At 42.1% G+C, this 288,358-nt stretch overlaps 1 protein-coding gene and 1 non-coding gene across 9 annotated transcripts; both read left to right on the top strand.

Annotated features, from left to right (window-relative positions):
- The first annotated feature begins 152,380 nt into the window (after positions 1-152,380).
- SHISAL1 (shisa like 1) lies at positions 152,381-277,374 on the top strand. Of its 8 annotated transcripts, none has more exons than XM_061582378.1 (6): positions 152,381-152,840; positions 173,472-173,785; positions 209,347-209,446; positions 223,922-224,135; positions 234,940-235,245; positions 272,627-277,374. In XM_061582378.1, coding segments are annotated over exons 3-6 (588 nt in total). In that variant the 5' UTR covers positions 152,381-152,840; positions 173,472-173,785; positions 209,347-209,379; the 3' UTR covers positions 272,628-277,374. The 8 variants fall into 8 exon arrangements, with proteins under 8 accessions (XP_061438362.1, XP_061438360.1, XP_061438363.1 ...); XM_061582379.1 differs by lacking the exon at positions 152,381-152,840 and adding an exon at positions 153,503-154,056; XM_061582382.1 differs by lacking the exon at positions 152,381-152,840 and adding an exon at positions 154,194-154,213.
- LOC133363527 (U4 spliceosomal RNA) lies at positions 235,646-235,749 on the top strand. The gene has a single exon (XR_009757695.1). It is a non-coding gene; the product is annotated as a U4 spliceosomal RNA (small nuclear RNA).
- Positions 277,375-288,358: the final 10,984 nt, after the last annotated feature.

Genomic DNA, 288,358 nt, shown 5'->3' with positions numbered 1-288,358 from the left:
CACCAGGTCCCGGTCCCCACTGAGGATTAAGTCCAGGGTTGCCATCCCTCTGGTCGGTTCCATGACCAACTGGTCTAGGGAATAGTCATTTAGAATATCTAGAAACTTTGCTTCTTTGTCATGACTGGAACACATATGCGGCCAATCTATGTCCTGGTAGTTGAAGTCACCCATTACTACCACATTTCCTAGTTTGGATGCTTCCTCAATTTCATATCTCACCTCAAGGTCTCCCTGAGCACTTCTTCAGGCTCCAGCCTGGATGCACCTCCAAGAAGCCCATTGGTCTCTTTAACCTGTCCTTGCAATAAGTGCTTCAGGATCAGGTATGGGCAGCAGCCCAGTTTTAGGTCTGTCTGACTCACTAATTGCTTTTGTTTATGTGCCCACCCTTCCAGCATCCTGGGCTTTGGACTGACACTTTTGCCTAAATAGCAAATGACTTTTCTCCATACCTTCTTTATTTTCCCCTTCATACTACTTTATTCCTATAGCCTTCCCCCCTCCCCAGCTCCTTACAATGTGGCAAGCATATATCTCCTGGCTATTAAACCATCCTTTACATGTACACGCACATAGTGAGAGAGAGCTTTGTAATGGTTCAGCAGCAGCTGGTTTGCATCTTTCCATCTGTTTCCAGTTCAGTCTGAGTGAGCCTGTGTGATTTTTATAGAGATTATTTCTCTTGCTGGCACTCTGAAGGTGGTAATGTAATCAGATAATCAAAATGCATTTGATTGCATAGCGAATGCACAAATCATTGTGTTGAAGAAAGAGTTTTGCATTAATTCAGTTGCCTATCAGTAGTTTTTCATGGTGACATATATTCCAGCCAAGTTGGAGCAATAGCTTATAAAATCGTTGACTTTCGTTTTCATTTTCCACCGCTCGTTGTTGATTGGCATCAGCAGAGCAGTGCACAGATATATTGAGTCAGACCATTGCTCTGTCTAGTCCAGTACTGTCTACTCTGTCTAGTAGAGGACCTTCCTATCCTTGCCACCTGAGATGACTCTAGGGACCAAAGAACCTGAAGTCTTCTGCATTCCCTCTCACCAGCACAACATGCTGCTCGTTTGCTAGATTCATCTATTGGCCACCGAAAATGGGAATATTGGTGCTGAGCAATGCGGCTGAACCTATCCTGAAAACAAAACAGGGATTATGCTTAAACAGAAAAGAGAAGTGATTCCTCATAAATTGAGACCAGTGGAATTAGGAGTGCAAAACTAGATTCTCCTCCTCCTAGCTACCTGCTCCCTTAATTCCTAGTCATAACGAGTAGGCAGTCATAGAAGGAAGGTCTATCACATGAGCCACTATGATGTCCAGGTAGGCTTGAGCCCTGGAACCTCAGTTAAGCATTCCCTGGGAGAAAGGGAGGGAGGGAAAACCAGAACAAAATAGCAAGAAGATTGTCTTGAATTGGTGCATTCCACTCCCCATCCTTCCCTCCTTCCAGCTAGTTCCTAAATTTTGCAACCCCAATTGGAGTATATAGTAGTCAAATGTCTCCTCATCTCTTCAGCTTTTGGTGAAATAAAGAAAACCTGGATTTTGCCCTCATTGTGATAAAATGACTTGAAAACAGCAATCCTTTACAATGGCAATATATGCCACTAGGCTGCTGATATATTTGTTTCACTCCAAACAGCCTATTGAAAAGGATGGAGATCAAAGATCAGCTTTATTACATTTCTCATTGCAAACTTGTGAGAAAAAGCAACATGCCAATATAGCCCAACTATACACTGGATTTCATTTAGATATCAGAAGCTTTGTCTTGCTTTTCAACGTTAAAAAAAGTGTGGGAGAAAAGCTCACTTTACTTTCAGCTGTTTTATAAAGCTGAACAGCTGGAAATGTTTCCTCAGGTTTATATAATGCAACATACTTAGGCCTAGATGTACTCTGTACTACTAGTGCTACTAATAATATTCAAAAGTTTAATTTTGTTATCTCTGATCTGTTTAAATCATGCGGATTTGCATGCATTTGCTTACTGTGCATCATTTAATGTCTTCTAGAAATACTTATTTTGAATTAGGCTAAATACCTTGTAAATTTTCAGCCTTTGTTACAGAGAATCCTGCAACCCCTCAGAAGTTTATCCTCAATAAGAGGTTTAATAATGAGTGTCAAATTTCCCTGAACAGCAGCTTGCCCATCATTACTGATATTCCCCTACAATGTTCAGCCAGGAGGGAGAATTGGAAGATGTACTCACAATAAGGCTTGAAAGGTCTGACTGGCACCTTGCAGGAACTGACTATAACTCTATTTGAACATTCTTTTCAGTGACAAGCCAGAGGGGGAAGTACACCACTACTTTCACCTACAGTGACAAGTCAGAGGGGGAAGTACACCACCACTTTCACCTACATGACTGCCATCATGTGAGGGAAAAGAATGCTCAACTAAGGCTTGTGTTTTCCAAAAATTCTCAGAAATATGCAGGGCTTTCATGGCAGATATACAGAGATTCCATGGTAGGCAGACTATTATGCAAGGGCTCCCTAAAGCTAGAAAGTTTGAAAGGTTTGGCTTACAGAATTGATTAATACTCCTTTTACCATCTCATATAGCAGCACCAAGTCAATGGTAGGGGAAACTGTGGGTGATATGCAACGTTAGTTATACTCAGAAATCAGTGAAATCAATGGACCTAAGTCTATCAATTGACTTAACCCTGAGTTTAACTTAGTTGGATATCACCCAGTGTTGCTTTTTTCAGTTACTATACCTAAACATCTGAAGCGTATCCTAAAATGCAGACAGGGTATTCCACATGCACCAAGACTTTTATAGCTCACTTATACATGTATGGTTTGCAACCATAGTTAGAAGAGAGTTTGCAAGCTGTGATTTGTGCTAGCCATGGTTAGTGAAAAATTCTGGCATCATTTATTTAATGGATTTATATGCTGCGCTTCCAAGTAAATATTCTTTGGAGTGCTGAATAATAAAAATACATGCAACACCAATAAAACAGTATGACATTAAAACAATGGATAAAACTACTAGTAATAAAATGTGAAAAGTTAAACACGAGTGAAAACAAAATTTAAAAAGGTGTAAGATGTGACAGTGCATCTTATTCTGAAAATGAGGGGGTTGAGAGAACTTGGGTGAGCAGAGGAGAAGGGTGGAAATGGGGAGGAGCATGTAAGCTTGCATGGGATGTCTTTCCGCATAAGCATGGTGAGGAATCTGGGCAGAGTTACACCTGTACCACGACCAGGCCAGAATTATTTTTTCTTCATTTACAAGATATTGACACTTACATGAAGAAAAATAAGAATGGTTTGATATATAGTTGGCATAATTTTAGTTTACTTCACAACTTTAATTTCCAGCTGCCACTTTTTTGCAAACCGTCAGGTTTATTCACCAGTGTGTTTAATAGAATAAATCCGATTGAATGATGTGTTTTATCTTCTTTATTAAGCTTTGATGCTTCTGAGGAACCATAAATTCAGCTTCTCCAGCTAGTTAAGACAGATTTACAGCTGTAATTCAACCGCCATTGGAATAGCAAAGCAACCAAGATATACTGTCCTGCAGCATTAAGATTGTATACATGGTGCAATCAATCTGCAGGGCAATTCACAGAGAAACAAATCAAAAAGATTGTCCCTGCCATGAGGAGCTTATAGTTTAAAATTTGGCCCCAGAAGAAAAAAGATGCAGGCAAGGGGCAACAAGGGGAATAATATGTGTCCAGCCCAGCCTCATGGGCTTAATTTCAGTAAGAGATGAGTAAAGGTTAATAAAAAAAGGCCTCATGGAAAAGGTGTATTTTGAGGAGAGACTTGAAGAGGAAGAGAGAGAGATGCTATATATCTAGTGTAGCTTTCATAATGTTCAATAAAAAGAAAGGTTCAACGAGAAATTCTGAGTCTCTGACAAGACATGTACAGACTATAAAACATTCAGTTAATAAATGAATGAAGTCATCAATGTTGTTATGAGATTCTGGGACCAGACTACATACTGTCCCTGCTAATATTCAACAGTTTAGGGAATGCAACAGAACTCACATTGAATGATATTGCTTGAAGTTATACCGTTAAAGAATACAATTTCTTTCTTTTTTGCATTTAAACTGAATTTCTGTCAAGCTAGAAACTGAGAGAATGAGACAGGCGAGGCTTTCTCAATCAAAAATATCTCAAGCCTGATGTCAAGAGGGTTTATGGTTGCCAAAGTTAATATGGCTGATTCTTCCTTCTCAGAAGAATTCAGAGAGAAAGAAATCACTGTGTTATACAGATCTAAAATCCTTGGGCTAGAACAGCCTTTCCCAACTAGTGGGCCACCAGATGTTATTGGACCACAATTCCCATCTTTCCTGATCATTGGCAATGCTGGCTGAGGCTGATGGGAGTTGTGGTCCAACAACATCTGGTGGCCCACTAGTTGGGAAAGGCTGGGCTGGAACTAAACATTGATAAAGAAGTTCAGATTATCCCTCTCATGAAGGAGTCATGTGGGCTAGCCCAGTTCTCACTGCACATGCAAGCCATCTGTTCAACAACTGAGAAGGAGCCCTACATGCATGGCAATGCACACCTAAGTTTCTCCATGCAGGGAAGAATCTTGATTGGCTCAGGATTCACCCTTGTGCATGGAGGAGTTCTATGCATATACATCAGCATACACACAGACCCCCTCTCATGATTGTGGCTGGTACAGGCACATTGATGACTAGGGATGGAGTTAGGCTGCATGGCTAGCTTCTGACTAAAGATCCATCTTTGCTAGCAGGGACACTATGACGGAGTACAGAGAAAGGTTGGGAGGACAAGAATACTCAAGGGGGTCTAAACCCCCACTGCTATCCTCTTTTTGTCAGCAAAGTACAAGAATCATATTGAGGAGGGGTACGATGGGGTAGCAGGTGGAGGGTCCTTGACTTCTCCTGCTCATCCTGGAGCAGAAGATACCTCTGAGAGCTGAGTAGCAGAAGCCAAGGTGTGCTGCTCTGGTGTGGGTGGGGGGACAGGAATGGTAGCAGCCAGGGCTGCTCATCTTTCCTACTGTTCAGCCAAACAGCAGAAGACAGGATAAGCTGTTCAGCACTGTCCTTTTTCTGCCAGCACAAGCTGTTTTCATGCTGGCTGCAGAGGAGGAGGTGTGCTGCATTTCCATCAGCATCCTCTATTCCAGCAGGCCAGCCAAGAGGACACTTCCTGTCCTCATTGGCCAGCATGAACTTAGCATACTGGCACAGAAGAAATGATGCTAGCACAGTCCTTTGATCTGTCAGCATGTTCTGTGCTTATGCTGACCAGCAGTGAGGAGGGAAAGTGCCCCCCTGCTGATCCACCAAGAGCACCAGGAATATGTGTGAGCAGAATCAGGGCAGTCCCCACATGGTGGGTTCTCCTGCCCTCCCCAATTCTGCTCACAGAAATCAAGTAGGGCTCTTTGTTTTTACAAACAGCCCTATCTGATTTCTCACAACCTCCCTAATTCTTATCAGACTAATAGCAAGGCTAACATGTTTTTGGTGATGGTGGTAGGCAGTTGAAGGTCTTTCCTGAATGTTATGTTCATGCTGCTAGGATAATTAATACATCTCCTGGAACAGTTTTACTTGTTTTACTTATTGATGTGAGCTTTATTAGGATGTTCAGTTCCCCCACACAATTAGGATTATGTGAGGAAAAGCAGAGGTGTGTTTGCTGGCTCCATCCCCTCCATCACAACCTATCACTAAACCCATCCCCAATACCCTCTATGTTTTGAAGACCTAACATCTGCAGAAGGGCCCTGGCCTTGCAATCAGGGAGCCCCCATGAGTACAGAATGCTTCCCACTTCAGAGTGTTTCCCTCCCAGAGCTTGGAAAAGTTACTTTTTGAACTACAACTCCCATCAGCCCAATCCAGTGGCCATGCTGGCTGGGGCTGATGGGAGTTGTAGTTCAAAAAAGTAACTTTTCCAGGCTCTGTTCCCTCCAACACAGGAGGGGCATATGGAGACATAGCAGAGGGGGCAGAGCAAACTTGTGTGTCCACTCTTTTCCTTATCTGCTATGGTTTTATGGCAATTTCTTTGTTGTTTATGTAACTTATAGCCACCTTGACAGCTAGTTTGGTGCTAAGAGGGGAGGAGAGGTGGTTTCAAAACTAATAAAACTCATAAAGTTTAATAACTGTTGGAAAGCTTTTACTTTCCCTATCATGAAATGGCATAAGCCAGTCACAGGGAGAAGGTGGAATGAATGACTGAGTCTGGAAATGAAGCCCTATTTACACAAGATAAAGGGGGGAATATATGCTGCCCTTGCTTTGGATCTCTGCACAGTCAACTGACAGTCTACACTGCAGGAATCCTACAGATTGTGTACATATCATCATCACTGTTTATTTGTATGCCACCTTCCAAACAGAAGCCCCTAAACAAAACCCACAGTCAAGGTGGGTCTCTGGCATCTTCAGGTAGTGATACCTTTTGTAGCTGCAGTCAGTCAAGGCCACACCCTGCCAGGCCAGGTGGAAAGAGGCCAGCAAGCAGGGAGAGGGTCTTACAGCCAGGATGGTCTCTATGTAGTTTCCGTACACACTTTTAGTGGAATGCAGGGAGTGTGGGAATAGGGACCCCTTATGCAATCTGCTCCCCCCACCTTCCCCAAAGTTGTTATAGCTTCTGAGTAGGACTACAGTGTCTGTCTTATAAAGCGGTACTGTTCTGTAATAGATGGTAGCTTATTCTAATAAAATGCTGAATGGAGAGGTCCCACAAAAGACCTCTTTATTATGAGAAATTAGAGGACGGAAATTACCAGAAGTTCCAACAGATTTGTACAAAATGCTACGGGTCCTTGAAGATGGCTTATGGATTTCAGGATAAGCCTTGTCACTGAATGACATTAAACGTCATCTCTATGTGACCCTGTTTTACTGGCACGAACAACAAAATATTCATAGGGGCTGCACACATACCATATATTTACAGTACATTTAAAGCACATGACTTCCCCAAAGAATCATGGGAATTGTAGTTTCTTAGGGATCCTTGGAACTGTAGCTCTGTGAGGGGTAAACTACAGTTCCCAGGATTCTTTGGGGAAAGCCATGTGCTTTAAATGTGTACAGCACTCTGCATTCTTTGATTGTGAGTGGAACAATGGAGCAGGGGCAGTTCTGAGACTTTTTTCACAGCAGGAGCAGTGACATTATCTGTCAAGTACATAGGGATGGGCAAGAATTCCACTGAATTCAGATTTAGCACCAGATTTCTCAATGGTCCCCATATTCTCCATCTTTGCAGAGTTACCCTGTTTGCTCCAAGCTTCAGCAGCTTTTTCTCAACACTAGATTTCCCGCCTTCAGATATAGTTATTTTATTGATTTTATGCACAACACAGCAGTACAAGTCTCTCTCTCACTGCCATCTCCCCCTTGAATAATCCAAGCTCTAAGTGGAAGGAAGCAAGACAAGTTTTGCTCATGAAGGACTCAGGGCTTGCCAAGGTGGAGGTGGGGTGGGAAGGGCATTGCAATTGCTGCGGTTAAAGAGAAGTCCTTTATTTTACCTTTTAAAAAGAAAATATTTCCACACTGATTTCTTGAGAAGACTTCACTTGAACAAACAACAACAAAAACAGCTCTCAGGAGCACAAAAGACTCCATGGCTTTCTGCATCTACAGGAAAGCCCAAGTGTCCAGGGATTTTGCAGGAAGCATGTGCACCTAGGAAGACTACAGTGGCAGACTGTTGGAGAAATGACATGCAGAATGCATGAAGGAACGCTCACAACCCCCCTTGGCCTTCTCAAAAGTAACGCAAATGTAACAAATACTGCACACCCCACACATAAGAATTGCACTGAAATGTTTTCTGCCCTTTGATCATTTTGGAATGCAAATTCTTTTCTCATTAGATTAACTGGTGGAAAATAGTAAAATAAAATGCAGAATAATTTTTTTTGGCAGAGCACCACCCTATTCTATGGCTGGCAGCAGATGCTCCTAATAAATTGGGCACAATACACTTGGGGAAGGATATATTATTTTTTATGTAGACATATAGAATGCGTTGACACAGCTGCCTGCATTTTTGGATTCTTCTCAGGGGCGTGCCTGTCAGGACTATTATGTTGAGCAATTGATCTTCAAAATTTATCACTACACCACAGCTGATTGTAAACTCTCAAACAGAGAAATCTGCCAGCGCTACCTCTATTCATTTCAGTATTTCTTGTGTTGGTGGAATTTGGGGGCGGGGAGAGGGATTGACTGGAAAATTACAGCTTAACAACCAGGTTTTGAACTGCTCTTGAGTGGTTCTGCTGTGTGGTAGAAAGATCCTAGAAGGTGATATAGGTATAGAAATCAATTATATTTAAATATAGTACAGTTAATAATTGTAGCCAACAATTGCTTTAATCAATTCAGTTCTACCACCTCCTGTTCTAAAAAGAACACAAATCTCTATTTAATTTTGTTATTATAGAAGTTTGTTTAAAAGAGTATTTTATTTAATTGTGAACAAAGTTTGCCCTTTAGACACAAGGAACTGTTTACATTTGCCAAGGTGCTTCAGATATCAGGGTTCAGAATTAGTGGCCTAGAAAACCAAAACACATTCTTCACTGTGCACAGTTTCAAGGACATAATGAGATGGAGAAAAATTACAATGCTCTCTTTTATGTTCTAGAAACTGTAATGGCTTTTTCCACTTGATAAAACTGATATGTAAAAGTCTATAATAACTGAGAAAAGGAATAAAAAAAGAGAAAAGATGCTTCATCTTCATAAAGCCATTGTCTAAACCTAGCTGGCATAAACAAAGCCAATACAAATAACCAGTTACCTTCAAAGTTTAAACATAAAAGTGCATGTACAGATTTTTGTCTATAAATTAATCTGTTCACTTGCAGCAAGAACTAAAGCAATGTATTCCTCTCAGTCACCTCAAACAACAATGTGTGAAGCGTCTTGAACCAGGAACTCTAGCCATAGTGGGATCCAGGCACTTTATGTCCTGTACCATCATCATAGCTTAGTAGAGAAGGGAGTCACTTCCGGCCTGCTCTTTACTGAACTTGTGCCATCACTGCAGATGGAAAACAGGCGGTATTGTAGCTACCTGGTCAAAAGGGTTGAGCTGGTATAGGTCCAATTGGTTCTATAAAACTGCTGTTTCTAGTTTGGTTCTTCTGTCATAGATTTAGCTGCTCTGGACCACTCATTCCTGACACAAGGAAATGTTGAGGGTTAATACTTGTGGCTATTTCTCCTTTTCTTTCCGATAGTTTTCCTTAATACTTTAATTCCAGTTTCTTACTATATAGACCCCACAGCTAATCAGTTCAGAAAGTGTGGTGTAAAAAACAACATTGCTGGTGGCAGTGGCGGCTGTCCAGTCATAGTGAACCATTCTTCTCTCTGCTCAGGTACTCTCACTTTCTTCAGGTTAACTGCCAGCTGTCGGAACTCTGGTTTCAGCTCTCCCAAAGGACTGCTGTTGGAGTCTCCTTTTGCAAACCTTCTTAGCTTCTGCCTTCTGTGATTTCTGCTTCAAAGCATTGGCTCCTTAGTTCTCATCAGCCACCTACAAGGATCGCTCAGCAATCAACTCCATTCTGAATCTTCGCTGCTTTTCCTGGCAACTGTTGCTCTCCACTCCAGACTTTCTCCAGGCTTGCTTCTTGCCTCTGCAGAGTATCTTCTTAAGCCCTCAGTAAAACTCTTCAAAGTCCCCTGAAGACTTGTTGCCTGACCTCTAAACAGTGCTGAACCTGGCTCTTTATTCTTTCCAGTCAGAATTCTCTGGCTAGTCACCAGGTTCTCAATGGAATCTCAAAATCTCAAAAAGATGGCAGAGGTGGTACCTGGCCTCCCAGCAGGTGAGCTGCTGATGCCTACTGAGAGGAATGGAGGCGAGGTCAGTGCACATTTCTTGGTCAGTATACATGATCTCCTACAGGCGGTGGGGAATATGCATGTATCAATTGAATTTTGAACATTCTGTGGTTAATATGCATAATCTCCAACAGACTTTGTGGAATGTGCACAATTCCCTCTTCCTGGACAGATTATGCACGCATTCTCCATGAAACCTTGGTTGTTATACACATTAACCACTGAACTTACATTGTCACATATATATAAAAATCTTGTGGCACCTAATTGTTGACATATGTTTCTTGTTGACATAAGCTTCTGTGAACTAAAGGCCATGTCTCATGCACCAAATGTTCTTCATAATTAGCAGGAACCGCTATAGAGATAGATGACATATACACAAAACTATGTATGCGTAGAGAGAGAAAAATTTGATGTGAGGCCAAAAGGCCATAAAATCACAGCAGTAAAGTCTGACATTTCTGTTAAGCGCAGGTATACAACAGTAACTGGCAATCTTCCCAGCTTTGCTATCAAAATTAACGCCTGTAAAAGAACACCCTGGTTTCAAAAAACATGAAAACAAATTTAATCAAACTTGCTGAAAAATTCTGGGTTAGGAATTTCATACTGGACTTCTCCCCTCCCCCCCCCCTTTTTTTTTAGAATGGAAACTTTCATGTTAGCACAAGAATATCCTGGAAAATCAATTTTTTTTCCCACTGGTTTCTGATTGTTGCCATTTTTAATGTCAGGCTTGTGTTCATTTCTTCTTTGATGTAGAGAATGGCCTGTTTGTTCTATGTAGATAGTAGAACATTGTTAGTAGGTGATGGCACATATCATGTGGGAGGATGAGCATGTGAATAAGCCCATAATATTATTGGATGTTGCTATTATGTTCCATAATACCTTTGCTTGAGTGGATACAAGGACACCGTTTGAATCTGGGTTTGTTGAAGAACCTCATCACTAGCTTTATGTCTATATTATTGCTGCTGAATATAGCCGTTTTAGATTAAGCAAGGCCTACAGTCTAACACTTGTGTGAGAGAAGTATGATTTTCCGGGTTGGAATATGATTGAAGAGATCCATTCCTGATATTTCCTTCTCACAGATCTTGACTGAAACTGCCATGTAATCTAAAATGGCTACGAAAGAGTAATGACAGGCAGCAGAAGCCAGTCCTCTAGGGTAAATAGGGCACTGCACCACCAACCTCAGTCTGCCCCCACCCAGCCCAACACCTGCCTGCCCTCTTACTTATAAGTAGTCAGGAGGTGGCTCTACCTGTCATTGGGTCTGGTGCCATTTACTCCTGGTCTCCCTGCCTTCTGCCCACCAGTTCCATTGGTCACTCACCAGCCACCACTGATAACAGGGCACTTCTTTAAGCTTACACTTACATTCCCATATGTTTTCAGGCATCATCACATTTTTTTAAAAAATCCCAGTTGAGCAATATTTGAAGCTTCTGCTACAACTCTAGCACAGCTAGTTGAGGTCTGAGCTGATAGTGCTCTTGCCCCTCCCAGTTTGTAGGTATGGTTTGCAACCCTGCCTCAGTTTCTGTTTCTTCCCTGCCTTCCATCACTATCTGTACTACTACAGGACTGCCCCCTCTGTCATTACTTGCTAGTTCTATTCTTTATATCCTAGTTAACTATTTTAATCCATTCTTTTGTGTGCTCATGTGAATGCATCTCCTGCTGTCTACAAAACAAATAGGAATTGCCTCTGTGGTGGCCACTTTTGCATCACAAAAACCAGGACAAAAGAGGCAGAGATTTGCATACATTTGCAGATGCTAATTTATATGTATAGATGCAAACGTAGAAATAATTACTGTAATTTAAATAGAAATGCATATTTCACCATAGTCGGGCAGATAGACCAGATGATTTGGTGTCCATGTGCTAATTGTTGATGGGCAATTTCAGTGTCCTCCCTTCCCTCATTAAGGTTCTTTCTCTTTAAACCAGGCTTGGACCAGATAGCCATTCAAGTAGAGGACTCCTTCAAATAGAGAATTCTCCGCTGCAAAGCAGGACATGTGGCCGTAATCATTGCCCTCTCACCATGTGCATTTTTCTTGTACCAAGATTTCTCCCCCCCCCTTGTCATACATGGAAACAGGATACCATGGTAGTGCTACCTCTGTGCTACAGTGAGATTTGCTTTGTTTCCCCCTGTCCTGTCTAAAAGCAGCTCAGGTCTTCTACTGACTCTGACTCTAGGAAATTTTGGGAAAGGATCCATTTGTCATCTTGGGCAAGCCTAAGTCTTGTCTACTGGGTGGAATCTACCTATTTGATTTAAATAAGCTCTTTTCTCACATTGTAAATGGCTATTTCACAAGATTTAAACAGGGAAATGCAATGAACATAAAGGAATGCTACCATTATAATGAGGTGCAGATGGTGTTTGCTTGTCAAAGCTAAATATGTCTTGCAAACGGGGGATAGCGTGTTTAGAATTGTTGGCCTGATAAAACTGAAGCTGAAATGAGCCCATATATTTTCCGTTTGGCACAAGTAACTTTGGCTAATGTTAAGGGGAGATCCTGACACAGATCTGGGCATAATGTTTTAAGTGTTTCTGCAGTGTTCCAAAAATGCTAACTTCTATATTTATTCCATACAGAGAAATTCTGCACACGGGCATCTAGCGCTGTCATCCCATAAACATTAAATCATTTTTATAGAGGGGGGAAAGTAAGAGACTTTGAGTCTGCTACAATTCAGGCCTTGGATGAATTTAGAACCAGCTGTCACCAAGCCAAGAGAAGCCAAGAGCTTCACCGCACAACTAGCGTCTTACTGAATTCACTATGTAGAAAGATTGTGTGTGGATGTCTTATGAACTGCTCATATCACAAAGACAGAAGAAACTTAAATTGGAGTCTGATCACTGTTGGACATCATAGAAGTGGTGTTCTAAGGTGGCACAGGGTGAGGATTTTTCACATGTCAAAAGTGTGGTATAAGTGGTAAATGTAAAAGGGAAGGAATTGGAGATAGTGGAGGTGCCGGAGTGCACGCATACACTAAGGCCTCAAGCCACAGACTGCAGGTTGCTTACCTCTGGTTTAGGTTATTAGTCAAGTGAAAAGAGGCATTTTAAAAATATAATAGATTCTCTGCATTATTGCAGACTGAAATATTGTAATAAAAGTAGCTGTCCACCTTCAGGACACAAGTTTACACAAGCTGAATCGCAGCTTGTTCCTTGCTCCTTTTGAAGGGGGCCCCGACTTGCAAACAGATTGCAATAAAATGTCTATAGCAAAGCCCCTCAAACATTATATGCTTTACAAGCGTTTAGCAAGGCTAACCTACCTTGCACAATTGTTATGAGGCTACACTACTGATCCAAGCTCTCCAAGGAAAGATGGAACACAAATGCAGCTAATATTCTGAATAGTCTCTTTGGTAAAATAACTACAGTTCATCAGATTATAGGACTGATCAGCAGAAGGATCCTTAATGGTTTTTCCAATGGCCTTTTGCTGAAACCAGACTTTTCTCTCTTAATTGGAAGGCCCACGCAAGTTGTGGGAGAAAGAAATACCAGAATTAATATTCTCCAGCAGCGCACTAATGAAGCCTCTGACATGCCTGATTTAAAACTAATCTGCTTTTGGTTTATGCATTTGTTAACTCAGGTCAAAATGAAAGTACTTCTTTAAAAGAAGATTTCTGTATTCAAACCATGATACTGCTGTTGTGTTGTGATAAACTGATATTAGTTCTGCTTTTGACTTTGCCTCTAGCTCTCAGTAGCATCAGTGGCTGAATTGTAAAGTGTCTCATACTTAAAGACTTTCCCGATTCATGTCCACATGGATGTTCCAGTTCTGCTCAGTGCATCTGGATGGCAACTCCTAAGGCCAGCTATTTAATTTTGCAGGGCAAAACCCAACTCCCGGTGCAGTTTTCATTGTGCAATTTACACATAAGTAGACCTACAGGATAGGCTTTCTAGAAAATTGTCACCCATACACCATCCCCAAATTTCAGCCAGTTATCATTTATTGTTTTCCTTCTGGAAACCACCTGGGGCATAAAATGTCCCAGAAATACATTGGGGATATATTTACTACCTCAGCCAATGTTACCAGACTGGGGTTGTAAAAACACCCCATTGTTTTTTCATAGAACAAAGAACACTGGGGTCAAATGCACAGAAACATTCTACCTCCTCTGAATAAGTGTTTTCTGGCTCTGGATATCTGAGCATTGTCAAGCACACTTCTTCTGATACCACAGACACAAGTTATATCTGGGGTCAAAATATCAGCCCACCATACATTGGAAGTCTCACTGAGATAGAAAATACATTCCAAAAACAATTAGTGTTTTTCCCCCTTGACATTGGATGAAGGTTTAAATGGGAAGCCCCTGCTTCCCCAAGTGGCAGAAAGTTCTAGGGCAGCCTTTACCTAGTCAGTTTCCCTGTGAGGAGAAAGAATTAAATACCTGTGGGGGTTCTGTAATATATATTTACAAATCTACAAGTTGAGCAGAGAAGGAGCAAGCTAATCAGGCACACGCATGAGCATGGACACAACATCAGTCCCACAAAAGCAGTATACCACTGCAGTTGCTCACGTCATTGCTACTTCCTACAAAGCTCAGGCTTCTTCTTTTTTCTGGACAGATGAAAAATGTCCAATTATTTTTTTCAGTTCTCCCTGAAAATTTCTTCCTGGGATTTCACAATTCTGGTGGCTGGCTCTATTGGAGACAATTAAACAAGCATCTTCAGCCAGCAAGTTATACAAATGTTCACTGTGAACAACAAAATAGTATGCCCAACACCATTGTTAATGCTACTGAAGTAAGTATGTTCTGAATAGGGCCATTTTTTGTCAATTAAATCTCTAACTCCCTCTCCCTCTCTCTTTCTTTACTAAACAGCAAGCTCAAAAAACACAGAACTCAAACAATTTATGAGATGGCGTTGGTGTTAGTTGCTTTCCAAGTCTGCAAATCTGTCTGAAAGACCCCTGCAGTTAATGGTGACTTGTTTTTTCTCAGAACTCTTCCCCATTAAAGTGCTTTGTTTTCTTTTAGCAGAGAAACTTAATGGCATTTATGAGCATCTCCATTTGCAGCCTTTGTAATTGGTTTGTTTATCCATATTGGCAACCTAATATTTTTATGTAGTTGGCAGTTTAATTCTGTTCAGATGTGGTTCTTGAGATTATGGGACTTTTATCTAACAGAGGTTTTATGTGCTGCTTCTCTAATTGAGCTATGTACCTTCCTGCCACTACTTTCCATCTGCCATTACTTTTCCATTTATGGTTCTTCAGATGTCTCCTGACCTTACATCTTTTTATTTAGTTGTGGATTGTCCTATTTTGCCCTATTTTTCTTAGTCTGTAAAATCTTTAAAGCTAGCAGCGGGGGAGAAATTGCAAACAAGATGTGAAGTGAAACACTACTATCCTTTGAAATTTGCACTTCTCTGGATTTTGCAATGCAATTCGCCAACCAAAAACTTTATACAAAAATGCATATTTCACAGGCACTGATCCCAACTTGGTCTGCTTCTAGTAATTGTATGGTATATTTAAATTTTCTAACAGTGACATCACTAGCGGGAGTGCGAGGGGTGCGGACCTCCGGCGCGCGCCCTCCCAGGGGCATGGACGGGGAGGCTGGTCTCGTGCATGCGCACACACTTACCACATGCTCCAGGCTGACGGTGGAAGGCCTGTCCAGGCTTCACTGCCAGCAAGCGGGCGCCTGCTTTTGGCGAGCACCGGACCGGGTGCCGGGGTCCCTTGGCAAGCCCCCAAATCTTGTGCTAAGCATGCGCGTGAGGCCAGCCACCCCCATCCATGCCCCTGGGATGGCACGTGCCGGAGGGGCACCCAGCCAGAGAAGCAGGCCTGGGAACGCCAGCATGCCTCCCTTGCCCCACCAATGCTGCTTCCGGTCTCGCCTGCCCGCCTGCGTGCCTCCAAGGAGGAGTTGGCTGCTCCGACCGACCTGGAGCGCTTCTCGGCTCCTTTGCCGGGCAACGGCACGGGGTGGGGTGGCTCTGGGTGTCACCCCCCTCATGGTGTCACCTGGGTGCGATCCGCATCCCCCGCACCCCGGTAGTGACGCCCCTGTTTTCTAATGATATCCAAGTACAGCAGATCTATTTTACTGGCCCATTTCAATGTTTTACCTTCAAAGATTTTAGCTGGTAGATTTGCAAGAAGTTGCTTTAAAGCAAAACCATGTCCATGTAACTACTCCGGATGTAATTAATTTGGTTGAATGTGTATGGAGTCTGTATGAATGATTGAGTGACTGGTATATGTGATTTTCATTTGGAAGTTTTATACTTATTTTAATTATTGATTGGTTGTATTGTGTGAATTTTTATTGTATATTTGACTGAAGTAGTGTGTGTATGTGTGTGTGTGTGAATTTTTGTGTATATTAGTGTTAATGTGTATTGTCTGGTGTGAATGTAATCCGGTGTGTGTATATATGTGAGTTTTTAGTTATTTAATATGTGCCTGGGAGAGAGCATTATACATCGACCGGGGAGACTTTTGGGGGCCCCAATTAGCGTAGTGACGGGTAATGGGAGGTATGGTGTTGTGAGGAGAACGTGCCAGGTAAGGGGAACTCGTCCCAGACAAATAGTGGCTGTGACTTGTTCCGGTTCTCCTCACATCCCCAGGACTGCTGGTTGTTTTGTCAGTCAGCCTTCGGATCTCCATATGCTGTTATTAAACGCCAGGTCGGTACATCATAAGATCTCCCTTGTTCATGATTTAATTGTGGAGGAGGCTGCCGACCTGGCGTGTATAACCGAGACCTGGGTGGGTGATCAGGGAGGAGTTGCTCTTTCCCAGCTCTGCCCACCTGGGTATACGGTTCAGCATCATGGTAGAACCGAAGGACGGGGAGGTGGGGTTGCTGTGGTCTATAGGAGTTCTTGCTCACTCACCAAGCACCCTGTCCAAGTGACGACTGGCTTGGAATGTCTCCACCTTGTGTTGGGCCAGAGAGACAGACTGGGAATTTTGTTGGTGTACCACCCGCACTGCTGCTCAACAAATTCCCTAACTGAGCTGACAGAGGTAGTCTCGGAGGTATTGTTGCGGTCCCCTAGACTATTGGTACTGGGGGACTTCAACGTCCATGCTGAGACTGCTTTATCTGGGGCGGCTCAGGACTTCATGGTTTCCATGACAACCATGGGGCTGTCTCAATTTGTTACTGGCCCAACGGATGTGTCGGGACACACCCTTGATTTGATCTTCGTCACTGGACATCGAGATGGTGATCTGGAGGTTGGAGATTTTTCATCTACACCCTTGTCATGGACAGATCACAGTTTGCTGAGGTTTAGGCTCACAGCAACCCTTTCCCTCTGCAAGGGCGGGGGACCTATTAAATGGGTCCGCCCCCGGAGACTAATGGATTCTGAAGGTTTCCAAAGGGGTCTGGGGGTTTTTCCGACTGAGAAGACTGGCGCTCCTGTCGAAGCCCTGGTTGAATTGTGGAATATGGAGATGACCCGGGCGGTTGACACGATCGCTCCCATGCGCCCCCTCCTATGTAGAGCTCATACAGCTCCATGGTATACCTTGGAGCTGAGAGCGATGAAGCAAGAGAGGAGGAGGCTTGAGTGCAGATGGAGGAGAACTCCCGATGAATGCAATTATGCCTTGGTGAGTGCCTGTTCTAAGCAGTATATAGTGGCGGTGAGGGCAGCAAAAAAGAGATATTTTGCTGATATTATTAAGTCATCACTCTCCCGCCCAGCGGAGCTCTTTAAAATTGTACGAGGGCTTTTACATTCTGGCCCTTGGGATAGTATAGATTCATCTGTAGCCCGCTGTGATGAGTTTGCTGGGCACTTCCAAGATAAGATCGCATGCATTCGCCGGGACTTAGACTCCAATATTATAGCAGTTGGACCTAATGAAGCATCCAGATCACGGTCTTGTCCTTACTTATTGGATGAGTTTCAGTTTCTGCAGCTCGAGGATGTTGACAAGATCCTTGGACTGGTGCAGGCGACCACGTCTGTACTGGATCCTTGCCCCTCATGGCTGGTGAAAGCTAGCAGGATCGGAACCGCCGTCTGGGCCAAGGAGGTGATAAATGCCTCTCTAAGAGAGGGAGTGGTTCCTGACTGCCTAAAAGAGGCGGTGGTGAGACCACTCCTGAAGAAACCCTCCTTGGACCCAGATAATTTGAACAACTATAGACCTGTGGCGAATGTTCCGTTCCTGGGCAAGGTCCTGGAACGGGTGGTTGCTGGCCAGCTCCAGGGGGTTCTTGGATGACACTGATTATCTTGATCCATTTCAATCCGGTTTTAGACCCGGTTTTGGCACTGAAACAGCCTTGGTCGCCCTGTATGATGACCTTTGTCGGGAGAGGAACAGGGGGAGTGTGACTCTGTTGATTCTCCTTGATCTCTCAGCGGCTTTTGATACCATCAACCATGGAATCCTTCTGGGAAGACTCACGGAGTTGGGAGTTGGGGGTACTGCTTGGCAGTGGCTCCGCTCCTACTTGGTGGGTCGTCGCCAGAAGGTAGTGCTTGGGGAACATTGCTTGACACCCTGGACTCTCCATTGTGGAGTCCCGCAGGGATCGGTACTGTCCCCCATGCTTTTTAACATCTACATGAAGCCGCTGGGTGCGGTCATCAGGAGTTTTGGGGTGCGTTGTCATCAGTACGCTGATGACACGCAACTCTACTTCTCCTTTTCATCCTCTTCAGGTGAGGCTGTTAACGTGCTAAACCGTTGCCTGGCCGCGATAATGGACTGGATGGGCGCTAACAGACTGAAGCTCAATCCAGACAAGACCGAGACGCTGTTGGTGAGTGCCTTCACTGCCCAGATGGTGGATGTTCATCCTGTTCTTGATGGGGTTACACTCCCCTTGAAGGAACAGGTTCGTAGCTTGGGAGTTCTTTTCGATCCTTCCTTGTCTCTCGAGGCCAAGGTGGCCTCGGTGGCACGGAATGCTTTTTTCCATCTTCGATTGGTAGCCCAGCTACGTCCCTATCTGGACAGTGATGACCTCACCTCAGTTGTTCACGCTCTGGTAACTTCTAGATTGGACTACTGCAATGCGCTCTGCGTTGGGCTGTCCTTGAAGACAGTTCGGAAACTACAGTTAGTCCAGAATGCAGCGGCCAGATTATTGACGCGGACCAAAAGGTCCGCCCATATAACACCTGTTCTGGCCCATCTGCACTGGCTTCCTATTTGTTTCCGGGCTAAATTCAAAGTGCTGGTTTTGACCTATAAAGCCCTACATGGCATGGGACCGCAATATCTGGTGGAACGCCTCTCCCAATACGAACCTACCCGTACACTGCGCTCAACATCTAAGGCCCTCCTCCGAGTACCATCCCATCGAGAAGCTCGGAGGGTAATGACTAGAACTAGGGCCTTTTCAGTGGTGGCCCCCGAACTGTGGAATAGTCTCCCTGATGAGGTGTGCCTGGCGCCGACGCTGCTATCTTTTCGGCACCAGGTGAAAACTTTTTTATACTCCCAGGCATTTTAAACTGTATCTTATGTGTCTTTGATAGTGTATTTTAACAGTATTGCATTATTGTTGTATTTTGGTGTAGTTTGGTTCCTTGCTTGTTTGTTTGTTTGTTTTTGATTCTGTTATATCTATTGTATTTATATATTGTGCTTGTTTTATTTCTGATGTACACCGCCCAGAAAGCCTTTTTGGCTTAGGGCGATATATAAATAAAATAAATAAATAAATAAATAAAACAGTCTCTCGTGTCACAGGGTTCAAGATTTATTTATTTATCTAAAAGTATTCATAGACCACTTCGTATTTTTAAAAAAATCTAAGCTGTGTGCAAATAAACATAAAAATACTAAAATAATATAATTTAAAAAGATAAAAACAGAAATCGAATGGTACAGGATCCAGTCCCAGAAACCCGACACAAAAAAATGCCTCTTTACAAGATGTCTGAAGCAAGTAATTGATGACACTCCATATATGGCAGAGGGAAGGGCATTCCAAAGTGGGGGACAACAGCAAAATATGTCAATTTCCAAGTTGCTGCCCTGTGATGTTCTGTAGGGTGTGGTGCCATGAGTAAAATTTCCTCAGATGATCTAAGTGATTTTACAGGTCTATACAGGGGCAAGTAGTACTTCAGGTACCTAGTCCCAAATTGTTTAGGGTTTATATATTAATAACAAGCTATTGAACTTAGCTAGTTGGCAGCCAGTGAAGTTTGATGCCAGTCTCAAGGGAATCCCCAGATGGAACACATAACAGTAGTCCAACCATGCATGAGTCACAGTGGCCAAGCTATTCCTGTTCAGGTAAGGTGTCATGTGCCCTTAGCAGAGCTGTTCCAAAGATGGGAAGTATGAAATTCCTGAGGAGGGGACAAGTGGTTTGAGCAGGGAGGCCAAAGAAGTTGAGGAACTCAGTGATTTGCCAGCTGATAGTCCCTCCCTCAAGGTGCTGACAGCCACCAATGAGGCCAAATCAGCAATGGTCCATCCCTTGACACCATCTGTGGAGGATCCTTGGCCTCCTGATCCCGCCCCTGCTCCACCTCCTCTGGCTGACGTGGCTGGAGGATCAGTTGGAGATGGAGCTTGGGAGTGAACTGGCCAAGGCATCTCCATCTCTGTCACCAAGAATGCACTGCTACTTGCACAGGCACAAACAGACCAAGCCTGCTCACCAGCCTACCCATAGGAGTGCCTGCTTGGTTGCCCAGTCCTGGTCCAAAAGACAATTCCTGTGCAAGTAGTATCCCAGCCCCGATTCTTCATAAGGGGTCCTTGGGGGCATGTCCAGTGTTGCGACAATGTCTTCACTTGAGTAGCCATGCCTAGTAGTGCCTTGTAGAGAGCTGGAGACCTGTGAAACCTGTAGTCTGATCTATGTACCAGTCATGTGCCAAATTCTGGATTAAAGCCTTTGTCAATGAACAAGCTGGTGGTCCAGAATCTGATTCCGTGAAGGGTAGCCAGGACAAAGGGGGATAGTGACTGGACCAACTGAAGCTGATAATAAGCATTCCTCACCATGGATATTACCTGGGCCTCCAATGACAGAGATGGATCAAGGAGCACCCCTAAGTGATGTACTTATTCCTTTAGAGTGAGTGTAAACCTGACCAGAACTGGACCGGAGAAATGCTCACCATCAAAGACTCCACCTTACCAGAATTCAGTCTCAGCTTGCTGGCCGTCATCCAGTCCTCATCTAGGCATCAGTTCAGAGAAAAAGAGCTGGCTGTCATCAGCACATTGCCCCCCAAATGCTCGCAGCAGCTTCATATAGTTATTAAAAGCATTATGGAAAAAATAGTGTTTTGTGGCACCCCACAGCACAACTACACGGGGACTGACACATAATACCTCACAAGGACATAAGTGCATAAGAACCCTGCTGGATCAGGCCAGTGGCCCATCTAGTCCAGCTTCCTGTTCTCACAGTGGCCAGCCAGATACCCATGGGAAGCACACAGGCAGGACAAGAGCATTGTCCCCTCCTGTGGCTTACAGCAATTGGTATTGGAAGCATACTGCCTCCGACGATGGAGGCAAAACATAGCCATCATGATTTTGTCTAATTGTCTATTAAAGCCATCTGAGTTGGTGACTGTCATTGCCTCTTGTGAGAGTGAATTCCATAGTTAAACTATGCAGTGTGTGAAAAAGTACTTTCTTTTGTCTGTCCTGAATCTTCCAACATTCATCTTCGCTGGATGTCCACATGTTCTAGTGTTATGAAAGAGGGAGAAAAACTCTCTATCCACACTCTCCATGCCATTCATAATTTTATACACTTCTATCATGTCATCTACTTGCTTTTCTCTAAACTAAAAAGCCCTAAATGCTGCAACCTTTCCTCTTAGGGGAGTCGCTCCATCCCAGTGATCATTTTGGTTGCCCTTTTCTGAATCTTTTCCAACCTTATACAAATCTATAATGCACCCGCATTTGGAATATTGTGTACAGTTCTGGTTGCCTCCTCTCAAAAAAGATATTGTAGAGGTGGAAGAGGTTCAGAAAAGGGCAACCAGAATGGTCACTGGGATAGAGCAACTTCCCTATGAAGAAAGGTTGCAGCATGGGGGGGGGTTAGTTTAGAGAAAAGGTGAGTGAGAGGTGACATGATAGAAACTATGCATGGTAGTGCTGAGAAAATGGATAAAGTTTTTCTCCCTCTCTCATCGCACACTAGAACTCGTGGACATCCAATGAAATGGAATGTTAGAAGATTCAGGGTAGACAAAAGTATGTACTTCTTCACATAGCACTAGGGATGGAGATTCCCTTGTCAAGTCTATTTTACAAGAACAGAGCTACACATATTGGGCATCACAGGGATGCATCCCTACCTAGGTCTCCTGAGTCATCCCTTATAATGTTTAGGCATAATGCTTATCTGTCGTCATGGCCCCTTCAGAGGACTCCTCAGAGGAGGAAGAAGAGGCAGTGGCGCCGGACCCAAAAGGAACAAGCGGAATCCCTGAGGACACAACTCCAACTCTTCCCCAGCTGGAGAATGTCCAGGTCCCGGCTGAAGCCTTTCAAGTAGATTCAGGGGATGAACAAGAGGCTCCCCTCCCCCCTGCAGAGCGAAGATGCCAGCGAGTATCTCAGCAACGGAGGAGGAGGAGGTTGGGCCGTGTAAGAACAAGCGACTCTGAGAAGTTGGGAGACTAATCACCTGCACCTGCCTAGGAAGTGGGTTTTTAAAGGCAGTTTGTGACTGCAGCAGACTGCTGACTACAACGTCGGGGGTGACCTCCACGTGAAACGTAGTTTGCAGACTCCAGACCTTTCAGACTGAACCCCTGGCTTTCTGAACCCAGCTTCCCCACCATGACGAAGCTTTCGGACATTGCTACTGGTACGGTTGTTAGAAGCCTTCCTTTCCCCAGCCGGCTGCTGTTACCTGCTGGCCTTGGCAGATTTACGGCCCAGCTAACTGCCAGCTGATTAGTTACTGTCCAGCTCCCAGCCCCGAAGCTGACATCTGTGGTGTAAAGTTATCAAACAGCTGCAGGAGGAGATATTCCTTCAGACAGCCTAGCCCCAGTCCATTTTTTAATTTTATTATTTATTTATTTATTTATTTATTTATTTATTTATTAAATTGATATCCCGCCCTTCCTCCTAGAAGGAGCCCAGGGTGGCACATTTAGGGCTGTTAGACTACTTTGAATTGCACTCCAAAAGCAGCAAGGCAGTGTAGGTCTTTCAAAACTGGTGTTATATGCAACAGGAACCTTGCAGCTGCGCTTCGTGCAAATACCAATTTTCAAACAGTTTTTAAAGGTAACGCTACGTAAGTGCATCACAGTAGTCAAGACTGAGGTTTTGATGTCATATATCATGGTAGCCCGAACGTTATTCTCCAGAAAAAGGTTACAGCTGGTTTATCATGATTCCCTGGAAAAATATACCCTTAGCCACAGGCATCACAGAAGAGCATCAAACCACAATGCACAGGAACACCCCCAAACTGTGAATTTGTGGCTTTGGAGGGAGAGTGAAAACAGGGTGAAAACATTATACTGGATCACCATTGCTGCCTGTCATTAGCATCTCTATCTTACTTGTGTTAAGCATCAGTCCATTCTCACCTCAGGGATCATACTGCCTCATTAGAGTCAGAGGAAACGAAAACATGTAACTGATGACACCTCTATCCAAAATCTCTCATCATCTCTCCCTGTAACTTCATGTAGATGTTAAAGAGCATTGGGAGATAAGATTAATCCTTGAGGTACCCAGCAGAAAAACTACCCAAGGGAAGAGTAGGTTATTTTCTAGCACCACCAACCTCCATGCCAGGTAGTATCAAAACCATTGCAAAGCAGCAGCAACCCCACCCCCACTGCATGTAGCACAAGGATTGTAGTACTGATATTGGTCATTACAAGCACTAACTGGGTCATAGTCCCCTCCTCCAGTGAAGGCCATCAACTAGCAAGACCAAGGGATTTTCTCCCCCATAGTTGGGCCTGATGCTGGATTGATGAGGGTCCAAATGTGCCCAGAACTGAACAGTCGCAATGTGCAGATTCTGTTGTGACAAAGTAAGAGTGCTTTGCTACCATCACCACGGAAAAGGCTTTAAAATGGGCTCAGTCATGTGTTCTGTCAGATTGGTCAGAAGTTTTTCTCCAATTGCCGCCTAGCTGTCATCCCTACTGCTTCATTGTCCACAGTTTCCATTTATACCATGGATCAATTTGGACTCTATGCAGCAGGTAAGGTTATCTGGGAGGAACAATATTCCATGGGAGACCAGGATGGCTGACAGAACTAACTGTCCACTGGATCCATCAACCACTGGTGGCAGGAGCTGCTAGGGGCAATTCATGTGAACTGTTGGCAATATGATCGTCTTGTTCCACATATCTCACTAGGGAATGATCTGTTCATAACAAGAGCAGTCCCAATCTTGTTCAGCCTCAAACCACTCCCAAACCAACCTGAACAAAACACCAAACTGAGGGTACAACTTGCCTCATGCAGCATGCTTGAGCTGAAGCAAACAGTCCTATAAACAACCAAACCCATTGTGGTCATGGTAGCCATGAAACTAGAGGGGCTCACCCTGCCCCCATGCAAGGTCTAAAATGACATCCCTGTTTTATCAGACTATGTATAAGTGCTTGACATTTCTGAAATCACTCCACTCCATATGAGATGACAAATGCTAGAGTCAAAACAGATAAATGCCTCTAACTGGTCCAACCTTCAGTCTGCACGCTCATTCTTAGCACATCTGCAGTGCATTATATATAAAACCCAAAGCAAATTGTTTCTAAAATATTACAAGGCAACAACACATAATAAAGTAGCAGTTCTTAAGCACAAGGGAAACATCTGGTTTTAATGTTTTTATGTACTGCCGGTTATGACTATTTACTTGACCTTTTACAGTCTGGTTCACTATGTATTATTAAGAGTTCTTAACTTGATGTCTATAATACTTTACTCCTACCAACCCTTCAAGTTATAAATAACATCCTCAGTAGTAATAGCCGCAGCACACTCTCTTGTGCCACTGTACATTCCTTAGTGATTGGTTAAAATGATTATACCATTTTATAAAACTATTTTGCTAAAATTCAAGGTACATTTCCATTTCTTACAAAAGTTACAGCTAAATAACTGCTCTGGAATTACTCATAGCTGTAAAAGCAGCGGTAGTTTTCAAATGGAATGGTTGCCTGTTGCCTACTAAAGGCCAATGGTATGAAAAATCTGGGAGGTATTTGCAATGAGAAAGTAACAAATCAAATTCAAGTAGCCCATGATATGGAAAGTCCTGTCAATTTATATTTGTTTTTACTTTTTGCAATATGGTCTCGGTTTATAAAATGTGTAGGTACTTTTGACAATTATTCCAGACTTTATAAATAATAGTTATCATTATCATTCATTTAATATGCCATGAACATAATATGAGATTTATGATTTTTATTCGATTTTTTTGTATCTGCTTTTTTATTTCTACTTTTGTTTGAAATGGCTTAATGCAGCTTAGAAATAACTTTTGTAACTTATTTTATATTTCATGTAACAGTGCAATCCTGTGTATCTCTACGCAATCCCTATTAAATTCAATGGGACTTCCTTTCAGGTAGGTGTGTACAGGGCTACAGCCTTATAGAGGAATCCAACTCTTGAGAAGCCAGCGGAAGGGATGCTGGCAGAGGAGGAGCCAGCAGAAAGGTCTGCAGCATCCAATTGCTGTTCAGGAGTCTCTGGGTCGGCTGAACGTGGGCTCAGCCAGGAGCTGTGCAGGGGGACCAGAAAGTAAAAGCCGGCTCTCACAAATACCCCTGGAGTAAGTACTCGTCATAGACTTCCATTGTAATGTTTTTCTTAGGCTGATCTTTTTCTCAGTGTAAATTTGGCCTGGATTGGGACCTGCAGTAGCACTGTGAATGGGAGTTGGATGTTGCATAAGTTGCCCCCTCATCCCCTCTTCCAACATGCCCCCAGAATGCCCCTTTTTCAGGTCTTCTGCCAGCTTTCACCAGTACCCCTTCTGCCGGGCTGAGCTTCCCTGGTGAACCCTCGGCTGAGCCAGCAGGGTCTGGGCTCTGCCACAGCTGAGCCAGCAGGGTCTGGGCTCTGCCACAGCTGAGCCAGGGCGAGGGGCTTTTGCTGCCAGAGCCAGGATCCTGCCATATGCAGCTCCCCTCAGCCCAATGTAAATATGAGTTGGATTGTGCCCCTAATTATTTAAGTTGGTAGTGGGATATGGGGGTTTTCTTTCCTTTTTTTTTCTTTGATATTTTTGTGTGTCCTATGTTAATTAATATTTTATCTAACCTTAACTACAGTTTCGTGGCATGTATTGCCATCTTCTATTTTTGTCTGTAATAAAAATAATAAAAGAGAAACACACAAGATGCTATTAATGATATATTGCTATTTATATATCTAGCAAATACATATATCTGACCGTTTTTATATAGAATACTGTAACTAACCTTTGGTGTGTAGTTATAATTTGTGTGTGTGTTATAGGTTTTTAATATATATATTTGATAGTGTTTGGATAAATGTTAAACTAAAGAGATTTTCAAAACAAAAAAAAAAGAGTGAGCAAACATTTCATACACAGATATACATACACTCAAGAACAACAGTCGAGCACAATAGTAGCCAGACAGCTAATTGCCTCTGGGAAGGCTTTACAGTAGGTCCACTGTGTTGAAATTAGTGAAATCTAATACTACAAATCATATGAATATGGAAGCAAGCTTTTGCATGCTTGTCTCCAGCCAGATGTATAATCAGGTCTAACCAAATCTAGTAGCTAACAGTGCTGATCAGCTATTGGAGAGATGGAAGATGGACCAGTATTTAATCCCCCCTGGGTCTCCCTCTCCACCACATGCCTGATTGACAGGAGTGATTGTCTAACAGGGCTCTGCATGCATTACAGTTTGATGAGACCTCAGACCCACATGCACGTAGACTCTTTGCACCCTAATACTAACTAAATTTGAAAGTAAGACATTGATTTCAATGGAACGAGGCGCCTTTCAAACCCCAACATTTTGGAATTTATGTTCTGATACAACACTAGAGATAGGGTATCCCATCCTCACATAATGAAGCTTTGCAACAGGAAAGATAGCCCTGCTTTGATCAGTAGCCCTACTTTTGTTAGCTACATTAAAAAAAAATCAGGTCAATATACACAGCATACTGGAGAAGTTTGCATAACTCACAAAGAACTAATTTGAAAAACATGTAGTGAGGGAGTGGTGAGGTACTTAAGCCAGAGGACGGAGTGGCCTTACTGATGGCCCTTTCCCCAAAGGACAGCATTAGTGGTTACTAGGGATGTAAAAAGGCATGATTTTCCATTCTGCCCTGCATTCATTGCATGCAGCGCTGTTTTCATTCTGCTGCAGTTCATCTTCCTCCAAAAACTATATTATTCATCTCGCTGTCCGCTGTGTAAAGTTATATAACATACATAAATTACATTATCATTACATTATTCCACCCCATTCATTTCAATGCAAAAGAAGTGGAATTGCAAATGGGGAGAAAAGTTAATTAGTTACATATTGTTTGGAGACTGAAAGCAACAACAGCAACAAACACCACTTATTTTCACTGGGTTGATTTCTGTTCCAGACATGGGACAAATTAGCAAGCATCAGCTATTGCTGCTCCCATTTTTGTTTTTATCGGAATTCTCTGACATCCCTAGTAGTTACATGCTTGAATGGTACAGTAATTATGGAGTGGTCATGCTCTAAAGAACTAAAATATTAACAAGTAGTAAAATAAAAAAGTTTTCAAACTGTCACAAGAGGAGTGTTGTCACTTGACACTACTGATTTTGCAAGGATTATCCAATAGGTGTCTGTGATGCATATATACCATGCCATAAACTGAGGGTTCGTTCAGCTATGGGTCAGCTCTGAACAATCATCCCAAGAGCATATGGACTTGCCAGACTCACATTAACTGGCATGTTTGTGTGGGTAGTATAGATACAACCACAATTTACTCCCACATTGGTAATTGCACATATTTGACCCACTGTCATCTCAGGAACCGGAGCAGCTACATATATATGTTACCCATGTTGAAGTCTCCGTTCACACAAACTGTGTCTCATATAAGACCAGCCAGGCCATACGACCAGCAACAGATTCACTGAATGATTAGTTGAGGGCCTGCTGGATTAGGCAAGTTACCCATTTAGTCCACCATGCTATTTCCACAGTGGCCAATCAGATGCCTATAGCAAGCATGCAAGCAGCCCCTGAGGGCAACAGCACTTTCTCCTGTGGTTTCTAGTAACTGGTATTTGGAAGCATGCTGCCTCCTATTGAAACAGAACATAGCCATCATGGCTAGTAGCATTATCTCCCATTAATTTGTCTAATCTTTTAAAGCCACTCACATTGCTAGCCATCGCTGCCTCTTGTGGGAGCAAATTTCATGGTTTGTGCTGTGTAGCACTGAATTTTCCTATAGTTTGCATGTTCACTATCTTTGTGGAGCAATTTAGTTTGCTTCGAACTTCAGCAGCTTTTCCCAACACCAGATTTAAAAAAAAAAAACACCTGCTAAAAACATTTTTGTTCAGGCAAGCCTACCCAGGCATGTAGAAGTTATTGTGGGTTTTTTTTATCTGTTTTTAACTCATTGTTGGTTTTATTATTTTGAATGTTTTTACATACCCGTCTTTAATTGTTTTTGCCAATAATTTTATTGTTTTAATTCCTTCTGTAAACCACTTTGAGATTTTTTACAATCAAGCAGTATATAAATGTTATCAATAAAATACATAAATAAATTTTAGAGTCACTGTGGCCCTTGGGTTTCTTTCTATTTTTAGGAACAGAGGAATCTGCCTTATACCAACTCAGGCCATTTGACACCATCTAGGTGAGTACTGATGACATGGACTAGCATTGGCTCTCCAGGATTCCAGGCAACAGTCTTTTTCAGAAATTGAATTTGGGACCTTTGCATGCAAAGCATATGCCCTACCACTGATCCACAACCCTTCCCATTTTTAAAAAAGTTCTTTTATTTTCAGTTCACTAATGAATGCACATGGTACCTAGGATAGATCCACACTATTCATTTTAAGCACATTCAACACACATTTGAAGCATATGAATCACACCACAGAATCCTGGGAACTGTTATTTGTTAAGAGGGGGGACACTACACTTCCCAGGACTGTTTAGGGAAGTCATGTGCTTTAAATGTGAGTTGAATGTGCTTTAAACGTATTGTGTTGATTTACTTAATAAACTTTGTCTGCATGTAAACTGTTTTAATTAATTTTTTAAAATAAAAATGAGCTATAAAGTTTACTGGGTGACCATGGGCTACTCACCATCTGTCAGCCTAATCTGCCCCTCAGGATGAAAACAACAGAGGGAAACCATGACCACCCCAAGGAAGAAGGGTACACTTAAAATGTAGAGGAAATAATGATGTACAACCAAAGTGTGAAATCAGATACTTATCCAGACATAGTATGAGGAAATGTTTATATAAGCATGACTGTAAAAGATGTTTATTATTTACACAACTTGTAAAGATATTTATAGTGCAATCCTATGCATGTTTACTCAGAAGCAAGTCCCAATGTATTCAATGGGGCTTACTCAAACAGGGAAGTATGCACAGGACTGCAACCTTAAGTGATAAGGAAGTTCCCTCATCCAACCCAAAGTTCAGAATCATGCCACTTTAAGTGGTTTTGCAACTGTTTATACTTGTTTTTGTGGTTATTGGATTTTAAAGGGATTTATTTCTTATTGTGAGCTGCCTTGGTTTCCAGTCAGCAACCCTACCTCACAGGATTGTTGGGAAGACTCCATATACACACACACTGAAGATGTAAAATACATACACCCCATATAGTAGTTTGTTGTTAAAACCAGTTAGTCATTGCAGATCATTTTTACAATAAAAATCAGTATTTGTTTCATACCAAATAAAAGCAGTGACACTTAAGTAAGCCCTGCCTGATTGCTTAAAAAATAGGATTGGAGCAGGAGACAAAGATTTACCACACAATCTTTTGCTATGTTCCTATTGATTTACAACACAATCCTAACCATGTCTACTCAAAAGTAAGTCCTATTGAATTCAATGGGGTTTACTCCCAGGTATGTGGGATTAGCATTGAACCTTTACTCCTAGAAAAATGAGTATAGGATTAAAGCTTCATATTGGGAAGGGTTTAAGAAAAGGCTATGAATTACACAAATAAACTGCCCTCTTCAACAGCCCAGGAAAATTTAAAAACTTGTTTGACTGCTTAGAATTAGAAAAGTATATTTATTTATTTATTTATTTGATTTATATTCCGCCCTTCCTCCCAGCAGGAGCCCAGGGTGGCAAACAAAAGCACTAAGAACATAAGAAGAGCCTGCTGGATCAGGCCAGTGGCCCATCTAGTCCAGCATCCTGTTCTCACAGTGGCCAACCAGGTGCCTGGGGGAAGCCCGCAAGCAGGACCTGAGTGCAAGAACACACTTTAAAACATCATAAAAACAGACTTTAAAATACATTAAAACAAAACATCTTTAAACAAATTTTAAAGCTTTCAAAATATCTTTAAAAAAAGATTAAAAACATAGTTTTTTTAAAGAAAAGTTTTAAAACATATTAAAAAGCAATTCCAACACAGAGGCATATTACATTGTAATGACACCATAAGATTCATGTACACTTTAAAAAAAAAATCTGTTGAGAAATTATTTAAAAGATAAAATGTACAATATGCTATTTTTGCAATTAATTAAAAAAACCCACATGTACACTTTTATTATAATCATAACGGAAATTGTTTACTGTGCATGCCTGCCAAGATCCTGCTGTGATCTTGTTCTGGATCTCCTGCTTGATTATTGGTCAGTATGCACACAGAGAAAAAGGTACTCTTGCTGCTGCTGCAAGCTATAAACTTATTCAACTCATGATGTGCAGATAAGCAGGAAAAGGAACCTATTTTCAGGACTTGCAATGGGTTCTAGCTATTGCCCGGAGGTCAACAAATTCCTCATCAATCACAACCCTGATTTCATTTATTGGCTAAAAATCTAAAAAGGCAGGGATTCGAGCAGTCAGCTATTAGCTCATTTAACAGAAGACTTGGGGTAGGGTGGTAGTGGCTTACATTTTGGTGTATATATCTTGAACCAGACCACCCAGGAACTTATTTTAAAAGAAAAAAAGAAAGCTAAATATCCAGAGTTTGGGGTGACCCACCTGGAGACCCACCTGGAGAGTATCCCCCAAAACTGGAATCTTCAACCTTAATGCTGAGCACTGCATGGACTTCTGAACACCGGCTGAGGCCAACATCACAGAGGAAAGTCTCTTCATGCCAGCTGATCAGAGAATAAGGGTGTGAGTGGTCTTTCACCTCATTTTCTTGTCTTGCACAAGACAGGTAATAGAAAACCAGACCTGCTATAGCTACTCTCCCTGCCTTATTTTATGATGTTCATGATTTCCATACAGCCCTGGGGCCCTGCTGGGGTAAATGGATCCAGAGCAGGGTTGCCAAATTTCTAATTTTTGCCCAGAAACTCCGGATTTTTGGGGTCCTGCCTGGATCTCTGGGTGAGTCAGCTTAATCTCTGGACTCTCAGCTTACATTTTAAAAAATAAGTTTCTAGGTGGTCTGGTTCAAGAGATATACACCAAAATGTCAGCCAGCCACCCCACCCCCCAGCACTTCTGTTAAATGAGCTCGTTGCTGGCTGTTCTAACCCCACCTTTTCAGGTTTGTAGCCAATAAGTGAAGTCAGGGTTGTGATTGATAAGGCAGTAGCTAGACCCCATTGCAAGGCCAGAAAACTGTTGTTTTTTCCTGCTTATCTGAAAATCTCATAAATTGAGTAAGTATATAGCTTTCAGTCTTTTTCTCTCTTGTGTGCAGGAGTCAAACAAGTTTAAAATTTCCTGGAATGTTGAAGAGGGCAATATTTTGAAAACCTTCCCAATATAAAGCTTGATCCTGCACTTGCTTTTCTGGGAGTAAAGCTGCAATGCTAATTCCACATACCCAGAGTAAACCTCATTGAATTCAATAGGATTTACTTTTGAGTAGACATGGTTAGGATTGTGCTGTAAATTAATGGGACCTTTGAGTGAGCACAGCAAAGAATTGTGTTTGTGTTGTAAATCTATTTTTGTGGGACGTGGGTTGAGGAATGCTGAGTTTTCTGCCTTACTCATAGGAATCTTGTTATGGTTGGTATGGTATTGCATTTATGAAATCATCACTGTCTTTTTTTTCCTTTTCCTTTTTGCATTTCATTTACCTCTTACATCCCTTACATCCATAGAAGCAACAACAGTGGTTCCATGCACTTAGCTCAGCTCCTTTAAACCCACTGATGATGATGCGCCTTGCTGGTTGCATGACAGTTTGTTTCTTGCCCAATAGTTGTAAAAGAGAGTTCACATACTGCTGCAATTGCTGTTGTTCCCAAGCTATTGCCTGTTAAGGTAGACGCAACCATGTATATTTTCTCTCTGTCAATTATTACTCACTGGAATTGGGCTGTCTGTCAAAAGTGAGTTTATAGCAGCCCACAGGGTAGGCAGAAAAGAGTGGATAATCTTCTTACTCATTTCTCAAACCTCTCTCTGCAGTGAAGGGTCAAGTCTGTAAAGAGGTTTGGAGCAGCCATGTTAAAAGGCAGGCAGGACATTCCAGGCAGGGGGTTGCCAACCCTGCTTTGATATGGATATTTTTGTAGAGGATCCATAGTCAAGCTTTACTAACAGAACAATCCTAATCATATCTACTCAGAAGTAAGTCCTATTGAGTTCTATGGGGCTTAGTCCCTTAGTAAATGTGTTTAAAATTGGGCCTTCAGGGGCATCCGAGTTCTCCCATCTAACATCTCCACAACACTAGGCTCCCTACTTCCTACAATGGCTTTCTGGTGACTGGCCTGGCCTGAAAGCTTAAACCCTTCTTGCCTGAAGCAAGTAGGGTAGATTAAATGTTCCCTATCGAAGCTAGTGAGAAGGAATGATCCCATCACTTCAGCTGGGCCTGGGAACTGCCTCTTTTAACTAAGATCTCTATCTTAATTTCCAATCAGATATTGCTGTTGTTGTTTGAACGGCATGCTCCAAGCAACTGTGGTTGATGCTTAATGTATCATGCTTAATGACATCACTAGGGCCCACCCCTGAAATCTCAGGGTTTGGGGTACTTCTGACCTGGCAACCCTATTCAGTGTGAGTTCACAGTTCTTGTCATTATAAGATGTATTCTGCACAAAGGATAGTGATCAAAACACTTTATTTAGAACAAACTCAAACACACATAAAGCATGATAAAAGCCCACCAGAAATCTACATTCTCAGAATCTTCAGGGCCCTGGTTTCCAGAAGTCTTGAGCTTTGTGTTAAACCTGGACTGGAATAAATCCAGACCCTGTTGAACTGGAATACACATAAAACATGGACTTGTTTTCCTAACATTACAGTTGCTTGATTCATCTTCATCTTGTGCTGGCTCATACATGCATGTTCATGGTTTGCTGATGGCAGCAGAACGAGTACTAGTTATGGCACCAATAGCTCAATACCACTATTAGCTGAGCCCATTAAAAGCTGGGTAGTATTTTGTACTTTGTTCAGGGACAATAACTCTGGATATACCATTCAGAACTTATTGTGGGACGTTGTGCTCTCATTTGGTGCATCATTATGACAGGTGTGTCAAAGTTAGCCTACGGAGGGTGGAGAAGATGGAGATCAGGCTTGCTGGGCTGAAAATGTTCCCCAAACCTGGTGTAGACAATGCTTAGCAAGATAGACCAGTGGTCTGACTTGGTATAAAGCAGTTTTCTATGTTCCTTTCTACAGCTAAGTTCATACCTTCTTTAAGCAGGAATTTGTTGCCCTGAAGGCAGCTAAGGGACAGACTGTTTTAGCATCATAAAGCAACACTAGGCATAGCAAAACTAAGCATATACAGTAGATACAATATATTGGTGGTATCACAGGAGGTTATAATAACAGGTTTCTTAAATAATGTAAAGCAGAACAATGAGTCTTAAAATATATGATTACCAAGACAAGAAAAAGAGTATAATTGCAGAGAGCATGTTTGAAAAGAAAAATGAATTCTAAAGAAGATTATAGCAAAAGTAAATATAATTTACATTATAATTTCACCACATTTCTTTATAATTTAAGATACAACCAGCATGAAGTTACTGTATGGTAAAAGTGTAAGCATGTTATTACTTTCTGCTGTTTGAGAATGAATTTATCAACTTTTTAAAAAGCATTGAAAGCTTAACAGGTGTGCTTTTTTACTTTAGCAGAAAAACATATTGTATTTTGATATGTAGGATATCATATATAGGTATATTATATAGCATGTTTACACTAATAGTTGTTTCTTTTTAAAGATTTATAAACCACTCACATTATAAAATGCCACCAGCCTCATACCCAGCATCACTCAAGAAATCTAAGAAACCAAAACAATCAGTGCAGTTTTAAAATCAGTGGTTAAAATCAGTGCAGTTTTGAAAGATTCAGTTTGCCATCTTGATTCAAAATTGTGCCCAATGGTATCCAAACATAGACAAAAACCTGACCCTTGGTCTCAGAAACCATAATGTAAAATTTGGTTACAATATCTTAAGAGGTGTCCAAATGTGTAGCAAACAACCAACTTCCCAAAATATATAGTAGATGAGAGTAGTATATAGAAAACCAAAAGTAAGAAAATCAAATATAATGCAGTTAAAATAACAGTGCAACACAGACAATGGTTTATTGGCAGTAATTAAAGATTTCATTTAGAAAAGACAAGCAGGAGGCCAGGTTGGGCACTGGCCAGAGGTCTCTGCTGCTGGGGCTGGCTGGGTGTAGTTCCTGCTCTGCAATCTGTGCTACCATCAGGTCACAGAGCATGTGCCCCACAACCCGATGCTTATGCGGATGATGGAGCAGCAGCCACCCTTCAAGACCCCCCTGCCGTAAGCACAGGATTGCTCTGCAACTTGCTGCAGTGGTGGTCTACCAAATCATGTCCTGCATGCAAATGCTTGCCATCAACCAAGTTGGTGGCAGGGACGTCAACACACCACCCACCATTTTGGGTGATGGTAGGTGTGCATGCACAGCACACTATTCTGTGACGTAGCTGGGCCTATGTAAGCCAGTGGCAGTGGTGCTGGTAGTGCTGCCACCACCCTGGGCTCCTGCAGTCTGGTGCGCAAGGGTCCACTGCAGGCTGGTATCAGCCCTGTGACAGCCTCAAGAGCAGTCCCACATAGTGTGCACTGGAATAATCAAGTCTTGAGGTTACTGATGCATAGACCACTATGGTCAGATTATCTCTGTCCAGGAACAAACGTAACTGGTACTGTATACCAGCCAAAGATGGCAGAAGGCACTACAGGCCACTAAAGCCACTTGACCCTCTAGGACAAAGCTGAATCATTGAGTATCCCCAGACTACGAACCTACTCCTCATATGGAATGTGACCCCATCCAGACTTCCGGGAAGGGTGACTTCGCTTGTGCCTGCTTTTGGGACGGGCTCCCGCCTCAAAAGAAGCTTATTCAGATATAAATCAGTCAGAACATTTTTTTTTTTGACTGATGAAATTTCTCCCGGGCAGGGAGAAACGTAGAGATCAACCTCAAAGCCTGTTTTTGTTGGGAGGACTGGATTTCATTAATTTATGAGATAAGGTCCAGCCAACAATGCCGGACGGACTTTCTAACAAGCTCTATCTGCTTAAGCGATACGTTTATCTTTTCTTCAAAGAGAGAACGGACTAACAGGCAAGCACCCTTCTTTCTATTATTTTTTTTACTTGGTTTAAATTGTTGCAGCAAAAGGAGATTTGTCAGATTGATCGGCTTTGGACAACTTCTGGGTGAGATATAGCTCTTCTCTGTTATTCACGAAATTAACAGCTTATCTCTGTTTCTGTCGCAAAAAGCTGTCCTGGAAGTGCATTCTAAAGATAATAAACAGAAGAGGGATTTCTATTCCTGATTTCTATTCCGAGGAATATTATATTGTCTGGGACTATTCTTTTTTTGGTCTATTTTATTTTGACGAATCTGCTTCTTCACGACGCCACTAACTGTTTTGATGCTGGGAACTAAATTTGTTTTGCATTCTTGCACAAGAGAGATAAGGCAGATTGCTCTGTTTATACTGTGATGTCATCAAGCCTGGAATATTAACCCAATTGTTGCTGAAATAAGAAGTGGTTCTTCTTTATTTTTGTTTTGCTTTGTTTTCGTGGTTTTAAAAATGGCAATCAAGAAAGTGGCTGAGAATCTGGAAGTAATTATGTTTCAGAAAATAATGGATGAGATTGAGATAACGAAACAAACCCTGCGACAGGGTAGTAAGGAGCTGAAAATTGAACTGAGCAAAATGACGCAGGAGCTTAAAGAAATAGGGGACCCTGTGAGAGAGGAGAATGAGATCAGAGATGAGAAAAGAAAAAATAAAGGGAAGATACAAGCCCTGGAGATTGGAACAAATGTGGAATTGGAAAAAGATCTGGAGTTTATGGATTTTAGAAATAAAATCTACTGTTTGGAATTTAACGTTATCTCTGAAGAAATTAATGAAGATATTAGAGATAAAGTTATCAATGGCTTGGATAATCTTCTGGACTGGAATGATGTGATGGAGCTTGATATAGAGAAAATCTATGGAATTAACTGCAGCCATGTGACAATGGAAAAACTCTTAAGAGATGAGCCAGTGCATTTTGTAAAAAAGAAGAACACAGATATGACTTTACAACAGTATTTCAGCAACTTATTCAGAATGGATGGCAAGAAAATATTTGGGATAGAGGAAATTCCCATCAGACTCTTATTATATGACTATGGCTACAACAGCGAGATTATTATGGAATACTGATAATGGAAGATTGGACACTGAAATTACTGGACTTAACAGGACTATTGAAGATGGAAGATGGAACTAATAGGGATAATGGAATAATGGCTATTGAAATTATTGGACCTAACAGATTCTGATGAGATGGATTAATCGAAATGTTTATTTGGACTATGGTTATGACAATAAGATTATTATAATTATTAACGAGATGGATTAATTGACATGTTTATTTGGAGAAAAATTGATAGATATATTTCTTAAAGAATTGAAACCTCTCTTTGACTTTTTGTGGAAAGAATAAAGTAATGTTTATGAGATTTGATGATTAATTAAGATAACTACTGGAGGAAAGTGATTTTATAATATGATTTAAGAGACAGGATTGTTATATATTGTAGACCTATAACTGATTTGATATGTGACAAATGGGAAGTCAACATTTTATTTTATTTTATTTTATTGTTTAATCATTTTTGTTTTGTTTTGTTTTTTGTCTTTGAATGTTTTACGATTTTGTTTTCTATGTTTTATGAAAATTTGAATAAAAATTATTGTAAAAAAAAAAAAAAAGGAATGTGACCCCATCCAGAACCGGCAAATGGCCAATTTCCTAAAACCTGAAACCATCCACCCATAGGACCTCTGTCTTTCCAAGCTTCAGTCTCATCCAGCCCACCACTAACTAGACAGTGACTCAGGACTTGCAACACACACTCCTGATTCAGATATTACAGAGAAATAGAGCTGAGTGTCATCAGTATACTGAAGACATTGATGCCTCCAAAGTGTGATACACTGTCCTACGAATTTTTACCATTATACAGGTCCTTGTTTTCATTTAGATACTTTAGGAAATTATTAGACATGAAGGACAATCTCCATGTACCACCGTTATTGGGATGGCCACGCACTCATATGCGATTAAGATTTGGAAAATAACAAAAACACAGTTTCTATGAGGCCTGGTGGTTCTTCATTCTGAACACATTGGGTCAGAAACTACATGCAGCCTGACCAGTCCTAGCCCAGTGTGTTGATGAATGATGTGCATGTAGGGTTCATTTGTTTCTCCAGTTTAAAATTCATTTTTAGCCAGTTCTCCCTTCTGCTTAATCTGAAAGTCCAAGGGGACATGCCATGGCATAAAGTGGGGAAAAGAATTCTCATTTGTTACTGCCATGATACATCATGTTTGGCATGAATTTTGCAGAGGGTTCTGTAACCCTTGCAGCAGGGCCGGTTCCAAAAGCGGCCAGGTTGGGCACTGGCCCGAGGGCCCCACAGCTACAGGAACCCCTGAGGGCCCCTCCGTGATCCATGGCACGAGCCGCGCCGTGGATAGCAAGACAAGAGCTTCTGAGCCACCCGCCACCATCCCCCCCGCTTCACCTACCTTTCTCTGCTGTTCTTTGTGGCTGCACGCACTGCACACGCAGGGTTGCCATCAATCAAGATGGCGGCCGAGGTTTCCGTAAGGGACTGAAGCCTCTGCCGCCATCTTGGTTGATGGCAACCCTGTGCGCGCAGTGTGCGCAGCTGCAAAGAACAGCAGAGAAAGGTAGGTGAAGCAGGGGGATGGTGGCGGGGGATGGTGGCGGGCGACGGCGGGCGGCTCGGAAGCTCTTGTCTTGCGATCCGCGGCGCAGCTCGTGCCACGGATTGTGGAAGGGGAGCAGAGGGGCCCGGGGCAGGCTGATGCCCAAGGTCCCCGGCATTCCTGGAGCCAGCCCTGCCTGTCAGAACACTGTGTTGCTGCTTAGTGAGGAGTGCTAATTTCTCATTTTAACCACTCAAATTCACAAGTAGCTATTTTTAGGGGCAAACCAGATTTTATTTAGTTTTTAATTTAGTTTAATTTATATAATTATAAATAATTTATAATTTATATAATTGTTGTTGTTGTTGTTGTTGTTGTTGTTGTTGTTGTTGATGATGATGATGATGATGATAATAATAATGATGCGCGCCTCCCCAAATCTCCAAGCGATGAGATTTCGGAGGTCCCTGCGCTCCTCCAGGTTTTGGTTTCCTTTGGGAAGAAGGTCAGTGGAGACTGCGGTGTCTTTATGAAATATGGTTTGTTTATTTACACACATTTCAACCTGAGCTCACGGATGGAGGGGTTCAATGCATTGGCAGTCCAATATCCAGCTTTTCCATCTGGGTTGCAGGAGGCACCCCAAAGGCCATGGTGCAGAGAGCCAGTCTCTCTGCCTGCCTCCCAGTTCCCAGCAAAAGTCTCTAGACACAACTCAAACTACCAGCCTCTGCTGGGATCCAGGAGGGGGGGATCCTCTCCTGAAGAGTTTCAATGACAAAAGGGTCTCCCTGGCCCATTCACCGTTGCTAGGCAACTGATCAGCCCATTATCTTAACCTGGCCAATCTATTTGGTTAACAAAGGAGATTCATCTGGCTAGCAGAGCCAGCCCCCAGGGCATAGGATTCCAAATCAGAGGCTAGAAAAGTGACCCACAGGAACCATTCATCCCAACCCCCATGCTCATAATAATAATAATAATAATAATAATAATAATTTATATCCTGCCCTTCCTCCCAGCAGGAGGCAAGGCTGGCAAACAAAAGCACTAAAAACATTTAAACATCACAAAAACAAACTTTAAAACACATTAAACCAAAACATCTTCAAAAACATTATTTTTAAAAAAATACTTTAGCTACTTATCTATTTTTTAAGTACAGTGGGGGGAGGGTTACACAATTTCCAGTGAAACAAACACAAATTCCTAATGCAAATTAAAGGCATGGGCTCCCAATGTGGATTGGGACCATAGTAAGAAGTAAAGGCGTAAAGCCTCCCCCCCCACACACACACACACTAAGGTATCAATCCAGATTAGAACAACCCCGCCCTTCAGGGCACACATTCATAGCTAAAATAACGTCCAGTGTGTTCTTCAGGATGCTGCCTTTCCAGAATCAAATAAGGGAGAGGGGAAAGCAAATAGATTAGGAAAGCAACTGTGTGTGGCTGCCATATGAGCCATTGACATAATGCTGCTAAATATTTTAAGGGCCAATTTACATAATTGCTGGATCACAATTCCTAAACCCTTGTTTGCAATGTGTGGGATTGCAGCAGTCCTTTTTGGAATTGTCCCAGTCCCAGCAGCCATATGTCCATCAGTCACACACAGCGTGACTTCAGAGAATTCTATGTGATCCCAGCCAGGCCATGAAACCGCTGGTGGAGCCCAATGAGAACTAAGTAGGGCTGCCAAGGCTCCTGGGGCTCCAACCCAGAAATGTGAGGGGCAGAGCCTGGGATTTACAGAGTGATAATTGGCAGTTCTGAGGGTGGAGCTCGGTAAAGTAAGGACAAGCCTAACAGTGCCTGGTTTCGGCAGAAAAACCATGGAAGGGCCAGCTGTCTGATGCCTAAGGGTGAAGCCTGAGAAACAGGAGAGAAAGCAAACCTAATAGCAAAAAATCTTAAAAGTGAAGCAATAATTGTCTGCTCCCTTAGCTCTCTCCCTCCACTCCCTGACTCAGCACCTTCATTTGAAGACCCAAGAGCTTTGAGTCCAATGGTATGTATACAGCCTGTTCAGCAACAAGTTTTATGGAGTGACACTTTTGGGAATGAATGGATGTTGGAGGATCTGACTGCAGACCCAAGAAAATGGTCAGCACCATATTCTGTTGCCATAGCCACCGCTTCCTCCATACACCCATCTTCCTCTTTATTTGGCAATTGAAAAGCCAGCTCATCCTCCACAGGAGGGCAGATTTGGCCCCAGAGTCTCCATTTGCTGATCTCTTCTCTATGGCAAGTGGTATTCAGAAAACTCCACATGGCTGCTGTCATGTTTAAATCAGCTCTTTGACTGCCATATGCGGGGGGGGGAGCCAAGTGGATGCTGAGAACTGGGGTTTGTAAAACTGATTCAGGTAACAAAATTCTGCTATATTGATTAGCCTAATCATGATATAAATCTTAATCAATACAGCCATTTGGTCATTCTCTCACTGTAACAATTCTCTTCCAAGATTAGTACACAAAGAGATATAGCAATCTTTAGGCCTAGGTTCATATTTGTTAGTGCAAGTTGAACTAAAGTTGTCTTATTTGTTGTATATTTGTTAATTAAATTTACATGCTTTCCATCCAAGGGCCTTCAGGGTAGTTCACGTAAAAAAGAAAACAATAAAAATCTTCCAAAATGATAAAAGCCATAACAAAACAACTAGGGGAACAGCAGCGATAAAAACTATTACGTATGTGCCTCAAAGATCTCACAGAACGAAACAGTTTTGTCCAGGCTTTAAAAAGTTAAGAGGGGGTTGGCCTATATGGTTGTCCGTTTTTGACATTACAAAAAGTAATAATTCCAGTACCAGGGTGATCTCTGAACTGGGGGGGGGTGGAGCTCAGAGTGGGTGCTTCTTAAAAGTGGTATATATCTTATTTTAAAAAATAGCATTTCTCCCAGTTTCAGGAAAATGGCCTCAGAGCAAAACAGCTCCATGTATATTTTTTTGTCTTGGTTGACAACCCTACTGACCTGTCAGGCCTCCATAGACAAGACGTTTATGAGGAGGGCTTCACTACAAAAAAGGCTCTGTTGCTTGCAACTATCAGTCTAATCTAAGAAGTGACAGGTACTCGGAACACAGGGGGCGTTAGGGTTCTCATTCATAACAGTGATCGCAAAGCCACATGTTTCTCAGGACCAAGCCAATAGAGTAAAATCATTGCTTGAGTAACAAGCACTACATCAACAGCAGTCTAACAAAGTGTTGAAATAAAACACATTTTAAAGATTACAGATACACAGCTGTCTATGAGGTCTGCCTGGGAGCCAGATGCCACAGTTGCAAGATCATTTCCCACTGCCACAGGCTCCAGGATGCCAGATTATTACTCATGAGAGTAATGTACTATGATGGAAAGGAAAATCTACTGAATGCAGATCCTTAATTATTTTTATTTTATTTATTTATTTTATTTAATTTATATACCGCCCTAAGCCCGAAGGCTCTCTGGGCGGTGTACATAAAAATAAAAACAATTAAACAGTACAACAAGTTAAGCTCCGTTTAGGGAACCTGCCACATATCAACTAAAATGTAAAACAATTAATTATCAGCAGCCAACCTAAGCTACACTTTTATTCATGGTGCTGCTACATAAATAGCCAAGGTTCCTCTTGCAGATCCACTGCATTTGTTTAAATCTAATAATTGGTCACGCCATCTCATATGGCAGGGAAATTAAACCACTGTTCAAATTTGGTTGCTCAAGAATGGTTGAAAAATCTCTGGCTGCTGAGGACCAGATTCATGTTGTCCCTATTTAGTACTCTCATAGCATATATATATTGGTCGAGAAGTGCTGATGTTCCCATTTTGATTACTGCAATGTGTTATACATGGGGCTGCCCATAAAGATGACTAAGAAGCTTTAAATGGTGCAGAACACAAAAGCAGTATTTTCACTGGTATGACCAGCTTTATGAATATTACACCAATTTTAAAACAACTGGAATTGCTGCAGGTTTCTTCCGGGCCCAAATTATAGTTCTGGAATTTACCTTGCAAGTCCTAAATGGCTTGGGTCCTGAATACCTGAAGAAGCAGCTCTTCTCATATCAATTTGCCTGTGCTATAAGATCTTCTTGTGAGGCCTTTCTCTAGGTGCCTGTGGAGATCCCATCTCCACTACTTATTTATGTTTCCGCACATTCATTTTTGTTTCTTTAATTAAACTTTAACTTTGTATTTATCTTTAACTCTTTTACTGTGGCTGTCACCATGCAACAAACACACACCATATAACCAGGTCAATTTAAGTTTACCCACTAGTATGGATGGGGGAGAATTTTGCTAAAGTCTGTCTGGCATTTTGTTGTTGTTATGTGCCTCCAAGTCAATTACAACTTATGGCGACCCTATGAATGAGCAACCTCCAGTAGTATCAGTCATGAACCACCCTGTTCAGATCTTGTAAGTTCAGGTCTGTGGCTTCCTTTATGGAATCAATCCATCTCTTGTTTGGTCTTCCTCTTTTTCTACTCCCTTCTGTTTTTCCTAGCATTATTGTCTTTTCTCAGTGGCGTCACTAGGGGGGTGCATTGGGTGCGGACCTCACCAGGTGACACCATCAGAGGGGGGTGATTCTCAGCTTTAATTTAAAAAAAACATTACGTTTCTAGGTGATTCGGTTCTCGAGATATACATAAAAACGTCAGCCCACCCGTTAAATCTATTTTTAAACTACTGTATAGCACTTCATAGCTTTAACCCCACCCATTCAGGATTGCAGCCAATCAGTCAAGTGTTTGTTTGACCTGTGGCAGTGTCTAGTAAACATCATTGCAAGGCCAGAAAATGGTGGTTTCCCCCCCCCATTTATCTGAAAATCTCATAAATTGGGTAAGTATATACATTTCAGTTTTTCCCCCTCTTGTGTGTAGGAGTCAGATCCTGGGCATTGTTTTGAAAACCTTCCCAATACTTGCTTTTGTGGGGGTAAAAGCATTGCTAATCCCATATCTCCAGAGTAAATCCCATTGAATTCAATAGGATTTACTTTTGAGTAGGCATGGTTATGAATGTGCTGAAAATCAATGGGACTTGGGAGTGAATGTAAAAAAATGTGTTTGTGTTCTCTTTCTGTTCCTCCCCCCTCTCCAGACCTATTTTAAAGCAAGTAGGCAAGGCTTACTTAGGTATTACAGTTTTTATTCTGTAGGAAACGAATACTGGTTTTTTAAAAACTAATACTGATTTTTCTCCAATGACCAACTGGTTTGACAATAAACTATTATATGGGCTGTATGTATTTATACATCTGCAGTGTGTGTGTGTAATCTTTCCAACAAGCCTGTGAGGTAGGGTTGGAAGCCAAGGCGGCTCACAACAAGAAATAAAGCCATTTAAAATCCAATCACCACAAAGCAAGAATAAACAGTTGGAAAACAGCCTAAAGAGGCATGATTCTGAATTTTGGGTTGGGTGAATGAAGTTTATTTATTTACTATTTGATTTATATCCCGCCCTTCCTCCCAGTAGGAACCCAGGGCGGCAAACAAAAGCACTAAAAGCACTTTAAAACATCATAAAAACAGACTTTAAAATATATTAAAACATCTTTGAAAATATTTTTAAAAGATTTAAAAAAAATTTTTTTTAAAAAGAAAAGGCTTAAAAACATATTAAAAAGCAATTCCAACACAGACTCAGACTGGGATAAGGTCTCAACTTAAAAGAACAAGTTGAAAGAACAAGTTCCTTATCACCTGAGGCTGTAGTTCTCTGCACACTTCCCAGTTTGAGTAAGCCCCACTGAATACATTGGGACTTGCTTCTGAGTAAACAAACATCGGATTGCACTATAAATATATTTACAGATTGTGTAATTCATAAACATATTTGAGAGTCATGTTTATATAAATATTTCTTCATACTGTGTCCCAATAAGTATTTGATTTCTTTTCACACTATGGTAGTAGATGATTTTTTCCTCTACATTTTAAGTGTGCCCTTCTTCCTGGGGGTGGTCATGGTTCTCCATTGTTTTCATCCTGAGGGGAGGATAGGCTGAGAGATGGTGAGTAGCACATTTAAGGTCTCTTCACCTCCCCCCCCCTTTTTATTTGTATTTATTTTATATTTCTCCAATATCTTCCCCTGGCTGTTTTTATGTATTTTAAATATTTTTAGATTAAATAAATAGGAAATCATAATTGCAATTTACCTATCCTTATGTTTTGGCAAAGTGATGGTGTGAAGGCATACTGGTAGAACAAGAGACCATGTTTGAGGCATGTTATAAGATGTGTGAGGACTTTGTCACACATTACTTTTTGAGGCCTGTAGATTCATGTTGGAAAGAACACGTGCACGTATTGAATGGTGGCTTGGGTGCTGTTTTTTCAGTCTGCGCTGCATGCGTAGGGAAGGTGATGCATCATCTGGCGGCTAGCTTCATAACGTGAGAATGAAAAACATTCGGATCACCATTCACTTGTTTACTTTTCTCGCTATTGAGACCACTTCATATATTACTTTTTCATACACAGAAATTTAATCTTTGTATAGGAAAAAGTATTTTGTAAAATATGAAGGACAGTGGCTGCCCAGTCAGTATAACCACTGTACAAGATCTACTCAGCCACTGTAATTACCTTTTTGTTTTGAGTGCCCTTTTGTCTGGGTCTTGGTTCAGGTGTGTATCCAACTTTGATGTGCTTATGGAAGGGGTGTGCAAGTAGTGCTCTCCCAAGTGTGGAGGCTTGGACAAACATTGTGTTATGGAAAATCACAGTCTGTGTGAAAGTACATATTTGGGAATGCTATCAGTGTAATCCTAAACACACTTAATAAATAATATCGAACTTGCACGTCACAAAATATATTACGGTCATGTCCATAAGCACCAGGAGGGTAGTCACCCAGGGGATCTTAGTCCCTCTGCTTTTTTGGGAGCAGGGTCCCTATGTCTCCAAGCATCCTACAGTCAGCATGAAAAGGGAGTGTGTTAGTCACTAAGAAGAGTCTTCTAATAGGCTTCCTTGCCTTTCCCGCTGATTGGAGTCAATCAGAGTGAAAGGAGGTGAGTCAGCCACTGAGAAGACTCTTCTCAGTTGCTAACACTCTCCACTTACATGCTGATGGCTCCTAGAGATGTTTGTTGTTGTGAGAGAATGCATTAACAAAGATCTCATTCTTAATCCAGGAGCAAAACAGGGTGTATGTGGCTGTAACTATCATGAAGGGACCCTGCAGCTCTGAATTTTCTACTAAACAACTGATAAATACCTATGTAACTTTGTGTCTGGAGACTTATTATTAAGAATCACTTTCCATAATTGTAAGGAGGTATGTCCACACGCATGCATCCCAGGCACCTAAATGAGGGGAGAGAGCAGCATAGGGACATAAGCAGGTGTCTTATTCCAGGGGTTCCCAAACTTTTCTTCTACATAGACCACTTGAAAACTGCTGAGGGTCTGAAAGTATCTGAAAATTTACTATGGGCATATGCAAGATAATTAACTCCCATTAGTGATAAGAGCAAGAATTTGGGCTGTGCGTATGATATTGTAATTTAAAGGTGTAATTTTAATTTTGCTAGTTGTTTATGTCACTACTATTGCCATTACATTCAGTGATATATGGGAATTACGATTTACGAGTAACATTAGTACAAAAAACATTACTAAGGATTCTGTATGGTCTGGTATGGGAGGAGGTCCATGGGGGTGACACCATGAGTTACCGCACTGGGTGACACCAACCCTAGTGATGCCACTGTCTTTTCTAGTGAATCACACCTTCTCATTATGTGTCCAAAATATGATAACCTCAGTTTCATCATTTTAGCTTCTAGTGATAGTTCCGGTTTAATTTGTTCTGACACCCAATTATTTGTCTTTTTCGTAGTCCATGGTATCCGCAAAGCTCTCCTCCAACACCACATTTCAAATGAGTAGATTTTTCTCTTATCCACTTTTTTCACTGTCCAACTTTCACATCCATACATAGAGATCAGGAATACCATGGTCTGAATTATCCTGACTTTAGTGTTCAGTGATACATCTTTGCATTTTCTAGTTCTCTCATAGCCTATTGTTCTCACAGTCACTACCCTTGTGAACTGATTTGGTTTGCTACAAGCTTCTGCCGTTTTTTTCTATAATGGGTTTTAAAAAAACAGCATTTAATTTAATGACATTGTTATCAATGACATCTTCAATCTAAACTGCTGAAATGTGTGTTCCCTTTAATTTCTGTGTCAATGGGGTGATTATGGTAGACATTAACATTCATTGTTTTATTCTTAACCTGTCTCCCCCTTGTATCTTCTTTTTAACTCACAGGTACAGCACAGCAGTCATTTATACAATCACTGTCTGTTAGATATGCCTGCTGAAAAGATGCGTCAAGTATTAGCAAAAACTCTATTGTCTCTGTCTCTTTAAGTAATTCACTAATAGGCAAAAAACCTTGCGGTTTAAGAACGTACCTATAGCCAACAGATATTTCTATCAAATAGATGTATTGGAAGAATTTGGTAGCAAGTGCCTCTGAGCATATGGTGAGTGGTGGCAACACCTGCCATCTCCAAAGATGGAGAATTACATTTTTGTATGTTTGTTGTTCTTCTCACTTGGCTTCTTTCCTGTGTTACTACTGTTTCTACAGAGAATCTAACCTAGAAAATTATATTTCTCTCATTATTCATCCTAGAAATCTGTGTCAAATTTATTTTTATTACTTTCAAAGCCTTTGTATTGGTCAGTGTCATATGATGGTGAAGACACCCTTTTGTGTTTCAAACTGGAGGTTATGCTCTATTTCTATTTTGGGCACATTAACAGTTGAATCTGAAATTGCAGTTTGATATAAAATCAGACTGATTACAATATGCTACTACTTAAGCAATGGCTCTAGCTGTTGGAAAAAACAAACTTGGCCTGCCCAAGATGCAGGTTTTCAGCCTGCTGTGCTTAAACTACTCCACTTAAGGAAAGGTGAGCAAGGTCATTTAAAAACATAAAGCACACCTAGAATTTTGCTACCAAGCCACACAGGAAGTGGATTGGACTGCGAAAGACCAACCCAAATTGTGTTTGCATTTTTACAAATTTGTAGGGCAGTACAATATCTCAGAGAGGAGGTCAGGTCTCCTGCTCCCCTGGTGCATTCACTATAGCTGCCCAATTTCCCTGCTTTTTAAAGTTTGATAGAAATATCTGTGGGCTATAGGCACGTTCTTAAACTGCAAGGCTTTTGCCTATTAGTGAATTTCTCTGCTTTTTAATTTGGGAGGTAAGAAATGGGATCCTGTGCAGAATTGCTGAGAATGATCATTTGAATGGTTATTGAGTTCAGTGGGATCTACTCCCTGCTATCATGCTTAGGATAGGTGAAACTGACCACAGGGGAGGGGAAGGGGAGGAGGGGGAGGGGAGCAGGCAGGAGAGGGGAGGGCGGGTTTGATCATTTGCATGTTTATTGAGTTCAGTGAGATTTACTCCCCTGCAATCATGCTTAGGATAGGTAAAACTGACCATAGGGGAGGAGGAGGGGGGAGAGGGAAGGGGAGGATTAGAAAGGGAGGGGGAAGGAGGCATTGGAAGGGGAGGGGGAAGGGTAAAGGAAAGGGGAGGGGAGGGGCAAAAGGGAGGTGATGGGAGGGAGGAGTGGTGGGCAGGTTTGATCATTTGCATGCTTATTGAGTTCAATGGGATTTACTCCCATGCAATCATGCTTGAAAATGAAACGGACTGCCTTCAAGTCAATTCCAACTTATGGCAACCCTATGAATAGGGTTTTCAGAGGTGGTTTACCGTTGTCTTCCTCTGAGGTTGGGAGGCAGTGACTGGCCCAAGGTCACCCAGTGAGCTTCATGGCTGGGTGGGGATTTGAACCCTGGTCTCCCAGGGCATAGTCTTAGGATAGGTAAAACTGACCATGGGGGGGAGGGGAGGGGAGGGGAGGGAAAGAAGGGGGGAAGGAGGGGATTGGAAAAGGATGGAGGAGGGGGAGGGAAGGGGGGTGAAGGGAAGGGAAGGGACAAGAGGGAAGGAATAGGAGGGAGGAGGAGGAGGGGAGGGCAGGTTTGATCATTTCCATGCTTTTTGAGTTCAGTGGGATTTACACATGTGAAATCTTGCTTAGGATAGGTGAAACTGACCGGGGGGGCAGGGAGGGGAGGAGGAGGGCAGGAAGGAGAGTGTGAGGGAGGAAGGGGGAGGGGAGGAGATTGGGTGGGTGGGCACTGGGCAGAGGGGAAGCCCCTTTCCTTTCCAAAGGAAAATACTGTGAACAGTATCACTCTTTTTCAGTGTTTGCCCCACTTTTTTATTCTACAGCAGGCACATGTAGTCTCCCACCCAAATTTAAAGCAAAGCTGTCCCTGGCCACATCCACACCAGACCTTTATTTCACTTTAGACAGTCATGGCTTCTCCCAAAGCATCCTGGGAAGTGTAGTTAGTGAAGGGTGCTGAGAGGAGACTCCTATTCCTCTGACATGTGCCTCTGAGCATATTGTGAGTGGTGACAACACCTGCAATCAGCACTGCATCTCCCAAGATGGAGAATTACAGTTTTTCTATTTTGTTGGTGTTCTTCTTGCTTTGCTTCTTTCCTATGTTTCTACTGTTTCTACAGAGAATCTAACCTATAAAATTATATTTCACTCATTATTCATCCTAGAAGTCTGTGTCAATTTTTTTTATTAATTTCAACGCCTTTTTAATATGTAATATGATGGTGAAGACAGCCTTTTATGTTTCAAACTGCAAAAAAGACAAATAATTGGGTGTTAGAACAAATTAAATCAGAACTGTCACTAGAAGCTAAAATGATGAAACTGAGGTTATCATACTTTGGACACATCATGAGAAGACATGACTCACTAGAAAAGACAATAATGCTGGGAAAAACAGAAGGGAGTAGAAAAAGAGGAAGGCCAAACAAGAGATGGATTGATTCCATCAAGGAAGCCACAGACCTGAACTTATAAGATCTGAACAGGGTGGTTCATGACAGATGCTCTTGGAGGTCACTAATTCATAGGGTCGCCATAAGTCGTAATCAACTTGAAGGCACATAACAACATGGGGCTGTACATGAGATTCAGCCAAATACAGAACCAAATTGGTCCAATTTTGGCTGATTTGTATCTTGTCGAGATTGAGTTGAAGCAGCTACAAATCTCTACAGAACAGATCGGCCAGTCCTAAATTGATTTGTCGAGATTGTACAGATCTGTAGCTCAAAACAGTCTAATGAAACTAGACAGAGTATCTCTGGAATGTAGCAATTACAACACTATATTTTATTTATTTATTTAAAATATATCTATCCCACCCTTCTATCCTACACTAGGGGACTCAGGGCAACTCACAATAAAATCATGCACAATAAAATCATACACAGTAAATATTAAAATAGATAAAAATACATAAAATACAGTTAAGCAATATAGGGGAGTAATATTAAAAGGGACTAAAGCAGTAAAACTAAAGGGGAGGAATAAAATCAGTTTCAGGCTCTGCCTTCAGTCCCTCCCAAAGGCTCTCTGGAACAATATGCTTTTCAGAAGTCTCCATAAAACCATCTGGAAGGGAGCAGAGCAGGCTTCTTGGGGTAGGGTATTCCGAACCTTGGGGCCAGGACTGAAAAGGCTCTCTCCCACGTGCCTACAAGTCTGGCATCTTTCATTCCAGGCACATTCAGGAGACCAGAGGCAGCTGATCTTAAATCATAAGCAGGTACATATAGGCGCAAGCAGTCCCTCGGGTACATTGGCCAAGGCCTTTTAGGGCTCTAAAGATCGGAACCAGCACTTTGAATTGGGCCAGAAACAAATTGGGAGCCAGTGGAGTTGATAAAGCATAGGGGTAATATGATCTCTCCCTGGTGATCCAGCTAACATTCTGGCTGCCACATTTTGAACCAACTGCAATTTCCGAACTGTTTTCCAAGGTAGCCCCATGTAGAGTGTGTTACAATCATCGAGAGTCAATGTCGCCAATGCATGCATCACTGTGGCCAAGTCAATTGCTTCCAGGAATGTGTGCGGCTGGTAGACCAGTTTGAGTTGGCTAAAAGTACTCCTGGCTACCACAGTCACCTGATGTTCAAGCAGCAGGGCAGGATCCAGGAGTACTCCCAAACTGCAAACCTGCTCCTTCAAGGGGAGTGTGACCCTGTCCAGAACAGGTTGCAACTCTATCCCTGGTGCAGTTTTCCCCTTGACCAGCAACACTTCTGTCTTGCCTCTCTTACATTTCCGTTTATTAGCCCACATCCAGCCTTTCACACCCTCCAGGCTTAGGGTTTAGGGTAAGCACTCCCTCTCTGCAATCAGGTGATAGGAAGAGAGAGAGTTGTGTGTCATCAGCATATTGATGACACTGTACTTCAAATCTCTGGATGACCTCTCCCAGTAGTTTCATATAGGAGACAGCATGGAACATTGTGGGACCCACAGGCCAGCAGCCAGGGGGTTGAGCGGTAGTCTCCCAGCACCACTTTCCGGGGCCTGTCTGCCAGGCAGGACCAGAGCCACCATAAAATGATGCCTCCCAATCCGTTTCCCAGCTAAATGCCCCAGAAGAGTACCATGGTCAGTGGTATCGAAAGCCAGCAAGAGGTCCAGCAGCACCAAAAGGGATGCACTCCCCGTCAGATGCCTGGTATAGGTCATCAAGCAGGGCAACCAAAGCAGTCTCTGTCCCATGACCATGCCTGAAGCCTGATTGGAAAGGGTCTAGATAATCCAGTCCATGCAGGAAAACTTGCCGCCCTGGGCTCCTAGTGGGAGGAAGAGTGGGATATAAATCTAATAAACAAACAAACAACAAAGAAACAAACTTGGAGCTGAGCAACTGCTACCTTCTCAATCACCTTACTGAAAAGGGGAGATTAGAGACTGGACGGAAGTTGTTAAGATCTGCTTAGAACCTTGGCATAGAACCTTCCTTTAGGAAAGTATTAATTAAATATGCCAACCAGCCAGCCCCTCTCACTCTGGCAGATTTGATTAACCAGGATTGGCAAGAGAGCAAGTAGTTGCCCTCATTTCTCCCAGAGTCCTGTCCGCATCCTCAGGCTTTACAAGCTGAAAAGTATTCATAGAAAAATTAAAAGAGGATGCCTTAGGGACATCTGGCACAACTCATGTGGAGCCCAAGTCAGTCCAAATGAGGGTGGTTTTATCTCCAAAGTCCCTTACAAACATGTCACAGCTGGTGACTGAGGACTCAGGGTCTAATATAGGGACAGAGCCCTATATTAGACCCCAGTGCACCCAGAAAAGCATTGGCAGATGACATTGAGAGGGCACAATGGTGGCAGAGAAGTGAGCTTTCTTCACTTCCATCACTGCCGCATGATAGGCTCTAGCCTGTGTTCATTTGGAAGCAGATTAAGTTTTTATCCATCATTGCTCTAGCAGTCATCCCTGCCATTTCATCAGGCCCATGGTTTCAGTAAACCAAGATGTGTTACGAGCCCTCTGAAGTGGGAGAGGGAACTTCAGAGCAATAGTGTTCACCGGCTGGGTAACCTCCATATTCCAGAGATTAACAAGGGCTTTGGCAGTATCACCAGCCATGCTGGAAACATCACCCAGAGCATTCAGGAAACCATCCAGATCCATAAGTCTCCAAGGGCAGACCATCTTAATCGGCCCTCCATCCCAGCAAAGGTTACAGGGGGCACAAAGCCTAAACCTTGTCAGGTGGTGATCTGTCCATGATACCGGAGTCACTAAGAACCTGTCCACCCTCAGATCACCCTCTTCCACATCACCGTATATCTTGCCACATGCATTGGTCCAGATGATATTAGAGACTTCCATGGTTGTCATGGCAACCATGAAGTCCTGAGCCAGACCTGTGAGTCCAGCATCGGTGTGTATGTTCAAGTCACCCAGGACAACCAGCTTGGAGAACTCCAACACCGAGGCCAGCTCTACCAGCTCTGGGAGAGAGATAGCTGGGTGGCAGGGTAGACAGTACACCAACAGAATCCCCACTCTGTCTCTCTTAACTAACACCAGGCACACACACCATATTAGGAGAATGCCAGGGCTGAAAGAGGGTGAGGAAGGCTAGAATGCTATCAGCCCACCCAGCACTCTCAAATCACAGTGCTTGGAGGAGGAGAAGTTTTAAAACGCAGAAATCTTCTATACATTCTTTCTCATAAATTTTTGGGGGGAGGTGGCATTTGCTCAGCTTGTTTATGTTTTCTGTTCTTTTCCAATAAATCCCAGTTCTATCTATATATACATTTTTTTAAAAATGTTTATCTGTGTTATTTTTATTTTATTCTATTTTATCCTATTCTCATTGCTAAGAATTATTATTAAACCTTGTGGGTGTATTTAGCCACAGCTTTGTGAATTCATCATCATCATCCAGTTGCTAACCACAAACAATAAAAAGTAGCCAGGTTGTTTGTGTTGTTACACAAATTTGTTTTTATGATAAGCCAGACAGCCACTATGATGATGATTATACCACAGTGAATATTATTATTATTAAATATTATTATGAATATTATTAACATTAAACAATATTTTAATCTTCCCCTCACTCATTACTGCTACAGTAGGGCAGGTTACATTCCGGATCCCCGCTGGAAAGCAAAAACCGCTGGAAAGTGGAACCCATTGAATAGAATGGTGCACGATGCCCGAAAACCGCCGTAAAAGCGGAACAAGCGCCGTATGAGTGGGGCTTTAGTCAATTGTCTCTAATTGAGACCGCTGTATTAGTGAAGCACCGTAAAGCGAAGCGCTGTAAAGCGGGGCCCTACTGTATTGGCAATCTCCCCACTATGTCAAAAAATAAGACAGTTATGTCTGTTTTAATTTTAAAACATTAACACATTTTATATTTTAAAGGTGGCTAGTTCTGGGCGCCTCATTTTAAGAAAGATATAGACAAGTTAGAGCGGGTTCAGAAGAGGGCAACAAGGATGATAGCCGGTATGGAGAACAAGTCTTATGAGGAAAGGTTGAAGGAACTTGGCATGTTCAGTCTGGTGAAGAGAAGGCTGAGGGGTGACATGATTACACTCTTTAAGTACCTGAAGGGCTGTTACATAGAGGAGGGTACAGATTTGTTCACTGCTGCCCCAGAGGGTAGGACTAGGTCTAATGGTTTTAAGTTGCAGGAGCGTAGATTCAGATTGAACATTAGAAGGAACTTCTTGACAGTAAGGGCAGTTCGGTAATGGAACCGACTGCCTAGGGAGGTGGTGGGATCCCCTTCGCTGGATGTCTTGAAGCAGAGGCTGGACAGCTATCTGCGGGAGATGCTCTAGCCGTGGATTTCCTGGTGTGAGCAGGGGGTTGGACTCGATGGCCTACAAGGCCCCTTCCAACTCTATGATTCTATGATTCTATGAAACCCCTGGAGGTCCCACCTGACATTTGGCAGGACCAATCCCCTCTATATGGTCTATTGTGTCCCAAACTTTCACATCCTTATGTCAAAAAACAAGTTATGGCCCTTTTGGTTTTGCAATGCAAGTGAGTGGGATTTCTGGAGATTTGCAATATTCGGATCATGATTTGGATTCAAATCTGGATTGGGTTGAAAGGATTCTAATCTGCTGGGACTAGATCGGACCCAATCCAGATTTACAAATCAGAGCTACAAATCAGACTGAGGGGTCCATGCACAGCCTTAGTTTCCAGTCCGAATTCAGGGTATTATCAATGACTTATAAGCCCTAAACGATTTATGATCTCTGGCACCTCTCCCGCTATAGGGCTACCCAGATGTTAAGATCTGCTGGGGAAGTCCTGGTTAGCATCCCACCATCAGGTTTTATATGCTATGCAGTGATGTAAAAGAGAGGGCCTTTTCAATGGTGATGCCTCAGCTATGGAACTCCCTCCATCTGAAATGCAGCTAGTGTTGATTTAAAACATGGTTATTTACTCAACCTTTGATAATTTTGATTATTTGAATGCAATTGTTGGCTGATCTGCATAGTCTAATGGCTTCTGTTAATTTTGTTCATTGTAAATAAACTCTGTTTTGATCCTTTTTTATTTTTCCCTGTTGAGAGATACCACAATGCAGTTCAGGATATAAATATTTTAAATAAATAGATAATGAATTGTATTATGTAGGTCTGTGCACTGGATTTAGCCCATACTGAATTGGGCCAATTTGGGGGGATCTGGGCATCACTTGAGTTGGGTTGAGACAGTCCCAGGTTGCCACAGGTTAGGTCGAGTGGCCCAAAGTGATCTGAGGCTGTCAGAGGTCAGGGTGTCAGGCAGGAAGGAGAGGCAAACATTGGGCAGGAAGAATGAGAAACCATGAAGAAGGCCTAGGGGGAGCTCCCTGACCATCTCCATCTTCCTGGGAGAAGGTGGAGGTGGATACTTTTGGATGCAGGGTGCAGATTTTCTCACCTGACCTCTTCTTCCTGCCAGGCCTTTTCCTCCTTCTGCTGCACTCTCTGTCCCCTGAAATAAAGGACTCACCAGAACCCCTTAGTGAACCTTAAATAACCTAAAATATCTTAAGAGAAAAGTGAAAGTGGGAAGAATCTCACAATAGGCTGCATGGGTGTATGCCATGAATTCAAAGCCTCACCTCCCCATTCTACCTGTATGGGGAGATTCCAGAAGCAAGAAAACACTCCTATTTGGAACTAGCAGCTAAGGATGGGGGAGAAATTTGATTCAGTTCACATTTCAAGCTGAATCTATCAAATTTGTGCATTCTGAAACAATATGAGACCCAAAACACAGCCATCCTTTGAAATTCACAGTTGTTTGAATTTTGTGATGCAGTTCATCAACTAAACAATGTTTACAAAAATGCATATTTTAATTTTATAAGTGATCAAATTCCGTGTTAATTTTATTTAAGTATTTAGATTTCTCATATCATATCTATTGTAAATAGCTCTAAGTTTTAATTCTTTTAATACTTCTATTTGTATCTGCAGTGGCCTTTGGCCCAAGCGATAATAATAAACTGAACTGAACATATGTTAGGGGAAAGTGTGCATAAAAATAAATTTATTAGTGAAAGTAGCATACACAAATGCATGATATCACAACAAATTGCTTGAAAAAATGTGTACTTAGCAAAAGCTTCCTACAAAAAACAGTTTTTTAGAAGAAATTTGCACTAAAATGATGGAGAATGAGGTTTCATCACTGCCCATCACTGAGATTCATGAGGTGGTGTTGTTTTGTAAAAAAGCAAATTGCTGCAAAAATGTGGCAAACTGAAATTAAGACTGGAAAAATGCAAAGCTGAGAGAACCAAACTTAACAGATCTTTCCATCCCTACTAGCAGCCAACCATGAACTTAAGCCCCTTGGCATTTTATAAACAGTAACAGAAAATTTCAGGGAGATGATAAAGAGAAATGTAACACTGAGCCAAATTTCCCTCCCCGTTTCTTTTCACCCTTTCTCTGAATTGGCAAAAAAGCTGGGCTGAAAATACCCCTCCTGTGAACCCAGTCAGAGCTAGAAGGGTCCTGTTCCTTCAGCTCTGAACAAAAACACTCCTTTTAGGGGCTGGGAATATAAGAACATAAGAAGAGCCTGCCGGATCAGGCCAGTAGCCCATCTGGTCCAACATCCTGTTATCACAGTGGCCAATCCGATGCCCATGGGAAGCCCACAAGCAGGACCTGAACACAAGAGCACTCCCCACACCATAGTTTCCAGCAGCTGGTATTCAGAAGCATACTGCATCCAACTGTGGGGGCAGAGCATAGGCATCATGGCTAGTAGCCTTTGATACCATTATCCCCCATGACACTGCAACATTTTGTCTCTTCACATTACAAATGGTCTTATGCTGATTGAGTTTGGCAGTGAAATAGATCACCCAAAAAAAATTTTTTTAACAAAAGAAATGCAGTAAGGTCCTGTGCTCAGTGACTTCCAGGCACCATGGAACATTAAGGATGTCAGCTCTGAGAGAGAGGAAAAGAGAAAATAGACTATTTGAGCCATAACAGCTTATAGGATTCTGGATGGGGATTAGAACTGGGTGGATGGACATCATGGAATTAAAAAACTCCCCCATGACATAAAGGAAGGTTTCAAGAAGGAAGAAAGGAAAAAGCATGCCATTTACCTTTTCCCACTGTCCACAACCTTCTCCATTACCACCACCATATAGCGATAAAGCACCTAGGTTTGAGGCTGGGCTCCGTAGCAGTTTATAGCACCACAGTGGTAGATTTCAAGAGATCGGGGAAATGTTTTTGTCTGACTCTGGAATACCCTGATAAAGGTATAACGTGTCTGCTGCGTTAGGAGCAGTCACTTAATTTTTTTGTCCTCGTTGCCCACAACTGGTGGCCACATTTGCCAGCTTCTTTAAATCACTTTCTCAGAGATTCTGCAAACTGCTGAATGAAGATGGGAACATTTATTCAGCCATGTCTGTCATATAGCTATTTAATAATCTACTGTCTTTATACGAAAGTGAGAGCGGTTCTGTTCTCCCTTCCAATATGAACAAGTATATGTACTCTTTTTTACATGCTGTGCCATACAGATCCTTGATAATATGTGGTTCAATAACTAGTCATAATGTTTTCTCATTATAGTTCAATGAACGAGTGTGTCTTGTTACTAGGGGATGCTTCTAGGCAGCCCATAAGGAAGTTCATTCAATTCAGTAATGGATTGCTTGGTAGAAATCAGCAAATAACACCCCCACACATATTATAATGGAATTTTACCTTCGTCTGTTTATAAATTATTGCAGCAAAATCTCAGATGATTCATAATTCATCCAGCCCAAACATGCCTGATCTCAACACCAATTGGTATAATATATATTTATGTGAATGTGTGTAGTTTTATTATTTATGTTTGAAAATTACCAAACAAAATCCAGATAGATCACTGCTACATTGTCTTCTCCTATGTGTGATATTAGTCACTAACTTTTAAATATGGGAAGATGCAAATAGCCAGCATGGTGGTCTGATCCAGACTGAGACCCCAGTATGGAGCATAATGGAGCTTTAACCCTTTGCCCCCCCCACACACACACACTGCAGGCCCAATTCTGATGCCTCTCATGCTTGTAATTTGCATTGCCAAAAAACGTCCTGTTGATTTTTACTGTCTGTTGCTTTTTTTAGTTTATTGTGATGGTTTGCGTGCTTAATTTTATTACTGTTGTTATTTCAATTGTACTTTTATTGGCTAACATCCAGTGTTAGTGATACTCAGAGCAGACCCTTTGAAATCAATGGATTTCAATGGGTTTACTCTGTGTATGACTTAGTTGGCCATCACCCGTTGTTTCCTACTACTTCGTTAGCCATTCTGGAAACATAAATTTATGTTGAACCTGCAGGATATAAATTAAGTAAATAAATAAATAAATTATATAAGCATATATAAATTACAAGTATGTATTGAATCCAGATGAATCCAAAGCCAACACAGAGTATCTTGGAGGGATTTCAGTCCTGTCAAAGGCAAGGTAGCCTGAGTTGACACTGCAACCCCTGAAGCGCTATGTGGCACCCTGGCAATCTAGGCATTTTAAACAGTGCAGTAGACAAGCATCTGCTAAAAGTGAAGTAATGTATCCAATGTGAATGTTTCATCAGTGAAAGGACTTGCCTGCACAATGGAACATTCTCCCCCTCTCCTTCCCCCACACCCCCCCATCTATTCTAGGTGTTTCCCCACCCGCAGGAGGAGACTTGGTGAGGGCACAGGATGCATGCATGTTGAGGAGACGGGGAAAAGTTCCATTGGACAAGCAGAAATTCTTATGCTGACAGGATGTGTTAGTTGTCTACCACCCAATAATGCCAAGTGAAGTAAAGGGGGGATGGAGAGCAAGAGCCAGGGTGTGGAGACAGTAGAAGGAAAGTTCTGTTGTCACTGACAGATCAAGCTTGTAATCAAATGGAATTATTTTACCTGGAAAGCAAATCACTTTTAGTTCTCCCCCCACAAAGGACAAACTTTAAAGGTGCAGAGCAAAAAAACCCTTTCCTATTTTTCTGTAATTTGGCAGGTTTCTTAACCAGGAACACCTCTCTCATGCCTGCAATGTCAGGCCAACTGCCCAAAAAACTCTAGGGAACATTAAGTAGTTCCTTTTTTACCATCCAAAACTGTAATGGCTACCCTTTTAGGAAAACCATTGCAGCTATCATCCTGAAATCTGGCAGGTTTCATGCTCTCAGGAGTAGCAACCATGCCTGCAATTTTAATCTAATTCTGCCCCCAGTTAAAAAAAAAAGTGAAAGACATTTCCTTTTAAGAAAAATAAATATTAAAGCTGCCCAGCATAAAAGCTCCTGGACCTATTTGCCTGTAATTTGGCAAGATTTATCTACTCTTTTTACATTTATTGTATTATTGTACTATTGTATGTTGTACACCGCCCGCGGTTTATAAATGAAACTAAATAAATAAATAAATATAAATAAAATAAATAATACTCTGGAAGGGCTACTCTGCCTAAAACTTCATCCGCTTCTATCAAAAGAGAAAAAAAGTTGTAGTCATTTTTTATCATTATTTCCCGATACTGAATGAAGCAAAAACCAAACAGAGTTGGACAGACCCCAAGCTGAACTGGGGAGCCTATGGAGCACCTGAAATAAACGAAGGCTGTTTTCTGAAGTGTCCAACTGTGATCTGAATTGAATCTTGTGGTCAGTTCATGCCCCTGACATAAATATATGCACACAGAAACATATGGGATGTCACAAAGACAGTAGTTTGGAAGGAGAAAAGCATATTTTGCATTGTATCAAATGTTAGTCATACTCAAAGTAGACCCATTCAGATTAATGGTCATGATTAACTTAGGTACATTCACTTCAATGGGTCTACACTGAGTAGAACTTAGTGGGGTGCAACCTTTTTTTAAACATTTACAAGCCATAATTCTTCTTAAAAACTGCTTAGGGGTTTTCTTACAATCAAGCGGTATATAAGTTTTGTTACATAATGTTTGTTTGTTTATATATATATAACCCTGGTCTTGCAGGTCCTAGTCCAACACTCTAACCACTACACCACCTTGGTGTGTGTGTGTGTGTGTGTACACACACCCACACTCCTTATTCTATACACCTTATTCTGTACACACATATTATTCTATAGGCAGGTAGTTCCAGGGGCAGCAGTCACCTATATATTGCCATTTCTAATTCCAGCCTCAATATGAAACCGTACAAATAGCCTCAGAATTATGACAAAATAGAAGTTCCAGGAAATAACCAATTACTAGTGAAACATGCTCAAGCATCCTAGATAATGTTAAATGACATGCTCTCTCTTATGCTGGTAGTTGGTTTTGTTACACCATTACCTCAATGGAGGCTGATCGCTCCAATCTCAGTGGGGCAGTGAATCGACTCCGGGTTTCAATCTGGGCTTTGAAGGAGCTGAGCTCCTTAGACAGCTCCTTGAACGTTCAGAGGAAAACCTACTGGGGATTCACTGTCCCACTGACGTCAGAGCCACCAGCCTCCATTGCGTTTACTCATTAAGAGTTAATTGGGATGGATCATCTAACAGAGACGGTTTGCCTAGACATTAGGCAACATCTTTCCTAGCTTCCTTTTCAGTACACTTTCAGCTCACATAATTTAAGGAGCAAACATGCTTACCAGTTGAGATTCATGTGGTAATAAATTTCCCGCACATTCCTTTTGATTTACACCCAGGCAGCCAGGAAATTATGAAAGTTAAATGAGGGGGAAAGAGAGAGTTATAATTTTTGGGAAAATGTTAAGTGGATTTCATTGAACAGTACTGGAAATTCATTTCTGTTCTCATAAGGCAACAGTAAAAATAGCAGCAGCAGCAGTAAATGAGCCATGCATGTGATGAGACATTGTCTCCTGCGGGAATCATACCAAAGGCTCTCTGAGTTCTCTAGCCCCGTATATTCAAGATAGCCTTTGAAAACCAGCATGGTCCAGTGCATGGAATATTAACCAATCTTTGTCCTAGGCAATCTAGGCCTTAGTCCCAAACTTCCTTTGTTTTTTCTGAGTGGTCCTGAAAAAGGGCACTGCTTCTTAGCCTCCGTTTCCCACCTACGAAATGGGAACAATGAACTAACTCATAAAGGACACAGACAGAATGATCCAATTTAGACTGATTTGTACATTTAAAATGTATGATAAAGTCCTAGTGAGGTCATTACAAGAGTCACGATCTTCTGTTGCTCTGTGACTTTCCCAGTTGTCCTCCTTTTAATATCTAGTGTAATACAAGATGGGACATAATATCATTGTGCTGTGTGGTACCCTCTCCCACTGCCACAGCGGATGTTATGATATTAGGCTGCCACATCACCACCCTGCAACACTCCGCCTTTAGCAGAGGGAGACATGGTTTCCCTTTTCTTCCACCACCCTTTATGACAAAGCTGCTATTAGGGAATCTGCTTATTCTCCCTAGCCTTTGTTACAAACATCCAGGTTTCCAGTCAACCCCCATGTATCTTTATGACTCTCAAGGATAACAGCCCTGGGTTGGTCCTCTGTAAACTGCTATAGTTATTTGTACTTTCTCGGGATGCTGTTTCCCCCTTTTTGTTTTTGCTTTGCAACCCTTGTATTATTCTAATAGCTGGCCAAGAACCAGGTGTGTTTAAAAAGAACAAATAAGTTTACTTGTTTAACAGATGTTTTTTAAACAAGATTGTTTACGTTTCAAGTTCTGAAGCATGTGGTTTCTAAATATGTTCTTTACTTATACAGTTCCAACAGTTTTTACTGTATTGTCAATTAATATTAACCTGCCTATATAACCCTCTACAACCCCTCATACCCACACACACCCTCCAGCCCTCTCCCTCCAAAAGTCAAACCCTATCCCTCACCAACTTCAATCCCTATCCCACTGTCAACTGTCAAACCTTTCAAATTATTCACTAATAGGCAAAAAACCTTATGGTTTAAGAACGTAGCCAATAGATATTTCTATCAAACTTTAAAAAGCAGGGAAATTGGGCAGCTATAGTGAATGCACCAGGGGAGCAGGAGCCCTGACCTCCTCTCTGAGATATTGGACTGCCCTACAAATCGGTCAAAATGCAAACACCAGTTGGGTTGGTCTTTCACAGTCCAATCCACTTGCTGTGTAGCTTGGAAGAATTTGGTAACATGTGCCTCTGAGCCAGAGCTTGGAAAAGTTACTTTTTTGAACTACAACTCCCATCAGCCCAATCCAGTGGCCATGCTGGCTGGGGCTGATGGGAATTGTAGTTCAAAAAAGTAACTTTTCCAAGCTCTGCTCTGAGCATATGGTGAGTGGTGGCAACACCTGCCATCTCCAAAGATAATTATATTTTTGTATGTTTGTTGGTGTTCTTCTTACTTTGCTTCTTTCCTGTGTTACTAAGGTTTCTACAGAGAATCTAAGCAAGAAATTTTATTTCCCTCTTATTCATCCTAGAAATCTGTGTCAAATTTATTTTAATTAACTTCAAAGCCTTTTTATTGGTCAATGTCATATGATGGTGAAGACAGCCTTTTGTGTTTCAGATTGGAGGTTATGTTCCATTTCTGTTTTGGCTGCATTAACAGTTGAATCTGAAACTGCAGTATGATGTAAAATCAGACTGATTACAATATGTTGCTACTTCAGCAATGACTCTTATCTGTTGGAAAAAAGAGGATGCATGGTCAATTAAAAACATAGAGCACACCTAGAATTTTGCTAGAATATATTTCACCTCCCACTGTTTTATCTTGTGCAAATTGAGACACTCCTGAGGTCCACTGGAGACTATTCTGTAGAAGTCAGTGCCATTATTCCACAATTATGTTTGGAGTTTTTTTAGTGGTGGTATAAAAATGTATTCAATAAAATAGAACACATCAAGCAACAATATTGAAACCGTAAAATGAATAATCAATTAGAGGACATAGGAAGCACCAGAAGCATGATGCTTCCATCTAGGCAAGTAGCTCACCCAACTCATCCCCTCAATATTTTCTCTCTTTCCTTCAGAAATCTAACATATAAGACAAAGTTTGCCCTTCTCCTCAAATATGCACTTTGCACATACTACCCTGCACACTTCCCTACCCCCTGCAGTCTTTTTTAATGATGCCACCCACCACTGCCTGAAAACAGGATTAAATGACTCATTCTCAGCTGTTCCTCTTACCTGCTTCTGACTGAAGAACCAAACCACAGCTGATCTGGTCACAGATACTGTAACCCTGAAAAATTGCTCAACAGCAATATCATAAAAGGAAACAAACAAGGTTTAACACATTTGAAAAAAAACGGATGCAACAAAATCTAGCAATAGCAGCCACAGCAGCAAGAAAAACAAATCATATGCTAAAATTCAGCTGTACCCGCAAAGTGCCTGTGGCAAGCCTGGAAGAAACTATATCCCTGTGTCATCTTGGCGTTCCTTATCACAAAAACAGGGGCGTGCAGAGGCACACAAATTTGGAACTGAATAACTCAAGGAAAACAGATTTGCCAAACGTTTTCCAATAATGACTTTTGTTAATCTTTCAAGTGGGTGGTTTTCACTACATTTTGCTGGTTTTATCCATAGCTCAGTGGCAGAATCATGCATGAAGTCTCAAGTGCAACCTTGCTCTCTCCTCTGTCTGAGAGCTGAACTACATGTTACATCAGGGATATCCAGAATGGTGTCCCCCAGATGTTATTGGACTATAGCTCCCATCAGCCCCAACTAGCATGGCTACTGGTCAGGGATGGTGTGAACGGCCGTACAAGAACATTTGAACATTCCTGGCTTACTCACTAGCATATTCTGTCTAGCAAACTTAACACTGGACACATTCCTTCTTGACAAAAAGCAGCCTAATCTGGTTGAGGACCATGGCATGTGTGGAGGGGGGTTAACTGCAATTTTACTGCAGATAGTACTTTAAGGCAAATAGAAGCTTCAAGGGGCAATTTTCAGAGAGCAAACAGTGTGGGAAGGAGATAATTTCTCCTCCCAGGTGCCATGAGCCTGATCCTCGTACCCCAAACCATGCCCAGTGCTCAATATGCTGGGATATGCTAACTGCCAACTTAAGATGTAGTTTGGCCCTTTAGAGCAGTGATGGCAAAGCTTGGAAAAGTTACTCTTTTGAACTACAACTCCCAGCATGGCCACCGGACTGGGCTGATGGGAGTTGTAGTTCAAAAAAGTAACTTTTCCAAGCTCTCGGTGATGGGTAGGGATGGTGGAGAAATTTGATTCAGTTTGCATCTAAAGGTGAATCTACATAATTCACACTTCCTGAAACAATACATAAAATCATAGAATAGTAGATTTGGAAGGGGCCTTTAAAGCCATCAGTTCCAGCCCCCTGCTCAATACAAGAATCCAACTTAAAGTAAACTCAACAGGAGGCTGTCCAGCTGCTTGTTAAATGTCTCCAGTGTTGCAGAGCCCACCACCATGCTAAGTAATTGGTTCTGAACATGGACTGCAATACAGCCGTACTTGCACACCTTAACTTGGTGAGGAGGTTTGAGAGTGTCAAAGAAGCTGAGAGCAATGCCGTCAGGAGTCTAGACCAAGAGGCTAGACTCCTAGCAGGGGCACCCAAGGCGCAGAGCTTGGAAAAGTTACTTTTTTGAACTACAACTCCCATCAGCCCAATGCAGTGGCTATGCTGACTGGAACTGATAGGAGTTGTAGTTCAAAAAAGTAACTTTTCCAAGCTCTGCCAAGGCTTGAGACACCAGACTAAGATGCATTCAGACTCAAAGGAAGGCAATGGTAAACCACCTCTGAATACCTCTTACTACGAAAACCCTATGAACAGAGTATCCAAAATGCAACACATGAAAGTACTGGAAGATGAGAACCCCAGGTCAGAGGGCATTCACTGAGCTACTGGAGAAAAACAAAGGATAAGTACGAGTAGCGCTGTGACTAATGACGCAGCTGGGTCAAAGCCGAAAGGAAGCCCAGAGGCTGATGCGCACAGATGCGAAAGGAGAGTTCGGAGTTATATGATGCACACAATAGGAACATGGAATGTGAGAAGCATGAACCAGGGAAAGTTAGAAATTGTCATATTGTATATTTGTTTTTGATGCTTTTAGTTGCTGTAAACCGCACAGAGAGCTTCGGATATGGGGCAGTATACAAATACAATAAATAAATAAAATAAATAAATAAGAAAGAAATAGAACATATCAACATTACAATACTTGGCATGAGTGAATTAAAATGGATGGGAATGGGACAAATTCAATCTGGCAACTACAAAATAATTTATGCAGGAAATGAAAAATTAAGAAGAAATGGGGTTGCTTTAATAGTGAAAAGTTATGTAGCAAAAGCAATTAGGAGCTATAACGCAAGGTGTGAGTGAGTTATATCAATGAGATTCAATGGGAAACCTATTAACATAACCATCATCCAAATCTACGCTCCAACGGCAAATACAGAAGAAGAGGAATTGGAGAGATTTTATGCAGAAGTACAGGAAAAAATTGATCACATACGAAAACAAGATGTTCTGATAACCATGGGGGACTGGAATGCAAAAGTAGGGAACAGAGAAGAACTAGGAATTGTGGGGAAACGGGGCTTAGGAGATAGAAATGAAGCAGGAGAAAGACTTATTGAATTCTGTGGAGCCAATAATTTGTTTCTTGCAAATACATATTTTGAGCAACCGAAAAGACTGTACATGTGGATATCACCAAATGGTCAATATAGGAATCAAATTGATTATATAATTAGAAGATGGAGAAGTTCCATACTTTCTGAGAAAACAAGACCAGGAGCAGACTGTGGTACAGATCATGAACTGGTAATATCGAAAATCAGAGTAAAGCTAAAGCTAAAGCAATCATAATGCCTAAATACAATGTAAATATCATCCCAGAAGAATATAAAGATCAAATAAGGAACAGATTTGAGGCTTTAAACTTAGTTGACAGAGAACCAGAAGAACTATGGACTGAAGTCAGAGACATTATCAGGGAAGAATGCAAAAAGACATTACCTCTAGTTAAAAAGAGAAAGAACTCAATGGATGACTGAAGAAACTCTTAAAATGGTTAAAGAGAGAAGTAAAGCAAAAGCAAAAGGAGAAACGGTTAGAATGCTAAATGCAACAATACAGTGACTAGTATGTAGGGACAAAGAGAATTATTACAATAGTTATGGTATAGAAATAGGACAACAAAAAGGGTAGAACAAGAGCCCTATTCCAAGAGAGTAGAGAAATTAAAGGAAAATTTAAAGCAAGAGTAGAGATGTTGAATAATCAATAGGGGAACACACTGACTGACCGAGATGAAATAAAAGGAAGATGGAAGCAATACAATGAAGAACTCTATAAAAGAGATGCAAGGATGACAGATTCATTCGTGGAAGAACCGTATGATGAAGAACCAGAAATTTTAGAATGTGAGGTGCAGGGCCGGCTCAAGGCATGCTGAGGCCCTTGAGCTCCAGCCTGCCCCAGCCCCTGGCACACGCTGCTGTGGAACGCACTGCCCGCCTGTTCCCTTGCTCCACCTATCTTTCTATCCTGCGTTTTGCGGCTGCGCATGCAGCGCTGCCCTTAACCAAGATGGCGGTCAAGGTTTCCCTAAGGGGCTGAAGCCTCCACCACCATTTTGGTTGATGGCACACATGCGTGCTGCGCACACGCAGGACTGCTATCAGCCAAGACGGCGACAGATGCTTCAGCCGCCATCTTGGTTAAGGGCAGCGCTGCGCGTGCAGCTACAAATCCCAAGAAAGGTAAGCGGAGCGAAGGAACAGGCTGGCGGTGTGATCCACAGCAGCAATTCTGCCGCAGATCATGGAAGGGGAAAGCTACTCCCCCACCCTAAAGAGGGGCCCTTCAGGGGCCTCTCTGGGCCACGGGGCCTTCAGCCAGGGCCCAACCTTGCTGCCCTTTAGAGCCGGCTCTGGTGAGGTGCTTCAGGGCTCCTTATCTGTTGGTTTCATTATCAGGGCCTCCGTCTTGAGAAAAAAAGTTTATTTTAGCCTGAGCAGTTGCTTGTGTTTTCACAGAATCTTGGAGGCATTTAGGAGAAAGCCCCAACTTCTTATAATTTCTCCTTGTATACACCATTTTTTCTTTCTAATGTCTTTCTTTTTGCTAAATCAGCATCGAGCTTTTCCGAGGTGCCTGAGCAACTGAGAGCTGTGCCAGAAGTCCTGCTTCTTCACATTCATTAACAGATTTCAGGTGGAACTGGAAAAGGTACTTTTCTCCTTGGATCCTTAAAGGAATCAGACGCTAGGATCAAATAAAAATAATAATAATAATAAAGTGATGACGCCTCCAATAAAAAGGAATAAAATTAAGTTTTCTATTTCCTGACTCCTAACTGAGCAGAGCAGAGGGAGCTATCTCAGCTGGTCCACAGGAGAGGAGATACAAGCAAGCCAGCTTTCAGAGAGCGAGCGAACAGGGCGAGCAAACAGGGACAGCAAACAGGAGTTTGACAAAGGAGTTCGACAGGGGAGGTCAAGGGGGAGGTCCCTAAAAAAAAAATTACTAATTCTTCTTGTACAGCGCCCCGCATACCAGTGGGACTCTCAAGTTTACCCTGAAGTAAGACAGGACAAAGTACAGGCCACTCCAAAACAAGTAGTTAGAAAGAAGCAAAAGGTAGAAGAGAGTATGAACGGGAAGCATGCTCCAGTAGTTGTGACCTGCAAGGTGTGTGCCATGTTTGTTTTCTTGCCTGAGAACAACATGGTGTACACGTGCAACAAGTGCAAGCTCATGGCACTGTTCGAGGAAAAAGTGAGAGGCCTGGAACGGTGGGTGGCCACACTGAGGACTATAAGAGAAGATGAGGAGTTCATAGACAGAACGCTGGAACAACAGCAGCAAAGAAAAGTGGAGGTGGAAGAACAACAGCATGTGGTAGCAGAAGAGGAGACTGCTTTGGAGAGGAACAGCGAAATGGAGGAAACTCCGTGGGAAAGGGTGACAGGAGCAGAAGAGCTAGAAGACACCCTTCACCAGTGGAACTATGGAACCACTTTCAACCACTCGAAGATGAGACTGGAGGACAGCCTGTGGTGGAAGAATTACAGGAGACCCCGTGCGACAATGACCAAGAGGCTGAAGCTCAATCAAGCAAGGTCAAGCAAGGCCCCCACCCTGTGGAACTCTCTCCCAAATGATCTCCGCCATGCCCCTTCTATGATGAGCTTCCACCGGGCCTTGAAGACCTGGCTCTTCAGGCAGGCTTTTGGGGTGGGTTAGGTTTTTACTGTTATGGTTTTAAATTTTAACATTTTAATGTATTTTTTTTTATCTTGTATGTCGCCCAGAGTGGCTGGACAACCAGCCAGATGGGAGACTAATAAATTTAATAAATAAAAATAAAATGAATCCACACCCCACAACAAGATGAGAAGAGTACTAGTAGTGGGAGACTCCCAACTGCGTGGGATCGAAACCCAAGTATGCCGAGAAGATCCATGGACTCACCAGGTATGCTGTCTACCAGGAGGATGGATTAGAGATGTGATGGAAGGGTTGCCATCACTCATCAAGCCCACTGACAGGTATCCCTTTCTCCTCATCCATGTGGGAACAAATGATACTGCCAAATGGAGCTATGAAGAAATCACATCAGACTTTGAAGCTCTGGGAAGGAAACTTTGGGGCCCAGATAGTTTTTTCATCCATCCTTCCAGTACTCTGAAGAGGAGTAGAAAGGGAAAGAAAAATACTCCATGTGAATGAATGGCTATGAAGGTGGTGCCGAAGTGAGAGATTTGTATTCTAGGACCATGGGCTATGCTTCCTGGAAGATGGACATCTGGCAAGTGATAGGTTGCATCTCACAAGGACTGGGAAGAATGTGTTTGGCCACAGCATGGAGAAGTTCATCAGGAGGGCTTTAAACTGAATCCTAAGGGGGGGGAGAGATGTAAACTTGGTGGTAACGACTGATGAAGGCTTGTGCACAGTAATGGGACCAGAGAGATCGGCTCTAATAGGGCCCAGTAACAGACCTCAGAAAAATATAGTTAGGAAGCCAAGCCATAATCACATGGTCTTCAATGTCTGTATACTAATGCGCAGAGCATGGGAAACAAGCAGGACAAACTTGAACTCTTAATACAGGAGGGTAATTACGACTTTATAGATATAACTGAAACTTGGTGGGATGACTCCCATGACTGGAATACAGCAACTGAAGGATATAACTTGTTCAAAAAGAACAGAAGGAATAAAAAGGGTGGTGGAGTTGCATTATATGTTAAAAATATATATCCCTGCACAGAAATACAGGAAGGTGAGCTTGGTAGCTCCACCGAGAGTATCTGGATTAAAATTAATGGGGCAAGGAATAAAAGGAATGTGGTGCTTGGAGTCTACTGCTGACCACCCAATCAAGGAGAAGACGAGAATGTAATTTTTGAAAAGCAAACTGCCAATGTTTTGAGGAGTCATGATGTAGTAGTAATGGGGGACTTAAATTATCCCGATATCTGTTGGGAGACAAATTCTGCCAAACAAGAAATTTCTGACTTGTGTTGCAGATAACTTCCTCCTCCAGAAAGTGGAGGAAGCAACCAGAGGATCAGCTATCCTGGACTTGATTCTAACCAACAGAGATGATTTGGTGGATGAAGTTGCAGTTACAGGAACTCTGGGGGAAAGTGACCACACCATACTTGAATTCTTGATTTTAACAGAAGTGAAAGCTGAGAGTAGCCATACGCGCACCCTGGACTTCAGGAAAGATGATTTTAATAAACTCAGAACAATTACAAGTACGGTTCCATGGCAAGCCACCCTAATGAGAAAAGAAGTCCAAGATGGGTGGGAGTTTCTAAAAAAGGAAATTCTAAAAGCGCAATGGCAAGCAATTCCAACAAGGAAAAAAGGGGGGAAACAGCAGAAGAAGCCAATGTGCCTTCACACAAAGCTTAGAGATGACCTGAAAACAAAAAAGGGCACATACAGGAAGTGTAAAGAAGGCCACGCCACAAAGGAAGAGTACAGGCTGGTATCACGGAATTGCCGGGATGGTGTCAGGAAGGCTACAGCTGAGAATGAGCCGAGGCTAGCGAGGGATGCTAAAAGCAACAAAAAAGCCCATAGTAAAAGACAGAGAAAAGAAATGGTGGCACAGCTACTCAATGAGGATGGCAAAATGATAACAGATGACAAAGAAAAGGCAGAAGTGCTCAATTCGCGCTTTGGCTCAGTTTTCTCTCATAAAAGGGTCTATGACCCTCCCAGAAAACATGAAGTAGAAGGGACAGGATTGGAGCTTGAGACTGACAGACAAACGGTCAAGGAATACCTAATCACTCTGAATGAGTTCAAATCAGCAGGGCCCAATAAACTGCATCCTAGAGTATTGAAGGAACTGGCTGAAGAACTCTCAGAACCGCTCTCTATTATCTTTGCAATATCGTGGAGGACTGGTGAAGTGCCGGATGACTGGAGGAGAGCTAATGTTGCCCCTATCTTCAAAAAGGGCAAAAAGGAGGAACCGGGGAACTACAGACCAGTCAGCCTAACATCAATCCCTGGAAAAACTCCGGAGCAGATTATAAAGCAATCAGTAAGCACCTTGAAAACAATGCCATGATTACTAGGAGCCAACATGGATTTATGAAGAACAAATCCTGCCAAACTAATCTTATCTCGTTTTTTGATCAGGTAACCTCCCTTGCAGACTGTGAGAATGCTGTGGACATAATATATCTCGACTTCAGCAAAGCTTTTGACAAAGTGCCCCATGGTATTCTGATTAGCAAGCTAGCTAAATGTAGGCTCGATGGAACAACTATCAGGTGGATCCACAACTGGCTCCAGAATCATACTCAAAGAGTGTTTATCAATGGTTCCTTCTCAAACTGGGCAGATGTAACTAGTGAGGTACCACAGGACTCAGTCATGGGCCAAGTGCTCTTCAACATTTTTATTAACAACTTGGATGAGGAGGTACAGAGCATGCTTATCAAATTTGCAGATGATACAAAATTGGGGGGCACAGCTAATACCATGGAAGACAGAAACAAAATTCAAAGGGACCTGGATAAGCTGGAGCATTGGGCTGATAACAACAGAATGAAATTCAACAGGGATAAATGCAAAGTTCTACACTTAGGAAAAAGAAACCAAATGCACAACTATAAGATGGGGGATACTTGGCTCAGCCATATGACATGTGAGAAAGATCTTGGAATTGTTGTTGATCACAAGCTGAATATGAGCCAACAGTGCAATGAGGCTGCGAAAAAGGCAAATGCTATATTAGGCTGCATTAACAGAAGTATAGTTTCCAAATCGTGTGAAGTATTAGTTCCCCTCTATTCAGCACTGGTTAGGCCTCATCTTGAGTACTGCGTCCAGTTCTGGTCTCTGCACTTCAAGAAGGATGCAGACAAACTGGAACAGGTTCAGAGGAGGGCAACAAGGATGATCAGGGGACTGGAAACAAAGCCCTATGAGGAGAGACTGAAAGAACTGGGCATATTTAGCCTGGAGAAGTGAAGTCTGAGGGGAGATACGATAGCACTCTTCAAGTACATGGAAGGTTGTCACACAGAGGAGGGCCGGGATCTCTTCTCGGTTGTCCCAGAGTGCAGGATACAGAATAATGGGTTCAAGTTGCAGGAAGCCAGATTTCTAATGAACATCAGGAAAACTTCCTAACTGTTAGAGCCATACGACAATGGAACCAATTACCTAGAGAGGTAGTGGGCTCTCCGACACTGGAGGCATTCAAGAGGCAGCTGGACAGCCATCTGTCGAGAATGCTTTGATCTGGATTCCTGCATTGAGCAGGGGGTTGGACTTGATGGCCTTATAGGCCCATTCCAACTCTACTATTCTATGATTCTAAGTAAGAGCGTAACAATATTTGAATCAGCAGGAAAGTGGCAAGGAATTAAAAGGAGAAAAGCTAAGAAGAAAAAGAATAAATAACAATTTAAAACAATTAAAATCTGTTTAAAAAAACACCTTCAAAACAATTTAATGACTATCAAACAAAACAAATATTAAAAATAGATCTGTGGTTCTTACAGTAAATAAACAGACCAAAAAGTATCACTCACTAAATTTGGAACTTCGCAGAGCGCACATACACACACCCAAGATAAAATGTTGGTGGTTCTTCTTTCGTTAAAAGAAACTAATTAAACCCGTCTCAGTATGGACTTATAACAAAAAAAATGCCAGAAGCATCTTTTCTGACAGTAACGATAAGATCTGTAGTCTTCAAACTATTTCTCAGTTCCATAAAATGGACCTCATCTTCATTCTCGGCATTCTAAGAAACTTGCTGTCGCGGGCAAGTTCTTTATAATCACGTTCCTAAATGGGAAGTTAACTGGGTTTTGCTGGGGTTTTGCCATGTGTTAAGCCACACATTTTCCCACTTGATTAGCAAAGTCAGCAGTTTTCAACAGAAACAATCTAGGAGGTAAAGAGTCAAATTAAGTCTTACAAAAGTAAGAGAGGAAATTTTATTTGAAATTTAGTGCTGTTGTCCCTTTACTGTATGCTGTTGCTGAGAATGTGAGGTGAAATTTGCTCTTAAAATACTTGGAAGAAACAAATCACCAGGAACAGATGGCATACCAATAGAGTTGCTACAAGCTACTGAGACTGAAACTGTCCAAATTTTGACAAAAATTTGTTAACAAATATGGAAAACTAAACAATGGCGCAGAGACTGGAATCTTTCAATATACATCCCAATTCCAAAGAAAGAGGATCCCAGGGAATGCAGTAATTATAAAACTATTGCCTTAATATCCCATGCAAGTAAAGTAATGCTCAGGATTCTACAGCAAAAACCTCTTACCATATATGGAGCAAGAAATGTCAGACGTCCAAGCTGGATTTAGAAAGGGAAGAGGCACCAGAGATCATATCGCAAACATACATTGGATGATGGAATGGACCAATTTCAGAAGGAAATAATCCTGTGCTTTATAGATTACAGCAAAGCCTTTGATTGTGTAGATCATGAAAAACTATGGAATGCTTTAAAATAAATGGGGGTGCCACAGCGTCTGATTGTCCTGATGCACAACCTATACTCCGCACAAGAGGCTACTGTAAGGACAGAATATGGAGAAACCAATTGGTTCCCCATCAGAAAGGGTGTGAGACAGGGGTGTATTTTATCACCCTATTTGTTTAATATATATGCAGAACATATCCTACGGAAAGCAGGATTGGACCAAGATGAAGGAGGTGTGAAAACTGGAGGGAGATATATCAATAATTTAAGATATGCAGACGATACCATACTACTAGCAGAGACCAGTAATGATTTGAAATGAATGCTGAGAAAAGTTAGACGAAGCACAAAAGGACTACAGCCGAATGTCAAGAAGATTAAAGTAATGACAACAGAAGATTTATGCTACTTTAAAGTTGACAAGAAGGACATTGAACTTGTCAAGGATTATCAATATCTTGGCACAGTCATTGACCAAAATGGAGACAATAGTCAAGAAATCAGAAGAAGGCTAGGACTGGGGAGGGCAGCTATGAGAGAACTAGAAAAGGTCCTCAAATGCAAAGATGTATCACTGAACACTAAAGTCAGGATCATTCAGATCATGGTATTTCCGATCTCTATGTATGGATGTGAAAGTTGGACAGTGAAAAAGGCGGATAAGAGAAAAATCAACTCATTTGAAATGTGGTGTTGGAGGAGAGCTTTGAGCATACCATGGACTGCGAAAAAGACAAATAATTGGGTGTTAGAACAAATTAAACCAGAACTATCACTAGAAGCTAAAATGATGAAACTGTGGTTATCATACTTTGGACACATAATGAGAAGATATGATTCACTAGAAAAGACAATAATGCTGGAAAAACAGAAGGGAATAGAAAAAGAGGAAAGCCAAACAAGAGTTGAGTTGATTCCACAAAGGAAACCACAGACCTGAACTTACAAGATCTGAACAGGGTGGTTTATAACAAATGCTACTGGAGGTCACCAATTCATAGGGTTGCCATAAGTCGTAATTGACTTGAAGGCACATAACAACAACAACAACAACAAAGTTATCCAAGTTAGTAATGCATATACTAGGGTAAGGTATGCATAACAATGTATATATGTGAAAATAACATACAAATCTGAATTATATTTAGGAAAACTGCTTTGCAAAAATTGCCAAAAGTCCATACAAAAATGTGTATATTAGCCCAAACTGCTAATACACACATTATTAGGAGAAACTAGCACTAAAATGCTGATAAATTTTCATGAGGACTTTTTAAAAGGTTCCCCCCACACACAAACTAATGTGAAAATGTGGACGACTGACTTTCAGACTTGAAAACTGAGAAACTGAGAGAAGCCAAAATGGACATATTCACCTATCCCTAGTGGGAAACCTAAGTCTGCCCTTTTGGCCTCCAAGGCCATTTTCAGCTGACCATGCCCACCAGTCATCCATTACCATCATAAGACATCTGTTGTCTTTCCACATGTTTTCTATGCAGCGATAGCTTCTGCAATCCTTCCCTGCTGCCAGCCTTTACACCAGGGATTGTTGTAGCCATCCAGGCGTTGCTGGACTGCCACTTCTGTCATCCCTGACAGTTAGCTGCACTGGCTGGGGCAATGGGAGTTAAAATCCAACATTTTGAGGGCCATGGGTCCCTTGTCCCTGCTGTCCGCATTAATCCATGGATTGAATATACATTGCACACAGCATTGTTGTACTTTCAAATTTCAACTGAATGCATGGATGATAAGAAACACTGGATTAGTATAAGGCAGTACCCTATGTTCATATTTAATTGGCAACAGTAACATGGTGTGTATTTGTATAAGTATGAGCTTTAAAAAGAGGGCAGAAGCACCGCAGAGAATACACAAACCAGGCAGGTATTCTTAATGGTATTTCTAGGGCGAGGATGCGAGAAATCTAGTAAATTTAGTATCACGTTGTGGTTTCATAACATTTAAACAACATGCCCAAATGGATGATTTGATAGGAATAGCCCTCAGCCTTCCTTCAACCCCCATCTCTGTTTTTAACTTTTTTATTCTATCTACTAAATTTTAATCCATTGTTGTTTTAGTTTTATCGGTGTGTCATTAATGTACATGGCATTTTGCAGCGTAACATAAGCAAAAAGAGACCTCCCTGCCTCTAGAATCTTACTTTTAAATCCACGGACTTTTTAAATTACTCCTCCCACAGCTCTTTGTTCTTCTGATATCAATCTCTTAGTTAGACCAAAGGTTACATCAGTTGCCTCACATCGCCATCCATTTTCTTTGGCAGCACCTTATCTTTGGAACTCATTGCCTCCAGCTATTTGTATGATTCAGTCTCTCCCACTCTTTAAGAAATGCCTGTAATGATATCTGTTTTCTCAGGCCTTCTCTAAATTGCTAAGATTTTAACCCGTTGTTGATCTTCTCCCATCGTTTGGTGTTTCCATTTGGTCCTGAGTTGCTGATGGCACCAGTGATGTAGCATGAGTCAGTTTCCTGTTTCATGTCTGAAATATCCCTACTGGGAAGAGGGGTGGGATGTAAATCTAATAAACAAACAAATAATAAATAAAATAAATACTTTGAAATATGCCTTGTCGGAATCCCGACTTGCCTGGGGCCCAGCTGCAGAAAGTTTCACTCCTGGGGCAACAGTATCATCATTCCTGTAGGGTTGCTGTGACTGGCTGCTCTGAGACATGAGATGGCTTCTGGGAGAGGAGAGGCAAGTGCTTCTCCTCAGGCAAATTGATACCATTGTTATAGCAAAATGATATCAAAAGTAGGAAAATCCCCCCCTTTAAAAACAGATTCCTAGCATATACCTCTATGGGTTTGGTAAAGGACAAGAGACAGTGAGTCACCAGACGTCTGGTGGGATCGCAGTCCAAAATTGTGCAAAAAATTAAATAGTTTGTCAGGGATTTGAAAGACATCCTGGATCAACTGCAACTCTGATACTTTGTTGTAATTTCTTCTCTCTCCCCCCCCCTCCACTTTTTAAAAAATCTGTTAAAGCTGTATCAGGCAAGATAATGGTTACCGGCTTGCTGCAGGCTTATATTCTTATAAGCAATGCCAGCTGAGCATTTCTTGAGATCCAAGCCTTTGCTTAATGCTTCTTAACATGTTTGCATAAGTTTTTACAGAGTAGCTGCAGAGATGTGATGTTCCATGTTTACATATCTAGTGAACAAATTCTAAGCCTCAGAAAGATTTATACAGTTCTTGTTTCACATCGAGAGGCATATGCCCCCCCCCCGCTTCCTGCTGATCGAATAGGAAATTAAACATTATTATTCCAAACACTGATGACTTGACAATCGGTAGCAAATGAAACCAGTTTTGCTAGCATGTAATAATGACGTGAATTGTCTGAGAGTGGAATGTAGAAGTTTCTGTAACTGCCAATTGTTAAAACTGTTCCTCCTTCTGTGCCTATAGCAGCAATCAAGCATGCAAAAATTTAACAGGTGAAGGATTTTCTGTCACAGTGATAAAGTGATGGAGAAAATTTCACGAGATGTACAGTATATGCCTGGCTGTTGTACATGGGATAGGAGCAAAAAAGAAGTTGGCTGCTGTAGAATCATCATTCCACTTTTTTCTCAAATGGCTGCATCTACCCAGTATGCTGATTTGTGTTGATACAATGATACGCACACAACCACAGGTTGTTGTCTGATTGGGCATGGTTTTACAAGCAGAGTGATGAACTTTTAATTTTAAAAAATACTGTTCCCTTTGGTGGAGCCAGAGGAAGACAGATTGGGTGAAACCAAGTCTTGTCAGGATCCAAGACTGGAAGAATCTGGTGAATCATGGGCAGAGACTGGTATATGTTCTCCAAGTCTCTTGAGACTCAGACATGAGATGTAGCAAAAAAAAATAATAATCATGGGAGATACCAGATGGAGTTTGGCGGATTAGGAAGCAGGGTCTGTTTGAGGGCCAGAAATAATGGCAAGACCTCTCAAGTGAGGCAAATCTGGCCTCTTCCCTTTGCAGGAAGCTAAAACCCTGAATTCTTTCCTATCGAACCATGAAGATTTAGCAATTCTAATCTAGTTAGTGAGGCACAGCAGAAGCTTGGATGGACTTAGTGTAGAATCTGGCAGGTAATGGGTAGAGTCTGTCAGAAATAGGGATGGGAAAGACTTCTGGGAAGGGTGACATCGCTTGTGCCTGCTTTTGAGACGGGCTCCCGCCTCAGAAGAAGCTTTTTCAGATATAAATCAGTCAGAATTTTTTTTTTTTGACTGATGAAATTTCTCCCGGGCAGGGAGAAATGTAGAGATTAACCTCAAAAGCCTGTTTTTGTTGGGAGGACTGGATTTCATTAATTTATGAGAAAAGGTCCAGCCAGCAATGCCGGACGGACTTCCGAACAAGCTCTATCTGATTAATGCGACACGTTTATCTTTTCTTCAAAGAGAAAACGGACTAACAGGCAAGCACCCTTCTTTCTATCTTTTTTTTTTACTTGGTTTAAATTGTTGCAGCAAAAAGAGATTTGTCAAATGAATCAGCTTTAAAGAACTTCTGGGTGAGCTATAACTCTTCTCTGTTATTCACGAAATTAACAGCTTATCTCTGCTTCTATTGCAAAAAGCTGTCCTGGAAGTGCATTCTAAAGATATAAACAGAAGAGGGATTTCTATTCCGAAGAGAAAAAAATAAAAAATATGAACTTTGGAACATTATATTGTCTGGGACTATTCTCTTTTTGGTCTATTTTATTTTGACGAATCTGCTTCTTCACGACGCCACTAACTGTTTTGATGCTGGGAACTAAATTTGTTTTGTATTCTTGAACATAGAGAGATAAGGCAGGCTGCTCTGTTTATACTGTGATGTCATCAAGCCTGGAATATTAACCCAATTGTTGCTGAAATAAGAAGTGGTTCTTCTTTATTTTTGTTTTGTTTTGTTTTTGTGGTTTTAAAAATGGCAATCAAGAAAGTGGCGGAGAATCTGGAAGTAATTATGTTTCAGAAAATAATGGATGAGATTGAGATAACGAAACAAACCCTGCGACAGGGCAGTAAGGAGCTGAAAATTGAACTGAGCAAAATGACGCAGGAGCTTAGGGGATCCTGTGAGAGAGGAGAATGAGATCAGAGATGAGAAAAGAAAAAATAAAGGGAAGATACAAGCCCTGGAGATTGGAACAAATGTGGAATTGGAAAAAGATCTGGAGTTTATGGATATTAGAAATAAAATCTACTGTTTGGAATTTAACGTTATCTCTGAAGAAATTAATGAAGATATTAGAGATAAAGTTATCAATGGCTTGGATAATTTTCTGGACTGGAATGACGTGATGGAGCTTGATATAGAGAAAATCTATGGAATTAACTGCAGCCATGTGACAATGGAAAAACTCTCAAGAGATGAGCCAGTGCATTTTGTAAAAAAGAACAGAGATATGACTTTACAACAATATTTCAGCAACTTATTCAGAATCGATGGCAAGAAAATATTTGGGATAGAGGAAATTCCCATCAGACTCTTATTATATGACTATGGCTATGACAGCAAGATTATTATGGAATACTGATAATGGAAGATTGGACACTGAAATTACTGGACTTAACAGGACTATTGAAGATGGAAGATGGAATTAATATGGATAATGGAATAATGGCTATTGAAATTATTGGACCTAACAGATTTTGATGTGATGGATTAATCGATATGTTTATTTGGACTATGGTTATGACAATAAGATTATTATTATTATTAACGAGATGGATTAATCAACATGTTTATTTGGAGAAAAATTGATAGATATATTTCTTAAAGAATTGAAACCTCTCTTTGACTTTTTGTGGAAAGAATAAAGTAATGTTTATGAGATTTGATGATTAATTAAGATAACTACTGGAGGAAAGTGATTTTATAATATAATTTAAGAGACAGGATTGTTATATATTGTAGACCTATAACTGATCTGCGACAAATGGGAAGTCAACATTTTATTTTTTTGTTTAATCATTTTTGTTTTGTTTTGTTTTTTGTCTTTGAATGTTTTATGATTTTGTTTTGTTTGTTTTATGAAAATTTGAATAAAAATTACTGTAAAAAAAAAGAAAGAAATAGGGATGGGAAAAAACTTGATTTTGCTTGCATTTTCTTGAGAAACTACCTAATTTGCAGTTCCCGAAACAATACACAACCGAAAGTACTCTGACTTTTGTGGCACAGTTCCCTGACAAAGTATACAAAAAATGCATTTAATAGGGGGAAATTTGCATAAAAATGAATACATTTGTGAAAGTAGCATGCAGACATTCATTATATTAGAGGAAATTGCTTGCAAAAATGTGTATATATGTTAAAACAGCATACAAAAATGTATATTAAGAAAAATTCATGCTAAAATGCTGATGAATTTTCATGAGGACTTTTTAAAAAATGCTATAGCTGCAAAAATGCAGAGAACTGAATTTAACATTGGAAAAAATTAGAAACCAAAATCAACAGATTAGTCAGAATGTAGAGTTTACTGAAATCTTGATCTTCAACACCTGCTACCTAACAGGTTTTAGCGATCAGATCTGTCAAAAATGGGTAGCTGGCCTGGCAACCTCTTTATCATCTGTTTGCTCTACTTTCATGAGCCATGCAAAATGGTCTGTGCTCTTTCTGATCAGCAAAGCACGGCTGTTTAACAGTAACCGGAATGTTTCCACGAGTGCCTGCAATCCTTAGCAAGCTTTTTATAGTTGATACCCAATACTGCTTTGCTGTGACAACCTGTATTCGTTTCAGGGGAACAGGCCAGTTCAATAGTAGGTGACAGATGAAGCAGAAATTGTTACACAATTATGTAAAATTAAAAAAGAGTGAAATTCAGCAGGAATACCTGTGATATTTTAGTAATGGACAAAGCAATTGCATACTAATGATTTTATATTCCCAACACAACCAGAACACCAGCTGCTTAAAGGTCAGACTTTTTATCCACTAAATGTTTTCTTATGGATTTACTCAGTCAATGAAACAAACAAGCAAACAATCCTTGATTAATGAACTGCGGGGGGGGGGAGTAAAGGGCTCCTGGACCCCTATTCCTATAGATCTAAAGCAGAAGGAAGTTTTAGAGGCAGTCTTTTACAAGTTCAGTTTGCTCCTCTGTTAAAGAGACCATATTATAGAATATAGATCGATGGTGTTGCCCTAATATATACATTTCTGCAAGCAGTTTTCCCTAATATAATGAATTTTTGTACATTATTTTCATTAATATACAAATGTTTATATCTACTTTCCTCTAGCTTTAGGACCTAAAGTATTATTAAAGCTAGATTAACTAAGCACATAGAAGAACAAGCCTTGCTGAAGCAGAGCCAGCATGGCTTCTGCAAGGGAAAGTCTTGTCTCAGTAACCTATTAGAATTCTTTGAGAGTGTCAACAAGCATATAGATAGAGGTGATCCAGTGGACATAGTGTACTTAGACTTTGAAAAAGCGTTTGACAAGGTACCTCACCAAAGGCTTCTGAGGAAGCTTAGCAGTCATGGAATAAGAGGAGAGGTCCTCTTGTGGATAAGGAATTGGCTAAGAAGCAGAAAGCAGAGAGTAGGAATAAACGGACAGTTCTCCCAATGGAGGGCTGTAGAAAGTGGAGTCCCTCAAGGATCGGTATTGGGACCTGTACTTTTCAACTTGTTCATTAATGACCTAGAATTAGGAGTGAGCAGTGAAGTGGCCAACTTTGCTGACGACACTAAATTGTTCAGGGTTGTTAAAACAAAAAGGGATTGCGAAGAGCTCCAAAAAGACCTCTCCAAACTGAGTGAATGGGCGGAAAAATGGCAAATGCAATTCAATATAAACAAGTGTAAAATTATGCATATTGGAGCAAAAAATCTGAATTTCACATATACGCTCATGGGGTCTGAACTGGCGGTGACCGACCAGGAGAGAGACCTCGGGGTTGTAGTGGACAGCACGATGAAAATGTCGACCCAGTGTGCGGCAGCTGTGAAAAAGGCAAATTCCATGCTAGCAATAATTAGGAAAGGTATTGAAAATAAAACAGCCGATATCATAATGCCGTTGTATAAATCTATGGTGCGGCCGCATTTGGAATACTGTGTAAAAGGTTCAGAAGAGGGCAACCAGAATGATCAAGGGGATGGAGCGACTCCCTTATGAGGAAAGGTTGCAGCATTTGGGGCTTTTTAGTTTAGAGAAAAGGCGGGTCAGAGGAGACATGATAGAAGTGTATAAAATTATGCATGGCATTGAGAAAGTGGATAGAGAAAAGTTCTTCTCCCTCTCATAATACTAGAACTCGTGGACATTCAAAGAAGCTGAATGTTGGAAGATTCAGGACAGACAAAAGGAAGTACTTCTTTACTCAGCGCATAGTTAAACTATGGAATTTGCTCCCACAAGATGCAGTAATGGCCACCAGCTTGGATGGCTTTAAAAGAAGATTAGACAAATTCATGGAGGACAGGGCTATCAATGGCTACTAGCCAAGATGGCTGTGCTGTGCCACCCTAGTCAGAGGCAGCATGCTTCTGAAAACCAGTTGCTGGAAGCCTCAGGAGGGGAGAGTGTTCTTGCACTTAGGTCCTGCTTGCGGGCTTCCCCCAGGCACCTGGTTGGCCACTGTGAGAACAGGATGCTGGACTAGATGGGCCACTGGCCTGATCCAGCAGGCTCTTCTTATGTTCTTATGTTAATGTGCTTTTCTGTAAGCATTTTCTGTCTGCTCCCCACTGCCACTGCAGATAACACCTCTTCCTTGCTCCAAGCGAGAGGGGAGCACTTTGCTGAAGCACCAGAGTGTCTTTCAGGCACACCAAGGGCAGGCATCTGCCTAAACCACACATGGCAGATGCCGAAGGAGGCTGAGGAAGGTGCTACCAGGAAGAAGAGGGGATCACTATCCTAACTCCTGTCTCCTCACACTGCTGCTGCTGCTGCTACCACCCTTACTCAGAATGAGAGGAGAAAGGGTTTTTGTGAAGCAAAAAGAAGCAAGGCTGCAAGGAAAGGCTGCTTTTCCTCTTCCTTCCTGACAGCCAGCCTGCCTGTCTTTCTTGACTCCTGCTTCGCTGCCACCTCCTTTTAAAAATTATTCTTATTTGTGAGGCAAAACCAAGGAGCAGTGAGGAAGCTCAGGACTTGCTCTCTCCCCCCCATCTCTGAGGCTGTGTGTGTGCCAGTGTCCCCGCTTTCTTCCACCTACATTCTGCCTCCCCAATCTCTCTCTCCAAGATGCTGCAGCAGTTGAGGGTTCCCCCCTCCCACGTGCCCAAATGCATGCATGCCTGCAGATGCTTGCAGGGGGGCAGGCGTGTTTGTGTGTGTGCATGCGCTGATATGTCTTCTGCTCCACTCTCATTCCCCAAGTGCATGCTAACCAAGTCTTCAGTTCTGATGACCATCCCAAAGCCTGGAAACATTAACCCCCCTCCTCAGCCTATCCACCCTTTTGTCTTCACAATCTAGCATCCCCAGCACTATCATATTGCTGCCTCTTGATGATGATGATGATTTTTTAAAAGCTCAGCAGGTTGGCTGAGGCTGGGGTCCACATACTGCAGCTGAAATGTATTTATTTAATTAATTTTTATTGCATTTATATCCCACCTTTCCTCCAAGTTGCTCAAGGTGGTGCACATAATTCCCCCTTTTCCATTTTATCCTTACACCAATCCTGTGAGATAGGTCAGGCTAAGAGACTGTGTCTGGTCCAAGGTCACCCAGCGGACTTCATGGCTGGGTAGGGATTTGAACCTGGTTCTTAGTCTGTAGCCCACTGGTGCTGGGAGACAGGACTGTACATCTTCAGACTGTGGGGGGGGCAGAGGGATACCAATTTGATTGGACCTTTGCTTTAAGAAAAGAAAGCAACACCTCCCTGTCTGCAGGGAGCTTTTTATGGAAAGGGATATTTGGAGATGTGATTTTGCCATGCACCATTTTTTTCAATTAACAGAGACTAAAATTATAATTGGGAGGGTCATGAAATTTTTTGAGCTTACAAAGGGGGGCCCATACTCATAAAGGGTGAGAACCACTGCTCGAGGAGGTTAATGTGGGGGAGTAGGGGAGGTGGCAAGTGGAATGAGCTGAGGTCCAGCCCCTAATGTGTGTGTGTGTGTGTGTGTTAGGTAGGCCCCCACCCCTCACAGAAAAGCAAACAATGTAGTACTCTTGTACTAATGGCACATTTGCACATGACACTTATCACCTTGATATTGTAGCAATCAAGAGATGAATATGCATCAGACATACAAAGCTTCTTTATAATGAAGCAAGCCATTGGTCCATGTAGCTTAGTGTTGTCCTACCCTGACTGGTAGTAGTTCTTCTCCCACAGAGATTTTTCTGCTGAGTTCCTTTTTGTAAAAAAACTTGTCATGCTTGGGATTGAGTCTGGGACCTTATACTTGAAAAGTATGTGCTTTACCACTGAGCTATGGTCCTTCCTCTGTAAACAAGTTCTAAAAATCTCAAACATCTCTTTCTCTTCTGTTTGAGACCCAGAGAATGTGGAATAGGCAGGTTCCAGTTTTTGCCCAGAGACTCCAGTTTTGGGGGGTCCTCTCTAGGTGAGTCACCTTAATCTCTGGACTCTTAGCTTTCATTTTATAAAAAAAATTAAGTTTCTAGGTGGTCTGGTTCAAAAGATATAAACCAAAATGTCAGCCCCCCTCCACAACTTCTGTTAGTGCCAGCTGCTCTAATCCCTGCCCTTTCACGTTTTCAGCCAATAAATCAAGTCAGGATTGTGATTGACAAGATTTATTGACCCCTAAACCTTATTTCAGGTTCTGAGAACAGTTTCCTTTTCCTGCTTGTCTCGCATCAGGAATTTAGTATATATATAGCTTTCAGCAGCATAAACTTTCTCTGAACAGGATTGGTACTTGCTTCTGCGTAAACATGCATAGGATTGTACTATGATTGTAGATGATCACAGCAGGATCTTGGCAGATATACACAGTAAACAATTTTAGTTATAATTATAATAAAAGTGTGCAAGCAGTTTTTTTAAGTTACTTGCAAAAATGGCATATTATATATTTTATCTTTCAAATAATTTTTGAACAGAAGTTTTAAAAAGTGTACATGCTTTAGTGTTATACTTTTCTAATTAAAAAGTCAAACAAGTTTAAGTTTTACTGCACTGTTGAAGAGGGCAGCTTATTTGTCTTATTCATAACCTGTTTTGAAAACCATCCCAATATGAAGCTTTTCTGGGAGTAAAGCTGCAATGCTAATTCCACATACCTGGGAGTTAACCCCATTGAATTCAATAGGGCTTACTTTTGAGTAGACATGATTAAGGTTGTGCTGAAAATCAATGGGACTTTTGAGTGAACATAGAAAAGCATTGTGTTGTAAATCTTTCTCTCCCCCTCCAATCTTTTTTTTAAGCAGTTAGGCAGGGCTTACTTAGATGTCACTGCTTTTATTTGGCAGGAAACCAATACTTAAAAAAAAGTTCTGCAATTGCCAACTGGTTTTGACAATAAACTAGATGTATGTATTTTACATCTCCAGTGTGTATGTATATGGAACATTTCCAACAACCCTGTGAGGTAGAGATGGAAACCAAGGCAGCTCACAATAAGTAATAAAGCCATTTAAAATCCAATCACTATAAAACAAGTATAAAATAGTTGCAAACAGCTTAAAGTGGCATGATTCTGAAGTTTGGATTGGGTGAGTGAAGTTCCTTATCACTGAATTGCAGTCCTATGCATCCTTCCTTGCTGAGTAAGCCCCATTGAATAAATTGGGACTTGCTTCTAAATAAACATGCATAGGATTGTACTATAAATATCTTTACAGGTTGTATAAATAATAAACATCTTTGACATTCATTCCTATATAAATATTTATTCGTACTATGTCTTGATATGTATCTGATTTTACACTATGGTTGTAAATTATTATTTCCTCTATAGTTTAAGTGTGCCCTTCTTCCTTGGGATGGTCATGGTCCCCCTCTGTTGTTTTCACCCTGGGGGGGCAGATTAGGCTGAGAGGTGGTGCTTAACCCATGGTCATCCAATAAACTTTGTAGCTTACTTCCATTTTAAAATGTAATTAAAATGATTTATATGCAGGCAAAGTTTATGAAGTAATGGAGATCCACATAATACATTTAAAGCACATCCAACTTGTATTTAAAGTGCATAACTTCCCCCAAAGAATCCTGGGAAGTGTAGTTTCCCCCTCACAGTTAAAATTCCCACCATCCTTAACAAACTACAGTTCCCATGATTCTGTGATAGGATTCATGTGCTTCAAATGTATGTTGAATGTGCTTTAATTGCTTGATGTAGATCTGCCCTAGTAAGCTGTGCGTTTATTAGTGAACTGAAAAGAACAATGTTAAAAGATACTTTTTTAACAGGGAAAGGGCTATAGCTCAGTGGTGGGGCACATGCTTTGCATGCAAATGTCCAAAATTCAATCTCTGGAAGAGACTATTGCCTGGAATCCTGGAGAGCCAATGATTGTCTATGCCATCAGTACTGAGCTAGATGGTATCAAATGGCCTCAGTCGGTATAAGGTAGATTCCTTTGTGCCTAAAAGAGGAAAGAGACCCAAGGGCCACAGTGACTCTGAATTTATTTATGTATTTTATTTACAACATTTATATACCACTTTATTGTAAAAAAAACCTCAATGCAGTTCATAGAAAGAATTAAAACAATAAAATTATTGGCAAAAACAGTTAAAGACAAGTATTTAAAAACATTCAAAAAATAAAACCAACAATGAGTTGAAAACAGATAAAAAGCATAATAGCTTCTACATGCCTCGGTAGGCTTGCCTAAACAAAAATGTTTTTAGCAGGTGCTGAAAAGAGTACAATGAAGGTGTCTGCCTAATGTCAATAGGCAGGGAGTTCCAAATCATAGGTACTCCACACTAAAGGACTGATTTCTTACAAGAGCAGAACAAGTACTATGTGGCATCCATAACATGGAAAGCACACCTTGACCTTGGACTGGTAGCAAATCAGCAGCCAGTGCAGATTTCAGAGCAGAGGTATTATGTGCTGATAGGGTCTCACTCATGTCAGCAATCATGCCACAGCATTCTGCACTAACTGCAGCCCTCTAGTCAGGTTGTGCTGCTTGAGGATTTCTGTGACCTTGGCTGACTGGCTGCCAGTAATTGTTTAGTTTTGGTTAGGAACCCTTAGTAGTTGTGGGATGCTGAGTTTTCTGTCTTACTCATAGCAATCTTGTAGTTGGTATGATATTGCATTTAGGAAATCATCACTGTCTTTTTCTTTTTCTATTTGCATTTCATTTACCTCTGACCTTACTCCCCTACATCCATACAAGCAACAATAGTGGTTCCATGTGGTCAGCTCAACCCCTTAAACCCACTGATGAAGCACCTTGTTATCTGCATGATGGTTTGTTTCTTGCCCAATAGTGGTAAAAGAGAATTCACATACTGGAAAGTGTGGCTGCATTTGATGATGTTCCCAATCTACTTCCTATGAAGGTAGACCAAACCATGTGTGTTTTCTCTGTCAATTATTACTCACTGGATTTGGGTTGGCTGTCAAAGTGAGTTTATAGCAGGCCACAGAGTAGGCAGGAAAGAGTAGAAAATCTTCTTAACTCTTACTCATTTCTCAAACCTCTCTCTGCAGTGAAGAGTCAAGTTTGTAAAAAAAGTTTGGAGCAGCCATGTTAAAAGGCAGGCAGGGCATTCCAGGCAGGGGGTTGCCAACCCTGCTTTGATAACATCTCCACAACATTAGGCTTTCTTCCTAGAATGGAATGGCCTTCTGGTGATTGGCCTAGCCTTTGGGCACTTAAACCCTTCTTGCCAGAAGCAAGTAGACTAGATTAAATGTTCCTTACCCAAGCTCTCTAAGTAGGTGAGAAGGAATGATCCCATCACTTCAGCTGGACCTGGAAACACCCTCATTTAGCTAAGATTTCTATCTTAATTTCCAATCAGAGAATTGTTTTTGTTTGCGTGATATGCTCCAAGCAACTTTGGTTGATGCTTAATGTATCATTCTTAATGAAATCACTAGGACACGGCCCACGACATCACTAGGACACGGCCCATGACAGTTTGTTTCCGGTCACAATTCAAAGTGCTGGTTTTGACCTTTAAAGCCCTATACGGCCCAGGTCCAGGCTATTTGTCAGACTGTATCTCCCTATACGAGCCTGCCCGGGCCCTGAGATCTTCAGGAGAGGCCCTTCTCTCAGTCCCAACACCCTCGCAAGTGCGATTGTTGGGGATGCGAGATAGGGCCTTCTCAGTGGCTGCTTCTAGGTTCTGGAACTCCCTTCCTAGGGAGGCACGAATGGCCCCCTTCTTGCCATCCTTCCGTCGGCAAGTAAAGACTTTTTTATTCCGACAGGCTTTTGGGATAGAAGCTGTTTAGGATTGGGCTTTACAAAGCTTGTTTTATTGTTTTATATTATTATTTGTATTATTTTAAATTGTTTTTAGATTTTTAAGTGCCTTTTAAGGTTTTAAGGTTGTGCATAGTTTAATTGTATTTTAATTGTATGTTTTTCTATGTTTTTAACTACATGTAGTTTTATTTGTAAGCCGCCCTGAGTTCCAGTTTGGAAAAAGGGCGGGGTAAAAATAAATTTTCAATCAATCAATCAATCATGACATCACTAGGGCCCGCCCCTGAAATCTCAGGATTTGGGATGCTTCTGACCTGGTAACCCTATAACATGGAAAGGTATGGATGGAGCCATGAAAAGGGCAATTACACATCCAAACAGGTTTATTCCCATCTTTATAGAACAAAAGTGCATTCTAGCTGCCAGGCTAAGTGTAATCAGGAGCTAGTTCTCACTGATACTATAGACTTGTGTCTGGGCTATACCACATAAGACAATGGTTATAACTGAATGGTTGTCCTCTTTGTTAAAAAAATCCTAGATGACAGGGAGAAAGCTAGGCTAGATGCTTCTTCCTGCCATTCATGTTTTTCTATGTAGTTTTTTGTGTTATGGATTTTTTTTTTATTTGCTATAGAGGCACATTTGGTCATGTGTGCCCCCATCCGTAGTTGAAGTGGCACAGCCCAGACACAGGTTTAGTACCTCAGGAAAAATGAGGTCAAGGATGCCCAGATTAACAAGGAGAAAGAGTGTGAAGTCTGACTCACAGTGCAATTCCATGAGGCATTCTGAAACAGTTGGCAGCTTCATACTGGCATTGCGGCAATGAATTTTCATGGCATTGTTGTTAGTACCATCATGAAGAGAAAGAGGCAGGAAAGAAAATGAGAAAGAAATGTCCCTTGGAGAAAAAGCCAGTAATGAGATATAAATTCTCACATTTCACATCCCACATTTGAGGGGAAACGAGTCTATATCCAGGATGCAAAACGAGATGAAATAAACTCCTATGCATTACAGAAGAGATCAATTATTGATCTTCCAAGGCATCTGCTAGCAAAACACACTGGATAATGTCATGTCTTTATCAATAACAAGGCTTACAAGAGATAAGAAAGGGATTATATTACATTCTTATTTTACCATTTGATTATGATTTTTTTTTACACCAGGAAAGAGTTTGTGAGATACTAACAACCAAGCCCAAAGCAGAACACCATGAATGTTAATTGGGGTTACTGTGTACATTAGAAGTAGTGAATTTCACACACACAATACAAAGGCTTCCATGAGTTATGAGGCCTTATGAATTATTTTGAATTATTTGGCGCCTGTACATAGAATACTGCACTAAGAATATAAATACATTCTGGAGACTAAGGGCCAGACTAGATGGAACAAGAGAAACACAGGACGGATCTTCTAATATGTTTGTTTTGTTTAACACTGATGCAGATTCTGAGAGCTTTGAATTTGATTGGATACATGGCAGGAAGGAAGAGTGCTTAGCCCCTGCCCGAAAGGCCTATGTCCCATAAAAATTACTCTCCCTGATCTGCTTTTCTTCTGGTACAGTATCTCATCTTTCCATGATAGTGGAAACACAGCATGGCAATGTGTGGTTTGGAAAGACTGCCCATAGGGAAAGGGTTAAGAACCCATTCTCCCCACCCCAGCCACAAAAAGACACCTCCCTCTGCTGCTCCAATCAAATTCAGAATGGCCTATGCCTGCATCACTTCACAGGTCTCACATCTAGTTCAGAGATTGTAGTGTTAACTACAATCCTATGCACACCAACTTGGAAGTAAGCCCAATTCAACTCAGCAGAACTTATTTCAAAGCCAATATACAGACTATATATATTGTAACAGAGCAGGTATAGGAGACCTTTGGCCTCCCAGATGTTGCTGAACTACAACTCACATAGGAACATAGGAAGCTGACTTATACTGAGTCAGCCCATTGGTCCATCTAGCTAATTATTGTCTACACTGACTGGCAGCAGCTCTCCAGGATTTCAGACAGGATTCTGTCCTAGCCCTACTTGGAGATGCCAGGGATTGAACATGGGACCTTCTGCATGCAAAGCAGAAGATCTCGCACTGACCTACAGTCTTTCCATGATTCCCATCATCCCTGGCCATTGGTCATGCTTGCTCTGGCTGACGGGAGTTATAGTTCAGCAACATCTGGGAAGCCAAAGGTTCCCCACACCTGTAGCAGAGGATCAGACTGCACGACTGCAGTCCTAGGCATGTTTACTCAGCCGTATGCACCCCTGATTCCAATGGGACTTCTAAGTAAACATGTGTAGGCCAGACTAGTGGGGACTGCTTTTGCATTAAATGGAACAGTATGGTTATTCCTACACTTAGTAACATCTATAACTTCCAGCCAAGTAGTTAAAGCAGATGTCATAGATGGATACCATGCTAGTGACCATATGGATGGTGGAAGGTGTAGCTATTGCTACTCTCCCAACACTAGCATCTCTGCTGCTTACATGGATTTGGTGGGGCAGGTTGGCAGTCGGCATGTGGCTGTGCAGGTGCATCGGGGAAACCCCTGCCCTTGCGCCCACACGGCCCAGGCTTTGAAGCCACCCCTACTCCGCCCCATCCCCATCCTTGTAAGCTGCAGTGATGCCAGTGTCAGGAGGGCAACTCCACCCCACTATGTGGGCTCCTACTGGCTATTGCCAAGAGCAGCATGGGAACCATCACAAGATGGCTCAGTCCACATGACTCAAAGCAACATATGAAGTGTGTATTTTATTTTCCAGTTTTGTGAGGAAAGAGTTTGGATTGCTGAGCCTCACTCCAAACTGAGTCAAGGGGAGTTTTTGGTGAAGTGATGGAAATGGCAGCGCTTAGCAGACGCTTAGTTATGCTCCATAGTTAAAGTGCCCCTAAATGACATGAACCTTAAATACACCGAAGAATGTGAAAAGGGAACTATACTGGTCATGGACTGGAAGTTTTGATTTGTTTTTTTCTGAAAGATAGGAATGCTACGGCACTAAGCAGTCTCCCCATACTCCTTTGGGATAAGAATGTTGCAGATCAGGGATTTCAGTTCAGAAGACACTTGCGAATCTTTTGCGTTGAAAAGTTCCAAAATGGGTGGAAGGGCATTATTAATAATGCAAGACTTAATTTTTATATTCCTGATTTGTTATGAAATTTTGCTTTTAAATATTTAATTGCAAGACACCAACTTCTGTGCAGAAGGAGATTCATGATAGTTTGCCGCCCTTTAAAAACAAACGAAAGGTGCAATTTGTTTATTCATTTACTACATTTATATCCCACCTTTCCTCAGGGTGATGTATGTGGTTCTCCCCCTCCCCATTTTATCCTCACAACAGCCGTGTGGGGTAGGTTAGGCTGAGAGACAGTGACTGGCTCAAGGGATGAGTGGGGATTTGAACCTATTGAAGGAACCTTTCCAGCAGGTTTCCATCAGCAGTCCCACATAAACTGCATTGCAGGTACGAGATGAAATGAGAGTTTCATCTGAATAATCTCTTAAGGACCCCAAAGCTGTGACTCATGCAGTTCCCTTTGGTCAAGAGGATTGGCACTGATGGGCCTCAATGGCTGGCCTTTCCATAACTAAAGAAATGGCCAGAGATTCTGTCTGTGAGGGGACAAGACTTGCTTCCACCAGCTTCCAGCTTTTGTGGGGCATGATGTCATTCAGCTGTTTGTGAAGAAACAGAAGGCTTTTTTAGGCTGAGTTCAGTCTGGGACTGGAAGAGCCACACAGAAAAGAGAGTTGCTCATGGCAAGAATCCTATGGTTCTGATACCTCCCCCACCCCCGGGTGCCCCATCCTAAAAATCTGATGGGGAGCAGTGAATTTAGGATATCTGTTGGAATTAAATTGATCTCCACTTATGCTCAACCCAGTGTATGAAAATGGAAATGGACTGCCTTCAAGTCAATTCTGACTTATGGCAACTCTATGAATAGGGTTTTCATGGTAAGCAGTATTCAGAGGGAGTTTACCATTGCCTTCCTCTGAGGCTGAGAGGCAGTGACTGGCCTATGGTCACCCAGGGAGCTTCATGGCTGTGTGGGGATTTGAACCCTGGTCTCCCAGGTCATAGTCCAACACCTTATCCACTACACCACACTGGCTCTCCCAACCCAGTGCATATGTGTAAATAAAACTGTTAAATAAGAAGCTTCCGGTGACCTCATTCCAAGGAAACAGACCCTGAATACATGCTGCAACCCTGGAATTCTAACTACTCATTTGGGATGTGTGCAACTAGGGATGGAGAAAACTATATGTGTGTGTTGCAGACAGTGCTCCTTCAACCCTTGCCACTCTGACAGTGTTACATCTCTCTTCATCAGCAGCCATTTCCTTTCCTCAGTCTCACCATCGTACAGATGCTCCTCACTTCTTAATTCTCATCCACAGCAGGCTCAGGACACATGACTGCCCTGCAATTTTTGTCAGCAAGCCACTTGAGGGGAGAAAGGATGAAGGAACTGGAGGGAAGTTCTGGAGGCTAAACATTCATCAACAGGTATTTCTATGCAAAGACAGCCTGTTAGTTGCTGAGAGGAGTCAGTAGGGTGAGAAGTGTTAACAGGAAGTTCTAACAACTGCGATTCCCCATGGTTCAAGTATTTTAATTGGACAGGTTTGGATTTAATTTTCACTCGGTGTGATCTGGCTGTTATCACTGAACCTGCATCTTGTCCCTCCCAGTGCACTGAAAGCATAAACAAACCTGCCTACCTCTCAGAAGACTCTTAGGAGTGATGGCAAAGTTAGCTTTTAGGCACCTAGAATGGTGGGGAATATTTAATCACACACACAGCCTAGTCTGATTATCAGGGGCGAACAGAGCTCCTGTTGAGAAAAATGGATTAAATTACAGGGGATTATAAACCACTGGGGAATAGGGAAATATAAATCAGGCATGGGCAGAATGGCTGCGTCTCTCTCTGAACATAATTTAACAAACCCACAAATTCGTTTTCCTATTTTGCCCTCCAAATTTGCCTTGATTTTTATGTTAGATTATGTTCTGTACTTACTGGAGATGTGCAAAATCTCTCTGTGGAATTTTTTACTGAATTTGATGGAATCTTTTGTACAAGTATTCAGCTTCATGAGAGACAACATAATCAAAGAGGTTCAGTTATGTCATTCTCACCTTGATGGATCTATAGATCTTACTTGTCACAGGCTCTGTCCACGGGTGAAGAGCAGAGGACAAGAACCTTTTGGCTTGTACCTTAAGCTCATGCCTTAAGCAAGGCACTGAGCTTTTATACCTGAGAGAGACAAGACATACAAAACCTTCAGGAACACAACCTTCAGATAAATCTACTCAGCTGTCCCTTGTTTAGCTCCACCCCAGAATCTCATTTTAGCTTCCCTGAACATCTCTGTGGTGGCTATGCCCAAGTAGACTCTCAAACTTTGCCTAACATTTCACTTGATGTGGAATTAGACAGCAACTCTAGTCTGGGAGCTTCCCTAAGTGAGAAAAAGTGAGGCCCCTTTCTGACATTATTTGCACAAGGTGCAGCCCAGCAAGTGAGCCATAAGCAGTGCAAGAGGGGTCTGGAGAAGTTCCCCATGTCTGTTTCATGTAACAACACAGAAAAGCTGGTGCCCTTTAGATGTTACAGGAGCACAGCAGTGGCTTGGAAGCTGCTTCCCCATAGATACATCCAATGACATTGCTGTTAAGGTGTTACACTCAACACCACTTGGAAGGGCCTTACCACACAATTGTGTGTGTCAGGATTAGAGCCACATCTGGATAGCAAAGACTGATGCGATCAGCTTCACACATGGTGATGAGCCAAACATTACAGCAACTCCATAGGATGAACCCATGGAAAAACTACTTCCATGCTCCTGCTGCTGTAATGTCTACAGCACAATCCCAACTAAAGCAAAGTGAAATCTGACTCCTTTCCCAAAAACAACTACTTCGAAACTTCTGTGCCAAAAGCACATTTACAGAATGGCCCAGGATTCACTATGTTTGTGAACATGAACTAAAACAGATGCATGCATTGTCATGAGATGTGATGATTGATGAGCTGTTCCACAAAAGGAAATTCGTAATATTTGAAGTAGGAACCTGGTGTAGTATAATGGCTAGCACATTGAGCTATGAATTAGCACGCTCCCTGTGTGAATGATGACCTTACCATAACATAAGGGGATAATAAACCTCATCTGCCTTAAAAGACTGCTGTAAGGATTACAGCATTCAAAAATACAGGCATTCAAAAGTGCTATTATAAATGCTACATATTAAGCAGTCCTAATTCTTCCAAATGAAACACAGAGTATTCTGTCTGAACCAGTTATGTGACATGAAGCTACAACTTACCAAAAATGCATCAAAACACACATAACAGTCTAGATGAAGGAAAATGTTCTACAAAATAAACCCGGAAAGATTTATCAAACAGTTCTAAAAAGATAAATATTGTTTGGAAACAGAACCCCCTTCATTAGAAAGTAGAAATATATATATATTCTACGTACATAATATAGAAGGCAATGCTGCCGGAGAGATTTCCACATTGTCCACCCACTCGTTTTCTCACCAAGGGGCAATGAAAGATAGAAATAACACTCGCTCCCACATACAGAACCTGCATGCTCCTGACCAATTTATTTGGATTAATAATAATAATTTTTTTAAAAAACTTGGAGAAAATGGCACAAAGAAGCCCAATCCACACCCCAGATCATTTGAAGCACATGTGGTTTATGAACGTAGAATTCTACTGAGGGCTAGTGAGAGCAAATAAGCATAAATTCAAAAATGCTTCTGCTTTACAAATGCTTTCACTTAATGGAGCTATGATGTGCTATGAAACACAGAGTTGTGTTTATGGAGAAAATACAAGAGAGGAATCTTAAGACTACATCTGTGCTAGAAATACTAGAAATATCTTCTGCGCCCATGCGATCCAAGTTCTGTCCCAAGAAAAGAATTTTACCTGCATAAATTGGGAAAATCTGAGCAAATTTGCATATTTTTTCCTGAAATTTCTGTTCTCTTGCATAGTTTATTATGCTATTGCTGCTCATGGGAGAAAAATCAAGGAAACCATGGCTTTGCTTTTAATCAATGAGAATCTTATGTGGCCACCTATTTGGCTTCAGCAAGCATTGCCCCAGACACCGCATCAGCACTCATTTGGTGGGTTACAAATGGCAGGGCTTAAAATGCTTGCAAGTTTTTGTAGCCTGACACTGTAAAAAGAAGTACTGGGCCAGGCAGCTGTAGCTGTCACAGTTTTCATTATCCAATAACTCTGAGCCCTGCCCCAACTCACTTTATTGTGGATAATGAAGGTGGTGGCAGCCGCCTCTCTTGGCACTTCTCTGTATAGCACTGAACTGAGGAAATGCCAGATAATTGGAGCTGTACTGATTTCAACATTGCTAGCCTTTGCTTGTGTTGCGTGTTGCTGATGCCCATCACTCTGCCGTCTGGTAAGCTGGGGAAGATAGGCATTGGGGGACCCACTGGAGGACTCTTGCCCAGGCCCACTCAAATCTATTATTGGTAGGGTGGCTACTTTCACATCACCAAAAAAAAAGAAAATGCATCACCAAAAAGCAGACAAGACAGAGATTTGCATAAAATTTGCATATTCTAGTCTACATCTATAGAGATGCAAATTTAGAAATAATTACAATAATTTAAACAGAAATACAATAAATGAATGTTGGAAGATTCAGGACAGACAAAAAGAAGTACTTCTTTACTCAGCGCATAGTTAAACAATGGAATTTGCTCCCAGAAGACGCAGTAATGGCCACCAGCTTGGATGGCTTTAAAAGAAGATTAGACAAATTCATGGAGGACAGGGCTATCAATGGCTACTAGCCATGATGGCTGTGCTGTGCCACCCTAGTCAGAGGCAGCATGCTTCTGAAAACCAGTTGCCGGAAGCCTCAGGAGGGGAGAGCGTTCTTGCACTCAGGTCCTGCTTGTGGGCTTCCCCCAGGCACCTGGTTGTCCACTGTGAGAACAGGATGCTGGACTCGATGGGCCACTGGCCTTCTTATGTTCTTATGTTCTCACTGTAGTGCAGAAGACTGTGGACCAGGTGATCTGTGTGCCTCCTTCACCTGCTGTCCAGGTGGTAAGCACTGATGGGCAACTTCAGGGTTTCATCTGCTCTCCCTTCTTTTTAAACCAGATTTGAATTGGGCAGCCCATCAAATAGAGGACTCCTTCAAAAAGAGGGCTGTCCTCAGTAGAACACATGGCCTCCCTAATTTCTAGCCCTGCATTGCCCACATACTTTCAAGAATATTGTAACACAGCTACAAGGACTTGAAATGTTGCAAACGTGAAAATAGATATTTTCGGGGTGCTGAATGCTGCAGTGAGGATAACATTCTATACCTTTTCTATGTTCACGTGGAATTGTGTCTTGTTTAAAGAATCACCTTTGTATCTTCAATGAACCTGCTCCAGGCTGTTACCATTGTCTGACTTATACTATAAGCACAACACACAGATAATCTCATCTTATGAATGTATTATTTCTGAAAAAAAGAAATAGAAAATAGGGACATAGTAAATGCTGGAATTGCCGTAATCACTGGAAAGCATTTTAAAAGAGTAAGGCATGTAATTACTCACCAAACTACTCCTTGAGATCAATTCCAATGACTTATCTCATTTAGTCATTACATCTCAAGGGCCAAGTATGATTTGTAAACTGAGGGGAGAAAGTATTAAATAAGAGATAAGAAATGGAAGAATCACACATTTAGAACTTATACTAGACACCAGAACTGTCTTGCTGTCTTGGTGACCATTTGTTGCAGAATTGTAGCAAAAATATTACATTCTGGAAAAGTCTGTGTTGTTACAGGGAAAAAAAATCAAATAATGTGGTTGTATTTGCCTAAAATTCTCCTGGAGGGGATTTTGCATCTGGCTTTGTCAGTGGAAGCCCACGTAGCCTCAGTCACTAGATATGCCTTTTACCAGCTGCAGCTCGTACAACAGCCAAAGCTGTTCCTGGATTGGGAGAACTTGACCACAGTATTTCAGGCATTGAAAGATTAGATTATTGCAATGTATTATATGTGGAGCTTCCATTGTGCTTGATCCGGAAACTTCAGTAGCACACTTGCTGATAGGAGTGAGACCCTGTCAGCATATAACACCTCTGGAGCCGGTTTGTTACTGGGCCAAGTTCAAGGTGTTACCATTAGAATATATAGCCCTTAACAGCTTGGGACCAGTTTACTTGCTGGATCACTTTACCCCATATGTCCCCATTTGACTGTTTTGATCTGTGGAACTGGCACTGCTACAGGTGCCACATCATATCCATTCTGCACTTGTAAGAAATCCATCGTTTAGTGTGGCATCCCCAACACTTTGGAACTTCCTGCCCATTGACATTAGCCTTTGCTGTACTCTTTTCAACGACTACTAAAAACAATTTTGTTTAGGCAAGATTATCCAGACATGTAGACGCTGATGTGCATTTTAGTCTGTTTTTAGCTTTAATGTTAATGTTAATTATATTTTGATATATATATTTTTTAAAAAGTTTTTAACTTTGACTTTTATTGAAAATTTTAACGATTGTTTTGTTTTTTGTAAACTGCTTAGAGGTTCTATTTACAGTTAAGCAGTATATAAATTTTGTTAAATAGAAATAAATAAATAAAATTGGTTGTATTTCCATAGATAATAGCCAAATCAGATGCTGCTTCATATTAAAGTTATAACTAATGCATTACACATTAATGTAATGTAATTTTTCATAGTTCAAGGTTCTAGTTTTGGTGTACAAAGCCCTATACAGCTCGGGACCAGGATACCTGAAATACCGTCTCACCCCTTATATACTCAGCCGATCACTGAGCTCTGCAGGTGAGGGCCTCCTGCAGATACCATCTTATCAGGAGGTCCATTCTGCACAATATAGGAAACGGACCTTTAGTATGGCGGCACCTACCCTGTGGAATTCCCTCCCCTTGAATATTAGGCAGGCACCATGTCTGCTATCTTTTCGGCACCTTTTGAAGACTTTCCTCTTTCAACAAGCGGTTTAAGTTGAGACCTATCCCAGTCTGTGTCTGTGTTAGAATTGCTTGTTAATAGGTTTTTTAATAATGTTTTTAACCCTTTTTTAAAGATGATTTTAAAGCTTTTTTTAAAAAAATGATTTTAACATTGTTTTAATGTATTTTAAGGTCTGTTTTTATGATGTTTTAAAGTGTTTTCAGCGCTTCTGTTTGCTGCCCTGGGCTCCTGCTGGGAGGAAGGGCGGGATATAAATCAAATAATAAATAAATAAATAAATAGTGAGTATATCCACACCTGTCTTTTGTACATTTTCCCAGGAGTGCCTTTCATGCAAACATAGAGCCCTACATTGGAGGTGGGCTGCCTGCTAAGGATATGCTAGCGGGCCTCTGAAAGTCAGTGTAAAAAGTATGCTCAACCTAAATACAAGGGTGACATCCAAATAAATAATACTCAGAATAGACCCAATAAAATAAATGGACAAGTCCATTTATTTCAGTGGGTTTACTCTGATTACTCCAAGCAGTCTAGTAAGTTTAATTTTTTAAGTGATATTCATACACATAAAATAGAAGTGAAACGTATCCATTCCCAGTGCCTCTGCATTCATTGGCCAGAACACCGGAAGCCAGGAGCAGGTTTACTTCCAAAAGAAGCAACTTGGTGCAAAACTACCTGCTTGTCTGTTCTTATCTCAACAAGTTAAAGGACTAGAAATGTACTTTTTATTTACTTGTGGGGGTTTTGTCCAAAACAAAAGCTATTCACCCTGGCATTTGATGCTGAGTCAGCCACTTGATCTCACTATCCCAGTCTTGTGTACTGTAATTGGCAGCAGCTGAAATACCCGAGATCCTTTAATACAAAATGCAAAAGATCCACATGACAAAGGGCCTTTCTTTGGCTATTGCCTCACAGAACCTGACTGCCTTGTACCATGTCTGTGGTCTTGATTCAGTGGTGTGCCAAAATCAGAATGTCTGGATTCCCGTTAAAAAACCCTGAAATGTAGAGAATGATGCAAGTTTCCTTTTATGACTTGAGAAAGCAAGCAAGTGTGCGATTTAAGGGTTATTACCATTTTAATCTTGCAAGCCTTTGAAATAGTAAAGGACATTAGCATCTCTGCATCCAAGTTCTCCCTTCTGCTATATTATGTAAAGATTGTGGTGGTGGGGAGGCTTTTATGGTTGTTGCATGGCAAATGCTGTGAATAAAATTAGTGTGGAGGCATTTTCTCCCCCTTCCTGTTAAAAACAAACAACCCTGCAGTCTTATCAAAATGGGGAGAAACTTCATGAATAATTCAACTGCTCATGTTTACACAAAACTTTAAGAAATGTGAATCAGAACTCAGAATATAGCCAAACATTTCCAAGATTGCTTCCACCTACACATTTTGTGCAGAAATAAGCCTATAGGTCAAAAACTGCAGGCAGTCCATGGGGAGACAAGCAATACAACCTATATTTTTCTATCTGAACTGCTGGCCTAGAAATTTAACTTAGAATGAGACCAGACTCTAGTGTGGAATTATGGTGAAAAGTTTTCAGTAAGGATGATATTTGACCCATCCAAAAAAAACCAAACCCACAACACAGCTGATCAATTGACCACTCAATAATAGCTTGGTGTTTAAAATCTAACCAGATTAAAATAACCAAGAACACAGAGAATTATGCTACTTACTATAGATATACATATACATATATACAAATACATTTGTATGTTGGCAGCTGATGAACGCGGAAGCTGAAACGTTTTGTTAATATCGTAAAAACCTCTGTTTGGTTAATCACAATTACGTTCATATATACAAATACATATATAGATAGATATCCTGTCTTCTAGGGATGCATCCAGACAGGTGTTTATTGTATGATTGGTTCTCCTCAGGCATGCTTCCCTCCCCCCCCCCCGTTTCCACATTTATTTATTTATTTATTTACTTTGTATCCTGCCTTTCCTCCCACCAGGAGCCCAGGGCGGCAAACAAAGCACTAGAACACTTTAAAACATCATAAAAACAGATCTTAAAATACATTAAAACAAAACAGCATTAAAAACATTTTACAAAACAACCTTAAGAAAGGGTTAAAAACATTATTAAAAAAACATATCAAACAATTCTGACACAGATGCAGACTAGGATAGGTCTCAGTTTAAAAGGCTTGTTGAAAGAGGGATCTCATTGTCACCGCTGTTAAGGTCAGATCCTTCCTTGTCCTGTAGCCCTTAAAGGCATAGTTATAGAAGCTGGTTGGAGGGCTGGCACCCCTATCTAAACAGAGTTTAGTTTCTCCTAGAACCGTACATAGCACCATGCCAGTCTATTTGAGAAGCCCTTCCTCCCCACAGCAAATACAACTGACTTCACTGAACTCTCTTGACTTGTGCTACTGTCATAACTGATGATGCCTGGAGTGCTTCCTCCTGAAGCCTATGTCCTTGTTCCTGTTGAAAGATGTCTGTAGTTACAGCACTCAGAGAGGATAGAACAAGGGTTGCAAAGTAGGTGTTACATGCATATGTAATAGGTTTGCCAGGTTCTTGGCCTGAGACTGATCCTGTATCTTTAGGAGAAGAGGAAGTCAGCCAAGTGCAGGTGTTCTTGCAACCCTGTAATGGGAAAAACCACAACGTGGAATTCTCCCTCCTCCCTGCACAACTTTTAAAGATACAGAAGACCTTTTGGAGGCCAGGCCTGGCAACCAAGAGGTCTTCTGTATCTTTAAAAGTTGTGGAGGGGGGAGGGAGAATTCCACCTTGTGGTTTTTGCCCATTACAGGGTTGCAAGAACACCTACACTTGGCTGACTTTCTCTTCTCCTAAAGATACAGGATCAGTCTCAGGCCAAGAACCTGGCAAACCTAATATGTAACCTTGACTCCAGCAGGTCTGGGGAACAAGGCAGGTCACTCTCCTCATTGCTATTAGATGCTGTTTAAACAAAAAGAAAAGAGGATGCCACACGTTGACATTCTTGAATATATGGAGTATTTGTGAATATTTGACTGTGTTCAAACCCAAAGTGTTCAGCTGATACTTCTTGACCAATCATCAGGGGTGTAGTCATCCAGGGACTCGGGGGATCTTAGACCACTTACTTTTTTGGGAACAGGGTCACCATGTCTCCAGCATCCTATGAGCCAATCAGCATGAAAGAAGTGTGTTAACCACTGAGAAGAGTCTTCTAACATATTTCCTTACTCTTTCCTGCAAATGAGAGTGAATCGGAGTGAAAGGAGGTGAGTCAGCCACTGAGAAGACTCTTCTCAGTAGCTAACACTCTGCCCTTTCATGCTTATTGGCTCCTAGGGAAGTCTGTTGTGGGAGAAGGCATTAACAAGGATCTCATTCTCAACCCTATACAGCTTGGGACCAGGATACCTGAAAGACGGTTTTATTCCTTATATACTCAGTCAATCACTGCGCTCTGCAGGTGAGGGCCTCCTGCAGATACCCTCATATCAGGAGGTCAGTTCCGCACAACATAGGAAACGGACCTTAAGTGTGGCGGCACCTACCCTGTGGAACTCCCTACCCTTAAATATTAGACAGGCACCATCTCTGTTATATTTTCGGCATTTATTGAAGACCTTCCTCTTTCAGCAAGCGGTTTAAGTTGAGACCTTATCCCAGTCTGCCTCTGTGCTGGAATTGTTTTTTTAATGTTTTTAAACTTTTTTTTTAAAAAACACAATATGTTTTCACCTTTTTTAAAAAAGATGTCTTGAAAGCTTTTTTAAAATGTTTTTAAAGATGTTTTGTTTAATGTATTTTAAAGTCTGTTTTTATGATGTTTTAAAGTGTTTTTAGTGCTTTTGTTTGCCGCCCTGGGCTCCTGCTGCGAGGAAGGGTGGGATATAAATCAAATAATAAATAAATAAATAAAACCCACCAGGAACAAAAAGAGGATGAAGGGAGTGTGGCTATCACAAAGTGACCCTGCACTTATGAATTTGCTACTACATTACTGCCGATCAGTTGACAAGCATTCCAGTCTTACCCATCCACCCATCTCCATACGGTATTATGCATTGCCAAATGGAAATTTATTCTGCCAACCTCCTTGTAGGATTTACAGAGATACAAAGTAGAATATCTTTCAGGTCACGTTTGACCACAAATCTAGTACTTTTGGAGACAAAGAATCTCAGGTAATCATTGAAATGGCCAGTGTTTGGGAAGTTCTGGATTTTTTTTTATGAATTATGGTGTTGCTTCAGAGGGAGCCAGATAAATTTGTAAGGGAAAGGACATTTCTGAATAGTCAGAATAGGCTCACAAGTTGAAAATATGTGCCAAAGCTGATGTCTAATAAGCCAGATTTTTTAAAGTGTGCATTTACCTCCTCAAGGTAGATAAGAAATTAAAATTATTAAAAATCACAACAAAACACAGTACAGTTCAATTGGATCATAACATGATTTAAAGATGCATATGCTGTGCCATCTTTAACCAAACACATGAAAGCTAGCTCAAAGAGATAAGCCTGATGATGAGCCTTGTCTTCCTCACTCATGGAGATTGAAAAAAAATGTTTGTTGTTGTTATGTGCCTTCAAGTCAATTACGGCTTATGGCGGCCCTATGAATCAGTGACCTCCAATAGCATCTGTCATGAACCACCCTGTTCAGATCTTGTAAGTTCAGGTCTGTGACTTCCTTTGTGGAATCAGTCCATCTCTTGTTTGGCCTTCCTCTTTTTCTACTCCCTTCTGTTTTTCCCAGCATTATTTTCTTTTCTAGTGAATCATGTCTTCTCATTATGTGACCAAAGTATGATAACCTCAGTTTCATCATTTTAGTTTCTAGTGATAGTTCTGGTTTAATTTGTTCTAACACCCAATTATTGGTCTTTTTTGCAGTCCATGATATGTGCAAAGTTCTCCTCCAACACCACAGTTCAAATCTTATCTGCTTTTTTCACTGTCCAGCTTTCACATCCATACATAGAGATCGGGAATACCATGGTCTGAATAATCCTGACTTTAATGAAAAAAAATTAGGGCTATTAAAACATCTTGTTGATGAATCATCTGCTGATTAACCAGTTAATCAACAGTGTATGGAGTGTTCAAAGTGTTCCTACATATTATATTATAACTCTTCCAACAACCCTATAAGGTAGGTCACTATTATTATCCCCATAGAAAAAAGGGAGAAGTAAGGCCAAGAGAAGAGTAGCTTGCCTAAGGCCAGGTTGTGAGTTCATGGCAAAGGTGAGATTCAAATTGGGACCACCTGTTTATAATAAATTAAACAGTCACATTTAAAGAAAGATAGATAGTATCAAAACCTCAACATAGGTGGCTTCCTGAGATCCCAGGAACTCTTATGATATTCTTTATTCATAAGGTGGTATTCATTGTTTGATGAAAAGGCCATCTTTAATATTTTCATTTTTATCTCTTGTAAAAATAGTGAGTACCTAAATAGACTTTTAAAAAAGAGACAAACATGGTCTTAATTCTTAATGTCAGTTATTAAAGTTTGCCCTCACTGATTAAACTTGTTCCACCCTGATGAATTATCTAAAGCTTTAATCTACAGATTACAGCTTGTAAACCCAACAGTGTCTCTATGTTTTGTTTGAGTGTGTTACATTATAAGGCTATGAAAGGGTTAATAGTAAAAATCAGTTCCCAGGCGTTGCTAAGCAACAATGAACTGCCTTCTGGATCATTTATCAACCAATGGTGATTTGTTCCGCTGATGTAATTCTGTTACCTTAATACCTATGTGGAAGAACTGTGGGGGTGGAGTTCTGTAGAAATCTACCTGAGCTGGTTTTAATTAATACCATCTAATAAGATTAATTCTTTCTTCCCTCAATTTAGCTCCAAAACATAATAACTGAGATAACAGGCATAACCAAGAAAACTGTTGATAGTTAATCAAAATTATTTTTCACTTCGCAATATCTGAATCCTGTACTTGGATTGAATAGTTATAATATATTTTGTTAAAAGATTCAGTTAAAATGTGTAAGATTTCTATCCAGGCTGTCTTCTGGAACAATTATCTTTTTGGAAGAAATACTGATTTCATTCTTGAAACATTATATAATGGTTACCACCTTATTCCCATGAAACTCGTTATAGGGGCAGGATCTTTACTAGTAAAGTTGATTCTAGTGGAATGGCATTAGCATGGAGTATAGTATCGTTTATCTGAACACCGCAAGGAAAGGCAGAATGTTTTCAGTGAAGAGTTCCTTTTCATACAGGGATATATAAGATGAAGTTACTTGAATTATTTTGGAGAGGAATGCATCTGATATTTGTGGGGTTTGTTCTTCTGCAAAACCATTTGCACCCAAAGAAGGGAATACTCATGGAAGGGAAAAAAATCTTATGTTCTTTCATGCCATTTTTGGTTCCTGTTCACATGCCTCTTCCCACCACCCCCGCCCCTGCACACTTCTTTAAATTTCAAAGGGCCTCTTCACAGCCAGTCAGGAATCCCAAAGTAAACATGATGATATCATGGCACTATATAGCCAATCAGATTTGTCTGTTTTTATTTGTTTATTTGGTTTTTATACCACTTTTCCTCCTGATTAGAAGCCCAGAGTGATGAACAATATAATTAAAAACATCATCACAAAAAACTTTACCATTAAAATCTGCTTTAAAAAGCATTTGGGTCACTGGACACTTAATTTCCCACATGAATATATAAGTTTTTGATTGGTGTCTAAAGGTGAGCAATGAGAGGAAGAACCATATCTCTCCAGGGAGAGAATTCCAGATCCTGGTGGTTACCACTGAGGAGGACCTGCCTTGTGTGTTACCCCATGATCCACCCCCAGTAGTGGCACCATGAGCAGGACCTCCCCAGCTGATCTCAGTGCATGGCCGGTCCAGTATTGGGGGAGATTATCTGTCAAAAATTCAGGCCTCAAGCTTTTTAAGGCTTTGTATATTAGTACCAAAACCTTGAATTGGGCCTGATAGCTCATAGGCAACCAGTATACTGTTTTAAGGATGGGTGAATTATATTCCCAGCACACTGGCTGACATAACAGCCAGGCAGCTACATTCTGTACCAGCTGCAGCTTCCAGACCTTCTTCCAGGGTGGTCTCACATAAAGTGCATTGTAGTAGCCCAGGCATGAGGTTATCAGAACATGGGTTACGGAGGCCAAGTTATTCCAGTCGTCCATAGCTGATGAACCAGATGAAGCTGGCCTTAGGCACTCCTTGCCACTGAGGCCACTTGAGTCTCCAGTGACAGCTTGGAATCAAGAAGCACCTTCAAGCTCTGAACCTGTTCTTTCAAGGGGAGTGCTACACCATTAAGAGAACCACCCACTCATAACACCTACATCTTGTTCGGATTCCATTTCAGTTTATTGGCCCTTATCCAGTCCACCACTCCTTCCAGACAATGGTGTACCACCTTTACCACTTCTCTTGATTCAGGTGGTATAGAGAGACAGAGTTAGGCATCATCAGCATATTGATGGCACCCCATTCCAAATCACCATATAACCAGAGGAGAAGGTCATATATATAGCCAATCAGATTTGTCTATTTTTTTTAAAAAAAAATTATTTTCAGGATTATTTTCAGGAAATTATCATGAAACACACCCAAATACCATTTCAATTCAGCAATACATACCAGAAATCTAACAGTGGCTGTAACTTTTTTTCCCTTTTGGCAGAAATGGATGAAACTTAAAGACATAGGAGCCCTCTCCTATGCATTACACCTGCCATCTTGGAGACCAATAGGTCCAGGGGAAAGTAAAATGGATTCCATAATCCCTTATGGGTTGGAAGCAGGATTTGTCTCATGATCTTTCTCAAAACAGGGATGGTCAGCCAACAAGGCCAATGGTCAGGGATGATGGGAGTTGGAGTCCATCATCTAGAGGACCACAGGTTCCCCATCCCTGCCTTAAAATAATTAAGAGGTATCCAGGTGATGCCAATCAGAGGCCTGTGAGGTCTATTAGGGGACACAAATAAGCACCAGCAAGGAAAGGCCAGTGTGAAGCAGTATATACAAGCAAGAATATGCGCCGCTTGGACACCTCTTAATTATTTTAAGACAAGGACGGGGAACCTGTAACTCCCATCATTCCTAATCATTGATCGTGGTTGTTGGAGATGATGGGAATTGAAGTCTAGCAACATCTGGAGGGCCACAGGTTCTCCAGGCCTCTACTACACCACTGACAAGTATATAGGAAGAATGTGGTCCCAGTGCAATGTCCAACTAGTGAGTGCAAGAATGGGCACAAATTTCGTTGAATCAACTCCAGGGAATATGAATCTCAGACTCATATTGGACCATTCACATGTTAAGAAGGCATAAATGTATCCTCAGTCATCTTTTGGCAGAGTCTTGTATGGGATTTCAAATTTTTGATGTTCATTTTTCTCCAGCTTCATTGAATGATCTTCATACCAGAAAGTATATTTTCATTTGAGTTTAATGCTATTTTTAAAACTATTTCAATAAATGGGGCCTGTGTGTGTGTGTGTGTGTGTGTAGTTCATTAAGTGGTCTCATTATATTTAAGCATAAGACTTGACTTAGATCTCAGATCATTGCATGTGATTCCATTAATGTGCAAGCCATAGAAAGCAAGCAAAAGCGTTAACTGCCGTTCTAACTGACCTTGCTAGAATATCACCCTTTGGTGTGGAACTGGTTGCCTTCAGAAACTGATGATGAGATCTCAAGGTTTCTGCAAAACCTTCCTTCTGAGAGGCTATCTTGTTCAAATTCCATTAGGGTATTAAAAGAAGGCACAACAGATAGGCAAGGGTTCCCTACTACTAATGGATACAGATGAGTACATAGGCAGCTTATAGAGTTTCACAGGTAAAAATCATAAGCAGCTCGCTGGGTGGGGAGGAGCCGCTACACTAGTTTCCCAGGAGGTGGGTTGCTATTGCTTAATCAGGAAGGAGAGGGGAGGTTGGCATGGTGAAAACACAGTAATGGAGCCAATCTAGTACTCCTACCTGTGCATTTGCACTATGCCAGCCTTTTTTCCTGGGTGAGGTCAGGCCACTTTGGAATTAAATTCTTCTCTAGCATTGGAATTCTTCTCTAGCACACTGATTTGCTCGGCTACATCCAGTAGGGATGGAGTAGAAATTTGTTCAGTTCACATTTTAATGCAGATCTCCCTAATTCACATTTCCCAAACCTATCCATGATCAAAATGCAACTAACTTTTGAAAATTACACTACTCCAATTAGTAGGCAGTATTTAACTAACGCCTCCCATCAGCACAAGGATTACTACTGGTGCAATGGGACTCTCCCCATGTGTGCCCCATGCCCTCCCCAAATCTGCTCCAGAGGCTTGGGAGAACCCCTAAAACAGATTTGGTGGGTGCGGTGGGAGGAGAGGGAGGAAATTTCCATTGCGCCAGAAGAAATCCTTGCATTGATGGAACTACTTACTTAGCGCCATGTTGAATACACCCCCAAATGGTTATATTAGGAAAAGTGTACACACAAATGCATATATTTGTGAAAAAGCATACAAAAATGCATGTTTAATCAGAATCTTAAAATCTAATTAAACATGGTCAGGAAAGGGATGAAGGAAGAAGAAGCTGCTTTGTTTCCTTCCCCCTCCCCGCCTGATCACATATTTAATCAGGGTTTTAAACCCTGATTAAACATGTGCTTGGGAAGGGGTAGGAAGAAAAAGAGATGCTTCTCTCCTCCCCCTCCCCCCCCCCCCGGCCGACTGACCACCTCATCTGTTGACAGCCACTGATTGCTCCAGGTGAGCTGACTGAATCTGGGGTGATCCAGGGCTGTCCTGACCTAATCTACCCAAAAGCCCAGATCAGCCTGAATTGGGCCAATAGACTTCAGGATCTAGGCTTTGGCCGAATCTGGTGCACACTCCAATAAATAATTTCTGTTGGTCACTGACGCATTGCTGAGGACATCCTGACCTGATGTAGTTTCAGACTTTTTGAGGTTCCAGGTCTCCATGGGTAGCTGTTTGGTTGTGATGAAGCCTGCTTTCAGATGCTGATAAACCTTTATATCCTTCCCAGTGTTAGAGCGTTACTTGGGCTGGGGCAGGTGGAGCCTCTCTTTGGGTAAGGAGTTCTTGAGAATTCTGGTCATGATTGTTTCTGCAATTCAACACTAGCCAGCACTGTGATGCAGCTAAGCAAAAGTAATTCAGCTGAATCACATCTGCCCAGCTTTTAATATGTTTTTGGTTTCTTTTTGATTTTTTAGGACAATCAAAAGTGTAGCTTTAGATCAATTTTTAATATTTTCTTAAACTATCTTTGCAAAACATTGCCGTTTCAATGAAAGGCCTGTTTTCTATCAACAAAGCAATTTCTTGACAATCCGCCAACCGTTCTGAGTTTAAATTTAAAAAAAGAAATACATTTCTATATATTTCACTACTGCTGTCAGCAACCAAATGCATCCCGCATGTGAGGGTGTATTACTGTGTATTTATTGTTTGGGGACAGCATGTTCAGAACTGTGCCAAACCAGAGGAATCCTGGTGGTAGCCCAGAAGACTAAGTGCAATCTAAGAGCTTGCCTAGACATGAGAACTAACAGGGTAGCTCTCTGTGCTGGGATCTCTGTGCTGGGCCCTCCTTCCCCCTCCAAGATTAGGCATAGTGACCCATAATACTATGGAGTTTCCCTTCCTCTGCTTATATCCCTGCATGTTAACAGTGCAATTTTGTACACTAAGCCAAGGTAAGTGGGTAGGATTGACTGGATTGCATTCCTTTCATGTTTATTGTAGGGTGGCCATGAAAACTGATGCAAGCCAATTAGCTGCCCTCTCCCTGTCACCTGACTTGCCTCTTGCCTCACCTCACCAGCAAGGGGAGTATGGTGAAGCTTGGTTCTTGGGACAGCAGTTCTGGAGAAGATCAAATGGAGGGGGTCAATGTGAGTACAGACCAATTTCTGTATGTGGTAGAGCAATGGCTGGGGCTTGTTCATGCCTTCACATAACTTCAACCCTAAAGGGAATGCAGGCCAGAGCTGGAACGTCTCCAAGAGCAGCCTTGGCCATCATGGGTGGAACTGGGCTGCTGCTGCCTTGAGTTGATCCTTCCCCCCCTCTAAATGGTATGTGGTTAATTGCTTAACAGTACAGAGCACATGAGCATGTTATCTATTTGAGATGGTTGGTAAGCTGTAGCTTGATGTACCTGCTTTTGTCATCTAGAGTTGGTCTGTTATGCATGTTCTGCACTTTGACTTACCAGTACAGGAGCCATCTTTTATCTGTGTAATGGTGGAGGGCACATGGAAACATGCCTGGAGAAGCTCCACTGCCTCAGCTGAAGGAGATGTGCAATCTGTGTGCGAGCCCTAAAAGGACAAGTGTAGAGAAGCACCTCAACCATGACTGAGAGGGCTGTGCAGACACCAGAACTCTTAAAGGGATACGCTGGGAAAAACTTAGCCTTTTGAGGGGAGTCTTCAAGAGCCTGACAGGGCTAGGTGGCTATTTATTTATTTAGAGTTGTTAGTTGCTTATTACCTGAAGGTTTCCAAGCGATGTACAACATTGCTAAAAACCAAAATAAATATATCATACCATAATACAAAATAATAAAACAGCCCCCACCCCCCCACAGCCACAGTAAGCTTTGGTAGCACACCAATACAAACAACATCGCCAGAGCCTATCAAATGCCTGGGAAAAAAGGATAAGTTTTTCCCTGGCGCTCAAAAGATGTCAATGAAGTTGCCAGGTGGACCTCACTGGAGAGTGTATTCCACAGATGGGCAGCAATCTATGGGCTCATCCAGACGACTGTAAAATGTGTGACATGATCGTTTTGTGTTTTCATTATTTTTTGGTTGTCCATATGACGCCGCGCGCTTTTGCGCATTTCCGCATGGTTAAATCCGCTCCTGCAATACCGCAAATCATGCAATTTGCTTTTTTAAACCAGGAATCATCCGCTGTACCTTCAGGCGCTCGGATGCAATACCGCGGACTTTACAGCTGTGGGCGTTTGATGGGCGGTTCTTGGGTGGTTCCCCATATCCCTTCCCTCATTCTCAGCCAATCACGTATTTCCACTGTTGCGCATGTGTGCAAATGTCTGGGGAAAGCCCGGGAAAAAGGAACCTATCAGAGCAATGGTGTGGTGTTGGGGGGGGGCCATGCAACTTCTACTGCGCAGATACAAAAAAGTGCATTTGTGCAGAAGCAGCAACAGCGGTTAATTTTTAGCCAGCCTGCAAACTGGGTAGCCGCTCAGGGTGAGATCTGCAGTTGTGATTGTTTGTAAACATTTTCAAGGGAGAACATATTTATCTTTGCCTAACCTCCACCTCCCACCCCTCACCCCCTGCATCGAATGCCCTTCTTGTACGTATTGGTCTTTGCTTCCAGGCAGCCAGAGTCGAGGGAGGGGGGGGGAAAGAGAAATTGAGGCTTTCCTCTTGGATTATGGACACTCACGCACCCTTAGTCAATTTCGCTTTCCTGCCTGCAAGGCTACTCTCTTTGAGTCTTGTCAATTTCAACCACAGCCTGCAGGTTTTCCACAGCCCAGCTGAGCTGAAAAGCATACAGTCACTTTTGCGAAATATCGCAAATACCAGCAAAATACCCACAGGAATTATTGGCATATAAGTGGTTTGTTAGGGGGTCTCAGCCACCCGCAACCATAGAGACTGGTGGTCTACGTTCCAAGACATGACACATCATTACTTGCTGTTCTGGAGAAATAAGTGGAATTGCAATCATGTGTATCTCCAGAAACGTTAAAGGTAGAAAAGCATACAGTCGGTTTTGCAAAATATCACAAATACAAACAAACAAAAATACAGGAATTATAGGCATATAAGTGGTTTGCATGTTTCTTTTATCAGAGGGAACACCGCAAAGCCTGTGCTGGTCACTTCAGTGCAGATTGACACAGCAGCACGCGGGGCTGTTCGCCCGCATTCCCTGCCCGAGCTAAGAGCGGCCACCCGTGGGGGGGGCTATTTGCTTCCCTCAGGGGCAGCATTCCTGCCGCCCAGCCGCAAAACGGTCCGGGGCTGAACCCTGCAGTGAATGAGCCCAAGGGTTACGGGGGGATTCGCCCGGTGATTACAAGCGCTGATCCCTTGCACTGCCCACAATCCCCCTGGATGGTCAGGGGCACCTGGAGACACACACCCCCAGCCGGCGCTGCTCCAGAGTGATGAGTGACAAGGAACTCCATTACAGCCACTACTACCAAACCATCAGGAAATTCAAACTTTCACGCTCGTACGTTCAAGCACATGCACCTTCTTGTGCTTTGTTGCAAAGGGGGAGAGGAGCATACGTCATATTTTTGTGGACCAATTGGCTGATAGGGGGGAGTGTTATGGGTGGAGCTGGGAAAAAGCGAGAAGAAGTACAGGTCCTCTCGCTGCGTGTGTGGGTGCAAAAAAAGCGGGTTTTTTTATTGGGAAAGAGCGAACAAACAGGCAAAGTGAGGACTGTCAGATGACAAACCGGATATGGAAAACGTGGATTGTCCCACTCCGTTTGGATGAGCCCTATGTATTGAACCACCAGAAAAGTGCAGTTTATAAAACTGGGCACCTAATCCAGCTCCCTAGGAATTTCAGCTTTATTTTTTTAATTGTATTTCTTTGTTAAGGCTAGCTTCTAGAAGATAATGATTTAAAGGGAATGGGCAATGTGTGCTGAAATCTCTGAAGTCCAGCATGTATTGTGAGATAGGATAAACTGCCAGTGGTTGGGGAATGGGCCTTCAAGCAGTGGTAGCTGTTATACCCTGCACTTAATATCTTATGGCAATTTTACTTCACATCCAAGTGTGTTAAGTGAGCCCTACTGCATTTGGGGGCCCAACTGCATTTCTGCTGAGTTGGGCCCTGGATCTTGGCCCCAGAGTCTTACCCTGATAGAACCACTGCCCCTCAGTACCCTGCATAGCTCCTCATCCCTCCCTATGACTATGAAAGCCAAAATAAATAGTATAATGGAAGAACATGCGAATAAGAGAAATTCACATTTTTCTCAGTTTGCATAATTTTGTGCAATCTGCAAGATGCATTTCTTCCTGGTGAAAAAATCTGTATTGCCTGGATACAGATTTTTTTTTAATGCACATAGTACGCATTGGCTTGATCTTGGGCTCTGCAACAGCTATATGGACCATGAGTGAATCAGAAAGGACTCTGCTTGGGAAAACTACGGCTCAGTGAGCCTCCTTATTTTCCCTGTGACTATGTATTTATGGCATTTATATATCGCTTAATCATTAGCATGTCTAAGCGATGTTCATAATAATTAACCATGAAGAGAATAAAACAAAAATTCATCATTAAACCAAACACAAACTTGAACACTACCTTAAAATTTTGTCTGGAAAAAGAAAGTCTTTGTCATATGCCTGAAGTTCAGCAAGGAGGTTGCCCAATTAATTTCAGTTGGGAGTTCCACAGGCTTTGGCCCAAAATACGGAATGCACAGCTTCTAGTAGTTACAAGCTGCACATCTGAGTCACATGGGACCACCAACAGAGATGCCCCCAAGGATATCAGTGATCAGGCAGGGATATAAGCAATCAGGCAGGCCTTAACATATACTGGACCCAAGTTGTTAAGGGCCTTGTAAATTAACACATGAACCTTGAAACATATGGGCAGCCAGCACAAGCTTTTACACGCTGGAATTATGAGCTTGCTATAGTCTGTCTCTATTAGCATTACACAGCATTTTGCACTAGCTGGAACTTCTGGACCAGTTGCAAGGGCAGCCCCACATACGTTAGCCGTGCTGAGTCTAGGTGACACTCAGCAGTTTTGCTCCTGCCTCTTTAGAGTTTGCTTGAAGATTCCCTCAAAAATTACCAAAAGATTTCAGAGGAGTGCTGAAAACTGACACACTCCAAAACAATTCAGAATCAATACTTGCTCTATCCATGCCAAAATTAAACTGAATAAGCAGTTTTTGCTTAGCTGGAAATCTTTTAAACTACATTAAACATATGCACACATGCACATGTGCGCACATGTGCACACACACATACATCAAACCCTATCATTTTAGAATGCAATAATTAATACATGAAAAGAAGAAAAGGATAGACATGTATTCAGTATTAGAGGTGTATGTTCTCACCTTCCCTCTTTAATATTCTCTTTCGTCACTTTTCAGGTATAAAAGGAAATGAAGAATGGCAATTCTGCACCAGCCTTTCAAGCAGATGTGAATCAGCAGCCCCTGACCTTTCTGTACACTGCTCAGATTTTCAACATATAATGGGACAATAAGACAGTCTTGAATATGGCATGATGATGCACATAAGAGTCAGGTATTAAACATCATTTTATTTGAATATGCCTGCTTTGCATATGTGCTATAATGTAATGTGATGTGGTGTAGTGTTTAGGAATTCACTTGAAGTAGAGCCCACAAAGAGACTGAGTGACAAGAAGGAACAGGGACTTCTCTGTGTTGGTGTTCTGCCTATACAACCCCCTGCCTAAGGATTCCTGTCAGGCCCACTCACTTGGCACTGTGTACGGACATTTGGTGTTACAATGTTGCTCTTAATTTCTTACTCCCTAAATTTCTTTTATACCAAAGACAGTACCAAAAAGAAGACATCCTCCTTTTATTATTTATTAATTGTTTTATTTATTACATTTATATCCTGCCCTTCCTCCCAAAGCAGCCCAGTACTTTTTACACAGTGCTTGGAACGACTTGTCTCAAACGGAACTCGAACTCACATGCTGAGTAAAATGGCATCATCATGCAGCAGGGAAATGGAATTGCACTCACTTGATAGCCGCGATGCAGAAGTAGTAACAATAGTATGTAGTCCTATTTCTTAGCAAAGTATAAATGCAACAGTGGAATTTGAGAATAACCAGTCCCACACCTTCTCTCAGACATACTAGTTAATCAAATAACTTACAGAGACAATCTTCTTAGGTAAAAAGAATAAAGAATATTTACTCATGACCTTCATATGTTTAAGAAAAACATAGACTCTAGTTTATACAGAAATAATCTGTAGTCTCAGTCCATTTTCAGTCATTGGTGAGGATGCTCCTGGAAGGAGCGTCTAGCTGCTCCCTCTGCTAGAGGTCAATGGAGAATATGCAGAGATCTCAATATCCCCAGACAAAGGAGGAGAAGGTAAATAACCCAACCATTTAAGGAAGTTACATCATGGTAAACAAACATATAGAGATATCCCTAGTACTGGTTAGAGGGAACATCTCCCTATGTAAGGGGGCGGCATGCAAGCTTGCTAAAACCCAACACTTGTAAGACTTGAAGCACAGACCATTATGACACAAGTTTGCATGAAATATGGAAATTAATCCAATTTAAATTTCACAGAAGGCAAGCCAATTGATTTCTCAATCAACAACAGGCAACCTATATTTTTCCCCATCCTGCCCCATTTCTCTGGTTGGGTTGTTGTGCACCTTTAGCTCTCTCCATCATGCGGCATCTGCATTCCAAGAATGCCCCCATGGAAGGAAGGTGGTGATGAAGGACAAGGAGATGGGCAGCTACGAGGCCACTGGGAGGCAGTTCCAACACTGCTTTTTACCCATCGTGCCAGCAGACAACATTACCAGTGAGAGATATACTGTTGTCTGACATCAGTCACAGTGAGCCCCACCCAATAGTTTGGCTACTGCTACTAGTTGGTTGCTGTACCCACAGGGGCACTGTACAGAACAAATGCCTGCACTTATTGGCCCATAGGGGGGGCCATGTTTTTTCTATAGCGTCTGCTTCATAGAAATGAAAAGTTTCCCAGGGCTAGTCAAATTATGGTGCAGGAATCTCAGTCTCCTCCACCACTAAATAGCTGTTGGATGGCCCTCAGCACTTCCCCACTTTCACAGCTGCCCCCTGTACAGCTGATGCAGTGCTGGACTTGGTGTACCAGGCAGGGCCACCAGCAGATGGGTAGAAAAGGTCCACTTCTTCGAGGCTCAGGGACAGCAGGAGGCCCAGACTCTTAGCTTTCTTTAAAAGTAGACTTCTAAGTGCTCTGGGAAAAAAGGTATAGACCAAAATGTGAGCCCCCCATCCCCCCCATTTCTGTGAAATGAACGAATGGGCTACTCCAATCCATATTCTTTCAGTTTTTAACCAATGAGTGAAGTCAAAGCTGTGATTGACAAGGGATTTGTTGAACACCGGGCAATAGCTTGAAATCCTTGCAAGTGCTGAAAAGATCTGCATTTTCCTGCTTGTCTCAGCATATTGGCTAATGGTGTGCATGTACACATCACATGAGATGGGTCAGCTTATAGGTTTCAGCAGCAGCACATGTGCCTGCCTGCCTACTTTGCTCTGTGTGTACATCCAATAAGAAATCTAGAAGACCAAAGAACTACACACAGCACAACAGGATCTTGGTAGGCATGCAGAGTAAACAATTTCAGTCACGATTATAATAAAAGTGTACATGCAGGTTTTTTTTAATTATTTGTAAAAAATAGCATATTATAGATTTTACCCATCAAATAATTTTGAACAGAAATAAAAGTGTACATGAAGCTTAAGATGCCATTACAATGTGTTATCGTTTTCTAAACATATGGAGTCATACACATTTAAATTTTGGCTGCTAAACAGGTCACTTATTTGTCTGATTTGTAGCCTGTTTTGAAAACCTTCCCAGTACAAGGCTTTAATCCTATACTCACTTTCTGGGAGTAAATTAATGGAATTTTTGAGTAGATATAACATAGGATTGTGTTGTTAATCCTTCTCTCTCCCCTCTTCTATTTTTAAGGCAATTTGGTAGGGCTTACTTAGGTGTCTCTGCTGTTATGTGTCAGGAAACTAATATTGATTAAAAAAAAAAGTTCTGCAATGACCAATTGGTTTTGACAACAAACTATTATGTGAGGTATATGTATTTTTATCTCTCCAGTTGTGTATGGAGTCTTTCCAACAATCCTATGAACAACCCTATGAGGTGAGTTAGGCTGAGAGTTGGTTTAGTCAAGCTGCACATGCTTAAGTAAGTGTGTATGTGTGTTTTGGCAAGTTATTTTTTGTTTTTTTATAATTTGCTGTAAAATATCCAGACTGTGGAATGTTGCAATTTAAAGCAATTGGAGGGGGCCTGCCATTGTGCATGTTTTTCCCTCTCCTTGCATGCTTTGTAAATATGACATGAGATATTTACACCTTGGTTTTCTTCCTGGGACCTACCTTCCCGTTTTACCTTTGCAACCCTGTCAGTCAAACTGTGTGGATGCATGCAAGCGAGCAAGCGAGAGTGAGAGAGAGAGAGAGAGAGAGAGAGAGAGAGAGAGAGAGAGAGAGAGAGATTTATCAGGGTTGGCAAGATTTTTTTGTTGTTGGTATTTTGCTGTAAAATATCAGTACTGTGGAATGTTTTAGTTAAAGCAATAGGGGAGCTGCCTTTATGCACATTTCCCACACATACACACTGCATGGCCTGTGAGGATGTATATTTGTACCTTATGTTTCTCCCACGATCCTTCCTCCCCATTGTATCTTTGCAACATCCCGGTGAGGTAGGTTTGTCTGACAGCTGGTTCATCAAGCTACATTTTTAGCTGCTCCTATCTTTTTTGTTATTTTAATGTTTAAATGTTATTGCATAATGATATGAAAATAATGCCTTGCGAGGGCAGATGCTCTGAAAGGCAAGTTAAAAAATATGTTATATAAATACATCTTAAATCAAGACTGTGGATTCAAAATAACTGTTCATATTAGTTATATATGTATAGGAGGGATATAATAATATTACGTAAGCAGCAGTTCTTGCCAATAGATTGCCGGGCAGTGGTGGAGGGTGGGTGGGAATGTAGGGGGCCTGATCTACACAGAATGTACCAGGCCCAGGAAATCCTGTTAGCACCCCTGGCTGGGTGCAAAGGAAGCAGGGCATGGGCCCCTCATCGTTGTTCTGTGACTTCAAGTCAGTTATGACTTATTGAATGGAATTGAAACTTTATTTTTACCCTGCCCTTTTTCCAAACTGGAACTCAGGGCGGCTTACAAATAGAACTACATGTAGTTAAAAAACATAGAAAAACATACAATTAAAATACAATTAAACTATGCACAACCTTAAAACCGTAAAAGGCACTTAAAAATCTAAAAACAATTTAAAATAAAATATGGCAACCCTATGAATCAGTGACCTCCAAGAGCATCTGTCATGAACCATCCTGTTCAGATCTTGTAAGTTCAGGTCTGTGGCTTTCTTTATGGAATCAATCCATCTTGTTTGGCCTTCCTCTTTGTCTACTCCCTTCTGTTTTCCCAGCATTATTGTATTTTCTAGTGAATCATCTTTTCTAGTGAATCATGTCTTGTCATTATGGCTCCCAAGTATGATAACCTCACTCATTTTAGCTTCTAGTGATAGTTCTGGTTTAATTTGTTGTAACACCCAGTTATTCATTTTTTCGCAGTCCATGGTATGCACAAAGCTCTCCTTCAACACCACATTTTAAATGAGTTGATTTTTCTCTTATCCCCTTTTTTCACTGTCCAGTTTAGCTACTAATGATGGCACTGGGTGTAAGGGATCCACTGTAGTGTGCCTCCTTCCAGCCCTGTTCTGGCATGTTTAAATCCCCAGATAGATGGGAAGAGTCTGCAAGACAGCTCCTTCCCATGCTAGCATGCTATGTAAAGTGACTACCAAATTTCACAACAAATGTCAAGGTTCCTGCTGGGTGAAACTTCCAGTTTTCAAGGAAGCAAAACATTTTGGTAACACTAGTCAGATTTCTCAGAGGTGGTCTTGATATCCCACAGAATCCACAGAAAATTATACAGCCTCGACAGTGGCTGTATACTATAGTCAGCATGGATTTTTCGCATTCTGTAATGTTAAATTGAAAATACCCCCATGCCATTCTGATCCTTCCCATAAGCTCATTTCAAACCAAAACCTTACGAAACGTATAGTTCTGAACTCAGAAACACTTGCTTAACAACCCTCTAAATTTTAATGGCGATACACAAAACAGTCAGAGAGAATCGAGAGTTCAAAGTGTAAAAAGAGAAAAGCCAGACCCCTTTTGGACTTTTTTCTGTCAGAGTTCTCATAATCTGTTGAAATTAATTAAAAATCACCCATGTTCACAGAGTACCTGTAATCCTATTACTGACCTTGCCCCATACTCTGACCTTCATCTTCTGCAGTTTAAAAATTTAAAAAATGCCTGGCTGATTCTTAATTAATTTAAGAAATTTTGGCTTGAAGGCAATGATAATGTCGGCCATACTCAGTAAGAACCAACTGTCAGTGTACTAAAAGCCAGACTCACAGCTGCTGGGGTTGCCTAATCAGGGGGCCACACCCACACCAGACCTTTATTTCACTTTAGACAGTCATGGCTTCCCCCAAAGAATCCTGGGAAGTGTCATTTGTGAAGGGTGCTGAGAGGAGGCTCCTATTTCCCTGACAGAGCTCCAGTGGCCAAACTGGTTTAACAATCAGCCACTCTGATTGAAGCTCTGTGAGTGGAACACGGCATCTCCTAGCAACTCTCAGCACCCTTTAATAACTACACTTCCCAGGATTCTTTGGGGGAAGCCATGACTGCCTAAAGTGAAATAACAGTCTGATGTGGATGTGGCCAGGGACAGCTTTGGTTTAAATTTGGGTAGGAGGCTACATGTGCCTGCTGTAGAATACAAAAGTGGGGGAAACCCTGAAATAGAATGATAGTGTTCACAATGTTTTCCTTTTGGAAAGAAAAGGGGCTTTCCCTCTGCCCAGACCAATCTCCTCCCCTCCCCCTCCCCTTCCCACCCTTCTCCTCCCCCCTGTCGCTCCCCCAGGCCAGTTTCACCTATGCATGATTGCACAGGAGTAAATCCCACTGAACTCAAAAAGCATGCAAATGATCAAACCTGCCCTCCCCTCCTCCTCCCTCTTATCCCCTCTCTCTTGTCCCTCCCTTCCCCCTTCTCCTCCACCTCCTTCCTCTCCCCTCCACCCTCTTCCTCTTCCTCCTCCTCCCCCATGGTCAATTTTACCTATCCTAGCCATGATTGCACAGGATTAAATCCCAATGAATCCAATGAGCATGCAAATGATCAGACCTGCCTTTCTCCTCCTTCCTCTCTCCTCTCCCTTCCTCCTCCCTTCTTCCTCCTCCCCTGCCCACTCCAGGCTTCCCTCCCCATGGTCAGTTTTACCTATCCTAAGTATGATTAAATCCCGCTGAACTCAATAAATATGCAGATGATCAAACCTGCCTTCCCCCCCTCCTGCCTGCTCCCCTCCCCCTCCTCCCCTCCCCATCCCCTGTGGTCAGTTTCACCTATCCTAAGCATGATTACGGGGGAGGAAATCCCACTGAACTCAATAAACATGCAAATGATCAATCAATTCTCAGCAATCTTACACAGGATCCCATTTCTTACCTCCCAGACTAAAAAGCAGGGACATTCACTAACAGGCAAAAAACCTTATTCATTTGGGAATGACAGGACAATGGCAGGACAAAAAGTCTAATTAAATTATAATAATAATTGTATAGATGTGTTTATTTGCTCTACTTCTCTTCCCTGTTCTAAACCAATAGCTCTTAGGTTCTCCTCCTGAGTTAACAGAGGCTATTTAATAGGCAAAAAAATCTTGCGGTTTAAGAATGTACCTATAGCCAACAGATATTTCTATCAAACTTTCAAAAGCAGGGAAATTGGGCAGCTATAGTGAATGCACCAGGGGAGCAGGAGACTGGATTTGTCCTTCAAATTTGTCAAAATGCAAACACCATTTGGGTTGGTCTTTCACAGTCCAATCCAGTTCCTGTGTAGCTTGGAAGAATTTGGTAACGTGCCTCTGAGCATATGGTGAGTGGTGGCAACACCTGTAGTCAGCCCAAATAAGAGAAACAAGACATGTGCTGTGCTGATCTTGTTTTAGCAGGGAGAAAGCAACTACAGTAGGGTCTCACTCATATAGCAGATTACGATCCAGGCCCCCACCGAAAAGCGAAAACCACCGGAAAGTGGGGCCCTACTGTATTCCAGCCACCATGCTCCAGCTGACAGCGATCAGCTGTAGCGCACAAGCTCCCCGTGCTCCAGTTGATTGCACGCTACAACTGATCGCTGTAAGCTGGAGTGCGGCGGCTAGAGCTCCCATGCTCCAGCTGATTGCCCCACTGGCCCTGCTGTATTAGCAGAACGCCGAAACGCAGGGCGCCAAAAAGTGGGGCCCTACTGCATATTAAAACAGTTTATATAGTTCAGATAGTCACTTTAAATATGTTTGACTTTGCAGTTTTAGTGATGTTTCTATAGGAAATCATTCTCTTTTGTGTCTGTTTCTGTGAAAATGTGAACTACAGCAACATTTTGCAACACTAAAAAAGAGCTCCAAAAACAATTGTGGAATAATGGCACTGACTGTTCTGCAGAATAGTTTCCAGTGGACATGAGGAGTGTCTCAGTTTGCGCAAGATAAAACAGTGGGAGTTGAAATATATTCTAGGGAAATTCTAGGTGTGCTCTATGTTTTTAATTGACCATGCCCACCTTTCCTTAAGTGAAGTAGTTTAAGCATAGCAGGCTGAAAACATGCATCTTGGGCAGGCCAAGTTTGTTTTTCTAACAGCTAGAGTCATTGGTTAAATAGCAACGTATTGTAATCTGTCTGATTTTACATCAAACTGCAGTTTCAGATTCAACGGTGCCCAAAACAGAAATAGAACATAACCTCCAGTTTGAAACAAAAAAGGCTGTCTTCACCATCATATCACAGCAACCAATAAAAAGGCTTTGAAATTAATAAAAATAAATTTGGCACAGATTTCTAGCATGAATAATGAGAGAAATATAATTTTCTAGGTTAGATTCTCTGTAGAAACAATAGTAACCCAGAAAAGAAGCAAAGTAAGAAGAACACCAACAAACATACAAAAATGTAATTCTCCATCTTTGGAGATGGCAGGTGTTGTCACTACTCACCATATGCTCAGAGGCACATGTTACCAAGTTCTTCCAAGCTACACAGGAAGTGGATTGGACCAACCCCAATGGTGTTTGCATTTTGACCAATTTGTAGGGCAAATCCAGAGAGAAGATCAGGTCTCCTGCTCCCCTGGTGCATTCACTATAGCTGCCCAATTTCCCTGCTTTTGAAAGTTTGATAGAAATATCTGTTGGTTATAGGTACATTCTTAAACTGCAAGTTTTTTTGCCTATTAGTGAATATTACTGTAGCTCTTGAATTAAGTTGTGTTGACTCCCACCAGCACAGGATCATAGGAACTTGCCTTGTACCAGGTCAGACAATGGGCTCATCCAGACGACTGCAAAATGTGTGACACGCCCACTATGTGTGTTCATTATTTTTCGGTCGTCCAAATGATGTCTCGCACTGTTACGCATTTTCGCAGGTTAAATCCGCTCCTTGCAATACCGGCAAAAAAGCGATTTGCTGTTTAAAATCGGGAATCATCCGCTGTGCCTTCAGGAGTTAGGATGCAATACCACGGACTTTACAGCTGATGGGCGGTTCTTGGGCATTTCCCCTTGCCCCTTCTCCTCATTCCAGCCAATCATGTATCTGCACTTTTGCGCATGTGCGAGAATAAGCCCGGGAAAATTGAACCAATCATCGCAATGGTGGGGTGTTGGGGGGGGTCTGCAACTACTGCGCAGATGCATTTTATTTTTTGCCAGCCTGCAAACTAGGCAGTCGCTCTGGGTGAGATCTGCAATGCACAGCAAGCAAGAAAGGGGTGGTGGTCGGTTTCAGCCTGCCTCTGGAAAACTTTGTCAATTTCATTGTACTTGCTGGAGTTTATGCTTCAAATCAGAAAAGCATACATTCGTTTAAGTGTAATATCGCAAATACAAACTTAGAAAAGAGCTTCTGGTCTGTTTTAACCCTGCTCCGGAAAGCTTTGTCAATTTCATTTGCCTGGGAAGGAAAGGGAGAAGGAGGGGGGGTGATACGTTTCTTGCTTTTTGGGGGAAATAAGTGCAATTGCCAGCGTGTGTATCTCCTTAAATATCAATAAAGGCAGAAAAGTATACATTCATTTAAGCATAATATCGCAAATACAAACAAGGCAGGCATGACACCGACCAGCAGCCTTTCCTTCCGAGGCGAGAATCCCTTTATAGCCATATTGTGCTTCGTTGCAAAGGGGGAGAGGAGCATACGTAATTTTTTTGCTGACCAATTGGTTGATAGGGGGAGGTTTTAGAGGCGGAGCTTGGAAAAAGCAAAAAGAATGTAGGGGTCTTACCGTCCTGGGTGCGGGTGCAAAAAAGCATTTTTTTTAATTGGGAAAGAGCAAACTAAAAGGCAAAGTGAGGACTATCAGATGACAAACCGAATATGGAAACTGTGGATTATCCCGCTCCGTTTGGATAAGCCCAGTGTGTTAATCTAGCCAGTACTGTCAGCTCTGACTGGCAACAGCTTTCCAGGGTTTCAGGCTTTTCCCATCATCTGCTACCCATTCCCTTTAACAGAAAATACCAGCGATTGGGTTGGGAACTTTTTGCTTATGAAGCAAGTGCTCAGCTGCAATCCCTCCACCAATGTCCTGTTGTGAGCTCTCTGTACAGGGAGCAAAATTTATATGATCTGCAAGGCTCTTCCTCTACTGAGTTTGAAAAACAAAAACAAAATGTGCACTATGGAAGAGCAAATTCAGAACAAATGTTTGGAGTCCTCCTTTCAACCGGGGATTTCCTATAGGAGCAAAGGACACGCGAAATGATGGTGGGTATGATACAATTAATTCCAAATGATTGAAAAATGGTGACTGGAGACATGAAAGAAAAAAGGAACATAGTAAGCCTTCTCTTCTATGAAGTCTTGTGCATGCACACACACACACACAAAGCCATGAGGAATTCATTTGCTGTAATGTGGCTAGAAAATATATTTTTTTGTGGGAATTCCTTTATAATTTAGCAATTATAATAATACTTAATTTGCCTGAAGGGGAGGTAGCAGATGTTTAAGAAGATGTTTAAGAAGTGGTTATGGATTTTTTTTTTTGACTGAAATGTTTAAAAAGGCTTAAGACTTAAGAGCCTTTCTTTGTGTCTCACAAAAAAGACACACTGTTCTGCCATCCCTACTATGGAAATGATTAAAATGTAGATTTACTCCTATGTGAGCAAAGAAATCTGAGATTATTCTGGATTATGTAATGTATTGTCTCAAGGGTATCATTAGATGACTAACGGAAGGTTTTGATAACTTGTTTTAGTCTGTATCAATAGAAATAGTTAACGTTGCCATTTTTCCTTAAAATATTGTAAAACTGGCTGTCAGTCTGAGGGTGTGATAGTCCGCAAACATTATACTCACTGTTTTCTCAGATGCTGGATTCTTCATTCTCTAAAATTTGGCTAGATGAGTGCAACTCCACTCTCTCCCAGTTTACACATCCTTGTTGTTGCTTATCCAAGTATCTGATCACTGTCTTGCCAGGAGTTTTCTGGTTCAAGGCAAGCCCTCCATATAAAAAACTCTCATTTGACTCTATTAGGCCAGCTGCCTGTTTTCTATAAGGGCACATGTCCACTTGAGTTGATTGCTTGTGCTGAGGACCAAAGGAGCAATCCCTTGCTCTTTACAGGAGGCATTTTACTCCCCTATCTTTTGCGGCCAATTTGCACATTACTGGAGGATAAGGCTATCAATGGCTATTCACTATGACAACTCAATATGACCATATTCAGGGGTAGTATACATCTGAATACCAAATACTGGGAGTACGCAACAGAGGATAATCGCTCCTATCTTGTTCTGACTGTGAGTTTCCCAAAGCTATCCAGTTGGCCATTGTAGGCAGCAGAGTGCTAGAATTAAACGGATTCTTGGCTTGATTAATCATGGGTTGTTCTTATGGTCTTAAACAGCTCCATCGTCACTACACATGGAAGCGTCCAATAAATGGTTTCAATTCTATGCTAAGGCTGTGCAGGCTGTAGGACTAGTTTATACAGCCCCTTTCAATATGGGTTGGCTCAGTCATCTGAGCCTTGCCACTGCATGCCAGTGGCTGCTGCTAGATTGGCACAGCACTGGCATTGAGATGCATACAGCTGGACTAGAAAGATGTTTCAGCCATCGTGCTGCCACATGGAAATGCATTTCGGTGGCCCCCATATGGAAGATGTAATATTGAAACCAACTCTCAAGGGCCTAAATTGTGCAGTGAGTGTTGTGTAAATTTGTATAGATATTAGCAGAGATTGTCAACGGTCTGAGATGCGTGTGTGCCAGTGTGTGCGTTTACCTAAGAAACCAGACTTTTACCCTGCATTGAGATCACTGAGACTTAAGACTTAGTGAAATAAGGAAAGCTACTTTATTTATAGAAATACACAGTAGATAGAAAGGCATACCTAGTTCTAACTAAGTTGGAGGCGCAGCACCCAGGCTTGGGAGTTGCCCTCATGGCTCAGGAGAGAGAGAGCAGAGGCAAAGGTGTCTCCTCTCTCTCAGATAGTTGGAGAAGAGAAGAGAGGAAAGGGCGGAAGGAGGAGGGGCAGATAAGCTTCCCTAAGACATATCAGTCTAATGACAGAAGGAAGTCAGTCAGAGCATCAAGGGTAAAGATAGTCAAGCCTAGCCATGTCCAGGACTTGCACAGAAGCCTCCAGGTTTGAGATGACTTGTCTGAATATTTGCCCATGCAAATAATCTCTGCACACAAAAATATAGCATTTGAGGGAGAAAGATGGACTGAATCTTATCTTTACCCCTGAGATGCTAGTTTTCCATGTGCATGGTGTGCTTCTGATCACAGAGGAATAATTCAAATGTGCAGTGTGTATACACACCATCTGCAGCTAGAGGTAGTACAAACAGCAAAAGCTTTACCACTTGATCCTACTGCTTATATTCAATGTTGGGGGTTTTTAGCTGTAAGAAAGCTGTCTTGTTTTTGACAGAGTACTACTCTGTTGTTTTAATGCTTACAGAGCAACAGCCATTACAGCATCCCCTCAATAGTCTGCTGAGTCATTGTTTTAATACATATTCTGATATGAAAGATCAGTCACCTATTGAATCACAAACACCAATTTCTGCAGCAGTTATGTGTTTGCTTCCAATTTCTGATTCAGAAACAGCTTGGACTGACCTTTCTTCAATTGCATCTGATGATTCTACAGCCTGCGGTAAAATACTATAAGGTAATATCTGTGTTGGTGGTGGTGCTTTCTATATATATTTATCACAAGATAAATCACAAGATAAATATGCTCTTAGCTCAGGCCTAGTTTTTAAAATGATTTGTGAAAAATAATTTAAAAAAGGATTAGACCAGTGGTGGCCAATCTTTTTAACAGCTATGGGCTTTGTGCCTGAACGCTTCACATGTCAGCCCCCTGAGACACACAGACACACACAGGGTCTCCCAATCCCATCCTGGGACTCCCAGCCACACACCCAGGGATTCCCCAACACATGCATACAGCCAGGGTCACCCAAACACACACACATACACATGACTTCCTCCACCCAGGAACTCCCAAACAGACACAGACACACATAGGGACTCCCAAACAGGTTGCCCTCCCAATGAGTCGCCAAGCATCCTCTTCTCCTCCACTTTAGACCTTCTTCTGCGAGGAGCATGCAGGTGGCTGGCTAAGGTGAGCAATACAGGGAGGGCAGGACAGTGGGGCACCACCTCAGCAATTACCCTCCTGTCCTGCCACTTTCGTCCTCCTTGCCTTCTGTCACTGTGGGGGGGGGGCAGCAACAGCAGAACAGTTGATGAGGAGCTACCCCATGCCAATCCAGACTGTTCTTCTGTGGCTTGCCTGGGCCACCTCGCTCTCCCACCGTGCTTGCTCAGCTGCTCACCCACTGAGCTTGCTTGCTTAGCTGCCGGCCCACCATCTGACTTCAGTTCTGACTGAAGGCACTGCACTGTTTAAAGATCTGTCCATTAGTCAGCCAGAGAGTAAAGAGACTGGAGAGCCTTTGAAGAGATGGAAGAGGTAAAAGGTGAGCTCAGAATCACTGAAGGCAGAAGTGGAAGGAAGACAGCCAGGAGAGGAAGACTCTGGAGGCAGTTCTCCAGGACAGCTTCTGGCCAGACCCACAGTCGACAGTTGGCCTTGAGAAGCAAGAAGGCAACTGTGAAATGTACATGTCTGAGTTATGGTCTTCAAGCAACTGGCCAGAAAGAGGACCTCAGAGAAAAGCTGAAGCAATCCTGACAGAAGGGCAGCAGCAGAATCAAGAGGAAGAAATCCAGTGTGAGTGACAGCTGAAACACTTTGTTTTACCCTATATCCTTCCAGTGAGTTCCTGGAGAGAAGACTTAAAGGGAAGTTCTCTAAGTATCTGTGAATTAACTAGACAAGAGAAAAGGGGAATTGGCCATTAGTTTTGCACAGGGGCAAGATGTATACTGTACATCTGCTAAAGCCACCTTGTTGAAGCAACAATTATCAGTCTTGAAGCAACATTTTTAAGTAACAGGCTTATGCTATTATCAGACAAAGTATTGTTAAATAAGCAATCTGCAATCATATCATATTATATTATACTGAAGGTTCCAGGTTCAATCCCTGGCATCTCCAGGAGCAGAGCTGTAAACCAGGAAGAAGAGTCAGCCAGATGTTTTGTCCAGGGATTGCTAAATTGTGAACTAAGTGCTTGATGTTCACAATCATCCGCTCCGATGGGCTTGGAGAGGCCCCTTGTGGAGCCACGATGAGGATGCACCTTGGGAAAGGCTGAGGTTGGACTTCTCCCACCACCACCTCCTCCTCCTCTTGCTGCTGCTGCTGCTGGACACCCAACTAGCCAGTGCAGACGGAGATGCTGGCGAGGAAGATTCAGAGGGGGGCCCCTTGGAGGCAGGTCCTCCTGGCCACGGGACCAGTCACTGGAGCTATGCAGACAAGGCAGAGTGGGCCTCTGATTTTTATATCTAACATATTCATCTAAAACAAGTCTCTAGGTCGGCTTGTCCCATACCTATATCCTGTTACTGTGTGCAGTAAAAAGCTGTTTGAAACAAGGGTGGGAATTAAATGGTGACAGCGGAAAAGCAAAAGTGTTAAGAAAAGCAGGGGGTTTTTTTTATTTAAACTGTGTGAAGGGAATCCGTAGGAGTTTATAATGAAAAGGTGGGATCCTACATGTAGTGATACTAAACAATAAATAAAAGGAGAACAAGTAGAAAAAAAATCTCCCACCTATGGTAGCCATTAGTGGGATTTATCCACATAATAGGGAACCAGAGACAGTGGTCCTCCACAAGGTGCTAGCAGATGGTGGATCTGTCAGTAGTACCCACAAGGAGATCTCCACAGGCTCCCAAAAGCTTTCTATATAGGTTTTGCAGCCATTGGCTCCAAAAAAGTTCCCCACCCCTGCAGTACAAGAAAGGTAAGAGGCTGCAGGAGCAAACACCGTAGGTAAGATGGGGGACCCCAGTATCTCACAAAACTACTCTCCATTCCACATCCAATGGCATACATTGGTTCTTGTATTAGGTCATTGTCACCACACAATAGATCTTCCAGAAATACTGGGGGAAAGTCCAAATGCATGTAGCAAACATTTCAGACTCCATACTGGTGCCCTGTAATAAAAATGGGTCTGCTACAATTTTTTCATTCATTTCTTTATGAACAGAAACAACATATAGTGGACACGACTGACACTTGAAATGCCATCTAGAAAACCCTCTGAGAGCTGCTTAAGGACATGGTTAGGAAGCAAAGAAAACTCAGTACTGGTATTATATAATTCATCCACCAAGACTTAAATTAAAATATCCATCACTCTTTAGGATGCCAAAAAACACTTTAAGTCTGCATTTAAAACACTGGTTCCAATTTACCAATGCAGTGAGAGAACAATACACCCTGCTGAGAAGACAATATTTAGTAAGAAATTGAAGGCAGTTGATGTCTCCTTTGGTCTATGATCCATCATGCCACATTGCTTAAACATTTCCAAGCCAAAGTAATTATGATTTGTTGCATAGCATATGCATACCTAACATGGTTTGAATCTGTCACAAGCAATAGGTTCTTTCCATTTATTTTGTCAGTAGCCCTTAGTTTTTCTTCTTGCTCATTGCTGTGAATTGTGTTAAGGAATTTCTGAGTCCCTGTTTAGCATTCAGTGTTTTACACCACAGTACTATGCTCCTTAATTAACAAAACACCTTATTGTACAAATATGCAAAAGTGTCCTGGCCTTTCAGACAGCAAAAATTAACAAATAATAGGGATGCACAAAGCCTATCCCTTTGTTTTAATAGTGTTTTCTGCTTTTCTGCCTGATTGTCTTGGACAACATTGCTTTTACAAACTGCTATAAATACAACATACTTTAGAATGTGCCTTTAAATGTGTTATACTGTCAAATGCTTTCACTGTGATGCACATTTAGGTGCATATTTCCACTTTACAGAGTGCCTTGGATATTTCTCCTTTTAGGTATTGTGGGCATAAATTGCATGCTCACCAGAATGCACATCTAAATGCATACACTGTCTGTTGCTTTCAATGGAATGTGCATTCAGATGCATTGTCTTCACTTTGCAGAGTATTTTGGATATCCTTGCTTCTGTAGAAACTGCAGACATAAACTGGATGCACATGGATGGTGTCAGCATCTGGCACGGTTGGTTAGCTGTTAGGATCACCATGTTGAGAAAATCCAGGTTATAATAACTTAGAATATGTATTGATATGTAATGCTGAACCAAAGTACAGCTATGTTAGAGGTCTCAAGGCCTTATAGAAAACTTGGAACAAAATATGCTGACAAACTGACAAAGGAAAAACAGAAGGTTAGCTTAGATACATGTATCTTGTTAGGAGAACAATGTTAGCTTGAATACATGTATCTTGTTCAACTTATCTTATTGAGGTAGATGCATACCTATTTTGTTATCTTATTGACCTGGATGGTAGATGTTATTGACGTAGATATTAGATGTTATTGACGAAGATATTATTGACATAGATGAGAATGACATATAGCCAAAAAGTAGTAGCCTTTTCTAAGTTTCATTTTGTTGCTAATACTGAAATTTTCCAAAAAGCATAGTATGCAAAATACATAGAATATAAAAGGAAGCTGGCCACACTAATGGCCAGACACTTACTTTGTTGCATGAGCATAGTAACAGTGTCTCTATTTTCGAGAATAAAACTTAGTTGAACCCTCGACTGGCTAAACTTCTCGTTCTTGCTGGGTATCGGAGACAGCCTACCGGGGGAAACAAACAGCATTTTTGCAACAACCATACCCTGGAAGGGCCCACTAGTGATGCCAGCCCTGGGCCTCTATTACTTTTTTCCTGTGAGCGTACCCTGAGCTGGACTAGCTCATTTTCCCACAATTGTATTTTCCCACAATGCTCCTGACCTAGTGTCACTTTGGAACAGTGTGGGAAATTTAATAGATAGCTAGTCGGCACTGCCACTACATTAGGTAAGCCACCAAGACCTTCTAAGAGAAGGAAGAGCCTATTAGAGAACACTTTTCTCAGGGCCCCCTCAAATCTGCAGCCAACTTTGGATGCACAGCCAACTATGGAAGGAACTTTGGAAGGTCTGCTCAGTCAGACTAAGGGCTATCTTGTCTAGCATTATGTTTTTCTCCACGGCCAGCCAGATGCTTCCAGGGGGCTGGCAACCAAGGTTTGAAAGCAATAGCTTTTCTTCATTGTTGCTCCCAGCTGAAGTATATTGTTGTGAGCATGGGGGTTGGGATGGATGATTCCTGTAGGTCACCTTTCCAGCCTCTGATTTGGAATCCTGTGCCTTGGAATGAGGAACTCTCTGCTGGTCAAATGAGTCTTTTGTTAACCAAATAGATTGGCCAAGTAAGATAATGAGCCGATCAATTGCCTAGCAACGGTGAATGGGTCAGGGAGACCCTTTTGTCAAAGGATCCCCCCCCTCCTGGAGCCCAGCAGAGGCTGGTAGTTTGAATGTGTCTAGAGAATTGCTGGGAACTGGAAGGCAGGCAGAGAGAGACTGGCTCTCTGCACCATGGCCTTTGGGGTGCCTCCTGCAACCCAGATGGAAAAGCTGGATATTAGACTGCTGATGCATTGAATCCCCTCCATCCTTGAGCTCAGGTTGGAATGTGTGTAAATAAATAAACCATATTTCATAAAGACACCGCAGTCTCCACTGACCTTCTTCCCAAAGGAAACCAAACCCTGGAGAAGCGCAGGGATCCCCAGAAATCTCACCGCTCTGAGATTGGGGGAGGCGCGCAACAATGTTGCCCCTAAATCTTGATATTCCATTCAGTCATCCTGACTCCCTTCTTCATTATTATTATTATTATTATTATTATTTGATTTATATCCTGCCCTTCCTCCCAGCAGGAGCCCAGGGCAGCAAACAGAAGCGCTAATTCATGAATTAATCGGATTTCCTTTTAAAGGTATTTAAGTCAGTAGCTATCACTACATCTTGTGACAGAATTCCAAAAATTAATTATGCATTGTGCGAAAAAGTTCTTTTGTAAAAAGTCTAATCATCATTGTATGACTCCGAGTTCTAGTATTTTGAAAGCAGAAGAAAAATATTTCTGTCTGCTCTCTTGGCATCATGCATCATTTCAAAAATTCCATATTGTTACCCCTTAGCCATCTTTTTTCCTAAACCAGAAAGTCTCGAACTTCTTAGACTTTCCTTGCGGATCATACAGAAAGTGCTCTAACCCCCTAACCATTTTGTCTGCCCCTTTCTACACCCTTTCCAGCTTTATGAATCCCTTTTTGAAATAACTTTCAAGACGTTCTTACATTGTACCTCATATGCCATTTTGACACCCATTCCTAGAGATCCTTTCGAAGTTCTTCACAGTCCATTGGGGTTTCACCTGAATAAGTTGGCATCATTTGCAAATGTAGCCACTTTGTTGCTCATCTCTAATTCCAGATTAGTTTTGAATCAGTTAAATAGCACTGAACCTGATATTGATCCTGCTGGTAAAGGACTGTGTCAAATACTTTTTGTAACTTATTATTATTACTATTATTATTAATTAAATGTATATATTGCCCTTCCTCCCAATAGGAATACAGGGCGGCAAGTTCAAATTTATATCAATTGGGTGTGTGTGTGCGCATCCATTCTTAACCTTTCGCTCCCCTTCTTAGTTTGCACATCCAGCTGCCAAAAACTGTTTTCTTTTTTCCAACTGAAGATAAATTAGACAGAATGGGACAGAGGGAGGATTTGGGATACATGCCTGCATCAGCAAAACTATAATATCCATGTCAGAAATCAAACCTGCCAGGTTACTATCACATCCTTAACAAATAGGCTTTTAGTGTGGCTGTTAAATGTAGGGCCTCATTTGTCACTGTCATATAATGTAGCTTAAAACAATGGGAAATGAACATGAAAATCCTGATGTCAGAAATACAGAACATAAGCTACAGTGACTACCCAAGTTTTGGCCAATGTTGACATTCATATGTGATTCTTGACAATCCCAGACAAATTTTGTGTATATCCGAAAATATTTACTGCACACATCAGTAAATGCTGACAGCCACCTCAGTGACATTTCTGGCATTCATCACCACTGTTATGTCTGACAAGCAGGGAACGCTGACATTCTCATTTGTCTGGGATTGTCAATACTGACATGTGAATGTTGACATATACAAGCCATTCCTATATTTTGGGCATGCTGAAACTTCCAGTATATGTAAGCACGCTAGACCACCTATGGTCAAAGGACAAACGGGAGCCACTGAAGTTTTACTTAACAGCTCCCTGACATTGCCTTTTCCAGTGGGGAGAGGTAACCATAGGAAACCAGTCTCTGGAATTGTTGCCACCTCAGCTGCTTGGTTGAAGTATTTGTGGCTGAGTCTTCCCATGCATGTGCATACACACATTAATTCTTCTTCTAGTCCCTCTCCCCATGCTTTGCAAAAAGTCTGGCACAGAGGGAAGCAGAGAGGACATCCTCTCATTTAACAGCTGTAGGCTGACCTTTATATAAAAGGAGCATAAATTACATATAAGTGTAAATTAGATTCAACCAGAACACGTAGGTGACTGCAACACAGCTTATATTCAGACTTCAAAATATAATAGTATGTCCAGATTGAAAGACTGCAGTATTTTATAAATTTTGGTTTATAACTTGCATTTGTTTTATTTTCTTATATTGTTTGTTGTGACCTACCCTGATATCACATGGGACGAGGGGCAGGATATACATCTTATAACTAAATAAATAAATGCAGGTAAAATTACATATGTATTCAGAGATTGTATACTGCTTGATTTTGTTTATAACGTATTTGAGATGTGTTGTTTCTGTAAGATGACAATAATAAAAGATGCAATTATATAAAAAGGAAAAGATGTTCATAACAGAGGAAATATCAGGTCCACCATCTTCCCTAGAAGTGTCTACCAGCAACTGAATCATTTTTTTTAACGTACAATCAGCATCACTCTCTGGGCAGCCTTAGATGTTTCTTAGCCTCCTCTCCCACCTCTCCAAAATAATATAATAATAGGATCGGTCTATTTTATAGGGTTAGTTCTGCCATAGGAATGACACTTCAAACTTGCTTCCATTGTATATCAATTTATCCACCTTAGCTTCTCCCAAAGAATCCTGGAAACTGTTTGGTGAGGGTGCAGAGAATTATCTGGCAGAAATCCTTACCATCTGTCTTGAATTAGGCAAATTCATGGAGTATAAAGCTGTTAATGGCTACTAGCCATGATTTCTTGTTTTTTCTCCTCTGTCTGACATAGTGAATGTCAATTCCTAGGGAACACAAGTGGAGAGATCCCGTTTGGGCTCAGATCTTGCTTGCAGATTCCCCATAGCCTTCTGCCTAGGCACTATGGAACAGCATACTGGACTGGATGGGTCCCTGGCCTGATCCAGCAAGGCTCTTCTTGTGTTATCTCATATTTGCAAATCTACAGTTCTCAGGGTTCCTTGAGAGAGGATGGGTATTCAACTATTCATTCCCTTTTCATTGCCAGATGGGCCTTACAAATTTCTCTATAATAGGATAAGAAATGTATGTAAATGAGGCATGCCAAGGGAATGATATGGGCAAAGTTGCAGATGACTTGCTACATGGCATTCTTCATTTCATTTTTGTCCCCACAGAGCCAGTACCTTAACACTGCAGCTGCAGTTGCACATTTTAAGCAGCATGGGGGGGGGGATAGTCCTGCTGTAAGCACCTTATGAAGAAGTCAATTGTAGGTAGGTGGCAACATTTAACATACCTCTGTGGCTATAGGTAACTTTATCAGGACTGAGTTAAGCAACTGCATAATGACGCATGAAATCCTAGGTAGTACCACAACGTGGGCATCCCACGTCAGATGAATGTCATTGGGATAATATCACAACTGAACATTTGAAGCTAAAACTCCAACCAATCCTGCCCTAAATTGACATCCTGCCTAAATAAAGACTACATGATTTCTTAAACGCAAGTAAATCTAAACACGTATCTGCGTATGAAATGTTGGATATAATATCTGTTCTCCTAATTCAGCCAAGGCTGGAAAGACATTTCCTGTCTGTTATCCACACAGCATATCTTGCCCATTGCTTGAACTTATGAGTCTTCAGAGCCTGCTGTAAATCACAATAGTTGCTGCCAAGAAAATCAATATGTGTTTTAGCAGCAACTTTTTGAAATGTGTTCACATTCTTGGCTGTGGTGGAGCAATGCAAGGAAGCTGTGGAATACTTTGCAAGGATCCCCTATTGCTCTGCAGAAGACAAAGTTAGCAAATAAACACCACTCCCCAGAGTACCTCTTTTGAGAATCTCTTGGCTTTCCCCCCCTTTTTTTGGTAGATCCATTGAAAGCTTATTAAACTTGGCTGGCTGAAAAGGCAGGGAAGTGCACAGAAGGAGGAACTACGAGCTTCAGCTGCAACACTTAAAACTAGCCAAACACATTTCCAAATGAAGGCAGCCAGATATATATCACACACACACATAGAAACTCATGGAAAAGATGCTAGCAAGTGTCACTCTACTTAGAGAATAATACTGCCAAAACAGCAAACAATTAAATAGTATTTTCTTGTTTGTAAATAGTAAGTATAAATCAGAGAGCCAGAGTGGTACAGTGGGTAGCTGGACTAGCTTGGCTGGTACCAATACTTAGCAAAGACAGGTAATTGCTGATGCCCAGAATAGAGGCCCACTTGTTCCTCTGTGCTTGCTTCAATTATTCTGGGTGAAGCATTTTCCTACAGGAAGGCTGCTACTAGAATATGGAGGAAGCTTGGAGCTGTGAAAGAAAGCATAGATGGGGGCAGGGGTGTAGTCGTCCAGGGTCTCAAGGGGTCTTAGACCCTTTACTTTTTTAGGAGCAGGATCCCAGCAGGGTCCCTGTGGCCACATTCACACTGTCCATTTATTCCACTATTATTCCACTTTAAACAGTCATGGTTTTCCCCAAAGAACCCCAGGAAGCGTAGTTTGTGAAGGGTGCTGAGAGTTGCTAGGAGACCCCTATTCTCCTCACACAGCTACAATTCCCCGAGAACTCTGGGAATGGTCGGCCTGTAAGGGGACTATGGCTTTCCTAACAACTCTCAGTATCCTTCACAAACTACACTTCCTAGAATTCTTTGGGGGAAACCATGACTGTTTAAAATGGAATAATAGTGGAATAAATGTACAGCGTGAATGTGGCCTGCGCCTCCAGCATCCTGTGAGTCAATCAGCATGAAAGGGGAGTGTCTTACCCACTGAGAAAAATCTAACATGCTTCCTTGACCTTTCCTGCTGATTGGAGCCAATCACAGTGAAAGGAGGAGGAGTCAGCCACTGAGAAGGGTCTCATTCTCAACCCTGCAGCAAAAAAGCGGAGGAGGCATGGCTATGACTAAGATGAAGGGACCCTGCACTTCTGAATTTGCCACTATACTACTGGATGGGAGAGAAAATTGATTCAGTTTGCATTTAAAGCTCAAATTATGCCATTCACACTTTCCGATACAATGTGAGAACTGCAACACAGCATCCTTCAACATTTGCACTTATCTGAATTTTGCGACCCAGTTCACCAACCAACCAATTTTTTTTTAAAAAAATGCGTATTAGGGAAAAGTGTGCACAAAATTAATATATTGGTGAAAATAACATACAAAAATGCATTATCTGGATAAATTGCTTGCAAAAAAGTGTACATTAGTCAAAACTGCATACAAAAATGTATTTAGGAGAAATTTGCACTAAAATGCTGAAGAATTTTCATGAGGATTTCCCCCCCCCAAAAAATCGCTAATTGCTGCAGAAATGTGGAAAACTGAATTTAAGATTATTAATATGAGAAACTGCGAAAACTGAAATTGTCAGAACTTTCCATCCCTAAAAGAAAGTAGCAGGGAGATACAACATCCCTTGTTTATTTAGGGAAGAGGCTCCACCAGAAGATTAAAATCAGGCAGCACAGAACATCATTTTCAGTAAACTGCCCTTTTTGGAAAATGCATTGACTTACACTGAGGTATTAAAACTTGATTGCATTGTCAATATGCAATAAATTTCACAAAAACAGGAAGGAAAATGTCATAAGCCATTCCACTGACTTTTTGGAGGCATCCGAAAAGAACATTTGAGGGGGGCAAAACAGGTAAAGGGAGAAATTATCTGTTGTATCTTTGCCATTTTTCAACGGAAGCATCTGAAATTTGACTTGCTTATGGCACTCAGTTCCATGTCTAATTTCATACAACTGGGACAAGTGGCCTAGGTTTCAATAGCATTTGGAAATGCCGTATTAGCTGCCATCCAAATCAGGAAGTAATCCATTGTAAATTGCTTAGGTAAAGTGAAATACAGATTCAGCACCCCAAAGTACACACAATCCAACCTTCAGAATTAATTCTACCTGAACTGCCTACAAACAAACAAAAACCTACCTATCTATACTGTTCCTGTAGATTTTACTGGATTTGGGTGTTGTTTATTATACAGAGTACCTCCACTGTTAGTATTTATCAGAAGGGATTGAAGCTCATACCAGTACTTTAGTTTTGCACAAAGAGGAAGAAAGTGCTCTGTCACCCTAGCACAGCCTTTCCCAACCAGTGTGCCTCCAGATGTTGTTGGACCACAACTCCCATCTTTCCTGATCATTTGCAATGCTGGCTGAGGCTGATGGGAGTTGTGGTCCAACAACATCTGGAGGCACACTGGTTGGGAAAGGCTGCCCTAGCACAACAGATTAATGATGATGATGATGACGACGATGACGACTTTATGCTGTTTGGAAAGTGACAGTGAAATACATTGAAAAGTGTGGGACGAACAAGTGATGAATGGGAAGATGTGTGAACACCTTGCAAGCAAATCAAGATGAATGCAGAATGATTGCTCATTCTTATATAACTGTCCATAAACAAATCAGAACAAATGCTCAGTAAAGGCTTGGTATAGATCCCATCCGCACTATACATTTACAGCAGTATCATACCACTTGAACAGCCATGTCTTTCCCCAAAGCATCCTTGGGACTGTAGCTTGTTAGGGGTGCTGTGAGTTGTTAGGAGACTCCTATTTCCCTCACAGAGTTACAATTCCCAGAGTTCCCTGGGAAGTGGCATTGACGGTTAAATCACTCTGTACCTGTGTGATGGGAATAGGGGTCTCTGAACAACTTTCGTTGGAAACTGCCTTGAAAAGGTGGTGTATCTATTCTTAAAACAACTAACTTAAATAAACAAATAGGGTTGTTTGTGGAGATAAAATGGATAAAACATCCAAATGAGTCACCCGTACTCCTTGAAGAAAGGGTGGGATGCAAACGTGACAGGTAAGGTAGGATAAATCAAAATATTAAATATACATTTTATTTTTAAAAACAAACACGCAGAAAGGAAGGTTAAAGGGATTTTTTCTATAAATTTATCAAATATTATTGAGGTTACTTGATTTCCGAAACAGTTGGCACACACTAAGCATCTTTTTCAGAAATGTGATAAGTTTTGTTATTCAGATGAATATTTCCATGACTTCATTGCCACATAATCATGGTGAAAGGACGTAAATCTATACCGTCCAACCCACAAATTGCATTGGAATACTTGGATTTAACCCGGTTTAGTGGCCTTTGGGTGAACATCTTCTGCTCCATCCCCTGCATTCTTACAGAGCAGGGAGAGCGAGAATTGAAGATCCTCAGAAAGAGAGTGCTACTCATTTGTAGTTCTTTTTAGGATATCATTGAGCCACTGCCTCACCTTCACAGGCCAGTTGTTCTTCAAAAGAAAAAGGCAGCTCTCTTACCTTTGCTTCTGTAAAATATTACACATGTTCCCTGTTTGGGTTTTTGTTTTTGTTTACAGTGGTGCTTCTGTAACTCTGTTATATCAAAGGGGATTAGGGCCTAGTAGGGGTGTATATTGTCTCTGGGTGTACTTAAATTAAGAGGTGAATCAGGGTGATTTTGAGAAGGTTTTCACATTCTGAGTTGAACCATGGCATTAAAAAGGTATCTCAAAGCAGGACAAGGACTCCCACACTTCTGAGTTGCTCTGTGGCTTCAGGTCTCCCCAAAATGCGAAGCTGTTGGGTTTTTTCCCCCTTGAGGAAAAAAACAAAACCAAGTGACAAAACCAAGTCAGCTAGGGAAACAGCCAGTGCTCAAGAAAGGAGTGGTGGACAAGTGGGGGAATCTTCCATTCTGAATGGCAGGTCTAGCTTTCTTTTTAATCCCAGTTAATTTTTTGATAGCATTCCAATCGCAGTGATTTAGGGAAAGATTAAGTACTGTATTTTATTTTCATGTGCATCTATGCCTTTCCCGTAGATCTATGCCTTTCCCCTCTACAGGTCAGTTGAGAGATCTGTATTGTATCCCCCATAATCCATGAGGGGGGCAGAGGTCCACCCACCACCAATGAGGGTAACTAGGAGGTGATATTTTCTCCACTCCAGTCTTTCCTGGGGATCCATGGTCTTTTCCCCCACTGCCCCCTTCCCCTATGTGAGAGCTTTCTCTCAGGGAGAAGGGGCTACATCCCCCAAAATTCCTACCAATGACTCTAGAAGTAGCAGGGTTATTGCTGGAGGGTGGGTGACAGCTTTTACTGCCCCCATCTTTCTTGGGGATCCATGGTCCGCTCACCCATGATTCCTATTGTATCAGACCCAAAGTATCTGCCCTTATGGGAAAACGACTACATCTATCATTCTGAAATGTGTCTGGCTTCACCCCTCAGAAGGGGTGACAATGGCTGCAAACTGCATCCAATTCTAGCAGCAAATAAAAAATAGGGACTTTCCCTTTGTTTAAAAAATGTGCCATGCATGAAAACCCCTGTATGTAGGTGCTTACAGTTTGGCAGGCTTAATACAATTTGGCACTGTGAAAGGGCATCTGTGCCTGTAAATGTCATCCACCTTGGCCAAAAGGGAGAAAAGTTATAGCCATTTTTAGATTCCCCATTATAGTGGATGGGAACACAGAGCTTTGTTTATACAGAGCAGATTGGAACCCAAGGCACAGATCAACAGAGAGAGCACAGGGTGTCTCAGAAATGGATCAGAATTTTTATAAATGCACTTATACAGATAAAAAGGTGAAGCACAATCATTGCACACCCCTAGGGCACAGACTGTGCAGCCGTCCTCACTATTATTATTTATTTAATTAATTAATTTGTATCCCGCCCTTCCTCCCAGCAGGAGCCCAGGGTGGCAAACAAGGCACTAAAAACACTTTAAAAATCATAAAAACGAATCTTAAAATACATTAAGACAAAACAGCGTTAAAAACATTTTAAAAAACTTTTTTAAAGGGTTAAAAACATTATTTAAAAGCATATTAAGCAATTCTGACACAGACACAGACTGGGATAGCTCTCAACTTAAACGGCTTGTTGAAAAAGAAAAGTCTTCAAAAGGCGCCGAAAAGATAGCAGAGATGGCGCTTGCCTAATATTCAAAGGGAGGGAATTCCACAGGGTAGGTGCTGCCACACTAAAGGTCCGTTTCCTATATTGTACATGATAAGATGGTATCTGCAGGAGGCCCTCACCTGCACAGTGCAGTGATCGACTGGGTATGTAAGGGAAAAGACGGTCTTTCAGGTATCATGGTCCCAAGCCGTATAGGGCTTTGTACACCAAAACTAGAACCTTGAACTTGGCCTGGTAGCAAATGGGCAGCCAGTGCAGTTCTTTCAGTAGTGGGGTGACATGTTAGCGATACCCTGCTCCAGCGAGCAGTCTTGCTGCCGCATTTTGCACCAGCTGCACCTTCCGGAGCAACCTCAAGGGCAGCCCCACACAGAGCGCATTACAGTAATCCAGCCTGGAGGTTACCAGTGCGTTGACAACAGTGGTCAGGCTATCCTGTCCAGAAACGGCCGCAGCTTTCTCACCAGCCAAAGCCTGCCAGACCAAATTATCCCAGTAAGCCTCTGCGAGGATTGGGAACAGTCACACACATTCAAACTTACTCACACAGGGCCCATCTACTCCCCCTCCTGTCTCACACCCAGGGAGGGTCAGCCTTCTGCCAGTTACAGACTCTCACTCTGAAGGCATCTGGCGACTTTCTCCTATCATTCAGTTCACTGCACAGGCACTGTCCTGTTCTGAGCGGAATCCACGAGACGAAGACGCGGGTGCAATTAAATCGTGTTTTATTAAAGTAATGGATACATCAAAAGCAGTGCGCTTCATAGAAACCCCTAAGCTATCTCACTAGAATTCCCTAACTGCAGTCTAGGCATGCTCTGCAATGTTGAAAGAAAGGCAAGGTCTTGGAGTGTACTCTCTGGCTCCTGCACAATTCTTGCCTTTGGCCTGTCCGTTTTTCCCTGCGTCGAGAGCGTGGTGAAGGGGGGCGTGCTTCCAACACCTCATCCGAAGGAACTTGTTCCTTAGCCAGAGATTCGAGGTCAGGTGGCAGGGAAGTACTGGACTCATCCCGCGAGCCACTGGGTAAAGGGGGAGTTAATGCCCGCTCCGGCTCATCGTCCAACTGCTCCTCTGACATGTCTGGGGGCGGTGTGCTCTCCCCAGCTGGGACAGCGCCATCCGTGGGAACTGGCCTGAAATCCTCCTTACACCCTTGCTCAAGGTCTTGCAGAGTCTCAACAGCTCCTGGGCCATCCTCGCCCTCTGACAGCTGAGAAGCCTGAAGCTCATATTCCCCTCTCCAGGCCCTCGCTAGAGGGTTGGGGCTCGACAGGCTCCCACCCTGTGCAGGAACTACACACGCGCCACACGCCCTCCCCACCACCAATCTCTTCTAGACTGGTTTAACAGAAAACAAATTAAGAAATACAAAACAAGAAAAAGTAATAGAAGGGGGTAGCACCCTCCCCAAGGGGCAACCCCCTTTGGTGTCACCCCTTCAGTGGTGACCCCACCGGCGCCCAAGGGCAGCTGGGCTTTTATGCCTCCTGGCCCAGCCAGCAGCTGTTGCAAGGGGCTGCGAGATTAACTGCAGCCTCTCTCTGGAGCCAGGGTCAGGCAGGGGGTCCCAGTCCTTGCAGCACTTACCAGGGACTTCAGCTGTCTGGACAGACAGCAGCCCAAAGGAGCTAGTAGCAAGCACCCAGATACCAGATACTCACTGCCACGGCAGGTCTTCTTCAGTCCCCTCGTGCTGTAGCTGTTCCCCTGGGTGCTTGCTAGCCTCCCTCCCTGCAGAGGCAGGCTGCAGAGCCCAGCGGCTAGCTTGCAGCGGCATCTCGCTGGTGGTCCTGGGCCACTTGACCTTGGTGCTGGGGGCCATCGTCCACAGCTACCTCCTGCGCCATGTGGCCCGGCCCGCGCACACCATCACCTCAGAGTATGCCATGGCTAATGTTGTTGTTGAGCATTGCTGCCGGCGTCCTGGCAGTCCTGGTGTCCCGGAGCTTCTCCCACTGTTGCCTGGACACAGCCCTGGTCCTCTGGCTTCCTTCCTTGTTGATGGCAGCAGTGGAAGCCGGTTTGTCTGCCTGGTGTTGCACAGCCTCCCTCTCTCTCTATGGAACTGGCCCCTCTTCAGCCTCCTACAAAGTGGCCCTGCTTCAGGCTGCTGCCCCACAGGAGGTGGCTGCAGAGGAAGACTCTGAAGGGGAGCCTCACCATCAGCCCCTGGTTGAAGTGGACGAGGAAGAGTGCTGCCTTTGAGGGTGGAGGGAAGAAACCCACCCACTTTTGCTGCTAGACTGTCTTTCATGTTCTTGAACAGACAGATGGGCTTGTTGTGTTCAAGATGCAGAGCTGGCCAGGCAGGAATCTCCCCCCAATTTTTTTTTAAAGTATTTTTAAATTTGTATATTTGTGTTTTTAATAGTTGTAAACCGCCCAGAGAGCTTCGGCTATGGGGCGGTATACAAATGTATTATTATTATTATTATTATTATTATTATTATTATTATTATTATTATTATTATTAATAATAATAATAATAATAATAATAATAATAATAATAATAATAATAATAGCCACTAGGAAAGCAGAGAAAGGTGTGGAAGCTGTAATAATGGGAATTATGGAAGAGGCAATGGCTTGAGCAGTCTGATTTAGCAAATGGACCACCCACTGAATACCAGTGTTTTACATTCTTCACGGCATGCCCTTTCCACATTGACTTATGTTCCAAGGAACATTTGCCTGTGCATCTGACAAGGATTCTAGGGCACACACTGAATTTAACCTAACCAGGTCCCTAAAGCTTTACTCTCATATTGTGTGAAATGAATGGGCCTAGGAATGGAGGTACTCAGCATTGGTCATGAGCCACTGCTATTTTATTTTGTGAGGAGGATGGGCTCCACTTCTTATGCATCTAGGGGGTGGAGTCACTTTGCTATTGGGCTCCACGTTCTAGGTGCATATGCTTTTGGAAGTGGGTTCCATGGTGTAGTAGATCAGGGTTCCAGATAAGTCCCAGCTCTTGACCATGTACTTACTTACTTATTTTCAATTTATTACCTGCCGTTCACAATCAGGTCCTAGGGCAGGTTACAACAATTTAAAATTCAATAATAAAAACCGTTTAAAACAAATAACAGTAAGAGGAATACAGTCTAAAGCAAAGTACAGTCACAGCTGAGGACCCACTGCCCTGGAACACACCCAACACTCTCCTTTGACTGCACTTTGTAGAGGAAGATAAATAGGGATGGTCCCCTGCTATCACTGATCATCTCACTTAGGTACTTAAAAAAGCTTTCAAGTTTCCCAGCATACAGTCTGAAAGCCACTGTTCTGCATTATAGAACCCCAGAATGGGGGGATAGACTACTAAGGCATGAGAGGGCTGCCTGCAGCATGGCTACATAAGTGGGATAGGTGATGGCCTACTCTCCAGCTCAGGAAATTAGAAGCAAACCCTACCAAGGCACTTGGTGCCGCCTATGTACATTGCAATGTGCAGAGTGACACTGTATCATATTATGTTTTGGATTTATAGCACATGTGTCCAAAAGCCAAGGTGAGCCAGGACAGAGGTACCCGTACAATAAAGATCCCTTGAGAACCCCCATCCCCACCTCTCAAGATACTTCCTCACAGATAAATGAGAAAGCCACGGTATTGTATTCCAATTTAAATGCACAAGGAATGTATTATCAGTCATTGTCATAAGCAGTTAAAAGGATTTGGTTTATGTGAAACCCTATACAAGGATAAGTCTGTTTACAAGGTAAATCTGTTCTGCTGCAAAATATTGTGGGAAAGAGATCTATTCATATCAGGGTTTTACTTTGTTTTTTACAATTTGTTTTCTGTCTGTTTTGTGCTGATGGGATCCATGGAGACAGAATAAACATAAGCAACTACAGAATTTGCTTCAAACTCTAGGTTCAAAAACCGCTTGACCTAGCTTCAAGAAGTTTTTTGCTCTACAGTGGAGAAACCCCTTGGTGATACAACATTTTATTCTGCATGTTTCTTCTATGAAAAGTACTTTGTTGTTATTACTGTTAAGAAATCAATTGTAGGAAATATTTTCAATTACATTTTAAAGGGAAAATAAACATTAGTCTTTATTATCGTGAAGTCATCTACAGATGAAAACATTGTGGCATTTTTCATAGATCAGTATTTTGGTTTTGTATAACTGTCTGCCCCTCTCTTTTCTCTGTTCCCCTTCACCCATTTATGTACTGCCCCCACCCCCCTCAATAAAAGGAATCAATGTGATGTCCCAACCAAGATATTATCTGAACAAATTAAACATCCGATTAAGGAAGATCTTTGTTTACAGCAGCATCAAAATACAACCTTCAGTGATTAAAAAGGGAAAATCCATTTCCCTTCCCTGAAAATAATGAATCAGATTCTTGACTCTGCATGAGCCAAGCTTAGTAGAGCTCCTCCCTAAGAACTTTAGTAGGCTACATAATCCCATGTTTGCTCTGAACCCCATCCTAAATCAGGAGCATCATAGGCAGAAATCAAGTGATAAATTTTGTGGAACCATCATTTTCTGTGGTATGATCATTTGTGGTATTTAAGTGGTGTGATCATTTTCTGTACTGCACATACAGACTCATTATACTGTCAAATAGCTTCCTTCTTTTCACAGATGAAAATGCAGACACTCATGCTTACTTGTGACACTACTCTTCAGTGAAGAACCATAATTCAGTGATAGAGTGCATGCTTTTTATATGGTAGGGACCTCAGGCAGCAGAGCTCAGAAAACAGTGCAGAGAATACTAGGCTCGATAGATCAGTGGTCTTTTTTCCTATAAGGTAGGGTTCAGAACAGCCAAATTTTCACATATACTAATTGATCACACATGTCAATAAAGGACCTGCACTGGCTTCTGAAGTAGGTGTGCCAATTTATAATCTTTTTAATTAACAAAGGATGTTTAATATTCAACATATTGAGCTCTGATTTCTAAAACACTTACCAGTTTTTTGCACTACTTCTAACAGAGTGTGGTATAAAGATTTGGTGGGAAGCCTGTGGGGACAGAGATAGGGGACCATGGGAAATGACCGGAAGGCAATGGTAAGAGAGGAAACACCCCCTCCTGAGTATGAGTACCAAATTCTGAATTAAAAACACAGATTCGGCAGTCTGAATAGGAGTCTTTACCTTACAGAATGTAAAACCTTCTGAATATATCTGTACAGTAACAGGACAAAAGGTAGAGGTGCCCGTTATCCACCTTTCACCTTAGCCATCCTATTTCCTTTCAGCAACCTGCTATACATACCATAGAAAGTTGCTTCATACATTTTACAGATGCCTCCAAACAGAAAAAATTCTCCTGAAACTATTCATTATAGATAGTGAAACTGAAACACACATGCACAGGGTCAAAGAGAGGAAACGACTGGTCCCTAAGGTCCCTGTTTGTTATGCACTCTTTGCTTTAGCTTTGTTTTATAAAGTTAATGGTTTTAGATGCTCTAGTAGGAGACATTCTCATGTGCTTCAGTAAGGGCAGAAAGTAAGCCAATATGGTATGGATTCATCCTACTCTGTACTCATCAGAGCTGAGGGATGGAGCATGGATTCTTCCTCTTCTCCCCCCCCCAAGTCAATGTATAGCCAGCTGCTTCACCTTGGTGGAGGGAGTAAAGATACACCCAGATTCCACTGCATCATGTGCAATAACTTCAGGTCTGACAGGGTATACTACAGCTGTGAAATTCACAGTGTTGATGGAAAATCTACTGTGTCACCCCCACACATAATAAATGCTAGGCCTTCACCTTTGAAGTCTGTGAAGAGGCAGTTACAGAAATGGAGCATCTACAAAATCCTACTGCTTTTCTTCACTTATTTTTCCCAGCGCTGAAAACCTGAATTAATTCAGTCATCACCCTCTCCCGCAAAGACCCACCAGTTGCCCTGGACAGTTAATCTTTTGCAGAAGTCACAGCTTCCCTCGAAGTCTGCAGCAATGAGCTGTGCCAACTGTGCTGGGTTTAGGCCACCTTTAAGATATCCGCCTAGAAAGAATTGCTGTTTCTTCCTGAAAATGATATGTGTAGTCTGGCTTTCAACTAAAAGGCTTGGCCTCTGAGTCATTTCCTTGACATTTGGACTGTTGTTTTTTTGGAGTGCCTTTGCTGGCATCCCTTTAAGGCCATGCGGTAGACACCCTGTCCAAACCACCTGAGTCTGGCCTTCTCTTCATACACCGAGTCAGCAGTTGGCCCTGAATTCACTGCAGACAGTGGTGCTTCTATACTGGCTTGGTCTGGTGTCTTTTATATACCTTGTCTATACGCAAATTACATGCTTGAAACCCCCTCTCCTAAAGAAGGACATCTGACACTGATTAGCTCAGCTACTCTGGGCTGACCAGTCAAAAGGGCATTTGGCAGTGACTGGTGCAGCAGCCTGTCACAGATGTACTGGAATCCAGGAGTTCCACAGATTGATCAGTTCTGATCCCTGGTAAGGACAGGACAAGCAGAAGATCCTAGGAAAGGAGGAATAGAAGCATGGGCTGAAGAAATAAAGTTGAAGGGGGAATGATCCAAACAGGAAAATACAAGAATATGTTTTGTTTTTATGGAATATTCACAATCTTCATATATATATAATATATATATATATATTATATATAGTAATATCTGAGCCTGGGGTATGGATAAAAGTTATTTTGAGTGACTCATCAGGAGAACTGTTTCCAAGGCTTGCTGTACACATCAGGCTCTTCATTTGGGGACAAAATAAACTGAAGGCTCCTTTTCTATTAGAATTGCAAGAAGAATCCTCCTATTTTCCTTTCTCACTGTCTGCTAACTGGAAACCAGAAGTAGAACTTTAATATACGAACACCGTTCATTTTGGTCCTGATACGTATTCCTATATTATAGTGGGACAACAATAAAGTTTTGTGTATTTTCAACCTAGCTGATTTGGAACAGTAACAGTGTAATTCTACACATGTCTACTCAGAAGTAAGCCCCACTGAGCTCAATGGAACTTATTGCCAGGTAAATGTGCACAGAGGTACAGCCGTCAGTTACTCATATAATGTGAAATTATAGACTAGATACGAATTAGTCAGGTAGGCCCACTACTACTTCAAATGTGGGAAATTGCCAAGATGGTTATTATATCCATTATAACTGTAAGTAAGTTATAAGTTAGAAAGAATAGGATAACTATTTCTTCTTCTTCTTCGAAAGTTAGCTTTAATTAAGCACATTTGCCATTTGGGACTTTTGAATTCTGGAGAACTGGCAATTCATTACATAGTGATAATAAGTGAATGTAGGGTAATCATGGGACAGAATTCAAAATAGAGGACGTCTATGCACGAGGTCTGGGGATTATCCAGATGTTAAGTTCATAGAAGGAACTTCTTGACAGTAAGAGCAGTTCGGCAATGGAACCGACTGCCTAGGGAGGTGGTGGGATCCCCTTCGCTGGATGTCTTCAAGCAGAGGCTGGACAGCTATCTGCGGGAGATGCTCTAGCTGTGGATTTCCTGCTGTGAGCAGGGGCTCGATGGCCTACAAGGCCCCTTCCAACTCTATGATTCTATAGCATCCTAATTTAGCATGTCTGATTTCTCTATTTAACATAACTCAGATTTCTAATATGACAGCACAGATAGAAACCTACACAGCAGAGATTAGAAGGTGAAACAGATTTGTGAGGAAAGCAAGGATTCTTACTATTCTCTTTAATAGAATAGTAAATAGCAGGTTAGATGAACCAATGGGCTGATCAAGGCAGCTCCCTAAATAAAGGCCAGGACACAGAGGATAGGAATTGAGCACCCCCCTGCCCCCAACTCTTTCTGATTTTTATACAAGGCATCCACTTGTTGCCATATAATGCAAAACTTTCTGCTATTAGAATATGAAATATACTTTCACCCACTTGTGCAATTTGATCTAAAATTCGCTAACAACATGAACCCAATGATAAAATATTTTGTGTGTTCCATTTCATTATGCAATGAACTCTTCTAAAAGAAAATTGGAAATAGGCTCTTTCAAAAGTAAGATAGCACATGCTTGTCAGAGCTTGGAAAAGTTACTTTTTTGAACTACAACTCCCATTAGCCCAATCCAGTGGCCATGCTGGCTGGGGCTGATGGGAGTTGTAGCTCAAAAAAGTAACTTTTCCAAGCTCTGGTTTTGACAGCGCATATACTAAAACTAGATTAGTGCCATCCCCCTACACAAGGATGACATGCAAATCGATGAACCATTCCATACTTTTTATTTTAAAAGAGAGCCAGCATGGTATAACAGAAAGGATATTGGGCTTAGAATGGGAAAATCTGGATATAAAGTCTCATTTAGCTATGAAGCTTATTGGCCTTGGGCAAGTAACTCATAGTGGGTCATTGTGACCCACTACAGTAGTGGTTAGAATGCTGGATGTGGAGTAGGGAGATCCAGGTTCAAATCCCCATTCAGCCATGAAGCTTACTGGTTGACCTTAGATTGCTTACTATCTCCCAACCCAACCTACCTCACAGAGCTATTGTAAAGATAAAAAGGGGAGGGAGAGAACCATGTATGCCACCTTGAGCTCTTTGCAGGGAAAGGTGGAATGTAAATGATATTGATAATAACCAGATGTTCTCACGTACTTACCACCCATTTTGCAAATATTATGTTGCAAGAACTTTACCAACATTAATATATGAGGATGTCACCTTCAGCACCTCAGAAGAAAGGGGGGTATCAATATGATTTTCTCTTTTTCTGTGACACTGTACCATTAATTCTATTTATACTATTAAAAAAGTAAAGTACAGACATGCTATTGTACTCTTTTAAACTCGTAAAACTGCATGATGGAACTTCTTGTGCAAAACATATGCATTATTATTCATTACACCTGCAGTGTATAGTGTTTGTTATACACATATATTCTGCAAAAACTACAGCTCTGTGTTGCACAGCACAGTGATAGGGCAGACTCCATGCATGTAAAAGGTACCCAATTCTGTTCCCGGTATCTCCAGTGAACTGGAATGAAGAGAAGAGGAACCCTCAGAGTGGTGCCGTTGAAAAGTTTTATTCAGGTGCAGCACGTTGAGAGTCAAATGATTTCTTCAGGGGCAACTTGAAAACAATAGTATAAAGCAATTAAATAAAAACAATAACAAAACATGAGTGCACAGCAGTCGCAACAAAAGGAAAAACTGCCACGTCTGAGTATCAGTGGCCAGGTTATGCTTGGGCAAACAAATATGTTTTTAGCAAGCATTGAAAACACATTGTAGTCAGTGCTTGCCTTCTTTCGGGGGAGGGGGGGTAAGCTGTTCCAACAGCTGGGCACCCCCACAGAAAAGGCTGCCACAGGATAGATTTCAGCAGGCTGTGCCACAACCCGGAGGGCTTCCTCCATAGATCTTTGTGATCTGCTGAGTCAAGTGTAATGTTTGATTAATCATTTACAAAACCCTAAACAACTTGGCACCAGGTTAACTTAAAAAATGCCTTTCCTATATAAAGAAAGGCATTTTTTTAAGTTAACCTGGTACCAAGTTGTTTAGGATTTTGTACATGATTAATCAAACATTACACTTGACTCAGCAGCAAACTAGCAGCTCTTTCAGAAGAAACTCATCAGGGGTTCTTCAGTAAGAAGATCCAATACTGGTGGATAAGCTTCCATCACTGCTGATCCTCCTGAGCCCTTTAAGCACACAGTGCCAGAGGAGTATTGGGCACATTCTAGGGTGCCTTCAGCTCATACCATAGCTGAATGAGCAAATATGTGGGTTCCCCGAGAGAAGACTGTGGCTGTTTTGCTCTTGCTGTGGTCCTACTGCCACCATGCTGCTACAGCTATGGTTTGGTTTAGGATTATGTCTGAACCCAAGCTCATGGTTAATCTTGCTCTACACAAACCACAAGATGTATCCTAGGTTTGCTCTATGGTTTACCACTCATGAGGGGGGAGATAAACCATGAGCCTGGCTTCGGATGTAATCTCAATCCAAACTATGCCAGCTCACAGTAGCATGGCAGCAGCAGAGCTGCAGGAAGAGCAAAGGGACCACTATGTTATCTCTGGGAAACAGCATGTTGTTAATTCATGCTAAGCCATGGTTCGGTTTGGTGTTACATGTTAGCTGGGTGAGAGAATGACAACATCCAAAACAACAACACAGAAAGCATTTATTGAGAGATGCATTTTCTCTTGTTGTTTGCTCTGTGGCAAACGTGGGGAATCTCTATAGGCACTTTGGGTGTGCATAACATGATTCATTCTATTATCCTTGTGGGGAATAGTGCCATAACTAAATTAGGCTGGTTCTGCTTAATAGTATAATCTGCAGCATTCAAAAGCATAAAGCAAGCCACATTAATTAGGATTTCAGGGAAGTTCCATACAAATCATTAGTTTTCCCTCAGCTTTGCAATGGCCAGCTGTTGAAAGCTGAGCATTTTTCAGTCCACTTATTTGAGAACAGAGAATTCAGAGAACTGTACTATGTGGTTTGCTGCTAACACCAACCACTTGAAGACAGGTGACCCACTCCTTGTGCTTTTACTACTTGTCACTTGTGAACCAATAAATGAACATCAATTCCAAATGCATGTTATTCAGAAGTACTAATTCACAGCAAATGTCAATTAACAGAAATCCTTGCTAAGAAGCTTTTACCAGCCGCCTGCTGGTTTTCAAGCTATTAGCAGCAGTTTACACATTGTTATCTTTTTCTTTCTCTGTTTTAAAAACCACATGTACAGCTGTGACCCTAAGCATGTTCACTCAGAAATAAGTGTCACTGAAATTAATGACACTTATGCCTTCATAAATGTGTCTAGGATTACAACCTTAAAAATTAACAAAGGTTAGCTATCACAATATAAAATACCACAAACTCAAATTACCCCCGTATCAGCTAGCCAGCTCTGAAGAGAAATATCAGAGCTATGATTGCCAGAGTTCCCTGGGAAGAGGGATTGATTGTTAAACCACTTTGGAAACTGTAGCTCTGTGGGGGGAAAAGAGGTCCCCTAACTCTTAGCACCCTTAACAATCTATAGCTCCCAGGATTTTGGGGGAGAAGCCATGACTGCTGAAATCCTGCTTTAAATGAATAGTGCAGATGGAAGCAAAGAGACTGCCTAAACTGCTTCTGCATTAAGCGGGGAAAGTGGTTCACTGAACTGAAAGGTGGGGAGGGGAGTGGAACAGCAGTGCAGCCGCTCACCTCGGGTGGTATCAAATCTTGTGCCAACCCTGATGTAAGGGTAACAAAAGGCACACCCACACCCCACAGCTTCTCAGGGCATCCTACTGCATAGCTGGAATGGTAGCATTAGTGAGGAAAAGAGCATGACCCATCCACAGCTCATGTCTTCACTAATGATATCTTGCAAGTTGCAACAGGAGAATGTCAGACAACAATTGATTACACAGCAAATTTCCTTTTTTCTGTTTCCTTTCTAAGACTCTACTTCCATGTACTGCTTTAAATAAGCTTTAAATTGGGATCTTTATATATTCCTAAGGTTACCAACTGCTTTTGCTGGCCCTTGCTTCTATGTCTTTAACAGTAGCTTGCTGTGCTGATATTGCCAGGTGATAACATATCTTCATGTCACAGAAAGCTTTTCCTTTTGACTCCTTAGATTCAAGCTGCACAGAGCAGATCAGGCTCTTTTTGCTGTTTAATTGGCAAACCTAAATGTCCCTGGGTTATTTACCTCTAACAGGATGCTCTCCTGGTTCCTTTATTAAACAAGGCTGATATTTATTCCTCTCTACCCTACAGTTTCCATTTGCAGTAACAATGGTAGTGGTGGGAATAAAACTATGAACTAACTGGTACTATTTATATCCCACCTTATCCTGTGGACTGAAGAGTAGCTTGCTGCAATTTCCTTCCATTTCATTTTCACCTGCCCCTAAGCAAAGGCTGCTGGTTTGCTGTTGATACCAGAAAGTACTGCTTGCGTCATTCTGTTCCTAGGAGATGCTATTCAGAGAAAGCGTCCTTACCATATCCTCAGAACAAATGCTATTTGCACTTGCTAGGTTCGCCTCAAGCACTAATTGAGGCCTGGTTCGTTGTACACTGCCACGGACAAAAATACAGGCTCTTCTCCTTTACCATAGTAACATTGCCTCGATTAGCAATTTGCTTTCTTTCAGTCCAATTGATGCATGCCGGAATTTAGCTTACACTGTAACAGGTGTAATTTGTCTTAGAAGCATTTTTTTTTTTAAAAATGTTTTAGGGCAAACCCTGCAGTTCCTGCTTACATTCCCTGCAGCACTGCTTACATTCCCTACCCTACTGTATATAGATACAGGGATAATTTTGGACCTATTCTGGAGCACATTCTCCAGTTATGCAGGGCAATGGTGACACCCTGTGCCTCACATGAACTGAGTGGAGTTCCAGGGGAAATCCTTGGGGGTGAGGGTCAGAGCAGACAATATGGCAAGTGTTCCTTAAAGATTGCACATTTGAAAAGAACTCTTAGGACAACTTTATCTCATACCCATCTTTTTCTCTCTCCACTTCCCCCTTTTTTCGTTGTCTTAACATCCAGCCTGAAGAAGCTTTGTGTATAGCAAAAAGGCTTGCAGACTACTCTGTGATTTCCCATTGGTCCTAAAAAAGCTACTGCTTTCCCTGCATCTACTTTTTTATGGATGATCAGTGATTGCTCTATGCATGCTATTACAACTTATTTATCTAATGGCTTTTTATCCCAATTTTTGGCTTTTTATCCCAATTTTCAACTAGAGTCATTTAAGTAGCTTGCAACATTTATAAAAATATAGAGTAGAGCCACCAACACAAAAGACACCAGCCCTACTGAAACCGTGCCACAGGGAAGTTGATGATAGCTAGCCCAGAAACTGGGGGGGGAGGGCAAGGGGACATGACACAGTTTAGCTTGGAACAGGCACCAATGCCTTCTTTGCCTACCTCCCTAACTCTCCTGTTCACAGGCAACTATGGTTTTAAAAAGGGGTAGATCTCCCCCCACCCTTTATTTTGAATATCTAGTCCATGACATACATATGCATTATAATGCCATCCATATATAATTTTAAAATCACATCTACAGTACTTGCCTTACATGTAAGACTATACACACAAGCTCATTAGGACATTAGACTAGGACAGGAAATATCCACTCAGCCACGAAACTCACAAGTGACCTTTGGCCAGTCACTCTTTTCAGCCTAGCCTAGTTCACAGGATTGTCGCAAGGATAAAATGGGAGGGGGAGCATTATAGAACATTTGTGACTCTTCAGATATGGCTGAACTACAACTCCCATCAGCCCCAGCCAATGGGGCCAATGGTCAGGGGTGACAGGAGTTGTAGTTCAACAATGTCTGGATGGCCAACGGTTCTCCACCCGCTATATACGCTGCCTTGACCTCTGTGGAGGAAATGAAATATAAGTGTAATAAATAAATACAAAACAGGTTTTTAAAATGAGAAATCTATGTTGTAAGCCCAAGGCTTTCTTTATGGCATTTAGCCTGGTGATTTAACAAGGTTTTCAAAATATTATTTTAAAAGGAATGACTGCATCTTAAAGAGTTACCAAGATCCATCATTAAAAAAACAAGATGTAATTTAGAAGGCAGAGCAGAAGGGAGAGTGATACCCAATACAAAGGGCTTCCATGACATGATTATTCCTCACTGTAAAGTGATTATCAGGAATCCTATTATTATTCTGCTAACTAACAGCATAACACTTTTTAAAATTCACATGAAAACTTTACATCACAGAAACTCCCTATTTTGGCAGGTCTCTCATATTGTTTCTTTGGCCAGTATAATTATAATTAACTTTGCAAATAAGGCCATAATAGAGGCAATATAATCTATATTGTATGAAGAGTGACAGCCAAAGCAGAACATCATGTCTTATCAGAATTGTTTTCCAGGAAGTAATCAGATGTAGCCTAATTCTAAGGGGCATACAAAAACAAATGCTACTGAATGGCCTTTGGGTCCTTCAGAAATTTTACTAAATCCCTAATACTAACCATGTGCTCTGGTCCCATTGGTTTCAAATTTTCAAATGAACACGCACAGAATTGTAGCCAAGGCAGCTGAATCCTGTGCCTGTTACCTCAGAAGTAAGTCCCTCTGAATTTCACAGGATTTAATCCTGTGGTATTTTAAGCAAAACAGCACAGAAGATTCTTTAAGAAACTTTGAAACTGCAAATGTCATGCACACTTCCTTGACAGTTAAGTCTCTTTGGACTGTGAGACTTTCTTCTGTGTAAGCACATGTAGGACAGGCCCACACTTTTAAATTAGAGTATATAAAACTTTATCCTCCAAGGCTGATCAAAATATGACCCTGGCAGAGGATTAGTTATCCAGGGAGGAAGCCCACTAGTTACCTGCTGCTAATCTTAAGAATGTGAGCGGAGGGATGGTAGTGGAAACACAACCAACAGCAAACCGACTTTACTGAAAGGAGGCTGCTGATTGGGTAAAGGGGCCGCAGTTTTTGCAAGAGCCCAGAAAATCCCAGCCCACCAAAAGCAACGCCAAATTTAACTCAGCAAGACTTACTTCCTACAATAAGCTGTACTTCGCTACCAGTGCTTCCACTGGATGCAGTAGGACTTAATTCCCAGTAAATAGACTCGGAGCATAGAAAGGGTTGCAGCCTAATCCTACACATATTTCCCCAGAAGTAATCCTGCTGAGTTCAACAGGTCTTATTCCCGAATAAGTGAGCTTGCCCTCCAGCACGATACTGTGACTGTTTACTTAGAAATTTACGCCCCTTTAAGTACAATGGTACCTAGTAAGTTTACTTCCCAATTTGTTTCAAGGCTGGTAGGGCAGCTGACCTCACCTCCTTGAATCCTCCCGGGGAGGAGCTTTCCCCCTTTTTTTTCTTCCTTTCTTTGCTTTCCTGCCTGCCTGCAATGAGCGCTCAGCGGCGCGCCCCCTCCGACTCTACCTCTTCGTAAGCGCGCCAACGGGTTTGACCTCTGATAGGGCTCCAACTCGCCTGCGCTTTGCCGCCACCGCCTGTCTCCCTCCCTCCCCCCTTTTTCATCAAACCGGAGCAGAGGGAGGCGGAGGAGCGAGGGCGAAGTGTAGCCTTTGCCTGGCGAAAATGGGATGCGCTCCCTGATCCGCCCTCCACAGGAGCCCAGTGAAAAGCAGCCCGGAGGAAGGCGGTTTCCAGCCTTGGGCGCCTTGAGCTTCCCTGGTGTGATGCCGCTCTTCGCAGTTGCCGGCGTTTCCCCACGGGGGATCTGCTCGCCTCTCAGGTGGGTGAGACTCCTCTCTTTCCTACCCCTTTCCACAGCGGTCACCTCCGAAGCCTTATCCCTTCCGTGCCTCCATTCAACCGCTCAAGTCTCCCTCCTCTCTCGAGCTGTGCGATCCTGATGCACGCTGACTCGAGCGCAAGTTCCTCCGACCTCAGCGGGGTTTGCTTCGAGTAAACATGGCGAGGAGCAGCGCTGCCTGCTCTCCGGGTCTTAACCCGAGCCTGCAGTCTCCACGCTCCAGAACCTCAGCTGCCGAGGTCCCTCCCCTGCTTTCTATTCATGCTATCAACTTACTCGCGGGTTCTCGGTACCTTGCGCGCAGCGGGTTCACCACACCGTGAGCTCGATGCCCACCTTAGAGCGTGGCTCTCTCCAAATGTAGCGGGTTACTAGATAAGAGTACCTCCCGTTCTTAAAGGTGTCGGTCATGTGCATTTCTACTCGGGAGCAAGTCCCACTGAACTCAATGGGCCTCTACTCCTGAGTAAACCTGGACACCGGCAGACCATAAGCCTCTGCAGGTTTACTCGGAAGTTAAGTCCGGCTGAGATCTATAGGGCTTGCTCTCCGGTAAGTGCGCATAGTTTGGCCGCCTTACCCGAGGAAGCCGATCCCATTGAAATTAATAGGACTTGTTTCAAAGTAAGGATCAGGTTGTACAAATTGGCAGACTCCGTCAATGTCTGGACGATCTCCCCAGATCTAAAGCCACTCCCGCAGTTATTCCTATAACGCCAGCACCGGGGGGAGGGGTTGTCTTCAAAGCGTCACCTACCCAGGTGCGATGTTCTCCAATGCAAACCTTCCCAAAACGGACGCAGACGACGCAATTCTCTTCTTACCTAACTCCCCTCCCTGCGTTTCCTCCTCCCTTTACCGCACCCCCAATTCACCGCTGGTTTGCACTGTTTCTCCAATTCGGAAACAGAAAAGACCAAGTCCCAGCTTAACCCCGCGCGGCTGGAACGGGCTCCTTTCTTGCCTCCCGTTCTGGATCGAGTCGAGCTCCTTAAAAACAAAACAAAAGCACGAGGTAGGGGGTAGCTCCGGGCAGCGCCAGGTCTTTGTATGTAGCGCGCCCAGTCTGCCGGCGCCGCCCCTCGATATGGAGGCGAGACTTCAGATTCCGGAGGGCAGGGAGCGACCCTCCTGAAGCGGGGTGAACCATGGTAACGCGGGATCCCCCTAGAGGCCAGCTTGACCATCGCATAAGGTATCACGGGAGAGTCAGTGTGATTTTTCCAGCACGCGCTTTTTTTTTGGCATTTTGCTTGCTGTTGTTTACACGGGGGTGGAAATCCGGCTTCGAAGACATCCCGAGGAAGTTTCCCAGGCCGGAAGGCGTAATAATAGTTGGTTTGCGTGATATGGTGGGTTCAAATGGCGGGGGAATAAGTCCGGCGGGGGTAGAGAGGGCGGACAGCTGTTTAAATTTTTACATTGTGTTTTAAATTGTTTTTATAAGATCTGTTTTAAATTGTATTTGTTTTAATGTTTTTAGTTACTGTAAACCGCCCAGAGAGCTTCGGCTATGGGGCGGTATACAAGTATAGTTAAATAAATAAACAGCTGGATTAGTAGGCGAATGCTATGGAAGTGTGGGGGTGGTATATATTTAGGAGCTGGATAGGTCCCTAGCCGGACCCCTGGTTGGATGAGGCTTCAGGCAGGGCAGAACACCCAGAATCTAGACATAAGTAACCCAGTGTATGTAAAAGTTATGTGAATTGTGTTGAATGGTAATACAATGTTAGCGTGTTTTCAAAGAACTATTAAACATAAATGTGCATAGTGTAGCTAAGGAAGGGAGGAGGCTGTGGAGAGGATGGCTGCAAAAGGCACCCATTTCTCAGTGCTTTAACACCCACTGGCCAGAACTCAGTGAGGCTTCTTCAGTTCTTACTGAGGAATTGGGTGATATCCTGCCTGGGTGCCTTTCCTTATTTCTCCACAAGTAAAAAGGCTAGTGGGAATTTGGAGAAGGAACTTAGGAAATCCAAGCACCCTGTCATGGTGGCTTTTGCTGGGATGTTATCAGGTAAAGCATCTTTTGACAAGCTGGTGCCCTCCGATGTTTTGGACTACACAGCTATGCTGGCTAAGGCTGATGAGAGCTGTAGTCCAAAACATCTGGAAGGCACTGGGTTGGCAAAGGTTGAGGTGAAGGATGTCTTTAAGGTGAGGTGGAGCTACAGTGTTCTGGAAGAAGGTATTGTTAATGCAAACAAAGAGGTAGCATTCTCTGTTAACATTTTTAGTTGACATCAATATTATTCACCATAATACTTTTTTTTAAAAAAACTGGCTTCTCTCTACTTAATTTATATAGGAAAACATATGGGGAGGAGGCATCAACCAATGGAGGGGGACAGGTGCTTATATAATAAAAACGTTCCTAGGAAAGACTGCTAGGTGTGTGATTTTTAACCCAGTCAGATCATTTTTTCTCCTTTGTTGAGTAAATCATCCTTGAAGATGTTTTGAAACCATTTTATGTATTTATTTTATTTAAAGGAGTGCCCCACCTCTTTGGGGAAGTGTGGGGAGGTGGGAGAGTGACAGTGGAGAAGTACATAAGGGTCAGGAAAGAGTGCTCAAAGTAGACATGATGTGGGAGCTCCAGGTTCAGTGCACCTGACACAATAAGCCCTTACATTTTTCAATCCATGGCTAAGAGCTTGGGGGCAGGAGAGTAGGACTGGGGCTGTATTGTTATGGTGAGAAGGTGCTCGAGCCTCTTTCCCACATGCTACAGCCCTGATGCAAAATGTCTTGACCCCACAGCTTTTTTTTTTCCTGAAAGGAAAAGATGCTTATACGATGCCACATCATATCTAGGTTGACCCATATATGAGATTAGGAAGATGGGTGATGCATGGAGTTATCTCACTTCTTTCCTCTTAGTATGCCTGTGAAGAAGGTAGGCCGAGAGATCATGGTTACCAAGGCTGCAGTCTAAAACACGATTATCATGGAATAACACAGTGGGACTTGCTTCCAATAAATATGCATAGGATTATGATTCCATTTAATGTTTGCAGCTAAGCCGATTTTTGACGATTACAAGTCTCTGCTAGAGAGTCACCACACACTGGTCCTCTCGCCAGCTTTAAGGGGAATGTTGCTACCAACCTCCCTATTGGAGGACTCCTTGGAATATACCTGACTTAACCTTGCAGAGAGCAGTGCATTCACCCTGAGACAGCACATTTGCTAGCTCGGTGCTGGATATTAAATTTCTTTTCTTGGTGGCTTCACCTGATAGCTGATTAGAAGTGAGACTTGGATTTAAAAACACTTTAATTCCAGTTTTAAAGGAACTAGATCTGTCTCTGTCCTTTCCTTTACTCCTGCTCTTAGCTACTAAGGGTCAAAACATGGGAGACCTGGCAGTTTATTAGATTACTTTAAAGCAGCTTTTAGGACTCCAAAATCTGACTAGGAATAGTGGCACTGGGAGTTCAACCTATCCCTCCATGCTGTTTCCCCCCAATCTAAATCCCCGCCTAAAGCTGCTGTTCGCTCCACAGTGGAAAAAATGCTTTTTATGCAGCAGGGATAATAGTAGCTTCAGTGGGGTGACTGAGAAATGTGGAGGGTGAACTCCATGTTACTGCTGTTAAAACAGCTTTTCCCACCTGTTTTTGTTATTGTTGTTTTACAACATCACATCAAGCACTTGTTACACTATGCTTCCCAGAGCTTTTCCCTTTCACTTTCCTTACTGGAAAAAATCCAATTGTTTCTGGAAACAGGGTTGTTGCGCAAAAATGTCATATCCACTCTATAACCTGGATTTGTTGGTATATGATTGCATCCTATTTGCAAACTAGCCACAGTCTGGAAGTGGCTTAAATGAAAAGAAAATGCCAAAAAGATCTGAGAATGGATTCCCCACAGTTTGCCTACTTTGGTCCTGAAAATAATTTTGGCAGCATTACCACAGTTGGAAATTGATGAGGAGTCTCTCTCTCTTCTCTTCTTTGTAGAAAGAACCACGGAGTAGGAAACAAGGAGCTAGAGGAGATTTGTTCTGTATTTCTAGACATCCATTTTTCACCTCTCCTGTGAAAGTAGGCAAGTTGCTGTGTGTCACTTTACCTGTCTCAGTTGAGTGGTGAGAGAACATGCAACTCAAAGAAGCTAAAAAGAGAAGGAAGTGAGCCAGGACTGTTGTCATTTTTTTTAGTGAGGAAAAGGTTAGCATGATTGTTTAGCGTGTCAAAACCCCTGCCTTTTTGACTGCTCCATGTACATTTGTGTTATGAGTCAGTGTTTGCTGTTTTTAATCACTGGTGTCTTAGCTGATTAGTGGGATCTGTTTCCATGACAATGTGACCCCCTAAGATTGTTCTGGTTATCATTCCAGTGAGGCTCAGTATTTATGGTTGCACAGATATATGGGTGGCCATTATTATCCTGCCTAGAAGTAAACATTCTTCCCTGACACTGGTCCCTTCTAGGTATGTTATTTTTCTTCCAGCTGTGCATGAAGAGAAGTTAGGATGAACCTTCAAGCACTTTATATTGCATTTGTTTTAAACTGAGTGGGTTAAATATTTAGATTTTATTAAATTATTTAGTGATTTTGCACACAGTTGAGGAGATTGTAAAACTCCCTGGTTGCCTCTTTGTCATTTGTTCTAGTGTGTACCTAGAAAGAGGTGAAAGAGATGGGGTAGACTAGAAGGGTACCTGTGAGGTAGCATCTACCTGCAGGGCATTGTGGGATAATATCTGGGCTAGGTGGGTGGGTTTCTCCTGCACTAGGTGGAGGGGAAGGGTGACAAAGGGAGTAAAACGTAACTTGGAGATGGTAGCGATGCATGTTAACTGAAGCAGGGGAAAAGCCCTAAATTATTAAAGTACTTTAATAAGCATGTGGGATTTTTGCTGAACTGACCTTATAGAGCGAATTTGCTCATATCTCTTGATTATGTGTCCTCATTGTGAAAAGGGGGTGCTTTCAAATAAGCAACTTCTCTGTATGCATTCTGACAGCTGTGCGAGTACATGTTGGAATCGCTTCTAGCTTGTCAGCAGAAATAACGTTTATTTTACTTTTATCTCCCTTTTCTCCACGGTGGTCCAGGTGGCATACATAGTTCTTACCCTCCCTATTTCATCCTTGCAGCAACCCTGTGAAGTAGGTTAAGCTGAGAGAAGGTGACTGACCCAAGGTCATCCAGTGAACTTTGTGGCAAAGTGGAGATTTGAATCCTGGTCTCCCAGAGTCAAACACTCTAATCGCTGCACCACACTGGTATAAGAACAGCTTTGCTGGATCAGCCTAGATTAATTGAGTCAAGCATGCTCTTTTCAGCAGTGGCCAGCTGCATGCCTCTGGAAGCTCACAAGCTGCGCATGAAGAGCTATGACCATCCTCCTCCTGCTGGTGTTTAGAACCATTCTTCCTGCTTACAAGTAAACAGCGTGAGCTAGCTATCATGGCTAACAGCCTTTAGTAGGTTTATCCTCAGTGATTGTTCCCTCAAAATGTTCTGTATAGCATTTAATGAGATAGAAATTAGAGTTGCTTTTTTCTTCCCTGATGTTGCTGCTGTGCATTTGTAACAGAAGCTTGACACGCATACCTTCAGTGGGTGTAAGTTTTCCCTACAAACCTCCCTGCCAGGAAAAGCTTTACTCATTTAATTTTGATATCCACCTGATGTTAAAGACAGAGGCAGAAGAAAAATGTAGCAACTCAGCATACTACTTCAGTGTTAAAACCATTAATGTTTGGTCTGGTGCTACATGGGGACAGGACTAAGTCTGTCCCGTCCCACTTCCATGTGGATCCATTGTTTACATAGAGACAACCATGCTGTACAATTCCCTCTGAAAGCTTTAGGATGATATCAGGCCCCATTCCTCCTCTACTTAGGGAAGCTTGCTCCTCTGCACGGTTCAAAGCATAGCAGCAAGAAGCCATGTAGACAGCTAGAAGACTTCTCTGGAGCTATTAAAAGGAATGTTTAAAACAAAAACGAGGACAGAGGCAGCACTGCAGCCCTTGGCGCACCTCATGGACTGTGGTTCAAAAGTGACTCACATCTGATGCAGGTCATGATTGTCCAGATCAGATTAGTTGAGTTGCTTTGTAATCTGAGTGTTGAGGATTCTTCCCTCATTCCTACTAATAATTCAATATGCCTTGCCCAGTTTTCTTAGGTTAGACTATTAGTCCTGCAGTAAACTTCAGTTCATGTAGCCATGGCAAGTTCATAGCGCAAATGGTTCCCCAATGATCTTTGCTGTTACCTGATGTCGGGGTTCCATCTTCCGTCTGCTATCCAGGCTATACATCTCTGGGGAGAAGTGGAACCATGATGTTACTCTGCTGGTTTACCAATCTTGTGTGAGTATAGATTAGGCTAGACAGCTTTGCTACTTTTATTTTTATTTGTGATTTGAATCCTCTCTGTATTTTACCAAGCCCTTGGGGATGTTTGGTTTAAGGAACTATTTTACTACCATACTTTCTGCACTTGTATTTTATTCTAATAAAGCTACCTCTTATTTACCAGTGTGTGTTCATTTCAGAGGGAATTAGCTCTGAATCCAGCACCTTGGCCAATTAACCACAGACTACCATATATTTGGGTATGTTGTCTGAAGGCTCTAAGACAAGAACTGCAACTTTGGCTCTTGTCTTCTGGAATCCTTGGCAAGTCTATTTCTGGCATTTTGGGTTTCCCCTTGGCCCAGAGTGGGTGAGCAGGTTTAAGGGATGGTGGCAGTCTACCTGCCTTGCAGGGTTGTTATTGGTTTATTCAGCCCTGGTCAGGGAGGCACAGGCTGTGCCTGGCCAGGATCAATTGCCCTGGGTTTGGGAATTGAGTCTGGTGTGAACTGGCAGCAGTTCTTGACATGGTTGTCATTGTCATTGACATCCTCTAGGATGCACACCTTAACATGGTGAGGGGGTTTGAGGGTGTCGAAGAAGCTGAGAGCAATGCCACCAGGAGTCTAGACCAAAAGGCTTGATTCCTAGCAGGGGTACCCAAGGCAGAATGGTCAAAGCTGAGACACCAGACTAAGATGCATCCAAACTCAGAGGAAGGCAATGGTAAACCACCTCTGAATACCTCTTACCATGAAAACCCTATGAACAGAGTGTCCAAAATGCAACATGAGATAGTGCAGGAAGACAAGACCCTCAGGTCAGAAGGCACTTAGTGAGCTACTGGGGAAGAACAATGGGCAAGAACGAATAGCACTATGACTAATGATGCAACTGGGTCAAAGCCAAATGGAAGCCCAGAGGCTGATGCACATAGTTGCAAAAGGAGAGTCTGGAGTTGTACGACATACACAATAGGAACATGGAATGTGAGAAGCATGAACCAGGGAAAGCTAGAAATTGTCAAGCAAGAAATAGAACTCATCAACATTACAATACCTTGTGTGAGTTAATTAAAATGGATGGGAATGAGACATTTTTAATTGGACAACTACAAAATATTTTATGTAGGAAATGAGAAATTGAGAAGAAACAGGGTTGCTTTAATAGTGAGGTAGCAAAAGCAATTAGGAGCTATACTGCAAGGTCTGAGCGAGTGATATCAATGAGATTTAATGGGAAACCTATTAACATAATCATCATCCAAGTTTACACTCCAACAGCAAACACAGAAGAAGAGGAATTGGAGAGATTTTATGCAGAAGTACAGGAAGAAATTGATCGCACACCAGTACAAGAAGTGCTGATAATCATGGGGGATTGGAATGCAAACACAGGGAACAGAGGAGAACTAGAAATTGTGGGGAAATGGGGCTTAGGAGACAGAAATGAAGAAGAAGAAATACTGATCGAATTCTGTGAAGCCAATAATTTGTTTCTTGCAAACATATTTTTTTGAGCAACTGAAAAGACGACTGTACACATGGACATCATCAAATGGTCAATATAGGAATCAAATTGATTATATAATTCGTAGTAGAAGATGGAGAAGTTCCATACTTACTATGAAAACAAGACCAGGAGCAGACACTGGTACAGATCATGAACTGGTAATTTCAAAAATCAGAGTAAAGTTAAAGAAGAAGAACAAAGCAACCATAATGCCAAAATACAATTTAAATAACATCCCAGAAGAATATAAAGATCAGATTTGAGGCTTTAAACTTAGTTGACATAAAACCAGAAAAACTATGGATTGAAGTCAGATATTATCAGGGAAGAATGCAAAAAAGACAATACTTCTAGTTAAGAAGAGAGAAAGACCTCAGTGGATGACTGACAAAACTTAAAATGGTTAAAGAGCAAAGAAAAGCAAAAGGAGACAAAAACACTCAGAACCTATTTTATTTATTTATTTATTTAAATTTTTTATACCGCCCCATAGCCGAAGCTCTCTGGGCGGTGTACATCAAGATAAAAGCATTTCATATACAATTTAAAACCACATGGTCAAACATGATCAACAAATAAAGACATACAACAGCGACTAAAAAGTTAAAACATAAACAGAACCTAGTAGGTAGGGACAAAGAACTATTACAGTAGTTATTGTATGGAAATAGAAGAGGAGAATAAAAAGGTAGAACGAGAGCCCTATTCCAAAAAATTAGAGAAATTAAAGGGAAATTTAAACCAAGAGTAGGGATGTTGAACAATCAAGAGGAGAACACACTGACTGACTGAGATGAAATAAAAGTAAGATGGAAGCAATACGCTGAACAACTATATAAAAGAGATGCCAGGATGACGAATTCATTCACAGAGGAACCGTATGATGAAGAACCAGAAATTTTAGAATGTGAGGTGAAAGCTACTCTTAAAATAGTTGGAAGAAACAAATCACCAGGAACAGATGGCATAGCAATAGAGCTGCTACAAGTTACTGAGACTGAATCTGTCCAAATTTTGACAAATTTCTCAACAAATATGGAAAAGAAAACAATGGCTCACAGACTGGAAGCATTCAATATACATCCCAATTCCAAAGAAAGGGTATCCCAGGGAATGCAGTGATTATTGAACTATTGACCTAATATCCCATGCAAGTAAAGTAATGATGAAGATTCTACAACAAAGGCTCTTGCTATATATGGAGCGAGAAATGCCAGATGTCCAAGCTGGATTTACAAAGGGAAGAGGCACCAGAGATCATATTGCAAACTTACGTTGGATAATGGAAACGGACCAAGGCATTTCAGAAGGAAATCACGCTGTGCTTTATAGATTACAGCAAAGCCTTTGATTGTGTAGACCATGAAAAACTATGGAATGCTTTAAAAGAAATGGGGGTGCCACAGCATCTGGTTGTCCTGATGCGCCCCATACTCTGGACAAGAGGCTAGTGTAAGGACAGAATATGGAGAAACCAATTGGTTCCCCATCGGAAAGGGTGTCATACAGGGGTGTATTTTATCACCCTATTTATTTAATCTATCTGCAGAACGTATCATACAGGAAGAGAGATTGGACCAAGATGAAGGAGGTGTGAATACTGGAGGGAGAAATATCAATAACTATCAATATCAATAAATATCAATATCTTAAGATATGCAGTATCTTGGCACAGTCATTAACCAAAATGGAGACAATAGTCAAGAAATCAGAAGAAGGTTAGGACTGGGGAGGGCAGCTGTGAGAGAACTACAAAAGGTCCTCAAATGCAAAGATGTATCACTGAACTCTAAAGTCAGGATCATTCAGATCATGGTATTTCTGATCTCTATGTATGGATGTGAAAGTTGGACAGTGAAAAAAGTGGATAAGAGAAAAATCAACATTTGAAATGTGGTTTTGGAGGAGAGCTTTGTGCATACCATGGACTGGAAAAAGACCAATAATTGGGCGTTAGAACAAATTAAACCAGAACTGTCACTAGAAGCTAAAATGATGAAACTGAGGTTATCATACTTTGGACACATCATGAGAAGACATGATTCATTAGAAAAGATAATAACGCTGGGGAAAACAGAAGGGAGTAGAAAAAGAGGAAGGCCAAATAAGAGATGGATTGATTCCATAAAGGAAGCCCCAGACCTGAACTTACAAGATCTGAACAGGGTCTTTCATGACAGATGCTCTTGGAGGTTGTGGATTCATAGGGTCACCAGAAGTCGTAGTCGACTTGGAGGCATATAACAACAACAAGATATGCAGATGATCCCATACTACTAGCAGAAACCAGTAATGCTTTGAAACGAATGCTGATGAAAGTTAAAGGAAAGCACAAAAGCAGGATTACAGTTGAATGTCAAGAAGACTAAAGTAATGACAACAGAAGATTTATGTAACTTTAAAGTTGACGAGGACATTGAACTTCTCAAGGATTATCAATACCTTGGCACAGTCATTAACCAAAATGGAGACAATAGTCAAGAAATCGGAAGAAGTCTAAATCGGAAGAAGTCTAGGACGGGGGAGGGCAGCTATGAGAGAACTAGAAAAGGTCCTCAAATGCAAAGATGTATTAACCAACACTAAAGTCAGGATCATTCAGACCATGGTATTCCCAATCTCTATGTATGGATGTGAAAGTTGGACAGTGAAAAAAGGGGATAAGAGAAAAATCAACTCATTTGAAATGTGGTGTTGGAGGAGAGCTTTGCGCATACCATGGACTGCGAAAAAGACAAATAATTGGGTGTTAGAACAAATTAAACCAGAACTGTCACTAGAAGCTAAAATGATGAAACTGAGGTTATCATACTTTGGACACATCATGAGAAGACATGATTCACTAGAAAAGACAATAATGCTGAGAAAAACAGAAGGGAGTAGAAAAAGAGTAAAGCCCAACAAGATATGGATTGATTCCATAAAGGAAGCCCCATACCTTAACTTACAAGATCTGAACAGCACGGTTTATAACAGATGCTATTGGAGGTTGCTGATTCATAGGGTTGCCATAAGTCGTATTCGACTTGAAGGCACATAACAACAACAAAAGTTAACTTACTCCAAAACTGTGTTCATAGCTTGTCTGCCCACAAACAATTTTTGTCATTGATGGTGTATTGTGGGTCTAAAACACACACACACACACACACACACACACCATGGCAATAACAACCAGTTGTCTTCCAGTCAGTTACCCGGTTTGCACATAACATTGTGTCATGATTTAAATAACTTAGTTAATGAATGGTTTAGCAGTATGTGCCAGACCAGCACCTTACCTATGGTTTGTTAGCACAAAATAAGCCATGGTTTGTTGGCTTACCGACCTTAACTATGGTTTAGCATTGTGTGAACTATAAAAGTTTCCCTACCTCCCTACCTTGTTAATAGAAGGGATTATGACACAGCATATGTAAGTGGCTATTCACAAGTCTCATGCAAACTCTACATTGGCTCGAATGTTTACTCTAAAAATGTTAACTCTTTCATCTCCTGTCATGCATGTAACATTCATACATGCATGTACATGACACACAAGAGCCTCAAAGGTGATTTACAGATCATCTGTGAATATGCTATTAGACAAACACTTTGCAGTGAATATAAAATGTTTACGGTTAATCCAGCAGTCAACATCTTGCCACTCCAAAAGAGTCAAAATTAATCGGCCTTGAGTGGCTTGAGAGTTGCAGCTTTAGTGGAGCTTGAACTAAGAGCACTTAAGAAATATATCTTTTGGATTGCAAAATGCAACGATTTTGCTAATGAAATCATTAGACAAGTTTGCATAAAGGCTTGTTATTTCCCCAGAATTACTTCTCAGAACATAATTGCATTCAAATATAAAAGCAATTAAAATGTTAATTTACATTTCAAAAGATACTTGGCTTTCAGGTAGGAGCAAAAAAAACCCCTTCCATCTTGCAAAGCCTGGATGAAAAATGCTTGAAATCCTGTTAGTGTGGCTTTTTCTTGCTGCTGCTGCTGTTCCTTCTTATTCATGTGTGCATCTTTCTGTGATGAGAGGTGGCACCATCTGTGCTTTGGTCAGTTGGCTGGAAAGTTTCATTAGCTCATTAAGTGGTGAGTGAAACTCTGGGCATGTGGAGGGGCCAGAGGGATAGGTAATAAATCAGCACCTGGAGCCTATGAACACCTGATCCAGCTTTTCCTAGGAAGAGAGGGGCTAACTGAGGAAAAAAATGATATAGAATGTAGGTTTAGCACCTCTTTTTCTTCCTGAGCCTCAACAGCAGCACGCAAGGGAGTAGGCATCAGTACGCAAGCAACAGAAGAGTCGATCTCCAAAGTGCTCTAGAAATGTGTCGTTTATTAGGCCCAATGCATTTTGACTGAAGGCTTTTAATCCGGGGCACTACCAAACCTCCCTCCCGCAGTGTTTTATATACCCATTTGAATAATTTCTATGATAACAAAAACCTATGTAGTGGGACAAATGTAATTTAAAAATAGTTTGCAAATAAGACAAATAGAACTTAACAGAACTAAGGCAGCAGTCCTAACCACACTTACCTGAGGGAGTAAGTTGCCGCACAATTCAGCAGCACTTATTTCTGAATAGACACGGTTAAGATTCTATTTGTTTTAAGTTTAGGTTGCAATCTGATGCACATCTACCTGGGAGTGAAGTCCATTGCAAATAGAGGGACCACCTGGATAAATATGCTTTGGACGCTCTGTTAAAACTATTTTTATTAAATTTGTCTCATGCTGTAGGTTTATCATTGTTTAGATTTATGATAATTTGAAGGGTTTTTAAAAGTTCTTTCACTGAAATTATGCAGACGGTTATATAGGTTTTCATTTTTCATAGTGCCCCTAGCAAAGTGTTGGGCCAAACAAAATCAACATTTCATACACACCTAGCATAAATTTATTTATTTATTATTTATTTTTTCAATTTATATACCGCCCTTAGCAAAAATAGCTCTCAGGGCGGTGAACAAACAAAGTAAAATACAATATATCATAATAAAAAACCACAAAAACATATACAAACAAACAACAAAAAACACGACAAAAACAAAATACAGCACAAATTTAAAAAAATACAGATTAAAAGATTAGAAAGGTTAAGAAGATTAAAAGATTAAAATGCCTGGGAGCATAAAAAGGTCTTTACCTGGCGCCGAAAAGATAGAAGTGTAGGCGCCAGGCGTACCTCTTCGGGGAGGCTGTTCCACAACTCAGGGGCCACCACAGAAAAGGCCCTAGATCTGGTGACCACCCTCCGGGCTTCCCGATGGGTTGGTACCCGGAGGAGGGCCTTAGATTCTGAACGAAGTGAACAGGTAGGTTCGTAGCGAGAGAGGCGTTCCACAAGGTATTGAGGTCCCACGCAGTGCAAGGCTTTATAGGTCAAAACCAGCACCTTGAATCTCGCCCGGAAGCAAATAGGAAGCCAGTGCAGACGCACCAGAATAGGTGTTATATGCGAAGACTGACTGGTCCTCGTCAATAGTCTGGCAGCCGCGTTCTGCACCAGCTGAAGCTTCCGAACTGTCTTCAAGGGCAGCCCTACGTAGAGCGCATTACAGTAATCTAATCTTGAAGTTACCAGAGCATGAACAATGGAGGCGAGGTCGTCCCTGTCCAGATAGGGGCGTAGTTGGTCTACCAGACGAAGATGGTAAAATGCATTCCGTGCCACCGAGGCCACTTGGGCTTCGAGAGACAAGGAAGAGTCGAAAAGAACCCCCAAACTACGTACCTGTTCTTTCAGGGGGAGTGTAACCCCATCCAGAACAGGATGAACATCCACCATCTGAGCAGGGAAGGCGCTCACCAACAGTGTCTCGGTCTTGTCTGGATTGAGTCTCAGTTTATTAGTTCTCATCCAGTCCATTATCGCGGTCAGGCAATGGTTCAGCACATCAACAGACTCACCTGAAGAAGATGAAAAGGAGAAATAGAGCTGTGTGTCATCAGCATATTGATGGCAACGCACTCCAAAACTCCTGATGACCGCACCCAGCGGCTGCATGTAGATGTTGAAAAGCATGGGGGACAAGACCGACCCTTGGGGGACTCCACAATGGAGAGTCCATGGTGTCGAGTGATGTTCCCCAAGCACTACCTTCTGGTGACGATCCGTGAAATAGGAGCGGAACCACTGCCAAGCAGTGCCCCCAACACCCAACTCTGCGAGTCTCCCCAGAAGGATACCATGGTCGAAGGTATCAAACGCCGCTGAGAGATCAAGGAGAATCAACAGAGTCACACTCCCCCTGTCCCTCTCCCGACAAAGGTCATCATACAGGGCGACCAAGGCTGTTTCAGTGCCAAAACCGGGCCTAAAACCAGATTGAAACGGATCTAGATAATCGGTTTCGTCCAAGAGCGCCTGGAGCTGGCTGGCAACCACCCGTTCCAAAACCTTGCCCAAAAAAGGGACATTCGCCACCGGTCTATAGTTGTTCAAATTATCTGGGTCCAAGGAGGGTTTCTTTAAAAGAGGTCTCACTACTGCCTCCTTGAGGCTACCAGGGACTACTCCCTCCCTCAAGGAGGCATTAACCACTTCCTTGGCCCAACCGGTGGTCCCAGCCCTGCCAGCTTTCACTAGCCAAGATGGGCAAGGATCCAGAACAGACGTGGTCGCCCGAACCATTCCAAGCACCTTGTCCACTTCCTCAAGCTGCACCAACTGAAACTCATCCAATAAAGAAGGACAAGGCCGTGCTCCGGACACTTCAATAGGTTCATCTGTCACAACATCAGAGTCAAGATCCCTGCGGATAAGTGCGATCTTATCTTGAAAGTGTCCAGCAATTTCGTTGCAGCGGGCTTCAGATGTTTCCATAGTATCGTGGGGGCCAGAGTGTAAAAGCCCACACACGACTTTGAAAAGCTCCGCTGGGCGGCATAGAGATGATCTAATAGAGGCAGCAAAATAAAGCTTCTTTGCTGTCCTTACCGCTTTTGTATACAACTTATTGGTGGCACTTACCAAAGCATAATTGTATCCACTGGGAGTTTTCCTCCATCTGCACTCCAGCCTCCTCCTCTCATGTTTCATCGCTCTCAACTCCGGGGTATACCACGGAGCTGTATGAGCTCTACACCGGAGGGGGTGCGCGGGAGCGATCATGTCAATAGCCCGGGTCATTTCCGTATTCCACAGTGCGACCAGAGCCTCGACAGGAGCACCGGTCCTATCAGCCGGAAAATCTCCTAGAGCCCTCTGAAAACCTACGGGATCCATCCGGCTCCGGGAGCGGGTCAACTTAATAGATCCTCCACCCTTGCGGAGGGAAAGAGCTGCTGTAAGTCTAAATCTCAACAAGCGGTGATCTGTCCATGACAATGGGGTAGATGAAAAACACCCCACCACCAGATCACCGTCTCCATGTCCAGTGGCGAAGATCAAATCAAGAGTATGTCCCGACACATGCGTTGGGCCGGTAGAAAATTGAGACAGCCCCATTGTTGTCATGGAGGCAATGAAGTCCTGAGCTGCGCCAGATAGGACAGCCTCAGCATGGACGTTGAAATCCCCCAGTACCAAAAGTCTAGGGGATAAAGGCTGCTTCTTACATCATTTCCTTGTAGCAGCCTTGGCACATGGACATTTTTAGGTTAATCTTTTCCCACTACTTGCCGTGTCAGGGGAAGTTTTCCTGCTCATGTGTCAGGCTGCTGCAAAGGAACAGGAAAGGGATCACTAAAAGAGGTGCCACTATCCAAATACAGTCTGGGAGGGGGTGCATGTGTGTGTGATTTTCCCTTCCACTTTGGAGTTAATATTCAGAGAACCAACCATAAAAATTGAGTATGCTACTGACCACACATAGCTATGCTAGTCATTTGTAGCAGATGAAGGCCCCATTTGCACGATACATTTAAAGTACTATCATAGCACTATAAACAGTCATGGCTTCCCCCAAAGCATCTTGGGAGCTGTAGTGTGTAAAGGGTACTGAGAGTTTGCAGACCCCTATTCCCTCCCCCACAGAGTGGTTTATCAGTCCCTCTTCCCAATGAACTCTGGGAAATGCAGTTCTGTGAGCGGAATAGAGGTCTTCTGAGCACGGCACCCTTAAACTCAAGTTCCCAAAGTTCTTTGAGGAAAACCATGATTGTATAAAGTGATATAATACTGCTTTAAATGTATAGTGCAGATGGGACCTGATCTGGAGGGTAGGGAGCGAGGGAGAGGAGTGGTTACGTTCTAGACTATTTAGGAGGTGAAGACAGTGGTATGTCAGATTTCTTGATAACCTCTTGCATTATATGTGCAGATTAGGACTGTCAACCAAGTGAAGAATTCTTAGTTGACAATCTTTCTCCTAATCAGTTGCATTTGCATATTAGCAAATCTCAATTGTAGTTGCCATTTTGAGGTATTGATATGAAGAAAGTACACCTTGTAATGTAGTAGAAGCTTCCATTCATTTGTCAGACAGAAAAGTTGTCAGTGATCCTTTATTTTTCATTCCATTGCAGTAACATCTTGAAGTGAAAATAGACTCCAAAAGTAGACAAGTGTCCTTTTGATTCTATTTTACTTATTTTTTTCTCACCAAGTAAGATTGTCACTCATCCAGCCTTGACATAAATCCATAAAGTTAGTAGCTAACCATGAAATGTAATAGCCACTCTGGCCAGCAGTCCACAATTTTTGGCTGGCTGATACTTGCGTGCATATCTTGTGTATGTCATCTTTCATGTTTTGGTGCATCTATCCAATTACAAGGCCCAGCTCCGTGCACCTACATTCTCCGAAGCAGCCCTCAGTTTCTTTATGTCTAAACTGAAAGTTCTTTGAACTCTTGTTTGGGTATGAAGTAATCATAATAGACTATTTTTCCCTGGAATTCCTTCTCCACTTAAGCTTGGTGTTAAGCCGATTTGATAAGAAAAGGAATGATCTCTTTTAAAAAAACTGATATACCCAATTCAAAAGCAGGTATACAACACCTACAGATACTCCTTTCTATTTCCAGTGTGGTAATTCACATTTTATAGCTTCTGTTATCAACTACCCTGGTTATCCTGTGTAGCAAGTCTTCTTTAGCACTGGTATCCTACAACGCTCTGAGAAACAGTCCCCGCCACACACACTGTATCTTTTCTTTTGTGTGTTGCAAGAGAAAGAATACCCATTTGTCCAATTGAACAAGGACTGTCAATACCACAAACATAATGTATTAGTTTAAAAAGCCATTGGGGCCATTTTGTAATCTTTCCTCAAAGCTCATCTATCTTCTCAAATGAGATCTGAAATAAAATGAATCCATACAAAATTCTGCAAGTTTCCAATAAAGTGCTAATCTTTACTTGCTTCTCACATTGGCCCATTTCAAACTAACAGGAAACCATGGATTTCCTACATGTGAATGAGCCTGCTTGAACCTCAGGCTCAAATACTTTCCCTGACTTCTTTGTTTCTTTTGCAAATCAGAGGATGAGACTGAAATCTCCCATGTTAGAAACTCGCCTTGGTTCACCGTGATGTCTGAACCAAGGAACTAGGGCTTTGTTTTAACTATAGTTTGTCAGAACAAGCCAGAATCAAACCATGGTTTCAGATCCTGTGTTGTTCTCAAACTATAGTTTTAACATAAAACCACAAGTCATGGAGACCAGTAGTTGGTTTAAAACCTAAATTGATTGCTTCCAAGCTTTTGTGGGCTCATTTGCATAATGGCAAACCATGGTTTCTCAGTGAGTGCCCATTCATATGGCAGGTTATGTTCCAGGCCCCCGCCAAAAAGTGAAAACCGCTGGAAAGTGGGCCCCTACTGTATTCCAGCAGCCGCTCTCCACGTGACAGCAGTTAGCTGGAACGCATGAGCTCCCCACACTCCAGTTGATCGCTGTCAGCTGGAGCGCCTCAGCTGGAGCTCCCTGCACTACAGCGATCGCCCTGCTGGTGCCACCATATTAGCAGAACGCTGAAAATCAGGGTGCCAAAAAGCAGGACCCTACTGTAATGCATAACCCCCTACTGCCCTCCGCCGCAGCCATGAGGAGAATACTGTATTAGAAGTTTCCATTTTAGATTAACTCCAGCTGGTCATGTCATTCAAACCTAAACTATGGCTAATATTAACTGTGGTTTGTTGAAACAAGGCATCTTCAAGAGCTATGGTCTGAAACTGGCTTGCAAACTGCCTTGTTAGTGTAGACAGCATGAAATACATACATAACTGGTAATATTAAGCACAGTGTGTCTGGGTTCAGATAACACAACATGCTGTGGTTAATCTAAAGTGGAAATGAAGGCTTCTTAGCTCCTTGAAGAGTTGGCTTGTTCTCACAATGCTAAATGATGCTTTACTGTTGCATCTGAATGAGGCTATTATGTCTGACTGAGGCCATAGTGCAGGGATAGCCAACATGGTGCCCTCCATATCCTATCATCACTGAGCTGTAGCTCAGTGACAGACCATCTGCTTCTTGTGCAGAGGGTCCTAGATTCTATCCCTGGCATCTCCAGGTAAGGCCTGGGAAGAAACTGCCAGAAATGCTGGAGAGCTGCTGCCGGTCAGTGTAGACAGTACTGAGCGAGATGGCTTAATAGTCTGACTGGCAGTGTAAGGCAGTTTCCTATGACCCCTGATGACTGACTATGCTGGCAAGGCTGATGAGAGTTGCAGTCCAACATCTAAAGGGCACCACGTTGACTACCCATGCCTCACTGTATTTCCTTCCATCCCCTTTTTAGAGGGGAAAAATATCCTTTTACTTCATGCATAGATAAATGCCTTAAAATATGCAACATGGTGAGGAGAGAAGGCCAAGCATTCATCGCCTGAAGTGAGGTGAGTGGTGATCTCTGTGGTGGCACCACACTCAGGAAATGCTCTCCAGGGGGGGTCACCAGGTGAAGACCTTTGCAGAATCCCAGGCCTTTTAACTCTCAGTTTTATCTGTACTATTTTTTATGTCGCTCTTACTTATCAGGGATTTTTTTTTAAAAAAGTGCTTGCTGTGTATTTTATTGATTTATTTGTAAAACACTCCAGAAATATTTTATTGAAGAGGTGCTTATAAATAAATAAGTCTCGTTCCATAGCTGAACAATTTTTTTAATTGCTATAAAAATTCATATTTGAAGCAAGGTCAAGACATTTCAATTAAGGTGGTATGTACAAGAAATAAACAATAATTGGAAAAGGAGAAAAGAGTCCTTATAATTCACCAAACTCCCTTCCTTATCATAAACGAAGCCAACATGAACAATTGTTTTTAATTAGCGTTCTCCAGTTTAATTGCTAAAAGAACAGTGCAAAGAATAAACAAAATATGTTGATTAAAAGAGCTCACAACATTTGAATCTTCAACATTCATAATCTTCACAATGAGTGTCAACTGGAAAGCATATATCTTGTAGCAACAGTATAACAGGTTGAGGAAGGAATGCTATCAACTTACCACTCCCATAGAGGAACTGTTCTGCTTCATCCTGGCAGTCACAGTTATGTCAGTGATTATTGCAGGCCTGTTAGGCCAGTGTGGTATTCTGGTTTTTCCAGGACACTTTTCAGCTGGGCTTGCTCTTAAATGGGACTTGTCAAATTGTCAAGGCAGCAAGATTGTAGATCATGCCCCAAGCTATTCTATAAGGGGTATAAGAATTTAAAATGCCATCTACATATTTTCATAAAAAGAAAAACTCCAAATCATACAATATACACAAGCATCTTGCTCCTTCCATCTTAGTACAAAAAGGGCCCATCTTTACTTGAAGATATGAGAGTCTGGCTCCGTGTCATGCTCATCACATCCAAAACAGCCAGACTATTGAGAATTCTGAAAGCTTTTCCAGAGGCAAGCAGAGCTGTTTATTTCTGCTTATCTTCTCTCTCCTTTAGCACCTAATTTTCTCTACTACTCCCCCTCCCAACCCCTAGAGAAAATTAGCTGCTAAAGGGGACAGAAGACGAGCAGAAATAAACAGCTCGACTTGTTCTAAGAGAAACCATCAGAATTCTTGATTAGTCCAAACCTTGTTTGCATGTGTAGTGAGGCTCTTAAATCACTGGCTTATTTTCTTTGGGCCACTTCATCAGTTAGATTTTTTTTAATGTTGTACACCTAAGATGTGCAAGTGTACAAACATGTATTTGGAAATGTGTGTGTTATAAGTGCCATTGTTAAGAGGTTAGATTGGTTGCAGCTCCCTGCTGAGTATGTGTTTAGTGGCAAACCTGGGTTTGCTCCTGCTGGAATAGCACAGTGGGGAGGAGAGTCTGGCTGGAAGTCCAGAGTCTGCGAGTTCAAATCCCCGCTCGTGTCTCCCGGGTGTCAAGGGCCAGCTAAAGATCACCCCCACCCTGCCACCTGTGCAGCCATGGGCAAGCTACATAGTGCCAAGGAGCCCAGTTGCCCCCCAGCTGGCAGTTGCAGACAAGAAAGGGGCTGGCTTGTGCAGCTGTGGCAAGCTGAGCAGGCCCTAGCCAGCTGGGGAGGACTAGCCTCGGAGGGAGGAAATGGTAAACCCCCTCTGAATGTCGCTTACCATGAAAACCCTATTCATAGGGTAGCCATAAGTCGGGATCGACTTGAAGGCAGTCCGTTTCCATTTTCCAATGTGTGAAATGTCCTTTTAAGGCAAATGTAACTTATTACTGAAACGCAGAAACATTTTTGTAATCATTTTTCAGCAATTAGTTTCCAGTGTTTTACAAAATAACTATGATCTTGTTATAGCAATTATCTTAAATATGCATTCTTTATCCCCTCCCCGCTTGCCTTGCTAACATCTCCATGCCTTAAAAACTCCCTCTTCTTTCTTTCAGATTTCTCATATAATTTGCTGAAGCCTTAGGCAAAAACAAGAACAAATTCAACGGCTGAACTACAAATTACACGCAATTGCATGTGATCTTCCACAAACTTTTTTTAATAATAAAGAACAGCTATGGGAGGTTGCAACTTCACTCTGTAAAGTTGTATGAGGAATTTCCTGTGAAAGTTAAACAGTTCTGATTAAATTTTAAGATAAAAATATCTCTAAATCATCTTGCTGTGACCCCATCCGACAAGTTCTGTCTTGCGTTGGAAACACTGAGGCTGGTATTGGTTTCAAAATCTGTACGAAAGCCAGACACAGGTTAGATGTTGCCTAAATTAAATTGCCTAGTTATTAGAAACAAAGCAAATGCAATCAAGAAAGCCATCTGTTGTATGTGATTTGCTATAATCCCTTTTTACAGTGTAAATGTTATTGATGTGTTTAATATAAATGCCATGTCACTATTGGCAACAACAGCAAGAACATCATATAGCTACATGATTCTAGCCGTCCTCTCTCCCCCACACTGTGTTCAGCAGCCCTGCTAGAAATTGAACAAACTATGGGTGTACATTCCCCACCCCCCAATGAAACCTATGTTAAGATAACCAGCCCAATCCAGCTGAGGGATGCATGTGTGGAAGCAGGATTCTGCATGCCTATTCATACCTAGGTCAGGCATTGGGTGTGCAAACAGGTGCTCTGCATATGAGCCCTACCGATGCTGCATGAGTGTTATCCTAGCTGGATAATCCTTAGCAGTGTCTCTAGACTGATATGCATGGGTGACATTGGGATTTGTGCGTTTTGTATTGGATAAGATGGGTCTACTTATAAAGACGACTCTGGGTGGGGTGGAGCTTCTGCTCAACCCCATGGCTAGTTCATCCACGGATCTGGAGTATGGTATTATCAGATATGCTGGCAGATAACGCTGACACTCAGTGTTGCTTTTCCTTCCCATCTGAGTCAGGTGGGACAGTGCTGTTGCTGAAATCAGTGTCTGGGCCCAATAATGGACTGGATGTGAGCCAGTGAACTGAAGCTAAATCCTAGAAGGCAGGGTCACTGTGCTTGGTTGGTTGGTTTCCAAGTTCAAGAAATTGGGGCTTATCCTACTCTGTGCTCACCCAAAAGAGTAGGTGTGCAATTTAGGGTACTCCTGTTGTGACCCAGGCTCCAGCTTCCTATCCTCATGGGGAGAGGCCATGGATATAGAGGACAAGTTGGGCCAGGAGGAGGATTTGTCCTTAACCCAGAGAGCTTCGGCTATGGGGCGGTATACAAATGCAATAAATAAATAAACTCCAGAGTGCAATGTTCCTGGCTCCTTGGAAATTCCAGCAACAGAGAAACCTGTGATGCTGTTGACTCTTCAGCCTAAAGGGGTCACACTGCCTTTCTCGGACGCCAGCTCAGAAGCCATAGTAAAACTCTGACCTCTCCCACATTTGCAGAGTCAACTGGTACCTAAAACAGGCTGGCCCCCTTTAAGGGTGGAGGCTCCACTCATTAGGGATGGGGCTAGTTGTCTAGAGGAAACACATCTGGAGTTCTACTGTTTGTTGTAACATTCTTCTCTCTTATCTGACTGCCAGTCTAGACTCCACTTGGAGCTGTCCAAGGTGCTGCCTACTTTTCCTGTTTGCCTCTTTGGACCTTTTTTGACATCTGCTTTGCCTGGCTACTTTTCTGGACCTACCTTTTGCTTTCCTTGACTGACCTTGCTGGAACCTGATATCTGATTTGCCTAGCTCTGCTCACTGGAGTCTGGCTTTGGCTTGTTGGACCTTGCCCTGATGGAACTTGATCGCTGCGTGATCTGACTTTGCTACTGGATCCTGAATTGAGATTAGTGGCTTGTGACCTTGTGCCCCTGGAATCTGTGCTTGACCCCACTTGAACTAGAATCCCACCCCTTGGCTGGGACCAGTGTCTGGGATGGAACAACTCCTTCATGTGGCATTGTCATTTGAAGCCCAGATAGCTTCAGTAGCCTGGAGTGCCTTTTGCCAGCTGTGACTGTTTCTGGATAGGGGTAGTCAAGCCACCTTGATCTATGTGGGGCTAACCTTAAAAATGAAGTGGAAGCTCCAGTTAGTGTAGAACTCAGCTGCTAGAATTTTGATGGATACAGCTAGAGTTAGTGTTATGCCTATTTTGCTGGTACTTGCCGTTTAAAGCCCTAAATGGCTTGGGGCCCAAACACCCCAACAGGAGTTCCTCTTCTCATGCCAGCCAGTGTCTTAAGATCTTCTGCAGGGGCCCTGCGCCAAGTACCCTCTTTTTACAAAAGAGAAGGCCTCATGTTTTGGGATGCCCTCATCATGGAGGCATGTCTGGTGCTGACAGTCAAGACCTTCCTGTTTACCCAGGCATTTCAGATTTTAGCTTTTTTTAAAAACAGCTTTGTCCTAAGAAGATCCCTCCTAGATCAGGCCAAAGACCCATCTAGAACAGCATCCTGTCCTCACAGTGACTACCCAGATGCCTATGGGAAGCCCTCAAGAGGAACTGAGTGGAAAAGCACTGTCCCCAGTTGTGATTCCCAGCAACTGGGATTCAGAGGTATATTGCCTCCAACAGTGGAAGTAAAACACAGCCACTGTGGTTAATAGCCTTATCTTCCATGAATTTGTCTAATCTTTTAAAACCACCCAAGTTAGTGGCCATCACTGCCTCCTTGGGAGCAAATTCCATATTTTAGCTATATGCTGTGTGAAGAACTTCCTTTGTCTGTCCTAAATCTTCACTATTCCAATTTATTTGATAACCATGGGCAGGCCCTCCCTTAGCATGTGCGGGGCCCGGGGCAAAAGCAAAGTTGCCCCCCCCCCACATTTGCTCCGGGTCACGGTCTTGGCCGAGTCGCCACCGTAGGTGCACAGGCACCAGTCCCGGGACTGCCAGCCCAGCTCGCTGTCCCCTGGGCAGCTACCGCTCACTGACCGCAGCAGGAGCACAAGCGGCTTTGGCATGGCGGGCGGGCTGGCAAGCAAGTGAGCCCCCATCCCGGGCAGAAAGAGCGAGCGAGTGCTGCACCCTGCCTGGCGAAGGCGAGCATGCAGGGAGGGAGGAGCCGGCTGGTGAGCAGATCACCAAGCATGGGGGGGCCCCAAAGCACAGGACCCGGGGCAACTGCACCGCTTCCCGATGCCTAGGGGTGGCTCTGACCATGGGTTCTAGTAATGAAAGGAGAAAAAAAATTCTCTGTCCACTTTCTCCACACCACATGTAATTTAATACATATCTATCATGTGTCCCGCCAACCTTTTTTCTAAACTTAAAAGACCCAAATGTTGTAATCTTTCCTCATAGAAGAGTTTTTCCAGTCCCCTTGATAATTTTGGTTGCTTTCTTCTGAAGCTTTTTCAGCTCCAAAATAGTCTTTTAAGGTGAGTTGTCCAGAACTGTACACAATATTCCAATTGTGGTTACACCAAGGTTTGTTTAATGGCATTATGACACTGGTAGTTCTATTTTCAGACCCTTTCCCTAATTATCCCTAACATGGAGTTTGCATGTTACACAACTGCACCACACTGGGTCAACATTTTTCATTGAGCTATTCATTACAATCTCAAGGTTTTGTTCCTGGTCAGTCACCATGTGTTCAGACCCAATGGTGAAATCAGGATTTTATTTTATTTTATTACCCCAATATGTATTACAGTTGCTTACATTGAACTGCATTTGCCATTTTACTACCCATTCATCGTGTTAGGTGAGATCCTTTTGGAGCTCTTCACAATCCCTTTTTAATTTTAACCACCCTGAACAATATGGTATCATCAGCAAACTTGCCTACAACACTGCTCACCCTTAACTCTAGGTCATTCACACCCAGATAGAAATGTCAATCCCTAGGGGGGATCCACTCTCTGCGTCCTGTGATTTAAACAATTACTGTTCCATAATTGAATGTCTCATCTTGTCCCATGACTGCTAGGCCTACTTAATGTTTTTGCTAAGAAGGTTACTTCATCAAAAGCTTTTTGGAAGTCCCAAGTCCACAATGTCAACTTGATCACTTCCATCTATATGCTCGTTGATGCTCTTAGAGAACACTAAACAGTTAGTGAGACATAACTACCCTTGCAGAAGCCAAGCCTACTTTGTTTTCAGTTTGGGGCTTTTTATTTGTCTCTTCTTGTGATTTGTTGTGTGTGTGTTGTTTTTAAATTGTATTTATATATTTAGTGAATTTGTTTGTTCACATTTTTATATGCCATCTTGTCATGAACACCCTGGAATCTGAATGTGCAGAGATACACAGAGCCATTGACAGGATCGCTCCTGAGTGCCCTTGTCATTGCTTGGGAGCATGTAGGTTACTTGGTTCTCTAGTGACCTGCATGTAGTGAAACAAGAGGGTAGATAGAGTACAGGTGGCATAAATCTTTGTCCGAACCTAACTGAGCTTATCACACCTACCACATGGTGGTGTCAGTATCAAATAAAACCTGCTTCTCCATCACCATTGTGTCCTCAAGTCCTGCAGGGAGTTTCCAGGTGGTGAATGGGCTTTTGTCATCTGGTTGAGAGAGCTTTGCTCTGACACCCTCAGCAGCCTGTTGTAACAACTTTGGGAGGCACTTTAGGGACAAAATCTCTCAGATTTGGACAGAATTGGATGCCAGAGTTAGAGCAAGGCCAGTGGAGGTACCCACTGCACTGTCTGTTCCATCTGTACTGGATCAGTTTCAATTATTGCAGCATGAAGATGTGGACAAGCTGCTTGAAGAAGTGTGGCCAATCATCTGCCTCCTGGACCCTTGCCCATCTTGCCTTCTCAGAGCTAGCTGTAGGGGGTTGACTGAGTGGGTACTTCCCTACACACCCTATCAGGTGTTAAGTTGAGGAGAAGGGGGCCTTAGTAGTTCCACCTTAGAAGTTTGGGGGAGTTGGCCCAGGAGAGGGTATTCCCAGTGGCAGCCCTAAGTTGTGAAATTCCCTCCCCGAAGAGGTGTGCCTGGCCCCTTCACTGTACAGTTTTTGGTGAATGCTAAAGACACACCTCTTTACCCTGGCCTTTGGCACTTGAAATGTATGTTTTCAAGACCCACCCTATTCTTGTGAATGTAATTTGGTTTAATTGGTTTTTAATACTGAATTTTAGACTGCTGTAACCTGCCCTGGGACCAGCTGGTAAAGGGCAGACGATAAAGATGATGATGATGCTTCCTGGTATGTTAGAAAGCCATGGGCAATAAGGCAGAGATGGGAATGATGGCTGGAGGGGAAGAAGCCTCATAATGAATTTGACCGAACATGACTCAGCATGCAAGTGAAGGCATTTGGGAGGGAGGGAGCGATGCCAGACACTTTGAAAGAAGGAATTGTTACACCACAGAATTTGATCCAGAGCAAGGAAAGACCCCTGCATGAAACCAACTGCTATAGATCCATCTGTCTTATGTTCTGACACGGTATATAAGGTAGCTTCATGTGTTATGGTGTCATTTTCATTGTTACTCTTGAACTAAGCAGGGCAACAAAATTCTGGCTATCTGAGAAGAGATTAAAACTTTAGCTGAACGCCAGCCTGGCTTCCAAGTTATTACTAATGAGAGAACTCTAAAGAGTGATTGAATGTAATCGGCTGCAACCAGTCTCCTGCAAACTAAATTTGAAAAATGCTTTTTTATACTAACATAGTCATACAGTTTGACTTAAGCCTCTGTCTGTGTGTGTGCATGTGTTTTGCATTATGGTTTTATTGCACTTGATTTCATTATTTTGTTTCCTTTTTTTATTCCTGAAAAATATTACTAAACAGCTTGGATATTTCTGTTCCTTTTCTTGTTCCTTTTTTGTCTTCCTCTGTATTTCTGTCAATGGATTTTATTTTCCACCCACTCCCCATTTATGTCTTGTTATAATATTTAACCTTCCTATAATGGTGAAAGCCACTCTACTAACCTAATATTAAAGTCAAATGGGTAACAATTATATTGTGTGTGTAAATGAGTAGTTGACACTGACTCCAATTTAAAGTAAAAATATGATACTGTGTTAAGAATTATTCCTTTTATTTCAACCATTTATATACCTCTTAACGCTGTAGTTTCTAAGCAGTGTATTAAAGGAATACAAACTCCCAAGCATTAGTACTTATAGAATCTCACAGACCTCTGGTACTTCCTTTATCTTATACATGTTTTTAATCTATTAAGGCCTTTTGGAGGTATGAATTAACAAATACTGAAAAGTTAATAGCTCCTAATCTTAACTACAATATCAACAACAGGCTGTGAAACTCCCTTCCATTGGAGGTGTGATTGCCTCTTCATTGTTTTTGAAGTCCACTGAAGGCAGATCTCTTCCATTTGGCCTTTGGGGATGTTGATAATATGGCTGGCTCTTCTTTATTGCTGAAATTTGTGGAAGATTATTATGTTTATTGATTTTATTATCTTAATGTTGATGTTTTGATGCTGTATTTTTTGGATTTCCTGAACGCTGTCCTGGGAACCTTGACTGAAGATATTTAAAAATATAATACATTAAATAATATAGTAGTAATTCTATTGTTTAATGAGAGTTTCCACCATGTTCTGGTAATTTAGCCCCCTAAGTACTTTGCATGTGCTGTGTGTCTTTCATTTATGCACTTCGTTAGGAGCCTCTTACTCCCTCCTTGACTCTGGAGGCTAGTGCATCTTTTTATATCTAAATTTGTCTTACGTATTGAGTACAATTCCTGTTTTATTTATACCCATTCCCCCAACCCCTCCAAGCACTTTAAAAAAACAGCTGTTTTGTTGATCCAACCAAGCTACTGGAACAACTATACACAAGGACACAGGGATTCTGTAACAGTGGGAGAGTTCCTAGGCCATTTCAGTAGAACTGGCAATTTGAAAGTGGGAAGAGTTGATTCCTTTTCTGAAGTTTCTTTGCAGTTTTAGCACTACAACTGGAAACTACTTTTATATTGGATATGTTGGCTTTAACTGCCAGCCACAGTGTGCAGCAAAAGATTTTTTCTTTTCAAACACTCAAATCCAATTCCCAGTATGTATTGAATCCACCAAGGGGGCAAAGCTAACAGTGAGTGGAAAAATATATAACATTTCTTATATACCCCTGTCTCGCAAAATATCAGGGCAGTGTACAGCAACATAAAAACATTTAAAAGCAATACAAAAATCATTAAAATGGGTGACTACTCAGAACACATTTTAAACAGCTGCATAGGCCTGTCGGCACAGAAAGGTCTTTGGGAGACACCTGAAAGTCAAAAGTGAAGATACCTGCCGAATCTCCACAGTATGGGACCGGCATTTTTTTTTTTTTTGGTACTGCTGTACACAGTACAATTAGGCGTGTGGCCACTTTGGCTCTAACTTAGGCCTAATTTTTGAATTTCCTAATGTGTGCATAGCATGAGGCCTTTTTAGGGTTTCTGGGCAAAAAAAACCAACCAAGCAAACAGTAAAAAAAACCACAACCCAATTGCTTTCCACAATTAGTTTCCAATAACTTTGTTAATTCTTTATATAACCAGTTAAAAAGTTTTCTCTTGGCTATCCAACAGGAAGGAAAATCTAAAGGTCAGGAATAAGTATCCTTAACATTCTTTTTTCTTAGAAAACAAAAAATATGCCAGTCGTTCAATTTCTGGTGATCATTGTCTGTTAACTTATATAACGAGCTGTGTAAAAGTCAACCCACTCTCTGGATGGAGGAATAGTTGAGGGGAAAGGGTACAGCTTTTCCCTTCCCCTGGCCTGAACCTCACATCCTCTCCACTGGTGAGGAGGCAATTGGCTGACACTGTGTGCCTGCCCCCCCATGTCCCAGCTAGAAATATCTCTGTGCCACTTAACAAGGAAGGGAGCCCTGGCTACAGGGCTGGTCCTAGATTGAGATTCCACAATCCAACATGGTGAAAAGCTTTATTATTAACTGCTAGTAGACACTCTCACATCTGCTGGAATACCCTGGAAGTTCCTCCCTTTTGATTGCTGAGCCAGTAATTTCCCTCAGAAGAATAACTGCATGCTGATACATAGGAGCCCACTTGCAGCTGAGCCCAAATTACATCTTCATATAGCCAAAATATTAACCCACAGCACTTTTATCAAAATATGAGTACCAGCATCTCAATTGGCTCCTTGGTTTACCTCGGAGCTAAGAGTGATGAAGCAAGAAAGGAGACGGCTTGAGTGCAAATGGAGGCGAACTCCCGACGGCTGTAATTATGCTCTTGTGAAGGCCTCTACCAGACGTTATGTGAAGGCGGTGAGGGCAGCAAAGAAGCAGTACTTTGCTGCCTCTATTCAGTCATCTTGTAACCGCCCAGCGGAACTTTATAAAGTTGTCCGGGGACTTCTACACTCTGGTCCTCCGGATGCAATACAACCATCGATAGCCCGCTGTAATGAGTTTGCGAGGCACTTCCAAGATAAGATCATTAACATCCGCCGGGACCTTGACTCCAATATTGTAGCAGTTGAATCTAATGAGGTGTCCAGAACACAGTCTTGTCCGGTTTTATTGGATGAGTTTCAGTTGGTACAGCTCGAGGATGTGGACAAGGTGCTCGGACAGGTGCGGGCGACCACTTCTGCTCTGGACCCTTGCCCCTCATGGCTAATAGAAGCTAGCAGGAATGGAACAGCCAGTTGGGCCAAGGAGGTGATTAATGCCTCTTTACGAGAGGGAGTGGTCCCACTCTGCCTGAAACAGGCAGTGGTGAGACCGCTCCTAAAAAAGCCCTCCTTGGACCCTGATAATTTTAACAACTATAGACCGGTAGCAAATGTTCCATTCCTGGGCAAGGTTCTAGAGCGCGTGGTCACTCACCAACTCCAGGCTCTCTTGGATGAAACTGATTATCTGGACCCATTTCAATCGGGCTTTCAGCCGGGGTTTGGTACAGAAACGGCCTTGGTCGCCCTGTATGATGACCTCTGTCGGGAGAAAGACAGAGGGTGTGTAACTCTGTTGGTTCTCCTTGATCTCTCGGCGGCTTTTGATACCATCGACCATGGTATCCTTCTGGGGCGACTCACGGACTTGGGAATTGGAGGCACTGCTTGGCAGTGGCTGCACTCCTATCTTGGGAATCGCCTCCAGAAGGTGATGCTTGGGGAGCATTACTCAAGTCCCTGGGTACTCCAATATGGGATCCCGCAGGGTTCAGTTCTGTCCCCCATGCTCTTTAATATCTATATGAAGCCGCTGGGTGAGGTCATCAGGAGTTTTGGAGTGCGTTCTCAGCAATATGCTGATGATACGCAGCTCCTTTTCATCTTCTTCAGGTGAGGCTGTCAATGTACTGAACCGCTGCCTGGCCGCGATAATGGACTGGATGAGAGCTAATAAACTGAAACTCAATCCTGACAAGACTGAGATGCTGTTGGTGGGGGGGTACTCTGCCCAGGTGGTTGATGTCAGACCTGCTCTGGATGGGGTTACACTCCCCCTAAAGGAGCAGGTCCGTAGTTTGGGGGTCTTATTAGATCCGCTCCTGTCACTTGAGGCTCAGGTAGCCTCGGTGGCACGGAATGCGTTCTACCAGGTTCGGCTGGTAGCCCAACTACGACCCTATCTGGACAGGGAGAACCTCGCCTCAGTTATTCACGCTCTGGTAACCTCTAGATTGGATTACTGTAATGCACTCTACGTAGGGTTACCTTTGAAGATGATTCGGAAACTTCAGCTAGTGCAGAATGCTGCGGCCAGAGTTCTTACTGGGACGAAGAAATTTGACCATATAACACCTATTCTGGCCCAACTGCACTGGCTACCTATATGTTTCCGGGCCAGATTCAAAGTGTTGGTTCTTACCTATAAAGCCCTTAACGGCATCGGACCGCAATATCTGATGGAACGCCTCTCTCACTATATACCTACCCGTTCACTGCGCTCGACATCTAAGGCCCTTCTCCGGGTCCCAACCCATAGGGAGGCCCGGAGAACAACAATTAGATCTAGGGCCTTTTCAGTGGTGGCCCCCGAATTATGGAATGCCCTCCCAGATGAGATACGCCTGGCGCCTTCTTTGTTATCTTTTCGGCGCCAGGTAAAAACCTACCTCTTCGCCCAGGCATTTTAAACTTAAATTTAATTTTATTTTAAACTTAACTGTAACTGTATTTTTATTTTATTCGTATTTTAAATTTGTTTTTAAATATGTTTTATATTGTATGTTTTAATCCACACTTGTTTTTTTTTAAATGTGGTTTTATTTTGCTGTACACCGCCCTGAGAGCTTGTTGCTATAGGGCGGTTTAAAAGCATAAATAAATAAATTTATTTTACTAAAAAAAGCATTGGGATTGTGTATCCACTTCAGACAATGCCCAAATCCAGAACCGAAGTGTGCTGCTTCACAGTGATTTGGATGTTGTCCAATGCAAAGCAGGGCTTCCCTAAAACATCTAGCAGACCAGGCTGCTCCCAAAGCCTCTGTTCTGCCAGAGACTTGGAGCACACAAACAGTTGATCTCGGACTGTCTGTTTAAAAATTGTTAATACTTCGCCTCCAAGCTCTTCAGAAAGTGAAATAGACTACTTCTTGCTCCTCTTCCCCATTACATCTAAAGCGGTCCTTAGGGCCAAACTACATACAACACTAAACTTGAACTTCCTTGTTTGGTTGATTTTTCAACCAGGCATGGCAGAGGGGTGTGTGTGTATGGGAGAGAGGGAGAAGGAGAGAGGATCAGGATGGGGTGGATCTTTTCCTTCCATACCACATTTCCAATGTCCACCCACCCCCAGCTGTTTGGCTTGGGAGGGTAGGTCCTATTGACACCAGGGGGAGCTCAATTGTGGATTGTGATGCAGGAGGGATTATCCCTCCCCAGCATGCCACAGTCCTGATCACACACCCTTAACCCTACTATTTTTTTATTTTGGAAAAAAAAATAACAAGTTTGACAGATATAACATCATATAAAGTTTGGCCTTTTGGATACCTTTTTTGTATGAATTAACTGTTACTTAAAAGAGAGGGCCTTCTCAGTGGTGGCCCCCAAATTATGGAATGATCCCTGTGATGAGGTGCACCTGGCGCCAACATTGTTATCTTTTTGGCACCAGGTCAAGACTTTCCTCTTCTCCCAGGCATTTTAGCATGTGTTTTTAAATTGTTTTTTAAAAAATGTGTTTTTAAATTTGTATATTTGTTTTTAATGTTTTTAATTGTTGTAAACCACCCAGAGAGCTTTGGCTATGGGGCGCTATATAAATTTAATAAATAAATAAAAATAAATAAATAAGTGGGATGGAATTGTAATTTCTTCTTGACACAGAAGTTCATTTTCTATTGAAATTTTAAAGAGAAAACATTCTGTTTTGCATACTTCACCAAATACAGTTGGGAAGCAGGCTAGAAATTTGAGGGATCAAGTTCCATCATGCTAATTGCACTGGTTGAAAATAAATAATAAAACGCTGTTATGATTTATTTCAAATTATGAAGTCTTTGTTGGGTATAGCTCTTCAGTGTTGTATACATGAAAAGTATGTAAATCATTGGTAATATTCAGATCCTCTTAATATTTATCTAACAATAGGATCTCTAGTATTCTTTTTTTTTGGTAATTAATAGATAACAAAATTGGATAAAGATTTAAGACTGTTCATTTTCCTGTGGCCAGAAAAATGGGAAATTGTCATTCAATTTAGCTTGCAAAACCAATGGTATATATTTTGGCAAACTGGATAAACTGCATAAATCATTTGATAGCAAGTAACTAAGCATGTGGTAACCTGTGAATTTGTAATAACCTGCATAATGTTTAAAAAGTAGATTGGCAAAAGCATGCCATAGAGGTAAGGCAAAAGAGTGGTCCTTGAGACATTTCACTGGCTTGAGTAATTGGTCCGCTTTGGAGTAAATTTTGCTCAAAGATTGGAAAAAGAAAGATCATGTAGCTTTGACAAATTTCAGAAAAGAGTCTTTGCTGAGAAGCACAGGCATGACCAACTGACCCCTTACGAGATAAATGTGATCTCAGATAAATTTTCATTTGGCCCCTGTTGCACTGTCAGGAAAGTACAGCAGCCCTGAAGATATGGAAGTAGTATTTCTTCAGGAATGGACAATATGTCTGGGTTTATATCCTTCCAGAAAGGACTGCAGAAAAGTCCTGTGTTTCTTCAAAGAGCAACAAATTATCAGGTTCTGCACCAAGCTACCACAAATGCTGTGGCCAAAAATGCTAAAATAACACCCAAATGATGACTTCTGAGGGTTTTCCAGGCATTGTCTACACATTTCAAGCATTTAGTTGGAGCCATATGGACTGGAATCAAGCTGTCCCATTTTGCATTAAAGTTGAGTTTCTCAGGAAGCTGAATTTTGAGCCAGTACTGTTCTGGGCCTGTTCTGGGCTCTCCTGTCAAGTAGCCTAGGCATGCTGTCCAGGTTGCTGTCTGCAGGTGGGTGGGAGAGGTGTGGGGGTAGTTTTCCATCTGCCCCCCCCCCCGTTTGCTCTTAGCAGCCTTCACCGGCTGAGGAAGTGACCTTTTTTCTAGCAAAATTGAGTCCGCACTTCAGCAGCAGCTCCAGAGGCAAACCTCTAACACCTGGATTCATTAATGCTCCTGGGAAATAGATAAGGCCCACTGCTGTCGAGTGATGGGCTGCTACGAGTACGCTAGCCCCAGTGGACTGGCTCCAAGAGGGGCTACATCAAAGGGAGCATCCCTTTTGAGTCAGTCCGAGGGCAAGGGTGCCATGCTTAATTTCTTTTGCCCCTGAGATACTTGTATCCTGTTCATGGAAATATGCATTTGCCAGCATTAAAGACTGGTTGTGGGCAGAGGGTGGAGTGCAGAGCAAAGCCACCTGACCCACTCAGGGTGAGGTGACAGCCTGTAGTGGCAAGTGGAAGAAGTCTCCCTGTGTGAGAGATGGGGGGTTTGTAATACCCCAAGTGAGAGGTGGAGTGATTTTTGGCTGGGATGGCGGGGTCACTCTTTTTTGTCTATGTTCTATTATTGTGATTAGAGGTTGGTTAAGAGAATTATATATCTGGGCCAGGAACAGTGGGAGGGGGAGGGGACTGCCATCCCTGTGGTGGTAGGTAGGAAGAGGTACAGAAGTGGCCGAAAATATGTGAGGTAGAGGAGGGGGGCTAGTTACATCAAAGTCCTTACCCCCTCTGCTTTGCCCCCTGTATCTCAGAATCAGTCAACCAACTCCCTAGTCTAGTGGTACAGTTGCTAAATGCCAGGTCTGCCCAAAATAAAACACCTATCCACAATTTGATCATGGATGAGGGGGCTGACCTGGCATGTATAACCGAAACATAGGTGGATGGGCTGGGAGTCCCTATGCTAACCCTGCTTTTTGGCCTGGCCTTTGACACATGAGATGTGTTTTCGGGACCCACTCTGTGATTGTAATTTGTTTTAATTGTTTTGAATATTAAATTTTAAACTGTTATAACCTGCCCCTGGACTTGCTAGTGAAGAGTGGCTTTTCTTAAACATACCAGTTTTTAAAAGCAATGGGGAGCTCATCTGATGCGCTTCTAAGGCAAATTAATGTAGAAAATTTTTAATTTCCTCTTTTAAAGTTTTAGGGTTTCATGTAAACAGGATTGTAATTCAATGTTTTATAATTGTATACAATTATGTTACTTGAATGTTTTACATTGTCATGGCCATTGGCTAAAACAATTAAGGATTTTATTCAATTCAATAGTGAAGAGTGGGTAATCATCCTGTATACTCACTCCTTATCTTTGTTCCTGATACGTATTGGAACCCATTAATGTTCTATTTAAATAAAGACTCCTTCCTTTTTACGCTCCTGTTTGCTGTAGAGATTGGTAGCCAGCAGGCAACATTGCTGCTGCCATACTGATGATCTCTCTCCACAATACTGAGAACTAACACAGCATAGCAGATAGTCATTGCTGTTAATCTTACTAAACCAATTTTAATCCCAATTACAACAATTTTAAAAACATAAATGGGCATGCTGGAAGGATTGCACACTGGTTTTTACTTCAAATCAGCTTTAGTTTCTTTGATTATTTTTATTGTGGTGCCCCAGGAACCAGTTAGTATTTTTGTAGTGTCCTATAAAAGCCTGAAAATAATAAAACAAAGGATATCAGTATGAAATTTGGCCTTTATAATCTACTTGATGAGTGCCACAGTTCAGAAAGGTCAATGAAAAATGGTTGAGTCATGGCAGTGTAAAAACTTTGCTTTAAACTACTGGGGTCCCAGTATTTCTACTCACCAAAATGTACTTTCAGGTTCTTCTTTGAAAGTTTAGTTTATGTCATAAATTCAAGGTGATTGCAACAGTCTGCCTTGCAGCAGTTGGTGTAAATCTTTTGAGTATTTCTAAAGGTATGAGGTTTTCAAAGCCCTCATTTTATGTGGGAAGGCAATTTGCTAGAAAAATGTGTGATGCATGTCAGGTAAGGAATTCTGAGAACGCAAAGAGAAGGGGGGAATTCTGGCAAATGCATTGCTCATTCAGTTGATAGATACAATCTTCCGGGTTGGAGCCTCACACCAAAAGTGAAATGGCCATTGCTGGACCAAGCAGTCTTGCAAATGGCGAAGGAAACAGGTGTAGATAACAGAGAGAATTCCCGTCAGCCAAATCATCTCTATCTCTATTCCCTAAGTGGAAAATGTAGGCATGTTTTCTACAGGGTCAGTTCTTTGACTGTGTAATGATCTATATTATGACTTCAGTGGCAGTGTATGGCCTGACTCTGTTCCTTCCTCTGCATCTGTTTTGCAGTCTCTGCCATGGATGACTTGCATTCTGTGATGACAACAGTGGATTGAATTCCAGAAGTCCCATAAGCTCAAATGAAAGTGTGAGTGCCTGTAGTTGTATGCCTGCACAGTGTATGAGACTGTAGAATGTGTTCATTGCTTATGTAGTGCAGTAGTTAAAGAAAGTTGCAACGTCCAAACGTTTGGTCATATGAGTGAATATATGACCCAGTACACACAAAATGCTTAGTGCAAATGTGTGGATCCCCAGAGTAAAGATTGCACTTGCAGTGCTCCTTGCCTCTTCCTCCTCCTGCTGGTACTGGGAGGATGAGCAGCATATAAATTTAACAAATAATAATAATAAATAACATATGATTAGAACATTGAAAATGTTATACTTTCTCCTAAATATTCTTTGGTGTTTGTTTAGTTACTGTGCTATGTTACATACACTGTCTTGATTGCCTTGCATCAGAAATGCTTGCTGGCATTTAGCTGTACACTCTGTGAATTTTAGAGCCTACATGATTCAGAGCCAAATTCAAGAGGAAAGCAAGGTTACAATTTGGTATCAGATTTTGTTTGGCATGAACTTCCTGCCGCTTGGGCTGCCTCTTTGGTATCGGTTATTTTTAGGAATAATATTCCGTGTTGGTTAATTCACAGATGAATACATATTCAGGATTCAGTCAGTCTGTTACAACTAGAGGCTCTGGGTGTTTTCATGAGCAATGATCACTGTCTGGGTTTCTGAATGACCCAGTTTCATTCATTGCGCAGCAGATAACCAGTACGGTAGATCTTTTTTGTGCATCAGTAGTTCTTGCCTGTCTCAGCTGTTTTGTTCTTTTGGGAGGAGGAATTGGTGTGTTCAGTAATTGTCAAGAGGATGTGGCTAGGAGAAAAATTGCAGATGTTCCAGTTTGGATTACTTTCTTGACTTCTTTGTAAAGGAGTTTATTAGCTCTCCAAAAGTCATTCAGCCTCATGCGTCTGTCAGAGCACAGTTCATAATAGTTTTCATTTGAAGTGGTCCCTTGTGATAAGGTTTTAAACTGGGAAGCTGTTGCAGACAATCTGCCGCGTTTCATAAAGGCAACAACAATAGTAATAAAAAATGGTAGTAGATAACAGCTCCTTTGTAACTATCCTGGGAGTTTTAGAGCTAGACTCACTCATAACTCACTCAAGATCTTTCCAAAGTTATGATGGTTTGTCATTTTATTGTTTTTCAGTCAGATGTTTAATAATTTACAAAAACCATCCCAAAACACATTACTTTGACTCTTTCACGCCAATGCGCTCTGTTCAAGTAACTCTTTTTTCCTGTGAGAGATTAGTTAAATATTTCCAAGGGATAAAAGCAGTTATGAAAGGCAAAGTTTAGCAAACGTACAATCTGATCCAGGATGGGAGAGATTTGTGTGTGAAAGCCACTTTCAAACTTCTGTTGGTTAAATGCCCATTTTTGTCAGTATATGCACCCATATTCAAAGAGCGTTCAGATGTAGAGCATCCGTTTGTACTATATTCTCTGAATAAAAGCACCCAACTACACCCACATGGCAGTGTACATCCATGTCTACTGCCTTGAGCAACCTGGCCACTGTACCACTTAGCAATATTCAGATCATGCTTTGGTTTCAGAAGAGATACGCTGAGTTGAAGTGAGCTGGGACACTATTTTTATATAGGGGAAAGCAAAATGTGTAAGGTTTGGGGATAGGGAAGTCTCTTTTTTTCCAATTGTTCAAAGCGATGATCAACCCTGAGCCCTTGAGAGAGAGTGGAATATTAATCTAAACTAACAAATAGGGATGTGTTGGGGATTAGATGTGAAACCTTTTTATGCAAAGCATGTACTCTATCCCTGAGCTGTGGCAACTGTAGTGCAGTGACGGAGAGTGGCAGCTTGTGAATGAGACATGGTGTATAGTGACTAAATGTGAGCCGGTAAGTCCTCAGGTTAGATTTTGTCTCTGCTGTGAACTCCCTAGGTGACCTTAGGTCAGATTGTCTCTCAAAGAGATCTATCTTGCAGGGCTGTTGTAAGGCTTACCAGTTGAAACTGGTTCCCTCAGAATGGGAATGAAGAACAGAGCCTCTCTGAACTGATCTGAGGGGGAGATGGGCTCACCTTTATATATTTGTGTTGTGTTTAAACTATTTGAGGCTGCGCCATCCAAAATGGCTTACAATCAAAACAGAAGCCAAAAATAGGACAAAATTTAAAACATTATAAAAACTTGTAACATTACAATTCTTTTACAGAACCAGAGAGAACGTAATTGAGACAGACCATCGACCAGCTAATGAACTTTATGCCTAGAAGGCCAGCTGGCAAAAAAAAAAAAGTTTTCAGGGTCTTCTGAAAAGTCTCCTGCGTAGAGATTTTGCGCAGGTCCAATGAGAGAGAGGTTCATAGCTGTGGGGCTACCATAGAGAAGACCTCCCTTCATGGCCACCCACCTTACTGACCAAGAGGCTGGGCATGCCAGGTGAGCCTCTGGAGTGCTTCTAAGGTGTGGGCAGGATGGTATGCATCCAGGTGGTCTAATAGAAATGAAGTGTTATCCAGTGACAATCCATTGGAAACTGGACAGCATTGCTGCTTGGGCAGGCAGGACAGTCTAAAGTCCAAAAAAGTGGTGCTCTTTGATGGTTTTTTTTTCAACCTGTGTATTCAGCTTTGTGTCCCTAGCCATTTTTGATCCCCTCCCTGCCTTTTTCCTTTTGCCTGTCAACTCAGAGAACCCATCCATCCTCTTTTCCTCCCCCCTAACGTTTTCTTTTGTATAGTTTCTGGTTCCATTAGAAAGTTCTAATCTGTCATTACATGGAACTTCTGCCTTGTCTTGCTTGACAAAGGAATGCAGGTTTTAATTCGTAGTGTCTGCTCCCCTGGTGGCATGCAGTAATTAGTTTTTTGTTCTGAAATCGGGGGGAAATTGAAGTCAAGCCAGAGGTTGCAACCCTGAAACTTTTTAATTGTAGGTAAAACTTGACTTGCTATGCATGTAAGCCAGGGCTGTCAAACAAGGGGGCAGAGGCTGCTTCTCTGGCTTTTTGGGGTGTTCAGCTTGGCCTGAGAATGCCTACCACATCTGCACAGAGTATTGAACCATCTTCAGGGGTGGGAAAAACAAAGCCTTAGGCAGGGCTGATTTGCCAGGAGCTGTTACCACATGCTCCAGCAAAGGTCATTTAAAATTAAAATGTTATACAGGAACATGATGCAAAGAGGATTGTAGTGGACCAGAGTGTAGAGTCTGCAGTTTGCCAGGCTTTGCAACCGAGGACTAAGCGTGTGGAATGCATCCTATAGCTAACTGGTGAGATCATGGAGGAGAGCTTTGGAAGGCAAATAACTTTGGAAGACAAATAATGGTATGTGGGAAGAAGAGGCCTTAGGTCAGCCTTTCCCAACCAGTGTGCCTCCAGATGTTGTTGGACCACAACCCCCATCAGCCTCAGCCAGCATTGCCAATGGTCAGGAAAGATGGGAGTTGTGGTCCAACAACATCTGGAGGCACACTGGTTGGGAAAGGCTGCCTTAGGTGATGAAGATTTGGGAGCCTAAGCACTGGGGCTGGGTGTGGAGAGGGGAGATTGGTAATTAGGGTAGCAGTGGTGCTGGTGAAGGGATTTTTGGAGACAAGGTAGCACCTTGGGACTGGACTGTACGAGTATGCCAGAAGTTTACTACTGGTCCAACCACCTTATCTGAATTCTTTTTGGTCTATTAGGGGGGGAAATGAGTGTGGCCCTTGGATGTTTGTTGGCCTGGATGGCAGTTTGGCCTTCCAGCTCATTTGAATGTGATGCCTTGATATAAGCTATACAAACACTTTTCTAGACCTTGAATGATTGATTGATTGCATTTGTATACCGCCCCATAGCCGAAGCTGTCTGGGCGGTTTACAACAATTAAAAGCATTAAAAACAAATATACAAATTTTAAAAAATACATTTTTAGAAAGCAATTTAAATGCATATGCTAAAATGCCTGGGAGAAGAGGAAAGTCTTGACCTGGCGCTGAAAAGATAACAGTGTTGGCACCAGGCGCACCTCGTCAGGGAGACCATTCCATAATTTGGGGGCCACCACTGAGAAGGCCCTCTCCCTTGTTGCCAGACTCCCAGCTTCCCTCAGAGTAGGCACCCGGAGGAGGGCCTTAGATGTTGAGCGTAGTGTACAGGTGAGTTCGTGTTGGGAGAGGCATTCCATCAGGTATTGTGGTCCTAAGCCATGTAAGGCTTTATAGGTTAAAACCAGCACCTTGAATCGAGCTCGGAAACATACAGGCAGCCAATGCAAGCGGGCCAGAATCGGTTTTATATGTTCGAACCGTCTGGTCCCTGTTACCAATCTGGCTGCTGCATTTTGCACAAGGTGCAGTTTCTGAACCGTCTTCAAAGGCAGCCCCACGTAGAGCACATTGCAGTAATCTAACTTGGAGGTTACCAGAGCATGGACAACTGAAGCCAGGTTATCCCTGTCCAGATAGGGGCGTAGCTGGGGCACCAACCGAAGTTAGTATAAGGCACTCTGTGCCACCGAGGCTACCTGAGCCTCAAGTGACAGATGGTGCTAGGAGAACCCCAAGCTACGAACCTGCTCCTTCAGGGGGAATGCAACCCCATCCAGGACAGGTTGGACATCCACCATCTGGTCAGAAGAACCACCCACTAACAGCATATCAGTCTTGTCTGGATTGAGCCTCAGTTTATTAGCCCTCATCCAGTCCATTGTTGCAGCCAGACACTGGTTCAGCACATTGGCAGCCTCACCTGAAGAAGATGAAATAGAGCTGCTTGTCATCAGCATACTGATCGCAACGCACTCCAAAACTCCAGATGACCACACCCAACAGTTTCATTTTAGATGTTGAACAGCATGGGGGACAAAACTGACCCCTGCGGAACCCCATACTGGAGAGTCCAGGGTGCCGAGCAATGTTCCCCAAGCACCAGCTTCTGAAGCCGACCCGCCAAGTAGGAGCAGAACCACCGCCATGCAGTCCCTCCCACTCCCAACTCAGCCAGTCTTCTCAGAAGGATACCATGGTTGATGTTATCGAAGCCACTAAGAGATCAAGGAGAATCAACATAGTCACTTTCCCCCTGTCTCTCTCCTGACAGAGGTCATCATGCAGGACGACCAAGGCTGTTTCTGTGCCAAAACCAGGCTTGAAACCCAACTGAAATGGATCCAGATAATTGGCCTCATCCACGAGTGTCTGGAGTGTTAATCCTTTTCAAAGCCAGAAGGATTTAATAATTCTGCTATTTATCTGCAATATTCTTTGCTAAGGCATCATGAAGTTATGAGATAGTTTTGGTGGTTTTAATGTACTATCTAGCACACAATATTGGCATAGGTTTGGAAGGGATACCAGATTTAGAAGTTCATATTTAACACAGCTGAGTTGCAGAACAGTATGTGAGCTGTGCAGGACCTCACAGCATGCTTTGCATTGTTCTTTGGACTGTGGCAACATACCTGGTTCAGTACTGGTGAGATGTGGTATAGTGGTTAAGCTGTTGGACTATGACTTGGGAGACCAGGGTTCGAATCCCCACACAGCCATGAAGCTCACTGGGTGACCTTGGGCCAGTCACTGCCTCTCAGCCTCAGAGGAAGGCAATGGTAAACCACCTCTGAATACTGCTTACCATGAAAACCCTATTCATAGGGTTGCCCATAAGTCGGAATCGACTTGAAGGCAGTCCGTTTCATTTCATTAATATCATTGTGCCATATTCCAGTGGTGACATGATTAACAAATGATGACATAACTCAAGGCCAAAGGTTACAGCGAACTCATTCGGCAAATGTGGCAGAGAAGGCAGCTGTGTATATTTTGTGATGGACTTCACTTAAACTTGATTTAAAATCAAAATTTAGCACTCATGTCTTTCTATGACTTAGGGTCTATTGACTGGGTGGTCTGTAATATTCTCCAAAGGAGGAGGCTGATTTTATCTGCATGCTACACAGAAAAAAGCCCAAGAGCCATACCTTTTTTTCATGCTCTGCATATTGCCTCGACTAGAGCCAGCTTGGTAATATTAACAAAGCAGTGGTTCTCCGCCAGGGTCGATATCTGAGGAGGTCAGAACTGTAATTTGCCCTCCTCAGTTCCTCAATCTGAGGATATCCACTCTCTAATAAAGCATGGTCTTTCTGGACTTTGCACTGTTTAATTACAGGCTCCTGGCATGTTTGCTTGTTTGCATCTGTGAAGGTTGAGGCCTAAAGAATTGGCAACTTCTACCCCTCCCCAGGAAACCTACTAACTCATACAGGTCTAGTATTTCCAATAGGGTAGAAGAGATGCCTCTATAGAAGGGTGATCTGCAGGATCTCCATGTATGAAAGAAGAGTGATTATGCCTTTTGTTATTATATCGCACTCAGTTGAATGACAATATAATTAAACAGCAAGACTAAAGCTCACCTATAATGTACATAAGTGGACTTCTCCATGGAGAGGAAACTTCCATAGTGTAAACTAATTGAGCTGAATTAAATACATGGCTAGGTCATGTTTATTTTATGGATGATTCATACCATGCTTTCCATCTGCATATCATAAGGAGTTTACGGTTGGTACATATTAATGCAAGTTCAGGAGTTAGGAGGATTCCAGTTTTTGAAGGAAAAGCAGGGGACTGTTTTCTTAGGAATGTTTCCTTTTTTGCAACATAAAATGCAGTTGTCAGTTCAAGGACAACTTTCACCAATACATTTGCAATTCATTAGTTCGTTGTTTCATTGCAATTAGTGTCAGCTGCTCTTTTTACCTGGTCATTACATGGCATATTTATGACAGGAAGTTCAATTTTAAACTCAATATGTTCCAGCCTGAAGTCCAGATTACACTTTTTTCAAGACTTAAATACACAAAACCATTCTGTGCTGCTCCAGGTAACCTAAGAATAGCTGCTAGCCTGGTTGTCGGTAAGGATTGCCTCTAGCCAACCAGGCAAGGATGATGGAATAAAAGCTAATTCCTTTTTTTTTTTCCCTTTCAAGCTGTCATTCTGCCAAACATATTTTGTGTATTGTATTTCTGATGTTGTTCTTGTTCTTGTAAACCGCCCAGAGAGCTTCGGCTATGGGGCGGTCTATAAGTTTAATGAAATAAATAAATAAATAAATAAATAAATAAATAAATAAATATGACTAACATGTGTGGGCAGGCGGGCTAGTAAAAGGTTTTGGAGGATTAATTTTCAAGGCTAGATTAATCTGAACCACTTTGCAGCCCAAGAATTTATTATCAGTGCCAGAAATCAGTGGTCATTTGAGATATGGCCAAAACAAATGATGCTAAGTGCATTAATGCATTTAACATGTCTGTTTTTCTTTTGAAAAATAGCATCCTTGCATAGAGAGGACTGCTGTTGAGCAGGATGAGGACCGCCGTTTAACCCTTTCCTTCTGCATTGTAATACTAACAAAAACTCCCCTCCCTTGAAACTGCTGATTGGGAGGGAAGCTTCCATTGGTGCCAATGGCCTGTAACACTAAACCATGGCTAAGGGTTGCTTGCACCAGCCTTGAGGCTTGTGCACTTTCCTCTCCACTCTGCTCCTCCGGCACAGCCATGAGGAAGAAGATGTAAGTTTTTGCTGTAGGTCAGTGTACAATAGGGTACCTTCCAGCTGCATACACATCGGAGGTTTCTACACCAACGTCTGTCACTCTCTCGATGTAGGCAAGCTTGAGGCATTATCACTGTTCAAAGATACATTCAAGCCAGGCAAAAGTACTCAAGGAGTGAATGGAGTAGGGGCAGTGAAGGGTGTGGACTAGTGAGAGTCCTCAGGGCCAGAAAGAGAAGTCTGGTGCCCATCCCTGGTTCAAGGTTTCAAGCCAACTTCAAACTGTGAAAAGTAATGATAGCCACAGTTTTCACTTCAGACAAAACAAGTAACTGCTGTTAGATGAAAAAGGAAGTGAACTCCTCAGCTATGCCAGGGGAAGGCGGTGTGTGTGCGTGCATGCACAAGCTCGAGACTCACCCAGGCTCATTCCTGCAGCAATTTAAAGTTATGCCTGAACACAATCATTTATCTTCATTAAGGTCTGATTCTTACATTGCAAGAATGGCGTGGTTTTCTTCTTTCCTCGTGGCTCCATTTTGTGCTTCTCCAGGTAATTTAATAATGCAGGATCTGGTTTTAGTTGGAGGGGGGGTTCTTTCCACATGTTCTATGCTTCCCATGTAGTTTTTGCTGTGTATTCTCCATTGACTCATGAACCGAAATATGTCAGTGTGGAGTGAATTCTTTTTGAACTAGATGGTCCATGTTTTGAGGAAATCGCCTTTGCTATTATCCTGAATAGATACTGTCTAGTTTGAAAAGCAGCCCCTCTACACCTTGATGTACTTTACTTTGTGAGTCAATGGAGAATACACCAGGCCATCTCTCTGTCTATATTCTGCCAGTTCCTTAAGATCTTTTAGTTTACTAAGGCATTAATAACTAACTTTGATTGCAATTGAAGTTGGGGGGGTGCAGGGAGTGAATCCTCTCATGTTTAAGGATACCTTTAAAAAAGTTGCCAGAAAGGTGAGATGACACTACGCATTAAAAGGTCAGAGATGAATGTCATTTGGATGATAAATTTAAGGAAAAATTGGCCTTGTTTGTTCATTTTTAGGAAAGTTTAGTCAGAATGTTCCGCCATATAACTTCTTTTCTTCATAGTAAACTTTGCTGCCAGAGTCAGTGGCCTCTCTTGTTAATATGATCATGGGATGCCCCTCCTTAAATCACTGCACTATTAGATTTTATGTAGTTTAGAAAGAAATATCATAATAATAATTGGCAAAACAAAATACTCCAGTCCATACCTAGTAATCTCTTGCCTTCATTGCTGCAATAATCTCTTTTCGGGACTTCTGTTGTCGGTTTCCACACTTCTACCTTGTACACTGCTACCAAAATGTTTAATTTCTCCCATCACTTTTATCATGTGATATCCCCTCTTTAATTGCCTTTCTGTGTGCTCCCAGATCCCGCATGCGCCACATTCTTAACTTCAAAGCCCACCATGGCCTTGTCCCCATATCTGTGTGTACTTATATGTTGATGAATCCTTTCCTATGACGTTTGCCTCTCTAGTTCCGCCACCCTCGGCTGACCAAGGTCTCCTGTTCCCCTAAACATCTTCTCTGTTCACTTTGATGCTCCTTATACTTGAAACTTCACACCTATGTGATGTCAGGTCAAAGTTGGCCTGGCACAATGTTGTAACCATTTGTTGTTGAGTTATTCAATTTCCCCTATAATGTCATCTCAGGTCATTTCTGACCATAAGATCTGTGATGTAATTTTTTTGAAGATACCAATATGGGCTTTGAATATATGAAGAACTCTAAGTCCTCTGTTTGATATGCTAAAAATAAATCAACCATACAAGGGCTGTTTATCTGGGGGAATTATTTTCCCCCTGCTATATATGCTCAGCTTAGATTTCAAACTATGCACAGAATATCTGACCAGTAACAAAACAATTGCATGTGTATGCACTTCAGGTCAGATTGAAGACATTGTTTACTACATTCTGTATTGTCCTTTATACAGCTCACCAAGATTTAGATTCCTTTGTTCACTTCAGAATTTTCCAGAAGGTCACTCAGATTATTTTTGATGTAGATGATTGCTGGCCAATTTAGACAAGTTCGTTACCTAAACGGTAGCTTTGTATGCACTTCACAGGAATATGTACTTTTTGTTACTTTCAAATACTATGTTATTTGTTGACAATATAAATATTTTTTCACCAATTCAGCACCTGTTTTTTTATCCATGGTTTGTTAACTGTACAATAGAGACAAATCTCTTTAAATTAGCTCACTGTATCTTAGAACAGGGTTTTGTAAATGCATGACACGTACCTCTGTCTGATGTTTTCAAAGAAAACTAAATTTGTTTTCAAAAGTACCAATAAATATGAAAAATGATGGTGTCACAAGTCTTTTTTAAATAACATTTACAAACCAGCCAATATACATTATGTTGCAATTCAATCATTTACTAAGAGAACTCAGGCCTCAGATTTACCAATAAATATCAGAATCTTCTGGCACTTCCTACTATCCTCCTTACATTTTCAGAATGCTTGGTAAACATTCATCTTTCTCACTTTTTTCTAACATTTACCTCTATATACCTTTTACAATGAATGTCCAAAATTTAGCAAATGCTGATATTGTTATCATTCAACGTTTCTTGTAAAGGTTTAGAGGTTTTCTTGCAATCAAGCAATATATAAATTCTGTTAAAGTAATACATAAATTCACATTTGCAATCTAAGATGGAATTTGTGAATGTCTGAAAAACTATTTATCCAGTTCTTGCACATACAGTGCCTTGCAAAAGTAATCAGACCCCTGACCAATGCTGTCTTATTACTGAATTACAAATGGTACATTGTAATTTCATTCTGTATGATATTTTATTTTGAAAGACTGAAAGTCAAAATCAATTATTGTAAGGTGCCATTGGTTTATGTTGGGAAATGTTTGTAAGACACATAAAAAACTGAAACATGTTGCTTGTGTAAGTATTCAACCCCCACACATTAATATTTGGTAGAGCCACCTTTTGCTGCAATAACAGCTTTAAGTCTTTTGGGGTCAGTATGTACCAGCTTCGCATACAGTGTCGGAGGGATTTTGGCCCATTCTTCTTGGCAAATTTGCTCCAGATCATTCAGGTTGGTTGGACATCGCTTGTGGAGCGCAATTTTCAAATAGTGCCACAGATTCTCAATGCCATTGTGATCAGGACTTTGACTGGGCCACTTTAGGACATTCACCTTTTTGTTCTTGATCCACTCCAACGTAGCTTTGGCCTTGTGCTTGGGATCATGGTTCTGCTGAAAAGTGAATTTCCTCCCAAGCTTCAGTTTTTTAGTGGACCAAAGCAAGTTCTTTTGCAGTATTTCCTTGTATTTTGCTCCATCAGTTCTTCCTTCAGTTTTAACAAGATGCCCAGTCCCTGCTGATCAGAAGCATCCCCACAGCATGATGCTGCCACCACCACACTTCACTGTAGGGATGGTGTATCTTGAGGCATGGGCAGTGTTAGGTATGCACCACACATAGCACTTTGAATTTTGGCCAAAAAGCTCTATCTTGGTCTCATCTGACCACAACATCTTTTCCCACATCACAGCTGGGGTACTCTCATGCTTTCCAGCAAATTCCAGATGTGCTTTCAGATGGTACTTTTTGAGTAATGGCTTCTTTCTTGCCACCCTCCCATACAGGCCAGTGTTATGCAGAGCTCTTGATATGGTTGACTGGTGCACCATGACTCCACTCCCAGCCACTGAACTCTGTAACTCCTTCAAAGTGATTGTTGGCCTCTCTGTGGCTTCTCTCACAAGTCTCCTTCTTGTTCAAGTGCTGAGTTTTGAGGGACAGCCTTTTTTTGGCAGTGCCTGGGTGGTGAGATGCAGCTTCCACTTCCTGATTATTGATCCAATTGTGCTCACCGGGATACCCAAACACTTAGATATTAGTTTATACCCTTTCCCTAATCTATGCATTTGTATTACATTATCTCTCACTTCTGCAGAATGCTCTTTGGTCTTCATTTTCCTTCAGATCCACAGCCTCACCAATGATCCTTCAACAGTGGGGGGTTTATCCTGACAATGTGACAGCAACATTAATAGTTCACAGGTGGAGGCCAATGGTAACATAATTGTGTCCTTGATAGGGCAGTTTCTTTCATCTGTGTAAATTGGGAGCTTCCACAGCATAGGGGTTGAATACTTATGCAAGCAACATGTTTCAGTTTTTTATGTTTCTTACCAACATTTCCCAACATAAAACCAATGTGACCTTACAATAATTGATTTTGAGTTTCAGTGTTTCAAAATAAAATATACAGAACGAAATTACAATATACCATTTGTAGTTCAGTAAAATGATAGCGTTGGTCCGGAGTCTGATTACTTTTGCAAGGCACTGTATACCTATCAATTATGACAATAACATTTGGAGTCTTTTAGCATCATAAAGACTTAACAAATTGTAGGCCAAAGCCTATGTAGTCAGATGCATGAAGTGTTCATCTAAGTGGATAAATGTACATATGGTTGATAGATTTTCAGTTTATATGGTTAAGCTTTGTGACTTCTATAGTGACAAAATTCCAGAGGGGTAGGACCCAGCATTTTTAGAGAATTAACTTGATTTAGTATTGGTAACTTGTTCTGAATTTTATGAAGTTTTAATTATTTTATTCTACACCACCATGTTAGTCTTTTTATGTGTATACAGTTTATAAATATTCTTATAAATAATCTCTGTTATCTTTTTGATGCCTACTGAAGACCTTCCTCTTTCAAGAAGCCTTTTAAGTAGAGACCTTATCTCAGTCTGTGTCTGTTGGAATTATTTTTATAGATGTTTTAAAAACTTTTTTTAAAAAGATATTTTTTAAGATATTTTGTTTTAATATGTTTTAAAGTCTTTTGTTTTTAGGGTGTTTTAGAGTGTTTTTGGTATTTTTGTTTGCTGACCTGGGTTCCTTGAGGAGGAAGGGTGAGAAATAAATAAATAAAAGCACATTAATAGGATTACACTTTCTTGGAATTTGTGACATGTAAGTAAGGTCAAAATTTACTTTCTGGATATTTGCAACATTTGCCAGGGATTGTTGTTGAGCACATATAAATGTCAAATATTCAAGAGGTTTTGGATATCACACATACTTTTTGTATGTATCTATTCAAAGCAGTATTTCCAGGGATGGTGGGATATGGATAGATGGATGGAATGTTGGCAATGTTCATTTCTCAAACCTTGTACTCTAGCATCCTAAGAAACGATGCTTCTCGTCCTGTTGTGTCTCTACTGTATCTGCAGCTCATTTTTAGTTTCTTCATCTTAGCTTGTCTCTTATTTTTAATGTTTAGGCTCAAACTGCTCCTTACGTGGACTGCTGTGATGCTTTCTTCAATATGCCTCTAAGAAGGATGCGGGGTGGGGAACTATTGTAACGATTTTCCTTCTGTCATTTTCCAGCTAGAAATCAGTCCTCTTGATGGATGTAGAGGAGCTGATGGGGAAAGCAGATTTTAGTGGCAATTCTCTTGGCCAGGTAGTTTCTACTTTATAAACAAATGGGAAGTTCAAAGCAAATTGGAGTAGCTGCAAGGAAACATACTGGAAGATCCAGACAGGGTTACCGGTACAAACTAGCCCCCCCCCCCCAGAGCTTGGAAAAGTTACTTTTTTGAACTACAACTCCCATCAGCCCTAGGCAACATGGCCACTGGATTAGGCTGATGGGAGCTATAGTTCAAAAAAGTAACTTTTCCAAGCTCTGCCCCCCCATCCCCAAGTTCAGTACAGGTGTTCAGCTAGTCATAAGCCCAATTATAGATTGTATGTAGATCCTAACACACCTATAATGAAATAGTAACATTAAAAGGGGCAACCTCACATCCAAGTCATTTTCTCATCATGGCTGACATTCCCCTTCACTCTTTAGGAAGTAGTTTCCCTCTTGTTTATTCAGTTCTCTTGTGTATTCATACTGTTAATCATGACTGTTTATAGATGTGGCTAGCAAGGAGGCCAAGATTTTGGAACTAGCATTGAACCAGTATTCCCATAAATAGTTAACATTAGCTAGCTACTAAGGATTTTCATTCTAGACTTCTTCAGCCTCAATAGCTGAAAACAGATGACTAATTGATTATACTATTTGTTCTAATATCGCATTCTATGTGTCTTAAAGGCTATAAGCCAAACTATAATATTGAAATTGAACAAAGTTGTTTAATAGTGAAACTGCAAAGCTATGTGATGCTATATATTTTCATACTCTTCCCCTCCCCCAAAAGAATATGGTTTTATATTTGTCAAACCTTGTGCTTTGTTGTTAAAATAGAGAGCAGACAGAGCCCATTTTTCAATTACTATTTTGTTGTCTGTCTTCTCTTACCCTGATAATGGTTACCAATTTCATCATGAAAGCCGTATCCCAACTTTTGACCAACTACAAATCAATAGAATGTGGAAGAGTGTTTTCCCAATTGTGGTATATTGCCATTTTAGCTACAAGCTGTAGATGAGCTGTCATTTCACAATCCTCCTCTAATACTATGCCCTTAAGATAGCAAAACAATATTACAACAGGATCTCTGGGGAGATTCTTGATCCAGAATATTTTATTTCTGTCAGCAAAGTTTCCCAAAATATCTTAATTGTTGGACAAGCCCATATAACATGAAATAGATTTGTTCTGGGTGCCTTGTATCTCTAACATTGATAGCTAAGCTTTGGATAGATCTTATTTACAACAGTTGGTATGAAATACCACCTAGGTAATATCTTATAAACATTTATTTGAGGTTCATACAAAGAGCAGGATGGGAAACATTCTTCTAAAACCATGTCCATTTATCTGGTGATGTTTGAGTTGACATATCTAGTTCCTTTTTTACTTAATAATAGTTTCCAGATGGTTCTAAATTGGCAGTTATTTTATAAATCTGGCCTAATAATCCACGCAGTTGGTTAGCAGTTGAAATTAATAGCTCAGAACTCATGCGATTCCTTAATGAACTATAAAGCCTTAATAATCTATTTGTAATATGTCTGACTTGGAAATATTGAAGAAAGAGCAGATGCTCTTAACACTATATCCAATTTCATCTGATAATAGGTTTTTATTAATCTCTCCTTTATTATGATCCTAAGTTTGACCATTCTGTGTCACTCCTAAAGCTTCATGTCACCCAATAAGACTTTCTTATATTCAGCATTGTAGAATATTACAGCAGGTGGTGACAACCAGGATTTTGGCCAGTGCCAGAAAAATGACTGTTGATAGGTCATTTTGCTACATATATGGTAAAAGTTTTCAAACCATACCTTTGCTGCCCAAGCATGGTCACATTGTAATATTGTTTTATGTCCATGAATGCCAACCACCTATTGTTCATTGCTGGTAAAGTATATTAGATGTGATTCTGGATTTCTTACCTGCCTGGAAAAGATCCTGCTGGTTTTTAATCAATGAATGTTCACTTTAAACGTAATTTAAACAATAGAAACAAAGTACTTGGCATTATATTTATTTTTAACTGAGTTTCTTCCTATTGGAGAGAGTTTCAAATTTTCCAAGCTGCATAGACCATTTTTTCTCGCTAATAAGGCTAATAATTCTTGAGTTGTCCAAGCCTCTAGGTATGTAATTGGGTTCTTCCTCCATGGAATTCAACATCTTTGGAATGTCATATTTAACATTCTTCTGCATATGATATCCCAACCATTCTGATTTTTGTAAATTAATTTTATGCTTTGAGATCTGACAAAATTCTTCTAGGAGTTTCATTGAAAATAAAACAGCCGCTATCATAATGCCGTTGTATAAATCTATGGTGCGGCCGCATTTGGAATACTGTGTACAGTTCTGGTCGCCTCATCTCAAAAAGGATATTATAGAGTTGGAAAAGGTTCAGAAGAGGGCAACTGGAATGATCAAGGGGATGGAGCGACTCCCTTACGAGGAAAGGTTGCAGCATTTGGGGCTTTTTAGTTTAGAGAAAAGGCGGGTCAGAGGAGACATGATAGAAGTGTATAAAATTATGCATGGCATTGAGAAAGTGGATAGAGAAAAGTTCTTCTCCCTCTCTCATAATACTAGAACTCATGGACATTCAAAGAAGCTGAATGTTGGAAGATTCAGGACGGACAAAAGGAAGTACTTCTTTACTCAGCGCATAGTTAAACTATGGAATCTGCTCCCACAAGATGCAGTAATGGCCACCAGCTTGGATGGCTTTAAAAGAAGATTAGACAAATTCATGGAGGACAGGGCTATCAATGGCTACTAGCCATGATGGCTGTGCTGTGCCACCCTAGTCAGAGGCAGCATGCTTCTGAAAACCAGTTGCCAGAAGCCTCAGGAGGGGAGAGCGTTCTTGCACTCGAGTCCTGCTTGCGGGCTTCCCCCAGGCACCTGGTTGTCCACTGTGAGAACAGGATGCTGGACTAGATGGGCCACTGGCCTGATCCAGCAGGCTCTTCTTATGTTCATGAAAATGTCAAATGCTCTCTAGGTCTTTCAATATTATTACATCATCTGCATATAAACTGATTTTAAAATGATCTGTGTCCTACTTCCAACTCAGTTATATGATGTACTTAATGGCTCTATTGAAATATCCATTAATCATGGGGATAACAGAGATCCTTGCTAGATGCCTCTTTGAAGGTTGAACGTTTCATATTTTATCCTATAAAGGATATTGGATTGGTGTAAATCATTTTAATAGGCCAGAGAATGACTTCTGGTTATTCGGTTCAGTTCCTTTTTTTTCCTTTCAGTTATGGTTATTGAAAATACCCAAGAGAGCTGGTATAATTCGAGCAGGCCTCCCACCTTTAGCTCGGAAATAAGCTTAGAATTGTTCAGGGTTGTTAAAACAAAAAGGGATTGCGAAGAGCTCCAAAAAGACCTCTCCAAACTGAGTGAATGGGCGGAAAAATGGCAAATGCAATTCAATATAAACAAGTGTAAAATTATGCATATTGGAGCAAAAAATCTGAATTTCACATGGGGTCTGAACTGGCGGTGACCGACCAGGAGAGAGACCTCGGGGTTGTAGTGGACAGCACGATGAAAATGTCGACCCAGTGTGCGGCAGCTGTGAAAAAGGCAAATTCCATGCTAGCGATAATTAGGAAAGGTATTGAAAATAAAACAGCCGATATCATAATGCCGTTGTATAAATCTATGGTGCGGCCGCATTTGGAATACTGTGTACAGTTCTGGTCGCCTCATCTCAAAAAGGATATTATAGAGTTGGAAAAGGTTCAGAAGAGGGCAACCAGAATGATCAAGGGGATGGAGCGACTCCCTTACGAGGAAAGGTTGCAGCATTTGGGGCTTTTTAGTTTAGAGAAAAGGCAGGTCAGAGGAGACATGATAGAAGTGTATAAAATTATGCATGGCATTGAGAAAGTGGATAGAGAAAAGTTCTTCTCCCTCTCTCATAATACTAGAACTCGTGGACATTCAAAGAAGCTGAATGTTGGAAGATTCAGGACAGACAAAAGGAAGTACTTCTTTACTCAGCGCATAGTTAAACTATGGAATTTGTTCCCACAAGATGCAGTAATGGCCGTCAGCTTGGATGGCTTTAAAAGAAGATTAGACAAATTCATGGAGGACAGGGCTATCAATGGCTACTAGCCATGATGGCTGTGCTGTGCCACCCTAGTCAGAGGCAGCATGCTTCTGAAAACCAGTTGCCGGCAAAAGCCTCAGGAGGGGAGAGCGTTCTTGCACTCGGGTCCTGCTTGCGGGCTTCCCCCAGGCACCTGGTTGTCCACTGTGAGAACAGGATGCTGGACTAGATGGGCCACTGGCCTGATCCAGCAGGGTCTTCTTATGTTCTTAAGCCGAACTATTTCTGCCTAGGTTAGGAAACAGCTCCATTTATTTCTAAGACAAGCCAAACTCGGTGTGCCCCCTTCCTTTCCAACTGCCCCCTAATCCGCAACACCTACACTTTTCTTTAAATTCAACTTTTGGAGCTTTCCACAACCCCTTCCCTTTCTGCAATCCCTCCCCTTTTCTTTAAACCCACAGCAGATGGGACTGCTCCCCCTTTCCTGTTGCCTCTCCAGTGCCTTGGCATGCTGCATTGAAGAACTCCATGCTACAAGGCCCTTCCCATTATTTTCTTAAGAGTTTGGAAGCCATTGCTACATTTATATCCCACACTTCCTCCAAGGAGTTCAGGTTGTCATACATAGTTCACTCTTCCTCATTTTATCCTTGCAACACACCTCTGAGGTAGATTAGGCCAACTGGCCCAATGTCATCCATTGAGTTTCATGGTTGAGGATTTGAGACGGTGTCTTCAGTTATAATCTGGCCTTTGCCCCACCCCAGTCTGCTATATGATAGTAATCAACTCCCCTTCATTTTCTAAGTACTAGATGTCCATCTTTGTTTGAATTTTTGCATTTATGTTAATTACATGCCATGGTCAGGATGGAAAAAATAGTTTAAAATTCAGCGAGCCAGCCCAACATTTTTTGGAGCCTTGAAGGAACAAAATGTTTGGACTTGCTGTGGTAACATGGAGAAAGAGAAAGAGATCAGGGCTGTAGCTATCCAGGGTCTTGTGGTCTTAGATCCCTTACTTTTTTGTGAGCCAGGTCCCAACAGGGTCCCTATGTCTGTGGGGGTCTCTATGTGTCCAGTGTCCTATGAGCCAATCAGCATGAAAGGCAAGTGTGTTAGCCACTGAGAGTCTTCTAACTTGCTTCCTTGTCGTTTCCTGGTTATTGGAGCCAATCAGAGTGAAAGGAGTTCCTTTTACTTCCTTCTAAGTTCCTATTAGCTCCTACCAAGTTGTGGAGAGAGAGAATTCTATAATTGTGGAAGAAGAAACAGTGAATCCTGATGACAGCAACCCATCTACATTATCAAGCAGTTTGATAGAAGCAGTAGATAAATATGTAGATACGGAATTCAGGCAATATCTCTGACAGTGAGAAAATACAGTCAAATGGTGACGGTCATAGAGAAGAAGAAAGCAGTATTCAAGCCTGGCCATATTATAGTGTAATCTTAGAAGGGGGGATGGCTGTGAGGGGGCGTGGTTGTGTCTATCATGAAGAGACCCTGCACTTCTGAATTTGCCACTACATTAACCCCAGAGACCCCATTTCTAACCCCAGAGACCCCATCATTGGTTTGGTTGCTATTATGCTTTTAATAGGCCAATAGTATGGGCCTCTGACTATCTGCTCTGATTTAAGAAAATAGTTATATTCAAACATCTTTTTATGAGGAACTATGCTTTGCCTAAAAGTGAAACTAAGTATTGAGTGAAGAATAGGGAAGTTGAGGTTAGCTCTAGCAGCAGTAGAATTTCAGTCGAACGTTGTGAAATAAAAAGATGAGTGTAGGAGAGCTAAAAATGCATTTTCAAAAATCGCAGGTGTTTTCCACGTTGGCACATGGATGGGCAAAGTCGAAACATGTTGAGTGACCACCCAAGGTGGGCTGGGATAATGCTAATATTGGGAAAGGTGTATCTTTGATAGATGATGATTGTATAATGTGTAATCACTTTATAAAGCTATGCATTGATGATTTTTGCTCAGAGTTGGTTCTTGCGAGCCTCTCTCCTAATGCATTGGTCTTTGCTATCTCTCTTTTCAATAAACTCTGTCCTTTGGAGCACAATAAATCAAATCGACTGGAAAGTTTTTCCTTCCACAATAGAAAGTTGCAAGTTCTATGGAAATTAGAAGTCTAGGAAGGAAATGCAGAAGGGGGGGGGAAGCACTCAATTAAGATAATGAGATGGAGAAGTAGAAGATCAAATGAGGCAGAGAAATGGAGAAGGGCCCTAGCTCAGTGCTAGAGCATCTGCTTTGCATGCAGAAGGGCTTAGTTTCAATCCCCAGCAACTTCAGGTATCGCCTGGAAAGACTCCTGCCTGAAATACAGTAGGGCCCCACTCATATGGAGGGTTAGGTTCCAGACGCCTGCCGAAAAGCGAAAAGCACTGCAGGATCACGGCAGTTCCGGAGGGGGGGTCCTGCAGAGTGTTTTGTTTTGGGGGGGCTGCAGCCAGGCCATCAGAAGCGGCAATGAGGGCTGTCTGGGGCGTGCCAGCTGCAACCTCCCCGCTCTTCTTCAGGCCGTGCAAGGACTGCGTTGTTGCGAGGAAGGCCATCAGGCTCCTCCTCCCTCGAGTCCTCATCTCCTGGGGCTTCCCCAAGATGCTTGTCACCGCCGCGCACAGCTTGGTGGGCAGGTCGTGGGGCAGGCCGCGCAGCTGGGAGGCTCATCTCCAGCTCCACAAAGGGCATCTCGGTTCTAGCCAGCGCGCCGCAGCCACTCTGCAGCGGCTGCTGGAGGCTGAGAGTTCCGGTGCCTCCTTGCACCCCGCCTCCTCCTGGCGCTGGCCTCGGCATTGGCTGCACCAGGAGGCTCACCTCTCTGGCCCGGCTGACTTTGCCCTCGCCATGGGCTGGAGAAAGGGAGGGAGGGAGGCTGGCATTGGGAGTCTCCAGCCAGCTGTTTCTTCTCCTCCTGCAGCCAGCCTGGGGTGTCCTGGTCCAGGGCCAAGGCAGAGAGTGGCGCCGCAGCCGGCACCAAGAATCTTCCCCACCTCCCGCTCCAGGGCAGGGCGCTCTTGCTCCCTGCTGGGCCGCCGCCATATTAGCGGAATGCCGAAAAGCGGGACGCTGAAAAGTGGGGCCCTACTGTACTGGAGAGCTGCTGCAAGTCAGGATAGACAATACCATTCTGGATGGTCAACTGCTCTGACTTCGTTATAAGGCAGCTTCCTTTACAGAAATATTCTATCCCAGTTCCCCGAGTCTGTGCAGTCTCATTTGCATATTATGCAAATCAAGCATATCTTTGCTGCATTTTCCAGTTGATGTTTGTCTTGTTTCTAGCAGCTACCACCACCACCAATTGGCCAGGAATCAAAAGATGCATCTTTCCACCTGGCCACTTGCAGGTTGCCTAGATTCTGGTTCCCAGCACTATGGAATATTGTGGCTGTGAAACTGTCTGCGCCAGCAGTTAGAAACTGAACACAAAACCGTACACTACAATGTAGATAGGACACCTTAGGTCAGACCACCACCGCCTCTAATTAGCTACACAAGAAGCCATGCTGTCATAATATTCTTATTCACACAGGCGTTTAAACCTTAATTTTCTGCTTAGCGGGGTTGAGTTGGATTGGTTCTTTTACATATATTATTGGTGCATTTTAGGTTGTTTTTATACTAGTTTTTAATGTTTTGTAAGTTGTTTTGAGTTCACCTTTTTGAAAAAAAAAAAAGGCAATCCTTGCCAACAGCCGGGTATATAGCTGTTCCCTTTCCCCACTTTGCAGTTCCTGAACATGCTGTTGATTGATGAAGAAGTGTGTGCTTACTAAAGTTAAGCATGTTCAGTACCTTTTAAGTGTACAGACCTGCCATGTGTAAACGTTGTTGCATAACTGTGTCTTGGGTTGCCATCCTGAATTACAATTTGAAGAGGGGTTTTTTTTTTTTAATGGATAGTTAAATATATGCACATGTGCATGCATATCACCTATACCCCTTAACTCCAAAATACCATTTTGTTAAGCAGGTAATTTTCAAACGGATTGATGAAAACAAAACGATGACAAGTTGTGGTCTACAGTCCTTAAACACGCTGATGGTCGTTTTCTCTTTGCTCTTGCCAGCAGGTAAGGCTAGTTTTTCCATTGGTTTTGGTTTGTTTCTTTTTAAATGCTAGAAGCATGTTGTTGTTGTTATGTGCCTTCTAGTCGATTATGACCTACGGCGACCCTATGAATCAGCAACCTCCAATAGCATCTGTTGTGAACCGCCTTGTTCAGATCTTGTAAGTTCAGGTCTGTGGCTTCCTTTGTGGAATCAATCCATCTCTTGTTTTGGCCTTCCTCTTTTTCTACTCACTTCCGTTATTCTCAGCATTATTGTCTTTTAGTATTTAAGGTGTTTTTGCTACGAAATATTAAAGAATCATTTATCATTTATAGTCACCCGAGCTTTCACATATAAATGCCTGCTTCATCAGGTGCATTTGATTGTATGCATTGATGAAATAAGGTCTTGCCTTCAAAGCCAATAACTGAGCAGTCAATTGGTTTGTGAAAACTGCAATTCTTTGAAATTCATTGATATTCTGCTTCATTAAAAAGAAGTGCAGTTTATGTAATAAAACAGTAAAATGCAAAATAACTCATATTAAACCCCCAGTAATATCAGCAACAGAAAAATAAATTCCATAGTTGCTCTGCAGCATCAAATATATGAAAGACTGTTCAGCCAAAATATAATAAATATCCAGAGGAATAGGTGTGTCTTAAGATGATGAAATATACTACTTATAACACCTGACACATCTCCAGAGGCAGGGAGTTCCACAAACAGGGTACGACAATAGAGAAAGCCTTATCCCAAATCACTGTCCATTGGGCTTTGCCCATCATCGGGACCATGAAAAGGGCCTCTCCTCTGCAGATCTCAGTGGCTGGGCCAGCCCATAGAAAGGTGCTCCTTCAAGTATTTAGGCCACAAGCCATTTAGGGCCTTAAGAGTCAACATCAGAACAATGATGCTAACTTGTTGTGTTGCTCAATGACCAAGTGGCAATTCTGCACCAGCTGCAGCTTCTAAACAGTCTTTAAGAGTAGCCCCACACAGAGCACATTGCAAGGTCCTGGTATGTATTTACAAAGCCCTGAACAACTTAGGTCCAAGGTATCTTAGGGACCATCTGAAGCTTTGTATCCTAGCTCGATCACTGAAATCATCTGCAGGAGTGGCTTTGGTGGTTCCCCGGGTTGGCAAGGCTCATTTAACATTGACACAAAATAAAGCCTTCATTGTCATCGGTCCAGTTCTCTGGAATGCTCTGCCAACAGAGATTCAGCAGGCACCTTCTGTTTTTTAACTTTTGAAAGCCTGCTGAAAATCTTCCTGTTCTGCCAGGCTTATGCAGGCAATTAAGAAGATGTCCTTTCACAATAGGTGACCTTTGTTTTGTTGAATTTTTAATGTTTTTATTTTATGGTGGTGGTTTTTTGTTACTCGGTATGAACCGCTTTGATGCTTTTAATGAAATAGTGGTATACACATATTTATAAATAAATAAACTTCATAATCTAGTCATGAAGTTACTAGAACATTGGTTGCTGTGGCCAGGCTGTCCTCCTCCAGGAGCAGCCATAGCTGTTAAACCAGCTGGAGCTGGAAATAGGCACTGGGCGTCCAGTGACAATGCAGGATCCAGGAGTACCCTGAAACTATGAATCTGCTCCATTAGGGGAGTGTGACCCTACCTAAAATGGGCAGTCTGTCCACTTCCTGGACATAGGGCCCAACCACCTTCAGTGCCTCCATTTTGTTGGGATGCAGATACAGGGTTTTGGGCCCTTATCCAACCCATTACTTCCTCCAGGCACTGGTCCACCACCTGCACAGTCACACCTGATTTGGATGGAATGATGAGATAAAGTTTTACCTTACATTTCTTTTATTTTAGTGACCCTCAGACTGTGGGATGGGCACCCTTTGGGGCTGCAACATATTTGGAAAGGTGTATCAAGTTCTAGAAAGGGATAAGTTCTTGAGGCAGGCAGAACTTTCCTCTCCTCATCAGCCAATTATTTGGTTCACGTATGATTTGGGGTGGCAGTTGCTGTGATGTAGGTGACTCTGTGAAAGTTTGTTGAGGGATAGATGGTTAGTGCTGGGATGGGAGGGTGCATAAGGCAGAATAGGTTTAGGGGAGGGAGTCAAGTTCAAAAAATTAGAATATGGCTGCGTTGGATGCATACATCTGACTGATGTTTCCTATTTCCAAAGCCAGACAACTCAAATTTTTCTGGCTGCTGTTGAGTTTCCAAAGCTGCTTTTTGTTTTATGCTAGCCTGAGACAACATGTAACCTGCCACAGCTCTTTACCATAGATTATGGCCAGATGCTTTACAGCCTTTACTTTTGCAGTCCGCAGTAGCAATATCAAAAGAGTTATTGAGCTTCTGACAACCATCTGTGAATGGTTCAGAATTTTGCAGTTCTATTGTATTGTTTAAATTCTGGTACAGAATATGGCTTTTCCTGCAAATCTTCTACCTTTTCTAACACTTGTGGTTGCAGACAACAGACTGAAAATGTTTTAGGGATTAGAAACAAGGAGGTCAAGAGAGTGGAGTATGGCTTCTGGTGGTCCTGGAAGGAAGTTTTATAGACCTTCACTCTCCCTGCCCTCTGTCGTGTTGCCTGAAGCTGCCTGCCACTCTTTTGCGGCCTACTGCCGAAAATAAAGCACAAACACCGTTTGTTGGATTGAATCATAGGCCACTTTAAAAACAGAATCCAATTAGAATAATGAACCTGCAGAGGGAAATTAAGTGCGGGAGCGTCCTGATGATCCAGGCAAAGCCTGCTTGCAGCTATAGGGCAACCAAACCCTGCCTGAGCCAAGGGCTGCCCTGTGCCAGGCCCCAGCTCAGGCCACACCCTGAAGATGTATAGAGGGTCCAACCCACGTCTTCGCCCCTTGGGGCCCTGAAACCCCGAGCGGATGAGGCACATTGTCCCCAAAGGCGGCCTGTATTCTGCCTCCGGGCCGTATAGCCTGGAGCTGCAGGCCTCCGGAGCCGCCTATCACCCCCAAAGATGCCTAAAGGTGTCACCTAGCTGCCGTTCCCTTTTAACCTTTTTCCCGCACTTCTTTGCCACAGAAGGGGGACAAGCCTCTGCTAAGTCTCCCTTCACCCCACCACCCGATAAGAAGCTCGCGCAGGCCCCTCTCCAGGTCCATCAGAAGGATATCGTTGCCCACTTCTGTCAGATGCACACCGTCTGGCCGAAATAGTTCCACCCTGTCATGTCTAATCTCTGGGTGGTGAATGACCGAACCCCCAGAGTCCATCAGCGCCCTCTAGATTTGCCTGTTCACCTTTTTGCAGGCCCTGTCCATCCCCTGTGGGTAGGGTTGCCATATTGCCCGGTTAGCCAGGTTTTACCTGGATTCTTTCTATGCCACCCAGCACCTGGTTAGCCCCTTAGGTGGCCCGGATTCTCAGCTTTAATTTTTAAAAAAATTAAGTTTCTAGGTGGTCCAGTTCTCGAGATATACATAAAAACGTCAGCCACCCCCCCAACTGTTAAATCTTTTTTTAAAAACAAATCTAGCACTTCGTAGCTTTAACCCTGCCCATTCAGGATTGCAGCCAATCAGTGTGAAGCCAGTTTGGTTGACCTGAGGCAGTGTCATTGCAATGTCAGAAAATGGTGGGTCCCCTCCCGTTTATCTGAAAATCTCATAAATTGGGTAAGTATATACATTTCAGCCGCCGCAAGACTGTTGGGGGGGCTAAAGTCATCCATGGAGGCCCGAGACCAGATTGACCGTCCCCTAGCCCTCCCATGCCACCAGTTGCAGTGAGGGCAGTGAAGAGCCTCCTCCACGCAAGGATGGCACTGCATGCTAGCCTCCCCCCCCGCAAGAGCCCATGAAAACAAAATCAAATGTCCTGGCCTGAGTGCCCACTGCGCCACTCCAAGGGTCATCACTGCTAAATCGCATGCTGCCGAGAAGGTGGGGGGGATCGCTGCTGCAAGAAAAGGCCTGGCTCAAAGCCTTACCACCGCTGCTGCCAAATTCAAAGGAGGGCGGGAAGCCGGCAGCATGGGTTTAAATACCCATTGGCCGCCCCGCCCCCTCCTTGTGTGCCATGTCAGCACATCAGCACCACATGTGTACGCACCCTCCAAGATGGCGGCCTAGGCTTCGGCTGCGGCCCCAGAACTCGCCCCTTTTGCCCGGTAAGTACCGGGCGCGGAGCTGGATTGCTCACTTTCCCCTGGCAACTCAGACATAGCAAAAGAGAAACAATATCGGAATCTTTCAAAACTTAGTTCTTGAGGCAGAGTGACTCATATAAACACATATGAGGATTAATTGTATAATTTGTTATATGCACAGAACCTGGGTTTCCTTGGATCTGGCAAAGAGCAGATTAAACACACCTCTGGCTAAGTCCATCTCTTATTCATCGTTTCTGTGCACTTCCACAATATAGGATTCTGTGTGCAGATGCCAACAGTCTGTGTTTTGGGGGTCCCTAAGCAAACTGTCCTTGGTTGGCCTCCCTGGTGGCATCCTTTGGTAGTCTCTGAGGTTTATTTTTTATTTTTATTTTGTATCTGCCTACCTTTTTGTATTATCATGTGCAGGATCCCTGCCGCATACACCTTGGATATTAAGGGGTCTGCTTCCCTTACACCTTTTCCATTGCTGCTGCCACCACTTTGTTCCTTGTAATTCCTTTATTCACCTTTTACTCTCCACCCCCAGTGGCTGGGTTCATATATGGAATGAACAGTATTTGCATTTAAAAGTCAAAAGAAATATATTAATTTATTTAAAGCACGTTTATAAAATAACAGAAAGATTTAAAGATAGGATGTAAAGTAATGGTTCATTATTCATTTGGGAAGAAGGGTAGGACAAAAAGTCTAATTAAATTATAATAATAATTGTATAGATGTGTTTATTTGCTCTACTTCTCTTCCCTGTTCTAAACCAATTGCTCTTAGGTTCTCCTCCTGAGTTAACTCAGAGGCTATTTACTAATAGGCAAAAAACCTTGAAGTTTAAGAACGTACCTATAGCCAACAGATATTTCTATCAAACTTTAAAAAGCAGGGAAATTGGGCAGCTATAGTGAATGCACCAGGGAAGCAGGAGACTTGACCTCTGAGATATTGGACTGCCCCCCAAATCTGTAAAAATGCAAACATAATTTGGGTTGGTCTTTCACAGTCCAATCCACTTGCTGTATAGCTGGCAAGAATTTGGTAACATGTGCCTCTGAGCATATGGTGAGTGGTGGCAACACCTGCTATCAGCCCAAATAACAGAAACAAGACACGTGCTGTGCTGATCTTGTTTTAGCAGGGAGGCAGCAACAATATTAAGATAGTTGATATAGTTCAGATAGCCACTTTAAATATGTTTAATTTACTTTGCAATTTTAGTGAAGTTTTGTATAGTAAAGCATTTTCTTTTGCTTTGGTTTCTGTGAATATGTGAACTACAGCAACACTTTGCAACACCAAAAAAAATCTCCAGAAACAATTGTGGAATAATGGCACTGACAATTCTGCAGAATAGCCTCCAGATGACATGAGGAGTATCTCAGATTGCACAAGATAAAACAGTGGGAGATGACATATATTGTAGCAAACTTCTAGGTGTGCTCTATGTTTTTAATTGACCATGTCCACCTTTCCTTAAGTTGAGTAGTTTAAGCATAGCAGGCTGAAAACATGGATGGTACATTTTTAACTTGCCTATTGGTTTTTATGGATTTTTATTTGGTATGGTTTTAAATTTGTATATTTGTTTTTAATTGTTGTAAACCGCCCAGAGAGCTTCAGCTATGAGGCGGTATATAAATGCAATAAATAAATAAATCTTGGGCAGGCCAAGATTGTTGTTTTCCAACAGCTAAAGTCATTGCTTTAGTAGTAACATATTGTAAGTTTGATTTTACATCAAACTGCAGTTTCAGATTCAACTGTTAATGCACCCCAAATAGAAATAGAACATAACCTCCAGTTTGAAACACAAAAGGCTGTCTTCACCTCATATGACAGTGACCAATTAAAAGGCTTTGAAATTAATAAAAATAATTTTGACACAGATTTCTAAGATGAATAATGAGAGAAATATAATTTTCTGTTACTGTTACTCTGTAGAAACAGTAGTAACACTGGAAAGAAGCAAAGTAAGAAAGAACACCAACAAACATACAAAAATGTAATTCTCCATCTTCGGAGATGGCAGGTGTTGACACCACTCACCATATGCTCAGAGGCACATTTCCCTGCTTTGTAAAATTTATCAGAAATATCTGTCGGCTATAGGTACGTTCTTAAACCGTAAGGTTTTTTGCCTGTTAGTGAATATCTCTGCTTTTTAATCCAGGAGGTAAGAAATGGGTTCCTGTGCAAATTTGCTGAGAATTGATGGATCATTTGCATGCTTATTGAGTTAAGTGGGATTTACTTCCCTGCAATCATGTTTAGGATAGGTGAAACTGACCACAGGGGATGGGGGGAGGAAGGGCAGAGGGGAGGAGGAGCAGGGGAGGAGGAGGACGGGTTTGATCATTTGCATGTTTATTGAGTTCAGTGGGATTTACTCCCCTGCAGTCATGCTTAGGATAGGTGAAACTGACCTGGGGGAGGGGCAGGGAGGGAAGAGGGAGAGGAGGGATTGCATGGGTGGGTGGGCACCGGGCAGAGGGGAAGCCCCTTTCCTTTCCAAAAGGAAAACATTGTGAGCAGTATCATTGCTTTTTCAGGATTTCCCCACCTTTTTATTCTACAGGAGGCATATGTAGCCTCCCACCCAAATTTAAACCAAAGCTGTCCCTGGCCACATCCACACCAGACCTTTATTTCATTTTAGACAGTCATGGCTTCTCCCAAAGAATCCTGGAAGTGTAGTTAGTGAAGGGGGTGCTGAGAGTTGCTAGGAGGCGCGCTGTTCCCCTCACAGAGCTTCATTCAGAGCTGCTGACTGTTAAACCATTCTGGCCACTGGAGCTCTCTCAGGGGAATAGGAGTCAGTTAATATCTTCTCCCCAAAGTTCTGTTGATTGCCCTTGCCACTTTCCTGTTCTTGACATTAGAGTTCTATATAAGGTGGTGATACTCATAGTGAATATGACCTTTGTCCTATTGGATGTGACTTCACTTGCAGAGTATTGCCTGTGAACAGGCAAGGAGAAAATAAAGATGGTAGTTGGAACTTCTTGTCCAGCCCCATTACCTGCTTAATAAGAGTGTTTGTAGTTTTGAGGAGTTCTGGAGTGTGTTGAGATTGACAGAGGTCAAACCAAGGTCCGTTAATATTCTTAGAATCTGTGAGCTGTATATTAATCAACTTGAGCCAAACTGGAAAAAGTCTACAACTGTGCAGGCAGAACTCTTGCCTTTCCTATATCAGCTGCAAAACCTGCAAAGCCATAGCTACAGCTGAGAAACAGTGAAGACCACTTCCTATACAATATCTTCCAGTGCTGCTGCGGCTGTTCAGAGTAGTTTTGGAACCTCTCAACAAGGTAATAGGGCAACATAGGCCTGCAGTTCTTTGACCAGGACTCTTGTGACTGTTCCATCAGTCACAGTAGCAATGCTGATCATTGTGTAGCCATATTCTGTCTCATCCCTAGGTACGTCTGGAACTTAATATTAATCCAGATATCTATGGGATCACAGCAGAAGAAAATGAATGTTCTTTTGATAGAAGTATAAAGGACTGGAATTACTTTTCAAAAAATGTTCTGCATTTTATTCTTCCAAAGAGAACTAACTGCCAAATGAAACGTGACTTGGCTAAAAAAAAAAAAAAAGTCATTAGATGTTCATATATTTTATTATTTTAAGAATCTTATGTAAGATCTGGAAAATAGTAATTCTTTGTGCCTGTCCTATGTCAAATTGTTTGGAAATTATAGGAAACTAATAAGGTCATCCTTCATATAAGCACATCAGATGTTTGGCACCTGTAATTCATCAGTCTTTACTTCTGCAATGAAATCTGTATTCTTCGCCCTTCAACCCCATGTCATAGCGAAATAAATTATATGCAATGTTGGCCAAAGTTTTTACTGATTGGGGACGCAATCCTAACCCCTGGTCAGCAGCAGCAGGGCTTGATAGAGTGGCACAGCCAGTGCTGTATCTACAGCCCCAGTGCTCGTGCCAACAAGAATTGGGGGGGGCAGAAAAATGCCCATTGCTGTCATGTGATGGCAGCAGGGTCAACCCCTTCCCTTCTCACCCCAAATGCTCCGGTTTTTTTGCTGGCTGCTGCCAGTTGGGGATGCAGCTGATGGTAGCTTCTATCTACAGTATAGGTAGGCACACTGGGGCACTCCGCACTGGTAGAGTTTCTCCACTGATGGTGGACCTCCGTGCCAGGTGCCAGGGATGGAGGGAGGTACACCAAATCGAGCGGTTGGATTGCTCTGCCTGTTTTTAAAGCACTGTTAGGATCCTGTCCATATTTCTTATCTTTTTTTCTTATAGTAAGCAGTGGTCACTGTTCATAGTTGGTATTTCTCTCTCCCTCCTCCCTTCATTTCTGATTGCTTATAGAAGCAATTTGGAGCTCACTTTGAACTATATTTCATTCTTGAGTACGAGAAGTGCTAGAGTGTAATGTCAAAATATGTATATAGCATCTACTCTGAGAAGTGCATTTCTGTTTTCAATGGATGGGTTTTCCTCTGGCATACAACGATGCAGAATCCAGTCCTTTCCCAATTTTCACCCTCTGTGTATATTGCAGAGAAATCCTGCCATTCAGGGGTGTGTGTGTGTGCTATTCTTAATGCATCATGTGGTACACATATTTTGTCAGGAGAGTTTAACTTTTGTTCCCAAAGTCGAAAAGAAAATTATGAATCAGAAGTTGGTTTCTCTATATGAACTATTAAGTACTGTAGGGTCAAAACATATGCATTCTGTCTTTGATGTATATCAGAAATGAGCTGCCAGGTGAAAAACAGAATGGGCCTCCTTCAACAGTATGTAAAAGAGGGAGCTTTAGTGTATGCTACAAATCTGCTTTCCCCCAAAATCAGACTTTTTGCAGTAAGGAATGTGGCAGGGAAAAGCAATAGACAGGGTGGAATAACAATTGCTTGACACAACGTCGTATAACCACCCACAAACCTTGTGTTAAGAAATCAGATAAATGCTCCATAAATGGGTTATCTGGAACCAATAAGGTTGCCATGTCAAAGCAACCCAACCCTGAGATTTCAGGAGTGGGCCCAAGTGATCTCACAGGGGCAGGTCTTAGTGATGTCACAGGGGTGGGCCCTAGTGATGTCATTAAGCATGATACCTTAAGCATCAACCACAGTTGCTTGGAGCATACCATTCAAACAAAAACATTTCTCGGATTGGAAATTAAGATAGAAATCTTAGCTAAAAGATAGAGCCTGGGTAGGGAACATTTAATCTACCCTACTTGCTTCTCGCAAGGGTTTAAGTGCCCTGAGGCCAGCCCAACCACCAGAAGTCCATTGTAGGAAGAAAGGAGCCTAGTGTTGCAGAGATGTTAGATTGGAGCACTCAGGAGTAAAGATGGATGTCCCGGAAGGCTGAAATTCTAAACACACTTACCATGCCCCATAGAACTCAATAGGACTTACATCTGAGTAGATATGGTTTGGATTGTGCTGTTGGTAAAGCTTAACTAGGGATCCTCTGCAGAGCTGTCCATATCCAAGCAGGGTTGGCAACCCCCTGACTGGAATTCCCTGCCCCTATCTTTTAACATGGCTGCTCCAAACTTCTTTACAGATTTGATCCTTCACTTCAGAAAGAGGTCTGAGAAATGAGTAAGAGTTAAGAAGATTCTCTCCCCTTTTCGGTCTACCTTGTGGGCTGCTATAAACTCACTTTGATAGCCAACATAATTCTAGTGAGTAATAACTGACAGAGAGAAAACACACATGGTTTGATCTACCTTCACAGACAGGAGCTTGGGAACAACAGCAATTGCAGCCACACTTCACAGCCTGTGAATTCTCTTTTACCGCTACTGGAATTCTCTTTTACCGCTATTGGGCAAGAAACAAACGGTCAGTTTATCTGAAGGAGCACCTCCAGCATCACCAATTATGCCGCCCGACAAGATCAGCCACGCAGGGCCTTCTCTCAATCCCACCAACAACAGTAGCTAGGTTGGTGGGGACTAGAGAGAGGGCTTTCTCAGTGGCAGCCCCCACTCTCTGGAATTCCCTCCCGTTCGATCTTCGGCATGCCCCTTCCCTGGATACTTTCCGCCGGGCCTTAAAAACTTGGCTGTTTGGACAGGCCTTTGGGACCGCTGGGGTGGGCTAATTTACATACTGAATGCCCGTTGTTATGTACTGCATATGTTGTTATTTTTGTTATTGCTGAGTATATCATATTTTATTGTATTTACTGTATTTAGTGTATTTTATTGGAATTTAATATGTACGTCGCCTAGGGTGGCTTCGGCCAGATAGGCGACCTAAAAATTAAATTTACATTTACATTTACTGTTGTTGCTTCTATGGCTCTAAGGGAGTGAGGTTAAAGGTAAATGAAAATGCAAACAGAAAAAGAAAAACAAAAGACGGTCATGATTTCCTAAATGCAATACCATAGCAACCACAACAAAATTCCTATGAGTACAGCAGAAAATTCAGCATCCCACAACCAGTCAGGATTCCTAACCAAAAGCCAAAACTAAAAAAATCCTGGCAGCCAGTCAGCCAAGGTCACAGAAATCCCCATGCAGCACAACCTGATCCAGGGGCTGCAGTTAGTGCAGAATGCTGTGGGACGATTGCTGACAAGAGTGAGACCCTATCACCACATTACCTCTGCACTGGTTGCTGATTGGCTACCAGGCCAAGTTCAAGGTGTGCTTTCCATGTTACGGATGCCACATAGTACATGTTCTGCTCTGGTAAGAAATCAGCCTTTTAGTGTACCAGGTATATTTTGGAACTCCCTGCCTACTGACATTAGGCAGACACCTTCATTGTACTCTTTTTAGCATCTGCTAAAAACATTTTTATTTAGGCAAGCCTACCCAGGCATGTAGAAGCTACTGTGTTTTTTATCTGTTTTTAACTCATTGTTGGTTTTATTATTTTGAATGTTTTAAAATACCTGTCTTTAACTGTTTTTGCCAATAATTTTATTGTTTTAATTCCTTCTGTAAACCACTTTGAGATTTTTTTTTACAATAAATTGTGTAAATAAAATATGTAAATAAATATTGGAGTCACTGTGGCCCTTGGGTCTCTCTCCACTTTTAGGAACAAAGGAATCTGCCTTATACTGACTCAGGCCATTTGGTGCCATCTAGCTCAGTACTGATGACATGGTCTAGCATTGGCTCTCCAGGATTCCAGGCAATAGTCTTTTCTAGAAATTGAATTTTGGACCTTGGCATGCAAAGCATATGCCCTGCCACTGAGCTACAGCCCTTTTCCTCTTTAAAAAAGTATATTTTAACATTGTTGTTTTCAATTCACTAATGAATGCACAGAATACCTAGAACAGATCCACATCATTCATTTAAAGCACATTAAACACACATTTGAAGCACATGAATCCCTACAGAATCATGGGAACTACACTACAGAATCATGGGAACTGTAGTTTAAGGGTAGTGGGAGCAATAAGTATGTGAGAGGGAAACTATACTACCCAGGATTCTTTAGGGGAAGTCATGCACTTTAAATGCAAGTTGGATGTGCTTTAAATGTATTGTGTGGATCTACTTAATTAACTTTGCCTGCACGTAAATTGTTTTAATTTTTTAAAATGGAAATGAGCTATAAAATTTACTGGGTGACTATGGGCTTCTCACCATCCCTCAGCCTAATCTGCCCCTCAGGATGAAAACAGCAGAGGGGAACCATGAAAACCCCAAGGAAAAGGGCACACTTAAAATGTAGAGGAAGTAATAATTTACAAACATAATGTGAAATCAAATACTTATCGGGACATAGTATGAAGAAATATTTATATAAGCATGATTATCAAAGATGTTTATTATTTACACAACCTGTAAAGATAATTGTAGTGCAATCGTATGACTTACTCAAACAAGGAAGTGTGCACAGAACTGCAGTCTCAAGTGATAAGGAATACTCACCCAACCCAAAATTCAGAATCATGCCACTTTAAGCTGTTTTGCAACTATTTATACTTTTTATGGTTATTGGATTTTAAAGAGATTTATTTCTTGTTGTGAGCTACCTTAGTTTCCAGTTGACAATCCTACCTCACAGGGTTGTTGGGAAGACTCCACACACATGCACACACACGATGTAAACATGCATAGACCTCATATAATAATTTATTGTCGTTGCAGAACATTTTTTAAAAAACAAAATCAGAATTAGTTTCCTACATAACAAAAGCAGTGATACCTATGTACACCCTGCCTAATTGCTTTAAAAAATAGGATTGGAGAGGTAGAGAAAGATTTACAACACAAGCACAATCCTTTGCTATGTTCACTCAAAAGTCCCATTAATTTACAGCACAATCCTAATCATGTCTACTCAAAAGTAAGTCCTATTAATTTCAGTGGGGTTTACTCCAGGTATGTGGGATTAGCATTGCAGCTTTACTCCTAGAAAAGCAAGTGTTCGATTAAAGCAGCGTTACCCAACCTTTTTTGACCCAACGCCCCTTTGCAAAATCTTTTTGTGCCCAACGCCCCCCTCAGATTAAGTATATGGCAATGCTTCCTATTCTTCCCTTAAAATATGAGTAATGCATAAAAGGTATTTTCAATGATCGTTTTTATCATGCCTTTTTATTGCACTTAGATTACACATTGAATTCTTAGTATGATTTATTAATATACATACATAGTTATAGAAAAGTAAATAAAATGAGATTTATTATAAAATACTAGTGTGATCCTTGAGCTTGATGAGTTTTGGCTAACTTCACAATATCTGGAAGTCCACACAGTATGAACCAATAGAATACACTGTGTTACTTAACAACAAAGTCATTCAGTATACCGGCATTGTTTTGTTAAACAAGTTCATTTAAACATCACAGAAACAATGGGTAGCGAGTGTGTCCCATTCCTGAAGAAAACCAGCGAATAACTGACTGTGCGTCACCCGTTTGCACACAGCACTCATCCGTTGGAAGAATGTGCCCTCCACCAATACACCCAGCTTATCAAACACTCTCTCGTGATTGGTTCCAACATCCCTCAAGACAGCATCGGAACATTACCTAGTGCTGGGATGTGGCTAATATCCCCATTCCTTGATATGACACTGGCCGCTATTCAGAAATTCTTTAATAAAGAGCACACTCTATTTATAGTGTTATTTCCATGAACTGAAACTATTAAATACATTCTAACTGGAGACAAAATAGTTTAAAAATTAATGATTTGTGTATTAAATAAAATTAAACTTAAATGCTTCATCTGTCGCATCCGACCGCCAAATGTCAACACCCCCCTAATGAACCCAAACGCCCCCCTAAAGTTTGTAGTCACGCCAATGCCCCTCTGAAAGGCTGTAACGCCCCCCAGGGGGTGCTACCGCCCACGTTGGGAATCACTGGATTAAAGCGTCATGTTGAGAAGGTTTTCAAAACAACCTTCAGCAGCCCAGGAAAATTTAAACTTGTTTGACTCCTACACACAACAGAAAAAAAGACTTTTGGTACTGCTGAAAGGTATATACTTACTCAATTTATGAGATTTTCAGATAAACAGGAAAAACAACAACAGTTTTCTACATTTGTAATGATGTCTAAGTACTTCCTGGAGGTCTAGAAATCCCTTGTCAATCACAACCCTGACTTCACTTATTGGCTACAAACCTGAAAGGGTGGGTTTAGAGCAGCCAGCTAAGAGATCATTTTACTGAAGTTGCAGGGTGGGGTGGCTGACATTTTGGTGTATATCTTGTGAACCAGACCAACTAGAAACTTAATTTTTTAAAAAATTGAAAGCTGAGAGTCCGGAGATTAAGCTGACTCACCCAGAGACCTTGAGAGGACCCCAAAACTCCAGAATCTCTGGCCAAAAACCAGACATCTGGCAACCCTAGGAACCAATGTCTGTGTGCTTTAATTTTAAATGCAATTTCTAGCTGCTGGGACTATTCCTGGTGTTCTAAATAAGTTAAGGATTGCTTTTTGATCTCTTGAATATTATTGACAAACATTTTTACTGTTTATATGAGATCATTAGTTATACACAATGGGTAAGATCCAACTAGATCATAGAGTAAATGTATTGCTATCAATGGACTTCAGTTACTTAAGAGTATAGTTCAGCCAGTTAAACCCCTTTGTCCCACTGATTTCAAAGGGGGAACTAAGCACACGGTTACATCTCTCACATTAAAGTCAATGGCATTTTAAAGAGCTAAGCTTTTGTTTGGATTAGTGACTGCAATAGTTCAGCATTTAATATCATTGTTTCTTAACATTTCTCTAACTTGTGACTTTGTGACAAGCACAAGTCAAGTTTCTGTTAAATTAATGCTTTAAACAGCTTCTACATTACAGAATTTAACTGTTATTTTTTCTTTTGCAACTTGAGTTACAAAGAGAATTGTTTTATCTTACAGCGCTGTCCGTGCATTTTCGGGTCTGTGAGCCATATACAGACTACAAAGGCCGCTCCCATTTTGGATTCCACTGCCCACGTCTTTCTGATAATAAATCCTACATCTTTTGCTGCCACCATAACAACACCGTGTTTAAATACTGCTGTAATGAGACAGAGTTTCAGACTGTTATGCAGATGAACATAACTGGGAATGCAGATGGATATATGCATAAGTAAGTAAATAAGCTGGCATACTTTTTTTTTTAAGTATCCTGGTGTAATCAGAATTGTACTGTCAAAGAAGCAGTTTACAGAAATGTATTTCCATAACTAAAAATAAGCAAAGTTGAAAAAATGAGAAGAGAGGGAATTGATATTTTCCACACAGCACAAATGTTTTCCAGGACTAATTGCTGTTTTAAATTTGTGCATGCTTTGCATATTAATTACTTGTAATCACTTGCACTTAAACAGCAAGGTGTATTTCATTGTATATCTGTGGAGTGTAATCTGCTCCTCAGATTCCTTTTTATATTTTAATCTGTGGCCCGTTTTATTGCCTCTATCCCATAACCTTTTTATTTCTGAAAGCACCTTTTAAAGAATACTTTTTGAAGTAGTATCAGGATCAAAAGCAAATATTACACAGATTTTGAAAGCAAGCTTGTATTTAGCCCAAATATGCTAGAACTTAGTTAGCCCCTAACTTGTTTTCGGAACCAGGACAAGGTGAAGTAGTGGCCTGGGTTGGGAAAAAAGCTTTCCGTACACGCACTTGCTCCCTCTCCCCTGTGCTTCAGCACAGACATGAGGAGGAGCTTGGAAGCATCTGCTTCTATTTTTTTAACTGCAGATTGTCATTTCATTCAAACTGTTCTGACCCCTTCCCTTTCTTCCTTTGGCATAGCTGTGATTGGAAGAATCCGCTTCCACTTTCAATTTGGCTTCTTTGGACAACCCATAGCTAAAATTAAGCACAGTTTGTCCCTGTTCCGTTCAAGCAAAATGGCATTCTGTTGTTAGTTTAAAATGAAAGCAATTGCTGTGCCAAAGAAGGGGAAAGGCCCAAGTCTCATTCATGTCAAACAGTGGCTTAGTGTTGTGTCCAACCACAGGTCAGGGTGCCAGTGAGCATGTACAAAGCATCTGCCCCTTACCAGTAAATAACCAAGACCAACTGGTAAGGCAAGATCAGTTGGTAAGCACTCTTAACTGGTGATGCCTGTGGGGTACATGAATCAACTAAAGGCCTCAGGCTGTTCCACTGTTTTTATGTGATCCTAGTTCTGCTCTGTGAGGTTTGTCCTTGGGGCACGATTCTCACTTTGGTTACAATAGGTTCTCTGTTCAAATCCTAGAAAGGGATATCCTGCCTGTGTTTGTCTTCTCTGTTGAAATGAAACCTTTGCACTACTGATCTACAGGGCTTTAATTTCTTTGGTTGGAGAACTTCATCACAAAATTAAGAGAAGTGCCACTTAAGAAGGATAGTTGTTTCAACTAGTGCATTGGTTTGGGAAAGATGAATTAAGTAGGTTCACATGGAAATATGAACTGAGCGAATTTATGTCCCATCGCTACAGACATGAGCCCAATCCCAGCGACATTAAACTCTTTAATTTTTTCACTGATGTCTGTTGGAAGCTCTTTCTCCCATCCCTGGGGACATTTAAAAGGGGAAGGGCCGGAGCTCAATGATAAAGTATCTGCAGAAGTTCCTGGTTCAATACCCGAGATCTCCAGGTAGGGCTGGAATCTAAAACTCTGCTACTCAGTCACAATACAGAGGTAGATGGGGCCAATGGCCTTACCACTCTAAGGCAGCTTATGTTTCTGTTGGCCTAAAAATAGCTCCTCGGTATGAATCAGGAAGCAGCCTATCCAGGCAATGAGATATTCTTTCTATTAACATACGTTTCTCTGTCCTCCCAGACATCCTAGTCTATTTCCACACTTTGGTTCAGTTGTCCGGATTCCTCTCCTTCCTCAGTTTCTCAGTATTCTATGCCATTGAGTTATTATGGGGCTGTATTAGGAATCTTCCCCCCTCCATCCAGGTTTTCCTACAGATTGTTTTGTTCTTTTGTGTATATCAGGGTTGCCAAAGCCTATCGATACTTCTTTCTAATGTCTCAGTGGCGCAGTTTTGGCTGCATAAGCATAAACACCAGGAAGACCCAAGTTGATATTAGCATATGAAGCTAGGCCATGGGGTAAATTCTGCTAGACCTTTTATGGAGAAGGAGAACATGAAATAGAGTGCTCATTTGTTGTGGCGTGTACTGCTGCCCTAAATATTTAAAAACTTAGATTTTAAAAGACGTAATTGGAACCCTTCCATATCCCATGTTTGTAAAACCTCAAGTTGTCCCCTGTGTCTGTCTCTTTTGGTGTTTTAGTGGCCCACTGAATTGGAACCTTCACTCAAGATGGAGTACTCGGGCCTGTGAATTTAAAAGCTCTAAACTTTTCAGTCCCTAGGCCAGCCTTTCCCAACTAGTGGTCCACCAGATGTTGTTGGACCACAATTCCCATCTTTCCTGATCATTGACAATGCTGGCTGAGGCTGATGGGAGTTGTGGTCCAACAACATCTGGTGGCCCACTAGTTGGGAAAGGCTTCCCTAGGCTGTCAAGTCAATATTAAAGAATGAAGAACAGCAAATAAAAAAGAAATGCTGCTAATCCCACTCGGTTCTCTCCTTTGGGTAATTTCTATAACTAGAAATCATACTGGGAGGTGGTGTGTGAACGTACTTTGTTTCAGAGTGAGAGCAGGAAGAATGGCCCTCACTCCAGTTTGTCTTTGAGATGTCATCATGTGGCCAAAGCTGATTGACTGTATGCTGCCATGACTGCCACTAGCTTCATAATCCCTAATTGTTTGGAACACATAGCAAGCAAGTAATGCTAACCTACCTCACAGGGTTTTATGAGGATAAACTCGAGGGCGAGAACCATGTTTGTGCACCACCTTGAGCTCCTTGGAGAAAAGGTGGGATACTAATGTAATCAATAATAATAGAGCTATCTTTTAAACGTTTTTTTAAAATGCTCCAAAATTTACAAAAGGGGATAGGACAACAGGTGCAAATTTATATATATATGTATTTCGGTGTTTCAAAATAAAACATCATACAGAACGAAATTACAATGTACCATTTGTAATTCAGTAATATGAGAGCATTGGTCAGAGGTCTGATTACTTTTGCAAGGCACTGAATGTATCTCCCACCCTTCTTCCCACTAGGAGGCCAAATGGTGTGAAAAAGCAAGGTTTGGAAAGAGTTTTTTTCCAGAACATTTCACTCCACTGTCCGTTTTTGCACCAAAAATATTTGGCCATGAAAAATCACTTTGGTTACAACAAAATAATAAATTCTAACTTTCATTACTGCAGACATGATGTACATTATCGGTGTGCTGGCTTATTTTCCAATTGCAATTACTTTCTGAACTGCATTAAATGAAGAAGTGGGGAAGAGGTCTTTTCACTTTTAGAACAAACTGGCTTTGCATCATTAAGCAGAATTTATACTTCAGGTGTTCCAGTTAAACATCCACAGTAATTACCATGTACTAGGCAAGTAGGCTTGTCCTTCACCTTCATAAAGGATGAAAAGATTTAAAGCAGGGAGTGGTGCAGCTAGGTAACTTTAGACACTGGTCTTAAGGGGGTTGGGGATGCCTTTAGATGGCCATGTGCATTACTTCAGTTATAAAGCCCACAATTAACAATAGTCTTTCCCCCCACGCCGCCACTGCTGTTGCTTCTACGTTCCTGAAAGATTACAGCAAAAAACAAAATACAGTTTGCCAATCCTGGTTAACAAAAGAGGAATACTCCCCGGCTATGGTCTGAAGGCACATGAGGCCAGCTCCCTGCTGAAGCTAAGCAGGGTCAGGTCTGGTCAGTGCCTGGATGGGAGACCGCCTGGGAACCACATGTAAGCCGCCTTGGGTTTCATGAAAAGAAAGAAAGGCAGGATGTAAATGTAATAAATAATAATAAAATGCAATTTAAAAACTCACTTAAATTGCCACACCACCATGACTACAGGTATAAAATGAAGTTTGCTTCTGTTTTCCTGATACTAAATTTTAAAAATAAGAAAAGGATGCTGTGGCAACCAGTGCCAGACCTGGTGGACCTTGGCATGCCCAGGTGCTGATGCTATGTCTGTCAGTCTTCCATCATCTGCTGATCATTTATTTAGGAAGGTGTTCTGGCTTGCAGGGTCCTGAACTTGAACCCCAAAGTCCAGCCTTATCTGTTCCACTGACAGCAGGGCTGAGCTATCTTATATGGTCTAACTTTTTTAACTACAGTCCTCATGAGACATAAGTGTATATTAAATATACAACTTTAGAGTAAGGTATTATTCATCTGTTTTCAGTTATCCCAAGTATGCACTCTTGTTTAAAGCCATAAGAAGGTCCACATAGTTCACTATTCTTTGAAAGAATCCCAGCAACCATCAGGCACCCAGTGGTCCTCTAGAACCTACCCAATGGTCCAGCTGAGGGCCATGATATACCTAGCTTTTAAGCCAGCCTCTCACAACCTGGTGCCCTCCAAGTGTTTTGGGCAACAACTCCCAGCCAGCACAAGCCAACTAGTCAAAAGCAACTGGAGCGCACCAGGTTCAGAAAGATTGTTTTATCCATTTCTAAATTATATATTTCAGTGTATAAAATAGGTTGTGCAGGGTTTTTCCCTGGGAAACATTCATCCCCTATGATATCATCCCTCTGTTCTCCTTCCACTGTTGAATATTAGAGTGTCCCATTTGTTGTGTTGCATTGAAAACCTTTTCCACATCAGTTGCCACCCTGGGCTCCTGCCAGGAGGAAGGGCGGGATATAAATCAAATGATGGACAGACGGACGGACGGACGGTGTCCCTGGGACCCCCATGTGTGTTGCAGAATACTCTGAGGCAGAACTTGGAAAAGTTACTTTTTTTGAACTACAACTCCCATCAGCCCCAGCCAGCATGGCCACTGGATTGGGCTGATGGGAGTTGTAGTTCAAAAAAGTAACTTTTCCAAGCTCTGCTCAAAACATATGAAATTCTCTTTCTGCTGTATGTTGTATGGAGAAAGGATAGTAGATAAACAAGCTGCTGTTTCATGCCGCTTATACAACTTTTCTCTTCTTCTCATTGAGGAGCTCCTGACAAGTTTCCCTAGAACACAGTAGGGAAACAAATGCTACGAGGTAGCAGCTACACTTGTAACCAGTGAAGCTTTAAAGTTTAACTAGAGCAGGGTAGAGAGAAGAAGGAGGAGTGGCGGCGGCAGACAGCACAGAGCCATGTGTTCCAGAAGTAGAAAGCCAAAATAGCCAAAGCCAGGGAAGGTAGAGAGGTCCTGAGACCCTGCCGGGAAAGGAAGAGAAATATAAGTAGCACCTTTCATAGTAGACTTTTTGGATGCATCTGTGGATAGAGGGGCTCACCTGACTTGATCAACATTTCCCAAACTTCTGATAGCTAAGACACACTTATATCCAGAAAGGATCTATATTAGAGTGTGAAAGAATAACCATTTCCTTCCATTGGAGGAGCCCAGCCTGTGTTTCTGAGTGAGTCTCTGTTCTAACTGTGCCTCCTGATTGGAAAGCGCCCAAGTTGTGCCAAAACAGAGTGAGTAGATTTCTCTAAGGGAGGGGGGTAACTTTGACAGATTCTTCATAATTTGGGAGTAACTGAATGCTCTGGTCTTATCTAATACAGAAGTGTGGCAGAATTGCCCACCACTAACAGAGACTGAGTGAGAAGGGGCCAGAGCAGCAATTGTGCAAAACTGTAAGAAGAAGCCTCCTTTTAGGATGGTTGGTTTAGGCTCACTGGGTCAGTTTACAACTGATGTAAAATCTCCTGCTCTCTAGTGGGTGGAATCACACACATACAAAAGCCCATAGATACTGCAGGCCCTCTCCCTATCGCAAAGATATAGACACAAATGCTTAACAATCTCAGTGAAATCAATGTGGCTTAAAATAATTTTAGCTTTGGCAAGATCACACACCTTGTGATTTTATCATGTGAATCCAGCCAGAGAAACTTCTACAGGTGAATTGCTGATTTGCAACATCATCGTTGACATCCGACTTGATTGTCTCACACTAGATTTTTCTCACCTTTTAGATATGAAAAGAAGTATTTCCCTAGCTCATAAGATTAATGCAGTGATAAATTCATTAATACATGCACATTTTTTGGAGTCTAATGTGGTAGTGACCATCAAATCACCTTAGCAGCAAATTGAATTCATTTTACTTTCTGCCTTTTTTTATATTTCATTTTGCTTTGCAGTTCTTTTATGAACTAATGCTATAAAGCTTTGATGAATTATTCATCTGAATTCCTTATGAGCTTTGCACTTCAGCATATTGTGACTCCCCCCCCTTTGTTCATCTGTGCAATTTTAAATACTAAGTTTCTCGAGCTCTGTTTGACTCCTTCACTGGGAACAGACATCACTTTTTACTTTCTTATTTTAATAAACAGCATCTTGGGAGTACTAGATTAGCCAACAGGGGCAAGGTGCACCCTTGTGCATGATGTGCAAGATACCTGCAACAGTACTGATCGGGAAGTTGCCATAATATCCTCCACTTTCCTCAGCTCTGGCTGCGATTATGCGCTGCAGTACGCACCAAGCCAAAATTCTACCTCCCAGGAAACCAAACTATGTAAGCAGAATAAACTTTGTGAATTATGCCGCAGCTAATCATCGTTTGTTCTGTTACCTTAGAACATGGTGCCGTGTTAGCAAAAGGAGCAGCCGGTTCATTGGCACCAGTGAAAATCGCACGCACCCCAGAATCCATGCAGACACAAAATATCATGGCTGCTGGAAGCTGCATTCTGATTGCCTCTTGTCTCAATGCTTTTTTGCAGACACTTTAAAACCTGAACTGCATAATCCAGTGTATTAGAGAGGTGGCTGTAGAAAGAGGGAGGGCCACATATAGCAAATGAATGCAGAGGACAGAAACCAAGAGGTGCAGAAATATTTTATTGCCAAGCAAAATCCCGACATGCTTCAGACATGATAGCTCTTCCTCAGGAAAAAAATTGTGGAAGCACTCTTTCAGTCTGATCATTATTCTCTTCCAAATTACACCAGTGTTGATAGAATGGTTCAGTAACAGAGCAAGTCCAAGAACAGTATTCTGCTGAATTTTATTTATTCTTTGTGGAAAAGCTATTTCCTCTAAAGCCAGGGGTGGGGAACCTGTGGTTATCCAGATATTGTTGGACTACAACTCCTATAATCTCTGATGGCCATGCTGGCTTGGGCTGATGGGAGTTGTAGTCCAACAATATCTGGAAGGCTACAGACTCACCACTCCTGTTTTAGAGGAAACAGCTTTGTACAAGTAAAGAATTTGACAGTGAAATGTTGCTTTCTGTATTGGTAAGGGACACAGCCCAGAATCTAATATTAATTAGGCTGCGGTACCATTGATTTTGATTGCTTAAGGCTTGTTTTAAAATCAATGAGTCTTTAACAAAGTGCTTATTTTTTTTCTTGAACCATCTTCATGTTCTTCTTAAATAATAACCACAACAAGAGCTGGGATTTCCAGCAATCTGCAGGATGCTCTGAAATTCACATTTTATGCTTTGCAGCATATTGCTGTTATGAAGTTAACTAGTGTTCCAAACTGTAATGTATTCCCTGCAAAAATGAAGTTCTTCAGAGCTCACTACAGCTACTAAAGAGGTGAAAATTCAAAGCAAAAATATGGTTTCTGTCAAAAGGGTGTGGCTGTTTTTCAGTCGGTCACCTTGGTCTGCTCCTTTGTACATCTTCCTGCAGCAGAGTGAATTGGAAATGTGGCGCTGCTACAGTTTAGAACTCCGTCCCGAAATAAGGCACTTCTGTGAATGCCTGCCTGTAACAAATGAAATTTATTGTTTATAGGTTTTACCTGTTAGTGCAAAGGCTTACTGATGCACCATGGCATAAGACAGCAGTTTCTAAACTAGTATACTTTCTTGACAAATCGACTCTACACAGTCTATATTTAGAATTGGCTGCTTGAGGTTGCCACTCACTGTGATGGGCTTATATTCACTTTCTCACAAAGAAGTGAACAGTATCCCTTGCCTCTGTTGGGTGGGAGATGGGGTGGGGGAAGGGGCTGCGACTGGAGATAGAGTTGAGGTGGAGGCAAAGTCCCTCCACTACTCGTAGTATGAGGTCAAGAATATAAGCTTTTCTGTTTGCAGCCAGAAATAAATGGGAACTATGGATTATTATGGAAAACAAAGACTGAATGTCTCTAGTGGGTTGGGGTCCCCAGCAAGTCATTTCCTTTTCCTCCCAAAAATGTTTTTCATGCTGAACATCCGATACATATACAGCCCCTCTAAGAAAGGAGAGGGCACACCCATTTGGAAACCCAGTTTATGGATATATTTATGCAGTGTTCATAAGAATCTCATTTAGTACTGTGATATTTCAATAAAGTGGTGTCTGTCATCATTCCATTACTTGGTCAGCTATACCATACTAAAAGCCAGAGCTTAATAGAATAATGGACAAGGCCCACAAACATATCAATTCTGTTTTATGGTTTCAACAAAATACATTTTTTATACAAAACATGAATGTTTTGCTATATTTAAATTAAAATAAAACACTTTTATTTTTGAACTTGTCAGAAGCAGATGCTATTTTTAAGGAACAAATGGTGATCTCACATATGGCTCAGTCTAATAAATTGCCATTTCAAAATACTATTCATTTTTCATTAAATGATATTTAATGAAGTAAAATAAGTGCCTTAAAAACAATGTATACAGATAAACAGAGGATGCAGATGTAAGAGGTACTAGTGTTTGATTGTTAGGCTATCGTGTTGTGACTTTCAGCAAGAGAGGGAGCAACACTCTCAAAATTTCACCAGAATTGAGCCCTGCTGATGCTTCCTCCGAAGGGCTGGGAATCCACATTGGTTCACTGTGTAGTGCGTAGTGGTTTCATGATGGGCTGCCCTTCATTCTTTCCTTTCTATCTGGGCAACAATGGTTCACAAATCCAAAAAGAATAATTCCATCGGCATCGCTATCCGTTTATCAACTCTTCTGCCTTTAGCAATAGCTTTTTCTTAATTTCTTTTACTTCCCCCCACCCCAACTGAAGGATCGAAAATAACACAGAAGAAGTTTTAAAACAGAATATCCAGTCTCTCTGTGGTGACTATGATCTGGTGCTGTTTTACATTTTTGATTAAACCATTCTTGTTGTATTGGAATATGCCGTTTAGCTGCTATCAATATTTTTTGCAGTAGTTAACAAAACTCCAACTAAATTTTTATGTCCTGGTCTCACATATTCTTTAAGGTATCCCAGAAGAATTGTTAGAGTGTTCATTTGAATGCAGTATCTAGTTATTTATTGTATATGCACAGTGGTTTTATCCAAAGCCTCCTAACCTTCTCACACATACATCTCCCCACATTTTCACATTTTCATCATGTCCCATTAACATCTGGATATATATTTTACTCATTGCTGTGGGGTTAAATACCAGCTGTACAACCTTTTTGACAGCTTTCTTTTATATTTACACAAGGTGATTAAGTTACATTATCACATTGGTGATAATTATTTCTTTCCACATTTCATCTGAGACATTTATTTCTAAATTTTTTTTTGCCTCTGTCTTGTTTTAGGCCAGCTATGCATCCTTTCAGCAAGTAGCTTAAAATGGTGTGAGCAAAGATCTGACTGGTACTTCTGCCTCCTGACTCATCAACTGTGAAGCTAGATAGGGGTGTAGATGGCTATGTCCTCTTTAGACACAAACTTACGGCCCACTGGTCCCTGGAGATCTCTTCAGTTTCTTTCTCTTTCCTATATTATTGAAGATTTCACTGGACAACTAAGAAAATATCAGCTGAGTTGTATTTGTTGCAATGAAAAACATTTATAACAGTCACATTCAGGCTAAAATCTACTTTATGTTAGTGGGATCTCATTCTGTTCTAACACAGGGCTAGTGCTACACAGGTGAGAATCGAACCATCGTACGTGAAAGAGATTAAATCACTTAAAGCTTTGATTAAAATGGAAAATATGTTCAGAGATGTTTTTATCCTTTAATTTCCCTACTTATTGGAGCAATAAAATTTACATATAAAATTGTGTCCTTTTCCCTTCTCCCTTATTTTCAGGGGTAATTTGTGGCATCCAAATGCAAGCTGTATGATACTCTGGACTGCAAAGGATCTTGGGTGGCATAGAAATGAACCAAGCTAGGAGCATAATTGCAAAATGTAATGAGTTTGGCAGAGGTACTGACAGAAGCAGAACTATGGAAGAAAAAGACATAGTTTCCGGGCTGGTACACTGACTCCAATCCCCACCACCACCACGCACACACACTTCATACTGTTTTTCTTTACAGCACACTGAAGAGCACTTTCCACATTGTGCTTTGGAAGTATTCCCCTAAGTCAGTCTTGTGTTCAAAGATGGAGCACTTAACAACCTGAAAGCAAAACCAGGAGTATTTCAGCAGTATCTGTTATTTTCTTAGATCTGAACAACACAATCAGCAGGACCTTATGGTGCAGTTCTTACAGAATGGAGCAAATGCATGCTTGAAAAATAAAATCAGCAAAATAAAGTTATATGCTGAGGAAAAAGTTCTCCCTGTCGTGTATGTTTTCTGTGGTATTCTACAGAAGTTTTTTTTAAGTGGGTTAGGCATTTAAACGTATGATTCCCCCACCTGCACACTGAAGTTGGTACAGTCCAGCAAAGACACAGCACATGGTCCTGCTCATCACATCATGTGACTTTTAGAAGCAGTCGTGTAGGTGTGACTTTGAGCCATGCTCTTATACTTAGGCTATGTAGAGCAAATAGCGTTGCAGAGTCTTGGAGGTGGCATTGCATAAATGTCCCCATGTAAGTTGCGTTGACCTTTGTAAAATAAACTAAATATTCGGGCAGACAGGCAATACTTGTGTGTATTTTATGGCTAGTTAACATTTGGTTTGTCTCTTTTGCAGTAATTACAGCGCATTGTTAGGAGTGTGGATCTATGGTTTTTTTGTTATTGTCCTGCTGATACTGGACCTTTTGTATTACTCCTCAATGAACTACGATATTTGCAAACTGTACCTGGCAAGATGGGGAATCCAGGGGAAATGGATGAACCCGGAACCAAACCGGTGGATTAAACCTGCTCAGGACCCAAGACAAGTACAGGCTCAGGCTCAGCCTATGCCTACGCCTCAATTATCGCAGGCGGTACGCGCATTAAAAGGAGAAGCTTTAAATCCACCACTGATGTCTTTTCCAAGTTCAACCGCCTGGTAAGTTTTTAAGGGCTTGGTGCCTATTTTTCCCCTCTTTTCCTGTTGTAAAGTTTTTAGCTTACAGCCATCAAGGAAAGTGTGTCATTTTTTACAATGAGAACACTTCTGGTGCCAGAGAATGTAGGCCCACAATATTCACCGACTTAGGCCAGATCTACGAATGCATCAGGAATAGGTGGTAGAGCGATTGTGCAATTTCAGATGGGAGATACTATTTTTGAATGATCCCGCATATGGACCATCCTGTGCTGGCACGTGGCCTTTACGTGAGCTCGGATACATGAAGAAGCCTCAGGCTTCCCAAGTAGAACTGTGAGTGCAAAGCTGGGCCTGAGCATATAGATACCTATTCGAAGATCTGTTCACTAAGTAAACACCACCAGCAACGTGTGATATAAGCTTTGCACAGTGGCAATATCGTAGTCAATGAGATTAATCTGAGGTGCAATTATTGCTAATTGAAAAAAAGAAAATGAATATTATTGTTTTGCCTGCCTAGGTCTCTTTTCATACACACGGCAAGAGAGTGCACAGAGCCTCTGTTCAGGCTTGTACCTCACCTCATGTGCAGTGGATACACCAGAGCTGTGAATGAACCAGCCCATAGTAGAAGAGCAGTGTGAAACCTGGCTGGGTCATGTGAGGCCCATGCTGGTAGCTGGGCAACATGGCCATCCGTAACAGTATATATTATCAGTCATAAAAGGTAGATACGGGTGTCATCCTGAAACCTTTGCCTGACCAGCAGTGTTTGCGCAAGCAGAGCTAAATTAACAAACTCAGTAGGTTAACATATGAATTGCAATCTTAACGTGGGCATTTCATTCTGTGGTAAAAAGCCATATCTTCTGTGTCTCTGTTAAAGGGTTATAATGACAACCCAGTTCTGTTACTCATGGCATCAGTTTGCAAGGAAAAAAGATTTCTTTCCTTGCTTTTGGAAAATCCAAAATAAGTGGGATATTCTGTCTAATTGACTTAGGCAAGTTAAAAGCTCAAAGGACTGCTCATGGGAAATCATATCCATATGCCCCCAAATAGTATAAGGTCTTGAATACCTGGAGCTGCTTCTTATAGTATGATTTTCATTTCATGCCTTTCAGATTGTTACCTAGCTTGAACTAATGTAATGGTGATAATTTTTCAACTGTTATATGTTTTATCTGAGATGTGTAAATGTTGATGACAAACATGGGATTTTATGTTTACTAACATTTCCTATAAGTGGTCCCAACTTTTGCTGTTGTTGTTAATTTCTATGAAAGTTTGTGCATTCCGCCTGGGGCTCTGGAAACCTGATGGTGTGTTCACTGTTCTGCTGAGTGTATCTCAACTAACTAGTTAATAGAGGTGATTTTTGTCATGTACAGCAAGGAAGGGCCAGCTCATACGTTAGCTAATATGAGAGACTGTATTTCACCTTAGTGATCAAGAGTTTCCAGCTTCAAAAGTACGTCCCAGTCATGCAAGTTTCCAATATGGCCACACAGAAATCTGCTTTCAGTCTTTTTTTTTTTGCTGCCATCTCTGAAAGAAGACAAGTTGTTCCATTGCAGGTCGTCAAAGAGAGGGAGACTTGCGAAGTTTGTTCTTTACAGAAATTAGAGAGGGAATAAGAGGACACCTAGCGGTTAATTGTAGCTCTCTTTCTTCCCCACTTCCTTCTGTAGTTTTCTGTTTTTTCCTCCGATGAAGGGGGAAATGATACAGAAATGCATTTTGCCTGCTGAATGCAACCATAAGCACATGTCAGAATCTTGACAAAGAACTGTTTTGAGAGGTAGTGCCTTAGGAGTACCGGGGGTCGGTCATCATATCAATGTATAATTTTGTATTTGCAGTGCTTTGTGGCATCATAGAGGCTTATACCTTTCTTATAGATTGAACTTCCTTAGGCTATATCACTTGCATGAAAGTGGACAGTGAAGATGAGATGTTGGGGGGGGGATTTGTTTTCTGCTCCCAAGGTGAAAACTTCGTATTTGGTGGAACGGGTAAGTATGCAAAACAAGCAGTATGCTTCAAACATTCTCTTTTGGTTAATGGAAAAAAGCAGCTTAACTATGTAGTTATGATGCATCAAAATGATTTGGATGTACATTATAGTGCTTTTGAGTGGGGAACAGGATGATGGGGAGAGCAGTCGTAACCCCCAGATGTGCTAGCTGAAAGGGGTTAGGATGGAGTGGAGATGCTTCTTTGCCGGTTCAGTAACACTTCTGCCACAGAGGCCCCCACTATGCCTGCTGATAGCTCCATGGGTATAGATCTATTGCTGGAGGTTCTTTTGCCAGCAGTACTGAATCCAAAATGGAGCATTCCAGGAGCAGGATGGAAATGTCCTTGGATCCACTGGATTCCCTTTGTGTGTTGGAGAGGTCCCAGGATTGGCCTGGTATAACTATTTTTCTCCATTGGGACAGGGAACATGATGCACAGTAAAGCCTGAATACCAAAACGTATGTGAAGTGCAGTAATGATTTGTATCCACTTTACAAAAAATGTGTATCTGTTTTTGCAAACAAGTGACCTGAGCATGTGATATCATCATGCAGCAAGGTGAAAATGCCCATAAAAATAAAAGATAGGTTTCATGTATCCCTTATTAAACTAATGAAATCCATTCTGGTAGCAGAGAAACAGTACGAATGTATATGTAATTTTACATAGTTGGTTTGATCCTCATATATATCACCTACCATTTTGAGAACCAGTTCTTTCACTGGTTATCCCCAAATAAAATGTACAGAGTGGCATGAATTACTTTTATCTGATCTATGCTTCTTAAAAGCTATGTTCTCTGTTTAGTATGCTCACTGATATTGATAAATTGTTTTCCCCAAAGACAGATTAATCCTGTTATATTCAGAGAAACCAAGAAGATATTCTGTACTGTTGCACCAAGTGTGGCAACGCTGTCTCTAGCCCTGGAGTATCCAGTGCAGAGTTAATTATTAATGCCATGTGCCAGTGACTGCCTCTTAGTGAAGAAAGCTTTCTGGCATGTGTAGCCAACAGTTAATCTGTTTCCAGGGTTTAAGAGAACATGTAAACTCTATAAATGTTCACAGAAGTAGAGAAAGTCATAATTAGAAATATTAAGACATTGGGGCAGTCACATGGAATGATGTGAAAACTTTTATTTTAGTCTGTTTGCATACTGAATGTTGCTGTGTGTTACAGTGATGCATAAACATTTATAAGGGTTTAAAATAAATGAAAGATTTGATTGTCCTTACTTCTCAAGAAAAACTATGCTTTTTCATAGTTTTGAACCTAATGAGTTGGATTTCTGTGTAGAGACCTTCCTATGCAATTGTATACAGCAGCAAAGTTGTGTGTACCACATAAGAAGAGCCTGCTGGATCAAGTCAATGGTCCTTCTAGTCCAGCATCCTGGTTTCACAGTGGCCAGCCAGATAGATGCCCATGGGAAGCCCACAAGCAGGCCCTGAGTGCAATGAGCATTCTCCCCTCCTGCAGTTTCCAGCAACTGATGCTTAGAAGCATACTGCCTCAGACTGTGGAGGCAGATAGCCATCATGGCTAATAGCCTTTGATACCTTTATCCTCCATGCATTTGTCTAATCCTCTTTTAAAACCATCCAAGTTGGTGGCCGCCTCCTCTGGGAGCAAGTTTCATAGCTTAACTACGTGCTGCGTGAAGAAACACTTTCTTTTATCTATCCTGAATCTTCCAGCGTTCAGTTTTGTTAGACATAACTGAAAGACTTCCAAGAAACCTTCTAAAGAGCAGTAGATTGATAGAATTTGGGAGCCCATGATTATGTAACCCTTGCTGAGCAAGCAGGGGTATATCTTGTTTTTTATAGATTTTTTTAGATGCTTTGTTTTTAAGATGTTTTATAGATTTTTTTGTTGTTTAGTGTTTTATTGCTTGTTTGCCACCCTGGGCTCCTTCTGGAAGGAAGGGCGGGTTATAAATTTAATAATAAATAAACAATAAAATATCCAGTAATTTTCTCTTGGTAGGACCCAAGAAACACTGCTGGGACTGTTTCTTTTGAGACAAAATGTGCATGTGGATGTGCACACTCCTTGGCAATCTAATGTGAATGGAGGCTTGAGTGGAATCTAAGGGATCAGCGCCAATCCTGATGCCCCAAAGGTCTTCCCCAATGAATGGGGTTGCACTCCCAGGAGCAGGTTCGTAGCTTGGGAGTTCTTTTAGAACAATCCCTGTCACTTGAGGCTCAGGTAGCCTCGGTGGCACGGAATGCTTTTTACCAACTTCGGTTGGTGGCCCAGCTACGCCCCTATCTGGATAGAGAGAATCTCGCTTCGGTTGTCCATGCTCTGGTAACCTTGAAGTTAGATTACTGCAATGCGTTCTACATGGGGCTGCCTTTGAAGACGGTCCAGAAACTGCAGCTTGTACAAAATGCAGCGGCCAGATTGATAACAGGGACTAGGCATTCCGATCATATAACACCGATCCTGGCTCGCTTGCATTGGCTGCCTATATGTTTCCGGGCCAGGTTCAAAGTGCTGGTTTTAACCTATAAAGCCTTATATGGCGCGGGACCACAATACCTGGTGGAACGCCTCCCCCGATATGAACCCACCCATACACTACGCTCTACATCGAAGACCCTCCTCCGGGTACCTACCCATAGGGAAGCTCGGAGGGTGACAACAAGAAAAAGGGCCTTCTCAGTGGTGGCCCCCGAATTATGGAACAATCTCCCTGATGAGGTACGCCTGGTGCCAACATTACTATCATTTCGGCGCCAGGTTAAAACTTTCCTCTTTTCCCAGGCATTTTAACATTTTAGTATATGTTGAAAACTGTCTTGATCTTCTGGGTATTTTATAATTTTAAAGTTTTTTTAAAAAGTTTTAAATTTGTTTATATGTGACCTATTGTATTTTTATGTTTGACTGTTGTGCACCGCCCAGAGAGCTTCGGCTATGGGGCAGTATAGAAATTTAATAAATAAATAAATAAATAAAATGTGCAGTGACCAAGAGAGCCTGGATAAGGCCTCCCAGTAAATGCAGTTGTAGGAGCAATCCCCAGTGCATTTCCCTTGATACGCAGAACCCGGATAAGGCCTTCCTCAGTAAAGGCAGAGTTTGGAAAACAATACCCAACACATTCCCCTTATGCACAAAGCCCGGATAAGGGCTGCTTGTACAAGGTCAAAAAAGTTCCAAACACTTCCACAATATGAAAACACCAATGTTTTCACAATACTAGTTTGTTTGTTTGTTTGTTGCATGCTTTAGCATGACATTTTGTAAGGAAAGCACCTTTCCAAGTTTTTGGTAAGTGTTTTCTCATATACCAGACTGCTTTTTTCAGTCATTCCGCACTTACTGTCTCTGAGAGTGATGCCTCGTATGTGGCGATTGAGGCATATAAATTTTTGAGGTTTAATTTATGTTTTAAGTTTTATGACATGGTATATTTTTATTGCAGTAAGCTGCTTGGAGACCTAGATGGTGAAAAGCATGATATACATTTTTAAACTAAATAAATACATTTTAAATATAATTCTCCATTGCCACCAAATCACTGGTTGGTGCCAAAATATAACTTTTTATAAATGGCTTCCTGCACCAAGGTGCAGCATTAGTCAAGTGTACTGAGTCAGTGGGCAGACGGTGTGCAACAGTGTTGTATCCTCTTTGACAAACCTGACTACAGCTGATTACAGAAGACAGTGGCCAGATTATGTGAAGCAATTGTTCCACTATATTTGGTACTGGTCAAGGTGCATATGGAGTACTCTGTCCAGTTATGCATGCCACATTTTATGGAGGGTATGGAGCTACTGGAGCATATCAAGAAGAAAGTGAGGAGTTTTAGAAAGCAAGTCCTATGAGGATGGTTGAGAGAGTGGGGCAGCCTGGAGAAGATTCAGGGGAGACATTATAGGGGTCTTCAAACATCTGAAAGGCTGTCACACAGTAAAAATATAAATACTACAGCGTTGATCCAGGGGGTGGGGAAGGCACCTAAACAACATAAGATGTCCATCCACATAGGATGAACACCGACAACCATCACAGTTTCAAGCATCAGTACTGTCAAAAGAGGGCCTAGGAGAATAAAAACATTTTTACCTGGTGTCAGAAAGGTGACAAAGTTAGTGCCAGGCAAGCTTCCCAAAGGAGAGCAGTCCACAATGAGGACACTACCACAGAAAAGGCTTGTTCTCTTATTGCCACCCTGTGAACATTTCTTGGAGGAGGCACACAGAGAAGGACCTCAGATGTTGGAGATTTGTTCTCTGTTGCTTCAGAGGGCAGGGCTAGAACCAACGGGTAGAATTTGTCTGGGAGACAGGATTTTGAGAACCTTTCCAACAGTTAGAACAGTGGAACAGGCTGCCTTGGGAGGTGGTGGGCTTTCCTTCACAGACAGCATTTAATTAGAGGCTGGGTGGCCATCTGTCAGGGATGCTGCAGTTGCATTGCAGAGGCTCCATTGAGCAGAGATTTGGACAAGATTACCTCCAAGGTCCCTTCCAACTCTGTGATTCTATGTAGTTTTTTTTAATGCCAACAGAATCAAGAGTTTGGGAGTTAAAACAGACTCCCATCACTATATATTGTTCAAGTGTCTCCATAAACTATCCTGAAGGGATACATATACAGACGTGTCTTAAAGGCCTCTACTCAACATACTCAAAGAACTAGCCAACCAGTTTCTTGGCAAATCCTGACTTCCTCAAGCCAGGTCTCCAACTTAAATTTCAGCACAATTATTGACTTCTTTTTAAAATAATGTTTGGGAAGATGGACTTTAAAAAAACCCTAAATTTCTATTCTTCAGCAAAGTATCACAGTGCTTCCATCCTGCCAATAGTTCATAACATTCAAGAGAAGAAAATTGCAATATGATCCCGTCTCTGTTTTACTTGGAAGTGAGTCCTGCTGTGTTCAGTGAGGTTACTCCCAAGTAAGTATGCATAGGACTGCAGTCTTAACTGTGATAACGGAAAGTCCCACATTCAAATCCCTGGTCAGTTCCCCCAAACACAATCCAACCTGTCACTTACTCCAGCCTAACTAACATTTCAAGGAGATGAGAAACGATGCTAAACACCCTCCTTCAATAAACACCCAAAATTATCCAAATGAAGGGAGGAAAGTGTGAACTATATATATAGGGACATTCAAAACTAACTCTCCCATTAGCCAGCTCCATACACACTAGGAGGCAATCCTCCCTTCCCAGGAGGAGATTAACAGCTGGAGCAGAGTGGCAGCTGCCACCAGCCAAAGAATGGGAGAAGATCCAGGAGGAGAAGGAAAGGAGGAAGCTGTGGCAGCACCAACCTGGCTGGCCACCAACTTGGATGGCTTTAAAAGCGGATTAGACAAATTCATGGAGGATACGGCTGTCGAAGGATACCAGCCATGATGACTATAATTCTTCCTCCACTGGCTCATGCAGTAAGCTGGGAATCATGAGTGGAGAGAATGCTGTTGCACTCAGGTCCTGCTTGTGGGCTTCCTTGCAGGGCATCTCGTTGGCTACTATGAAAACAGGAAGCTGGCCTAGATAGGCTTTTGGCCTGATTCAGCAGGGCTCTTCTGTATGACTGTAGAAAGCTGGCTGCAAGGCTGCTTGTGAAGAGGAGGGTTCTCTTGGCTTTGCCCTGGGCAGCCTTGCTAGACATAGCTCTTCTTCTGTCCCATTCCTTGCCCGGCATGGCACCAGCTGCTGTCACTGAACAGCTTCTTTGAGCAGGGCAAGCAAAGCTGCCATGCAGGCAGTCACCTAAACGGACAAGAGCTGCTTAGTGAGCCCATTTTTTTCTCTGCATCTTGACTTCCTGGCCCTGCTACCATGTTCCATGGTGCTCACACACTCTTCATGCCAGTGGAGTGCTCCATTGCTACATCCCTGTTGAGACCAATAGGAAGGCAAGGAGGGCAAAGCAGGTGCTTCAGAAGCAACTGGGGAAGGGAAGAGGTAGGGTGAAGCAGTGTCCTTCTGTTTTGTTTATAGTCCTCTTTCCTCCCAGAGATTGGAGCAGGTACTCATGAATGCACAGCCAGTGCCTAGAATGAGAGGCTTTCTCCTCATGGTCCTATCCAGCCTCAGCCTTGAGACAGGTCTGTCAACAAGCACATGCCTTTTAGAGATGTTACGGCACCATGATTTCCATTTATCTCTTTTGTGATAAGATTCAAATTCAAATCAAGTAGAGATGCATATTTTGGCTACATACTCTCTCTCAGCTAGCAAGCCTCTCTTCAGGCGATTATATTTTGTCTCACAAGCCTACCCATAATATGCTAAGGATTGTAATCAGTTATTTTCATTTTCCATTGTTCTCTTAGACTGGAATTCTATACATACTTTCCTGGGAATAAGTCCCAATGGGGATTACTTTTGGGTAGACGTGTATAGGATTGCGTTGTTAAAAAACAATCTTTTCATGATCCTGCCTGTCTGTACAACTTTCTTTCAGGATAAAATTATATTTCATAACAAAAAAAAAACCTAGCCACAATTCTGCCCTTCTGCATGTAGAGAGCAGAGTGCAAAAGTACACCTTGTAGCAATGTTGCACAATGGAATACAGGCTGTTCTGGAGGTGTTTGGAGAGCAAAACAGTAGGATATCAAGAGGTTCATAGCATCCACAATATAGTCATCGTTATTTAGTCACACAGTTTCACACACAGCTTGTATATTCCTAATAGTTGCAGTTGTCATTCATTTTAGGATGCAGTTCCAAGGCAATAAAGGGAAGAAAGGACAGTGTTGTTGTTTGAGTGAGTTAGAACTCTTTAGATGGCCGAGGGTAGGTATTTGTTTGGATATAACTCCATAAAGATAAGGTTTTGAAGGTAAGGACGAGAAATTTGTCAAGTTCTTGTAGAGAAGTAAGGAAGGCTGTCACATAATTGGAGCAATGACAGAGGTGAATAATTATTATTATTATTATTATTAATTCAATTTATATACCGCCCCATAGCCGAAGCTCTCTGGGCGGTTTACAACGTAAAAAACATCTGACATACAATTAAAACCTCATATTAAGCAGTTTAAAAATAATTTAAAATATCAAGAATTAAAACATAATTAAACATACACTAAAATGCGTATTAAATACTACTAAAATGCTGAAAATGCCTGGGAGAAGAGAAAGGTTTTTATCTGATGCCGAAAAGATAATAATGTTGGCGCCAGGCGTATCTCATCAGGAAGAATATTCCATAGTTCGGGGGCCACCACTGAGAAGGCCCTTTTTCTTGTTGTCACCTTCCGGGCTTCTTTCTGAGTAGGCACCCGGAGGAGGGCCTTCGATGTTGAGCGCAGTGTGCGGGTAGGTTCATATCGGGAGAGGCGTTCCATCAGGTATTGTGGTCCCATGCTGTACAAGGCTTTATAGGTTAAAACTAGCACCTTGAATCGAGCCCGGAAACATATAGGCAACCAGTGCAGGCGGGCCAGAATCGTTGTTATATGTTCGGACCGCCTGGTCCCAGTTATCAGTCTGGCCGCCGCATTTTGCACGAGCTGCAGTTTCTGAACCGTCTTCAAGGGCAGCCCCACGTAGAGTGCATTGCAGTAGTCTAATTTAGAGGTTACCAGAGCATGGACAACTGAAGCAAGGTTTTCCCTGTCCAGATTGTGGCGTAGCTGGGCCACCAACTGAAGCTGGTAGAACGCACTCCGTGCCACCGAGGCTACCTGAGCCTCCAGTGACAGGGATGGATCTAAAAGAACTCCCAGACTACGAACCTGCTCCTTCAGGGGGAGTGCAACCCCATCCAGGACAGGTTGTACATCCACCATCCGGTCAGGGGAACCACCTACTAACAGCATCTCAGTCTTGTCTGGATTGAGCTTCAATTTATTCGCTCTCATCCAGTCCATTATTGCAGCCAGGCATCGGTTCAGCACCTTGACAGCCTCACCTGATGAAGATGAAAAGGAGAAGTAGAGCTGTGTGTCATCAGCATACTGGTGACAACGCACTCCAAAACTCCTGATGACCGCACCCAGCGGCTTCATGTAGATGTTAAAGACCATGGGGGACAGAACTGACCCCTGCGGAACTCCATATTGGAGAACCCAGGGTGCCGAGCAATTCTCCCTAAGCACTACCTTCTGGAGATGACCCGCCAAATAGGAGCAGAACCACCGCCAAGCAGTACCTCCAACTCCCAAATCCGGAAGTCTCCCCAGAAGAATACCATGGTCGATGGTGTCAAAAGCCGCTGAGAGATCAAGGAGAATCAACAGAGTTACACTCACCCTGTCTTTTTCCCGGCATAAGTCATCATACAGGGCGACCAAGGCCGTCTCCGTGCCAAAACCGGGCCTGAAACCCGATTGAAATGGATCCAGATAATCGGTCTCATCCAAGAGTATCTGGAGCTGGTCCGCAACCACTCTTTCTAGAACCTTGCCCAGGAATGGGACATTCACTACCGGCCTATAATTATTAAGATTTTCTGGGTCCAGGGAAGATTTCTTCAAAAGTGGTCTCACTACCGCCGCCTTCAGGCAGCCTGGGACCTCTCCCTCACACAGTGAGGCATTAATCACTTCCCTGGCCCAGCTGGCTGTTCCATCCCTGCTAGCTTTTATTAGCCAAGAGGGGCAAGGGTCCAGAACCGAAGAGGTCGCACGCAGCCGTCCAAGCACCTTGTCAACGTCCTCAAGCTGCACCAATTGAAACCCATCCAAAAAATCATGACCAGGCTGTGCTCCGGATACCTCATTTGATCCAACTGCTATAACATTGGAGTCCAAGTCCTGACGGATGCAAGAGGTTTTATCCTGGAAGTGCCTAGCAAATTCATTACAGCGTGCTTCAGATGGTTCTACCGTGTCCCCAGGGCCAGAATGTAATAGCCCTCTGACAACTTTAAAAAGCTCCGCCGGACGGCAGATAGAAGATTTAATGGTGGCAACAAAATATTGTTTTTTTGCTGCACGTACTGCCCCTAAATACATCTTGGTATAGGCACTCACCAGTGCAGAGTTGCATTCGTCAGGAGTCCGCCTCCATCTGCACTCAAGCCGTCTCCTATTCTGTTTCATTGCTCTCAGCTCTGAAGTATACCATGGAGCTGTATGAGCTCTACATAGGAGACGGTGCACAGGAGCGATCATGTCAACTGCCCGGGTCATTTCAGCATTCCACAGTTCGACCAGGGTTTCGACAGGAGCGCCAGTCCTATCAGCCGGAAAACTTGCTGGATAAAAGTGTTGGGACAAAGGTGAGGCAATGAAAGACCGGAGAGAAAAAGACTGGAGGAACCAAGGTGAAAGATAATGTGCTGTACCCCAGTGGAAGGGGCACATCAAAAAAAGGGTGTTCTGTATCTTCCATGGGCCCACACCTGACTAAGGAGTCAAAGAAGTCACTGACTCACATCTGGCCTGCTGCAAGTATGGCTATATTTTAGATCTGTTGCTTCATAGGCCTGCTTCTACCCCTCTCCAGGTTACTCTCACCAATAAGCAAAGTCCCTCGCGTGGCCTCGTCTCCTGAGGTGCATGGTGTCCGTATTCTTGGTTTTGGCAGGCTTAAATCCAGGACCCTTATGCCTTCCTGTGGAGAAAGGAGGCTGGGTAAACCTAAGATGCAGGGATTTCCTCTTTGGCCCCACTCAGTGGGGCATAGGGGGAGAGCCTGAAGATGGTCTGTGGCAGAGCAGTGAGGGCCAAGACTTCCTTCTCCATGTGATGAAGCCTTGCTTAGAAGCCTAGCTATTCCTCTTCCCCTCTCCGAGGCTTTTTATTTCCTCACCATTCTACCTGAGGCCTTTCAGCTGATCTCCCACCAGACAGATAATTGACAGTGCCTGCCCCACTCCTTCCCCCGCAGGTGGAGCCTTCAAGCAATGTCCAGATATGGTCCCCTTGGGAGCTATTGCCTGTTGGGGCTTACTTAAAGGGCAAGATGCTGGAAAGGACTGGCAAGCTCCAGCAGCTCATCACAGATGACTGGAATGGAGACCAGAGTTTTGCATAGTTTTTACTATCATAATTATTATCAAAATGCATCATACTTCTAAATCACCTAAGAACTTTTATCAGATTACTTAATAAGTTTCAACTCATTATGAACAGAGCTTCCAAAATATGAACAATCCATAAGTAATTATGGGAAGCAGCCCTCTAACTTGTAACTAACAGAAATACAGAGCCAAATTTTTAATAATACTGCTGTAAAGATGTCATTTTTATGCCCAGAGCTTGACATGATTAGGACTTGTACCTTGAGATGTTTTCTACTACATTTTTATGAGATGGCTAGAAAAATATAATGTCAACAGCAACCCTGGTTCATACACTTCTGCATGTATGAATAGTTCTACATGATATATTGTTATTTCTAAAAAGGTATATTGGTGTGAAGTGTGAATTGCTATAGTATTAGGACAAAAGAAAGGAAATAAGAGTCTAGGAGACAACAGAAGTCTGCTCCAAGGGTAGGCTGTACAGAATAAACAAGGTCAGTGTTATACTTCTGTGGGATTTACCACTGGCTTCAGTCACCCATGAGGTATGCTGCAATGAGCCATTTGATTTAGAAAGAATTCATAAGAGTTTGAACTAGCAGCATGAGGAAAGAGTCCACGGGAGATTGAATTAGAAGCATGAGACAGATGCTATTTCAAATTATTTTGTGCAGCATTTGCATGAACCATAGAGGGAATACATAAGCTAGTGAAGAAAGGTGAGCAAGGGAATAGTGAGAGATGGGGAAAGAGGAGCTTTTTCTGATATTTATAAAAAAAAATAAACTTGTAAATGAAGCTTACAGTAAGGGAGCAGATAGGTGTTATTTAGTTATTTATTTACCTTGTCCAAATCACCCTCGGACAATGTCAGACAAATCACGAGCGGTAACCAAGTTTGTTCTTAGTATATTGCTTGTGGTTTGCTTAGGAGAGACAAACCACAAGGACAGGTTCAGATATAACACTAAGTCAAACCATGGCTTAGCCATGGGTAGCATAGCAACAGCAGGGCCAGAGGAGGAGTGCTGCAGTGGTGATCTTCACTCCAGGGATCTGCTTATTTACTCCAGGCTGACTTCCTAACTGCTGCTCCTGCCACACTGGTGAATTCAGTTTAAAAAGAGAGGCAGGTTGGGTGATTCAGGGCTGGGTGAGAGAAGGCACAGATAGTGGTGATGGGAAGCCTTTGAGGTTGGAATAGATCAGAAAATATGCTGAGTTGTTTTTGGGGAGAGTACCTCGGCTTGTTTCCCAAGCTGCCCCAATGCAAGCCTGAGGGAAGTCACCCATTTCTAGTTTTTAATGATTTCCATAAGCTTATTTTTATTGTCCCTTTTATTAGAGGAGAATCTAAACAGGAACCCTTCCTCTGAAATGCTCTGTTGTTTGCTCTAAAGCATAAGCAATCTCAAATAGATTAATGGCTCTTGTCCTTAAAATTGTCTAAATGGAAATTCCAGATCCAAGCAGTCCTAACTTTTTGGATGTTCAGAATCTGTATCTGGGGTAGAGCTGTTTGTTGGGGAAGCAAAGAAGGTGATTTGGCTCTAGCTATTGAACTGAAAAAATGTTAGATTAATCAACTGTGATACAACCTGGATAAAAAAATTTAAATTCCACACATCTGAAATATACTTCTTTTCCCCCTCATTATGTTTCATTACAGTTTCCACGGAATGTGGTTATGCTCTTCACATGCAGCTCTGATGATAGTTAAGCACTTTTAAGTCAAAATTATTTCAGTGGCAGATATTTAAACACATGGTTGATTTTCCCATTGGAATAAATAGGGGTTCAAACTGCTTAACTGGGCTGGATTGTGCCCATAGTCCAGAAAGGCAATGCCATTTCCTTCATTGCTCCTCGCCCCAAAGATCAGGGAGTAGCAAAGCCACCAAGGCCTCCTTTCCACGAGCTCCGCACACTTGTAGGATCTTGCTAAGCCACAGTTTGACTTAGTGTGCTGTGCAAACCAAGCCTATGAAATATTTCAAGTTGAAATGATACCTGTAGCTTGCAAAATAAGTTCTCTATTATACTCGTCGGCTTATAGCATCCTTTGAAGAAGAACTCAATTCATACTTAACCAGCAGCAGGCTCTGAACACTAAATATTCTGGAAAATCTCAACAATGCCATGTCACAAACCCATGACCAAATTATTGTGTAAACAAATCATTCTCTCTGCTCAACAATTTCAAAGGTTAATGCGTTTAGGTTTTTTTCAATCTCAACAGTGTCTTTCTACTTAACATAGTTTCTGATTATGGATCTGCTCTGGTTCCTCTCAACAGCAATAGAACTTCCTAGGCAAATATTAAAAACAGCTCATTCATCACTGACAAAAATGTTCAGTGCACGGCACAGCAGCAGTTTTTTTCCATACCCAGATGTGAAGGAAATCTGTATGTTCCTTTCATCACTGGTGGAATTGTAAAAGAGTCACCGTGGCTACTGTAAGGGAGATTTCATAGCATTCCCAAACATAACCCAGGATTTAAAGTGCTGCTTAGTCTCACGTTAGGATCTTCTGCTGGACTGATGGAAGTTTTGATTTATGTTTCTTTGAATAGCCGACTTCCATGCTGTATCGCAAATGGCCTTTGTGATCTCCCTTCAGACATGTTTCTTATATGATGCCCATAGCGTCTGAGGCCCTGCAGTGCTAGGGTGACATGAGAAGCCCTGGGAGAGGTTTGGCTCCTTCTTGTGGCAGATTTATTCCATAAGAACATGGGTGTTGGCTGTATGGACTGTGCGTGCAGCCGACTGCCCTCAAATACAATGCTGTCCTATCGCCAGTCTTGAAGTGAGATTCAACTGCCGGTCCAATCAGTTTTTGTGCATAGAATCGGTGGGAGATGCTTTTTGTCATCTGCCTCAGGCAACAACCTGCCTTGGACCAGCTCTAGTTAGTCCAGGAGCAAGAGCAGCTCTCAGGCTGCTAGCATAATGTGAGAACTTCAGTCTCCATTTTATTTATTTATTTATCTATATATACCGCCCCATAGCCACATCTTTTAAAAACAGTTTAAAACAAATTTTGAGAACTGGTGGCCACGCTAAAAACAAACAAAATCCTGTCAGGCTGATATATCCACAGGAAATGAGCCAAAGGGGGACGCTTTCCATCCCTTTCTCAAAGCATATGCTGCCTATGAAACTTTAGTAATGGGCAGACCAATCCATACATCCAATCCACTGTGCTGGAGGGGTTTGGATGGAGCAGGGGGCCTCCCAGCCTAGCACTGCCAGGCTCTGCCGTCAGGGGACCTCCACTATCAGCAGGAAACCCCACCAGTGAGGAGCACAATATGTATCCAAACAGCAGGTGGGCAGAAGCTACCACTGACTGCATCCCCACCAGCAATAGCCAGAGGATGCCCCCAAAATGGGACAGGGAAGGAGCAGTACTGGACTGGCCAGGATTTGCTGGAGCCCGATCTGGTGCAACTGCTTTCATGTGACAGCAAATGTCTGATCTGACTGCACTACCCTGGGAGCCATCAGAGCAACGGGCCTTTCCCCCATCCCACCTTCCACCCTGGCCTGGACAAGCAGCAGGACTGTGGATGTGGCATTGGGATACCATTTCATCAATCCCTGCTGCTGCCAGCCAGGGGTTAGGGTTGAAGCCTAAGTCCTGGACTACACGTTATCCTTGTCTATCTCTCACACACATGCACACACACATATGGATTTGCCCCACCATTGTGCAGCATTTGCCCCATGAATCAGGCAAACAGAAATAGTTCCTCCTCTCCATCTCATTGGCAGCTGTTGTCAGGGGAATGGGAAAATTTGTCACATGATAGTTCTGCTTCACTGACATGACAAATGTACCCAGTAGCCCAAACCTCAGATTAGGCCAGAAACCATTGGAATCTTTCTGGATAAAATAATATCATAAATGCATGCTGCTATTATTTAATTTGCACAGTCTCATTTATTTCTCATCTTAAGCTAAATCCATGATAGTCTAAGAGCATTTTCAAATATGAAAGCACCTTTGAGTCCCTCTTGTCCTTTGTGTTTTAATATTTGATTGTTGTAAATGTGGGAGAGGCATTTGTAACATGAATGAGTCTTCTGTTGATGTGGATTTTATATTTGCATCACAACTCAATTGAAGCAAGAGCCACTTTAAGTCGCATTTATGGAAACACCTGGTAAATCTTCAATTCCGTGCTCTGTAAATATGAAATAGTGGCTTTAAAGGCATTGACAAGCCTCTCTTACTTTTCCTTTCCAAAAAGCATGAAAGCAATATATGGAGAAGCAAAAGTGTTTGGAATTGTTGAAACTTTTTGGTTTCAACTTTTTTAGCAATCTACTTTAGTTATTTGTTTGCAGCAAAGATGTCTATGTATAGTCAAAATATTATTATAGCCAGCTGAGTCTGGGATATGTCATACATTCTTGGCTGCTCTGTACCAGACTTGGAGTTTGATGGAGGAAGAAGGAAGAATAATTAAGTTCAGCAACCGTAACTTTGACTTTGATGTTGCACAATTATTCTAGCCGCAAGTTAATTCACTAATTACAGAATTTCTTTCTTTTTAGTCTGGAAACCATCTGAGTGTTGTGTTATCTGAACTGAGATTCTGTTAGATATGCATCCACAACATATACAAAACACCATCATACTTGGCACCAGTCTTAGAATAAGAGATCCATGACTGAATAAGATGCAACTCCTTTTGTTCTGCTCCATGGTGATTCTCCCAGTCAGCAGCAAGATGATGAGTTCACCAAATTCTACCAGCTGTTACAGCCTCCTTTACATCTGTTACATTTTACAACCTGTTACATCTGCTGTGCCCACTGGCCTGTGTGTGTTGTTGTTTAATGCCAGATCGGTACACAATAAGACCACTCTCATCCATGATATGATCGTGAATGAAGGTGCCGATTTGATGTGCATTACCGAGACCTGGGTGGGTGAGCTGGGAGGAGTTGTTCTGACCCAGCTTTGCCCACCTGGATACTCGGTGCAACACCAGCACAGGCTGCAGAGAAGGGGGGAGGAGTTGATATAGTGTACAGAACTTCCATCTCTGTCACCAGGAAACCACTCTGTCTTAGAGCTGGCTGTAAGGGCCTTCACCTGGTGTTGGGCTGAGGAGACAGTAAACTAGGGTTGCTACTGGTGTACCGTCCATCCTGCTGCCCAGCAGCTTCTCTGACCGAGCTGGTAGAGACCATCTCAGCTGTGGTGTTGGAGAAGCCCAGAACAATAGTTCTGGGTGATTTCGATGTCCATGCTGCCTCTAGTGTTCCAGCTCGGGACTTCATGGTCTCCATGATGACCATGGGGCTGTCTCAAGTTGTCACTGGCCTGACACATAGGGCAGAGCACACCCTCAACTTGGTTTTTGCTCCAGATGGAGGAAGGGGTGGTCTGGAGATGAGGGGGTGGATGTTACCCCATTGTCATGGTCAGACCACTTCCTGGTGAAGTTTAGACTTATGGCTCTGATCCTTCCTTGCAGGGGTGGTGGACTGATTAAGATGGTTTGCCCCAGGAAACTAATGGAATCCACAAGATTCCTGAATGCACTGGGGGAGTTCCCAGTAAATAGAGCAGGTGACTCTGTTGAAGCCGTTGTCACACTGTGGAACAGCGAGGTTCGTCAGGCTCTTGACACAGTTGCCCCCAAGCACCCTCTCTGGCATTGTGGAGCCCGGTTTGCACCTTGGTACACCAGTGAGCTAAGGGCAATGAAACAGGCTGGACGATGGCTAGAGCGCAAGTGGCAAAATGTGCTGTGAGGCTGATCAGGCATGAGTAAAACATAATAACCATGCCTACTGTGTGGCGGTGAGGGTGGAGAAGAAGGCCCACTTCTCTGCCTCCATTGCATCCTCAAGTAGCTGTCAGGGGTCCGTATTGTCAGGGGCCTGTTGATATCAACTCCAGGAAATGGAGTTTTAGACCTTTCAGAGGCCCACTGTGAATTGTTTGCAAGGCATTTTGAGGGTAAAGTTGCTCGCCTCCGTAGCAGTCTTGATGCCCCATCCACATCTACTGTAGTCGCCAATGAGGTGTCCAGTGCTACATCTGCTGCAACTTCTTGGGAACGGTTTCAGTTGATGCAGTGTGATGACGTAGACAAGGTGCTTGCATTGATGCGACCAGCAACATGTCCTCTCGACCCTTGCCCTTCTTGGCTTATTAAAGCTTGCCATGGGAGTTGACCGAGTGGATCCAGGGTGTGGTCAACACATCATTGCAGGAGGGAGTGATTCCAGCTGCCTTGAAAGAGACGGTGATCTGACCACTCCTGAAAAAGCCCACCCTGGACCCATTGGTTTGTGACAACTACCAGTCGGTTGCAAATACCCCCTTCTTAGGGAAAGTGGTTGAGAGGGTTGTGCCGCAGCAAATGCAGATACTCTTGGATGAAACAGATTATCTTGACCCATCCCAGTCTGCGTTCAGGCCTGGTTATGAGACTGAATCGGCCTTGGTTGCCCTGATGGATGACCTTTATCGGGAGAAGGACAGGGGTAGTGCGACCCTGTTATTCTTACTGCAGGTGAGGGCCTCCTGCAGATACCATCTTATCAGGAGGTCCGTTCTGCACAACATAGGAAATGGACCGTTAGTGTTGCGGCACCTACCCTGTGGAATTCCCTCCCCTTAAATATTAGACAGGTGTCATCTCTGTTATCTTTCTGGTGCCTCTTTCAACAAGACTTTTAAGTTGAGACTTATCCCAGTCTGCGTCTGTGTTGGAATTGCTTTTCAAACCTTCTTTTTAAAATGTTTGTAATCTTAGAAGATGTTTTGAAAGCTTTTTTTAAGAAATGTTTTTAAAGATGTTTTGTTTTAATGTGTTTTAACGTTTGTTGATGTTTTAAGGTTTTTAGTGCTTTTGTTTGCCGCCCTGGGCTTCTGCTGGGAGGAAGGGAGGGATATAAATCAAATAAACAAATAAATAAAACCTAAGGGGAGCTAATTTCTTGGAGAGAATTCGAAGCATGCCAATTTTAGAGAGTAAGACAACAGATGAAAGGGAGTGAGGTTCTAATGGGCTAAATTTTTAACTGAAAAGGCTGAGTACAAGTTTCTGTTTAGGACGCCTTGTTTTCCCTGACAGCATCTGCTTTCCCTGGGAGCCTTTAGGACAATGCAAATGCTGACAGATCAAAACAGGCATTGCAAACAGGAGCAAGAGGCTGCTCGATGTCCAGCATCTATATGTAGTGCCACAGTCCTCTTGATGGGCTGTGTTTTCAGTGTGGAGGAGGAGGAAGCTGGCCAGGGCACCAAGCCTCCTATTTTGAGAAGCCTTTCACACTTCTTTACTTTCAGTTTTGGAGGAGCTGGGGAGTACAAACAATCTGGCTTCACGTTGACAAAAATAGAAAATTCTGTAATATCCATATGCTCATTTTACCCATTTACATTGCACATAAATCTTTTCTATTTGTTTGTTTGCTCTTTATAGAAGAACGGCAGCAGTTCGTTATGCTGAGATGGCTCATTAGGCTTATCAAAGTGCTGGGTTAGATAAGATAAATATTAAAAGATGATCAAATGCCACCTTCCTCCGTTCAAGCCATAGCTCCCAGAATTCTCATAATTTAGGTGCCCAGTGTATATGCCTCTTAATTTACATTTGAAAATTTGTCATGATACAAATGTCATCAGTTCTTTTGATGATTTATGCCCCTGTAAAAGGTTTCTTCTTCCTTTTTTTTTCTTTAAATGTTCCTTGTATTAATGTATATTTGTTTTTGGTTTAAATTCTTTGTCATTACTAATCACAACAGCCACCATTCGTGTGATCAGAGTATGATCAGTGCAGTAACAATTTCACGGTGGTCATTATAGTTACAACTTTCATAGGGCTGGTGCAGATGTGCATTTCATCATTTGATTACCACAATTTCTGGCGTGCAAGAATAACCTATCACAGATCTAACATTACAGGCAGAAATATCATCTCTTCCAACATCAGCTCAGACAAAATACATTTCAGTGGAGTCAATGCACCACATGTAGCTGGCAGTCATCAAATTTTGGGAAGCCAAACATGTATGACTCAGACTGTAGTTGCTGCCTTGTGCTCAAAAAGACTTTAGAGCAGTGGTTCTTAACCTTTTCCACTGCCAGCACCCCTTGGATTTCCAAAATATGCTCTTGCACTCCCTGAAAAAATACTGTTCATTTTTTAAATGTTATTTTAATGTGTGTTTTAGCCTAACTTAGCTAAGATAAATGAATTTTTAAAATCTCTTGAACAACGCCTTGCACCCCTAGAAAAAGTGCCTCTCACCCCTGGGGGTGCATGCACCCCAGGTTAAGAACCACTGCTTTAGAGAGATTTCATTAAAGTACAGCCATACTACCCTGGACATGCCAGATCTTGTCTGATCTTGGAAGCTAAGCAGGGTCGGGCTGGTTAGTACTTGGATGGAAGACCGCCTAGGAAAACCAGGTGCCATAGGCTTAGAGGAAGGCAATGGTAAGCCACGTCTGAATACCTCTTACTATGAAAACCCTATGAATATATAAAAAAAAGATTCATAGGGTCGCCATAAGTCGTAATCAACTTGAAGGCATATAACAACAACGCAAATGTTTGAAGACTTCAAGCCTCTGGCTGTTTATTTATTTATTTATTTATTTATTTCATTTTTAAACCGCCCATAGCGAATAGCTCTCTGGGCGGTGAACAAAACAAGATTAAAATACAATATTACAATAAAATTACAATAAAATCAGCAACAAGTTAAACGAAAAAAAAAAATTAAATGAAACACATTGAACATTAAAATGCCTGGGAGTATAGCCAGGTCTTAACCTGGCACCTAAAAGAAAGTACCAAAGGCGCCAGGCGTATCTCCACAGGTAGGTTGTTCCACAGTTCGGGGGCCACTACAGAAAAGGCCCTAGATCTAATAACAATCCTCCGGGCATCCTGATGAGTTGGTACCCGGAGGAGGGCCTTGGATATTGAACGAAGTGACCGGGTCGGTTCATAGCGGGAGAGGCGTTCCAAAAGGTATTGTGGTCCCACACCGTGTAAGGCTTTATAGGTCAAAACCAGCACCTTGAATCTGGCTCGGAAACAAATAGGCAGCCAGTGCAGGCGGGCCAGGACAGGTGTTATATGCGCAGACCAGCGGGTCCTCGTTAACAACCTGGCTGCCGTATTTTGCACTAGCTGAAGTTTCCGAACGGTCTTCAAGGGCAGCCCTACGTAGAGCGCATTACAGTAGTCCAGTCTAGAGGTTACCAGAGCGTGAACAACTGAGGCGAGATCGTCACTGTCCAGATAGGGGCGTAGTTGGGCTACTAAGCGAAGATGGTAAAACGCATTCCGTGCCACCGAGGCCACTTGAGCCTCAAGCGAAAAGGAAGGGTCAAAAAGGACCCCCAAGCTACGAACCTGTTCCTTCAAGGGGAGTGTAACCCCATCTAGAACAGGATGAACATCCACCATCTGGGCAGGTAAAGAGCTCACCAACAGTGTCTCAGTCTTGTCTGGATTAAGTTTCAGTTTATTAGCTCTCATCCAGTCCATTATCGCGGTCAGGCAACGGTTCAGCACATCAACAGCCTCACCTGAAGGTGAAAAGGAGAAGTAGAGTTGCGTGTCATCAGCGTACTGATGGCAACGCACTCCAAAACTCCTGATGACCGCACCCAGAGGCTGCATGTAGATGTTAAAGAGCATGGGGGACAAGACCGACCCCTGAGGGACTCCACAATGGAGAGTCCAGGGTGTCGAGCAATGTTCCCCAAGCACTACCTTCTGGCGACGATCCGCTAAGTAGGAGCAGAGCCACTGCCAAGCAGTGCCCCCAACTCCCAACTCCGCGAGCCTCCCCAGAAGGATACCATGGTCGATGGTATCAAACGCCGCTGAGAGATCAAGGCGAATCAACAGGGTCACACTCCCCCTGTCCCTCTCCCGACAAAGGTCATCATACAGGGCGACCAAGGCTGTTTCAGTGCCAAAACCAGGCCTAAAACCGGATTGAAACGGATCCAGATAATTGGTTTCATCCAAGAGCGCCTGGAGCTGGCCGGCGACCACCCGCTCCAGGACCTTGCCCAAAAAAGGGACATTCGCCACCGGTCTATAGTTGTTCAAAATATCTGGGTCCAAAGAAGGTTTCTTTAGAAGAGGTCTCACTACTGCCTCCTTGAGACTACCAGCGACTACTCCCTCTCTCAAGGAGGCGTTTATCACCTCTTTGGCCCAGCCGGTGGTTACAGCCCTGCTGGCCTTCACCAGCCAAGATGGGCAAGGATCAAGGGCAGATGTGGTTGCCCGCACCATTCCAAGCACCTTGTCCACTTCCTCGAGCTGCACCAACTGAAACTCATCCAACAATGAAGGACAAGACCGTGCTCTGGACACTTCAATGGAGTCATCTGTCATAACATCAGAGTCTAAGTCCCGACGGATGCAAGCAATCTTATCCTGGAAGTGCTCCGCAAATTCGTTGCAGCGAGCTTCCGATGTTTCCTTAGTATCAGGAGGGCCAGAATGTAAAAGCCCTCGTACCACCCTAAAAAGCTCCGCTGGGCGGCAAAGAGATGATCTAATGGTGGCAGCAAAATATGACTTTTTTGCCGCCCTAACCACTTTTACATACAACTTAGTGGAAGCACTCACCAAAGAATGACTACATCCGTCAGGAGTTCGCCTCCACCTGCACTCTAGCCTCCTTCTCTCTTGCTTCATCACTCTGAGCTCCGGGGTATACCACGGTGCTGTTTGAGTTCTGCACCGAAGGGGGCGCGTGGGAGCGATCATGTCAATGGCCCGGGTCATCTCCGCATTCCACAGATCGACCATGGCCTCGACAGGAGCGCCAGTGCTATCAGCCGGAAAAACTCCCAGAGCGCTCTGGAAAGCAACAGGATCCATAAGGCTCCGGGAGCGGACCAACTTAATAGGTCCCCCACCTCTGCAGAGGGAAAGGGTTGCCGTGAGTCTAAAGCTCAGCAAGCGGTGATCTGTCCATGACAATGGAGTAGATGAAAAATACCCCACCCTCAGATCACCATCTCCATGACCAGTGGCGAAGATCAAATCAAGAGTATGTCCTGATACATGCGTCAGGCCAGTAGCAACTTGAGACAGCCCCATGGTTGTCATAGAGGCCATGAAGTCCTGAGCTGCCCCGAACAAGACAGCCTCGGCATGAATGTTGACATCCCCCAGTACCACAAGTCTGGGGGATCTCAACAATACCTCCGAGACTATCTCCGTCAGCTCAGCTAGGGAAGCCATTGGGCAGCAAGGTGGGCGGTACACCAATAGTATTCCCAATCTGTCTCCTTGGCCCAGCACAAGATGAAGACACTCCAAACCAGTCGCCGTCTGGACAGGGTGCTTAGTGAGAGAGAAAGAACTCCGATAGACCACAGCAACCCCGCCTCCCCGGCCCTCAGATCTACTACAGTGCTGCACCGAATACCCAGGTGGGCAAAGCTGGGAAAGAGCAACTCCTCCCTGCTCACCCACCCAGGTTTCGGTAATACACACAAGGTCGGCACCCTTCTCCACAATCAAATCGTGGATAAGGGGTTTTTTATTAACGACCGACCTAGCATTTAAAAGCAGCACCTGGAGATCCGAGAGCTGGCTGACAGTACAACCAACAGTCCTGTGGATAGGAGGAGAACCGGAACAAGACACAGACACAACTTGTCTGGGACGAGTTCCCCTTACCTGGCATGTTCTCCTCCCAACGCCATACCTCCCATTACCCGTCACAACGTTAATTGGGGCCCCCGAAAATCTCCCTGCGAGGCCCAAGGCATGTTCTCCCAGGCACATTTTAAAATAAATCTAATACAGCAAAACACTTAAACAACATAAACACAAACACACATTCACTCAATCTCATTCACACAACAACAGACAGACAAACAAACAAACAAATTAAAATACAGCCAAACTTATTGCAAGTTATAAAACGGAGGGGAGGCGTTCCTGATCCCAAAAATAACGCTAAAAGGTGATTAAAAGGTGTTAAAAGAAACATATGGTGGCGGAGCTCCAGCCGTAGCGAGCTCTTACGCCGCCATCTTCATTATGCCCAGCAGCAGATCTTCCCAGTACAAGCAGTTCAATGAGAAGCGCAGCAATGATGACAATCAAAAGAAGACAGGAGCAAACAGCAATAATAGCTCTCACTCCCTGGGCAGCTGGAACAAATGCTGTATGTAAGAACCAAAGTAGCAGCCACAGCTGCTCTCTTTCTCTAAGCAACAACAATGTTCCCCTTCCTGTAGGCAAAAAGGTCTCCACACGTCCCTCAGTCCGCAGTCAACATATCCCTCCAAAGGGTAGATGGAAAAAATAAACCACGGCTGGCTAAGGTTCCTGGGACCCAATCCTGCAGGATATAGTGCAAATCAAACAACAGCAATCCAACAGGGAGGGATGATGATCTTGTTTTACATTTCTTTATTGCTGTCGCCAAACTACAGATGCAAAGAGAGACACATCTATGTGGCATTGTTCTTCAAAGTAGAATCATTTTCTGTTGAGGGCACTACAGACATTACCACTGTTTTTAATCTCCTCTCTTTTTCTTTTAATGCTGTTTTTAAATGGAAAGGTAAGTAGTGTTGATGTGATAGATGAATTTGTACAAAGTTTATAATGATGCTGAACTAATGTCAGTAACTTAGTGTGTGGTTGTTGGTTTAGAGAGGAAGTGTCTTCTCCAGGAATTGGAGGGACAGAGTAGGCACAAGTGAAACTGGATTAGGCATGGGCAAGTACAGTGCTTCTTGCCCCCAAAATGAATTACCCTATTTAAGCAGCCCAATCAAATATGGAAACCCCTCAAGTCAGAGGATTGAGTTTCCAAAGAATACTTGGAGGGCCTGCTCCTGCTTTTCCCAGTGGAAAAAGCTTGCCTTGAACAGGATAGCAGGCAGTTGATTTTACAGCAGCACAGAAGATGGGACAGGCCCATCAAGCCTCTTCTCCTTTTCTCATGTTTTTCATAACTGAAGACACTTGCAACCTGGGATCACTACAAATGATGTCATTCCCAGCAGAAAAAAATGCCAGTGTCATTTTCCACCAGGGACGATGGGAGTTTAAGACCCATGGTCCCAGATGGGAGAAGACACTGCAACATGAATATATTGGCAGTGTTATATTCAGTTTTGAAAGAACTCAACTAGGAGCCATTAGCTGCTACCCCATCCTGACCCTCCACATAGGCTTTCCCTGCTTGGGGACCTGGACAGGCTGTGTGTGGGTAGAATCTGATAAGGCTTGAGTTGGACTGAGTCACCTGCCCCAGTTCTGCTCACCGAAGTCAACCTAACCTGCATCCTTCATAGCAAGGTCCATTATTCAGTGGACCTTGCATTGCTCTGCATGCAAGAAGGTCCCAGGTTTAATTGCTGGTATTTCTAGTTTAACCTGCCTCTCAGGTTGCAGGGCTAGGAATGACCGCTCTCAAGCTGTGAACTTAGTGAGCTGCTGACAGTCAAATTAGAAAGGACAAGGCTGGAAGGTCCAGTGATATGATAGAAGAAAGCAGCTTCATAGATTATCGCATGGCAATAACATAGGAAGAAAACAATGTTGTCTCCATGGAACGCATAAGCAATATGCAGTAAATACAGAAGTGATTTTTTGTTTTTTTTGGCAGTGTGTCATGATTGTTTTTTCAAACATAGATGAACATGGCCAATCTTTACCTGTGTTTCTTCATCTATGGGTTTTAAGAACAAAGAAAGAAGAATATTAATGGTCTTAGCATTGACTGTTACAACAGTTCCTGTGAAGTGGACTTCATATATTTTCTAGGATTATTTTTTCTGTATAACATATCTGATTGCTGCTTTTTGTGTTTGTTTTAGTGCTTTCTCATGTCACAATTGTAAAATTTAATAAAATGTAAAATAAATAAAACGGTGTAATAAAGCAATATACAGTCTCCTGAAAGAGAGTGTGAATGGTGTGCTAGGACTTATAATTAGGAATATTGAGTGCAAAGGGATATTAGTGCAAGCCACTAACCCTTGACCCAGATATCTGGTTATTTTTGTTAAAAAAAAAAATAGGATCACTGTCATTAGTCTTGTCAGCTTGTGCCAATCATATATAATTTTGACAACTCATATTTGGATGTTCACAACAGAGACCACAAAACACATCAAAGTTTATAGTTTCATAGAAATCCTATTATTAACCTTCGGCTAATCGCTCCTCTGCTTATGATTACAAATTGGTTCCCATCTTCTGAGATGACAGTTTAATTTCTTTTTACTCTAAGTCTCCTGTGTTCATTTGCATTGGTGACATTATCCCAAAGCTCTCTGGATGGCTTAATTAAAAATGATTTTTGTGAAAGAAAACAAGACAGCTGGATCAGATTTCCAGATTTTATGAAGGGGGGAGTAGAAATCTATTTTGCAATAGCTATCTAATACCAAGGGTCAGAAAAATCAGTGCAAAAAAGAAGTCACTGCTTGCTTATTTTGACTTCTTTCTATCTCAAAAACAATATGGAATTTATGCAATTTTGAAATGGAAAGACCTACAAATGATTCTGTATTCATCTTGTGAGACAGCTGAATGGAGTATTGAACCTGTGAAAGGCCTGTGTTCAAATCCCAACTCAGTCCAGAGTTGTTTGGTGATAAATTTGGGCAAACCACTGTTTTGGGTCTCAGATCTGTGAAATGGGAATAATCTACATGCATGATAATATAATTGTACAGCTCTTTGGATACCAAAATCACCAGAAGATCCAGTGGACACTTGTGCATCCATAACTGTGTGCTGAACAGTTCTGAAGGCTTCCATTGGTCATATCCCAGCCATTAGATAGGATAGGCCACCTATCTTCTATGGGATATGTGCGAGCAGAAAAAAACTGCTGTGATCAAGGGTTGGTGAGGTGCATTTCCTCCCTGTACTTCCGGGTTCTTTACCAGAGGGATACTGTTGCCCTCACCAGAGGCGTAGCAAGTTGCCTCTCCCCAAAAGCATACCAACCTGCCCCGTGCATTCTGATAGAGAATGCAGCTGCAGCGCTACATCACTTTCCCCAAAGTAAGCTTTGCTGAACTCAGTGTGACTTACCTCTGAGTAGACATGTATAGGAGTCAGTGACAGCTGGTGGCTCCATGTCAGTGGGGCAATGGAATCCACTGTGGGTTGTAGTCTCAACTTTCAAGGAGCTGTCCAAGGTGCTTCAGCTAAAGCCTGGAGTGGATTACCCTGCTGCGCTAACATGGAGCCACGAGCCACCACTGATAGGAGTGCACTGTTAGCTAATTGCTAGCAATTGCAAAACAAGATGATGCCTCCCAGGAGAGCCTCCCTGGCTCCATTGCTGCTCCCCTGTAGGTGGGCAAAGAAGGCTTTATTTCAGTGGGTATTTTAAGAATCTTGCTTTCAATATGAATCAGTGCTGCTACTATCTTTTTAGGGGTTTCCCCCCTTTAGTTTGTGTTTGCTTGTTTGTGATTTTTGTTCTAAGATATTTTATATAGTATTGTGTTTTGGCTTTTTACTGTAAGCCATCTTGGTTACCTGTTTGAGCTACATATTCTGAGTATAAACAAACTATGCTTGTGATCGGCTGTATGGCATTTCTTGCACAAAGAAACAGGCCTTACTGTGAGTGTGGTGGGACTGCTCCTCCTCCCCCAAGCAGCCCCTAATGGAGCAGCATTTCAAAAGTAGTTATGGGTGAAATCTGCCTGTCTTGATTCTGGGTAGGAATGGATCCTTTTGAGCCCTCTTGGAAACTTAGTCCAAGAATTCTGAAAAGTTAGGAAAGAGTAAGCCCAGGGAAGCACTCCCCATTGCCAGCTCTCAGCTGCCCCTTTCCCCACGCTTTCCCAAACTTACAAGCTTCAGAGGGGTGGTAATGTCATCCGCTTATAAAAGCCAAAGGTTCTGTCGGCATTTGTAGTTCTCTCTGCAGTGAAGGCCTCTGAGGATCCTTAACCTTCCGTCAGTTCACAATCTGTTTGGCTTGTAAAATGTGTGATAGATTGGAAGAGGGAAACTGGCAGATGAGGAACAGTGTCATGCCATTTATAAGCCAAGGCAAAATTTGGGGAGGTAGACTTGGCTTATAATGACTTAGAGACTTTTGTATCAGAGGAGATCATCTCTGAGCATACACTTACACTATCTGAAGTTCCTTCAAATCCCTACAGAAACATTGTACGAGAAAGTTCCATTGTGAGCATAAGAATTTGAAAGCATTGATGGGGACTCACTGGAACATGGCCTCTATTTAGAGAGAGATCAATGGAAATACACATTCTGAATGCTGTAGCCTGCATATATAATGCAAATGAAGCACAGTTGTATGTGGGTGGGGTTTTTTAGTAATCTACTTTTCAAATTTTACTGTTGTATGTATTTTTGCATTTGCTAAATCTTTGGGAAGGGCATGGAAACCATTGTCTTGCTGATCACCAAATAATTTCTTCATCCGTTGCTTTCTGAATGGAACGTTGACCAAACATTTTCAACCATATTTTCACTGTAAGGGCTTGAAACTTGTTTTTATCTATTTGAAAACTGACACCTTCAGAAAGCTAAATGCTTTATTATTATTTCTGTCCTTGTGTGGAATTGCAGCACACAACCAGGCCCTGTCAGTAGACAAGCTGCAGAATGATCAGTCTGCTATTTTCCCCGTGCAAACATAATTATCCAGTCAATTACATTTCTGAATTCAGTGGCTCAAATGATGGCAATTACATGTTAACCAATTACAAGTTCTCTTTTTGCATTTATAAGAGCTCGTTTAGTCTTACCATGCAATGCTAATATTCAGATTCTAAACTTTGCTTGGAAGAAAGTCATATTGATTTCACTTGAATGTACTGACGAGTAGGGGTTCTTCGAGCCATAGCTAAGACCTAGTCCACAACCTTCTTTGAGGTAGTACTACCGCAACCCCATCCAGGTAAGCAGCAGTGACAGCAGTACTGGGAGAGCAGCTCTGACCCCACCACGCATACTGCTACTGGTGACAAGTTTATCATTTCACAAGTGTGATCTCCGCTGAATAAAGATGGGGTATTGTGGTAAGAAATCTGTTTCATACAGCCAGCACAAGTGCATCCTGTCTTTATTAATCAAATGTGTGGAACCTTCGATTAGTTAGGGTCTTGTGTGGTGGTCGGATTTTGAGAGCAAAGTCTAGATATTCATGTCAGCACACCTTGGTTTACAATGGAAATTCATCATGTGATTGGAAATTCATCCCCATGTCTCACCACATATAAAAGTTATACTCTGGGAGCTATGTATGAAACATTGTTACCTAGTGTCATGACTTTTTCTTACTGGAAAGGGCAAGTGGGGTGAAATCAGTCAACCTTTGGTGTGTTGGCAGTGTTCAGATTCGTGCAATCCTTTTTTCAGAAAACTACGGAACATGCAAGAGGTGTGACATAGAACTGACAAACACATGTGATCATCCTTTCCCTTCTATGAAGTGGGACATTGCAAGCAGCTGATATATTATAGTTCCCAGTTCTTCCCAAATCTGTAGATGGAAGGTTCAGCGGAGACATCAACTGGACCGGAGTCAATACACAAACAACACACAGATAGATAGCTGTTTATTGATTTATTTTATTTATTATTTGATTTAGATCCTGCCCTTCCTCCCCGCAGGAACCCAGGGCGGCAAACAGAAGCGCTTAAGAACACTTTAAAACTTCATAAAAACAGACCTTAAAATACATTAAAACAAAACAACGTTAAAAACATTTTTTAATAAGCTTTAAAAACATTTTAAAGGGTTAAAACATTATCGAAAAACATTAACGAGCAATTCTAACACAGACTGGGATAGGTCTCAACTTAAAAGGCTTGTTGAAAGAGGAAAGTCAAAGTCAAAGCTGTTAACTGAAGCACTTTATTAATTAGCAAAAAAAATGACAAGCACCTTCTCACACACCTTAAACTTAAACATAAGATTAAAGCAGAGTAGATGAAGACACTTAACCTCTCATCAGGATTCTGAAGAGAAGACAAGCTCCCTAAGCTCAGAATCTGCTTTTTATAAATTCAGTTCTAGGCCCTGCCTCAAAGCATAATTTATGATACCAAGATTTTAGGATTACAAATGGACAATCCATACTGATGATCTCATTTAGAAAATCCCCCATGAGCTCATTTCAGATCGCATACCCCCAGATTTTACTGAAACCTCCAAACTGGATTAATTTCTCTAAATATCATGTCTTGACATGATAAGCCAAATGTCTGTTGAGACCCCCATTTCCACTTTGGGCATCCAAAATAATTCTGGCCCCAAACCCACAGAGATCGTGTCTGAAAATTCTGCACCTAGTCTTAGCAGTTTCCATACTAAACAGTTCCTGTGATTACATCATTTGACCAAGAACAGACCACTACACCTTCAGCTCTTAATGTCAGCTTGCAGTATTTTTCCATATGCTGGACAACTGGAAGTTCTTTCATCTAGTGTTTCCTATCAGGCAGTTACAAGATGCTGATTCATCCCAGCACCTGAACTCAGGACATGTCTGGTTTTCTTCTCCTTACTCTTCCAGCTGAGTTGGATCAATTTGAAATTATCTTTTGCAAGCACCTGAAGCAATAATAAGCACTTAAAGTAGTCTTATAATAATCAGACACATATACATACCTTTGCCAAAGTGTATAGCGTACCACCAATAAAATCCTTAATCCCAAAATTCCTTAATTCCAAAAATCTTTACACCAATCAGATACACTAAAGGAAAGCCTGCAAACAGCACCTGAATGGAATAATGCTCTCTCCACCTATCCATCTCCGTCACATTTTCTGACGTACCTGAACATTTGATGTTCCATTACAACAACAAATCTGGGAGCTGTTTAAAAGCTGTTACCTTTTGTTGTGTTCTGCTGTTTAAATTTGATCGTGAATCTGGAAATCAGCCCAGCAGCCTTCTAAAACAGGCTGCAACACCTGAATTTCAAAAGGAAAACATTAGTCATTCTGTCCTTTGCTCTCAAAAGCTCTTCAAAGATGACTGGATTGGTTAATTTCAGTTTCACTTTGCATTTGAAAAGATGAAGCAGAAGCTAATAGTCACCCTTAATTTAAATTTGTAAATGCAAGTAAAACTGGCAATCCGCCTCCTTGCCTTGCAAAGAGCTTTGGGGGTATGGTTGCTATTGTTCCCATAGGCCGTCCTTCCCCAACCTGGTGCCCTCCAGATGTTGCTGGATGATAGGTCCCAAACCCCCGGAACTTTGGCTGTGCTGGCAGGGGCTGATGGGAGTTTATTTATTTATTTATTTATTATTTAATTTGTATCCCGCCCTTCCTCCCAGCAGGAGCCCAGGGCGGCAAACAAAGCACTAAAAACACTTTGAAACATCATAAAAACAGATCTTAAAATACATTAAAACAGCGTTAAAAACATTTTTTTAAAAAACAACTTTAAAAAAGGGTTAAAAACATTATTAAAAAACATATTAAGCAATTCTAACACAGACGCAGACTGGGATAGCTCTCAATTTTTAAAAGGCTTGTTGGAAGAGGAAAGTCTTCAAAAGGCGCTGAAAAGATAGCAGAGATGGCGCCTGCCTAATATTCAAAGGGAGGAAATTCCACAGGGTTGTAATCCAACAACATCTAGAGGGCCCATGTTGGGTAAGCCTACCCTGGGCCATCGTAATTATTATACTTCAGACTTGTACTGTGTGAATTTTCTTAAAGATTTGGAAAAGATCAAACTTAATGGCTTGATATGCATCAATGGCTTGATATGCATGTGAAAATCTTCCTTTCATTGCTTCATTTTCCTCCCCTTCATTTGAGCTGAAAGTTGAAATATAAACTCCTCAGGACAGCAACATGCACATTGAGGATGCTATATAAATAATAATAAAGTTGTAAATATTTACAAACTCTGACCCGGCTTGGCACCAAAATTTCCTTTAGCTGCTACTTCTTCAGTGCTGCTTCCAGCATCTGCTTTATCCTACCTTCAGCAATAGTTCTGTCGCTCATTATCAGTCAGGGATCATGTAGGACACAGGATCACTAAGCCTGGCATGATGATGTCTTGTATCAATAGATAAAATCCCAGTCAATAGGACAGGGATGGGGAAATTTGACAGGTGGGTGGAGTTGCCCCCCTGTCAGTCACATGGCATCATTATGACATTACATGACTGGCAGGTGGATGAGGCTTGTGCATCCCTTAAGTCTCCGTGATTGTTAAGTCCCCGATCACCGGAAATTAAAAGGGAAATGTGGGGAGACTTGAAAAATGCTTCTGCAAGTCTTCCTCCTCCCCCTTTAACTGCCCGATGGTGAAGACATTAAGGTGGCCCCTGCGCTCCTGTTTGAGCAAACAGGAGCTGTCTTGATGCCACAAAAGCCTCTTTGAATTAATGTACGCACTACTTCAAAGGGCACTTTTTCACTGGGTTTTAATCTCCATTTAGCTGGTGAGCAGGGATTAAATCCTGCCTGCTGGGAACAGGATCGTACAGCCAAGGCAGGATAAAAGGCTGTCGCCCCGCCATCAGCTAATGTCACGAGTGACATCAGCAGGTGGGTGTGGTTTGGGGAAAATAGGCTCAAAGGGCCAAATTGGACCTGTTGGGGGGGGCATCATTGGGCCAGAGGTTCCCCATCCCTGCAATAAGATTTGGCTAAGTCATTTGCAAGCAGTGGGAGAGCAGCTGTAAAAAGAGGCATTTTTTTCCAGTTCCAAAAAGTCACCCCAGAAGGAAAGTTATTTGTTTTGTTAAATCACCACCAAAAGATAGTGAACATTTTTGGCTTGTCTCATATAAAAAGGATGTGGTGCACATGGAAGCAGAGATGGCCCTAGGATAAACAGTGCCCTGGGCAATGAATGCTTTCATTGCCCCACCCATGGTCAGCTTTTCAGAGCCACCCAGAGGGTTCCTGGGGATTGGTATAGGTGTGATGTTGGGGGTCCTATTGCTGCCCCCTACAAGGACCCATGCAAATGTGTACAAACATGGGGGCCACATGTGAGTATTCTTGCCTGCAAGAATCCTTGCCCTCGGATCAAGCAGAATGATAGATGTGCTTTGTTGTTTCTTACTTGGGGATAAGGGAATAGGGATCGGGTTACGCTTCTCCTGAGTACTCCTCCAAATTCCAACCGCCTTCCTGCAGAGCTGCTTTCTGCTTCCCGGGGCTCAGATTCGCAGATCTGATTGTGGCCTGCTGCTGGCCTTCTGCACTACTCTGGCCTCACACCATTCCTACTCCTTTCCTGTGGTAACTGCCACAGAAAATAACTCTCCAGTGGTACCTTGCTTGGAAAAATTAGGTGGCATTCAGTCACTCACTCACTTCACTCATTTTTACCTAGCACAAATGACATCAAAGTGGAAATTGCGGGGGAAAGTTAAAGCTAATTAAAGGAAGGTCATTTTTGTAGTACCACATAACCTGTAGAACCTGGGGGGGGAGGTTGCAGACACTTGCTTTTGACACCCTAGCTTGCTGCAGACAGTACATTAAAAAGCCACTGAGCTCAGCTTGGTGCCCCCCTCAGCTCGGCTTGGCATCCCCCACAGCTTGGTGCCCAGGTGACCCCCCCCCAGATCACCCACTCCTAAGGCCAGCCCTGCGTGGAAGCCACAAGGCCATTACAAATTCTCATCCATTTTTATGTCGGTAGTTTAATAGGTCAGGTTTCTGCGTGACGCCGAGTGACCTGGGGGCAAAGTGTGGATGGAGCTTGACTTTGCAAACTTTAATTATACCAACGGTTGTATGACTTTTGTTTCATAAGTATTTTTCACTGTAGAAATATAGGCCTCATAAAAGGAATTAAAAATGTAAATACCATAGGATTTTATTGCAGTCATGTTTTAAAAATGTTGTTTGGCTGAACTCTCCAACTTCAGTTCCAAAGCACGCAAGCAGAGGCCTTGTACTGAAATCAGAACCTTGGCCCTGTTGCCTTTAGAGCTCTGCTTTCATAAATACATGTCTGTCTCGGAATGGTACACTGGAAAGGGACTAGAGCCCTTTGGGCCTGATTCTGTGATGACAGAAGGTTAGCCGGAGGAGGAGGAGGAGGATTTCTGTTGCTCTTTTCTCAGCATTATTTTCAGCTCACCCAAAATAAATACGGAGGTGTCATGTCTCCATTATATAAACAAAATCCCTTCGTTTGGGCCAGTTCTCCCCCTTAACTGGCAGACAATATTCTTTACACAATTTGTGGACGCCCTTCAGTTTAGGCAATGTGTGTGGTATGCTAATGCCACATTCTGCAAAAACAAAGGAACTTGAAAGCTTCTTACGGTGATGATCAAAAGTTTGAAGTCACAATCCCCTTTAGAGAAAGATCCATTAAAATGAGTAACGCATCTACTACTTTTTGAGTACAAGCAGCAGGAGAGAAACAAGGCAGCCATGATTCTTACCCCATGCAACCAGCCTGCTGTGTGTTCACCTTTAAACCGCAGTTAAGTGACATAAGAACCAGGTCACTGGCTGGATCATGCCAATAGAATGCAGATCTAATCTGTGAATGCATGGGAGTACCTGTGTGCGATTATGCAGCCTGTTCCAAAATTTAAAATGGTATGGAAGCTAAACATTTGTAAAGAAAATGTTGGCTAAAACATATGAAGCACCTTGGATAGCTCCTTGAAAATTCAGACGAAAACCCAGAGTGGATTCCACTGCTCCATGGACATGAAGCCACCAGCCGCTACGAGGTATATATGATTTCTCAGAGTGCATTTGAAATACAGTCCCCAAATCTCCAAACTGAAGGGACTTGTTATACAAGTAGTGTAAAGTGAAAAATATGTGGTAGCTGCCGGCAGCTTTCTCCGAAGCATCTTCCCTTGACTAATATTTAAGCCTGGATTTGATACCTCCATCACTGAACAAGCATACTAGCTAGGAATCGAAAAGAAGGTCTTTTAACACACCCATACTTGAATTTTGCACAGAACAGCATGCTCTCTTAAAGCCTCTGCTACTTTGTCCGCACATTATGTTTTGGTTTAATTGCTTTCTTAGTGTGAATTCTAAATCTGGCAGAAAAGCACTCCAAAAATGCTAAAAGAGCACCTGCTGTTATAGGTTCTTCTGCATGAACATGTTTTGAAAGTCTGTAATAATCTTCATCATCATGCAGGACCAGTGGATAATTCTGATACCAATTTGTTTTGGTTTAAAAACACCCAGAGGTCTATGATAGTAAACTCTGTCTAGTAAGTATGATGCCAGCACATTATTAGCACTGAGAGCTGACATCCTGTCACACCAAAAGGTTTATGCCTCACTTACATTACAAATCTTTCTGGACTGCATGTTCACATTAATGAATGCCTCTCCATACAAAAAAAACACCCTCCCTATAAAAAAAAACCTAGACATTAGTCTAGTCTATCCTCTCCCTGACATGTTCATTTTCAGTGGCTCCATCTGCACTATAAAGCGGTATCATACCACTTTCAACAGTCATCATTTTCCCCAAAGACTCCTGGGAACTGTAGTTTGTTAAGGATGCTGAGAGTTGTTAATAGTTCCCCTTACAGAGCTACAATTCTCAGAGTGGTTTAATAATAATCCCTCTTTCCAGGGAACTCTAGTTTTTACTAAATGTGGTTCTAGAAAAAACAAAACAAAAAATACAAAGTGGATCTGATGAGTCTGAAACCTGTTCATTCCTGGCGTAAACGAATCCTGCTTCTTCAAGATGTCTGATCCTCGCTCCCAAAAGTCAATCATTTTGGTGGGACCTAAATAATTTATCCAACACTGAAGAAACATGATTGATAGTTCCCACATAATCATTATATTTGTACAGCAAAATATCTTCCCTCTCAACAGAATACTAAACGCATTGGCAGCCTATGCTATCCTAGGAATTTAAAAAGAAGCTCTTCTAAACTGTAATGGCTTTAGACAAGTGATAAGCGTGAAGTGATGTTTTCCTAGTATTCATTTCCTTTTTCATTTTCCCTCAGTCTTCCTACACTTTCATATTTTTCGTCTCCAGAACAGACTTTTGTTTTCTGGTTTTGTATTTCAGGTAAAGAAAAAAAATTGCTCCCAGTTCACCTTAGAAATGTCCTTACGTTAGGACAAGGGTGAGCAGCCTTTTTGCCCATGACGGACACATGCAGCTGTTTGGAAGACTGGGAGGCAGCATGCTTAGTTCTCCCCCTTTATTTTATCCTCACTACCACCTTGCAAGGTTGATTAGGCTGAGAGATAGTGACTAGCTCAAGGTCACCCAGTGAGGTTCATGGTTGAGTTGGAATTTTGAACCCTGGTCTCCCAAGTACTAATCCAGCACTCTTAATTGCTACACCACATTGGCTCTCTCTTCCCTTCAGAGGTCATCTTCAGCTGGACAGGCCTGAACAGCTATGGAGCTATCCATTATATGGTGCTGAAAGTTGGCCACTGGAGCTCAGGATTTCACAGGAGCAGATTACTATACAATGCTATGCTGTATTCGAACATGAGCTTTGCAATTGCTTTACTTCTGTGGCATACTAAATCTGAACTTTGGGAGAGTTGTCTGTATGTTATGTTTCATTTTGAACTTGCGTAATTTATTGTATTTTCCTTTTGCAATCCTACAATAAATATTTATTTAGCTTTGCAATATAAGTTATCTAAGCTGGATGTATCATTGTAGCTCATCTAGAACCTGAGTACCTTCTGTCTGGCTGAGCTTGTTGTGCTTAAAGCTTTTGGTGGAGGGGAGAACAAGTAAAACAAGAGAGGGAAGGTAAATACCCCAGGCTCAGAGTCTGTCCCATTCAGCCCAATCCTCTGTATGTTTACTCAGAAGTAATATCTGCTGAGTTAAATGGGCCTTGTTCCCATGTAAGTGTGGATCGTAGAGCACCTTCAGAGCATGGAACACAGTTTATTTGTTCTCAGCTTTTCGTCATTCTAAATAATTCAAAAAATGTTTCCTCACTAAGAGGATAATATGAGCAGCTCTTAGCATTGCCAAAATGTCATGAGGTATCACTTTCAGGTGGCTGCAGTTCTGACCTGCAGAACTCGTTCTGCACCAAGCTAAACAGAGTCCACAAGCCGTGTCCCCCACCACCAGCGTTTTTGCATTTCCAGGCAGGCAACGAACATATTCAGATCCTAGTAATCTGTGCTTGCACAGCTGTGCAAACAGTAGAGCCCTGGTGTAATTAACTTTATTGCTGAGTACATGTCAGTACATCAAATACAGTATGCACAAGAAGAGCAATAGGTGTACTGACATTCATTCAATAATGTTTAGTTTTGCTCATAGTGTATCTGTTAAACAGGAACATGGAAAATACATGTTTTGACTTAGAAAGAATTACCTCTGAAAGAATCTCTCTTTTTAAGCCTTCGCGATGTGAATTATTGCCAGCAATGATGCTTTCTCTATATATTTTCCAGAAAAGTATTTTGATGTGCCTCAAGATGGGAGAGATAAGACTTTGTCCAAGAAGAACAGCTTTGATCCCAGAAGGGAGAAAGAACCCTGAATCTGACAATGATTAAGGAAAACAACTCAAAGGAGATGGTGGTTAGTCTACTTGCATGACAAGAGCCACCGCTGTGTCAAGTTGACAACATTTTCTGTAAGAAAATAGTATGCAAGCAATACCTGTGAGGCAGAGAACATCACTTATGGGAGAGAGAGAAGACAAATATATTTGAGGGTGAGCACCGCTTATCGCAGTGAAAAACACGTTGCTCCAGTGGGAATCCAAGCTGAGAATGGACATAGACTACAGTATGAACTTTTGGTAGATACACTTTTTTTTGCCTCCCCCATCCATCAACTTGCCAGTTGAGCCTACTTTTCGTGTCAAAATAATGAATGCGACTTTTTTCCCCAAAGTTCTCTAGTGAATGTTGTCACAATATGGTACATACAGTTCAGTCTAAATTACTTTCTTTTCTTTTTTTTCACACGTGAGCCCTCTTTTGGAATTGGAAGGAAGGGCAAAAATCATTTTAGATTATATAATCTTACCATTTTTATCTGTGACAAGAAAGCAAGTGTCATTGTCATGTTCCCGAGCGCACCAGCGTGGCCTCTATTGCCTGTGCAAGTGGGGGATTGGAGGGAAGACACAACCTCTTCCATCTTGACCCTCAACTGGAAAAAGTCAAAGAAAAATAACACTTGTAATAATATAAAGCAATAAAATAGTTGCCCTCTGATAAATGAGGTTCATATTCCAATTCCTTTATTTTAAGGTACTACTTGCCCTTTAACTGGCCTTAGCAATTATTTCCCCTCAGGAACTAGATGACAGTCTTGCAAAGCAGGACAGCAGCAATTTTCTTTCCAAGGATTATGGCAATGGTCAGATATCGTGCATACTGAAGCAGCTTGAGTTTTAACGGAAGAGGATATAATTTGAATATAGTACATATTTTATATGTCATTGTTACAAAATTCCATTGGGCACCATCACAATGTACAGCAAAGCACACAATGCTGCCACATGAGAAATCAATGTTAGAAAAACACTATGTTTCTTCAGTTATTTTTAGGTCTCTCTCTAGAAATGTCTTTTCAGAAGGAAAACATTTCATTTTTTGGCTTTTATACTGAAAAACAATTGGTGGTTCTCTGTGGAAATGTAGCAGAAAGCAGAAGAGGACTGCAGAACCAGTGATAACACACACAGCTAAAAAGGTCCATAAACATTATCTATATAATATTGGTTAGTTCAAACTACAATATTTAAAGAATTGCATCATGCGGAATCAGAATAGTAGCCCATCCAGATTTCTGTACAGGAGCTTAGCTACCTGAGAGCCTCCAGTTGGAGACTAGAGGCCAGCAGCCAAAAACGTGGCTGAGTATTTCTGATTCCTCACTTCTGCAGTTCCTAGCCATGGGTACCTCTTCCTCTCACAGACTCCTCCCTCTGGCCTTAACCTAGACCACTCCCTCTCCAAGTCCTAATCCTTATTTTCCACTTCCCGTAATCTGTTGCCCATCCTTCCACTCCACGTTTTCAATGCCTTTCTGCCAACCCTCTAACATTCAGGCAGCTCAGCCAATCAGTGCAGTATAATGTAGGTACCCAGGGTTGAACCCAAAACCTTATAGAGGCAGTGCATGTTGTCAGTCGCTGAACCACAGCCCTACTCAAGAACTTCAGGGGCCTATTCCAAATACAGCAGGAAGAAAGAGCTTGTCCTGTTTCTCATCTCTTTGCAGGACATTTCCTAGGGAAGCATATGACACTACAAGGAAGCATACTTCCTCCAGCTTTCCTAGGGCACAGCATCTGTTGTCACTCTAGTCATGTAGCAGCTCTAACATGAGCAAAGTTCCACCATGAGTTTGCAAATCCTCAGTACCTGTGTTTTATTTACACAGCACTAGATGTAGCACTCCGATGGTTAGAATAGACAAGTTTTCAAACCATTGGTTTCAGCCTCTGAGATTTCTCTTTTCTAGAAAAGTATTCCCCAATACTGTAGCAGCAACGTCTAAAGCACTTTCATCAAAGGTGGGACGAGGATGGAAAAAAATACTCTCAAAATGACATATTTTAAGTATTAGGACATGCAAGCATTGTATGAGTAAAGTATACTCTGTAAGGTGGAGTTCAGTACCCAGGTTTGCCTTGGTACTTTGTTGTCCGCCGTCTATTTGCTATGAAGATGACATACCTCTGTTTTTGATCACATCACTATAGGAATAAAACCTACTTCTTCCACTTAAAAATCCTCTCTACCTACATTAATCAAGTACAAAGGAGAATGGGCATATACACTTTTAATTGATGTGTCTAAGAGGGAATTTTAGTGTGCGTTTTGTCATGCAAGGGTGAAAAAATATACACTTCCTGAAAGCCTCTTCTACATCATTGTTGGAACAGCCTTGGCCAACCTGGTGCCAACCTGGCCAACTCCAGATGTTGGAAGGTGCAAACACCTTGCCCTTCTTTGCATTCAGTTACCCTACCTACCCTAGCTTACATGCAAAACATTCTGCAGTTCTCTCATCTGAAAGATGTTGTGGGAAGGGGCAGTTCTACATCCTTTATAACCACAGCAGAAGCTTAGGCTTTCAATGGATCTGTCACAGTATTCATATTAACAAAGCATAGCATCTTATTTGCTATCTAACAGGGCAGACATCCACCTTGTGCAATCTATCATGCCAAATTTAGACATGTGTGGTTGATAATACCCCCCACTCCACATGTGCAGTCACAGACACCAAAAAAGAGGGTTAATCACGCCTCTGATAGGACACAATGTTGGTAGGATACAAATTCTGCTGACGTTTATGATATACAGTTGCCATTTGTCAGTTAATGCTTCTCCAGAACTTAAGACTAATTTTAAAAGAGTAAAGGTGTCCCCGCACTTATAGTGCGAGTCGTTTCCGACTCTTAGGGTGACGTCTTGCGATGTTTACAAGGCAGACCGTATATATGGGGTGGGATTGCCAGTTCCTTCCCCGGCCTTTCTTTACCCCCCAGCATATGCTGGGTACTCATTTTACCGACCACGGATGGATGGAAGGCTGAGTGGACCTCAACCCCTTTTACCGGAGATTCGCCTTCCTCCTTCTGTTGGAATCGAACTCCAGCCGTGAGCAGAGCTTCGGCTGCGTTACCGCCGCTTACCACTCTGCTTACCACTCTGCGCCTCGGAGGATCTTAAGACTAATTCAAGGTATAACATAATTCTCTTTTTGAACGTATGTAGGTATTATATTAACCTATTCCACCAATCTGCTAGTATCCATGCTTCTGGATCACCGTAGTTTCAGGCAACTGGTCCCACTTGAGCAGCCTTAGATGCAGGTGCGCATCCTCATTCACATCGACACATTCAGCCGGTTCTTAGTTCGCCTCCAATGAGTATCGCAGCCCAGAGGCACTTAAAACTGCTTCCTTGAATTGGGGCTCTGAATTATTCTTGTTAAACAGCCTATTGTCTCCACCCCCAATCCAATAGTCACCGTTGGATTTGGATCAGTATTAAAAACTGAATCACCAAGAGATAAACGCACAGAAAAATGCCACTGCAAATTTCTCAACAAACTTCTGCACACTGGGGTTAAAGCCATTCCTGATAGGATCATCACTTTGTGCCAAATTTCACAAGCCCTCTCACTCCCCAGTCATATTGTGCTGCATGGATCATGGCCTTTATTTAGTGAGCTTCCTTGCCACCACTCTATAGAATTGGCAGCTGTGGGAGGGACCAGGTAAGCTTATGGCTGTGAAGGTACACTTGAAAACACATAGGCTATAATACCTGCTGAAATATCAGAAGCCAGAGGAGTGGCTGAATAAGACTTGAGCGGTCAGGGTGGTGGGCTTCAGTGCCTTGCCTAGCTCATCACCACACTCCATGACTAGGAAAACCAGAAGAAAGTATGTGAAATAGAATTGTATAAAATATTAAGTAAATCTGCATAATTTGTGCAGGCCACAGAATTAGAACTGCCTGGATGCATATATTTTTTTTGTACACGTTTGCACAGACATAAGAATAAAGCCTAATCAGATGAGAGACAGAGAGAGATTGATTCACCAGGCAATATTACATTTCAATTTAAGCAAGGTTTTCAGCAAATATAATGTACCTGACAAATTTACCTTAACCCAAGTTACTTTTCTGTACATATTTATTCATCTGGGTTTCTTCCAAACTAATCCTAAACTAGGTGGAGGGTTTTTTTAAAAAAATAAAATCAATCTACTTTCATTGTGATGTTGAAATTGTCACCGAGATCTTTGTTAAAAGCTTGTGTTTCTGAAGGAATTTGTATTAGATAATGGTTTGTGTGACTCACTGTATTTTGTAAAGGGTTTATTTCCCTTTGGGAATTGTGTGTTTTTAATGAGCAGTTTTATGCTTCTAGTTTGTGTATGTTATAAATGAAGTGTGTTTTTTGACTCTGTAAGGAATAGATTGATATTCGATAGATACTAACTGGTTGAGATTTTCGTATTGGCTAAACTATTTGCATATGTTGATAAAATTCATATTGTAACAGAACAGTCTGCCAATGGTCAGTAACAATAAACAGAACAAAGCACCTTTGTTTTAGCTGAATGTTGGATCTGACTAAGACTATCAACTAACTGGCCTTAAATTCAATGTTGTATTTCCAAAAGTGGATCATCATCCCACATCATTTGCTGTTTGTAATGTTTCAGAGTAACTATCAATAAAAAAAATCCAAAAGCTACCATGTAATGTGGGATTCAAAATCCAACTTTCAGAGGACATATACAATAGCTCTACTTCCTAGCACATTTTCAACACTGCAGCTCAAGGTTCCACGTTAGCCACATTTCAGTAAATCCACTCCATTGGGGATACACTGGTTTAACTTCAAAAGCAGTAAGGATGGCTTCTAGATGTAAATCCTGTTGTTATTCAGTGTTTTCAGAAAATTTCAGAACTGTAATCATTGATAGATACATTCACTGACTCCAGCTCACCTATTCCAAGGGAAATAGTTTGAAAATTGAAGAGTCAATATAGATTGCAAATTCCTTTAATTCTCTCCCCTCGCCCCCCCCCCGCTCATCATTGGACAGCAACTGATTAACTGCAGATTACTGTAAATTTAAAAGTATATATCAGATATGCTCTAATATATAAAAAAGAAAAGCCAGCAAGATCTGGTAAGGTTTAATGATAACCAAGAAAAACACAATATTGTACAATCAACATTCATAAGTGTGGCATTACATAACATTCAAGACCTGTCTAATGCCTTGAATTCTTATTTTATTGAAATCAAAGGGACTTAACATGCATTTCTATTGCTTATGCTCACAGCCTAAGGGTACACATCCTGGAGGTATATTCCACAAATCCATGAGGTGTAGGCCAATTTCATACAAATAGCAAATGAGAAAGTAAAACTGTTTCTGGACTTTGTAGTGAAGAATTGTAATGGACTGTTTGTATCTAGTGTTTAAATCCCTGCTCATAGAAAGCTAGTATGCATGGAAAAAAGATCTCGCCTTGCCTTCTGCTCGATATGCTAGTTTTCTATGTTTAGGGAAGCTGAATGCATAGAGAAGCATTCTACCATACAAGTCCCTCACATGCAAACTGAAGTGCTACAATATAAGAACAATTTTAACATTTCCTATTTTATTGCCCATGTACAGTACAGCAACAATACATGAATCAAAGTCTTCAAGACAGCACGTTGCAGAGTCCCCTTACGGATTTCTCTTAAGATCTTAGAACTGCTTTGTGAGAGTGAATAAATATTATTCAGTTCATTGAACCATCTAGTGCCCAAAATATTCAGAGCACAACCTGGAGCCCTTCCCTTTCAGAAATCTGGCAAATGTAGTATCTACATTGTCATTTCTTCCAGTGCATCTGATTCACTGCAAGTTAATTACATTGCTAATATTGGGTTTGTTACTATGAATTCATAGCAGAATAGCTTACTACAGTCAAATCCTAGGTTCTCTAGTAAGCTAACGATAAATTCTTGTGTTACAGTGCCCCCTGTTTTTTTCCTCATCGTGTTGAAAATGAGATTATTTCCACAACAGCTGATATTCAGTTCAGTTTAATCAGATCTGTTTTGTTTTGTTAATTAAAACTCCCCACCCCAGCCTTTTTAACTTGGCATAATAAAGCATGTTGCCTTTCTAAAGCGATAGCCAAGAAAATTACATCAGAATCACCTTGCTGGATCAGAATGAAGGTCCATCTAATATAAGAGTGGGGAACCTCTTTTCAGCCCAAGGGCCACATTCCCCCATTGGCCACATTCCAGGGGCCATAAGTTAGTGGCGGGCATGGCCAGAGGTAAAGTGAGAAGCACAGCAGATGTGATTATTTCCTTTGTACAGTAGGACAAATTCCAGCCACACCAAAATCAGAGGTTTTTACTTACACACACACACCTCCCTCCCTCAGCAAATGCAAGGCCTTATCACAGTTCAAGGACACATCCCAGCCAGGCAAAAGCACTCGAGGAGGCCGAGCAAGGACACTGTGTGGTGTAATCTGGGGGAGAGAAGCATGGCCTGGACAATTCTGAGGGCTAGACAGAGAGGCCTCAAGGGCCACCTTTGGCCCAAATACCTAAGGTTCCCCCTATCTGATCTAGTCAGTCATTCCTCTCCAACAGTGAGCAGCCAAGTACCCCAGAAGCTCACAAGCAGAGCATGATGGTGGTAACATTTGCTTCTTGCTTGTCCTCAGTGTTTGGTTATCATGGAGGTTCCGCAAAGCCATCAAGACAAAGCACACAGGAAATGATGAAGTTGTATAGCAGTTGCATTGCTCTATTTTTACATCTGCTTTGCTGATTTTAGAAAGAGATATTTAGATTTTAATAAGTTACTTCTCACTACTAAATTGTACGTTAGTGCTTCAAAATATATTACAATCACATGGCAATCACATTTAGAAAGAAAGAAAACTCTCCTTTTGTTCTATTATCTGCCTATTTTCTCCAGCAGCATTTTACCTTTTGGTGATGAAACCAATGCACTTATTCAAGTCTTAATAATTTTAATGGAACAAAAGTGTTCAGAGATAGTAAATGACTAAAAACCAATCTGAAAGGAAGTTTTGATACTGATGACACACAGAGGAGAGAAGCTAGTTTCCTTGAGAGCGAAAATGTTTCAGGAGGCGGCCCAGGAGATATTTATGGCTTGATTCACACATGCATGTACAATCATTGGAATTCTCATCTCTTGATTAGTCAGCACTTTGATTTGGGCTGCACATACAGCAGAATGGGGGGGTAGATTGTACCACTTCTGCCTAAGGGCAGGGGACAACAAGGTCACAAGGGTGGTGGTGGTGCTGAAGCTGTTCTGGATGGAGTCCATTCCTCCTAAAGACCCCAGCCAAGCCTAAAACAATAGACATATCAACATAGCTGGCTAAGCTTTATAATCCAAGCCAAGATTTTAAAAAAATCCTTCAATTTAAGAATAAATGTACCCCAAAGGGTTATTTTTTTAATAAAAAAGGAACGACTTTTTTTAATCACACAGATTTGTAAAAAATCACTTTAAAAACACACGCCACCATCACATTCTTAAATAACTGCATATTAAACAACTGACTCAAAAGCAGTCAAAAGTTAAGCACCAACATCTCCCGGTGCCATTGAAAGGCAGCAGCACGTAACCACTAAGGAATTTTGAGTGCAGAAAAGGTCATCCTAGTTTTCACCCCTAACTTAGTAACTGGAGTGAGCAACCTCTGCCTTCAGAAATAAACATTTTATATCTGCAAAAGGGGAGGGGAAATTCTTGGATTCATCAAGTGGTTATTTGATTTTAAAAGGGGGGGAATCCCTGTTAAAAAAAGGAGATTTAATTGCTTTGTTGGCAAAGACGACACATGGCAATGATTTCTGTGGAAGAGCATCAGCTTTGCATACAGAAGGCTCCAAATTCAGTCCATGGAATCTCCAGCTATGGTTGGGAAAAATCCCTGCCTGAAATCCTAGAATGGTACAAATCGTAGACAATTCTGAGCTAGATGGGCCAGTGGTCTGACTCAGTATAAGGCAGCTTCCTATGTTCCTACCACTGTTTCCAACAGCAACCAGCCAGATGCTTCTGGGTGCTCACAACCAAGGCTGCTTTCACACTGCACTTTATTCCGTTACTCTGATGATTTCTTACCTGGTAATTTGCGCATTATATTTGATCTTTCACACGACACACAAGCTAGCATCAGCATTCTAGTGGAATGTAGCGGAAGTGTAGCGCTAATTTCCATGATAAATGATACCAAAAATAATCCGTTAGCAAGGCTAGGAGCCTGGAAGATTGCAGGAGTTTTTCGCTAGCTGCAGCCGCTCACATGACAGGCATCCCAGCATGCAGTGCGTTCCCACCCTTTAGTCGTGCAGGGGAGGGGATTGCCCAACGAACGTTGTACCGGTATTCCGGCATCAGTGCAGATAGCAGCAGCATTTCCCACACACGCACCTGTCTTGATAAAACTAAAATAATTTAAAAAGTCAGATCCTAAAGGGAGAGGGCTTGCATGGCGACGGGGCGAGATCTTAGACCTCCTACACAGTGGAGAACAGTATCCACGAGTGAGGGACAAAAACAAGCCGTGTGAAAGACAGTTGCGCAAAATGCCGACATAACAGAACAGTCACTGCAGTGTGAAAGAGATTTTAGAAATCAGGACAGAAGCACTACCTTTTTAAGCCGTTAAACTAACGCAATCAGCCCCATGTATGAAAGCAGCCCAGGTCATGATGGAGATGGCCATCCTCTGTTGTTTGTCCCTAACATCTGGTACTCAGTTCATGGCACTTAAGTTCCATTTAGCCATTAGAGAGCCAGTGTGGCATAGTGGTTAAGGTGTTGGATGAATCCCCACTTAGCCCTGAAGCTCACTCGGTGACCTTGGGCCAGTCACTGCCTCAGAGGAAGGCAATGGTAAACCCCATCCGAATTACGCTTACCATGAAAACCCTATTCATAGGGTCGCCATAAGAAGATCGACTTGAAGGCAGTCCATTTCCATTTTTTTCCATTTAGCCATCAGGGGAGTGGCCATTGCAAACCTATTCTCCATGAATTTCTCTAATCCTTTTCAAAGTCATACAAGCATATATAATAGTTATTGAGCATAGCATTTAAGCAGCCTTACAACAAATACAGAAGGGTATTTCCATTCCTCTGACCGCATTTACCAACATCCTCCCCCATGCCAATTTTGGATTACACTTCATACACTGAAAGAAGTGGACTGGGGTCCACAAACGCTTATGCCATAATACATCTGTTAGTCTTTAACAAAAAATCTTTGTTGTTAAAACAAAGATTATAGAGAACCTAGGAATTTCAGACAGAAATAACGATAAAAGTGAGGTTTTATCTAGAATCAAATACTAAAGTAGGGTTTTGGCATTTCATCAGAACTTCTGGGCTGTCAGGAATTCATTCTCAAAAAGCATTAATTAATCCTCACCAGAAAAATGGCACTGTTCAACTCTTGCAACGAAGCCTACTTCCTTCTTGCCAAAAAGCCTGTAAGTAGCTGAACAGGAGCAGATTAATCTCCTCCGAGAGCATCAGCAGTTCATAGCAAGCATGATTTTTGTTTATTTTGAAGTTTTGTTTTTGGCAAAAGCAAATCACATGACTGAAGGATGTCTTTACTTCCTACAGGGTTTAAGATCTATCACAGCAAAACTTATAGATCCTGTGTATGGTGCTGAACAGATCTAACATAATGACATCGGAAAAGGGATTAACTTTGCCCACATCTTGTTCTTTTATCTGTTCCCTCATGAGGACCAAGAACAATGCGCAATACAATAAACAACTGGATTGATTGACTGACAGAGGTGAAACAGACTAAAAAGGATGGCTTCAAATACAGAACAGAAAAAACGTCTACCATTGCACTTCTAGTGGCTCCCAACACCAGACTGTTTGTGGTGTTGGCCATGCCTGGTACAGCTGAGTACAAAACCAAGGAGCCCCTGTTTTGAGGTAAGAAGAAGCCACAGTTATGACTGGCGGAATTGTAGAAGGTGACCGCTGGACCCAGGAAAGTGAGGCTGTTGTTGTAAAAACCTGTATTACTCCTGATTTGGAAATTAACAACCCTGTTAAAAACTTAGACTAACACCACCAAATCATTATCCACATAATTATATATCAGCAACAGTGGTTTAATTTAAACAGTTTTTAAATTAGCTGTTCTGTTCTGTTCCTTTCCACTTATTCCAGTACATACACTGTACAGCAAAGTAAAAAGAAAAGCATCACAGCTGAGAAAAAGCCTGTAAGGGACCAATAAACACCTTTCCTCTCATTTCGGCTATAGCACCATGCCACTTTCTGCTCTTCCAGTTTTCTGAGACATGAAATCTTCTCCCAAAGATGTTCATGGTCTGTGCATGTGTCCTCCTCTCTTACAGCCAATGCATGCATTCCATTTTATTTATTTATGTTAAACTTTTATAACCCGACTGCCAGCCAAAAGGAGAGGGTTCCTAGTGCAACCACAAAATATACAGAAAAAGTTTAACCCAAATTTGCAAAGGAAAATGAAAAGCACTGTGGCATGCAACTAAAATGAGAACTAGCAACACAATAAAAAGGAGCACGATGACTGTAAATAACAGAATAGATAAATATATTGAGAGGCCCAAAACATGGGACCTGAAACAACATATGACAACACAAAATGCTGCCACAGTGAATATAGTAACACGAAAAAATATACAAAGATGACAGGCAATGGAAAATGACACAATAGCACAAAGATGACAATTATTCCGGATGGTTAAACTGTTCCAATGCTTCTTCAGACATTCAAAATTGCTTTTTTCAGACATTCATAATACTCAAATTTCAGCAGCCAGCCTTGAGTCTCCCACAAATACCTGTTAAAAATGTGAGAAATGTTACCCAGTTTTATAACCCGCCCTATATCAAAATGACTGCAGGGCAGAGTTCACAATTCATTAAAACAACAATTCCAATTAAACAGCCAGAGCAGATAAAACAATATATAATCAGTCTTCGAAACACAAGCAGTGATCACTACAATGTTAAGCTGTAAATTTGTAATTCCTAAGTGACTGAGAAAAGAACCAGGTGTCAAAATGAAACCAAAGTTGGTGCCAGGTGGACCTGAGAGCGGAGGGCACTTCACAAGCAAGGCACCAGCATGGAGAAGGAGCACCCCTGTATCACCCTATGTGTAGCTCCCACAGAAGGGACACTGAGAAGGGCCTCCATGGAAGATATGAATGTTCATGCTGGACTATACAGTGTTGGCAGTAATCCTCAAATGGTGCCATGAGAAATAAATTAATAAAACAACTAGATTCTCCTGTGAATCCAAAGTATCTTCCCAAAGGGGAGGCGGCCCAATGTGTCTCTGCATGACTCTCTGATGATGAGTATTCCAAATTGGGCATATTGGAGGGGGGCCCCAACAAAATCAGAAACTTTATAAACAGTGCTCCATGACGAGGCTGCTGCTCTTTATACAGATTTTCATGACAAATGTGTGACAGTCCATATGGGTTTGTATCCCACGCTCTCACTCTTGCAAGAGAACTTGTGGGAAGGGAATTCCATGCCCCCTTTTCTGCAACCCCCTGCATTTCTTGAAGAGCCTCTCCTGACTCAGACAAGCTGCCTCCACCTGATTTCCCCTGACTCCCACATCCCAGGTCTCTCCTGAGGGTCCCCTGCAACTTCTTCTGTCACCACTTCTTTGGAAAACATAAAGGAGCTCTCAGAAATATGGGGACACTTCATACTATTCCTATGTTATTTATTTATTCCGCTTATTTATTCAATTTATAGCCCATCCTTTTTCCCAAAAGGAACCCAGGGCTGCAAAACAAGTTATAAAACAATAAAAGCATATTTAAAACAGACCATCTTAACAACAATTCCAACAGAGATGCAGACTGGGATAAAGGTCTCTACTTAAAAGGCTTGTTGGAAGAGAAAGGGCTTCAGTGGGCACTGGAGGGACACAGATATGGCACTTATTACTGAAAACAGAGAGAGAGAGCTAGAAATATGGGGGCAGACAAAGTTGTCCACAGAAGAAACCAGCATAAACACAGTAGAAATAAAAAGGATATGAGGCTTCTGCAGATGCTTCTCGTCTCTGGTAGTTTGTAACAATGGGGCAGAAGGGCCCTAAATCAAAGCTCTTGAAGAACAGAGGTGTGACTTCACCTTTTTAAATCATAAAAGGTAACCATGTGTTTTTCAGAGAGCTGTAATGCAGAATAATCCTTGAGGCACATGATTGTACAACCCATCATTTTCCCCACAATTTAGGCTACCTAGCCTTTGAAAGACCCAGCATGCAGCAGCTATGAAAAAGGCAAACCACGCTAGAGATTAGGAAAGGAATTGAAAATAAAACTGCCAATATCATAATGATTATACAAATTCATGAAGCAATCACATTTGGAATGCTATATACAGTTCTGGTTGCCTCACCTCAAAAAAAGGTATTGTAGAGTTGGAAACAATTCAGAAGCGGGTAACCAAAATTATCAAGAGGGTGGAGCAACCTCCCTATGAGGAAAGGTTGCAGCATTTGGGGCTTTTTAATTTAGAGAAAAGACAAGTCAGAGGCTACATGATAGAAGTGTATAAAATTATGCATGGCATGGAGAAAGTGGACAGAGAAAAGTTTTTCTCCCTCTCTCATAATACTAGAACTTGTGGACATCCAAAGAAGCTGAATGTTGGAAAACTTGGAACAAACACAAGAAAGGACTTCTTCATACAGCACAGAGTTAAACTACGGAGTGTGCTTCCATTGGAGGCAGCATGCTTCTGAATACCAATTGCTGGAAACTGCAGGAGAGAAGAGTACTGTTATACTCAAGTCCTGCTTGCAGGATTGCCATAGGTATCTGGTTGGCCACAGTGAGAACAGGAAGCTGGATTAGATGGGCCATTATTTTCTTATGTTCTCATCTTCTATTCAAGGGAAAGTGCTTCTCCAATCCATGGCAATTATAATTTCAACAGCAAAAAAAAGGGGGGGAAAGAAAAAAAAAGGTCACAAAAAGTCACTGGCCCACAGGAGGAAAAATTATTACTCCAGTTGTCCATCACACATGGACAGTGTTAGTCATTTATGGGAAAACCTGATAAAAAACAGCATAAAAAACCTGTATAATAAAAATGGTTTTTAGACTTTCTTCCTGTTTACTGACACTTCCTTGCCTAGTCACCAAGAAGTGATTCTTATGGTGTGGCTATAAACATTCCCGGAGTCATAGATCCAGAACCAGTAGGAAGAAATGACTATTTCAGGTCAACAAAGAAATAATAGAATGGGTTTCTTCACCAAGAAGATGTGATTGTGTCACAACAAAAGGTGCCTATGACTCACTAAACAAGCAGTACATCATGTGGTAAATGAACAGTACCACTTCACACTGCTAATGAGAGAATGCATGACTGAATGACATTTGACAACAAAAATCATACACGTAAAAAACTAGCATGTCAGGAAGAAGACTAAACCCCTGACCCCTAGCTTTCTACGTAGAGGGCCTTATTCAGTCATCTGATCCCTCACCTGTAATCTGAAGGGGGCAACAGTCCAGGAACAATTTTATCCTGTGTTCATATAAACCCAGTCTTACTCAGCCATATTCTACACAAACCTACAGTAACCCAACAACAGAAGTTACCTGGAGGGAAGAATATTTCTCTATATTCAATAACACCCCCCCCCCAAAAAAAAAATCAGTTGGTCATGGAACCGACCAGAGGGACGGCAACCCTGGACTTAATCCTCAGTGGGGACCGGGACCTGGTGCGAGATGTAAGTGTTGTTGAACCGATTGGGAGCAGTGACCACAGTGCTATTAAATTAAACATACATGTAACTGGCCAATTGCCAAGAAAATCCAACATGGTTACATTTGACTTCAAAAGAGGAAACTTCACAAAAATGAGGGGATTGGTAAAAAGAAAGCTGAAAAACAAAGTCCAGAGGGTCACATCACTCGAAAATGCTTGGAAGTTGTTTAAAAACACTATATTAGAAGCTCAACTGGAGTGCATACCGCAGATCAGAAAAGGTACCGCCAGGGCCAAGAAGATGCCAGCATGGTTAATGAGCAAAGTCAAGGAAGCTCTTAGAGGCAAAAAGTCTTCCTTCAGAAAATGGAAGTCTTGTCCGAATGAAGAAAATAAAAAAGAACATAAACTCTGGCAAAAGAAATGCAAGAAGACAATAAGGGATGCTAAAAAAGATTTTGAGGAGCACATTGCTAAGAACATAAAAACCAACAACAAAAAATTCTATAAATACATTCAAAGCAGGAGACCATCTAGGGTGACAATTGGACCCTTGGATGATAAGGGAGTCAAAGGTGTCCTAAAGAACGATAAGGAGATTGCAGAGAAGCTAAATGAATTCTTTGCATCTGTCTTCACAGTAGAAGATATAGGGCAGATCCCTGAACCTGAACTAACATTTGCAGGAAGGGATTCTGAGGAACTAAGACAAATAGTGGTAACGAGAGAGGAAGTTCTAAGCTTAATGGACAATATAAAAACTGAGAAATCACCGGGCCCGGATGGCATCCACCCGAGAGTTCTCAAAGAACTCAAATGTGAAATTGCTGATCTGCTAACTAAAATATGTAACTTGTCCCTTGGGTCCTCCTCCGTGCCTGAGGACTGGAAAGTGGCAAATGTAACGCCAATCTTCAAAAAGGGATCGAGAGGGGATCCCGGAAATTACAGGCCAGTTAGCTTAACTTCTGTCCCTGGAAAACTGGTAGAAAGTATAATTAAAGCTAGATTAACTAAGCACATAGAAGAACAAGCCTTGCTGAAGCAGAGGCAGCATGGCTTCTGCAAGGGAAAGTCCTGTCTCAGTAACCTATTAGAATTCTTTGAGAGTGTCAACAAGCATATAGATAGAGGTGATCCAGTGGACATAGTGTACTTAGACTTTCAAAAAGCGTTTGACAAGGTACCTCACCAAAGTTTTCTGAGGAAGCTTAGCAGTCATGGAATAAGAGGAGAGGTCCTCTTGTGGATAAGGAATTGGTTAAGAAGCAGAAAGCAGAGAGTAGGAATAAACGGACAGTTCTCCCAATGGAGGGCTGTAGAAAGTGGAGTCCCTCAAGGATCGGTATTGGGACCTGTACTTTTCAACTTGTTCATTAATGACCTAGAATTAGGAGTGAGCAGTGAAGTGGCCAAGTTTGCTGAGGACACTAAATTGTTCAGGGTTGTTAAAACAAAAAGGGATTGCGAAGAGCTCCAAAAAGACCTCTCCAAACTGAGTGAATGGGCGGAAAAATGGCAAATGCAATTCAATATAAACAAGTGTAAAATTATGCATATTGGAGCAAAAAATCTGAATTTCACATATATGCTCATGGGGTCTGAACTGGCAGTGACCGACCAGGAGAGAGACCTCGGGGTTGTAGTGGACAGCACGATGAAAATGTCGACCCAGTGTGCGGCAGCTGTGAAAAAGGCAAATTCCATGCTAGCGATAATTAGGAAAGGTATTGAAAATAAAACAGCCGATATCATAATGCCGTTGTATAAATCTATGGTGCGGCCGCATTTGGAATACTGTGTACAGTTCTGGTCGCCTCATCTCAAAAAGGATATTATAGAGTTGGAAAAGGTTCAGAAG

This window comes from Rhineura floridana, chromosome 8, assembly GCF_030035675.1.
Source record: "Rhineura floridana isolate rRhiFlo1 chromosome 8, rRhiFlo1.hap2, whole genome shotgun sequence".
NCBI lineage: Eukaryota > Metazoa > Chordata > Lepidosauria > Squamata > Rhineuridae > Rhineura > Rhineura floridana.
This window is presented reverse-complemented; position numbering and strand designations above follow the sequence as displayed.

Excerpts from the sequence above, each read along its gene's own strand:
- SHISAL1 (XM_061582375.1), top strand. Across the intron at positions 209,447-223,921 it reads CTCTTTGCTCTTGCCAGCAG|CGCTGTCCGTGCATTTTCGG; the intron begins GTAAGGCTAGTT and ends TTTATCTTACAG. Across the intron at positions 224,136-234,939 it reads GCAGATGGATATATGCATAA|TAATTACAGCGCATTGTTAG; the intron begins GTAAGTAAATAA and ends TCTCTTTTGCAG.